The sequence below is a fragment of the Aythya ferina genome (genome assembly GCF_964211825.1).
Source record: "Aythya ferina genome assembly, chromosome: Z".
Lineage (NCBI taxonomy): Eukaryota > Metazoa > Chordata > Aves > Anseriformes > Anatidae > Aythya > Aythya ferina.
Genome location: NC_140299.1, coordinates 53235223 through 53466121, shown reverse-complemented (window position 1 = coordinate 53466121; position 230899 = coordinate 53235223). Strand labels below are relative to the sequence as shown.

The following is a 230899-nucleotide window of genomic DNA, read 5'->3' as shown; positions in this document are numbered from 1 at the left end:
ATGCCTGCCCTGTTGTTTTATTCCTGTAGTTTTCCAGCTCGGCGTGTCCATCTGACTTCTGAGAAAGGAGCAGTCGCCCAAAGTTAAGCCTCAAGGCGATCTGCAGGAGTTTGAAGTGGAATTATAAATACCTGTTGTTGCATAGCGCTCTTCTGTGGCGTTTGAAGTGTGGAGGCACAGCAACCCGAATTGCTCGTAGCGCTGAAAATAGTGGCTTGCCTGCTGCAGTGTGAGTCTGAACAGCCTGAGTCCTGCAACTTCGTAGGGAACCTTTCTCTGTATCCAAAATTAATATACGAGAAGAAATTCATCTGCTTGTAACATAAGTCAATCTTCAATGTGCTTTTGTCGTCCTTCTGGATTTTAAGCAGAAAAAGCAATGATTTACTTTTTTGTTGTTGTTGTTTATTCTTGTGCAGCTGTAACTGCTGCTGACCAGCTTTTGTTCCTTCCCTACTTGATTCTCTAACTTTCTGTGTTTAGCAAGGACAGAAAGTGGAATGTGACATCTCTGCGTACGCGCTTGACTTGTACAAAACCACTTCCATTTCCCAAGTAATTTATTTGCTGTTTTACTGTAACTGGGAGAGCGCTGGGAGAATTCCTCGGCTGTTCTGCCCCTCTCTGCTCACTTCCTCTGGTCAGCGTTTTGTGCAGTGACTGCGTGCATTCCAGCACAGGTGGATGGTAACATCTGTCACGGCCCCGCTTTTTAAAACACTTCTCTGCATCAGCAGAAAAAGCCTTGAACAGGAAGGCTTCACTGTGCATAACAGTCCTGCATGTGGCTACTGATCTTTTGAAAGCCATAATTGCTTGCTGTGGTGCTGCATCAGGATTTACTCTACCTGGTTCCATAGGAGAGATGTAAGATTCTGGATTTTGTCAAAGGAACATTTCTTATAAACCTTAAAAAATCTTGCCACGCGTGGCGAAACTGTACTGAGAAGGTGCTGATGAATTAAGTCTGAATTTAGGAAGATTTAGGCCACTATGGTGCGTTATGGTAGACGAGAGGTCTTGTTAGTTCTCAGTTACTCCTGCCCGCTTATTTCCAAGGTCTCTCTTTCCCCGGGCTGCTGATGAAAAGGCTTGCAGCTGTTTATGCGGTGACACCTCTCTCTTCACGGTGCCTGTTAGTAACTCAGAGGTGACTTCTGCATGGAGTGGCCGCGTGTGACAACCTAAATGTGGGCTTCATTAAAATTCGGTGCACTGTGGAGAGCCTGCTGTGGCCTGCATGCTGCTAACGGTATAAAATCCTCTACATCTAAAATTTACAGCGAGGGCATCTTTCCAAGACGCCACCCCGTTGACTGGCAGCGTGCATTGATCCCCACTGCTTGCTCCAGGCTGGCAGCACCGTTCCTCAGCTCTGGCATGCCAGAAGGCTTGCTCTCCTTATCAGTGCCGTTGCAGACTGGATCTGGGATTGGAAGTTCACACAGTCCACTGCATGTGTGGCCATCTTCTGGCTGTTTCCAAATGCAGATTTCTTTTGAGTAGTCTTGTAAAAGTGTGTCACCAATGTGAGAGTGCTGCATGAAAGCGTCTTGTGTCTCCAGTAGATGTGAGATGTGAGCCCTTACGCTGGGGTCCTGCTCTCTGTGGTGTCCTCCCAGCTCCAATAGCAGCACTCATCGTGGTATGCCATGAGGCACCATCATTTTCATTGCAGGGGCCGAGTTCTCCCAGAAGAAAACTAAGTCACAGCAACGCGTGTGATCGCAAGGGGATTTTTTAGATTGCCAGTCAAACTGGAGGGACTGTCAAATCCTGCCATGTTAAATTAATGCCAAAAGATCACCTACTTTTAAAGTCACATTTAGTCGTACTGCGATCTGAAGTGCTGCAGCTCGTGTGTAGTGATTTACTGCAAAGTGAAGGGAAGGTTGCTATACATAATGATTGCAGGGGTTTGGCCCTGAATAATTACCTGCCTGCCGTTTGCTTTTGTGCCTGTCGAAAGGTCTGTGTCTGTGTTGTGGCTAGCTGTACACCGAACTTTTCTGTGGATTCTCTACTGGCAAGAAAGATGGTCCAAAATACTGCCAAGAATCCTATGTGCTGGCTAAGTACCTTTTCTGGGGAAATTATGATTTCTGGAGGAAGGCTTTGGAGTGATGGTGGACTATGGATGTGACCAGTTCTCTGTGCTCCAGTGCGCTGCTAGGTTCTGATATTTCGTGAACTACTGAGAAGACTCAACTTCTACTGCCACTTATTGGTTTAAAAACGAGTTCAGAGTGGAATAGGCTGTGCACTGATCTTTGTAAAAATCATAACTAGGAGCTTGCATGTTGTAGAAGTGTTTGGTAACATTTTTCTGTCCTCTCCAGAAAGCTTCCTGCCACCTCAAGGGGTGCACAGCCCTTCAGCCTGACGCAGGGGGTTGGCTTTTAAGGATGAACAGTCTATTAAAAAAAAACAAAACAAAACAAAAAAAACTTACACAGATAGCCTTGTGGCTCATGCTGAGCCTTTCAAAGGATAGCGTGTTGCGCTTCACAGCCTTTTTCCTCTCCTCTGTTTCATAAACCACCAGGTTTTCTTGCAGTGCTGGACACGAGCAGCATGGTGGCACAGAGTAAAGTTAATGGGCTGCTCAGGAGAGCGTGTTTAGGATATCCTCCCTTTCTTCCCTGGAAACTTGAAATGACACTGATAGAAAACTTGCCTCTCTGAATGAACGGAGTCGACAGCTGAACTCTTGTTCTTTTTCCAGTTTTTACCATTCTGTGTATTAATATCCATCAAAGAAAGGTGCATTGTAGAGAAACGGTGGGAAGACACTGACTTCCAGAGAGTTAAACTCATCGTGTTATATATAGCATGTCACATAGGCCTTAGGGACCTAGGACACCTACTCTACTTACAGTCTGCAAGGTGACACCTTCAGCAGGGCAGGGCTTCCTAGCATGCTGCCCAAGTGTCAGAACGTCACCAGTTCAGACCATTTTGTGCCAGTTACTGACGTGGTATTGTAACTCCCTGTGGTGTTTTAAAGCCCTGCGCACACTGTGGCTGAAATCACAGCGCAGGCTGGTGTATCTGTGGTGTATTTGTGGTGTGCAGTGCGATGTCACGCTCCCAGCAGGCCAATAGTATGTAATACCAAGTACATTTTTTATCCTGTTCCCCATGGTAATAATTAGAGATGTTAGCTGTAGAAAGCAAGGAATCCAGGGAAGGAATAAAAGTTAAGTACGAGAGATTATTTAATGTTGATATTCATTGTATGTTGAAGTGGGGGAGAATTAATATTGCTCTTCAGGATGCTTTTCATCTTGTTTTGTTTTAATATTACTGCTTAAGTGTCTTCTAAACTCGTCTTCTCTGGAAACCGTGCCCCTCCCTGTTTTGCCCAATGAGTGGTAATTTCACACTTACCCTTATTTATTTAAAGCCATGGTAACCACCATACTGAAATGTCATCAAGTAAAGTCCAGGTCTGAATGCTGGCTGATGATGCAAAGGTCTGCTCTCTAATAAAATGAGGCTCACGAAGGACAAGTTCCAAAAGGCAGCTACGCCCTGGCTTCAAGCATTTGCTCTAATTTCAAGGCTTTCCCATGTGGTGTTGCTCAATATGTAGCAAAACAAGTTCTTGCGAGTCCCTTGAGCATTCCTCTCTATGTAACAGATTAGATATTCACGCTTCATTAATTTCTGTCCTCTGTCGTCCCCCCCCCCCCCCAAAAAAAAAAAAAGTAGAACAAAAAAGCCAACACGAGCAAGCCTTAGGGAGTTGTTTTGCTTTGTGACGATGCACAGTTTATTGAGACACCTGGCACAGTGCTGGCACTGTGCTCTCTGTAAACACTGATTTACACGTGCAGTTTTGCTTTGGTTGCAGTAGGGGACAAAGAGAAGGGAATAAGTGTTGCAATGTAAGTGTTGTGCAATTCCTGGCTTTCAAGCTGAAAATGATGAGCAAGCCTGCATAGGCCTCTCGCCCACCGAAATCTGGCTGCTGCTGCTTACCACACCCACTCGTCTTAATTAGGAATGGGTCTACGGGCTTTTTAAGGTCAAAAGGAGTGATGTGTAGAGACATTAAGAGAAGGCAGTATCAGGGCTTTTCTGCTGCGAAAGCAAGGAGCAGGCCTGCTGGTCCTTGAAACAAGCTCATCTGCTAGATTACCTCCAGTTTATGCTGTCTGAAGGTAACCCTTAAGATCCCCGTGCAGGTTCTTACCAGCTGGATCTCTCTTTCTGAACAAGTCTTGCTGGTGGAGTAGCTCTGCAGCTTCCTTGTTTTTCAGTATGGGGACTTGGAGGTCATTCCTTCCAGGGCAGTTTCTCTTTTTTTTTTTTTCTGGAGCCACTTGTCTGAGGCTTGTTTCTTCTTTCTGCAATTTCTGCCTAGGCTGAAAACGTGTTTGAGGTGTTGGAGACCACGAATGTGCCCTTGCAGTTGTGGTGCTCATGGTGGCCCATCCTGTATCACTCCAAACAGATCCCTGTAAGAAAGGAGCAGCTCTGGACAGGTGCAGGCTAGGAAAGCAGAAATACATCCTTCTTTGAGCAATGTGCTTTCAAGACCACTTGGCTTCACCAGTTGTCTAGAGACCTTCCATCAGCTTGGGTGGTGGAACCCAGCTTTGAGAGCTCCCGGTGTTTTCTGACGTCTGGTCCCTGCTGAATGCCTATGGTGTAGAAAATGCTTAATGCTGCACAGTGCCCTGAGCCTTGCAATATTGCCAGCTGGGGTGGCTGCTGGGGTCACTCGTCCCCCGTGGCCATCCCTTGCATGATCAGCAGACCCCGGGGATCTCTTGAAAAGGAGAAGCAGCCCCTCCCTGCCGGTTAGCCACCAGCACCCCCAAGCTCCGTTTCTGTCCGAAAGGAGAAGTGTGAGCAAACTGCCACTTCCTACAGCGCTGAAATCCAAACTGGTTCTTCCGAGGCCCTGGGGCAGGGCACTGCAGCTCCCTCACTTGTCCAGGAGAGCTATTCAAAAACGAAAGGTGGAGACAGAGCAGCTCAGATTTTGCCTCCGCTCTTGCAGCAGCTTACGTGCAGATAGTCGGTGGGTGGCTGCCTGCCCACGTGCTTCGCCAGGTTTTTACGAGTTGGTTTTATGTGCACCTTCGTATTCTGCCTTATTAAATTAACTGGCACAGAGGAACCCTCTGAGGAGCCCTTCCAAAAATCTCTGCTTCAGGAAGAACTTCTGATAGTTAACAGTATTTGAATAGATGAAAAATAAATGCAAAAACCTGCTTTGTATGGATTCAGAAATACTTCTGCTTTTTTCTTTCTTTCTTTTTTTTTTTTTTTTTTTTTTTAACTGATTATTTTGGGGAACTCTTCAAACGGGTGTGCTGGCCAGCATATTGCGTGCAGACTGAGGCAATAGCAGTGAAACAAAATTCAGTAGCTACTGACTGGCTGGATTTGGTCAGGAGAGGTTTATCAAGGACACCTCTGACAGCTTTTTTTCTTGGTGTGGTGATTACTTTTTTTACATAAACGGAAGCTACAGGGCTTAATAATATACTACAACTGAGGATTATGTCCATTGTATTTTTTTACGTTACTTAAACAAACTATGTAGAACTATAGTCAAAATGCTTATTTCTGAGACAAAGTGGACAATATTTGGTTGGCAACTTGCACTTGATTAAATGTAAAACATTTTCTTAATTTAGTGATGTGTTTAGGAGAATACTGTAACTTGCTGAATATACAACGGTGATAACTGTGTTTACAATAACTTTCCAATTCCTACTGTTCCGCAGTGGCCAACTTGTTTAAGAATTAAAAGTTAAGGCGTACTGCAACTGGTAATCTTGGAAAAATTAATGCAATCCTGCTACCACTAAATACTGTGGGGTGGATGCCGTGGATATAAACGGCAGCAGAATTGTATTCCAAGTCTCTGTCTTAAGTGCTTATGACTAAAAGGCGACTTGCCTTGTGCTCATTTGTGTATTCCTGTGTGTAGTACATCAGTTATGAATCTGTTAATGGTTGATTTGTAACACTAGAACCTTTATGGGGATCACAATGGGATTTTTGTTTGTTTGTTTTTGTTTGTTTCTGATCAGAGACTTAGACATTTTGGAATGTATAACATTTATCCTTGTGCTGGAATTGTTTACATGCAAAAAGGTATTTATGATTTTTTGCAAACTGCAATGTGCAATTTTGTACACGTGTTTTAAACTAAAGAGTTTATAAGGAAGATATTGTATGTACAATACTTGGACATGAGTATTATTTCTTTGATATAAATATCTAGAGGAAAATTAAAGTTGCTTTATATTCATATTTTTGGCTGTTTATTTTTTTTTCATTATTTCAGCAGGAACTTTGAAAGCCATCTTAAGGCATAATTCTCGCTTTGATGGAAAATCAAAGAGCTGGTCCATCTAGGCTTTCTCTGCAGTGTCTTTTTATCATGCTTAATGTGCTGCTCCTTTCAACTCTATCAGCGTTTTGAAGTACAAGGAAGGAAGGATTTCTTGTGGTAAAAAAAAAAAAAAATGCTGCTCTTTAGGACAACTTCCCTTTTCAATAGTGCAGACACAGCTCAGAAAGTGAGCTTTTAAAAAGAGAGGCAGAGAAGAGAAAGCCCCACTGCTGTGACGTCAGATCCCAGGCCACTCTCTGGAGAAAAGAGCAGTGTCACAGCAGAATGAGGGGTGGTAGGAGCTTGCTCTGAAACCACATCTGCAACAAATCTGTTGAACAAGGCAGCACTTTTTTTTTTTTTTTTCTTCTTTTTTTTCCTCTCTCGTGACCATTCTCATGCCTGTAACTACATTTCGACATATTCCCACGGGAGGGCTGCTCGGCAAACACTGCTGCATGATAGAAACACCCCAGAGGTTCCGCCTGAGAACTCGGCTGCTCCGGGAGGGCAGCCCTGCCTCCCGGATCTGTCTTCCCAGCTGAGTTACTCGGGGAACCACGCAGTGCCAAGCCTGAGCAGGAATGCTCGGAGGATGCCAAGCTCAAGCAAAAGCTGAGAAGCTCAGCAGTGGCCGTGGAGGTCAGGACACCAGCCCATGATACAGCTGGATCCCGGCTACCTCTGCAGAGGGGCAGGGGACAGAAGCTGGTGTGCAAAAAGTTAGAGGGGGGGGGGGAGGGAAAAGAAAAAAAAAAAAGCTGCAAGCATTGTCATTCAAGCTGTTGTACATAGCCACTTATGTTTTATGGCCACATAATCTGTTTGGTGGGGGATTACTGTGACTTCTAAATGGGAACCATGCCTCCTTCAGCACACCAGGAGTTATTTAATGCGTTTTAATCTTCGTGTTGTGCATGGCTGCAGACTGTATTTCACACGTGCTAGCCAGACCACTCTGTACAGATTTCCACTCCACTTCAATACAGATTTCTTCCTGAGAGAGTCCATAGTACTCTTGCAACATCCTTGATGCTTTCCGAATAAGATACAGAGGGGGAGAGCAACAAGCAGGTGAGAGTCCTGAGTGCTTTGAAAGATGTTTGAGGGTACTGCTTATAATTTTGGATGACAGTTTGAGCTACAGAGCCCACTTACACAGAGGTATGTCTTTAAGTATAGTATAGGAACCAAGCTACTTGTTTGCACTAAGCGCTCAGTTTGGGCCTTGAGTGTCTCACAGAGGTGCCCTCAGAATCAGAAGAGCTCAGCAAGGAAAGAGCTTCATCTGGTTGCACTCTGTTATCTGATGGGCATGGAGTAAAAGCTGGGTGCTTCGCATTACTTGCATGCTAACCTGCAGCATCATGTTAAATTTTATTTTGCCTCTGACGGCCCTTTTCCCTTCACCTTCTGTCACCAGAGACCTTGCAAGACTTCCAAAAGCAGTATCCTATGGTGGTAACTCAACCCACCACTAGACTTAGTGGTGCTGCCTGTGTCCTAGACCAAATTTCTTCCTCAGCCAGAGCAACTCAGGTTGTGATGTACGCCCTTCAGGTGGATCTGGCAATTGCATCAGTTGCCAGAAATCAAACGGCAAATAATAATGAAATAATGAAAAAAAAAGCAGGGGACCTCTTTCAGTGTTCCTGGTGTGGGCTGATTGCTCCCTGCTTCACCTTCAGATGCATGAGACAACCGCCCCTCGGCTGATTTACGATCATTTTCCAAAGTTTCCCCTTCTTTGGTGTGACGTAGCGAAGTGCAAGATATGACACAGAAGTTGCGTTGGGTTTCCCCCCACCAACAGTAAACGAGATCAAGAAGTGCAAATGGCAAACCCTCAGCACATTTGGGCAGATGTCTCACCATCTGAGCCACTCTGACACGTCTGAAATTCCTGCTTCCCTCACTTTTGCTCTCAGATGCCAGCTCGGTGCGGCCCTGGGAGGGTTTTGGCTCAGGGAGGTGGTCAGGGGGTGGCTGCTCCCCCACAGCGACCTGCAAGTCAGGCAGGCATGAGGGCCAGATTCCTGAGGGTACAGGTTACAGGGGCCAGCTGCAGCTCTTGGGGTGCCTCTCGTGTCCTGTGGTTTGGCTGTGGGAGCTAACACACACACACTCTTCCAATGGTTCGGTTTTGGAAGGTATCCAAAACCTGGGGTCAGCTGCCCCCAGAGCTGCGCTGCGGTGCCAAGTGACTCCTCCTCTGCTCCAGCCTGGTGTCTCCTCAGAGAAACCACCACCACTCTCGCTCTGAAGGAGCTGCCCTGCACTGCCTGAGCTATGCCAGCCTGGGAGCAAGCCTCCAGCTTTTGCTTGGCTTATTGGTTGTTCTTTTGTACCAAGCAAGGCATTTCCCTTTGGGGCCCAGCAGAGCAGTCTGTCTGCTAGTAAATTTCCAGTACCCGCAGTAAACACCTGACACAAGTCCACCTGATGCTCTGCAAGCCTTGAGGCTTTACACACAAACAGAAACTCTTCGCCTCCCTCTCCACCCCTTTTCCCACCCTTTCTCCTTGCTGCATCTCCCGTTGAGGCCCTGTGTTTACTAACCCCAGCGCTTTTTCTGCTACCCCTCAGCCCTGCAGCACTCTGAGCCCAGCCGCAGGGATGGGAGCGCTCAGCTCCACGTTTTTCATATAGTCATAGAATGGTTTGTGTTGGAAGGGACCTTAAAGACTATTTAATTCTGCCTCCCTGCCAGGGGCAGAGACACCTCCCATTAGATCAGGTTGCTCAAAACTCCATCCAGCCTGGCCTTGAACACTTCTGACTTTCACCTGTCGATTCGCAACAAAAAGTGGAAATTTTCCATTCAGTGGATTAGCAAAGGGGCTGACAGCCGTGTTTGCAGAGGAGAGACACAGCGCATCATGCCAGCACTGTGAGCATGCAGGGTCAGTGCTTCCTTGCTGCCCCGTGCTGGGTAAAACCTGGGTACAGCCGCAGCAAGAATGTTGCCCTAAAAGCTAGGAGGGCTTTGCAGGTTTGGCTCTCAGCTCCAAGTTGCTCCTAGACAGCACTTCTGGCAAGGTTCATGCTCAGCATGATTCAAAGGGGGAGAAAATAAAGGAAGATCCTGGAGAGAGAATTACACAAAAAAAGAGAGCAATATAAATGCTTAAGCATAAAATAAGTAAATAAATAAATAGCATTAGGAGTCTTGTAACACGAAACTTGTCACTATTCCCCAAAACACACATTAGAAAACTGGCAACCTCCAGACAAATAACAACACATAACAAAGGTGCCAGATTACCTCTACTGCCTTTCCCTGCTCTCCAGAGTTCGCAACTGGGGATTAAACACAAGTTGCTGGAGGGAAGGTCTTCCAGTTTGCCTCCTCACTGAAGGTTTTTGGGGAGAGTCAGGTCTCTCCGTGTGCTGGCCATCAGGGCTGATCTCAGGACATCGAGAGCTCTCCCTCTTCACCTTCACCTTCTCTCTGTCATAGTGCAGGTGTTCATAGTGGTGGGTTGGCAAAATAGTTCCTCACTGACTACTCCAAAATCTGTTTCCAGACAGTCTGATAGCGTGCCCTGTGGGTTAGGTCACTTGAACACCTTTAACCCCAGCATACCCTTAGGATCACCTCATGCTGTCAAATGTCACTGAGGCCCCACTGATCACCCTTTCTGGGGGTGTCAAGGGACACTCACCTGTGGGTCATGGGCTGGGAGCAGCCAGGTGGGCTCCCTGGCACAGGCTCCTGGGGATGACTTGTGGGGAGAACTTCCCCAGCACTTGCCCTTTGCTCCTTTCAGTTTCTTCGGATGAGGCACAGGGTGGGTGTGACTCATTGCTGCTTTCGGGAAGTGGCAGGGGCTCACGGCTGTGCTGCTCGTCATCAGCATCCTCCCCGATAAGGCTGCGCTGGCTGCAAGACTCCAGGTGGGCTTGGCAAGCCGGGCATCTCTGGGCTGTCTCTTCCTCCTTGCCTGCCAGCAAGGCACATGCACGGGAGGGTGGGATGAGGAAGCCTGTGCCCCTGCAATATCATGTATGTTCGAGCACCTCGGTGTATACGGATGGGGAGAGTGCGATGTTGACGGCGCTGAAGTAAGAACCTGGGCAAACAGCAGTGAGGTAGCGTCTGGGACCGCAGAGCAAATATTTGCCTGCAAAGCACTTCGGCAGATAACTGAGAGGCAGCCAGCATGGGGCGGAGGTGTCCGGAGGAGACAAGGCGCTGCTTGTTTGCTCAGCAGTGCAGAGGACGGGAATGCAAAGCCCGGGTGACCCTGGCCTCTCAGGCAGTGGCAGAAGGTGAAAGACAGGAGTTGGGAGGGCACGTGTGCCCAAATGCCCTCCCAGCACTGTTCAGGGATGAGAAGCTACAGCCAGGCAGCAGCAGGAGTCCCCAGGAAGGGCGGCTTCCCCCTGCAGACCTCCACCAGACTGCAAGTGGTGCCTGCTGCCACTGGGACGTGGTGGGCCTGGTCTCCAGCCATAGCCTGCCCTTGGTTGCAGGCCCTGTGTATAAATATCGCTGGCAGACAGCAGCAGTCACGTCAGGAGAGAATGAGGTGGGATAAAAGATCTTCCACTTGCACCCTGCACTGCTCTCAATGACCATTAGGAACTTGTGGAGGGAGAGGTCGCTCTGGGACCTTACCTCCTCGCTCAATATTTCTCACAGAAATGCCACAGATTTTTTTAGAAGCTTTTGGAGACGGAACAAACTCCTGACTTCTTCAAGAAGAAGTTAACCGTGCACCATGCGGAACAGCCTGTCCTTGGGCTGACTTTCAGGCCTATCCTCTGCCAACATCATGAGGTGCCCTCAGGCCTTGTGCTGCGGGGGGCTGGAGAGGTGCTTCCCTGTGCACATCTCCCATTCTAGTCCTGGTTTCACAGAATCACAGAAGCGTTAAGGCTGGAAAGGCCCTCCAAGATCACCTGGTCCAACCATGCCCCTACCACCACTGTCACCCACTAACCCATGTCCCCAAGCACCACGTCCAACCTTTCCTTAAACACCCCCAGGGACGGTGACTCCACCACCTCCCTGGGCAACCCGTCCCAATGCCTGACTAAATGATGATGTTCCTTAGACCTCTGCCATTTCTCCTCTGCTCTGGGTGTTAAGAACCTTACTGTCTTTGCTGTGTCCTCATACGCAGCTGTTGCAGTCATCCTGCTCCTCAGCCTCCTTCCTGGTTCCCTGCAGCCATTTGCAGGTGTGGAGACCAGAGCTACACGGAGGGCTTGTGGTGCAGACACACCAGGGGCTTATGTTAACAGCAATATTTTTGGTTCTTTATTTCATTCCTTGTACTTCTTGACCTTTGATTTCCAGTCCTGACCCCTCCTGAGCACACCAAGCCATTCTTGGCACCTCCTGGGTCTCTGTGAGTGGGATCTGTCATTATGCCACCACAGCAAGGGTTGCTTGAGCCCTATGCACACTGCATGTATGCTGCATTCACCAAAGCTGAGTTTCATCTCCCACTTGATTGCCCAGCTACTTTGACATTGAGGGAGCCTTGTGCTGTCATCAAGTAAAAAGATAGCTTGCTAGGCACCTGGCTGCCAAGTAAACCTTGGAAGTGTAAGTAAGGGAGCAAGGCCTGTGAGTTTTCAGACTCTGAAACAAGTGTGTAAAGGGTATGCCTTATCTCATCCCCAACTTAGCCACCACTGCAACTTGTCAAAAAAGCAGAGAGGAAGGACTGATATGCAGAAATCTACCCTGTCCAATCTTGCCTGAGCTGTTTTCATTTTGAGGCAGCCTTTGGAGCAGGTTATGCCTTCGGAAAGTCAAAGGCTGCTCCAAAGCTTGGCTTGCAGTTCAGCACCCGATGCTGTTTCTGGGGAATGCTGACTTTCCCCATGGCAGATGGAGCACTCATGTGACACTCTGTACACTATGTATCATCTATTTACATCTTTTTTTACATTAGCAACAGATGGCTTGGCATAATTATTTTTTTTTAAATTAAGGGTAAAATACATCTAAAACTTCACACATTTTCTGGAGCCTATGTTTTTTACTTTTACAGCACCGGTGCTAAGGTCTTCATCAAAAGGACGTCCCTTACCCGTCCATTAAATTCCTTGAAGAGGTGTCACACTAAAGATGCAGGGAGAGGGTACAACAGTAAGTAAGCAGAAACTCTCTCCATTGTGCAAGGGAGACAGGAAAAGGCAGCACCAAAGCAAGAAAGACGAAAGTGAGAAGAAACAGACTTAAGGGCAGTAATAAGAGAGCAGGGGAAGAAGAGAAGCAATAGTGCTGACGAACACTATCCTCAAAAGCTGATCTGACTCAGGTCCTTCAAAAGCTTGAGACTACTTTATAAATACAAAACTTACCAAAGCATGAGTTCAACAGTTGGTTTTTGTCTTGTTCCTCTTTTGGTATACAGGGCTGTAGGAACTGGTTCCTTGCTATCAAATTTTCTCTGGAAAAATGAGGTTTGAAGAGGGGGAGGAGGGTTAATGTAAACCAGGACTTCTACATGCTCACATGACTCCCAAAGTTGGGGGTGTAAGTGAGCTGCCAGCTTGGTTTGACCATCAGCAGTGCTGATGCTGTCAGAAGAAAAGAAGAGGAGCTATACATGATAGACCAAGAGCAGCCAAGGTACTGAAATATCTTTATCAGACTACATTTGCCTTGAAAGCAAAAGGGCTTTGAACAATTAGGGAGGAAAAAAATCACCATAGTTGCCATGTGGAAACATGATACTTTTGCACACAGTCCAGCCTTTCACGTGGACAATATGAAAAGCTGCTGCCATCTGTTGGGAGGTGGCTGGGGCATGGTGGGAGAGGGCTGCCAGAGCAGGACCTGAGAATCCAGTTGGGACACAAAGGATTTAACCTCCATCCTCACCGCAAAGGACCATATCCAAGGGAAAGGAGCTCTCCATGGGGTATCATACCTGCTCACAATCTCAGCAGGGCTGTAGTACTATGACTAGGCAAGGTCCTAGCATGCCTTGTGTCGATGGGCTAATAGGAATGAGTACAGAGCAGTTTGGGATGGAAGATCATTTTGATTATATGAAATAAGGGAAGGGCCATGCAGGGAACACCAAGATCTGCAGACAGAGTTCAGGGCAAAGGCTGCAGGACCTCTCGGTGGCCAATAGGCCAATGGTGCACTGCATTTATGAATAGGTCTGTCCCAGCTTGGGCACGTACATCTTTTGGCTGAGATACCACTCTTTTGCTAGATTTTGCTAGATTATTTTGACCCATGGACCTTCAATGCAGAAAATCAGATGATGCGCCTACTGTTTCTTGCTTGATGTTTCTTAGCAAGCAAACATGGTATGGTGGGTGGATGCAAAGCTAGTTTACATTTTTACGCTAGTTTTACTCCTCTGTAAATCCTACTCAGTAATGACTAATCCCCAAGTTGATTCCCCTTTCCCATTCGGATTATTTTATTTTCACTAGATTTTGATACTTAATACAGTTTAACCATTTAGAGTCTACCTGTTACGATTTTTCAAGTGCTATAAGGCTGGCTCTAGGGTAGTACCCTAATATTGCTTACTTGTACTAGTGAATACCAGGATTGTGATAAAACCAAAGGCAATGGAAATAATAAGACACCAACCCTCTAGAAAAAAAAGCAGAAATACTTGAAGGAAAATGCACAGAAAAAGCAGATTGTGAAAGAAAATATGGCAAATGCCTACGAGCATTTGAGCAAGTAACCAAGGACAGAGGAGCCCACCCATTCTGGGTTTATTCATGAATCTTCCCATAACAGCAGGGGCAGCTTGGGCCCTGCAGCCTCTGCTTAACAGCTCTCATTTTTTCCAGGAACAGTGCTACGCAGGACTCATCGTGCTGCACTGAAGCCAGGAGGATGCCAGCAAGGCAAAAAGCTACACTACTTTGTGGAGAGTTGTGCAACTAATTCCTGCTGGGCTTAGGTCAGTCTGCAGAAGCTCAAAAATGGCTGTCAGTCCCCTGGGTACTGTGGGGTACACTCACCAACACTGGGACAAGTTGCCCCGGCTGCATCTGCACCCTGCCTTTGCTTTTGGCTGCCTCACAGTCCTCATGGGATCACCACAGGCCCCTGCTAGGACCTGATCTCACCGCCCTTTGCAAGGAAGCGTGCCTCAGTCAGGGCTGTTCTTTCGGGCATTTTCTGGTGGGTTGGTGCTACCCTGCCTCCCTTTCTCCTCCAAAGGGTAAGGATCTACCCACTTCCTTCTCACTTTCCTTGGCAATGAAGCCCCTGTAGTGCAATCTCCTGGTTTATGGGGAAGTGTTTCAGCTATTCCCTATGTCCTTCTGCCCCCAAATCTACCACGGCATCTGCAATGCCCCCAGCAAGTCAGTGAGGGGCTCAGCAGGGTACAGCAGCCCAAAACAGAGCACGAGGTAGCGCAGATCTACTCTTTGGGGCCCATGTGGCTACTTCTGCTGGTAAGCTAACATCTACGCTTACTGCAATCACCTCATTCTTCTGAGCAAGATGAAATAAATCAATAGCAAAGACCCGAAGCCAAGAAAGGGTTTGCCTAGCAGGACAGAAGGGGAAGTTCATGGGATTTCCAGAGAAACAGCTTCGGTGACACCATGTTGGCAGTCCTTGTGGTTTTAATCATGTGACTTATATGCCAATTATATATATATATATTTTATTTATTCTGGAGCTCTTGTAGTTGTATTACTGAGTTCTCCTTCTTTCCTTTTCTTATACAGAAATTTATTTATTTATTTAGTTAGTTAGTTAGTTGTTGGAGGGAGCTGTGAAAAAAATGATGAGAACAAAAACCCCAGGGGCTCAAACTACCTGTATGCAAATAAAGGGTGACACCACAGAGCTTATTTTCAAAGCAATGCCTTGCTTTTCTTCAATAAAAGAAAGTTGCACCCAACAGCCTCAGTGACAGAGGAAACCAATCTTTCCAGACATGACTGAAACTTTTTGCAATAGCTCCTCGGTGCGTGGGCTCTACTGCAGCCTCCCAGGTGTGAATACAGCCCTGGCTGACAGCAGGTCCACTTCAGTGCCATGCCTCTGTTTTTTTCTTTGGTTTCAGTCATCAAACAAAGGGTATTGCTGAGAAACCTAAACCAAAAGTCTGCTGGGCTGCAGGTCCTTCATCCTTCATGGGGAAAGGCAGGAGATGAAGGGTGCCCAGCCCTGTGAGCAGGGAGGAGACAGAAGAACGGGGCTGCCCGTAGCTGTCTTCTTCCCGTTGCTGCAGCTGACCTTTTAACAAGACACGTTTCTCACCCTCCTTGCTGATGCATGACATGTTGAGGGGTAGGCAGGAAGGTACGTCTGGGGATAAGGCGCTGAGTATTGTGAGATAGGAGCGAGTGATTCATCAAAATTTGCTTTGTGATATTTACTGTGCACCACAGTAAGAAAGTGGGAGGGGAGAGATACAAAAATGTGCAAAAGAAGAGAAAAATGACCCTAAAACAACTTCCGTTTGTTTTGTTGGATTCTGAAGACTCTAGAGAGGATGAAAACATCAGCTTGACTTAAACCAGCTCACTCATGAGGCATAGTTTAATAGCTGGTTGGAGTCAGCTTGCATTAAACAGAATCCCATGAATTACTGTGATGATCCCAGGCACGAAGGCAACAGCAGCAGCAGGTAACAGAGCCCCTGGCACCCAGGGGCTGAGACGGTGGGGAAGGAAAGAAAGATCCGAGTGTGACCTCGTGCTTTAGAGAGCAGCAACACATCCCAGGGGAGGATGGGAAGCGTCTCTCTCACAAAGGTGGTTTACTCATAGGTGCTTGCTCCGCATAAAATGTGTTTTATAAAAGGTTGTTTTCATGTTCTGCTGCCTCCCTGTTTTGATATTAGAAGAAGTAAGTTTCCAAAATGAAGGCAGAAATAAGGGGTACAGGGAAAAATATTCTTGACTGTGAAGCACAACATATGCTAGTGTGAAGCTGAACAGCTTTCCATGTAACATATTCTAGCCAACTCATTCGCAACACCTGATATACCCATGGCTCCTCATTAGTTACCTGCCAACAATGAGCAATTGACTTAATATTATCAATTGTGTTCCTTTCCCCTCTCCTTCCCTCCCACCTATTAAGCATCTGTTAGTCATGAGAACTAATCCTCTTCTTGGAAAATAATGGGACAAACAATGAGTTTTTTGTAATAAAATTGAATATTATTGTAAGTAGTCATTAAGGTGTCCTGAAATAAGGTGGAGCCACACTGTTACCTCAGGGCTTTTAAGCACTGCAGTTTAGCAAAGCTCCTAGGTAAAGGCATGCTGGTCAGGCCTGCTGGCTGTTGTGTACAGATGAGGCTTGTTAGAAACACAAGATAGACTTGGTCAGATCAGGACTTCTCTTGTCCCATGTCTATTAAGGCCCAGAGCCAGCTACCTTGAAAACAAACAAACAAACTTTTTTTATTCATCTACCTCTTCCCAAGGCAGGGCTAGCAGTACAGATGCCAGTCTCAACCAACATGAATCTGAATTTGCCTTTAGAAGCCTCCCAGCAGAGTTCCCACCATTGTCCCAGACAATATCCTCTGCTGGTTCACCTAAGCAAGTTTGTTTTTCTAATCTAAGCCTAATTTGGTACAATTCAAGCTCAATGCCACTTTCTCTAGTCATACCAGATGTATAGAATAGCATTTCTTTTTAACATACTTAAAGACAGTTCTCTTGTCATCCTCAGTCTACTTTATGGACAAAACACCAGTCTCTTCAATCTGTCTTCACTGTTGCGTTTTCTAGACTTTTTGTAATTAATGTGCTTTTTACCTAGTATTACATAATGAAAGAACTACAAGATATCTACTTGTCCTCATAGAGGGCTATAAAGTAAAAATAACAGTAGATCACAAAATTATATTTATTTATTTTTTAGGCCCTTTTCCTCTTCACCCCAACCTTTGTCATCTCGCTGTCCTTTGATTTAGTCCACCCAACAGCGAGGCCCTAACTCTTGTCGTATGAGTTGCAGTGGAAGTTCCCAAGGCAAAATCTGAGATTACCGAGACACGAAGAAAACCGAGCTATGACTGACAGACTCTGTGTGTGATGCTGACGAGACAGACATCCTATGTAGCGCATTAGCTCCCTAGATCTCAAAGGAACAGGGATGGGAGTGTGACTTTGTGCTCTGTCCCCTCAGAGCAAATGCCCATGTGGCTTCTGGGGTTGGTGACTAGCAGGCTGGTGGTTGGTAGCAGAAAACCTGCCTACAACTGCAGCTGAATTACAGCTTCAGCTCTCCTAAAAGAGCCATCTACTGTGACAGCCTTGTCCGGGGAACACTCATCTTCAGCCGAGCCTCCCACAAGCAAATGTAAATGCAACAGACAAAAGGACAAGTGTGTACCATCAAATTTTCAAGTTTATTTAATGGCTTTTTACCAGATACATAATTAAACGTGTTTCCATAAACACCGTGTTTCCACAAACATGAAACCATGTACCAAAACAAGCTAAAAAGTTTATCACAGAGTTTACCTTCGGCAAGTTTGCAGATGACACAAAACCGGGGGCAGTGCCAGATACACCAGGGGGCTGTGCTGCCATCAGGAGGAACCTCGAGGGGCTTCAAAAGTGGGCTGGCAGGAACCTCGTGCAGTTCAGCAAGAAGTGCGAAGTCTTGCCCTTGGGGAGGAACAGCTCCAGGCACCATGTATGAGGTGAGCCGTTCCCTTCTGTGCTACGTGGGTGACTGAGCACTGGCACAGGTTGCCCAGAGAGGTGGTGGAGTTTCCCTCCTTGGAGATGGTTCTGGGTAACCTGCTCTGGGTGTCCCTGCTTGGGCAGGGGGTTGGACCAGATGGCCTCCTGTAGTGGGTTTAGGTGGCAAGGTTTTGGTAGCAGAGGGCTAAAGGGGGTGGTTTCTGTGAAAAGAATCCAGGAGAAAGGAGTGAGGCAGTGTAAGGGAAGCAGCCCTGCAGCCCCCAGGTGAGTGCTGCAGGAGGGCAGGAGGTGCTGCAGGCAGGCAGCAGCAGTTCCCCTGCGGGCTGTGCAGGGAGAGGCCCCTGGTGGAGCAGGCTGTCCCCCTGCAGCCCATGGGTCCCACATGGAGCAGATCTCCACGCTGCAGCCCCCCCATGGGTGGAGGAGCCCCCGGTGGAGCAGGTGGATGTGGCCTGGAGGAGGCTGCGGCCCATGGAGAGCCCCCGCAGGAGCAGGCCCCAGGCCGGAGCTGAAGCCCGTGGAGAGGAGCCCACGTGGAGCAGGGGGTCTGGGGGGAGCTGCTGCCCACCCGTGGGGGACCCGTGCTGGAGCAGTTTGCTCCTGGGGGATGGATGGATGGACCCCGTGGGACGGAGCCGTGTGGGAGCAGTGCTTGAGGAGCTGCTGCCTGGGGGCAGCCACCACAGGCTCAGCTGGGGAAGGATGGCATCCCATGGGAGGGACCCCACGGGGAGCAGGGGCAGAGAGGGACCGGACTGTGAGGGAGCCACAAAGATGAAGCGCCAGGGACTGACCACAGCCACAATTCTCCATTCCCCTGCACTGCTTGGGGGGAGGAGGTGGAAGAAAGATGGGGGAAGGGTGTTTTTGTTTTCTTTCCTTTGTTTCTCACTTCACTAGCTTGTTATTAGTAGGCAATAAATTTTACCATCTCCCTACTCTGTTTTGCCTGTCACAGGAACTGGTGACTTTATCTCAGCCCTTGAGCCCTTTGCATCATGTTTTCTCTGCCTTTCTGTTTGAGGAGCAGGAGTGAGTGGTTGTGGTGGAGCTCAGCTGCCCTCCTGAGTAAAACCACCACACCTCCAGAAGTCCCTTCCGCCCTCAACTGTTCTTTGATTCTGCAAGCCCAGAAGACTTTGGCCCAACTTGACCTTGGGCTTCCCAGCTAAGACTTGCAGGTAAGTTCTTAGCAGAACAATAGCCAGGGGCCATTCATGACATGAATCATGAAAAGCATGGGATTGCAGCACATGCTGTTCACATCCAGTTTTTCTTTGTCCCACAATGGCTGTCATCTTTCCCTTAAACCTACAGAGATCATTTTCTATTTGCTTTGATTTAGCTTACCACCTAGATTCTATCTGCCTGCTTTATGCTTGTGTTTGCCTGGAGCACTGACATACAAATGTGCTAAATAATCGTCTGTACTGGTTTGGCATCCTGAAAGCTCAGTGCCTACGGATCTGAAGGCACTACTTGGACTGTTCCGGGAAAAGATATTTACTGTACCAATATAATTTTGGGACTAAAATCTCAGATTGTAATTCTCATAATGGAAATAATAAAGATGAAAAGCATTGAGTTACTGCCTGTGGACAGGATGCCCAGACGTAAGAATCACTCAAGACTGGAGCAGAACTATTTTAGACTTGTGGAGGGGGAAAAGGAGGAATAAAAAAGTTCCCATCCAGAAAGCCAACAAAGTAAATCACAAGAATCTCTCACTTTAATAGCAATTTATTATCGTTAAAAGTAACAACAAGTAGGTTTAAATCCTTTTGTTTTAAAAATCTAGTGTAACACACAGGTCACTGTTACAGTTCTATGAAATCCATGGCAAAATTGCATCCCCAAATTACACCATTTTGCCTCATCTTCATAGGCGTCCATGGTGTGTGTCACAAACAACATAGAAACAGACTGCTTTGTACAGCGCTTGTGATAAGGATTATCATTAGGCCTCGAGATGCTACAAGTTATTCTGTAAAAACTATAAAGTATAACTTTACTTTTCCTCTTTGTTAATATTGCTGAAACAATCAAATATTTCACAGGTTTTGGTGAAGCCATAAGAATCTAAGAACTGTCTTTCCCCCTCCCCCCCCCCGTATTGCTTCTCTTCTGCTGAAGGCTTCCTCTTCCCCTCCTTTAGCGATATGGCTGCCCCATTCCACGTGGCGAAACTGCAGCAATGTTTGCAGTTGCTCCCCAGACAGCATTTCTTTCACATTCTGAAGCTAGTGCTCAGGTCTAGCACTTACCTTGAACGTTGCTAACAGAATAACTTGGCAGTAGGTAGTTAAGGAATACTAAATGCTCATGTATTTATCTCCAGCTTTGTGGGAGCTCTGCAGCTTCAGATAAGCTCAAGATATTAGCATTACTCAAGACAGCTAACTTAGAGCTAATTCAGATTTGCCTGAAGGAGCAGCAGCCAGACACTGCCAGACAGCTGCACCTGCACATTGCAGCTGCTCAAAAGAAAGCCTGAACAACTCATAATACTGTTCATCAGTGCTTTGAAGGAGCAAAAAGAAACCCAAAAAAGTCTCCACATGCAAGCACACATGGTGGTGAAAAGGCAGGATGGTCTTAATTCTGTCAAGCATTTACTGTGCTGAATTAAAGCTTACAGTCTTACTCAATATTCAAAAGTAAGCTGAGGCCTCCGAGTGAAATCCTGCTGGCTAGCAGAAACGTGGTGAACAGAACACAGGTAAACTTTACGTAGTTACTCACATGTGGCTTGTACATGATTTCAGATACAACAGAAGATCTGTTCTTTGGGAACAGACTCCTTAGAAGGGCTTTTCTGCATTAACTTCTTCACAGTATCATGTGGAATTTGGGAGCTCAATGAAAAATCACTAAGCAGTTTCTACACCAACTCTACATCTAGAGAGTCATGGGGAAAAGTATACCCACAATCACAGGATAAACGCATGTAGGAGGTACTAGATCACCAGATTTTATGAACAGAGTCCAGTTATCCTACAATAGCAGAACACACAGTTCTCTAAGCAGACCCACAAGCTACACTCTAGGCGAAAAAGGAGGTGTTACATTTACTTGATTATAAATACTTTTTTGGAGTTTGCTCTCGGCTGGATCTCTTGGAAAAACAAACAAACAAACCATGCTTAAAGCAAAACTGCAAAATTCTGTTTATTCTAAATCACTACCTTGCTTCATAAATGTCTAACAGCTTATGAATATCCCACACTTACTCAATAATACCTTAAAGACTTAACTGAGGTAGCCACTACACCATCACCATACGTTAACAATACCAAAAAAGAGTTAAGCTCAACTAATGTGCTCAAGAATGGCTGGTTTGCCAGAAACAACAGTATCTGCTAATGAAAACATCGTTTCTGCCCTGCTCTTCTCCCCCTCACCCTTGTTTCACTTCCTTTTTCTCTTCTTGCCCATCTTTAACACACATAGCAACAAGGAAAAATTTAGCCTTCCAGTTCATTTGGAAAACATTGCTGGACTTTCAATAGCAAATTTCCTAATGAGGAATCAGTGGATTTACTTGTAAATGAATGTAATTTCAAACGCAGAGGGACAATCTCCAGCACCAACCATAGAACGACACATCAGGTGCCAGGTACATCATCTTCCTGAACATGCCTAGGTACTAGAAGCTGTGGAAAGATGCCGACATGGGCAAAACACACAAGTGGTGGAAAGGTCCCTTTCATTTTAAGTCTCATCCAATACAATGTAAACATGCAAAGAATGTTTAATTCTTTAATTCTGTCTAATCGATGTCTTTCAAGTACTCAGGAAGTTAAAGTAAAATGGCAATTCCTTTTCCTCAAACTAAAAGTACATAGATATGGAATATTCTTGAGCTTTCTAGTGGCATTCCCTTACATAAGTACTTTCAAATGAATTCTGTAGCTATGATAGTCTATATTGAAATCCAACAGAAAAAGAATCAACTTGTAGGATAATTAATACTCTGGTAGGTTTTAAAACATTTCCAGATGTTAAATTTTTTTTGGTGGTCCCTATTCACAGATCTTTTTCAAGTTAATTCAGAATACCCTCTGCCCACATCCAAGTCAACCAGCCAATTAAACAAGAAATCCTCAAGTGAAAATCAAACACCCCCACATCTAAGTTCTTTAATATTAGTGTTGCAAATATACAATCAGGTAAAGTTCTGTAAACATCCAGTTCTGACTTCTTTTCTTTGATCACTTTCTAAAATTCGAGGGTTCTTTCTATTGGCTAGATTCTTGAATGCAGTTATAGGGATGCAAATGTCCAATACAGATATACTGCATTGACCTGAAGTGGCACAAAAATGTCACTTCCAAGATATGTAACCCACCAAATAAACAAGCTGAAGAGCAAAACCATGCTCCCATTGAAACACAGAGCACTAGCCAGTTTGGTGTGCATAATATTGGTTTCTCCATGTAGATCATCTGGTGTGTGCCTATTACGAAATATAAAAATAAAATTGTACGAATTGCATGCAACCGTACATAGTGCAGCTTAAGCAATACTGAGGTGTTCTCCTTGTTTTTGTGAAGCAAGTGGACAGCAGCAACCTGCAGGTTGATACCTGTAATGCGGTCCTTGGGTTTCTTCTTTCACAGAGATATAACAAGCTACTTTGATTTTAAAAAATTCTAGCCCGCAACGGTGAGACATTAAACAATTTAGTCATGGTAACTGTCCTCTGAAGAATTTCTGGAATTTCTTTATACATGTCTAAAGTACCCAAATGTATTTTTTCTTAGAAGTTCTTTGCCAGAGCTCCCTTTTCACAAATCACACCCCAAAAGAGGTGTTTTCTGCTTTGACTACATACAATTGTTCGTTAGATATAAGCGGATGAAGGTAGTTTATTACATTATAAAACTAACCTCATCATTATGAAGGTTTTGTAATACACAAAGATTCCAGTTAAGCATCACCACATACTAATTGTTCATATTTGTATAAGATGATCAACTAGAAGCCATGACATTGCAGTTACTGAAGCTGTGCACAGGCACCTCACTATTCTGTACTTATAGTCCTCTTTTTAAAACATTCCACAAACACCTGTGCATCTGGGTTTTCATCCATTTCATCTATTCAGCCGCTGTGTTACCACTTCTCGGTACATGATGGAGATGTATATCAGCAGGAGAAAAATGACAAAGAAATCATCCAAGAACCCCAGGATTCCAAAGAGGGCTTCAGGAAGAAAATCCAGAGGTGACGCCAGGTAGAGCAAAGCTCCAAGCAAGCAGAGAAATATTCTGATGCGAAACATCCAGAAGAGGCCCCCAACAGAAAACATCTCCCTGAATGCATGCCGCAGTAAAGTGGGCAGATCCATAATTCTTTCCATAATCTATGAGGAAACAAAACAAAGGTTAATATTTTGCTTTAGCTACAGGTCCATGCTAAATATGTCTTTTTTTCGGTATGAAGTTTCTATTACTACATTACAGCTTTGGTATCTCTTCATTTATAATAATGAAAATAAAATAACAGTAAGATAACACTCTCCGGATTTAATTTTGCTAGGTAAGAAGTTAGTTTTAGAATATATATGTTTTCAGGCAACAGTCAAACTGTATAACTCTATACAGTAAAATGTACACTTGCCTTACCACAAAATACTTTATTATCTATTAAGAAAGGAAAGCAGTGACTATTAGAGGAAAACAAAATATGGAGAAATTATGAAACAGCCAACAGGGTAATTGGAACGATACATTGATCAGAAGGGAAGAGAACTAGGCATTCCTCAAAATAAAAGAAATAATAGCTAAATTAGAATACATAGAATTTATTCAGAAACACATTGTATGCCTTTCCTATGGCATAGGATGTATGCCTCTCCTATGGCATACAACCAGTGATTCTCATACATCACCAAGGACCAAACTTTAGAGTAAAATAAAGAACCTTTAACTGAATCCATCCCTGACTTCTTCATTTTTTTTCTTTTCATTTTTTTGACTATGATTCTGTCATCTTGAGGGACTGATCAGCAGAAAACATTCAAGTGTTCGTTGTGAGGCTTGGGGAGGGATGACCTTTGAATTTTACTTTATATATTTAGGTACTGATTCCATTTCTACTGTACACAGAGCCATGACATTAAAAGGACTTATAATCAAGGCTGAAAAAATCCTCTAGAAAGGAATGCTGTATGTGGTTAAAGCACAACACTGTGTATAAGTCAAAAACAAATTATCTAATTCAGGTTAGGGTTTTAGTGCAGACATCCGGGATGACCCTGGACAGTTACTGAGGAACAGACGCAGAGCCCAGAGAGGTCCACTGGAGCCTAAAATGTAGTTTCAATCTATTCTGGATAAAAAGCATTACTGCTTTGTGCTTTTGAACATTAAAAAAAAAAAAAAAAGTCCCTTCTGGCAATTTTTTTCTTTTTGGATTGTAATTTTTTCTTATTAATGTTTTGCTACTACATACAAATCCAATGAACAGCTGAAAACAAACTGTTTATCAGAGTTACTGGTATTCATGTACATGCATTTCACTTTCCAAATCAGGCTGTGCACACAGAATAAAGGTGTACGAGGTTAATTTTTTAAAGTTCATAGAACTTCAACCATTTTAGCTATTCATCAAAAAAATCCTGTTTTCTTCACTGAGAGGGCAGAATAAAGACTGTAGTATAGTCTAGCAGGAAAAAATTCCAAAACATCATACAGCTTGAAATCTGAAGAAGAAAGGCAGAGTAGAACTTCAGCTTCTTCAAATCAATTTAAAGAAATTAATCAAGTGAGTATTCTTTCCTGCAACTCACTTATTTCATTAAGTATTAAGAAAAGGGAACCCAAGATTATTAGCAGTTCTCACTCACAACAGAAATAGTAGTTTCCATATAGCAATTACAAATATATTTCAAGCTTGTGGGCTTGTATTATCCATAAAAGCACAAGTTTCCTAAAAAAAATCCTGCAGTCCTATACATCGCAAATAAAAAATTCACATTCCATGCAAAAAAGTCACCAAAAATGCTGTTCATCTCCCCTGAAATCACTGACGTCCACCCAAATTTACCCCAAACTTACAGATCTAGGTTGTCCTGAGAATCTCCGATTGTAATCATTAACATCTTGCAATACTTGGGTTGCATCCTGCTGATCTTCACCGAAGAGTGGTAAAAACAATGTTACCTAGGCACAGCAGGGATTTTAGAACATGTGCAATTAAACACAGATATTGTCAATTATAAATGAGTCAACAGTGATGTTCAGTTAACTATATAGAACAAACTTTGTTTTAGTTGAATATCTAGTAGCAAAATAAAATGAAAAATATTAATATTTAATATGTGGATACTGCTTCTAAGTTTCAACAAATGTATTGCTTAAAACTATTTGAAGAATATCAATGCATTTTTTTTTAAGTTTGCAAAAAATGAGCAACAACAAACAACCCACCTTATAAGAGTAGCTTACAGCAAATTTTTCTCAACACCTAAATCTTTTATGTTTTATAAGTGATTTGGAGAATAAAGTTAATTTCACAAATTAATCTAGTTTTGTTTCTTAAACTCAGAATCAAGTAGAGCTTTCTCTGCCAGCTTTAGAAGGATGTTGCATTTCAGCAAACAAACAACAAAATTCATGCTTCTTGTTACGGGCAGTTGTAAGAAGACCAAAGAGAGTAATAGAAGACAGTGGAAAAAGATAATAGCCTTCAGCTCTCTGGTAAGTACTGAGAATTCCCTTATGTTCTTGGGTTAATTATCATGCAAACAGAAACATATGTGAAATCATATTCAAATATATTTTATCTTTCTGCATAGGACTTTCTGGAAACCTAAGTCTTGCATTTGGAAATATGTTTAGTTATAAAATGCATATTATCAGAGCAAGCAGAAAAAAGTCTTTATTTAAATTGTAACTATTTTTGGAAGTTCCTTCTGTACCTGCCCAATAAAGATACATCTTCTAAGCTTCCAAAACCAGTGTATAGCTCCAATGGCTGTTACTTCCTAACCCCATTTTAAATTAAATAGAAAAAAAATAGAAAAATCAACATTCAGAAAGAAGTTCCCCTCCTTTCTCCCAAGCACAAAACCAATACTCTGTAAGTTGTATGTTGAGCAATATTTATTTCTGAGCTAACACTAGATTTAAAATGAAGCATTTATTACATTTCATGTCTAGATGTAGAAGCTTACAAAACAGAGCTTCTTTAGGCTTTCTCATATTAACTTGTCTTTATCTGTGGAATGCTTCAAGAGACTGGACTTTGAAAAGCTTTTCAGAGCATAAGGCAAGGGAGGATCCTGTAGGAGTTTTTACAGCAGTCACACTTGGCAAATAACAGCACAAGCAGATCTATATTCAACTTCTAGCCCTGCCACAAACCTTCTGCGTGACTCATGTCGTTCATGTATATACACTTCCATTCCCTGTTCAAGTGAGACCTCACTTTTCTTACCTCACAGGGGGTGAGAATGAATGCATAATCATGCAAGCAGTTCTACCCAATGTACTTATTACTCAGAGGAAGATAGAAGGCCATCCATCTCCAGAGAAACATTAAAAAGCACTTAAAAACATCTTATTTTCCTTTTTTCCATCTTTCTCACCCTTATTGTCTGCCTCTCTCTCTCCTCACTGGCTGTTGTCTAAACCAATTCATTCTCCTTCTAGCCATACATATTTTTCTTTCCTTCATCTCTCCTATGGTCACTTGACGTGCTGATACACAGAATCAAAACAGGATTATAATGTATGGGCAAGGGGGTGAAGTATGTTAGTAACTTCCAATGAATTATATAACTCTGTAATTTTACTACTGTTAAAACACAGATGTACTTTTGTTAAAACAGACTGTGAGGCTCAGATTGAATGTTAATGAATTGCAAGGACATATTTCAAACTAACAATGTAAGTAAATTGTGTAGGAAGGAAGTAATATGCTTGCTCTATAAAGCTCAAATTAATAAAAACTAAAAATAGGAACAGAATAAGAAATTGACATGGATAGTTTTTGTTTTGGTTTGTTTTTCTGGCAGGGAGAACAGATGTACTTCTTAGAAACCAGTCATATTTTGACTACTGGCAGTCTTCCAGAACAGCCAGGTCTTTCAGATTCAAGTTCTAGTTAAGAAGTTGTATAACATCACAACTAGGAAGCAGGGAAGAACTATAGTTAAGGTCTCATGATTTTCTGTTTTCATATACTCCTTTACAGAAAAACGGCTGAGTTATCAGTGCTGTTCACTTAAATTTGAGTTGCAGGAACAGTCTTTATTTTTTTGATTTATCTGTCAAAGCAAAACATTTAAGAAACAAGGTCCACCATCTACGTCTCACATATCCATATTCTTTCAGCTTCTCAGATTCCCTCTTCTGTCACTCTTACTACCGCAGTTCACACGTAACACTTTTTTGGTAAACTGTACCAGATGGCCAAACCATCGGGTCCACAATTACTTGAGTTATTACCGTTTGTCTGCAGATTGGACAACGGATTGCACCAAGCCACGATCCATACCTCCAGTATGCAATAATGCAGGAACCTGACAAAAATAAGTTACAGATGTTGACACTTCTGATCTGAAACAATTATTGTATGAAACAATAAGCTAAACACCAAGCAAAACAACAAAGATGTGTATTTTTGTATATGGCACTCATCAAAGATACCAAGAACCATATTCAGCATGATTAATGAGAAAAATCCTGAACAGGTTCACATGCATTATTAATTTTAAGAAATTATTTCCTAAAATGACAGAAAACTTCTTAATCATTAACTGAAGAAACAAATAATTACTATTTTTTCCCAATTTAAAATTTGTAAGTGACAAAATATCAAGACATGTAAAATTTATCCTGAAAACCTGGCTTTATCATCAGAGTTTCAGTGTATGAAAATCTCGCTCTCCTTACTGTTTTCCACATTTATAACTTTTGTCTTTTAAATGACCGGGCATGGTAAGCATGATATATTCTGTAACAGTAGACAACTGCAGTGAAAGAATCCTACTGGGAAAGTGAAGGAGGGGAAGCAAAATGATCACAGTGATCATAGAACACTGATAATATATATTTACAAATTTGATCAGCCGGGCCTCAGAGAAAAGTAAATACTTTAATCATTGTAAGCTAGTAGCAACTCTAGGACTTCTAAGAAAAACAAAATACCTCTGTAATAATGAAAACACCAAGCAGATTTTTTTTGTTCTTTCTAAACCAGCTTTTTATATGGTACATTTCCAAGTGTATTTCAGCCTTTTCTGTTTTTCACTAACAGGAAGTAAATGATACTCTCTGTCCATAATATATTTAAATTAAATGCATTTCAAGCCTGATACCACAGAAAAAAATCCAGCATATTCTGAGAGTGACTATTTATTAACATTCATTTTTTCAACAAATTATATAGAAAATTATTTCTAATGAACTTATAGATAAGCAGTTAAAATCTAGCAAAGCTTTGCACTAAGGTAACAGTACTATTGCCAGAAGTTTGTATTTCTGTTCTGGTTTTACCTATGGGGTTTGGGGTTTCTCTTTCTTACCACAGAAAAGATGTCCACAGTTTGTTTCTATAGGAAATGTAGCTTGTTGCAAACAGACTGGACAAGACATATCTGTATAGAAGCGATGTCTATCACCAGCAGAGGCATCCTGCTGGGACAGAAGAGAAATGGAAAACATTAAAGATCCTATTTCTTATGAGAGAAGTCTGCTGAACTTAAGTACATAAATAAATATATATGTTACCAGAAGTCAAATACTCGAATTCAAAACTATGTGAAATAAAACAAATTAAAAAAAAAAAAACTAAATGCAAAAGTTATTTCACCAAGCAACTTTATTTTTATTTTTTTTTTAGTGACAAGCACATTATTTTCCCCTAATCTAAGTATGTGCTTCAATCCAATTAAAGACCACAAAAGAAGAGCCTCCCCAATCCTTCACATTAAGTAGGATCCCTTATATCAGACACACTGAAGCATGAGTAACACCTTAGACCTAGACTTTTACTTTATTATTCTAAATAGCTCTGTCTCAAACCAGGTGCCTGAACTGTATTGCTTACCAACTGCACTATCTAGGGTTCCCAAGGCCAAACAGCTACATCAGTTTGTTTATTTCACTGTGGTGAAATGTGTTTTCCTCCCCATTTCACCACGTTTTTCCTCCACATAAATAAGCATTCTGGTCACAAATCTGTCATTATTTCAAGCACTACTATGATTAAAGACTCTTCTGAACAGTCTCCAAAAAGCATGGGTTCTCTCATTCAAGGGCTGGGACTCAAAAATTATTGCTAACATGGCCTAAACATTAGATTCTCTCCTACATGTCAGAATTGGGTGTAATTCCTGTTGCCCAGCTCCAGCTGTTGTGCCATTGTTCTGCTACACAGTTTATCAGTTTAAACATCTAACCCCTGTCCTGTGGCAGCAAGCTGTTCTCCAGATTCCTTCTCCTTTACCACTAAGTTCCCAGGAACATTGCAGGAAGCACACAACACAATCTAACATACTCCACCTTGTGGCAAAAGCTGGTTTGAAAAAAGAACCAGTCAAATCTTCAATTGTAATGACTTGATTTATCCATTAAAAAACAAAACCCTACATCACTTCATTCTTAGATAAATTTTAAGGATGCCTCTGAACATGAAGTAAGGTCCTGAAACTTTCAACACTAGCTTCTTCCAGACCTTCAGAAGAGAAGTCTACACTACCCCAAACCAGATAGGTGAACGATTTCAACACTTAGCAAAGTACCTGTTCAGTTTGAAGCTGCTGTCGAAGAGCTCTTACTAGCTCTTGATTTTCTGGGTGTATGTTCTGATGTTCGTTTCTGTGAGAGGAAATATAAGCAGTAAGAAAAAACTGAACACTGTGAAGCAACACTGAAAAATAATTGAATGGAAAACAATGAAACTTGAAAAAAGGAGGAAAAAAACACTCTTTCCTGCTATAAAGAATTTTAAAGGAAGTACACAAAAAATTAATGAAACAGTACATTTAGTGTAGATCCTAAAATTACTCTGGCCACTTAAAGCTCCACAGCAACAAAATTTTTCAAATAAAGGCTCCATAAACAATCACTAAACCATATGAGAACTCAATTTTGACATGAAAAAAAAATCAAGCCATTAACCTGCAAAAAAGTCAAGCTGCTTTAAAGATATATTCATCATGTAGAAAAAGTTTTATTTTTTCTCTCCATTCCAGTTTTTATGTTGTCGTTTCACTTACAATTTCTTTTTCCCCACTCACTACATAAGCTATCATCGAGTTGAAAAATCCTTGCAATTTCAGATTTATCTGCTATATGAAAGATTAATCCACAAGATTTACATAAGAAGGGGTAGGCAAACTCTTAGCTTTAGAATGTTGACTTTATGTAACTATCAGCAGCTTGGATATAAAAAGAAATCACTGCAGACTCTACTGGCAAGAAAACTACAGGTTAGAAACACCAAGATAAAAAGGAATCAGAGGGAAGGGACTCACTGAAGAAAGGAGGCTGGATATATTAAGAATTCAAAAACACAATGGGAACAGGATTGGAATTAGAAATTATGCTGACAACATTACGAGATGTTGAATTACAATAAATATGAGTCAACAACATGTTCAGAACTGCAAATTCCTGTGTTTTATTTATTCATATGGATTTAACTGGTGATAAATTCTGCTCAGCACTGTTGAAATCTCAGCTGGATTCTGTCTTCCATTTTGAGCTAAATGCATAAAAACATGTAGAGAAATTGGAGGAATTCAGAAGAGAATTATAAGAACTACTGCCCACATAGTTCAAGCATTAGAAAAAGATTGAAGAACTGGGAGTTTGTATAGAAGACTGCTTATGGAGAGAAGTGAGGACAGGATAAGTCTTTCGATCTATAAATACGAGCAATTATTTTCCACAGTTATCCAAGGTTGGTGAAAAAACATTTCTAACTACTACACGTACAAAGCCAGAAAGCTTTACCTCAGGGTACTGTGACCTATCTTTGACTAAAAGTTAAATTGCAGAACAGGTTACTCTGATTTAGGGATGATCTAGGCAGGCTGAACCTGTGTCAGAATTAAATGGATGAATTTTTAAGACATTTTCTGGCTGCGGATCTATTTATGTAACTTCCTCAGTGGCTCCAGGCACATCTGCAATATTTTCCTTCATTTGATGTGAGCAATCACAATACTGCATGCTGCTGTCTTTAATGTTTTGTCTTCTTCATTCTTTTTTCAAAGAGGAACAGAGAAAACCCATATTTTCATGCTAATAACAACCTGATTATCTGCAAAAAGTATGCTTATTTAGCAGTTAAGTGGCTGACATATGAAACTTATATGATGAGAAGCTTACATTAAAAACTTTATTGTTCTCCCCTGGTTCTCCACAAATCACATCTTGTGGAAGTTGTCTGTGGTGCAAGTTATATGTTTAACAGTATTTTCCTGTTTAGACTCTATAAATTAGCGTGCTTTGCACCTTCACTTTGCCAGAACTTTGATATATATTGAAATTCAATGCAAATCACACACAAGTGGAAGGTGTGAATTATAAGCCAGTTTATCCTGAGTCCTTTATAAACAACTAATTGCAAATTTCTTACCAGATTGTTATCTAAAAAAAGTAGACAAAGTTACCAGGGCAATACTGGCATATCATCCTTATGCAAATATTACACATACGTGACTTTAGTCTGGTACCACACATTATGCTCAACATATGAGAGTGTTTGTAGAGGTACAGTGTCTGCTACCTATGCATAAGATGGTTCAGAAGCAGAATGCTACACAATGTCCAGGAAGAGGCAGGCATAGTTCAAGACCTATCCCATTCACAGCTTCTGTTGTGCAGTTAGTGTGAGTAAGTAAGTTAGAATAAATGAGAAACAGTATAGTGCTTTGTAATTAAAGGCTTTTTTAATATTTTTTTCTGGCCAAACACAAGCCAAGCCAAAAAAAAAAAAGTTTAGTAAGCACTTTTCCTCATTTCTGAGTGTTAGCACTCTGTAACTTGAGGAAAGAAATCCCATGAGGTGGCAAGATTTTACTATGCCTCATAAAGGACCACACCAACCTATCACTACCAGGAGAGGTAATGGTACCTACTCAATCAGTATGTGCTCTCATGTAGGCAAAGTGAAGGCCAGCACCTATGCAGACTGGAGTATCACTGCACAGTGATTGACATTGTTCTTCTTCCAAGGACTAAGATCTGACTTCTGCTGACAATACTTACTTAGTTTTATAAACAAACCTCACGTTGGAACAGGAAAAAATAGACAAAAAAAAATCTAAAACTACAGATTCATAAACATGGGTTTGCTAATTCATGTAGGACATGCAGGGAGTCTCTGATACAAAACATTGGAGGGTCAGACTCTTTTTAACATGTTTCATAAACTAAAGTTTCACAATCTCATTTGTAATGTGGTAATCTACTTATTTTTGAAAGATGATGAAAAAAACTGACTGCATTTTATCAAAATGTACAACCCAGAGATATTAAACAAAATGTCCTAAAGAAATACTGAATTGGTATCTCACTGAACTAAACACCTGCAACTTGATATATATGTTAGTTACCATTAATAGATTTCAACACCAAAAGCTCAGAGACCTTCAGCTCATGCCCTGATGTGATGCCTCACTGCATTTTCCCTGCTACAAAAAAGTAGAGCAACCACATCCCTCAGCAGTTCTTTTCATATTCCATTTTTCTCCCCTCCGTGTTTATCTGCTTTTTCTCCCCTGCCTCTTGTTCAATGCTAAGTAAGTATTACCGTTCTTTTGTACTGTACAGATTTTCCATTGTACTGTACAGATTTTGATGGCAACAATACAAAAGAGGTATGGGGAAAATGCTGCTTAATACAGACAATTTTCAAAGGTTCCAGAAGGCACAGTGGGTATCTAAGAAGATGCTGGTAAGACCTTCAGGAGTCAGTCATACTGTGTGAAAATAAGCTGTTTCTAGACTTCTGAACTATGAAAACTTTGTGTTCAAGTTTGTTTGCCATTCCAGAAAATAAACTGTCAAGGCATGTAACAAGATCCACAGATCTTGTTACAGCTCATTCCACTGCACTGGTAAGATCCAGCTAGCCATTTTCTCCTCCCTCAAGTAACTCTTCATCATCAATGTATCATCTCCCTGAATGCCCGTCCTGAGTAAGCCCCCACCGATCTTGCTCACCGCTGACCCTCCTTGCTCTACTCACTTTTTTTTTTTTAATGTTAACTTACTTGCCATTATGAAGTTCAAAACCAAAATGTTTAGTATTTAACTAAATGCTTCAAATTCAAGTCACATGTGCTATAAAAAGTAAACATAAGGGATAATGACAGCACAAGGGGGCAGAGAAAAGGCAGCTGAGGGAAGAGAGGAGTCCTGAAGTCATCTGAATAACTGAAACAGGCTTGGCAAGAAAAGCACTTTGATCTGCATTCAATCCTCTGAGGTTCCCGTGCTATCTCTTTGGTGGTGAACAGTAGCACTGCCTTGCACTTCAACCAGGCTTTTCCAGTCCCGGTGTCTTTCATGGCCTGCTCTCAAACACACCCTGCCCCACTAATACTTCTTACAAGGACACATTCTCCTCGGTAAGCTTCATAATGCTGATGCATCATTAAAATTTAGTTCTCTCAGATATTAAAACTGTTTCTGTATTCAGAAGTCCACAGAAGTGTTAAAAACAAACAAACAAAGAAACAAAAAAACAACAAACATACAACAAAACAACAAAAAAGCCATGGTGAAGCTCAGATTTATTCTCCCAAAAACACATAGGCTAAAATATTTGTTAGCTTGCAAGAAAAAACATTGGAATTACAAATAAGCTTTTATTAATTGACCTTTAAAATTCTTTAATTTTGAACTTAGCATTTTCCTTTATGGACAGCATATTAAAGTCCATTGTTTTTCAAATATACTCATTTATAAATTTTATAAATAAATCAGTCTGCTCTTTTTTTTTTTTTTTTCTTTGCTTCAACTAGCAAGCACATTGGAGGATTCCATTTAATCTTATTTGTGGAGTCATTATTGATAAATCTTCACTCAGCAACCAAATATGACACAACAGCCATACACACTGTGAATTCAGTCATTTTCAGTCTTTGGAAAGGATGAATGTATGGAAATTTTACTTTACTTTTGAGAAACGCATCACTTAACTCTAACTGTGAATTAAATTATGAACTCAGGCAGTTAGTTAAATAGAGGAAGTGATCAAACAATCATTTCCTTAACATCACAAAACAAGTTTTGTATATGCAACAATCAGTTGAGAAAGTTAGAATTCGACAAACTCAAGTACGTTGATTAATTCCCATCAACATATTCTCACCTTAAAAGCGTATATACCAGAGCAGCAATGAAAGTGAAACTGAGCACAACTGCCACCAGTACCTGGTCACTTATTCCTTCTATGACTGAATCATTATCTAGCTTCAAACTCTGAACTTCTGCCTGGTGACTGGCCATCACAGCTCTAAAATGTAAAAAGAAATATATATGTATACATGTATATAGAGAGACATACACACACATACATTTTAAACAGTTACAAATAATATGTATATGTATCTATTCATATGAACAATAAATTCCTGAAGCAAAAGATTACTCATTGCTGGGAGAAAAATGGTGAAAAAGAGGAAACAGATGCATTTTACCAAACAGCTTGCTGCAGAGGACTACAAAACATTTGTCTTGCACAGTAGCAACGACTGCATTGTGCTACAAGGTTTTCTTTTTTAAAACAACAACAACAACAAATCAGTCAGATCCTTTACCTGAAAATCTTTACCAGATATCTTGCTTAGGGACAGGACACCCTGATGTGTTTGACATATTCTAAGGATAGTCCATTTATAAAAGTATGACTCAACATTATCAAGGTTTTTTGTTATTATGTAACACATCATTGCTGCTAGGCTAAAACAATGTACATTTTAGAAACCTAATTTACTGCCCTTACCTACATGAATAAAGAAACAAGAATATTTGCATCACAGCTTGTTTTAGAGTGTTAAATGGCCATTTGGAAGCACATAAACTATCTGACGTATTTCGTATTTTATCTGCCTCTCCTATGGTTTCAGCTGGAAATATGGGCAAAGCTTGAAAGAAAAATAGTACTTTCAAGCTTCCCTAGTTAGACTTATTTGGTTTATATTCATTTCACATATACAAAACTCAGAATGACTTGCCAACACTAATGTTCATTAACCTACAGCTGAAGACACGGAAAATAAAATAGTCTGCAACATGCTGCTAAATCACTCCTGTTGCAATCAGGAAGTGAAATGAACTACAGCTGTGAATATTATGAAACCAGGGAAGTGAAACTAAGTCTAGGAAAAGGTAAAAAAACAAAAAAGTCATATTAAAGATGTGTCCATACACACTGGAACTATTTTTCATACAGATTTGACATAAAAGTTCAGCAGCATTTTACAAAGTCAGGGAAGACTGGTATCATTTACTTTACTTCCTACTCCAGTGTGGGTGCTTTAAGCTTGCAAACTTTCATCAGTGTCTTTTCCTAGTTCATAGCTTGTATGTGATTTTTGAATTTGAACCCTGCTGTCTAGCAAGCATCACTACAAAAGACATTGTCTGGTCCTGAATTAATTGCAAAAATGAAAGGGAACACAAGTCATGGGGATTTTAGAACCTAACTGTAATGCACTACCCTGGCAAGATTTCAACACACTGGTCTACTGATAACAGAAAAATGTCATCTTTTCCATAAGATGACTACTCTCACTCTCCAGATCTGTTCTTGTAGGAGTTGTAGAGCTTTTTCCAAGCTTTGTTACATTTGTGGCAGCCACCTCTGCAGCAGCAAGGCAAGAGAAGCTAGTATATTCTAACATTACTATAAAAGGGGTAAGTGGGTATAATTAAGTACCATAATAGCAGAGAAACATGGAGCATGAAGGGTAGACTCCTTTCATTGTTCTTATATTTTTGGACTTCCACTGCGAAAAAACAAAATGAAATAATGAAGCATATATGAAGTGGAACATAAACCAAGTTACCTAACCTGCGTCTCAACCTGAACTGAGACTATTATTCCTGTAACTCTAGTCATAATTTTTGCTAATGACAGCTTTTCACCCGCAGCAGTGTCATAATCTAACTACTGAAATGTTGATTAATATTTAGAAAGAGTAAGTTTTCCTAAAGGTAGAACACCTATGACTCATCAAGAGCCATGTTTGAAATAGGTCAATATTGACCCAGATTTCATACATACTAATGAATAAACGGCTGTATCTTTGTAGAAAGGTCTTATGCAGGATCATGACTCCTACACACAAGGAGCTACAGCATTTCTCTGTGTGGCTACTTACACAATTAGATTGCTATAGATAAAGCTGTGAGGCTAACGTGTTGTGAATGTCTTCTGATCGCCCATTCCTTGGTGCTGAGGGTCTGGACTTCTAGGCATACTGTCATGCCTCAGCTCAGCATTCGCAAACTGTACACTTTATTTCTTTTAAATATTCACTCTTGAAGAAGCATCTCTCTCTTACAATACATCATTCTGGGATACCCATTTTCCACAACTGTGTCTCGGGCAGAGTGCTGTTATTTTAATGTTTTCTCTCCTTAAGTACCATCATCACTGCAGTAACCTTCACTGTTACACTGTCATTTCTGGGTTGGCCACTCCATATACTTCCAGACGTAAATGGCAAGGAACTGGTATGCGATAATTTCTCCCTACAAAAGCTCTGTCAGAATAGACCAACACACTAACAACACTTCATTTTGTTAAGCACTACTCATTTTTTCAGAAATACATGCTGTGTTCGAGAGACATACAGATGCTCTGATTGCCCAGCACCTTTGAAAGGTAAGTGTTTCTCTCTCTGACACCTGAAAGGCTTCCTGTATCAGTGCTTGCTTCATGTACTCTGAATCTGACAAATATGAATTGTCAGTATCACACAAAATGAAAGGAATTTTCCTGAACAGCCTCCAAGGCTTCCACTCTAGAGCTCCCTCTCCTTCTCTTCATGCTCCTTGCAACAACATCTTTAATCCTTATCTGTTTATCATCACACTGGCTACATCTTCATTTCTGCTCGTGCACTTTTACTGAAATACCTAACTGTGGTGCCAGGGTTAGCAGGGGGAAATGAATATGGAACAGAGATTCTCACTTTCTCTTCCTGACCACACACAATCCAATTATTATCTACTTCGGATGCTCACTTATCACATATGACTTTCCCAATGACCATTTTAACACCAACTTACTGCCCAACAGGAATTCCTGCACAATTTTGCTTTGCTACATAAAAGGCCGCTCCTCAAAACACATTGTCTTCACTAATGTATCACTACTGTCAAGATATATAGGGGGAAGTGGAACCTCTGCCTCTTAAGTCTCTCCCCCTGCTGCTTCTATTACTAAATTACAGGAGTGCTGCAATGTCTGGCTACAGGCTCTTCAGAAGGGACAGGCAGCACAGAAGGGGTGGTGGTGTGGCTTTCTGTATCAGAGGGAGTTTTGATGTTGTGGAACTTGAGGCTGGGAATGATAGGGTTGAGTCCCTATGGGTTAGGATCAGCAGGAAGGCCAACAAGGGAAGCATCCTGGTGGGGGTCTGTTATAGACTGCCGAACCAGGATGAGGAGACGGATGAGGAGTTCTGCAGGCAGCTGACAGAAGTTGTGAAATCATCAGCGCTTGTCCTTGTCGAGGACTTCAACTTCCCTGACATATCCTGGAAGCACAGCACAGCCCAGAGAAAGCAGTCTAGGAGGTTTCTGGAGAGCGTGGAAGATGCTTCCTGACGCAGCTGGTTAGTGAGCCTACCAGGGGTGGCGCCCCGCTAGACCTTCTCTTCACAAACAGAGAAGGACTGGTGGAGGATGCGATTGTCGGGAGCTGTCTTGGGCAGAGTGACCACGAGATGGTGGAGTTCTCTGTTCTTGGCGAAGTCAGGAGTGGGATCAGTAAAACCACAGTCTCGGACTACAGCAGGGCTGCCTTTGAGCTGCTCAGGACACTGGTTGGCAGAGTCCCTTGGGAGGTGGTTCTGAGGGGCAGAGGGGTCCAGGAAGGCTGGGCGCTCCTCGAGAAGGAAACCTTAATGGCGCAGGAGCGGTCTGTCCCCACGTGCCCAAAGACGAGCCGGCAGGGAAGAAGACCCCTGGCTGAGCAGAGAGTTGTGGCTCGAGCTTAGGAGAACAAAGAGGGCTTGTAATCTTTGGAAAAGAGGGTGGGCCATGCAGGAGGACTATAAGGATGTTGCAAGGCTCTGCAGGGACAAAATTAGAAAGGCCAAAGCTCATCTGGAGCTCAAACTGTCTACTGCCGTTAAAGACAACAAATGTTTTTATGAATACATCAGCACAAAAAGGAGGACTAAGGAGAATCTCCAGCCTTTACTGGATGCAGGGGGAAACTTAGTTACAAGAGATGAGGAAAAGGCTGAGGTGTTTAATGCCTTCACTGCCTCAGTCTTTAGTGGCAACAGCAGTCGTTCTCTGGATACCCAGCACCCTGAGTCGGTGGAATCACAGAATCACAGAATTGTTTAGGTTGGAAGAGACCTCAAGATCATTGAGTCCAACTTTTGACCTAACACTAACCAGTCCTCCACGAAACCATATCACTAAGCTCTACATCTCAACGTCTTTTAAAGACCTCCAGAGATGGTGACTCCACCTGCCTTTCATAAACCCATGCTGACTGGGCCTGATCGCCTGCTTGCCCTGCAAGTGCTGCGTGATGACACTCAGGATAATCTGCTCCATGAGCTTCCCTGGCACTGAGGTCAAACTGACAGGCCTGTAGTTTCCCGGGTCTGCCCTCCGGCCCTTCTTGTAGATGGGCGTCACGTTTGCTAGCCACCAGTCGACTGGGACCTCCCCCGATAGCCAGGACTACTGATAAATGATGGAAAGTGGCTTGGCCAGCTCCTCCGCCTGTTCTCTCAGCACCCTCGGGTGAATCCCATCCGGCCCCATCAACTTGTGTACATCCAAGTGCCGTAGCAGGTGGCCAAACACCTCCTCGTGGATTATGAGGGCCACATCCTGCTCTACATCCCCTTCCTATAGCTCTCTACAGGTACCTTAAAGGAGGCTGTACCAAGGTGGGGGTTGGTCTATTCTCCCTTGTACCTGGCAACAGGACAAGGGGGAACAGGCTAAAGTTGCGCCAGGGGAGTTTTAGGTTGGATGTTAGGAAGAACTTCTTTACCAAAAGGGTTGTTAGGCATTGGAATGGGCTGCCCAGGGAAGTGGTGGAGTCACCATCCCTGCAGGTCTTTAAAAGTCGTTGAGATGTAGAGCTTAGGGATATGGTTTAGTGGAGGACTGTTAGTGTTAGGTCAAAGGTTGGATTGGGTGATCTTGGAGCTCTCTTCCAACCTAGACGATTCTGTGATTCTGTGTGATTCTGTAAATTCTAGAGATGGGCTATTAATGTTTAGGGGTCATGTTCATGTTTTAAGTTACTTTCTGCCTCTGGACAGCAAATGAGTGCTGTGCACATTCCCCTCATTACCTCTAGCACTTGTTCTGAATCAGACCATTGCACAAGAGGGCTGACACAAATCGTGTAGACTAAGAAATATAAAGAGAAGCTTTTCAGTTCAAAAGATCAATACATGCTTTCTCTGATGAGTCATTTAAGCCTCAGTAGACACAGCAACGATCTCCTCCTACTTTATCTCTGTGTGAGCATGTAATAAAACAAACAACAATGACTCCAAGGAGAACACTGCTGAAATACACAATGTGAAAACTGTCTGACTGAAGGAGGAAGGAATTTTCTGATCTCAAGCCTGTTTACAACATTTTCCAACAAAATGCACAGAACTGCAAGCTTGCAGTTCACGTTTCTTCGAGTGCAACCACAACAGCCCATCACTACATCTGTAGTGGTTTGTATGCATGATAGACTAGCCAAGGCCTAATATAGCTGCTACAGAGTCTTGCCTTCCAGAGAGTAGGTCTAGAAGCAGTGGTCTTTCAGTCAGCACAATTAATAAGCAAGCTATAGGAGACTTATTCTGAAACGACATAATGAAGTTATCTTTATCTTTTGTGACAACCAGTGCTGATGAGGACTAGCGACTGAAGTTCACAAGGAAGACTTCTATAAGAAAAAACTCTACCTATCTCTCCCAAAATAATATGCACTAGTAAGTTGATGCCATATAATAGCAACTTGATGTAATTTGCATTTAATTATTTTCTTCAACCTGTTTACTTTGATCCATTACATTTGTCTGGTTGTGCAAAAATAACTGTATTTCCTCAGCCTGTTCAGATCAGTCTTCGAGACCACAGGCTCTTCAGGCATTAAATAAAGTTGTTCATTCTTCTCTATAGATTTCTGCTACTTTTTTTTCCTTTCAATAATTACAAAGGTTTGAAAATTTCCATGCTGTGTCTCTGTTCTTTTATACAATAAGTTAGTTCTTGTCTATTCTAGCTTTCTATGAAAACTGTCACGTTAATAGAATGACTTCAGTTAAAACAGGCAGTAATAAGAAATAAATTCAATTTTAAGAATTGACCTTTGCTTACACGTGGAATTATTTTCCTCTTTTTAACCATTTAGCAGTGAGGTAGCTTTCTTACAAGAGAGCATAACCCCACCTTGTCTTCCAATTAAAGGAAGAAAAACAAATATTAAATTAAACAATTAAAGGAAGAAAAACAAACATCTAACATCTAGTATCATCTAACAATTCTAACAATTCCAATCCCATTAAAATTGGATGGTATATAATCAATTTCAAAATGACAAAAGTACAGGTTGCAAAGTTTAAAAATCCAACAAAAACGCTTGGCCTGGACATCAGGAAGAGGTTCTTCTCTGAGAGGGTGGTCGCACACTGGAACAGGCTCCTCAGTGAAGCAGTCATTGCACCAAGCCTGCCTGAATTTAAGAAGCGATTGGACTGTGCACTTAGTCACATGGTCTAAACTTCTGGGTAGACCTGTGCGGTTCCAGGAGTTGGACTTGATGATCCTTATGGGTCCCTTCCAACTCGGGATATTCTATGATTTTCCTACATTCAATGCTACAACAGTAACAAAACAAACAACAAAAATTTCAGCTCAACTTTAAACTAGTGGCACTTACTTGAAGTAAAATACTGGGACTGCCTAGTAAGGAAAGAAAGATGAGTAGTTATTCCTCTCTTCCACTTGGCTTAGCTAAATTACAGCTGGACTTTGCAGCACAGTGCTTAGATGGGGATCAGATTTATCTGCATCAGGATTCTTTATGGTTACAGGATGTAAACAACCTGAAATAGACTCATCTGGCCACAGAATGCTACAAAGTAGAAAGGAATGAAACTTTGTAAAATCATGCCATTTTGTTTGTAAAAAAACATTTCAGACTACCCACCTGCACATAAAATCACCTTGCTTGTCCTGTGTTTTGATGAGACTGATTACAGACAGAAAGCAATGCTAATTTACAAACATTTCAAATAAGAACCTGCAGGCCTTGAAAGGTACATTTCCTCCCACCTGATGGTTAAGTATGAACAATACATGCAATTTTATGCAAAAGAACCAAAATCATGAAGAACAACATTGCAATTATGGTAACTTTTATTCTTGGAAACACATACAGATAATACTGAAATGTGGGGGCACAAAGACCCATAATAGTGTGGATGTATTACCTCTTTTTTTTTTTTTTTTTTAAAGATTTGAAAAGTATTTTGAAGGCTTTTTTGTACTATATACAGCACAGTTAGAGCAATACCTACACTACGGTTTGCAAACAAATGAGAAACAGTCCTATGTCTGCCACAGTATATTGCATACTTTTTGTGAGCTAACCAAAATCAGAATATCCCCATAGATTTTCTGTAGGAATTGTATTTTCCAAGTTCAACATGGACGTACCTAATATACTCCCCAAAAGACACAGGACCCACTACCAAAGGAATATGCTAACTTAGAGAACCGAGAGGCTCTCTTCATCTCTGAGAAGTAAACAATGAGATAACACACAGGCAATACTGCTGTGAAATACTGATTAGTAACCACGAGCAACGTTGACTTTGAGAGCAGGGTACAATTTGCTCAGCATCTGAAAAATATGTTGGGTAACAACATGCCCCTTCAGGGATGGGCTGGGAGTGAACTGAGTAAGAACAACTGTTCTACTTCATTTCTATTTCTGCTATTTTCTTCTTGTTGCAGTACTGACAACCACCCTTGTCAGTTCATTTATAAAATGAAGACACTGGTAGTGCCCACCACCGTCAGAACCTGCAATATCGACTGGCTGTTTTCTTTTAGTAGTAGAACCATTATTCCCTTTTCCTTGCAAACGCTTCTTGCTTTAGAGAGAATGTGTATTCTGCAGGATATGCTAATTCCTAACTAGTAAAATACTACCATGAAACACAGGCTTATAAAATGGAATTCTTGTAAAGTACAGGTTATTCCTGTGATTCTAATTTCTGTTAAGTCTCCAGAATTTTCCTCCACTGTAAGAGGATCTAAAACCAAATAAATTGACTTCATTTGTATCACCAGATTTCCAATAAGTGACCTGCTTTAATAACAAAATCAATGTTTAATAGTTTAGAAGTAGTAAAATGGAGCATATTTATTCTGAAACCTCCCCCCCATGCATATTAGCTTGTATTGAAATCTTTAAAGCATGACTTTAGCTCTTTTGGTTTCACTGAAGAGAAAAACAGACACAAGGTCCCCAAAATAAAGACAAATTAATAATTGCTAAGTAACAATTGAGAACTTCATGGTAGTAGTAGTTCCTGGACATTGTCTGTAGTCGAGAACAGGACTTTTCTAATGGATTTGATCCACCAAGCTGGATCCTACAGTTATTTTCACTCTCTTTCATGCCGGATCGAAGGGTATGGCTACATTGCATTCAGGAAGTGTAATGACAGCATGTATTACACATGTCCAATGAATGTCAGCGAACATACAAATAGTATTGAAAGTACTTTAAAGTTAGTATACTGAAGCTGGACTTTTTCAAAGTCCAGCAGTGGACATATAAAGTGTTTGAAAACAGAAATTACGTAATGATGGTGGGTGTACTCAGAAAAAGCTGTTTTGATGACACCGGATTTATCACCTTTCCACTTTTGTGAACGCACTCTTATTTGCAAAAAGCAAAGAATAATCTCTAGTACTAAGTATCTCCGTAAGCTTCAAAAATCAGGAGGAGACAAACTGAAAGGCATAAATACTAAGGCAAATAAAAAATAAAAGAAAAGCGACATACAAATTGACAAGATATATTGTGAGAAGGTTAAAACAAACTCAGGAATATTTTAGTAGGACTTCATGCAGCCTGTTAATACTGCATTATTATGGGTTAGCAGCTACTTTGGAGTCATGACTCTGCTTAGCTGGTACAGCAAAATTATAGCCCAACTCAACTGTATTGTGTTTAGTTATGCTTTCATTGTCGACCACCAGTACTTAAAGAACTATGCTGAATACATTTACATGCGTACATAGTCATTGCAAAAGAGAAAGAGAAAACCTAAACTGTCTTGATAAATTTAGTTTAACGCCAAAATAGCAGACAGGGCAATTTCAGGAGGGGAATAACATGCATTTCTTCATTATACATTAAGAATTGCCCAACCAGGGCACTTGCCTGATGAAGCAGGTCTCTGCAAGGCTGGAGGTCAGCAGTGCCTGTGGCACATCTTCCCTAATAAAAAAAAAAAAATATAGGTATTTTGCTTTTCCTGCTGGAAGCCCACCTTGCAAGTTAAAGATGCAAATTCCGTACAGGAATATACTCCCAACAGAGCCTCCAGACATTTTTGTCTGAGCCTGAAACTGTGCAGCACTCCTACTTGGAGTATCTGTCTGGATGACGCACGACCTGTGTCAAACAGTCCCAAACCACGTCTGGAACTTGTGCACCAGGCTAAAACAGACAGAAAGGTATGGAGCTCTGAGAAACACAGGGGGTTCAGTTGGGTTGACGTGCGGATGGGAACTCAAGGAAGAGCCTGTGGGTGCCTTCAGTTGGACAACTAAGTTTCCTGGACGAGAAAGGAAGGAATGGTGCTTAATTATAACATGTTACTGAAATATGGTATTTCAAATAAGGCTGGAATGGGTTTTTTTCTTCTTTTTTTTCTTTTTTCTTTTTTTTTTTTTAAACTTTAAATTGTTTGAAAGTGCCCAGGCATACTTCATGGTGGAAAGCAGTGCTTCCGCAGGCAACCTCACACCCCCAGCAGCACGACAGAAAGCGTCAGCCTGCCCGCTTGCGTCAGCGACACACAAAACCGAAGTCGCATGTCGCGACAGCTGACAAACCGGGGCGGCACATCGTGGGGGAGGGGGGGTCACAGCCGTGCAACACCGCTCGCCCCCACCTCCCAGAGCCCAAACCCCAAGGGGCAGACGCGGAGGATGCCAAAATCCCGTCACGCGGAGCCCGCTGCGGGCCGTGCCGAGCCGCGGGCCCGCCGCCGAGGGCTGGGCCGTGCCCCCCAGCCCGGCCTGCCGCCGCCGAGCCCCTCTCCGCGCTGCTCTGCCCCCCTTTTCTCCCCCCTCAGGGACCGGCACCCTCCGCCCCCACCGCCCCGTCCCGCCCCGTCCCCTCACGGCGCTACCTCAGCTCCCGCCGCTCGCCAACGGCCGCCAACGGCCGCCAACGGCTGCCCCGCCCCGCCCCGCCCCGCCCCCTCGCGGCGCGCCGCGGCCCGGGCCCGTCTGGGCTCGGAGGGGGGGGGGGGGGGTGCGCGGTGCGCATGCGCAGAAGGCGCCTCTCCCTCCCTCCTCCCCCTCCCCTCCCCGTCAGGCGGCTCTGACGTGTCTGCGCCGCGGCGCGGCCCGGCCCGGCCCGGGACAGGAGCGCACAGGGCGGGGCGGGAGGGCTGAAGGAGGGAGGGGGTCGCCGCCGCTGCCGCCGCCGCCGCCGTTGGAACCGACCCCTGCCGCGCCCCGCCATGTTCAACGTGGAGAGCCTGGAGCGGGCGGAGCTGGGCGAGAGCCTCCTCACCTGGGTGAGTGCCCCCGCGGCGCGGCGCCGAGCCCCGGCGGAGCCGCCCGTCCTCTGCTCTGCTCTTCCCCTCGGCTCCCCCCCCACCCCTCCGCCATCTCCTCCGCCCCCGTCCCCAGCCGGGCGCTGCGGGGAACAAAGGGCCCGGCGCGGCCTCCGGGCAGCCCTGCCTCGCCCACACCGCCCCCGGGGCTCGGGGTGCCCGGCGGTGGGGATGGGCGGGGGGGGGGGCGAGCAGGTGGCCCAGGAAGTACGGCAGCAGCATGAATAGGTGTGTATAGGGCGTAAATGTATGTGTGTGTGTATATAAAACAGCATAAAGGTGCATATAAAGCAGCATAAAGGTACATATATACAGCATAAAGGCATATAAAGCAGCATAAAGGCGTATAAAAGAGGATAAAGATACATATATACTGCATAAAGGTGTATAAAAGAGGATAAAGGTACATATATACAGCATAAAGGTGTATAAAAGAGGATAAAGGCACATATATACAGCATAAAGGTGTATAAAAGAGGATAAAGGCACATATATACAGCATAAATATATGTATGTATATATATAAAACAGCATAAAGATATATAAAATAGCATAAATATATATATACACACCTTTATGCTGTATAGATATATATATGGTTTAGTGGAGGGCTTGTTAGTGTTAGGCCAGAGGTTGGACTCGATGATCTTGAGGTCTCTTCCAGCCTAGACAATTCTGTGATTCTGTGATATATACAGCATAAAGACACATAAAACAGCATAAAGGTTTATGTGTTTATATATATATATATATATATATATGTATACATAAAACAGCATAAAGGTATATATATACAGCATAAAGATACATACACACACACAGAGCATAAATATATATATGTATGTATACACACACACACAGAGCCCTGGCCGCGCCGCAGCGTTACGCAGGTCAGAAGGAACAGCTAAACTCCTCTTCTGTTTCCTTCCTTCGCGTCCCTGCCAGCCTTTGTGCTTGCACCGTGGCTGGCCCCTCGTCCTGCTGCAGGCTTCCCGTGCTTCACTCTCGCAGGCGCTGGAGGTGGAAAGACCTGGAAGTGGTGGTCTTTACGGGAGGTAGCTGTGGCTGCGAGTCCCAGCCAGGGAAGGGCTCAGAGCAAGGAGAAGGAGGTTGGCTTGCTGGGGGTGATGGAGGAAGATGCGCCGATGCGTGTTGCTAGTTTATCTGTGTGTTTTGAGCTGTTCTAGATGTGCTCCGCTGGTGCTCCCTGTCAGTAAAGCAGCCATGCTCCTGGGAGAAGCGTAAGCGTAAATGCGTGCCTAGCAAACGGTCACATTCCCAACACCTCCTGAACTCCCCAGGTTCCCGAGTCGCCAGCAAACCAGGTCTTTCCTTTGAGCATGAGGCTGCTGTGCAGAAACACGTGAGCTGCTGCAGAATTTTCAGTCAAAGAGGTTGAATTTTCTCTTGTATGGTATTGGTCTATGGTGATTTGGACTGTTGATCCTACCCCTTATCTAGACAAAATAATTAGACTTCAGAGTGTTTTTGAGGCGTAGCATCTCTAGAAATCTGTGTCAAGTCTGAAAAGACTTTAAAACAAAAAACATTCAAATTTGAAGTTATGTAAATACGCCGTTCAAATTTCATCTTTAGGTGCAATTACTTCTAAAATCTTGTAATGCTAAGCTACTGGCTAGCTAGCAAGGGAAAGCACAAAATGCAGAGAGACAAGGCAGCGGCTTCTTCCCTCCTCCCCAAAAGAATTCTTTGTGCAACCAAATATGGTACCAAGCAGCGGCTCGTGTGTGTTTTGAAAGCTTGTCTTGTCAACTTCTGCACATGTTCAGACCTAGTGGGAGCTGGATTATTTACTTTGGTAGAAAGTAAAGCAAGAGTCACCAGCCCTTGTCTGTGGAGACCAGGAGGACAAGTATATCGATGCAAAGTCTGTGCCACATTAGTAAAAACTAATACTGATTTTTCTTGCGTTATGGTAAAAGCCTGTGAAAACTCCTAGCAATTTCTTTTTCCATGCTACGTTTGATATTGCCACTTAACAAATCAATTGCCTCAATTGCAAAACTTCGTCGTTACCCTTGAAGATAATTTGCACTTCCTTTAAAATCTAAGCCATTGAAAACAAAATTACCTTGGGGCAGAAAACTGCCCTGAAAATGTAGATATTTCTCTCTCTAACCTGTCCGTTTGTATTAGTACAGTGGGGAAAAAAAAGGTCTTGTGGAGTTGACCATCTATAGGGGTTATTACTCAGCCTTATGGCCATATGACGTATTTGCTCAGTAGTTAGCATTTATTGTCTTTGGCCCTGAAATTGCATCTATCCAGTGAAGTCTATGGTAATGGTCCATGCAGATCCCTTTACATTTCCACCCTTTCTGCCCCATTAAATACTGGGATATTCAAGAAACTTAACTGCTGGCTTTTTGGTGAACAGAAACATCAGTAAATACTTCTGAAAAAGCACTGGAATTAGTCAGCACATTTCTTAAAGGAGTGTATGGGGTTGTGGTATTTTTTGGTAATTTCAGTATTTTTGTATGAATGCGATATTTTAATTGGTTCTGTTTTTAAAAAAAAAAAAAAAAAAAAGAAAAAAAAAGAAATAGTTTCACTTTCTTCCAAGACAGGCAAAACTTGCAGAAAGGAAGAAAAAGCGATGAAATGTTTAGCCCTCAGTGAAACTAGCTGTATAAACAAGGACTTTTTTTTTGCCTGGCCTTTCTCTCAAGTCCCACAATGATTCTTGGGAAACCGCTCATTTAGATGGGAAAATAGATCTGTCTTAATTACCATTTACGCGCTGGGTCTTTTCCATTGTGCCAGGGAAGTTGTCTGTTCTTAAGAACTGGTTTAACCTCCCAGATTGCTTGCTTCACATTCACATAGAAGTACTTGAACTGGTTTGTCTATGTTTTAAGTAGAGCAGATAAGGCTTTCCACAGGTCTGAGAACCTGTTCAGCCTAAACTGGATGTTTGCTGGCACGGACACAGGTGAGGTGAAACTGCTCCTCCTGCTGCCAACCTGTGATTTTAAAGATTGGGGATGTCCTTCGCGTCTTTCACCTTGTGTGTCTGAGATTCCTGTTGTGGTTTGTCTAAGCTAGACCAAACTGCTTACCTGTAAATATGTTTAGGTTTATTCTTTAATATTTCACTCCCAACCCCTTTTTGAGTTGCAGCCTAGCTGGGCATGTAATTCTCAGACTTTTAGCTCTTTGAGAGCTTTGCCAGGTGTGTGCATGAATATTTTTGTTCAGAATTTTAAGGCAGGAGAGGTTTTGCTTCCTTCCATTTCAGCAGGTCACCGTGATGATCCTTTGATGCAGCCAGGGCAGTAGCAACTAGGGTGAAGCCGAGCGAAGGACTGGGTCCCAACTGCTGGTATCTCAAAGTTGGTATTTATACTTCAGCAGTTTTTGCAGCCTGCTGTAATTGCAGAACTGTTACCCTACCAAAAATCTCCCAGAAGCCTCTTCTGAGACTATTCTAGGCACTGTGGTGTAGTTATCCAGGCAGTGCTGCAGCCAAAGCAGTCTAGAAAAATGTGGCTGTGAGGTAAAGCTGCAATGATTTTAAAATTGCTTCAGCATATCTAATACAGACTCACACCATCTTTTCTAGTCAAAACTTGTGACAGGTCCTCATGAGAACACCTGGATTGTTTTGCTTTCTGTGTAGTCCTGGGAGTGCTGTTCACTCCGATGCATCACTGAGTCATGTCTTAAAATACAAGGAGCTGTCAAACATGCATGTGGCAGTTGCACTGTAATATGCCTGTAGCTGAGATCAGTGATGGGTACAGGCTTTTTGCTGCAGAATCTGGTAAGTTTTCTTAAACACAGAGCTAAGGTCCGATATTGCAAAGATTGGTTAGCATTGGTACGTAAACAGCACGACTCCCCAAAGAGGTCATTGCTGGGCAGTTACAAGTAGCAGGTTGCTGTAAAAGTATCATGAACTTTCTTTCCTTCAGGATGGTAAGTAACTCTTATTTGGCCATACCCTGCTTCCACCAAGTTGCCAGCTTGCCTGCTTTCCTTCTCTTCTCAAGGCCAAATATATATGCTAGCAAATATATATATGCTATCTATATGCTGGTAGACATGTTAAAACCTTATAATAAGTATGAATTTTGTATATACTGTACAAGGCCACTGTTTTTGTTTCCTATATTTTAAAAACACGTCTGCCCAGTTACGTGGCATCACTTCTTTGACCTTTCTCCTTTTTGGCTGAACAATCCTCTCAGTACAGCGTATCTCTGTCTTCTGCGTGTTGCCTTTTCCCCAGCTGGAAGAGTTTGCCTGTGCTGGTTGGAAATTTAGACACCATGTAAACAAGTGCAGAAACAGATTTTGCTTCTTCAGGAAGGCTGCTGGTAAACGCTGTTGAGGCCTCCTTTTCAGAGAGGATCAAAGCTGCCAGAATTTGCTAGTGAAACTCTGTTTTCCCTTCCTGTTCAATTATCCCCTTTTTTATACTATGCTGTCCTTGATCCTTGTGCATCTATGCTTTTAAGTACTCATCTGATTTCTTATGGATGCAAAGATCGCTGGAAACAAGTTGGGCCTGTTTAAACTCTCTTTCAACCCTTGATGATTGACCACGAAGCTGTAGGGTTTAATTTTCTTCTGATGATATCATCGCATCAGCATCACTTACCTGTTGAAGAAAAACCGTCATAGTACATGAGTGGTTGATTATTCTGGTGGTGACAGCAGATCAGGAAAATAGTGAGGTTTGGAGATGTGACTGTTTGGGCAGAGGATGGAAACACTGCGCTTGCCTGGCCAGCGTTTGTGGAGCACAGGCCGAGGCATCTGGCAGATCACAGCCCCTCTATCTGCTGCAGCAGACCAGTAGGTCGGGCTGCCTTTCTTTCTTCTGATGACCTCTCACGAAGAGTGTGACCTCTCAAAGAGTGTGTTGTTGCACCCTTTTAGGTGTGGTTGTCTGAGAGACTGATGTTCTGAGCGTATGGTTTACAGTGTTTGAAGGCTCTGGGGTATCTGGCACTGCTGCTGGGTGATAGGGATTTCTTGGCCTGTTGTTAAGAGATCAAGGAGGGGCAGAACAACTTCCCATAGAGACTGCTGACAACTGATACACAGCTGATAATGCGTGAATATCATAATTAAAGATGATAAAATACATTTTGCATGTGTTACTTTTTTCCTCTTCGGTCTCAAATGTGTCAACAACAGGAAGACAGGGTAAACACAGAATCTGGTAACTGCAGACATTCTTCATGCATGCATTTTAACCGTGTTAGGTTCTGGTTCTTCATGGCCTTGTCACAAATTCTGCTTTTTTTTCAATTCGTTCCTTTCTGAAGAGCTATTGTATAGTGGTGGCACATTCATAACAATCAGTGGTTCTCTGGAAGGAAAAAAAAACAAACACAAAACACAGCGTTTTGGTGTGATTCAGTATGTGCTCAGTTTCAGTTCTGCCCCCTCACTTTTCCAGGGGGATTGCGAGATGCTGCTAGGAGAAGAAGCAGGTTTTTCTGCAGAGAACCGTGAACCTTAAGCAGTACAAAGGAAACAACTGTTAGCTTGTTAATCTTGAAGTGGGAGGTGGGGAGAGGAGCTAGTTTCCATCTTTTTGAAATAGTTAAACGGTTAATTGGTGAATATTCAAACTGAGAGTTTGGCACAATTGTCATTGTCTTTATTCCGAGACTGTTTTAAGGCTCTTGAACTGGACGATGAATATTCTGAGGCTGTGTTCTTCCTGAACCATCAAAAGTCTTTTCTGTGATGTCTTTGATGTTGGTAGAGCAACTGCAGATAGAAATTGTGGAGCAGGGGAGAGGGAAAAAAGGGGGCCCAAGACTCAAGTGCACTTATTGCTGCCTGTGTTTTTGGGTGAGCTGAGGCACTGTGACAGTTCAGAGAGCCTTAACCAGCTTTGGTTTTCTTCCAACTTCAAAGTTCAGGTTTGCTTAAGCAATTTAATTCGCAAGTCCAGTTCATGAATTAAAAACAGCGAAAAAAGTTTGGCCATACAACAGCTTACACAAGCACAAGGTTAAGGCAAGAATGTGTGGCTGGAAGCATGGGGAAGAGGGTAGCAGTGTCCTTTTTGTGGCTTCTGTTGCCAGCAGCCTGGCGGGTCCTGCCACACAGGGAAGGGGATTAACTCCTTCCACAACCTGCTGGTGATGGCTTTCTGCCATGCAGAGCGTGCACGTGCTGTTCTCTTGGCTGCCTTGCTTTGCCATATGTGACATGCATTCCCGTGAGTTCCCTAGTGCTTCTTGCTCATAACAATGAACACAAGATAACATGGAAAGGAAGAGGAGGGCTTTGATGGAGAGAAAAGCTCTCTAAGGTTGGGGGATCTAGCATTACGCTCCTGCAAGTGGCAGGCAACAGCTTCTGAATGGATACAGAGCTGGAGTTTGAATGAGCTAGCTCAGGCTGTAAAGCAATGGCAGCTCCACAGTGGAGGCGTGCAGGAAATGGTTTTGGGGTGCTGGGTGTAGTGGAGCAGGTATTGCACAAGTGGATGCATTATAAAGCTGATGATAATATGCTTCAGCCCTGAAATTGGTAGGACTTTTTCACATCATTTAGCTGCAAGATTATTTCCAGTGCTTGGTGTCCTCTGTAGAAGTCCAGTTGGCTGTTCAGAGCTACATTTCTCAGGGTGGCTAAGTTTAGGCACCTCAGCTAGATACCAACTGTGCATCCATACCGTGTGTGAGAGGCATTAGAAGATCTGGGAAATTAATTTCATTGATTCCAGAGCTGCGAAGTATTAAATAGGCCTTTCTTCTGTTCTGGGGTTGCATAAGACAATCCTTTGAATCACTTTGTTTGCCATGGTATCAAGGTATCCACAGTTTCATTTCAGGGTAGAAATGAGCACCAATATGTTTATGTTTAGCTGCAACAGATTATGGTTGTTTTATCAATTTTAGTGCCCCTTTGGTGCTCAAAAGAAAATAAACAAGCAACAGGACTTCCACACTGAGAAGTGTTTTAGCTGATTTTATTGTGTGGACAACACTGAAGGATGGCAGCTTGTTCCACAGTGACTGTGGTCTTTCTTGAGGGATCATGGAACTGGCGCAACCTCTGACAATACTTGTTACGCATACCTAAACAATCTCCGTGAAGTCCAGAGGAAAGTTTGCTGAAATAAAGATCCTAAAAATGGAAGAGACTTGAACTGTGAGATATGCCAATTTCAGTGGTGTGCTATACATCTGTGTTAGCAGCTGTAGAATCTGTTAAGTCTGAAATTTTATCGTGATGAAAACTTACAGCAATCTCTTTCTGAATCCCATCTTTTAGGTGCTAAGTCACTCTTGTGATCCTGTGAAGACTGTGTGTTTCCACACTGATCAGAAAGCCTGTGCAGATGATATTTCAGTCCAGCTTGGTACTGTTGAATTCATCCTCTGTGCCTTTGGAGGAGAGCTTTTTATTCCACTTGTCAACAGAGACAGCACTTTTCATTTAAATTATAGCTGCAAGAAGGTGGAGTTGCAGGCTTTAAATAGGTATTCTTCTTTCCTTGTATTTTGCAAAGGGAAAGCTGTCATCTATGTTCATCTATTTTTTTAAATAATACTAGAAATGTGTATAAATCTGGACTCCTAGTATGCTAAGTTCTTTTGTCTACCATTGTCCAGGAAGCTAAAGGACTTTGCCTTGCTGCCTGTGCTTTATCTTAGGGATCAATTCGAGCATTTTTGCCTGGTGCTATTCAGGTCTCTAGTAGTCTATCAGTCTTCATATAAGACAAAAGGAATTTTGTCTTTTGCTCACAGAACATTCTGCTTTTAGAGAACAGTTTCATTTTCCTTCTTTCATTAATCTTAAGATACCACCATTCTATGGCATGCATCATCACACAGGCTTCTTCTATAAGTTAGAGTGCTAAATACAGAAGATATCCTGTGCTTCCTGTGCTTGGTTGTTAATGCTGTATCACTGTTATCAACTCAAGGTAGTACAGATGTGAGCCTTTACCCTGTTTGGCAGAAGAAACTGGTGGCTGGACTCCTATAAGCCTTGCCATTTATATTTTTCCATGAGAAGGTGTTTCTAGTTTTGAGGCACTTTTTTTTTTTTTTTTTTTTTTGAGTTGATAAGGTTCATTGGTGCTCGGTGGAGTGTGAATGTGTGTATCCTATAAATTTGAGTGTGTCATGGTCATGTTCTGGCAGTTCAGCACTTACTAATCTAATAGGTTGTATTTTGTGAAAATAATAAAAAGCATAAATGGTTAAGTACTACTTTACTACTTTTAAGGAAAATATGATTAAGTTGGTGGAAGCTCAGAAAAAATGTTGATTTAGTGTACAATGCTAGACCTTCATGCTAGGTCTTGTATTTTAGTTTTATCATCACAAATGCTCTCTAGTATTCTTTTTTTTTATTATTTTTCATTTTTTTTTATTTTTTTTTTTTATCAGCTAGCATGTTTGGCTTTGAGCTGAGAGCAGGGATATGTTCCTTTTCTCCCTGGGACTGCATAGATCAGTTTTTCTTCTTGTGCTTGTTTCTGAAATGGTTAAACCAAACATCATTCAGACCTGAGTTTCTGTTCATTGTGTCTTAATAATGTGTCAGACTTGAATGTTTGAGTTCACAGTCTTTTAATGTCAGTGGCAATATAGTGCAGTAAGAACTGTTTCTTGATATTATGGCTCACCCATCTCACAGTGCTTTAGTAAGTTAGCTTTAGTCAGGGTATCTCACCTACTTTCTGCACTGTCCCCTTCCCCCCGCCTCCCCCCCCCCAAAAAAAAAAAAATAGTTTCTGTGGAAAATGTAAGCTGCGTAGGGAGCATTTTTGGTGAGTTCTTTCAAAGCTTTGACATCTGACTTGTTCAAGTATTAGACATCCAAAACTGTACATATGAGAAGTGATTTAATAAAAATAATATTCATCTCCCTGGAAGAATCTTAATTCTGGCCAGTGTACGGGGTTTACATGGCAAGGTTTTGCTAGCAGGGGGCTGCTGAGCCCAGCAGCTGCCCCATGTCAGCTACAAAAGGGCCCTGCTGCTGGCCAGAGCTGAGCCAGTAAGTGATGTTGTTTGCGCCTCTGTGAGAGCAGATTTAAGAAAGGGGGGAAAAAAATGCTAGGCAACAGCAGCTGGGAGAGCGAGGAGTGAGAAGTAGCCCTGCAGCCCCCAGGTGAGTGCCGCAGGAGGTGCTGCAGGCAGGCAGCAGCAGTTCCCCTGCGGGCTGTGCAGGGAGAGGCCCCTGGTGGAGCAGGCTGTCCCCCTGCAGCCCATGGGTCCCACATGGAGCAGATCTCCACGCTGCAGCCCCCCCATGGGTGGAGGAGCCCCCGGTGGAGCAGGTGGATGTGGCCTGGAGGAGGCTGCGGCCCATGGAGAGCCCCCGCAGGAGCAGGCCCCGGGCCAGAGCTGCAGCCCGTGGAGAGGAGCCCACGTGGAGCAGGGGCAGAGAGGGACCGAGGAGTGGTGGAGGCGAAGTGTCAGGGGCTGGTTTCAGCCCCCATTCTGAAGGGAGAAAGTAGAGGAGGGTGGATGGAGGGAAGGTGTTTTTTGCTTTTAGTTCTTACTGTTCTAGTCTGCTAGTGATAGGCAATAAATTATATTAACCTCCCCATGCTGAGTCTCATTTTGCTCTGGTAGTGATTGTTGAAGAATCTCCCTGTATTTATCTCAAGCCATGAGCTTTTCATCATGGTTTCTCCCCCTGTTCATCTGAGATGGGGAAGTGGGAGAGCTGTGTGGTGGAGCTTGCCATCAGTGTGAAATTACAACAGCTAGGACTGTTGTAAAAGACCTTGTCATTTCATTGTTTAGCTATTTGAGTGCCTAACGTAAAGTTGGTTTGCAATTAACTCTTTGAGCTTTTAGTAAGTAGAGTTCAACAATGTAATAATGACTAAAAACATACCAAAATCTAAATCTGTGAATAAAACTGCTGCTTGTCTGAGCAGTCTGCATAAAGCAGACAAGGCTCGTCTATCTTGGAAAGCAAGACAAGTTAGTAGTGTATGGCAGAAGATAGCAGTGCTGCCAACTGGCTGGAGAAAAAAGGGTGAATGAAGAAACCTTGCTGAGGTGCTCCTGAAGCACTGTACCAAGTTACAGGATAGGAATCCCGTTCCCCTTCTGACAGGTATGGCTCAGTACAAAAATTTGGAATTTGAGGAACAGCTTCCTGTATCAGGTAATTAGCTTACCGTCCTGAGAAATATTGATGGTCTGTTTTTCTCCAGGCATCGAGGCTGAGTGAAATGTGTTTTAGTGGGGTACTTGCAGATCTCACTGATAGTACTGGGTGAATGTGTGGGGAAAGAAATACGCAGCCCTCCTCCAATTACTTTTGGTACTGGCTTGTGGAGATCTGTATCCCTGCCACTGAGATGGGTTCTTGTCTTCCTCTTGCTCATTTTAGTCACTTTTTCCATCTTAGTTGTGTGCTTTGTTTCATTTGTGGTGATAGAGCACTGATGTAGGCTGTATAGTGCAGCCAGTTGTAATCTTGCATAGGCAGTTCCAAAAACATAGTTGTTAATGGATAAATAATTCTAAAGCAGTATTGGAGGGTACTGTGCTCTGAAAAATAACTATCTGGAAACTGGGGATTACCTTTTGTTGCCTTTATGTGTAAGGTAACCAGTGTTTTTGTGAGCTAAGAACCTCTGATACAGATTTCAGGTATTATTACAGAAGAATACATGACAGATTTATTGTGCAGATGTACCAGCAATAAAAAACAAGCTATGGATAGACTGTGCAAAGAACAGGTCTTTCATTAACTCTAGCCTTGAGAAGTGAAGGGTCCTAGAGAGCTTTTTTTGTCTTTTTGTTTGATTTGGTTTGTTTGTCCTGTGTTCATCTTCTTCCTGCTTCATGAGGTGCTGGATATCCCATCACAAAGTTTATCCTGGTCTTCAGCTAGTGTATTTGAGAATAGAGTGTTTGTTCAGTTCTCTGACCTTCATGTAAGATTATTTTTTCATGAAACACGTTTCTCCCTCCTATCCCTGGTAGCTAACAAATCCTGACTAGCTGTGTGTGTAATGTGGAACTGCAACTCAGATCATACAGTGTCCTGAGTTCCTGCAGCAATTATTTACTCCCCAGTTACAGACCCCTTTGCACTGAAACATTCACCTGCTACTCTTTTTCAGTTTTGTATAAAAATTGACAGCACATGCTCATGGCCTAGTGAATTGGTGCCCTGGTTTAATATTTTTACCAAGGAAATAAAACAACTACCATGTAACAAGAGAAAAGGCTTATGGAAAATGTGAAGGCCTTGCTGGGGCAGCAGCTGTGATACAAGTGGTGTTTTTCTGTTTGGTTGGTTTTGTTCATTTGTATTTATTTTTTTTTGTTTGTTTGTTTGTTTTCCCCCTATCTGTCTTGGCAGTTAGTTCATCTAGTTTGTCAAGGTTCCTTAATAGTGGTACAAGATGTGCGAGGGGAAAAGAAGAAGGATCATAATAGGGAGTGGGAATGAATTTACAGCTTTGGGGAGTAAGAAATGAGGGCAGTATTGCAAACATTCGAGAAGAAGGAACAGTTCCAGCAGGCTGAGAGAGAAGTCTTCCAGGGGAAGCACATTACAATGCACAGGAAGGGCAGTGCGTCAACATCCATTGCTGAATAGCTCTTTAGAGGCACACAAAAAATTACTTGGTTCTCTCTCTCTCTGCAGTTGGACTCCGCTTCAGCATTGCCGCATTCTTGTCATTCTTCTCCCTTCTGGAAAATGGATTCTGCTGCTTCTTAAGAGTGCCTCAGCTTTTTGCAGAACGATCTGAGAAAGGACTAGGAGTTTAAATTTGACACAAGTGTTTAAATTTTGTGTAGTTTTGGAGGGAAGAAAATACGTTCCTTTCATGTATCTGAAGGATATGAAAAAGATATAGGGCTTTTTAGAGCCAAATACAGGCTTTGTAGTATAAATTTGACACCTGAGTGGAAATATTATGCAGTGTATTCCTTTCCTATGCAAGCAAAATACAAAATTAAAATGTATGTGAAGAACTAAGTTTGGAAATTATTTTCAAATTTGCTTTCTCTTCTGTGTCATCTAATAAAAAAGCATTATCGTCCTCAGTTCCAGTCATGCATGTGTGAGCGTGGAATAAAGAGTTCGGACTGGAAATCTGAGCCGTTCTGCTCCTCACTGACAGTTTTGACCTTTTCTTACTTATAAAGTATGATGATAAAATTAGTTACAAAACTGCAGAGATTATGCACCTTGTTGTTCTGTCTCTTAGAAATAGGCTTGGCAACCTCCCTTCTTGGCTCAGTGTGGTACCATCTCTTACCTACACTCCTTATTTAGTCAAGGAGGTATTTCATATGTCAAGATTCAAAATTAATTTCAAGAAACTAAATTCATTTGCAGTACTTGTGAAGACCACCTTAATGTCAGTATTTCTTATTTGAAAATAGTGTTTTACTTTGTCTAGTTTCAAAAAAAAAAAAAAAAAAAAAGCAGTAAACTTCTTAGGTTAATTTTTCATTTGGCAATTGTGCAGCAGACTAAGGATTGAAATTTTGGTAATTTAAAGGAATAGTATAGAAAACTTGGAACAAGTTTACATGTTTATGCTTGAAATTTTTACCTTTATAGCATCTTGAACTTCGTCAAGTATAATCATCCACACAGTCATTACAACCTCCTTCACTGGAGCAAAAGTGTCATTTCCTATTTTAAATTATTTGTGGATTTGGGCACAGAATTGGCTCTGTGTTGCTTTGATAGTGTTGACGTAATTCAGAGACTATAGGTAAGCTGAAGTTTTTGGCAAAATAGCAGTTTGATTTTATATCCTATTGTGTGGTGTTTTTCATGTTGCCTTTTTTTTTTTCCAACCCACCCACCATGATTTTTGCCTTGTGTCTGTACTGGGTCTGGCTGGAATGTTAACTTTCCCGGCAGCAGCCCATACAGTGCCGTACTCCGTACTTGTAGCTGGAACAGCAGTGTTACCACACCAGTGTTGTGTCTACTGCTGAGCAGCAGTGGCACAGCATTGGGCCTTTCTCTAACCCTCCTAGGGGGTGGGCAAAATAGTGAGGAGAGAAACATCACTAGGGCAGCTGACCTAAACCAATCAAAGGGATATTCCATACCATGTGGTGTCACACTCAGCAATAAAAGGTGGAAACAGGAAGAAGAGGGGAGGGGTGGGCTCTCGTTGAGAAGACGTCGGTCCTCCTCTCGAACACCGGCTGCGTGCGTTGAGGCCTTGCTTCAAGGACGTGGTCAATCATCGCTCATTTGTGGGAAGTAGAGAGTAATTTCTTTCCTCTGCACTTCCATATAGCTTTCATTTATTTTGTTTGTTTGTTTTCCTCCCTTTTCCCCTTTCCCTTTTATTTCCCCTTAGTTAAATTGTTTAGTTCATGGTAGTCTTTATTTAGTTATTATAATTATTTCCCTTTAATTAAATTATCCTTATCTCAACCCGTGAGTTGTTCTTTGCTTTACTTCTCCCCCTCCTCATCTAAAGGAGGGGGAGTGAGAGAGCGGTTGTGGGGTTTAGCTGCCCAGCACGGTAAAACCACCACAGTGTCTGGTTCGTCTATTAGGGCTTCTGGATTCTCTGGAGGAGAAGTGACAAAATGTGTACCTCAAACCAAGCTACATAAAAATTGACTTAGTCTGTTTTGGATGCCATACTGTAGATTTTGTTCTTGTCCTTTTGGACCATGTGCATCATTCATGACTTTTCACAGGTAGCTGCTTAGCCTGGTCACTGAACATGTTCCAAAAGTTCACGGGTTTTGGCCCTTGATGGACATGATTGCTGCTTTTTTCCTAATGAAATGTTGGTTTTTTTTTCCTTCCTGAGCAAAGGGAAGAAAGGAACACACACTGAGGGGCTCCTTCTCCAAATTAATTTTAAATGGCAATGTTGCTAAAGTGCTTATTTTATGTTATGAGAATCTGGATATTGTGCTTTTGATTTTTGAGAGCTTTCTCCACAAAAAAAAAAAAGGTCATACATTATTTCTTGTAATGTGAATTGCAGTGTATTGTAAGATATGTATTCAGAGGGCATTTATTGGGAAATGGCTTGTACCAACATTAGCATTTCAAGTACCACTGAAGTGGGAAGGTTGTACAACGTGTTCAGGAAAAAATGGTTGGTATACCTAATGCTTATGTAGCCTGAAGTTGCAAGCTGTCTTGTAGGCTTTCTTATCTCTGACACATGCAAGTAGTGCTTCCTACAAAGAAGCCCAGGCTTCCCTGGAAGGAGAATAAAAGCAGAGCACTAAGCAGATATTCTCGAAATGTCATGTCACCAAACCCATTTCCAGAAAATCCATCTGCATCCCCCAAAATTAACGTTCATGTAAAGTAAATGATCAGGTAACTTAGACCAGTTGAAAAGACTGTGCTGAAGCGATGTCTTTTCCACATCAATGGAGAAAGGGAGAAAAGAGCTTTCCCTGGCATTTTTGTACACTTTTTGCTGCTGTGGTGGGGGGAGGGTTTGCAGATAGCCTGTAGGCTGTATGCATGTAAATGGAGCAGAAGAATAGAAACCATACAGAAATTAAGTGTATCTATGAGTGGGTTTTTTTTGTTAAGAGATTGCTCTTGCTCCTGCATAATTCCTTACTTCTAGAATAATACACAGCATCCTTACAAAATTAGATTTGTCTCAGTAAGTGTGTTCAGTGCACAGTCTGTAGGGGCAATTTGTTATGAACTAGCTCATCTTTAGGCGTAAGTAATTCTGTCATCAAACAGCTCGGTCATAATGGCCTTGCCATTCCCCTTTTATGCTTCTGAATAACAGCACTTCTGTATCATTGCTTCCATCTGAAGATCAGAGGCTTCTCATGATATGGACTATAATGCCTGTCACTGTGTTAATTAAGTGCACTGAAATAATTAGAACGCTAGTACTCTATGGACCTGCCAGGGCTTGGCAGCATTGTGCTTTGCTCCTTTATCTGATATTAGGAGCAGTTAAGTTTGGAGTATGTGTGTCTGTCTGAATTTGGTCTTGTGGTTGTGGAGAACCTGGGAGAATTTCGTGTAATTAGGGTTACTTTTAAAATATGAGATTCTTACGTATGTTCATTGGGAGGAAGTACTTGAATATATGCTCCAGAAGGACTTAAAGGGGGGACAGTCCAAGTAAAATGCTGTGGGAAAAATGCCTTTTGGGGACTGTCCTGTTGTCAAGCAACATTTACAGCATTTGTGCTTACAAAAACAAAGATACTAAGCCATGTCAGTAGTTCATTTCTTTAATTGTGATTAAACCTAAAGTTTCACACTCTTTAATATATACACCAAATGTCTTGAGTTTACTCTGCCTGTTTGCTCTTCGGTAGCTTTTTTTTATTAGTTTTAAAAATTCCTTGACATTGAAGTGAAAGAACATAACTTTTTTTGTTCTCCCTCAGATCCAGACGTTCAATGTCGAGGCACCATGCCAGACTGTGGAAGATTTAACGAATGGGGTTGTGATGGCGCAGGTTCTTCAGAAAATGTAAGAAATAATTTATCTAATTATTTAAATACACACGGTTTTATTTTCTACATAAATTTAACTGGTATGAATGTATTTTAGTTCAAACATGGCTGGTATTTCATAAGGACCTGTCTATTCCTATTTTTAGATAGTAGTTTAACCTGGAACATGTCTAATATGCTTTTTTTGTTAATTTTCAAATAACTATCTTAAGGGCAAAGGAAAATATATTAAGTTTTCTTTGAGGAAGGTATTTATTCAATTCTAATCTTACTGGAAAGTAAATTGGGTTAAAGGTAAGCTTGCAAGTTCAAAACACTTGTTTTTGTAAAAGTTGGAAGCAGTGCAAGGTAATGTATTGACTCTAATCCTTGCTTGAAAAGCAGCGTACTGGTAATGTTAGAGTCAGTGTCAAGCAGTAAAACTTCAGTGATAAACTGAATAAAACTGTCAATTTGGTTGTTTGCAGAGATTCTGTATTCTCAGGAGTAAGTGGAAAAAATAATAGTCGTTGCACTAGATAATGGTTTTGTTTTCTTGAACTGTAAGGTCACAGAGGATAAAACGTGTTAGTTCAGCATCTTGGTGTAATGTAGGATGTGTTGGGGGACTACAGGTAAGAATCTAAAGCGTAGCAATCTATATCCAGATTTACTTATTTTCACAGAAACACAACTTTTTATTGCTGATCAGAAGCTTTAGCAGCACTTACCAAAGACAATAGTCCAAATTGAGTATGTCAGTCCTACAGACTTTTTTTTGTCTTTCAAAAAGATACATTTTATTTCCTTCAAATATTAAGATGCTGTGGTGGTTTCAGTCAAATGGACAACTAAACTCCACCACAACCATTCTCTCACTCCCCCCCCCCTCCTCAAAGAGGGAGGGTAGGAGAAAATATGATGGAGAAAAAAAAGGTTTATGAGTTAAGGATAATTTAATTATGGGGAAAAGAAAAAAAAGCGAAGGCTTTGTCGGAGCAAACAGAGGAAACAATTATTCTCTGCTTCCAATCAGCAAGTGAGGTTTGTCTATGTCTTGGGAAGCAGAGCCTCAATCTGCGTTGTCGTTGTTCAGGAGGACAGATGAGAGCCCCCCTTGGGTTACATCAAAGAGTCTGGAACAGGCAAAGTTGGAAGGCATCTCTGCAGTGCCTGGACCAGCCCTGCTTCTTGAAGTAGCATCTGCCAGAGGAGGCTGCCCAGGACTGTGTCTAGTTAGGGATTTGAGTGTGCTGAAGGATGGAGTCTCCACAGGTTCCCTGTGCAACCTGTGTAAGTGTCCAGTTGTCCTCACAGTGAGAACAGTAACAATAGCAACAAAATAAAAAAAAAAGCTCCTTTTAAATAGGAATTACTGTCTTTCACTGCCTCTTGTCTGTTTGCTGGATGCCACTGAGAAGGTTCAGGTTCCTTCTTTATACCCTCACATCAAGTATTTATATACAGGATTGATGAGATTCCATTGACTGTTCTTTTCTTGAGGCTAAACAGATCCAGCTCACTCAGCTTCACCTCCCATGACGGATGCTTCAGTCCTTTAATCATCTTAATGGCTCTTTGCTGAGCTTTCCTCTGTGTCCCTGTCTCTTACTGGTGAGCCCAGAAACAAGGTTTCGGATGTGGCCTCACACTGTGGTTTAGCCTGGCAGGCAGCTGAACGCCACAGAGCTGTTTGCTCACCCCTCCACCCTCACCCAGTGTGAATAGGGGAGAGGATTGAAACGTGCAAGAACTTGTGGGTTGAGATAAGGACAGTTTATTAAGAAAGAGAACAAAAAAGGAGAGAAGGAAAAGGTGGGAAAGAAAAAAGCAATAACAACAAAGAGAAGAAACAAATGCACAATGCAGTTGCTCACCACTGCTGACCAATGTCATAGCTAGTCACCATGCAAAGGCAGATCATTGGGCTAAATCCCCCCACTCCTTCCAAACACTCCTTCCAGCCTTGTGTTATCTGAAAACTTGCACGCTGTTCCGTCATCTAGGTCCCTATTAAAGATGTTAGACAGGCCTGACCCTTGCGTGTGCTGCTAGTGGAATGGCCTCCAACAGGGATTCATGCTTATAACCATTAAAGGCTGGCTGTTCAGCCACTTTGCAGCCCACCTGACTTGCCACTTACCTATCCCATGCTTTGTTAGCTTGTCTATGATCAAAGTGTCCTGATCAGATGGTCTGTAGCAGGCACGTATAGCAACATCACCTATGGTTGTCTGCCTGGTCATGCTAACCCATAAGCTTTCAGCTGGCTCATCATCCATCCCAAAGCAGAGCACATGCATTCCTGCTGCTCTGTCACATTAAAGGCATCCCCCCCTCCTTGCCTTCCAAACCTGTTCTTCCTAACGAGCCTGTTTCTATCCATGGCAGCAGTCTAGTAGTGTGAGCTACCCTACTGTGTCCCCATGATCCCAATGAGACTGTGGCCTTGTAATTTTCCTGTTTCCTCCTATTTGTTTTCAATGCTGCATGTATTAGGCACTTCACATTGGCAGACAGTCAAGCTGATTCTCAAGAACAAGTTTGAGTGCTTTCACTGTAATTATTCTCTGTAGACACTTTATTATTCGTGTGATTGGAGTGACCTGCATTAGATGACAGGTCAGTCAGGAGGTGGGGAGGGCCTCCATCCATTGCAGCAGGGGGTTGCACCTGCTAATTAGTGCTTATCACATCCCTCTAGTGCTGCTTTGTGGGCAACGTGTACAGGACTAGTTAATGGTCAAAAGACAAATTTACTGCCTAGACTGGAGAGAAAAAATGTCTTAAACTACATTATCCTTATTCCATTGAGAAGAATAAGCTGGTGCTTCTGTGCAGCATGATCCATGAAATTCAGGTGTTTTTCAGCATAGCTGCTCCCCACCTTCCACCACCTTTAGGGTTCTCCAGTAATGTGTACACATAAAGGGGAGAGAATTTTGGCAAGTTTTATAGGAAATGTGCTGATGTATCCAAAAATTAATGTTTGAAAAGTGATTGAAATAGCAGATTAACGCACCCAGTGAGAATTCCTCCCCAAAGTTCTCAGGGAATGAAGATGATGCAGGTGGTGAAGAACACAAACTGAATGAGGCAGAGCATTGACAAAAATTGAGGGATGTTGTTCTTGTCCAGTCCTGTGGTTATATTTCCATAGGAGAGTAAGGATAGCTTTTCTTTTTAAAAAAAAAGTTCTAAAGTTTGAGGGTCTAAACTCACTATTCTTTCTATTTTTCAACCTCTACCTTCATGGGAAGTTTCCATTGGAACTTGTCATGGCAGGCAGTAGTGAAAACATGACAAAATAAAGTCACTAGTTTATGATAAGGAAGAGTTTCAGGGAATAATATTAATAATAATAATAAACTACCCATACCTTGTGTCATTTCTTTAGAAGAAGCCAGCAGTTCCTTCCATTTTGAAGTAAGTTTTTCTTAATATTTTTATGCTGAAAGTGGTGTCCCATGTTTGGAAGTAAGGACCATTGAGCAGAAATGCCAACATACATAGCAGATTTTTTTTTTTTTTGTAATAAAACTGCTGGAAGACGCTGTGAGAAGAAAAGGATACAGAGAGGCAATTACACCTTCAGAAGCTTTTCAGAAATGTAGCGTGTGATAACATATGGCAGAAATTTGAATTATGTGAGAAAGAGCAAGCATTTTACTTACAGATTTGGGTTTTAATAAACAGGTTGTGGTTTAAAAAGCACAACAAAACAGTGAAAGACATAATTCTTTTTATCATAAAGCCTTTATCGTTGAATTTCAGGTTAAAGTGTAATTGAATGGAGTTCTCCAGTGCTAATAACTTTCTTCTAAGAAATACATTCAGCCTATGGTTTAGCCTATATTTATTGTATTATTCCTTAATATTTACTGTTTATTTGAGTTCAGATAGGAAAGTTACTGTTCCCTCTGATTCAAATTGTACAGTAAGATAAGATAAGTAAAGATTAGAAGCAGAAGTGGGTGTTCAAGTTGTCTGAGTAGGCTGTCTGGCTAAAACCATGTTGCTTATGCTGTTCCAAGCAGATAGAAGTGCCATAGCTGGCTTCCAGATTGCATCATCTTTTTTGGGTGGATTTTTGCATTTACCACTAATATTGCTCATCTGTTTCTTACTGTCCACTGGTATCCCCAGAAAAGCAAAAGCATATTTCTCTGTTTTATACTACAGTTTAAAATTTTCCTTTCATTTCTCTCTGGAGACTGTTCAGTACCAGGTGTTCCTCTTCTTTTAGTTCTTTCTTTTTCAGTCATTTGGGCCTTGGTAGATATGGAAGATGGTATTTGTTTTCATTTGCCATCTGAGCATTGTGCCCCCCTTAATGAATTATTCATTTATAATATTATACATTGCAGCATGCTGTGTATGTTTTGACACATGCAGAAAGCAAGAGCCATGCTTTTATGTCTCCCTAGTGGAGAGATCTCTTTGTAAACAGACATCTCCTAAAGCAGCTTACTGTACCACTGTTAAAATGAGTAATAATCATGTGTTATACTACATGTTCAGTGGGTTGGTTTTCTTTTCTTCAGAAGAATATTTCTGTCTCTTGGCATCTATGATTTGGAGAGATGATTGCTTAAATAAAGGAAAATTTGCATACAAAATAAGATGGATGTGGTATAAATGAGAGCTGCTGAAAGCAACATCACATGAAGTGATACACCATTGACAACAGGATAAGTATCTTGTGCTCCGAAGAAAAGTCCCAATTACCTGCAGTGCTATTCAGAGACTAGGCAGCAATCAACTGATACGCAGATGCTTTTATAACCTTGAAAGTTACCAAGTGCAAGAGATTCCCCAACTTTGAATATAGGCTGAGGAACTTCATCACTTCAGAATGCTGAGTTCAAGCAAGTCATCTCAAAGTATTGATTATGCTCCAGTCAGTTTTCTGCTGACCTTGTTTAGTGCAGTACTTCTTCAAAATGAAGTGGAAGGTTTTGTAACCACAGCTGTTCCGCTCTCAACCACACATTTTTCATATTTGCTTGGGTGATGCTTTTTCAAACATTACTCCAAGAGATGACAGCATCTTTCCTAGTGACATGGACAAAGGGAGTTCGAGAGCTCTGAGAATGTGGTTGAGTCATGATTCCCAAAAATGTAGTAGAGGGAAACTTGTCTGCAGCAAGGGCTGTGAATGAACTAGTACAGCTTTTGGAGGAGGGTCTGGAAGCTCTTTTCAAATGCATTTCTAGAAATTCTGGTGGAAAGCTTTTGATTTGAGATGATTCATCCCATTGGCTCAACATGGAGAGAAACCATTACTGTTAATGTAAATTCTGAACCTTAGTAAGGATTTTGAGAACAGAAATTAAATTAACCCAGTGCATTAGGAATGATTCTGAGGTGACTTTTAAATGAGGAAAAGGGTGATCATTCTAGATTTGCTTGGTGTTGATGCCCACCTTGTTGCTTTTCTGCTTATATTGCTGGCAAAATGTTTTTTGCAACATTCTGCTAGTTATTGTGTAAACACACTGAGATGCCCTAAAGAGAGCTGTTGCTACTGTTCTAACCACTGCTGTGTGTTAATGATGTACATGTGGAGTGGCTGGCTTATTGGGTGCTGGACCCTGGATACTTCGGTGATACTTGTATACTTAAAAGAAAAAAAACAGTGAAGTCTGTGGAAATGAGTGCCATACTTAGTTTAGGTTTAATTTTCAGCAATTTTCTTTAAGTTTGTCTGATGATCTGTATAAAGGTGCACGTAGCCCAGGACTTCTATCAAGAAAGTGAGGGGGCGTTTTCTGTTCCATGTGTTACAGTGAATGCAGTAGTACCTGAGAAAAGTTTTTTATGTGCTATCGGAGTACAAGCATCCAGAGTGGAATTACTTGGAGCTAAACCTGAAATCTTCTATTTCTTCCTCAGTTGATGCCCTTATTGTTGAAATGGGATATGCAGCATTAGCCTGCCAGTCGGTCCAGACTTCTGCTTGTGGACAGTTCCTTATGCTTAGTTATTTACAATCAAAATGGTAAATCAAGAGTTGTTACATTGATGACACTGCAGCCTTGAAGTAGCTGAAGATGTTCATGACCAACTGCAATCTTTAAATTAAGATACGGTCCTTAAGAAAGTCCTGATTTTTTTTTTTTTTTTTTTTTTTTTTTTGCTGGGGAGGCACAGATAACTAGTTCTACCTGCTTTCTCACAGAGCTGGGTAAACACTTGGTGAGCAAGTCTGTGAGACACCAGTCTTGGTGACACAAGCCCGTGAGCAAGGCTCACTTGTGTTTGGCAGAGTGCCCCATCCAGAAGATAGATACCAGGCTGCTTTCTCAACTCCAGACTTCAAACAGAAGCAGTTCAAGTGGGTCTCCTTGTTTCCAACTAACAGGTGGGGTTTTTTTCACTGTTCTCCAGATGATTTTGTTCAGATTGGTTGGAAGTTAGGCATACCAAGACCTTCTGCAAGGAGAGACAGTTATTTAATATATCACTGAATGTGAACTTTTCATCTGTAGTTGATCTTGTATGTTCTGGAATCAATTTCTGGCTCAGATTTACCTGCCTCTGAGAGCAGAAGCCATTTGACAGCTATTTAGAAAAAGTCCATTTCAAAACCAGTTAAAACTCTGGATAAGATGTTGCTTTTTCTGTTTCACGCTTCAAGATTTTGTCATCTGTGCTAGAACTGCGCTGTTTTTGAATGGGAGCAATTTGGAGTCATCAGCTTAACTAGTAATTAAAGCTGTTCTTCCAGCTATATGTTTGCGGATGCCATGTCAGAGGAAAAGAAATATGCCATAATCTTCGCCAGTGTCTGTAACAGAATGTGTAAAAATAACAGTTAAAATGTTTCACCAGAGAAATGTTGCTGTTTATGATCTCTCTCCCCTTCTGTGTGTTACCTCATGGGCTGCTTGCAGGCATTGGAACATTGTGGGGAAGATATCGTGGGGGAAATGGAATACAGGAGGGATAATGCATCAGGAAAACATGTGGGTACAAAGAATATGCCCTACTATACCTACTGATACAGTTGCCAGCTTGCAACATATATGACTGCAGAGATACCATGTTAATCTCCAGAAATATTCATGATTTCTTTTAGCTTTTCCCAAAAGATTTCATGCAATCTTGCCTCCTTTTTTTTTCTTTTTTTTTTCTTTTTTTTCCTTTTTTTTCCTTTTTTTTTCTTTTTTTTTCTTTTTTTTTCTTTTTTTTTTTCTTTTTCTTTTTTTTTCCGAAAAGGAAGGGTTCAGTTCACAACTCTACAATCTTCAAATGATACAGCAGTAAATCTAATAGTACATGATAGCAAATGCAGCAGTATACTTCTAGAAATTAGAGTACTTCCTGTGAAACTCTAACGGGGCCTACCACGCTGACTCAAGAGCCTTATGTTTATAAAAAGTTTTTCTTCCCTGACTATATTAACTTTTGTTTCATCTGAAATATGGGCCTTTCCTTATATTGTGTTGTCATTTTCCTTTAAAACTGACTAGTTACAGTGCATTCCCTCTCTATTTCTGAGGATACCATTGAAGTTCTGTATGGTAGAGGAGAGATTTTACTTAAGTATATAGTAGAAAACATTAGCTTTTAGGTGATCAAAGAACTGATGGCAGGAGAGTCTTATGAGTTGTGTTTAACAAACAACCAAAGGAAGGTGCCTGTGAGGAAAAAAAGGAGAGAAGAATTTTAGGGAAATAAAGGCATACTGTACAAAAAGTTGGTGTTTTTATTCTGTCCTTACCTTGATTGCCTTGTCAATAGTGCAGAAGATAGGAAAAAACGTTAAGGAAGGGTGTTCACAAAAAGATGTGTCAAAGATGACTGTGAAAAGAGATTTGCAGAACCTGATAGTGTTATAATATTTAGTTATCACTAACCTGATAGTGTTATAATATTAATTGTGTTCTCAGTAGAAAACACTTAGCTGCACTTAGGCTTTTTGATCGTTCTCATTATATAGAGATAATATATGTTTTTCAGTCTCAAGCTTCCCATTTAGTAGGGGAATATTTGCAATCAGTGTATAGCAGTATGAGTCCACAACATGTGAAAAAGTAATAAGCTTTTGTAACACTTTCAAGTAATGCAAACATACTGCTCCAGCAACAGCTGATAACTTACAAGAATTTATAGAGGAAGGAAAATTGACAAAATACGTTCCAAGTACAGCAGCTTCTTCAAAAGTATTAGCTACTCATGGCACACAAATGAAGCTGTGCTGTGAACAGCGTGCAAGGGCTTAAAGAAGTGGGTAGTAATGGGATTCTGAACTACTGTGTACTGGCCAAATATAGAACAAAGATGTAGTCATTTAAGCAGCCTCAGCTAGAGATAGGGGCTTAATCACACTAACATATCTTAGTTTCTGGAATCAGTTTTTAACGAATGCTCTTTTTTTTTTTTTTCTTTTCTATTTCAGAGATCCAGCTTACTTTGATGAAAACTGGCTAAACAGGATCAAAACAGAAGTGGGAGATAATTGGAGGCTAAAGGTATTGGACTTATTTGCTTCTCTGCAGACCTGTGTTTCTGTTCTTAATACAATGTTGCATTTAAATATTAGCATATTTCTAGATTAAGACCTTGCTTTATAGTGCACTAAGTTGAATTCAAGACAGTTTTTAATTACACTTGCTTGTTTTTTGTTATTATAGTCCTGCATTGTTTAGTGAAGAAAACCCATTTTGAGTTTTAAATGGGTTTCAACAATTTAAAAGAAAAATATTAAAATAAACATCATGCTTAAACTACCATTTGAAAAACAAAGAAATGTGAATAAAACATCTTTTGTTTTTAATGCAAAGTGTGAAATTATGCTTTCATACAGAGAAAAAAAAAACTCCAACAAACAACTGTGTAATAATAGCAGACTAATAGCCAGTTTATTTAAATAAAAATGGTAAAATGTTGTTTCCTTTTACTTTGCCAGCTCTGCACAGCTAGTGAGTTTTAGGAGAGGAAGTGATGTTTTTTCTGTGTTGTTTGTACTCAGCATGTTTTTAACCACAGCCTATTTGCTGGGTCATTTATGTCACTTGGTATTCTGGTACTTTCTCTGCAGATCTTAAAGGCAATAGAATTTATGCTGGTGCAGCCACGGAGCATTTTGGTTTGTAAAACCTGAAGAACACAATTTCATATGCAGATACTAGGGTAGTTTCTGACCAGAGAATGATACATGTACCTTTCTGAATTGCTGTTTCCAGCCTGGTTTCTTTCTGATGATTTTCATTAGATAATATTCCATAAACACATTCTGTTCTGGCTGCCAAAAACTTTTCTAAACATCTGTGGAAGGGCTACAACTATGGAAAAACTCTAGTGTATACCATCGTATCAATGTTGCTGACTGAAGAGGGGGTAGGCACAGTCAAGGGCTACCTGAGGCAAGGACAGAGCGTGTTGATGTTACATATGTTGTCAGCAGATCTGTCAGCACGGTATGTACAAGTCTGAACTGTCTAGAACAGCTTGTCTAATAGTCTTACCAGCAAAATGTGGGAACATTGTTGAGGATATATCAATCGGCTGGTAAAGAAAAGATACGGTTCCTAAAAAATAAAAATAAAAAAAACCTGCTGGTAGTAGAGCAGTTAGTTTTTGTTTTTTTTTTTCAAAGAAGCTTATGAAATTGCAAATGAACAGCCAGATGCAAGGTTTCTTTTTTCCCTAAAATAATATTGTGGCTTTTTTCCTAAGGAATATTGAAGTCTTGGTTGTTAAATTATAAGAACAACAGTCTGACAACTGCTTATTATAAAAGCATTTTAATCAATTAAAAATGGAGCAGCAACTTCTGTAAGTCGTATGGAGCTTGAGGAATATTTTTTTTCCTGTCTCTTCTGCCAGTGTGGCAAATTCTAAGGCTTAACAGGTGTGAATAAAACAGAAAGACTGAGCAATCTAGTAACTTCATTATGTGATTGAAGTCTGGAAAAACATCAACTCAAATTTCAATTTCTCGCTGATGTCATTCCTTTTTATTTTTCACATTTTCATGTAAATAAGAACTAAAGACTGGTGTTTTGTTCTTGTTTAAAAACAAGTGCATATTACAGCTTTTGGTGTATGTTTTTGTATGCCCCTTCCTTTAAAAGTCACAAATGTGGTATTTTTACTCCTATTCTTTAACCATGAAAGTAGCCTTCTACTATGCCAGCTCCAGCTGTTCTTCTTGTGTACATAAACGCCATTAGTAGTTTAGTTGTTCAACTGTTCATCCATCAATCAGTTATTCATAGTCTTGCTCATAGGAGCGTTTTCAATCTGTGCACTTATTTTGGTTTGTCACTGGATTATAAATGTAGGCAACATAGTCATGTGTGTCTCCTTAATATGATTTCCCTTAATATTTTAAGAAGCACCATGAGAAACTATAATTAGGTTAGTTTGGTACCTCACAAGTCATAATAATGAGCTGAAGAAAATTCTTGTTGCTAAACATGGTTGCTCTTTACCTCCAATATCGTGTAGTACAATAGTCACTACTTGTGCAAGCTCTCTGTATTATGAAGCACATAAAGAAACAAGTCTAATAGGGGAAGTAGGTTTAAAACAAAGAAAACGTAATGTGCCTGTAATTCTTTGTGAAGCAGTGGTTCAGAGAGATGTATCAGGCCCTCCTAACCACTATTGAGAGAGTTATTCAGAAAATGATGCACTGCATCATTGGATACTGTCCTCTGTGGTATATAAACAAGAATATATGGCTGAGCTTTCATTAATTTTCTTGTGTAGCAGTTCATGAAACTTAGTTTACTTTTGATACCTGCAGAAATACTATCTTATTAAAAGTATTTTTCCCATTGCTGTACCAGTTTAAAACGAAAGTAAAAATTCACACGGGTGTTGTTATACTCTTGGTTTTGGGGCAGGTTGTCTGACATTAGAGATTGAGCAATGAACAGGATAGAAAAAGGGAAATGTTAGAGCTCTGGGGACTTGCAGAGTAGGAAGTGGTCAGCTAGCATTCTGTTTATTAAAACAGACCAGATCTGTTTGCCTACTGTGTTTAATACAGAAACATTTTGTTACTTACTTGGAGTTAAAATTTCTGGGGCACAGCATATATCAGCATGCTTCACAGTCAGTTTTTTCTGTTGTGCAACAAAACCCACCATTTCTCACTCCTGGCCTAACAGCAATTATATGTTATGGTTTGAGAAAAAATATAAAAGCACAGACATCTATTTCCTGATATAAAAAATGAACACTTAAAAATTGTTGGGGTTTAAACTGTGTACACACTAGTGTTTCATGCTGAAGAAGATGACATTCTGAAGGCAAAAGAGCCTTCACTGAAACTGGAAAATGGTGTGGAAAATAAGATTATTGCCAAAATATTGCAGGAATGAAATTCCCTAATCAAGAAACAAGAATAGTTCCATATTGAGTAGTCCAGGAATATCAGTACCAAAAGCTTAAGCAGTTAATCACTTGCTACACACATCATTTATTTTATCCGTGTGTGTAGCAGCAAGCTGTGTTTGTTCCATTCCTGAATAGCACATTTAAACAGCGTGTGCCACTAGATTTTCTCCAACAAGTACTGTTTGAATGCTTTCTGTTTGATGGAATATTGCAGGGTGGACTAATTAATGAAATTAGAGTACAGACTATTTAGTGTTGTAATCCAAGTGAACAAACGTTCTTCGTGAGGATTAATTTTGACTCTAGCAGTAGTACAGTTATGCTCACACTGATTTATTCCAGTACAGGCTGGGTTGACTTAGGAACCTAGTTTTCTGTGTATGGCATCATCCTTCTGCTACTTTCATATTCTTTGCAGAGAAGGGAACACTTATTCATGAAACGCCTTTTAGAGTTTGAGGGTTGTTTTTTTTTGTTGTTTTTTTTTTTTTTTTTTTTTTTCCTGATAAAGATAGAAGCCTATCTTGTGAATGTTCTTCTACAAGCAAAAAGTGGAGATCAGGCATTTTTATTAGCCAGCATGTATTTCTGTCAAAAAAGATACTTAGCAGCTGATACATTTAATTCTTTTCTTTTGTATATCCTTAGTTCCTAAGTCAGCAATGTCTCTGAATATAAGTTTAATGCGGGAATACTGTTTGTTCAGAGCCACCTTTTAATGATTTTTTTTTTTTTTCCATTTAACTTGAGGATGTGTCTGTATGTGTTCTTCCTGGTATTTCTTTTTGCAGAAGACAGGTTGGAGGGGGATAACTCCAAAGCTTGTAGTACAGCCTCTCTCTAGGCCCCATTTATAATAGTGAAGAGACAGAATGCAGTTCAGAGCAGAAACCTAATGTAATGGGAACTACGCATACACAGTCTTTTTTTTTTTTTTTTTTTAATTTGTGTACTCTTCTTGGCTGCACTTAAATTAGTCATATACCTGAAGCTGAATGAGTAAGAGTTTTCTCATCACTGCAAGCCTGTCCTAGCAACACTTCCAGAGGTTATAAGGTTGTTAATTATAACCTGTAGGAAGGGAAATAGGTCTATGCATAATTACCCAGGAAAGATACTGTAGAATAACATTTCAACACTGGGGTTCCCGTTTAGACAGCTGAGTACCTGAAATGTACAAGGATAAGTTAATTTACACAGGGTATTCAGTACAAGCAGGATTTCAATCATGCATATGATAAAAGGGTAAATGGAAAAATGAGAAGTGTCTGTTTGACAGCCATTTGACTGGCTGTCAAAATGTTAGAGTGAACAAGTGGTTACATAACCCCTGGTCCCTTTTTGTCAGTCACCACAAGCTGAAGAGCATTTCTGCTGTCCATTACATTAAGCTTTCCTTTTGTTGCTCTGGTATATTCATAAAGAGAGCAATCTAGACAAACTATTCTTACAGACCCTCAATATGGAATTGGTGTTTGAGCTGCAATTAAATAAAAATAGAGATTTCATATGACGGGTGAGAAAAAAATTCAGAGCAGCCCCAACCCCCCCCCCCTGCATTAAGGTTTACTGTGCCAGATCATGTGTTGTCTTCAATAACCCAAGCCAAATCATATCTGCTTTCATTCTAGTCCGTTTATCAGGTTAATGCTCTAGAGTAAGGGTCAGTCTAATTACATAGTGTGTGCTAACTATGTAGAATCTTAGAATCAGCATAGAAATATAGAATCATTATATCAATATCGAAAAGACCTTTAATAATATCATTACAGACAAGACCTTTAATATCATCTAGACAAACATTTAACCTTGTACTGCCAAGTCCACTACTAAACCATGCTACTAAGATCTACATCTACATGTTTCCTGAAGACCTCCAGGGATGCTGCCTCAACCACCTCCCTGGGCAGCCTATCCCAATGCCACACAGCCCTTTCAGTAAAGAAATTTCTTTCAGTGAAGAAATTTCTCCTAATATCCAACCTAAACCTCCTCTGGTGCAATTTGAGGCCATTTACCCTTGTCACTTGGTGCTTGGGAGAAGAGCCACATCCCAATGTTGATACAACATCCTTTAAGGTAATTGTAGAGAGCAATAAGGTCTCCCCTGAGCCTTTTCTCCACATGAAACACCCCCAGCTCCCTCAGCCGCTCCTCGTAGGACTTGTTCTCCAGGCCCCTCACCAGCTTCGTCGTCCTTCTCTGCACCCGCTCAAGCACCTCGATGTCCCTCCTGTAGCGAGGGGCCCAAAACTGAACACAGTACTCGAGGTGCGGCCTCACCAGAGCTGAGTACAGGGGGACGATCACCTCCCTAGCCCTGCTGGTCACGCTGTTCGTGATACAAGCCAGGATGCCATTGGCCTTCTTGGCCACCTGAGCACACTGCTGGCTCATATTCAGCCGACTATCCACCATCACTCCCAGGTCCTTCTCTGCCTGGCAGCTCTCCAACCATTCCTCTCCCAGCCTGTAGCTCTGCTTGGGGTTATTGCGCCCCAGGTGCAGGACCCGGCACTTGGCCTTGTTGAACTTCATGCAGTTGACCTCAGCCCATCGGTGCAGCCTATCCAGATCCTCCTGCAGAGCCTTCCTGCCCTCGAGCAGATCAAAACTCATGTCTAACTTGGTGCAAACTTACTGAGGGTGCACTTGATCCCCTCATCCACATCATTGATAAAGATATTGAAAAGAAATGACCCCAGTACCGAGCCCTGGGGGATGCCACTAGTGACTGGTCTCCAACTGGATTTAACTCTGTTCACCACAACTCTGAAGAAGGGGAATGATGGATGGAAAAGATACTGAAAATGAATTGAGATGATGTTGAAAATGAATAGAGATTCATCTAGAAAAAATCAATTGTGAGTTGTAAGTGCTTTAGCAGTGTAATAAAGTGTAGATGTTACTATTTTTTTAGTAGGTTTCATGTCTTTTCCAAGTGGTTATGGATGTGCAGAAAGGATTATGAAAGGGGTTGGGAGGGTAGTATATGTGCTATGTATAGAAAAGGAAGAGGTCAGGTTGCTGGTACAACCAAATAGGGATCCCATGTGCTCATGGGCTTATCTCCAAAGGATTATAGAGCACTTTCTAGTCATGATCCACATTGGAAATTGTATCTGTTGTGTTCTGCCATTGCATGACTTAATGGTCTTTGTTAACTGGTTGTAGTGTTGTTTTTTTTTTCCATGTGCTTAAGAAAAAGACAAAAACATCTGATTAACCATCACCTGCTGTGGTTTAGAATTCTATATGTAATCAGTTGTCTTTAACAATTTCCTGTGCTTTTCTCTGTTACATCTGTTGTTCATTTTCATTCATCTCTATTTGAAGTCTTCCTTGTAAGAGTTTATGCTATGACCTGGAAAATGGTAATTGGTCCTCTGAGCTGAATCTCAAAACAGACAACATTTGTGGTAATTTCCCATGATGATTCTCTGCCACTGGCAGTAGAACCATCTAAGTGTATTCACTGCACACTAGTGAAAGAGAACTCCCCTAGTAATAGTGAAGGTCGTTGTTAAGTTTAAGGCAGTCTATAAATATGCTGCTTTAGCTTTATAATTGTCTGATTGTGCTCTGAATACAAAGATGGTGCAGTTAACTCCTGAAGGCAAGTTATCCCAGTACTGCTGATTGACAATGTTTGATAAAAAAAAAAAAAAAAGTAGGACCTCAAAGACAAGATTATTTCAGTTTATTTGCTGTTTTCTTTTTCTGAAGATGCTGTCCTATATGGTATTTTTCTTGACAGATTTTGATCAATACTGATTTTGTTCCAGCATCTCAGCTCTAAGTTCTATGAAAGTTACGTGGAGGAAGATAACTCTTTGTTTTTAAGGGATTTTAATTCAAACAATGCTCACAAGGAAAGGGGAAAAAACAGGTATTTTCTAGGCTAGTACATTCTATTTTGTTTCTCATTTCTGGGATTATGTTCAAGTTCAAGGTTCCTCACAATGTTCTCATCGGTAAACTGGACTTAAATTCTACAGCATGGCCCTTGGGTTTCTGCAGCAGATGCAGGTAAATTACAAGCTGGAAGATTTTAATGAATCAATTATGAAAATTACATTCCAATCAGTGCAGTATTTGTTATGGTGATTTGATATAAAAATCAAATGATTTATATTCCTTTAAAATCTTAAATCTGTTGCAGACTTCGGTTATGATCATTCATAGCCCTTGAAAGATGGTGGTGATTGCTTTTGGGCGGACAGCTAGGATGTTATTGTAGATTTTAGAGATGCATTAAGTGTTAACATCTGTAGCCTGTTCCTTTGTTGAGTTTCCTCCAGAAAAAGAACTGCATTTTTCTTTCATCACTTCATTTTGTCTGCTGACTGTTGGAGTGTTGAGTCTGTCATTGGGCTTCAATCATGCCTCCAAACTGCTTTCTGCAATGTTTTCTTAGGCCTTTTGGAAGGTAGGTAGATTCTGTCCACTGCCAGAAGTTCCTTATTGGATATTTTCAGAATAATAAAAAATACATGTACATACGTAACTGGCAGTTTTAAGGTGGCTGGGATTTGAGAGTTTTGTTTTGATTTTTTTTTTCCCCTCCCTCCATTATAGTGTCATGATTTGCCACTTTGGCTACTATTGTCAGCAACATCAGTTTACAAATCCTAGTTTGAATCCTAATTCTTACCCTACTTGTGTCTAAGATAAGACGAATAGAACTGGGAAGTGATTACTCAGTTCTCTAACCATCCTCTCATTTCTGCTTAGTCTTTATAGAACCCGTTTATGGACTTCCTGTCATAGGAGACAAACGCACTGCTTCTGTTATCTAAATTTCTTGCTTATGTAGATTGTTGGGATTCTATATCAGTTGGTGGGAATCCGTCACAGTTATTTTCAAAAAAGATGTCTTTTCTAAGCGTCACCTATGAGATCCATTGGCCATTTTATTTATTTTTTGCACAGTTTCTATCTTAGAGACTTGTTCTAAGTTGTGGGTAGTATGGTTTGTGTTTTTTGTTGTTGTTTTGTTTTGCCAGAAAGGGAGCTGAAGAGCTGTGGTACAGATCCTGTACAGCAGGAGACGCGTAGCTGATGTCATTGATTATAAAAGTGGAACAAAAACTATCTTTGTTTGGCACGGAAGGCATTGCTAAGAAATGCAAATTTTGCCTTGACACTGTAAGACAGACATTTGATTGTGAAGAACTGGGTTAGGGGGGATCAAACAAAAATGGAAAAACAGGAGGATTAATTAGTGAGAATGCTAATAAGTTAGCCTTAAATAGGTTTGGTATAAAGGATGATATCAAGCAGTAGCTGGTTTTGGTTTGGAAGAAAAGGTTTACTTCTACAAACTGTAAATCACTAGCATACTTTATGACAAGAAGGAAGAAAAAGAATGTTTCGACTTACAGGTAAAAACACACATATATACATACATATAATATATATACACTAAAATTCCTAAATATATATATATATATATATAATGTATATATACACACACACTAAGATAAACTTGATGCTTTAGAGTCTGATCTAGAGGCCATCTGAGAACATGTGCTGATCTTCATAAACTTAAATGGGTTATGTGAATTCGTAAAGACATGAGATCAGGTCTAGCAGTCTGATCACAAGGGACTGTTGTATACTTTCCATAATTCTAATTTAAACTATTTAAACAGAAATTCTCATCATGCAAATTGATGCAACTGTATGATTCTTTAATGTGATTCTTCTGTGATTGCCTGCTTTATGATCATGTTTTTGAAATTTATTCTTTGCATTTATTGTATTTCCTTCCTCTTCTTGTCAAATAGGTAAGCAACCTGAAGAAAATCTTAAAAGGGATACTGGATTACAACCATGAGGTATGAATATTTTAAAGTAATCTACATTTATGTTCTTTTTGTAAATATCTTAGTTAACCTATTTAATGGAAGTTATATTCTACTGATTCATTGACTTCTGAATTTTCTTCAAAAATGTTTGACTCAGGGTGTTTCATGACCTGTTTTCTGGTGTTAGCCTGCTCTAAAACTTCTTACCTGCATTATCAAACACTCTAAGAGCTTTTAGAGGAATATGACATGCAAATCCTGTCATACAAGCAGATGTCTTTGCTGACTATGTTCTGATGATGGCCTTAAACAGTACCTCTGTTCAGCATTTCTCTTCTGTTCCAACTAAAAACTGCATCTTTTTTTTTCCCCCCTTTTCTTTGAAGAGAGTAAGGAAAGAGAATTTCTATCATCTCCTTACATTACATGTTTTTAATCAATCACTTTAATCCTGGGATGCTAGTCTGCACATGGTGTTCTCTGTTATGAAACTTAGAAAGTAACCACTCTGGAGAAGAAACAAAATAGTATTTTTCAGTGGTGAATTTTCTGTTGAAATTTGCTTTTAGCTTCAGTGATGTTTTGAAGCAAATTGACTAGTACAGACTGCAGCACAAAATCCATAACTTGTACGTTCTGGACATTGCTTGTCCCTCAAAAAACAAACGAAGTATTAGCTTCTTGGAAATACTTCTTTGAGAAAGGTATTTGTTAATAAATGTAAGTTTTTTAAAAAGAAACATTTTCTGAATAAAAATGTTATGCTCAGAAGTTCAGATTCAGTAAGTGGCCAGATGTCCAAGCTGAAATTAATTTTGAAAATTGATGGTGACCTTGGTTGGCCATCAGGCTGCTCGCTCACTCTTTCTCTTCAGCAGGACGGCAGAGAAAATACAATGAAAAAATATAGATTGAGATAAGGAGAGATCATTCACCAATTATAATCACAATCAAAACAGGCTCTATTTAGCTAAAATTAATCTAATTTATTACCAGTAATAACAGAGCAGAGCAGTGAGAATTAAAAAGAAACTAAAACCAACTTCCTTACACCCTCCTGTCTTCCTGGGCTCAACTTCAGATTCGGCTTGTCTGTCATCTTCCCCAAGTGGCACAGGGGCACAGGGAGGGGATGGAGGTTGTGGTCAGTGCATGAGGATTTGTTTCTGCTACTCCTTCCTCCTCCTTCCTCCTTCCTCTGCATCATCTTGGGTCTGGCATGCACAGTCTCACAAACTGCTCCAGCACATGCTTCCCATGAGCTGCAATTCTTCAAGAAGTGCTACAGCACAGGTCCATACAGTCCTTCAGAAAGAAAGCTGGTTCATATCAGACCATTTTTGGAAATAAATAAATATGTTACAGAAAATTAATATCACTATGACAAAAGCAATGCCAGCTTCTTTTTGGATAGTTGGAATTTATGATGATTAAGTTTCTAGTGTGAAAACTTTACTGCTTTGATAAGCCTGCAGGTTTTGACCTGATTAAGTACGCAAATTTATACGTTTAACTTTATTTGGTTTGGTTTCTTTTCTTTTTCTGCTGATGCGATGCTTGTAATGATATTGGGGATTATCTGGATTCTACTATGAATCCTGGTTATGTTTCTCTTGAGCCTGATTTCCCCCTCCTAGCAGTCGTCTTCTATATTCACATCTATATTGCAAAGAATTTTACCGAATTAGCATAATGATACTTCAAAGATTTTCAGCTAATTTTTCTGATTTTTAAAAAATTAAATATTCATACCATATCCAGTAGGACAGTCTTTCAATAGCTATCATAAATTGCTGTCTTTGTCAGTTATAGAAAGGAAGAACAAGAAGTTAAAAGTACTTATTTATAGCTTGCATGCTTTCTGATGCCCCAGTAATTTTGCTGCAGAACTCTGCTGCTCTAGAATTTAAGCTTCTATTCCTTTTGTAAAACAATTTTTTACAGTATTTTTACAGTATTTTTATATTTATTTGGGAAAAAAAAAGGAAAAATGCCCATTTTCATCTCATGATATTTATTCCAGAATTCATTTTTATGTTTATTTCATTGTTTTTCTTATTGCATTATAATTGTATCTCATGTTTATTGCAGAATTCTCTATTTTCATCTTTACTTGCTTGGTTCCTTTATAATGTCTGCTGATACACCTCTTCAGCTTTTTCTCAACAGAAAGTATACTGTCCTTAAGTATAAAGGAGATATACACTTATTAATATTAATCTGGCACTGAATTTGAAAGAAATTGCAGAAATACAGGCCAATATGTAAACACATTATCAGACTTATATCATTCAAAGAATATTGTGTTTTACTGTGTTATCACAGTCCATATACAATGGTAATATTTTCTGTTGTGCTTAATGCATTCATAGAATTGTTTTCTCACCAGAAGGACCTAAAGGAAGTCTCTTCATACAAGATTATATCAGAGTTCTTTACAGTATACAAAGATTTCAGTTGCATTGGTTCTCACTCTTTGAGGAGGTTGTTAATAATAATAAAACAACCACACACACAAAGAAACCCAGAAAAAAAGGACCCCCAAAAATACAAAATAAGAACAAACCCAACCACAACTCCCTAGCCCTGGGAAACTTTTTAATGGCTTGATTTCTGTGTGGTCTTCATATATATCTGTTGCATGTTTTTTGTAAATACCTTTACTTGCTTTTCTGTTTTTCTCAGGTATTAAATCAAAAGGAGCATTCGGCAAACAAATGACTGATCCCCTTGGTAGTCATTGTTTCTTTATTGCACTCTGCTTAAGAGATGACAGTTTCTTTTTATCTGCAATTAACGTGTCAGAGATGTGTTTAATTCCACATTTCATATTCATATTTTCAACCCCCTGAAAGTTCTTGGAGAACAATCTAAGAGAATTGTTTAATTTCTTCTACTGACAATCATTAATGTAAATCCTTCTTAATTATAAATCAGATTACATTAATTATAAGTCACATGTTTTCTTTTTTCTGTTTTTCAGTATTTTTTTTATTTCTGTGTGTGGGCTGCTTAATTATATATTGTACTACTACCTTAAATTCTTTTCCATTAAACTATTTTTTTTTTAGCTCTGGGAATTGCTAAATATGCTTGAATTTTCTGGAAGTGTGAGGTCAAGTGATCAAGTGTTTTACAGTCTTACATTTGTCATCCATCAGTGCTAGACACATGTTTTGTAAAAGTGAAATATCTTAATTTCTGCCTTTCCAGTGGTATGAAATACAAGACCTGTACATAATATTTTATGCTAGCTAAAATGTTTTTAGGTGTTAGACTTTTTTAATGGAAAGCTTTGTTGAAAAAAAGTTACCTGCATGCTGTTGATCATGTTTGAGCCTGCCTTTGTTACCTTTCTTATCTGGAAAAAAATCTTACTAAACTAAGTTTGAAATGACTAGCTTCTTACTTATTGGGACGGGTTTGTGTTTCACCAAATACTAGTTGTACCAAAGAATATGGATGACTTACCTCTTGGAGGTCTGTATATAAAATGGTGTTAGACATTTTTGTTTGCTTTAAAGTTGGATTGAAAACCGTACTAAAGTGAAAAGTGAGCACTTGTTGACTTCAGATCATGTTTGTCTGTCGAAATTTGTGGACCTGTGTATGCGTAGTGATACAGGCATGTATGTACTGGGTCTTTATGCAGATTCTGGGACAACAGATTAATGACTTCACGCTTCCTGATGTTAACCTGATTGGAGAGCACGCTGATGCTGCAGAACTTGGAAGAATGCTTCAGCTTATTTTGGGATGCGCTGTGAATTGTGAACAGAAGCAAGGTATTTCATTTTGAAAGCATGTATGCTTCAAGACAGTGAATGAAAATCCAGCTTACTGTGTAATCACTTAGGGGAAAATGATATTTCTCAGGTTGCCATTAGAGACAAGTAAGTATCGTTTTTTTAAGTGATAACATTATTTTGTCCTACAGATAAGAACTACTGTTTCCCTAGTTTTGCACTCTTGAATTGTGGAACTGGTTTTGCTATCAACATACGTAGTTTCAATTTTTGTTTGCTGAGCTAAAAGGGAATTCCAAAAAGGAAAATTCTGGGGCCCATGCTTTCACCATTTATGAGGTAGCTCTGGGTAGTTAGGGATCAAAAAATACGAATGGTTTTAGGAATGCATTCCGGTCACCTTCTTATTGCATGACAGAGAGCAATCACTATGACTGGAAGCTGTTTTGAGTTATGTTTCATGTGATCTGGGATGCTGTAGTTTCTAAGAGTTTTTGATGAGATTGGCAAATAGGAGTAATGACTGCTGGTGACCATGGCCTTCTCAGCAGGTGCTGAAGACTAAGCATCAAGGACATCCAAAATGGCACTTAGGGCCCTCGTTAGGCAATCGAATCCCATATCAGCAGTCACTGAAAGACAATTCTGATTCTCTTGACTCCTGTGGTATCAACTGTCTATCTGACATGCACAGTTAAAATAGGGACCCTTTCATTTTTCCTGCAGATGCTGCAGAGGATGTAGTGGACAGTGGAGACACTAGTTAGTGTCCCAGATCTCTTGCTCTAAACCACCCATATCCTTGGGTGTTGCTGTGTGTCTTATTGTTAGCCAATTACCTTAAATTACACTTATTTCAAGCCATGTTATGATAACAAAGCAACCACAATTTATTCTTAATACATAAAGCAGGGAACATAGAAACATAGTTAATAAATACACAGGTGGATAAATAAAATGATGTTTGTTTATTTACGTTGAAGTTGCATTGAAGATCTGTCTCTTTGTGATCTCACTTGTTGCAGTTTCCTTTCTGGCAAAATGGCAGCTAATCTTTCAGACCTTTTGTCTTCCTCTTGCGTATTGCATCTTAGCTTTTTAAACTAATTGACCTGTTCTAGTTTTCTCAGGTGTCTAAATTACTTTTATCTCTTACTATGAAATTGCTTTTATACTTTCCTTGATCAGGAGACAGTCTGGCTAACCTATTAATTAAAGTAGAGGTGATTTTCTTCCACAAGTGCATAAATAACTCCTTTATTAGACCGTCTGTCTTTTCTGTCTTATGTAAGATTCTTTCTTCCTTTTGGTGATAATTTGGCATCTTCAAGTGAGAAGTATATCTTATTCCAGTATTTCTTTTAATGTTCAGACTGATAGAGTAAGAGCATAAATAATCAAAATATCTGAGCAGTCTAGTTATGTGTTTTGAATGAAAATTGGCATTACACGATTAATCAGTTTGAGGTGACTGATCCCCAACATCTTCCTCTTTGGCAAAGGATGTAGGTGGCATGTAAAGGTGATCATCTCTGACTGGACACCATACGATACTGGGCAAATTACAAATCCCTCACTTTGTCTAAACATCAGAGTTTGTCATTCTAACCATTGTCTCTTTTTGCAAAAATACTTACAGAGTAGCTCACGTGGAGGTACAGGTGAGCGAGGGTAAAGTGGAGGGAATTTAGTTGTGATATAGCGTAAAAATTAAAACGGAAACTAAGAACAGGTATGGAAATGACTTGAAATGAGGATGTTGTAGAAAGTACATGAATCTTAAATTCACAGAAAAGAAGAGTCTCTCCTTGGACTGTGTACTTGTGTAGCCTGAATAGTTCGGTAACAAAGTTTAAAAAAAAAAAAAAAAAAAAGAGTATAGGTAGAATTTATACGTAAATTTCAGAATTTACATCTTTAAAGAGTTGCAAGAAGGAAAAAAAAAAATGATAATCATTTACTTTTTTTCAGTGTTGCAGTGTTCCAGTGCACCTGGATTTACATCTGATCAGATTTTGTGATAAAGTCTTGTGTATTTTTTTGAGGTGGGACTTAATTGGCAGTTATGCATTTCTATGTCATCTGTGATACCTAGTCAGTTTGTGGGAAGGATACAGCTTCTGACCTTATGTTTTGTGTGTAACATTCCAGAATGCTCTTTTTTTTTTTTTCCAGAGTACATTCAGACCATAATGATGATGGAAGAGTCGGTTCAACATGTTGTCATGACAGCTATTCAGGAGGTATGCTGGAGTACCCACAGTGTGCAGAAGTTCAGCTTTTCACTGAATATGTTTTCACAAACATATTCAAAGTTGGAAAAATCAGTTAAAAGTAAATAAAATAAGGGTAGAATAGGTTTTGCCATTTTGCACTGAAAAATATCATCTAATTTTTCCTCAGAGACACAAAGCAGTGAAGTTTGCTTTATGTCATGGAACTCCACTTGAATGTCCCACTTTTCTTTAAATCTAGAAGATTGAAACTTCTAGATGTTTTTGATACTGGGTTCCCTTTCCTATACCTTTCCTACCCTGTGTGTCCTGAAGTACACTAGACTGCTTCTGTATGGGTTACAAATATGATAGAATTTCATCAAAATTTGTACCTTGTAATCATAGAACTGCATGAACTAAAGGAGTTAATGTTTTTTACTGGACAAGAAAGAGAAATTTATAGCAGAGTATTCTTTTGTCAGTTGTAGTGTTATGAATAAGGTAGTGAAGGTATTTGTGATAAATACTTTTTTACGTGTTGGCAAGTATACCACTGTGTATTTTGTAAAAGTGCTGTTCAGTAGTAGGAAACTTGATTTGCTTCTGAGACTGCAGTGGTTATGGTGGTTAGCCTGAAGAGTTTCTTTATGTAGTGAAGGATGTCATGGTCATCTATCAGTGCTGAATTGCATCAAAAATACAGATAGGCACATCAGAGAAGTGAAGTAAACCGGTGTGTTGATTACTACTGCTAAGATGCTGCTCAATGACTTCTAATGTGGCCAAAGTGCCCAGAAGAGATGTGCCGATTAGTCTTTACAGATGCAGTCTTTACTGCCTGGAAGGCAAGTAAGGAAAGCAGGAAATCATTGGTAATAACCTTTCATCTGAGCCTTAATGAGAGAAACTACATTCCACGTTGAAAACTAGGGTAATTTCACTTTAATGCCTAAATACACTAAGAGCTATCATTGAGCTTATCGGAACTCCAACCTCAGTTGTTACTTTGACTGATGCTGCATCCATGCAATTCTAGATCTTGCTGGCTCTGTATGGACTCATACATGTAATTTTGCAGACAGAGTGTTTGAAATGGGTGTTAAAAGAATCCTTATGCTAAATCGTCTTTCAGTCACTGCTGCCAAGAGCAGGCAAGAACCAATTTGACTGAAATTTGAGATATTTTACTTTAACTTTTTTTTTTTTAAGCTATGAGATAACGTTTTGGTGGATTTTCTTACCTCATTAAACTTAGCTTTTAGCATCACTTTATCCCTTAGTGTCTTTAGAAAAGCCTCTCTTTAGAAAAGCCTGCTGTTAAAAATCTCCTGGATGTTAATTTGATAAAATAGCTGGATCTGAAATAGCCTATAAGTCTTGGCATTTGATGAGTAGGCATTGAACTTGTTTGGTGTTTGTGCCCTGTCTCAGAGAATAAGAGTAGAACTGGGTTAAAATGAGTATCTGTTCTGGAACACATTTTGAAACTCAGTGAATCAGAAGGCTTACTATTCATGGACTGGTGCAATTCTGAATGATTTTAATGCTGCCTTCCAAACTGTGACTAAAAATGTAAGATATTTGGACCCAAATGAGGAGAACCTGAGGTGCTTAAACCAAGAGGAAAGAAAGTATCCTCAAAAACAAGATTAGGTTTGAGGAGACCTTTCAGAGCTGCACCTGCAGTCTTTGACTTCGGAGGGGTGAAACGTCATTGTATTTAAGGATTTTCCCTATTTCTTGGACTTGGAGCAGGTCTCAGAATCCAAGTGACTTGGACTAAGCAGTGTGTAGGAGATACCAAAATAAAGTGCTTAGGAAAGTAGCTATATATGCATATTTGAAAAGTTGATATGTCACCTAATCCAAACATTTCAAAGCACTTGACACGCAGTTACACTTTCTGCAAAATTAGGTATTTAAAAAAAACTCTCTAGGCTTTACTGATGTATTATATAATTCATTTTTTTTGTTTTAGCAAAGCACATATAAGTGTCTTGATACTTTATGGGTTTTCGTAGATCATCTTAGTCATGAAAATAGTTTTGAAAAGAAGCATCTGCCTTTTTTCTCTTTTTTTTTTTTTCCATGAAAAGCTGTTTTTAGATGGAAAAATGGGCATTTTGTTTTAAATTTTATTTGGTAAATTTATTTCAATTTTTAATGCTAGTGATTTTTCAGCACTTTGCTTTCTTATGTTTAAAATAAAAACATTTATAATAAAACATGGCTAGCACCTTATAAAGGTTTTATGAATTTAAGAATGCTTTGCTGGCACTTCTATCAGTGAGGTCAAATTGATTTGGTTTATTACCACCACCTAGTTTCTTAGATTCCAATCTGCAGATGTGCATTTCTAAATGCAGGCAGTGTACAAGGTAGAGGAAGAGCAAGAATTATATACCTATCAAAAATATTGGCAAAAAAGTATTATGTATGATTATTTATTATGTGCTATGTGTTATGCAACGTATTCACTATATTCCATTTGTAGTGTATTTTAATTTATTGTTACTTGCAATTAGTATGTTATATTGTATATAATATGAAATGCATTTTTAATTTCATAATTGGCAGATTTTTTCTGAAGGCAAAGAATCTTTCCATACAGAAATTATTTCAGCTATTCTGTATTTTACTTTTCTTCACATCCTTGCAGAAAATAACAGGAGAATTTCCAAAGCCTTCTCTTTGGACTAGAGCAAGTCTGTTTTCCCTTTTTTGTGCAGGTCAAGTTGAAAGTCAGAGTAGGCTCTTTACAGCAATGTACTAGAGATAGTCAAAAACTTGTATGGGTGCATAGCAAAAAGCCCTGCCTATCTGGATTAATAATGACTGTGTTGCTTCCAAAAAACCAGAAACTTTTGTCCTTTAAATGTGCAAAGGTAACAGGGGATTTTGAATAGATAGAAAAATGTTATTGGGTCTGTCAGCAGGAAGGGGAAAGTCATGCTCCATTAAAGAATACACACTATATCTTTATAGTATTATTATCTTTAAAAAGTAAATAAACAGGACAAGGAAACAATCTCCTGAATATAGAAGCTGGAATATGACATTGTTTCATGGGCTTTTGACTGAGTTAGTACAATATTAGCAATTGCAGAAGAAGCTTTACAGATAAGGCAAGTATTTTCAACTTCTAATATTATCAACTAAGTGGTATAGCTGCACTTGCTGCACAGTCATGTAAATTGGGTGTTGGGGAAAAAAAGCATTCATAATTCAAGTTATTCATGCCTGTGGATTTTGTGATAGTTAAACTCTAATTTTCCCTAATATTTGTGTGTCTATGACAGCATGAATTGTGCAGATTTCACGAGCAATGAACTCTCAGTTCTACAAGTATTTTTTAAGACATTTAGTCAAAGCTATGAGCTTGGAATTGTATAGATACAAAGGATTAACATGAACAGAATAGGAAATAACGATTGCTTCTCATAAAAAACAGACTAAGAGTTGTAAAAATTGTCACAGTGCCCAGGTTAGTGTGCCGTATAAAATCCAGAATTACCTCTTTACCACAGAATAAGCTCTTCTGAATCTAAGTAAGATTTTGATTGTTTGAGCTTATGCTACTTTGTCTTTATTCTAACATGTAAAAATAAACCAGAAAAAAAAGCAGGGAAATAAATGTTTGATGCTTGCTTTTTTACCGTGCACAGTGCATAAGAAGACTGTTCTTTTACTGTAGAGGCCTAATGCTTATTGCAGGATTTTGCAGGCACTTCTTTCATTTGCCCTTTTATAACCTTTAAAATCTCTGCATATCATTGTTTAGTAAAGGTAAATATTAAAACAGATGAAAATAGTGTATTTAAGCTAAATTATGAGGTGAGAGCTGAAAGCCAGTTCTGGAGCTGCAAAATTGACCTTTGTTCCTACCTGTAGTTTGCTTGTCAAGAAAACAAGGCTTGCAGCCGTGGAGGGAGTATGAGAAGGCCACTTTCCACTGCATTTTGTTCTCTTGGGTCAGCCAGTTCAAATACTTGAAACAAATAAAATATTAATGGTTTCCACACTAAACTCAAAGTATTGGCACTGACGCATACGTAATAAGACTGTGTGTTCTGATACCACACTTGAGGCTGGATGTGAAGCTGTAAAACAGCAACAGTATTTCAGGAGTTAGCCTGAATGTGAGGATGAAAGTAAAGGAGATACAGCAGAACACAGTAAGGATGTTTGCTTTTAAAATTAGAACAGTGTATTAGTAATAAAGAATCCAGAAATGGTTAATATGCCATCAAGCAGTTAACTGTTAAAATGAGTGTTTAGGAGCACTAACCTTCTGTACCATCAGAGATTGGTGATTGGCTAGAAATAATGTGGATAACAGGGAAAATTATCTTTTATTTCTTTAGATGGACAAAGTGTAATATGTATTCTGAGTTGACATACGTGTATGCAACTGCATGAAGTTATAAAAATACAGCATTCAATAAAACACATCTTGAATTTTTCAAGAAATCTTGTAGAAGTTAGTATTGGTAGTTAGAATGGTGCTGTACAAGATGTGCTGCTTATAGTAAGATGTTTGCTTTTAAGAGGGGAGAAAATAGGAAGAGGCAGTCCAGAAGTAGAACATAGCCAGGACATCTGCTTATATATACTGTTGTCCTCTCCTATGTGTGGGAAAATGTGTTGGGAAAAGGTAGAAAAGCTCCTTCCTCATCCCTGTTTACTTTCCCTTTTCATTCTACATTTCCACCCACTTCTTAATATGAGTGTATTGTTAACTAACGATGAGAAGTCAGATTTGTATATTATTTGTGAGTAATCTGTTGGTCTCATTCCCATTCCTTGTCTGGACACAATCCAGCCGCATAATTCCTTAGATTTCATCTCTAGAATACCCACCATGTAATATTGTAAGAATGCTTCCTGTCTTTCTGTTGTTGTGTTTGCTTAGTCTCCTGTTGTGTTTGCATGTCTCCTATGGCTCTTGACTTCGGGGCCTCATGTGCACTTCCCATGACATTTTTGTGCCCCAGACTCCTGATGCACTCCATGGAGGAATTCACTTCACAAATTTAGTTTAACATTCATGCTGCGCCCATACCGTGTATCTCCAGTACCTAATTCTTCTCTAATCTGTCAGCTAATGTAGTTAGTGTCATCCCTAATTCTCCCTAATTTTCCCCCTGATTCTCCCTCCCTGGAAAGACATCTGGATGTGGCTGTGAGCAGCCTGCTTGAGCAGAGGGTTTGGACCAGATGACCTCCAGAGGTCCCTCCCAACCTCAGCCATTCTTTGATTCTGTCCTTTTTTTCTTCTGGATGTTTATGCAAGGGCTTCTCAAGTATAGGAAGTTCTTGGAGAAGTGGCAAAACATGCTGAAGAATTAAGGCATTATATTTATTGGCCTCAGCTTGTTTCCTTTACAGTAATCTACAGAAGGGAGCAACATCACAGAGGCCACTGGTAGGTTGTACAGCCTCTGGTATTGCTCCCGCATAACTCTGGAGCAGGGCTGGGTTTCTGAAGTGGTAGTTGTATTGTGTCCAGAAGGGGTATGTTGAATGTCATGGGTATGTTACTGTCCCTTACAGGCTGCGTGCAGCCTGGGACTTGCCAGCTGGAAAGTACTAAAAAGGCTTAAAGGGTAGTACTGACACAGTGTCTGGAGCACGGAGGGAGCGTGGTTGTGAGCTGTGTTGTTGGGTATGGAGCAGGGTGAATAGTTCAGCACATGGTTAGCCTTCACATCCCTATTAGTCATCTGGAAAAGCATTTAAACAACAGATAGTGAAATGGACCAATTAAAACAGGCATAACAACACTAAGAAGAGAGGGATTGGAAATTCTTGTTTTGGATGGCAAAACAGCTTCAAAAATGTGGCCTCGAATTCAACACAAATTTGTAAAGCCACTATATATGGTAATGAAAAAGGCATGTGATTTCATTTTTCAGGGCAGCTCTGAGGCCAGAGACTTTCTAATTACTATTGCAGGGAATGTGGGCTTCATGGAAAGCTTCATTTCAGGGTAGTTTGTCACCGTAAAGATACGGATAAAATGGAAAGAATTCAGCAGTTAACAACAAACATGGTCAAGGTCTGAGGAGGACTTCTGATGACAGATAGATGAGTTTAAATGTATAGTATACAGCTAGATCCCAACTAAGGAGATGGGGAAAGGGAGAGAAATGTAAGTGTATAAATATTTGAGTAGTGTAAATGTCAAACAGAGATTTGCTCTCGTGTATGGTGGTATAAACAGAAAGGATGTGGAGGAAACGCAAGCCCTATGCTATACACCGGAAGAACTTTGCCAGTGGAACCAGTTCCAAAGGCACTGGGTTCTGTAATGAATAAAGGAAGCCCTCTCTCTGGCAAAAGCAGCCATGCTGGACAGGAGGCCTTGAGAAAATGGGGGGAAGGGAGGGGATGAAGGGGATGGGGGAGAACGAAGAAATCTTGTGATTTTGGTTAGGTTCAGCTCCTTTTGTTTGTAACTTCTGTGAGTTGTGCCATAGGAGAAACGATAAAAACATTTCATGTTTGGGTAGAATCACAGAAATGGCAGTTATGTTTCTGTAATGCCTCCTTTTGAGTTAGCTATGTAGTATTTCTTATTTTTTTTAACCTTATTTCTTATGTTACAGCTAAAAACAATGTTTTCCAGACTAAAATTGCTATCAACCATTGATCACTCAGTATACCAAGAATTTTATTATTTATTCTTAAGAATAACATTTGTAGATTTATTTACTTATTTATTTTGCAAATTGCATGTGACTCCAGAAAATGAAGCTTTATTGTTTTGCACAATTAACTGAAATAGGTATATCCCCAACTTTTGTCAAATAAATAAATAAATTGGTACGAACTTCCAAATGATCAGAAAATGAAAACTATTGGCAGAAAACAATTTATGGCGAGTCTTTCAAATGCTGATAGCTTCCATCACTCAATGCCATTTTGGTAAAATGTTCTGCACAATATACTGCAGGTTTCATTGTAGATAAGGATGTGCTTTTGCAGAAGAAAATGAGATGATGTAAGATTTCATTTATATTGCTTTAAATGTAATAAATTTTGAAGGTTACTTTCAGTAATTTTTTTCTGAATGTCATATTAAAATGAAGTGGAAAGCTTCATTGTTGTCAGAATGAAGCTTGCAGAAGTTCAGATCAATTTGGTATTTCATTGAAGCTTAGGTTTTAATATAAAAGTAAATCTTTGCTTTTTCTAATCCACTGTAATCTAATTGCAGTTGATGAGTAAAGAGTCTCCCGTCTCTGTTGGAAATGATGCTTACATTGACCTTGATCGGCAGGTATCTAAGACTAGATGTTTCTCTTCCTTCAATTATAGTATATCAGTGCCCAATCATTTTGCTTTATTAAGAAGCCTGTCTTTTTGTAGAGTCATGAAAGGATTTTGTGGGAAATTCACATAAGGAACAGAAAAATAAATTTCAGTATTTTAAGTCATTTTGCTTTATAAGTTGAGTTTCCCATTTTGGGTATTTAACAGAAAAAAAAGTCATTTTGGAAAAAAAATAGCTATGTGACATAGTATAGCAAAACTGCAGACTGGTGTAAATTTCTGGGTAATGAGAAAGAAGAATAAGAATGTTTGTAATATTTATCAAAACTTTTTTTTTTTTTGCCATCTCCCACTTCTAAAATTGGCTAAAACAATGTATAGATTTGGTTCAAAATTCTTAAAACAGTCCTGAGTGCTATTACAACTTGTAAGAGAGTTAACTTTACAGCATTCATATAAAAATGCGGAAGGTATACATTTTTGAACATAAAACCCTTTATGGGGATTACCTGAATATTTCCCACTACTTAAAAGATTCAATGTCTTTTTTTTCCAGAAGGGGGTAGGGCTCTCCATCACCATGTTAATTGTAATCCTGTCATGCAGTTTCAAGTGACTAGAGAGATTTTACCCTAATTGTCCATTCCCTGTATTCCACCTTCCAATCCTTTGTGTATTTAAAAAGTAGATTGAAAACCGAAATTACCCACTCTTCGCATCCGTAAAGAAAAGTGGTATTGACAATTTTTTCCAGTGTGTGCAGAATTGACAAGGTCTTCAGACCCAAGTTCTTCAGGATTTTTAAAGTCTGTTCATAGAATAAATGTGGTAATTCTAATGCTTTTTTGTAAGACCAAATACTCTTAAATATGTTTACTTCTGTCACACAAATTAAACACTGCTCATATCTGCTTCTTTATTTCTTTTTAAGAGCAGAATTGCCTCACTTTCAAAAAAAATTTAGTATATATCCTAAATGTAGTAATAATTGTGCAGTCATGTAGTTCAGAATTTTTCTACCTGCTTTACAGAGAGTGATTAAACTAAAAATATTTGTTGTTTATGGTAGCTGAAGAAAACTACGGAAGAATTAAACGAAGCACTGGCAACAAAAGAAGAAATTGCCCAAAGATGTCACGAGTTAGATATGCAGGTAGGTTTTCTATATTGTATCTGTTAGTAATTACTGAGGAAGAGACTTAGGAATTTTTAGGTAGCTGAAGACAAGATATATAGTATGGAAATCTAATTTGTACATTGGAGAAGAAAATTGCACAGTAATTCTTTTGCTTTACTTGCGCTGGCAGAGTGAAGTTTGTTCTGTCATTTTGATGCAATGTTACCGTTACTAAGATGATTCATTCTAACAAAACTTTTATTCAGATAGGAAGGAACTGAACTGTGTGGCTCAATGCTTGAGTTAGAGAACTCCTAGGAGTAGTGCAGCTGTAACAATTAGTTTCAACCCAGTCAGAAGCTACTTTTGTCTACCAGCTCTTTATGGGTTTAAACTGAGCCTTACTGTAAAATTGATCATGTGTGATCTGGAAGACGCGAAGAGGGTAATGAGGGAGCCTAAGAAGGCATTGTCAGTGAAAATTCTTGGTGCTATAATTCAGCTTTTTGCCAAGCTGTTCACTAACTGTTAGAATTAATGAAGTTGTTTGCCTTGATTTGTGTTTCATGGTGGATTTTATTTGATAATACAAGCTCTTAATGAAGCATTTCCTTCTGTTGAGATCTTCATATTTCTTCTCTTGCTCTCCTCCTCCTCCTGCATATTTAATAATAGCTCCTATGCAGCTTACTAATATATGAACTCACGCTTCAGCTGCTGTTTGCAGCACTTCTGGTTCTCTCTGCACCAGTGCTTGTTTTCACAAAACTGTTGGAAACTGAGCCATCTTGGGATTTTGTTCCTGTTTCAGATCTGCTTACAGTTGGCTTCTGGATGAAAAAAAAAATAAAATCAGAAGGGCACAGCCATCGCTTGGATATCCAGACTTGGATATTCTATGGAAATGATAGGCATTGTTTCATTTGGAAGTCAATTTTAAAAGCTTTAATATGAAGTGCTAATTTTACTTGTTTGGAAAGTATGCAGACATCAATATACTGAACTCATTTTCTGTGATAGCTAAGATTTTTTGCCTAGATGCTTCTGAGAAGTACAGTTAAAATTACATTTTATGAGTGGTAAATTCTACCCCTAATGTTGCCATATGTTGTTACATCACATAGCAATTGAATACGTATTAAAGTTACAGTTTGTCCTTTGTGAAATGGGATTATTGAAAACTGTGCATTTGCATTTATGAGTTGTTTCTACTGTATTATGCACACAAGAAAATTGCTGTATAGAGCTGGATAGCTCTGTTATTCTAGTTCCTGTATTTCTTAAAACAGGTTGCAGCCCTTCAGGAGGAGAAGAGCAGCTTGCTTGCTGAGAACCAGATTTTGATGGAACGTTTGAATCAATCTGATTCTATCGAAGATCCCAACAGCCCTGCAGGTCGTAGGCACTTGCAGCTGCAGACACAGCTAGAACAACTCCAGGAAGAAACATTCAGGTAGAAGAGTTGCATGTGGGTAGATGGTTTTTTTGTAGCTGGTAGCAGACATGACTATGTGTTTGCTAGTTGAATTCCAGGTAACTAAATGAATGACTTGGTAACTAAATGAATGTGCTGGACAGGCTTTAAAGATAAATAAATAAAAAACACCTCATTGAGAGCTCCACAACGTTTCATCTGATAATCAGGTTAATATTATTGAATGTAAACAGCTGAAAAAAATCCTAGGATAAAGACATCATGTTCAGACTCCGTACTCCCTGAAAAAAAGAAAAAGGTGGAAATTTCTGCATGAACATTGACTTTTTTGGATTATTATAACAGAAGAGAGTTAGGTTATCTTTCCATTAAAACATCACAACACTGGGACGTTCCATGTAGAAACACTGACATCAAATAGGCATCAAAAAACTTGATCTCCTTCTATATTTTTCAATAATCAAAGCATTTGGGAGTGTCTGCAGTGTTGCACACTGGGATGCCGTTTTCCTTTCTTGCATAAGAAGTCTGTTTCTAGCATTCTTAGAGAGGATGATGGTGAAGAAAGGTAACTGTTGCTCAAGCTGAGAAATCTTCTGTTTCATTTCTACAGATTAGAAGCTGCCAAAGATGACTACAGAATACGCTGTGAAGAACTAGAAAAGGAGATTGCTGAATTGAGACAACAGACAGAAGAGCTTACTACATTAGCAGAAGAGGCTCAGTCTCTGAAGGATGAGATAGATGTACTCAGGTACACACCGCAAAATTCTGCTTAAATAAATTAATTACTTATTATATGTCTAATCAGTAAATATTAGCAAATTTATACCATCTTATGGCCATAACAAGTTATGTACTGGTCTCTGAGTGTAGACTATTCTATGCTCTTCATCACCTTCATGATGTGAGTGTCCATTCCTGTTGGGAAACCAGACCTTTTCCTTTCATGGGATTGTTTAGACTTGTGCTTTGGTTCATCGTATAATATGGACAACATCTGTTACAGCTGTCTTTGCCACTGAATTTTTAGCACCCATAGTTGTAATGACTGACAATGGTAGGGGTTTGTAAGGTGGGACAGCCTCTTTTACAACAACAACAACATAATCCTTCAATGGTGGTATCTTGCTGCCATGAATTATTCAGAACTGTTTATCTGCCACTCAGCTGTATCTTTTTTTCTACCAATTCTAACATGACTTCCTTTAATACTGACTTTTCTAATTCACTAGCTTTCTACTAAAGACATTCATCTTTACCTTCTCTGTCATTAATGTAAGGAATGAACCCAACATACTGTCCAATTCTGTAAATGATCTGTGTGGGAAGTTTGGGTTCGAAGAGTAATTCCTTGCATCAGAGAGAGTCTCTGTGCATTGCTGGAGGTTATGGAGATTTAGGTTGCCCCAGGATCTCGTAAACTGACCACCAGCAGGGGTTTTTCCAGATTTCATAGGAAATTGAGTATGTAAATGAGTTCCAAAATGAAGCTGAGGAAACTGTTATAGTTGGGAATAGGGAGGAGAGAGGGCAGGGACAGTGCCATCCAGACAGTGTTCCAGGTTGTTCATTATGGGTGCTACTGTGTGAACTTTGTCATTCTTTGAATCAGAGGGGTTTGTTGTATGGTGTTCATTTGATAAGGGTTCAGGACTCTGGATCGTGCCATGTATCTCTGTCCCCATCATCGTCATACATAGCAGTCATAACTTTGGGTCTGCTCTGTCAATTTGTAGCAGTTGTTGCCATTGCTGCTAAGCTTCAGTGGTGAATTGGGGTTGTACTTTATTTTGTAGGTATTTACTCTGTGCTTACTGTTTTTTGTTGCTGGCCTTGTGTCATACTGCTTTTGGAAAGATTTTATTTCTCAGCTTCTAACAAATAAATTTTAGCTTGTTTGTCTCTTACCATGTCTACCATAGCCATCAAGCAAATTCAAAGGAACCGTCATAATCCTGACTTGCTCTTTCCTTTATATGACTTTTATTTTTCTTTCTCTCAAACCCTGATCAAATTGCCATATGTTCAGTACAGTTTTTCCCTCACCTGTTGAGTAATTCAATACAGGTTATTATATCCTAATTTCATAAGCTTTTGCCTTCCATCTTTCTATCCAGCACATACTCCTGATTTAAACCCCATGTTAGTGGTCCCAGTAGTACTGGTCTTACGGCTCCCCAGTGTTACTCTAGTGTGACTCACAAGGTGAAGTAACACTAAGCACTTTTTTTTTTTTTTTTTTTTTGCTGATGTTGGTCTGCCAGAAGGAGCATATTGTGAATGCCACTTCAATGTCACAGTCCTTTTCAGATCCTCCAAATGAGTGCACAGACCACTACTCAATTCTGCTTAAGTAAATTAGTTACTAATTACATGCCTAACATTTACTGATTAGATAGCTTAGCAGTATTATGCTATCTGATGACTGTAATAAATCACTCAGTGGTATCTTGAGTACTTTCCACTCACCTGTGCCACAACATGAGTGTCTATAATCATCAGGGAGTTTGTATACTTGTAGTCTGGTTACACGTAATACAGATTCTCCAAATGCCTACTAGTGGCTTTGTTTATATTTTCTAGTTAAGTGAGGGTGGCTTGGACCATAAACTTCTCAGATCCCTTGCTGTTCACGTGAACAGTATGCAGTATGTGCAATGCTATGCTTCAGCTGGTATCCTGGAGTGTCCGTCCTCTGTGTTCTGGAACACCAGGATTTCTGTATTTATCTGTACCAGATAGTGGAGGGACTGAGACTCCATTATTTCTACTAATCACAGAATCATAGAATGGTTTGGGTTGGAAGGGACCTTAAAGGTCATATAATTCCACCTCCCACACCATGGGCAGGGCCACCTCCCCCCAGACCAGGCTGCCCAAAGCCCCATCCAGCCTGGCCTTGAGCACCTCCAGGGATGTGGCATCCACAGCTTCTCTGGGCAGCCTGTGCCAGGGCCTCACCTCTCTCACAGTAAAGAATTTCCTGCTTATCAGTGTAGAATCATTACTCCTTGTCATGTCACTACATGCCCTTGTAATAAGGCCATGGAGCAAATATTGCAGTAAATACAGAGGGAACAAAAAGTGGAATATGAAAAGGACTTCTGAGGGATACGGTTGCTGTACTTTTTTATAGCTGGGAGAATGCAATGAGGCATCACATCAGGGCATGAGCTGAAGGTCTCTGAGCTTTTGTTGATGAAACTTAATAACGATAACTAACATATATACCAAGTTGCAGGAGTTTAGTTCAGTGAGATACCAGTTCTACATTTCTTTAAGATACTTTTGTTTAATGTCTCTGAGTTGCACATTTTGATAAAAATGCAAGTCAGATTTATTTCATCATCTTTAAAAAATAAGTAGATTACCACATTGAAATTAAAATTTAAACTTTAGTTTATGAAACATGTTAGAGAGTCTGACCCTCCAGTATTTTGTATCAAAGACACTCCGCATGTCCTACAGGAATTAGCAAATCCATGTTTATGAGTCTGTAGTTCTTGATTTTTTTTCTTTTTTTTTTTTTTTCTATTCTGACTTAAGGTTTGTTTGTAAGACTAAGTCAGTATTGTCAGCAGAAGTCAGATCTTGAATCCAGCAATTGGTATAGTTTGCACGTTTGACCTTGATGGGGAAGAGTTGACCACACTGAACAAATGTGAAGTGGGTACTGTGGCCTTCAAAATAATACAGACCTGTGTTCAAACAGTACTCTTTAAAGGTGCTTCAACAGCTTTTTGAGGTAACAAATGGTGGAAGGGAAGCAGACAACTTAGAAGTGAAAACATCTCGTAATGTAAGAATATGGTCACTTTCTCATGTTCCTCATGATGTCTCATAATGTGTTCTGCATGAATTCAAACTACAGAGGAAGCTTCAGGACATACAATTTTGTTAGCTTTCAGAATATAAACCTGATACAAATCTGTCCCTCCAGGCATTCTTCTGATAAAGTAGCCAAGTTAGAAAGCCAAGTTGAGTCGTACAAAAAGAAATTAGAAGACTTGGGTGATTTGCGGCGGCAAGTGAAACTCTTAGAAGAGAAGAATACGATGTACATGCAAAATACTGTGAGCCTGGAAGAAGAACTAAGGAAGGCCAATGCAGCACGCAGTCAGCTAGAGACGTACAAGAGACAGGTGAGAAAAAACATCGTCAGTGCAGCAGTTCTCTGCATTGTTTAACAGTTCCTTGTCATCACACAGCTAATACCTCAAAGTAAAAAAGAAAAGATGAACAGACAGCTCCATGTGTTTAGGAGAGTTGCTTGTTTTGTGGGCGCTGCCTTTTTCTTCTTTTCTGCAAGTCTTATCATTGTTTGAATTTTACCTTTGTTTGCTAGTATACAGTATTTTTCTCTTTTCAAAAAATCCACAAATGTTAAATTTTTTTTCTCAAACTATTCCTAAATCATACTCAGTATTGAGGTTTGAGTTACAGCCTCTTCTTTAAGAAAAAGTATCCACTTTTCACTTAGAAATTTCCAGCAGTAAGGAGCATAACATAGATCAGGTAAGTTATTCCATCGATTCATCAACCTTTTTATTTGAGGTTCTAGTTGTGCGTAGTTGTAAAGAGAAAAGGATGTATACCACCCTTCTTGTTTATATGCACTCAACAGAGTACAAAATTAATCACCGCCACTCTCTCTGAAGTGAAAGGCATTTATCTTGCTTAACAAGGCACTATGTGATCATATTTCTGTAATGGTGGAAGATGTGCTCAGTCTTCTCTCTGCTTCTGTGCTACGCTGATATGACATCATACTTGGATTCTTGTTACAGATCAGACAGAGCCGCGTTTGTTAAAGCAGTAGTGCCCACTCAGTATTCCTATCTGATTGTGAACTCCAAGTGGTAGTCATGGTACAAAGGTCTCTATACATCAGCTTACAGCAGAGTAAGAATACAAAAGCCGCCACCAACTACAGTGCATGCCCTCATGCCAAGTGTGGCCTGAGAGTTGAGAACTTTTTTTTGTGTGTATGGCTGTCTTGGTTATTAGGACAGTGAGCTTCAGCCTTTATGGGCTAATCGTAAATACAGTCCAAGTGATTCCACTAGAAAAAAACTTGGGCAAGAAAAACACTGAAATAACAGACAATCAAAGGGAAAAGTAAAACCAATGGCCTTTCATACACAAGCAGTATTATGTTAACTAGCAAGAAATATTCCTTGCCTGTGAACAGTTCAGTATGTGATATAATTACGTAACTTTGGCAATCTGCATTGATTGTTCTCATTTGACCAATGATAAGGATTTTAGAAGTCCTGTCCTGATTTTAGACAGTCCTGTCATTTGTTCTGCAAGAAGTACTCCTTTTTGCTATCATTCCCCATGCTTTATAGCAGGGATTTCACATCTAAGGAGCTGTTGATTTGTACAAAAGTGGTCTGCTTTGTGAGACTGAAATAAGCCTCAAGTTTCTCATGTGACAGGTGTGCGTTCCTTTCACCTAACCACAGTGCCTCAGAATGAACACAGTATATGTACCTTAAGTGTCTGTTTGTTTGGGCTCCTTTTGGGGTCTGCCTCTGAGTCATGAACTGTCATTAAATTAATTCCTATGCATCCCAAGTTCTGCTATAAAAATTAAGCCAGATATAAAAATTCAGATGTTATACCCTTGTTGAGCAGTCAGTAGCATGCCACTGTAGTGCCATATGTCTGGTCTGGTGTGTGAAGGGATCCAATCGGATTTAAAAGGATGTAATCAGAAGAGTTACTTTGATTTAGAAGTTCTGTGCTGTGCAGGTGTTGTGCAGAAATACAGTGGTGTATAGCAATCTCAAGGAAATTCCATCTTCATCTTACCTACTGGTTTCTGTGAGATGACGTTGGTGATGGTATATTGTGCTGGGAGATGCAATAGCATTTACTTAGGAATTTATCTTCACTTTTCTGATAGTAAGCCTTTTATTGCAGCATGAAGAATTAAAATGTGCAGATTCCAGGATTGCTTTCTGTAATTTTAATTCAGTCCCTTTGTGCATGTGCATTCTGATATATTTTTAACAGTATGTCCTTCTTTTCTTTGCTGCAAGATGCCTGCTTTACTCATTCCATGTGTCAAATAATGCTCAGTAAATGTGATGGCAGTTTTTTTTATTTTATTTTAGTTTTCTGCATTACCATGTAGCTGTGTATCTGTCTATACAATCCCAAAATCCGATTCAAAATAATTTATTTCCTGCTGTAATTTTCTACATAATTATGGCACGAGTGATTACAGACATTAATGCATTTATTCCATGTGAGGTGGGAATATACCTTCTTTACAAGAGGGGACAATCACAGGTGAAGGCCTTCATTTTTTAATATCCGGAGTGATGGAAGTCAAATCTGAGAAATTCAGTATTTTCAACTCTAGCATTTTGATTTATTTTTCTGATAATCTCAGAAATAGCAGGCCTGTGTTTTTTTCCCAGCCTTTATTTTAAGAACAACAGCAACAATGTCCTTCATTCTGAAATTTAAGCCTATGCAGCTTTTCTGGCCCAGTAGTTATTTTGTTATAGCTATACACATTGAAAATAAAAGGCAATTGGAACCACTGGATAGTCTTATGTAGGTATGGCTGCTGTTTTGCTTCAACAATTCGTTAGTCACTCTCCCTGTAATCTGAAAGTCATGAAAAAGCCTTCTTATGAGTTGCTTCAGAAGAAGCTGTATGTCTTTAGCTGAGTAATCATTCAGCTTACGTATTTTCAGGTCAGTCTTTTTTTTACCATCTTAAATCTTTTTGTATTAGTTGCTTCCTTGCTTTCTGCATTAGGAGTGTTATTAATGTCTGGGGATGAGGTTTTGCTAGTAAAGGCTGAGACCTTTGGAATGGCAGAACTTCACTGATTTGCCTTCTGCTCACTGATTGTTTCTGCTCAGCTTTCAGATTTCTACTCATTTCATTAATTCCTTAGTAATTTGTAATTGAAAGTATATATGTGACACTTAGCAATGTATTTCCTTCTGAAGTAAAGAAAACTACTTATGAGCCTATGGGTGAATCTTTTTATTAGTGTATTTTAAAAAAAGATGAGGAAAATCTCAGGTCAAGAGACATTGCCTGACTACATAAACTGGTGGTTGAGTTCTGAGCAAGACTTGTGAAACAGAGTTAACGAAAGGTTGAAGTTAAAGTGGATTTCTTCAGAGATTTTTTTTTTCTTACACTTCTGAGATAGCAGGAGGATTTTTCTACTTTTCCTAAGCTCCTTGATCCATAGAAATATATAGCTTTTTAAAATAAATAAATAAATAAATAATTCCCTGTAAATCATGCTTGGACATAAATTCCTGTTTTTAAATATACAGAACATACTTTACAATTTTTTGCTCCTTTTGTTTATGGTGAAACCTAATATTTGAATGCTTTTAGTTTTTGCTGAAGCTCAGAACAACTGATGAAATAAGGTTTTAGTATGTCCTATAGGTAAATATTTCATTTGTTTTACAAAATGACTTGTGGTGCATGGTAATTGGCTACTTTGTCTTGTGTATTTTGTTTTAATATTAATATTTGCGGACAAATTATTAATTCTTGTTCTCACAGGCAGTTGAACTACAAAACAGGTTATCTGAAGAATCCAAGAAAGCTGATAAATTAGATTATGAATGCAAACGGCTGAAAGAAAAAGTAGACAGCCTCCAAAAAGAAAAAGATGTAAGTGCCAAGGTGTTACTTTTTTGGTAGTAGTAAAAACAACTTTGTGACTTTTATAACACAGGCATATGATAATGAAAACTAGATGTTTACAGCAAGCTTTTTAAATTAGGAACTCTTTTTTCATATAACATTTCCTCATGTGTGTTTACAATATTCTTTTTAAATCTTAGAACTGTACAGCATAGAATAAAGTGACTGTACAAAAACATCATCAACACATTTCTAAGAGGAAGAACCTTCACAGTTGTGTTCTGAAGTTGTTTCTTGCCCATTCACCATGGGAAGGTTAATAAACGCCCAAAGTAATTGTCATGTTTTCTGAATAACTATTTAAAATAGGAATTTTTGCAGTATTTTATCCTAGTACTGAATTCCTGTTACTTTTTTTTCAAGAGCTTTCTTTGAGGTACTGTCTGCATGCTTCTCTTTGTGCAGTCACAAGCACTGCAGCAAGTCTTTTAGGAATCTTACAAGACCTGTCCTTTTTCTTGCAGTCGTACCTTTTACAACAGTTCCTCATTGATCTGTCTTGTAGTGTCAACATGAGGTACAGAGGATGGATACCAGGCTATTCTGTTCCTCTCAGTCATTTGCTACTAGTGATTCTGAGATCAGTTGCTCTGCCTTCTTTTTACTAAGACCGATCCTTCAGATTTTTCTTTCTCTTACACACCCTTGTTTATCAGCAGTTTGTTTCTTAGGAATTCATTTGCAGGTGCTTCAAAGTACCTGAAAGCATGGCTGGCGCTTTTGAGTTACAGATTTCTCAGGCTTCTTCAACGTATAAATCCACCTGTCCATCAGCCAGAATCTTTGTAGGCATTTCCTTCAATCTGTCATATTTCCTATTAAATCCTGTCCAAATTTTCCAGCCCCTCCACTTGAATAGCACTTGAACTGAAAAATCTCAATTATTTTCTGTTCACAGATCCTTTTTTTTCTCCATATTTTGTTAAATTCTCTAACTACTGTGAACATTTGACCTTGATATCACTTCCGTGTGCTCTTCAGCTGAGATTGGAATGCTCATAGTAATCATTTTCATATTGTGCTTTGGCTTTCATCCCTGCTCCTTATTTAAAATTTGCTTTTCTAGTTTTGTTATGTTTTACAATGGTAAGATTGTGTTTGTGGCTTACCTGTTGCTTGATGGACCATTTTTTCTTGCACAAAGGATCTGAATTGCAGGTCATTGTCATATGGTTTTCTGTTTTACTGCCTGGCAAATAGCTTATTTTTTGGTGGATGTTGGTTTCCAGGACATTCTTCTGAATTAACATACACCTGTGAGAACTAGTTTACAGTTGAAGAAGATTCTCAATGTTTGGATTAGTGATTTGCTGCCTGTGTTATGTATTCTTTCTTTTCCTTGTTGTTGCATACATTATCACTAGCATTGCCCATCACAGGTTACAAGCAAAGTAATCAATGGTATTTTGTCAGTAATATTTTGGAGGTAGCTATAGAAATCAGTTTTGTCCTTGTCTTTATGTTCTGGCAAAGTGTGGTAGTACATTTGGTATCTTCTGTAGCTTTGAATTTCACTTCTGTGGTCTGTTTCATAAGTGCTAATACAATTTGTTGAGTTGGCTTTGTCTTCAGTGTACAAATGCAGACCCAGAGCTTCTTCTATTCATTAAAATATTCTGGCATTTAATTAATCAACTTGATGTTTTCTGACTGACAGTAACAGACTGCTGAATCCTTGCTTTCAGCATCGTGAGTTTGAGCACTCCTCTGTATGGCTATTTTTCTGTGGCATTTTTAGTAAAAACGGTTTATAGCCTGTGGGGTTTGTGAAATGGCTTTCTGTGCTAATAGAAATATTACCCAAATTGTAATAGTTGCACCAGAGTTCACCATGCAGGATTCAGAAATACAGCAGAAGCCTCTGTCACACCTCAACAAAATGTTCTTTGTCAAAGCTATTCCAAGTTATGAATCTATTTAGGCTGAAATATAAGATACATTTGAATCAAACTGTAAATGGAATCAAATTCAAGGACCTTGATAGCTGATGCCAATACGACTGTACCTAGCTGAGGTCTGTCTCAGACCTTTTAGTGACACTGGACATTTCTAATATTGGAGCAATTTACAATTTGGATCTTTACATAATTGCTGTTCTCTACTTTCATATTTGACTCTTGGGAACCTTCTGGACTAAGACTTGATGTTACCTGTAGATTCCTGTTTTTTGCCAAAAGGAGATTTGTGCAAAATGGGAGAGTATTTACCTCATGGTACTGAGGAGCCCATCTGTATAGATCCCCCGGGATGGGCCTGTCCTGTTCTTCAGTTCTCTTTGGACTAAGCCTCAAGCAACTAGTTTTCTTAAATATCTGAGATGCTGGTGACTGGCAGGGCCGGTTAACACATGTCAGGAAGAGGTGGTAGAACTGCTGCTCACCCTTGCACTGTTGAAAGAGAAACAAAACTAAGTTAATGCAGTTTGTCTGTTGTGTTTACTGTGTATCAACATGCCTTTTATTTCACTCTTGGCTAAATTTCTGAGAGAAACATCTGCACTCTCATCTCACTTCACTTGCCCTTGGAACCAACCCATGGTGAGGGGGGAAGGAGGATGACTTAGTGGTCCCAGTACATGCAGTTTACTACCTCATACCAGAATTTTATTGATAGTATTGTTGACACAAAATTGACTGTGTAAGTTTATACCCTGGTATTTTTGTCTCTGTAAGTATATTAACAGAGCAGCAACCATTCATAAAAATAACACTGTTGGTGTGGGATACTTGAAAATTATTCTATTATAAAATAGACTGAAGATGCCTTAATTTGAAAAATAATAAAGTAGTGCCAAGATTCATATTTATTCTCTTTCCAATTATTCAGAGATTAAGAACAGAAAGAGATTCTTTGAAAGAAACTATTGAAGAGCTCAGGTGTGTACAAGCACAGGAGGGCCAACTCACCACTACAGGTAAAGGACAAATGAGGAGATTAAATGCATCTTTTCTAAAGTTTACAGGACTTCTCTGAAGAGTGCTGAATATGCTTTTGTGTAGCAGGGAATAAATTTAAGCTCCTCTGAGAATAGCAATGAAAAGCTGCTTCTGCTACTCATAACTTTGCAAGTATTCAAGAACTTTAAACATGGTTTCAGTCGATCAGAAATTTTAGTCTCCTCCCCTGTGTGTTAGTTTTTCTGTAATTCTGTATGTCTATCTGTATGTATTTCTGATTTCTATGTAGTTGATCTCTGAAGAAAAATATGTAAGTTTTCTCACATATATTCATATTTCATGTGTTGCAATTTATTTTTGTTGCATTGCACAGCTTTTCAGATAAGCTAATGAGTAGAAAATACATCATAAAATCACTTCCACCAGAAAGAAGACAGAAATAACGATTATTAACCAAATGAAACTGCTGTTGCCTGTCTTGCTGTAGTCTGACTTTGTCTAATTTTCCATTTACTAGCATTACTCTAAAATTACAAGCTTGTAGAACAAAGTTTGTGTCTGATCTTTTAAAAGAAAGTAACTGGTCTGCTTCTTAATTTTTTTATTTTTTCTGACCCAGGATTGATGCCCCTAGGAACAGAAGAACCTTCAGACAGTTTAGCAGCAGAAATTGTTACTCCTGAAATAAAGTAAGTTAATGTGTGCCTTTTTTACTAATCCTTACAGTGTACCCTTAAATAATCACTTCATTTCTTAATCAGTGCTATAAAGTTTCAACAATCTTATATATATATATATATGTATATATATGTGTGTGTGTATATATATATATATGTGTGTGTGTGTGTGTATGTATATATATATATATATATATATATATATATTCTCTTGTTTTGGATTTCTGCACAGCAGGAGCTTAGAACAAAATTCACTTGACCTCTTGAGTTTTTGTACTGTACTCCAGGAGAGTGATAACAAACTCTTTTCCTGCACAGAGTTCATGTAACTGCGGTTTATATGAGAATTAACAGACAAAATGCTAGTGGAACTTGCAGTTGTACAAGGAGGAAATGAATAAAATTGTTATAGAAACAGTTGATTTTATAATCTACTCTGTATCATTGCAAATGATTACAGTCTATGAAAGGACAGAACAGCCACCACAGAACTGAAAATCATAGTTTAAAAGGTTGCAGATGGTGCTTATCCTTGCCTGTGTGCTCATTATCACTGCAACCTGAAAGTTAAGTTACTTAAAGACAGTCACATCTCAGAAATCTATTGACCCTTTAGGAATTTTATTCTTTCATTTCTACAAAAACTGACATTTTAACAATTGGAAAGATAGTTTTGGGGTCAAAACATAATTTGAGTGGAGAAAGCTAACAGTAGAAAAGAATTCTTCCAGCTCTGTTGCTGCGCCTTACTCCAAGAGCAATTCTTCTAGATTTGTTCAGGAACAACAAAAGAATGCTTTGATGCAGTATTAGTGAATTATGGAGTTATTACATAAACCTTTCTCATGACTGCATGAGAGAGGACAGGAAGCATAAATTCTGTAGATACTCAAGGTTAGACATGTGGTTTCATTATCTCTTCATCTTCAGCTCTTGAAGATGAAATCTGGATTTTATGCAAGCATGCATCTATGCAGTCTGTTTGCTAAATTTGGCCTTCTTGCCTGCCTCGGAGAGGGACTGTAGCAGTGGCTGCTGTAGGAGTACAGCTGCTTCCCCTGATGACAGGGGAAGACTGTAAGAGGCAGCTTACCCGCTGGAGTAGCTGCTGCTGCTCTCTTGTTCCCTGTGAGGTGACAGAACATGGATCTGTACTCGAGCACCATTCTCCAGCTCATGGATGTGACTAGATGGGGGATTTTCAGCAGGCAGGTCTGGTCTGCGACCTGTCATTTGCACCTGAGTAAATCAACAAGTTAAGTGACATGAGGGAAAACAGACCAACAGAGTAGAAGTGACTTCCCTAGGTTCATACAGGAATTCAATGACAGCTGAGACTACAGCCTCCCTTGACACTTGTCACCAAGCTTTGTGTTCTCCACATTCGACCTATAAACCTGTCCTTCTGTACTCTGAGATCTAGTAGGGGCATTCAGGCATTTTTTTCCTGTTGTGCTTTCTACAATTACAGTTCCTTTAATTGGGTTTGAATTTGCGGGTTTGAAGACTTAGTTGTTTCATCTGGCTCTCTTAAATAGGTAAAGATGATCTTAATGTTATCTTTACACCTTCTGTTGTAAACTGTTTTCTTCTTTAAAGAGATTAGTATACTATTTTCTATAAAACTGTATTTCCTGTGTTTAGGGAGAAACTCATTCGCCTTCAGCATGAGAACAAGATTTTAAAGTTGAACCAAGAAGGTTCTGACAATGAAAAGATTGCCTTGTTGCAGAGCCTTCTGGATGATGCAAACTTACGGAAGAATGAATTGGAGACAGAGAACAGGTAAGAAGTCTTGTCTTTTGACTTCTCTGTCCTCTGCTTCATTGACTTTTCTGACAATTTCTGACACTTTTGACAGTACTGTGCCAATATCAGGTTCCCTGGCACAAAACAGGCATAGACTTAACTATAGTGAGCTGAGTGAAGGGCCACAAGGATGTGATTACAGAACAACAGCATCTTTCAGAGATTCTATGTAGGCAGGAAAAGAGGAGACTTAGGGGGGATGCTATTAATGTTTGTAAACATCTGATGGGAGTATCTAAGGGAGATGGACTCTTCTCAGTGGTGACAGGGGAAAAGGCAACAGGCACAAACTGAAGTACGTGAAATTCCATCTAAATGCACAAGAAAATACTGTGAGGGTTTCTAAACACTGTAATAGGTTGCCCAGAGAGGTTGTGTCCATCCTTGGAGATACTCAAAACCCAACAGCACATGTTCCTGAATGTAGACATTCATGGCACCAGACAAGGATGCATCTGAGGGTGCTAAGGTAGTTGGCTGATACTGCTGTGTGGCTGCTTTCTATCTGAATCTTTGACAGCTGATGTTGATTGGCGAAGGTTTCTGAAGCCTGGGAAAATGTAAATGCCACAGTCACTTCAAAAAGGGCAAGAAAGAGGATCCAGGCCTCTACGGATTGGTCAGCCACAGCTCATTTCCTAGGAAGCTCATGAAGGAAATCCATCTGGAATGAATATCCAGTTGCAAGAGGGACAAGAAAGTAGTTGAGAAAGGCTGATATTAATTTTTTCGGAGCAAAGCGTGCCTGACTAAACTGATTGTCTTCAATGAGATGGCTGCCTATGTGGAGGAGGGTGAAATACTTTAGATTACCTCAGATTTGGCAAAGCCTTTGGCACAGTCTCCTGTGATATCCTTATGTTCAGAATGGCTACCTACAGGCAGAATAAGTGGACAATAAAGTGGACAATAAATTGCAGTCACAGTGAATAGTAATGCTGTCAACAGTGTAGAGAAATGAGCTGATGGGGGCCTGTCCATGTCTGGGAGGAGACTGGCAATGCAGGCTGGTGTTGGTAGACCAGGGAGCAGCTCTGATGCAAAAGCACTGGGTATCCTGGTAGGCAGTAAAGAGAGTGTTTCAGCTGGGAACCATGCAGCCCAGGAGGCTGACTGTGACCTGGGCTGTCCTCATGAGGCTGTGAAGCAGCTATTTGAGGAATCCCATAATACCACATCTGGATGTAGCATTCAGTTTTGGACTCCTCAGTACAGGGAAGACATGGACATACAGGAGAGCTGAGATGAGCGACAGTGGAGCACATGGTATGTGGGGTAATACTGAGGACTGGGTTTGCTCAGCATGCAGAAAAGATGTCATATGGGAGATGGTTCTGTGTCTACATCTGCATAACAGGAATCTGTCAAGACAGAGCTGGACTCTTCTCAGAGATTGACAGTAGAAGGAAAAGAAGCAGTGGAAACTGTTTGGAGTATGGGAGATTCTGATTCAATACAAAATAAATAAATAAATAAAAAATCTAAGAAATTTTCAACCTCCAGAAGAGAGGCTCAGAAAAATTGTCAGACTTCGTCCTTGGGGGTATCCAAACCTCAACTGAACATGGTTCTGTGTTACACAACTGCTCTAAGTGGATCTGCTTCATGGGTCTGCTTCACGAAGGAAGTTGGATTTAGATGATCTCTGAAGATCCCTTCCAACCCGTGGATTTTTAGGGTTCTGTGACTGTGTAAAGACAGTAAGCTAGTAGCTGTCTCACAGTGAGTCAGAACAAGTTAGAAACTCTTGTTGCATGTATATGGAAATAGTTCCTTGTGACTTGCATCTATGCTGTATCAGACTGTTCTGGGAGACTACAGACTTTGATTTCTGGAACTGTTGTTCCCTCTCAGTTCTGTTGTAAATTTTTAGTGAATAAAATACGGCATTGCATCTCTTGTGTAGATGATCTGAAAATACTAGACACTTAAAAGTCTCAGGCATTGTCTTGCAGTTTTTTGCTGTTTTCTGAAAAACAAAATATCTATTTCCTAGATTGGTAAATCAAAGACTCCTAGTAGTGCAATCCCAGGTTGAAGAACTACAAAAATCTTTGCAGGATCAAGGTTCAAAAGCTGAAGATGTAAGTAGAAATGTGTATTAAGTTTACATTCAAGTAGTTATATTTCTTGGACTGTCCATTTTTGATAAACGTTTCTGCTTGTTATGTAGTGAAGTAATATGCAAATGAAGATTTCTGGTTGTTTTGCATATTCACTGTTATGCTCTAAATACTAAGTTGTGCTTCTCTTAATAGAGTAAAAGACATAAGACATTTGTGTAGAAAAATACAAAAATACTATGCAGAGAAAGTGTCAAATTTTGCTTAATTAAATGTATCAATTCTAATAGTAAAGTCAGCATTGTTTAAAGTTATTTAATTAGAATAGAGACTTCTGAAAGGCATTAAGGACATGTTAATTCTCCACATCTTAGTAAAATATCTGAAGTTATTTTTGTTTTGCTTAGTGGAAAGTAAACCCTTTCCTGACAGTGGAAACCCTGTAATTGCTAGAGTAAGTGTATCTTGTAATACCAGGCAGGCCAAAACTAAAAAAGGCAAATGATTAGTTGATTAACATTTGCAGCAGTTTCTGTTTCCATTCAAAGAGTTAGCTTTATTTTTAATAGGAGAACACCCATCATGGCAGTTAGTGTGGAGAACAACTTTCAGTCTTCCACTCAAAAAATTACTTTGCCATCTCTTGTGTTTGAGACAAGAAGATCTATAACTTTATTGAAAGCAGTGATTTGCAGGAGGGTACGTGCACAGTGTACACTCACAATACCAGTGTATTTCCCTGCTAACTGGCAACAAGTTGCAATGTGTTGCTTTCTATTTTTGTGTTTTTGTTTTAACTAATTCATATAAAAATGAAAATTATTACTAGCTGCTTGTTTTCATTTAAAAGTGTATTTAATTTAGCTTGTCCACTTAATTTCCAGAATAAGCTGTATGAACCTAAAACAACATAGTTGCGTTCAGTTAAGGTTATTTTTCTAAGTAACATAGAATGTGTTTTAGAATGCATTGTAAAATCATTTCATACTATTATGTGATTCTGAGGTGTTTCTTGGTTATTGACCAAAATCAGATCTTCAAGGTGAACAAGAATATGAAAAAATATATATCCTCAGGCATTAAGTATTGTAAATGGTCCCTATCTAACTGCATTCAGGTTTATTCACTGAAATTGTAATTCTGTCCCTTTTTATGGCTCTGGCTTGGACTGTAATCTAGGATATGCCTGTAGCTCACTTACAGGAGTAGTTGCAGCCTGTGTAGGCATCCTCTGAGGTGATTCTGCTAACAGCAAAATACCACCATCAGAACACCATGGTATAGCCTTGTGTGTACCAGGCAGGCATTGTCAAGCAGAGCTGAAATTCGTGATGAAGTAGCTGCTTTCTGGGCTTCTGTGTAAGTCTGACACTGCCAGCAGTGATTTATATGCACAAACCCCATGACCTATTTTGCTGAGCTTAGAGTGTAGGCCTTGACTTGCTTAATTAAGAGAGTAAGTTGAGTGTAGAATCAGAGATTAATTGAGGTTTGAAGAACCTCTGAATGGATGGGACACCTCATCCAAAATCTCACACAAAGCAGAGCAAAACTCAAACCCAGCTTCAGAGGTAGATCAAGTTGTGCAGGCACATCCTGAAGTTATCTCTGATCTATCCTTAAAAAGGGTGATTCGTCAGAGGCACGAGAGAAAGGATAAGGAGGCACTTGCCATACAGTTCATTGTTTCATCATTTTGACTATTTTTTTCCACTACTTTTCTGTAACAATGCACTTTCTTTTTCATATTTGCAATGTCAAAGTGAACTAGTCTGAAAACTGAAAGTCCAAATTAGGAATGGATCTGTTTCATTTTGCACTGAAGTTGCAGTGGAAGGAGGATGTTAGGAAGATGTCAGTGCTATTAGGCCTGTAACAGGCACTGACACATCATGTTGGGATGCGTGATTGATTAGTCAGTCCATCTACGTGTTGCGTTGCTGGACAGGGAATGGCCTCCCACCCTTATCTTCCAGACTACAGTATCAGGTCAGATGTGAATGGTGTGGTCAGAATAGCAGGTTTGATTTGTTGTCCTTCAGAACGTGTTCATGTGTAGGGCTGCTCAACAGGTACCCCAAACAGCTGTGATTCTTTTGCATGCCTTATTATCACTTCCTTTATTCATGCTTGTTCTCCTTTTCTCTGCCCTACTGTACATATATTCCTAAATAAAAAACCTGCCTTTGGTTACTTCTGCCCCACTGGACATAGTCCTGATAAATCTGTAGAAAATCTGGAGTTTCTCCTAACGTTACATAGGCCATCTTGGCCTTATATGCTATTCTTGGTACAGCTAGTATGTCCTCCTGACTTGGCATCTCCCTAAAAGTCCCCAGAACTCTTACCTGTTCTGTTTCTTGTGAAGTTCAGCTGCTTTGCTCATTACTCTTAACATGTCTGTGAAATCTGGCCATCTCTCATTGTCATCTGGCCATCTCTCAAAAGTTTATAACTTTTGTCAGGTTCTCACATCAAGAAATTTTCTCAAGACACGTGCTTAGTTGCCCTCATCCTGTTAAATTAGCTTAACCTCAAGCCAAAGTATAGCCATCTGCCTGGAGCTTTAACATGTAGAACAAAACCAAGCTTTGATCCACAAAGGGGGAAAAAAATATTCCTTTTATCTCCTTTAAGTATATGAGTAATTTTCAATAAAAAGACTATTTTTGTAAGTTTTTTTTTTTTTTTTTGATGCAAAGGAAAAATAGCAAATACTGAAAAGGATTTCTGTTTTCTAAAGCCACCTTATTATAGGAAATACTTGTCTATTATGAACACATGAAAGATTTGAATGAATCTCAGTGTGAAGCTATCTCAAAATTAGATAAAGCTTCATTTTTTCCTGAGATTTTTTTTAAGGTCCTATCCTTCCTATCTGAGAACAACAATTTTATTAATTACTTGTTAGGAGCATAGGATGTGGGATGTGAATACATGACTTTGAAGCTGACTTAAACTTAATTAAAAAAAAAAAAAAAAGTAACATCTACCCATTTTTAGAATAATTTATTTGAATTTTTTATTCATCTTGCTTTGAGTATATACAACATCTTTGGGTTGGCAAAATCATGTGTTTTACATTTTATCCTTTTTCCTAATCATGTGTCTTGGGTAAATTACTCTGTCTGGGTAGACTCAGTCCAGCTTCTCTTAATGGTGGTGTTGTGAATCATTGTTAGCTTCTTGCTTCTGAGAACTTATGTTCTATCTAGATGGGAGGGAGATTACTGCCACAACAATGCTAGTACTGTGCGAGTAACATAAGCGAACATATACCAGTTGAATCCCCATTGACAAGTGGTCATTGGTGTCTTTACCAGTCTACACCCAAGTGTAATGCAAGCATTCCAAAAGGAAAGCTGAGTTCAGTTTTAATTTTCTTAAAAGCCTTCGAAAACAAATAGTCACTGTTGCCAGCTTTTCCATTTCTAATCTAAATCAATCAGTAGTCACTCAGACCGATGTAAGCAACCTTGCCAAATTTAAATACTTTGTTACTTTGTGACCAAGAAAGATGAGTGCAAACATTTATTATTACAGAAGAGTTGGTGAAGCAGCAGGTTTTTTTTGTTTTTGTTTTTTGTTTTTTAGGGGATTGGGAACAGAAAAATACAAATGGTCAAAACCCACAGCTCTAAGTTTAGCTGCTCTAAATTTCTGACTTTGAAATCAGTGGAGTCATGTTGGATTATTTTACATACTTCCCCCATTTATTCTACTGCAATAAGGAAATCCAATTTTGAAGTTGGTTTTCAGTCTTGAATTTGGAAATCAAAAATGTGACCCAGGAATGTGGTTGAAGACAATATCTTGAAGTCTTTACACTATGACAAAGCTGAAAAAAAATAAATTTGGGGTGCACAGTGAAATTGTCCCTATTGGCTAGGTGTCTAAACCTGTGTTGAAAGACCACAGGATGAAAGGCAACGAAGTAATTTTGTTACTGATACTGTCTTATACTTTGATGGTGTTCTGGAACATTAGTCACATGCTAGAGCTCCACCGTGATTTATATTGGATAAATACAAAACAAAAAGGCAGGTTCTGTTCTAAGTACTTTACATTTGTCGTGCATTTGATCTATGTGAAAATAACACAATTCAGAATCACTCCACAAAAACACATGCATCTCTTTGTTATGGTTGTAGCCCAATAGACTGCACACTTTCTCCTGTTTGTTACTTGTATCATTTTTGTCTTAAATGGCTTTCCAAAACAGCAGTTGTTCTCCTTTGAAATTCTGGTTTAGATATGATGACTTACAAATGTGCTTCTTCACCATTTATGTATTTTTTTAGTGATATGTTTTAGAAAATGCTACAGGATGAAACTGCTGATGAGAACAGAGGAGAAAAATACGCATGTCTGAAAATACTCATAGCTTTAACTTTGTTTGTGACTTTCTAAATAGTTTATTCTGTTGGCTGCTGTTTTGCTTTATACTAATGTCATCTCTGTTTCTTGGCATGGGCTTCTGCTCAAGGCTATTGTGAGTATGGCTTTCTATTTACCTAACACTACTTTCAGTTTAAAGACATTTATTGGTTTTGGTTTTTGAAAGATACTCACTGTGTATAAAGTGAGTTTAAGATTAAAATAAAATTTACTTTGAAGCTTTTATTTAAAGAGCTTATCTAAATGTGATTTAACCAGAAAGTGGAACACTGTAAGTTGTATATTTTTTACATGTCTGTAGTCAGTAAAGAACAGAAACAGAAAAGTGTTAAATGTTCTGCTATACTCCAGTCTAAAACACTCTATTCCCTCCAGTTTCTATGGGGACAGGAATTTGCTTCAGCTAATTTATTACACATCTTGATACAAATCGCTTTGCAATATTGGTAAGACAGCTCTTTTAGCAAATTTTGCTGCACTTTCTAATTTCATATTAATTTTTTAAGACTAATTACAAAAGTACTGAATCATGAAGAAATTAAAACTACCATAGAGCACTATCATTTATGGATCTTGCCTATATTGGTCCAGTTCCTGGGGAAGTATTTGTGAAGTTACAAAGCATTCTAATTTCAGGATAGTCACATGGCTATGAAGGAAAGGATTGCTGCCACAGAGGATGGATTTATAATCTAAAACTGAGTGAAGTAAAAACGTGGATTTGGGTTTAAATGTCAAAATTGTCTTAAAAATAATTTTGAAATTACATTAAAGCACCCCCATATATTAAAATAACACATTTAACTTTTTGTTTTAGTCAATTCTTCTGAAAAAGAAACTTGAAGAACATCTGTAAGTATTTTTTCCTGTATTGCTTGCAGTTTGAAATTATATGTTTTCCATACTATAGGGAAGGCAGACGCTCATTAATAATGTATCTAGATGATATACTTCTAAGAGAAATGATTTAGCACAGAAATGTTAGGGAGTCTGCTATTTGGATATTATCATTTCATAGAAAAACTTTGCCAAGTAATAAGAGCTGTGAATAAACCATAATTTTGTGTTAGTTAGAATACCTTGCCTAGCGTTGTATAAGTTGTTTGTCAAGAGGAGTAAGTCATTTTGTTCTGGGGAAAACACTTGAATTTAAATAAAAATAATCGGTTTACTTTTTAGTATACCTTAGGGCATAATACATAACATTTTAGAACAAAATGGTAACACTTCATATTATTCCCTTCTACTTCCTAAAATGCAAAAGACTTCACTTTTCAACTCTCTTACAATAAGTGTAGTTTTTGTTGCTTGTGGTTTTAGCCGTTCTTGAATAATGTAATCTCAGTTAAAAGTATTCATTTTAGGCATGCATTGTGTAATTTACTGTAAGTTCTAAAGCAAATTTGTCATTTTGGACTGAGAATGAGTCTGTTTGCTGTTACAGTTCTCCATATACTGTAATTCTTTGCTGTCATGTGTTACAAATATTTCCACAGTGACATTAATAACACCTGTCTTTTGTCCTCATCCCACATAGGAAAAATCAGTAATGCTATTAGAAATATATTGCTGTTTGAGGTTTTTTTTTGTTTTTTTTTTTAAATATTGGTTAATGTTCATTCAAACTCGGTAAGAATATTTGGAAAACAATATGTGCCTTTATGATTTGCAACAGTGAGAAACTCCATGAAGCTAATAACGAGTTACAGAAGAAACGAGCTATTATTGAGGATTTGGAACCAAGATGCAATAACAGTTGTGAGTTTACTGATGTGCACTCCATTTCTTTTCTTTGTAAAGTATTTCATGTGTGAGGTCTTTAATTATAATAGCTATAGAAGGTGCAAGATAAACAAAATGCACATTTTAAATGTCAGTGATAGGTGTTAATTTTTCTGAAACTATGGTGACCAAAAAGATTATTGTAATGCTTGAAAAGCAGGAGATTGCGTTTTAGAGACCACCATAGTAAGAAATGACACTGCCTATAGGAATACCTAGTCATTATCATACCTATCATTGAACCTCAACTTTTCAGAACCGTCATGTCTCCTACCACCTTAGTTTAGAAGATCCTTGCTGCCATCACCAGCTCATCTTTTACTAACAATATATATTCCTTTGGTATGTTTTCAGGTAACAGAGTAGAACTGTGTTGTAATTTGCGAATATTTTTGGGCTGTGGTCAACACAAATGTAGGAATTATGTTGTATAGCTATAGGCCAGATGGTTTCTAGAGACCAGAATCTAGCTGTTAATGTTTGCTTTTTAGCATGGTAATACTATTTATTTTGTGAGAAGTACCACAGAAGCCTGATTGTTGGTTTTGAAGCTTACTCATAATAGAACAAGGCAAAAGCTTGCAACCAATGTCAGCTTCTCTGGTTTGTGCCAGAACAATTTCAACCATAAGAGATCCAGGAAGACTGAAATGTAGTTTTACTGTTCATTATGTAAATTCTGTATCCAAAAGGGATTTTTAGTTAAGTTGAGCTAAAACTGCAGAGTATGCAATAAAATTATATGTTTTAGCAAATGTTAGTACACTTGGAAATGAAGGTTAGGGACTTCAGAAGCAGCTAATAAACACATGATCCAGACATTTTTATAAGCCTCAGTGTGAGTGTAAGAACGTTTTTCTGGCTCTCAGACTTAGTAAAATAAATAGATAAATAGTAATGTTAAAGCTTCTGTAGTTGTTTTACTGAAATTACAACTTGCTTCTTAAAAGTCTAGGTCTGAGTTTTGTCTTGATAAAATAAAAATGCTTGTACTTCTTTTATTCTCACAGTCAGCATAAAAGGTGTGCAAATTATTTCTTCAGATTCTTTTAGCTGTCCTGAGAATGGCCAAAAGGATTTTGTATTTTGCAAGAATCAGAGAACATTCTGAAAAAATGATTCTTACATTCTTAGAGACGAGCTGCTATTGATTCCCTCACTGATCAGTGAAGACTTTTGGCAGGACTTTGTTGCATTGAGCAATGATCAAGATGACTTGATCCTGTTTACTTAGTGTTTTTGAAGAGCTTAGAGAGAAAAGTGTAGGATAAACATGAAAGAACATTTTAAAACGAAGTTGCAAAATAAATGGACTGTGGGTTGCCAACTATACAACCTTGTGTGAGAACTAAACACCACTGTTCTGTGTTTTTATCCAGAATGATGGAATTGAACTTCTTTGAAGATGTATAGTTTGTGCTTTAAGTGATAGTGGTTCAGCATGTTTTTGTATTGACACGGGAAAAGCCTGTGTGAAACTGTCCTGCTGATGGGCATTGCTGCTTGAGAAAATGTGGAAAAAAATGAAATTGACTATATTCAAGTTACAATTCTGATAAATTATGTTCAGTGTTAAAAATTGAGCAGGTCTAAGTAAGAATCATATACCTCTTATGAATCATTCCTCTAACACAGAATAAGTAAATTCATTTTTATCTGAGTTGCAATTTGAATGTAATTTGAAATTTGTGATTAAGAATTTATTTAATAATTAATTAGTTTTCTGAGTCTGTTCCATAACGGCAATGATTTATGATTCCTTTTTTCTTTATTTTTTCATAATTTTAAAAACAAAATTTGTGCATGAAAGACAATCTCTTGATATCATGAGTACATTTTTTATGTTTCGGAGCTCTTGAGTAATTAAAACTATGGTATCTGCTGTATCACATTCCTTATGTGATAAGAAGTGCAGTATGTTCTACCTGTGCCTTAAGTGTCTGTTTAAACACACAAAAATAAACATAATTGTTATTTCCCAATGTGTGCACCTCCTGACATAAAGCACTCAAAATTGAAGAGTTACAAGAAGCCTTACGGAAAAAAGAGGAGGAAATGAAGCAAATGGAAGAGCGTTACAAAAAGTATTTGGAAAAGGCCAAAAGCGTAAGTATGTGTGTTCCATGTTAATTATCACAGAATCAACGAATGGTTTGAGTTGGAAGAGACCATAAAGATCACCTTGTTCCAACCCTCCTGCAGGGACACCTCCCACCAGACCAGGTTGCTCAAAGCCCCATCCAGCCTGGCCTTGATCACCTCCAGGGATGGGGCATCCACAGCTTCTCTGGGCAACCTGTGCCAATGCCTCACCACCCTCTGAGGGAAGAATTTCTTCTTAACATTTAATCCAAATCTTCCATTTTTTTGTTTAAAGCCATTTCCCCTTGTCCTACTACTACACCCCCTGACAAAGAGTCCCTCCCCAGCTTTCCTGTAGGCCCCCTTTAGGCACAGGAAGGCTGCTGTGAGGTCTGCCTGGAGCCTTCTCTTCTCCAGGCTGAACAACCCCAGCTCCCTCAGCCTGACTTCATAGGAGAGGTGCTCCAGCCCTCTGATCATCCATACTAGGATTGGTAATGGAGAAATTACCGGAACATCTGTGCTGTGCAGTTTCAGAATCAGAGAACCACTTATGTAAAACAATTCAAGGGAGGGAAGCTCGATACGCAGAAGTACTCCTTAATTGGCATTTGTGCTGGGGCTTCTGGGGACTTCCAGCACATCTTTCCTCTTTGTACACGCAAATGTGGCTTAGTCCCACCAAGTACAGGCACAATTGGACCAACAAACTCTGCTTTTATCAGCTTTTCTTCTTTTGGTTGAAGAATAAGAGGCAGAGAGGGGAGAGGAAGTTTGGGGTTCTCTGCTTCTCAGGTGGCTGAATCTATTTGTGTGTGCTTCCAGATGGTGTAGGCTTCTCACAGTGCTCAGTCAGTAATGTCTCCCTTACCTGGAGCAGATAATTTTGATGCACCTTTTTGTCAATACAGCTTTTAGCTGCTTCAGATTTCACTGAATTCTTATTGCTCACATAAATTGGTCTTTTTTTTTTTTTTTTTTTTTTTTAATGGAGCTTCTGACAAGTTCACTCAGTCGTAGTCTTTAGAGTTTACAGTCAGAGGTAATTACACATGTGGCAGAGTCATTCGCACCAATTTAAATTGTATTTTGCTTTCTTTGTTCATCTTTTGCCCTGGTTTATTTTTGTTCATGTCTTGGTTTAGCCAGCTGGTTTAGAAACCATTTTAATGTGAACTCTTTTTACAGATGCTTTTTCTACATAAAGTAATATGAACTACTTACACAAGCTGTTAGATTCTCCTATTGACGTTTAGTATGGCTTTTTACCTTTACTATTGAATGTATGCTTTGGGCTAGAAGGTGGCTAATATTTAAATATGGTAATGAGGATGTGGATATACTACCAGCTTTAAAATGGCAACATTGTGGTCTCAACCACGGACCCATGTCTTCTATACTTTCTATATTTTGAGTTTCTTGAAAGTATACTAGTGTTTTCATTCATCTGTTTCATCTATTCATGGTAACATCAAGATCTTTTTGCTATGTCTGGATTGAGTTAAATGGAAATCTGTAATAGGGTTCCTAATCTGTCAGAACGCTAGGCTTCCTTCCTTTATTTCTATGTAGTTTTCTCAGTGACTACTTCTAAGATGTTTCAAAGGCCTTCTGTAAAACTAAATGAATCTTTTTTTCTTTTTTTCTGTTTTCTCTTTTACATCTTATATTCTTAGAGTATCCTGGTGAAAGACAGAATCCTGATTTCCCCCTTCAATAAGATTTGTTTCTATGATCTGTGTTACTTTATAGGGTGCTTTGTATAACAGTAGCATTAATTATTTTTCTTAGGTTAGCTTTTTGTGATCTCATCAACTTTGACTTCTTTTTGGTGAAGACGCTTACAATCATTATAGCCCTCCACTATAGAAATTATGTTTAAGTCTAGTGTATGTTTTATTAGAAACTTAATATACTTTTGAGTCTTCTTCCATGAATACAATACTATTCTGTAAAAATGACTTAGTAACATTTAAAGCATTTATATATCATTCTGAAGTGGTTAGGAAGACAAATCAGAGGTCTCTTCCTATATATCCCCAGCATGTTAAAAACTTGTCTGCCCTTTTCTATTATGGAGAGCTTAGGTATCTAAGCATTTTGCTGGATTTGTTCTTAGTTGAGCTCTGTGGTTAATAGCACTCAAATGCTGCCTGTGGTGGATGCCACACATGAACACAACTCGGTGTCTGTTCATCGTATTAGTAACATAGTGATCGTGCATGTGCCACAGGATGCTTTTTCGCATAAGTTTTCTAGAAATAGCAGCACCTGATACCTCAATGGTACCCCATGGCACCAGGTGTAATCTTTCCAAATTGAAGGGGAGGAAGTAACAGGGAATATGTAAGTAAACCTGAGCTTTTTGAGTCTTGTAAAAAGTCTTTGAGAAAATGTTTCCACCACTGTGGCCCCAAGGTAGTGTAACCAGAGGAAGGACCTGCATATGTGAGTCTGGTGTAGTGAATTTCTTCAGTTCTGCTTTTCAAAACTACTATTAGTAGTATTAGTAGTATTATTAGAAGTATTATTTTTCATGGTCACATGGAAGAGAACCCTGTTCAGATTCTCCAACATACCGTGACTGATGTTCAGAGGCAGAGCCTCTGTCATGCTGTTTAGCAAGATTGTGTCACGGGAGTCAGCCTCTTAAGACTGCACATCCCTCTGCTGCACATCTTGGAATGTCTTTTCTTACCATTGATATGTTTTAAGTCACTATTTTGTTTTTGTAATCAGTCTTGCATGGTTATAATTCTTTGATTATTTTTTTTCACTTAAATTGTTTTTGCAGTGTTTAATTTAAAACAATCTGTTTTTCTCTTACAGGTCATCCGCACCTTAGATCCTAAGCAAAACCAGGGTGCAGCTCCTGAGATTCAGGCTCTGAAAAATCAGTTGCAGGAACGGGATAGAATGTTTCATTCATTGGAGGTAGTAATCTTCACGTTTCCTGGTAGATGTGTATTATTCTTGTGTTTTTTTTAGGTGTAGACTAATACTTACTGTACTTTGTTTTTAAATGTATGCTTTTTTTTTTTTTATAGAAAGAATATGAAAAAACAAAAAGTCAAAGAGAAATGGAGGAGAAATTTATTGTTAGTGCCTGGTATAATATGGTAAGAAAATCCCAAACTTTCAAACAAACAAACAAACAAACAAAAAAAAAAAAAACCAAAACAAAGAAGGGATTAATATTAGTTATTTCTGGGTTGTTCATGGAATTTTTCATTTATTTACATTATTTTTTTTGTTTGAAAATCATTTTCCAACACATAAGACACAGAAACAAATGCTTTTTAATCATTTTAAGTTATCGTTATATAAGACTATATTCCTCTGTTAACCTTGGGGTAAGTGAGAACACTTCTGTTATTTTTCAAATTTTAAGACCGGAATTGGCATTTTATAGAGGGAAGGAAACTTCAGATTGCTGTCTTGAAATCTTCCTTAATTGAAATATCTTCAATTAAGCTGACTTACAGTGCTCAGATGTACTTTCTTTGATTCTGCAGCCTTCTCATTGTTTCAAACGAAGGGGCTTAAAGAAAGCTTACTGCTGCAGTAAGCACTCTGAGAAGCAACCTCTTTAACCTAGGTACAGGTTTAGCCCCAAGTGAAGGGTGAACACAGGAGTGTGACCCTCCCATAAAATATTCAGAGTATAAAAAAGCAGCCACACAGCTTTTGCTGGGCATGTGTGCAAGGAGATTTTTCACCTTCAGCAAATATGTTCAAGACTTCTCTTTGGTAGAGTGTGGCTGCATTGAATCTGCTGTCCTGACAGAAGGAATCCATGACCCATGTAACATTCATGGTTCATTCTCCTTCACCATTGAGTTCAAATTCCTCCTCACTGTCTTTTCTGGGCAGAGTTTTCTTCCTGATGTTCTGTGTTCTTGTTATGTCCATGAATATTAAGGCAAAAATAGTACTTGGAGAGTGTTTGAATCCTTTAAATACTGAAAACATTTTCAAGTGACTCGTGCCCTTGAACAATTCTGTTGCATTAGTACCACTTATGAACAGAAGACAGGGCTGAACCAAGAGCTATGGTTCAATAGCTCATCATGAAATAAATCTTGATAGCTTTCTGTATGTCTTTCTGTAATTAGCCTCTGCTTTTGTACACAACTATACAACCCATCACAGCTTTTTTTTTTTATTTCTTCAAACTTTCATTTCCTCCTTGCATTCATTCCTGCTGAAAACATATTTCCTCTCAAGGTGTGATCCTGCCATATGAGCTAGAGCAGAGATGGAAAGAATTTGTGTTCAGAAGAGAAGTACTCTTCTGGCTCAGCATGCTAAAGGGGTCTGGGGTGACAAGGGGAGGAGGCAATTTTGAAAAGGTTTGTCCAGTCACTGTGTTTATGTGGAGAAGCATTTTGTCAGATGTGGGAAACTGGGGGACATGCTGCTCAACAATGTATTCCAAACTGGACAGTGACTGGGGAGGGTGGGGGGTGGAAGAGAACATGGTAAAAGATCTGGAAGGATGTCTGCCTTAGCCTTGAAAAGGTGATGCTTTGTGTTTGAAATTCAAAACAACCTAGTAAGTGTGGGTGAAGAAGAGGAAATAAAATGTAAATGAATGAAGTTGTTGAATGCTACATGTTCTATTTTTTTTCTAAGAAGTTTCTCTTTGTCCATAGGGAATGACTCTGCATAAAAAAGCAGCAGAAGACAGACTAGCTAGCACAGGCTCAGGACAGTCCTTCCTGGCTAGACAAAGGCAAGCCACGAGCACAAGGAGATCTTACCCTGGTCATGTCCAGCCAGCAACTGCAAGGTAGAGAAGCCTTGCTCTTAGAAAGAAAATTGCCCTATGATCAAGGCCACTTCTGTTGCAAGTGACAGCGTTCAACAAAAAGCAACCAGCATCCTTTCTCTTTCTCCCTTGTTACCATCATTATTTTACAGTTCAGGAAAGGGTTTTATTATGGTTTCCTTGTTGTTTTGTAATGTCCTTTGTTTATGGTTTTTGAAGCCCATCTGTCCCTTTTTCTCTCTCTTCCTTTTTCTGAATGTGCCAAAGTTTTGAAAACATCTAGAGGAGTGTTGTACAATAATGGAATCTTTTAAACTCGTATGAAGCCTGGTCCCTTACAAAAAGCCTCATATGGGCTGTGTAACAACGTGAATCTCCTGTCACAGTTGATACATTTGTGCCTATAAGGGTTGTGATGCTTTACAAGACTGCATTTGTTAAAAGGAATTAGGCTTTTTATTTTTGTGCTATCCAGTTGCTTCAAAAAAAAGCTGAAAACTCATCACAAAAATTCAAAATTAATATATGTTATTGTAAATTATATTTGCAGCTAAAACACTTATCAGTAACAAGAAATAACAAAAAAAAATCTCCTTTGTATAAAGTTTGCTCTTACTCTTGGCATTTAGTAGGGAAGCAGGATGATTTTTAAGGCTTTTGTTGGTCTGCTGGTTTTACGTGTTGCTGACAGAACGGAATATTTTTAAATGATTTGTCCCACTCTTCTAGATCAAGTGTGTGGTTAACATATAGTATAAAAAGATTGAGGAATATTTGAAATGCTTTAATACGCTACTGCATCGTCCATTTAAAAAAAAAAAAAAAAAGCATTTGTATTAATTTTTTTATAATTATGGACTAACAAGTAGATAATGGATCAAGGCCTAAATTACTGTTGATGTTAATATGCTTCAGTTGTCATCCCCTACTAAGCAACTTGCTTTTAATATATTGATTCAGGGTATATTTGTATCAGTTGCCTTACTAATGGTACCAGTGCCTTCAGGTGAGCATGTTGCTGACTTTGTTGAAAACTGGCTGTAATTTGTTGTACTACCTTCCTAGCATGTATCTAGTTGATCATATGTCACTCTCTATAGCGCCTTCATGTTGATCAGTGGGGTGGCAGATGTTCCCTAGTATTAATTTAGGCCCTGGTCCTACAAAATTCTGCTTTTCCCCTGAGCGATTCTATGTTCTGGCTATCATTTTCATCAAAGAATTGATGGACACAGAGGACCTGAGTATAGCTTGAAGGCTTCAATCTATTTTGTGGTGATTCTGTTTTAAACATTTTTCATTTTGAAACTGTTTGGCCCCCTAAATGCATGTTCAGTCTGGTTCCTACATTTATTCTTTTACCTTATTTTGATGCCCTTCCCAGTGAAGATGTTTCTTCATAAATACCTTCATAGAAAAGGCCTATTAGCATTTAATAAGCATCTGAAGACCTATATTAATTCACAACTTCAGTGGATTGAACAAAGGATAGTTAAAATGAGTACACCTAGATTAAAGGGTAAGGAATAGGTGGATGGCGCTCGTAGGTATTCCTTTATCCTCAAATACATCATCTGTTTTAATCTAGGCTAAGAATACTTTCAATATGTGTCTGAAAAATGTAGTGTTTTTTTTTTCCAGTAATACAAAAACATATGAAGTTCATTAACTTCAAGTTAACTTCAGAATTTCATAAGTTTGTCTTTTATTTGGAAGAAAAATGATTTTTCTAAAAATTCTTCTCGTTAATTCATGATGTGAGAAGTCTGGGCTATACTTGCAAGATAAAATTGAGACAGCAGAAGTATCTCTTTGTGTGGAGGAAAGTTAACAATGGCAGTTAGGCAACAAAGACAGTTTAGGACAATTTCTGTAGTTCAGCCAGCTGATCCTCGTTTTGCTGTCTCTTACTGAGATACCAAATGCTAACAGATCAAAGAAGTCATATATTAGGTAGCAAGATGACCACAGTTTCTGTGAGAAATCTTTTACTGACCTTTTTGTGCAATCCATTCTAGTCCTTTGAAGAACTCTTTACTGCATGTCGTGTGTGAACAGGAGCAAATAAGCGAATTTGATGTTCTTGCTCGAGAGTAGAATGTTTTGTGTCACCCAGAGAAAGAATGTAAGAACACTGAAAGCTCCATTTTTTATTCTAATCACACTGCCTTTGTCTGTTATCAAACTGCCAAAGCCTACTTGTGAAAGAAAGGAACACCAGGACCTTAAAGGGGGAGGGGGGTGTCTCTCGTAAATTTATTTAATAATTTAATTTACTGTTGCTATTAGTTGCATATCTAAAATCACTTGAATATAATCTGCACACTAGAATAAAACTACTTGCTTTAATTATTGTAACATTTATTTTACTATTTTATTTCCAAAGTTCTGATGACAGACAAATGCCCCTGATGGTTGGGAGATGTGCAAACGCTGATTAGAAGCTTTGTCTTTAGGTTTTCTCTCATGGCTTCTCTTCCCTCCCCTCTTTCTGGTTGTTGATTTTTGTTTTCTGTTCTGTAGGTTCTCTTCTTTCTGTTTGGACTTTCCGTTTTCCCATAAGATAAGACATTGAGGCATGTATTCAACAGAAGCTCAGAGCTTGTGTTGAAGACAAAAATCTAAAAATGTATTGCAGTCTTATACCTATGCATCTAAAGAGCATCTCCCTCTATCCAGTTCCAATAAGTCTTTTTTTGACTTCTAATGGTAGTCAACGAAATTTAATTCTGCGTTTTTTAGCATTTTCCTTTGATTATCTGTTGCATACAGCAATTATTAATTGTGTAGCGTGGATGGCTCTGAAGAAATCCTTGTTTTGTAGTTTTGGAAGCAGCGTGCTATTAAAAAACAAGGACTGAGAGTGTGACATGAGGTAATAAGCACCTGTGCGGAGCTAGCCAGCTGTGAATGCTGTCTATTCTTTGTATCTCAGTAAAAGAATATAGCAAAAAAGCCCCGTAAAACAGAATTCTCTTAGTACAATACGTACTTCAAAGAAACTTCTAGGAAGACTTTTTTGGAGGCAACAAAGACTATTGACATCAAAACTGTAGTGACAATGTTAAATTATAGGCTGTCTCGATACACTACAGAAAAAAAAAAGCCTGCAGACTGGTCTTAAAGGAAAAAAAAAAAAAAAAGCTCTTCAGGGCAGTGATAAACAACTAAAAAGTTCATGAGATTGCATTCCTAAGTGCTGTGCTGAGGATATTCCCAGAACAGTCCTTCTGGGAGATGTAAATTAAATGCCAACAACACGCAGCAGTTAAATGCACACACATGTTCGTTGTTTAGAGCTGAAGCCTAGTTTCTGGTCTTACAGAATGTGTGTGCAGTCCAGTTTAAGTATTTCTATGTTAAGTTGTTAGCATGTGTGATCAGATGTTGCAGAAAAGAGTATTCGTGTTCCCCAATTTCCTTAAAGCAACACTTAACCATTTGGATCCTAACATCCATTTTCCAAGTGTTCTGATCTAATTTAAGGGCTGTGTGTCCCATCCACAGTGCAGAGGAAAACAAACTGTAGCACACAGCTGTATATATTGTAAAATGAAGCACATACACATTGTCTACGAGGTGTTTTTCATCATCTCTTTGGAAATGACCAAATGGTAATCCTGTGCTGTTCTGATGATGTCCCTTGAGGTGGCAGCATTAACTCTGCAAGTTCTTTGTGGCCTTCTGTTCACGTAGACAGCACTGTCGGTTTTATATTCAATGTGTATGAAAGAATTAATATTGACAAATCCTATTGCTGCTTTATGATCATCTTGATAGTAAGTGGTATGTGCAAGCTGTCAAGAAAATTTAAGGGGATTTGTAGATTTTAAAGCCCTTGGTATTTTGACTTATGCACATAGCTTTTGCTTTTTCAGTTCTCTAGTGCGTGAGGCTGTCCACGGCTTCCTGGATGAGCTGTAGTGGGTTTGATTATCTTGATATGTTGACATTTTCTGTAGATATGATAATTGGAAAATATTTTAACTTCAGAGCTTGTTTTTCCTCTAGTTAGCAATTGCAGGAAGACCATCTTGAATGTGGCTAGTTTTTCTTTCTCTTACAAAACAAAACAGTTCCTGAATTTTATTCATTTTATAGATTTCCCTCCCCCCCCGGACGGTTTGACATTTTGCAAGGATTGATGAGGGAGCTATTTTTGCACTCAAAGTCAGAGATGTAATACTGACTTCTTGTGTTTTTTGCACGTGTTTTAGGTAAAATGTGGACTCTTTTTTTTTTTTTTTGCAGTAATACTATGTTGATAAGCTTTGACATCTCCAAACCAAGTTTAGCAAATTTTGGAGGCGTTTTCTCACCAGTATTGTGCAAATAAATAGCTAGAAGAGGTTTCCTTGACAAGAAATACTTTCCAGTGATGTTTTTTCCACTTGAAAAAAAGTAGTTGTGCTTCAGGTGTCACCTGCAGAATAGTTTGAAAGCTGGATTATGACTGAAATGTGATCTCAGGAGGTGATATGCTTAGAAGGAAACCTCATCAGAAGCCCTTCCTTAGAACAGCTGTGTTAGCTGACGCTGGCAGTGTGATACATGTAGTGTTCTGTTAAAATGAGAAGGTAAATCATAAACGTAAGAGATTAAACGTAAAAATTGGGTGAGCATGGAATCTGATGAATGAGCTCTTGAGCCACACACGCTGCACACAGCCCAGGCAGTCCAGCTCTATTCTGCACTGGCAAGGCTTCCCTGCTTTGTGCCTTTCATTAGGAGAAAGAAGTGGAGTCGTACATTATTGGATATGCTGGTACAGGAGCCAGGAGTGGCAAGGAGTGAGTCTCACTTGTGCTCAGAGCATCTTCACGAACCAGATACTGTTTCTGGGGTCAGGCAAAGGCAGATGTCAAATTGTTTGTCGAATCCTAGCCACATCTCAAGTTAGTCACTTCCAAGGAATCCAGAAAACTTCCTGGCATCACTGCTTTGCTCCTGTGATGTTCCTTCCCTCTGGAAGAGCAGAAAAGGACCAGAAGCCTGTCAGTACTTCTGCAGAATATAATAAAAAATAAGGTTTGATTTCTTCAGTTCGAAGGTGGAGGAGACAGATAAATTCAACCATTAAGTACAAAAATCTGAAGAGCAGTGTGTCTTTCACAGTTCTGCCTTTTGGTGGTAGTTTAAAAGCAGTGAAATGAAATCTGAGCCTTTGGAGATCTTTGTTTTTCTAATTAATTTTGAATTGCAGTTGATGAAGCTTTGGAGACTTTTCCAATGTCAGTAAAACAGAAACTGTCACTATCAGCATCCTCAGACTTCTTTAATCTTCTATAGCAAATCCCTGGAGATTTTGTCTCTGCTGACAATCTCACTGCAGTATTTGGAGATGCTGAGGATTTCTCTAGTCCTGGTCTCCGTTTTTGCATTTTATTTTATTTTAGTGGATTCACTGAAATACTGGGATACAAAGGTCATTTTTTAAGTACATCATCAGCTTATTTTATTGATACATAGACCAGCTAATGAATGTAGATCAAAAATGAATGAATGTAGATAGAGAAGTCCTAGAAAACTTGACAAATCATACAGTCCCACAGGACATTGTACCAACACTTGGCACTGTTGCCAAGGCGGCTTCCTAAACAAATCATTCTGGTATCATAAAATACTTGTAATATTGTAAGACAGTTGCAATAAAACCATTAGGTTATTTTTCTATTATCATTATTTGAATAAAACATTCCTTATGCAGTACAGATTTTATAAAGTAGAGACTTTTAGTTCTCAGCCACCGAAAGTTGGTAACCAGGAGAATAAACCTGTTTCTTGGGGGTGTCAGTGGTTTTGAGGGGTTTTTAAGTTCATATTTAGCAATATCAGTAAATCTTAAAACAGTAATAAAGGGGACATTCTAAGGCCACAATTCTTAGAATTTATAATCCACTTTGTATTCGGTGATTGTAAGAACTACAAAAACTTGAAGTGGTGTTAACACAGTTCTGAAAAGATGGGTTAATGGGTTCTTTGAGGCCTAAAATCTAAAGGAAATGCTATGGGAAAAAAAAGAATAGATGCAGGAAAGAAAAACTTTAGCAGTAGAAGCCATTAAGTGATTTTAGAAATATTTGGGAAGAGTGTAGTGTTAGACTTGAAAGTAAGGACAGTACTAAGTAAGTACTGCCCATGCTTTCAGGTAAGTGCTGTCCTTAATTGCAAGTAAAGATGCATTGCCCTGATGACTTCGGTGATTCTGTTACAAAATACTAGACAGCAGATAGCTACAGAAAGCCTCCTCTCTCTTAGGACTGAACATACACTGAATACAAAAGTAGTTCCTTAGTAAGAACAAGGGGTTGGGTTGGGTTGTTTGGCTGTTTTTGTTTTTTGTTTTTTTGTTTGTTTGTTTGTTTGCATCAGGTTTGGCTTGTGTGAGCACTGTTCTGAAGTCAGTGTGTTGGTAGGTGGCTCCAGAGCAGGCCAGGTGAGTGAGAAGGAGAGGTTCCCATCCCTCTTGAGGCTGTGATGTGCAGGAGTTGTCTGTCATGTCTGCGTGTGGAAAAAACACAGGATGACAGAGAGAGGTTAAGGAGGTTTTAAGTCACTAATTAACCACTTACAATGAAGTGGAGCTAATGAGATCTGGTGCTGAATATTGAAGGGAAATGTCTCACCAATAAATAATCCCCCAGGCTAACAGCAAGCCATCAGTTACATATAGCTGAAGTATTTTGTACTGGTAAGACAAGGGAAAGTCACTCCTCTATAGGCAAGTCCTATGCTGAATAAACTGTCCCATTCCGAAGGTGTCACAGGAATAGTGACAGGTCACGCTGAGTGAATTTACGCTCACGTTTCTGTCATCTTCCGGAGTGCTGCTGCAACAGGTAGCTTCTGAAAGTATTGATTCATTTTGAGAAGTTCCTCAAGAGAAAGAAATTAACAGACAGTTATTCTAGAGCAAGGTAAGAATTTCAGGTTTGAAGAGGGCACTCTCAGATGAACCGAGCTATCTGTACATCCTCAAAAGAGAAGAGAATACGCTGTCCAGAATTTACAGGTCCTCTTTAAAAGTACTAATGTCCCAGGGAGAAACCTGCAATGTCATTTCTGTTTATGTGCATCAGGTCACTTGGAGCATTACAAAACAGTAAGTCTGAACTGTGTAATAGCCAGGTGAGATTAAAGGAGTAGCCTGTATTCATTTATGCATAATAGAATAGATAAATCCTTATATAGCTTGAACTTTTATTTTTTGACTAACTGCAGTAATCTTCATATAATTAATCCTGAGCTCTGTAACTTTCTGCATCCAGGCAGTGCAAAGCAAGTGTAACAGCGCATCTCAGACAGACAGTAGTTACTCCACATACACTCCCAAGGTCTGCTTTGAATGTGTTCTTTTTAAGCATTTTCTGGGTTTATTCCATTTGATTTATGTGTGTATCTTCCTCTTTTTCAACTGTTAGCTGATCAGCATTATGAGCAGGAAAAAAGAGGGACATACAAGCTGCAGGACTTGCAGCAGAAAGACCTTTTATCACTCTAAGACCTTGAGTTTAGTTATGAATATTTTTCCTTCTGTATGTAACCTGGGTTTTTCCTGTCACAGGAACTGTCCTTAGAACTGTGCTTGACTAGTGCAATATTAGGGAGTCAGAAATGGGGAGAGAAACGGTTTGCACAGTGTGATTTCAGCGGGGTGAAGCTAGTGAGGGACAAGTGAAAGTGAGAATGAGCAGTTAGCGCTCTGCCGTGCTGTGCCAAGGGTGTTTGTGCTGCTTGGGGAACCTGAAAGCACTGTAGCTGTGTTAGTAAAGCATTCCATCTGTCAGTCCACTGGCCACAAGGGAGAGTGTATCAGCCTATACAGCTGTCCTCCAGACTTAGGTTCACTTCTGCAGTGTTGTGGTGTGGTCTTAGGGCTCCTATTTGGTGTGTTTTAACAAGAATACGTGTAATTTCCTTGTGACTAAAACCTTCATGCAATGAATGAGTAGTGCTTCCCAGCGTAATACAGCAGTGATGTCGTTTTGGTGTCCCGCACAGAATGATCTTTGATGAAATATAAATGCTTGAAGTTTATTTGCGGTGCTCAGAGCTTGAAGTCCCAGGCAGAGTCATTTTGACCCTGATGATTGTCTTCTAGTTTATAACCATGCACAGTATTGGACAGGCACCTTTCACTTTGTATTGAGCTTGATTTTTATTTTTTTTTCCACTAGTCGTACTCACAGACAGCAGGAATGCCAGAGATTTTCATAGCTGTGTAAACTTAGTTTCCATAGCTATGTTAGCAGAGAATGGTGCCCTGCAGAACGTCACTCAGAAGTGTTTAAATTTGTCTGAACTGTGTCTAAATTTTGATATTTGTTCGAGGCTGTTTTGTTGCTGTTCCCAATTCTTGGCCTATAATCCTCCTGTTAATTCGAAGCGCTGCTCTGGCAAAGATGTTTTCCCCGTGAATTTGCACAATTCGAAGTAGAGTCGGCCTTACTGAACTGCTTTGAAAATACTTGTTCTGTTCTCTGTTTTTTAAATGGTGATGTGATCTGCTTTTTAACTTTCTCTTTATTCTTTTATTTGCAGTGATGTGGTTGCATGACCTGCAGCATTGTTATAACAGGGACTGTTCAGTGCATGACTTGCTTTTCTGTCCAGACTGCATAACCAAAACTTAACCAGTTCTACACTTAAGACTCATGGGCATCTGATTTCAAAGGGAGATCTACTTGCAGAGAAGCCTATCATCTTGGGAACTGGCTTTCCCATTTCCCGCTTCCATTTACTATTTATCTTCACAAAAAGTCTCCTATGAGGCTAAAAGAGAGGAAATCCAGTATTCAGAGCTCTACAGGAGGCGTTCTGCAAACTGACAGAGCACTGTCAGCTCTCCATTTTACTTCTGTCTGTCCACTCCATTTAATTCTGATTAACAGCATTAACACACAGACCTCCTGCAACATTTTCATATACTGAACTATAAAAACCTAGTCTTAATGAGTTCCTAAAAATGCCTTTTGGTTACTGTTAAAATTTTAAAGCACCTGCACCCTTAAAGGATATACTTTGAATTTTAAATAATTAAAAGTAAAGCCAAGGAGGTGTTTTACCAGGAGAAATGACTAATGAATTGCTGCTTGGCCAGCCCATCTTCCTTAGAAAACCAGGCAAGGTTCGTCAGATAATCTCCGAGACAGGCAAACTACTGTGCAGTCCTTTGCTCGCAGACACTGCCTGCTTCCTTACTATGTATATATGCAGTAGTTTGTGGCTGTTGTATTTTTCTCTCTACGTTTTAGCTGTGTTGTCTGTTTCTTTCAGAAACGTTTTTTTTTTCCAATCTGTGTACAATTGTTAAACAATCTGAGGGAAGAACGTGAATGGAGATAAGTATGAAAGCTGTCGACACTTCCAGTATTATGCAGATTGTCCTTGCCAGTTTATAATTTGGGTTGTTTATATTTTACCTGTACTGTTTCTTTTCTCATTATTGCAGTCTTAGCTATTTCATTTCCAATTGCACTAGCTTGGCTGTTTCTTTGTATTATGAAGTTTAGCTATGAAATTTGCAATATTTAGACAGTATAACTCGAAATGCTTTTGCCTATATTAATTTAAAGAGCTGCTTATTTAATATTCTTAAAAAAAAAAATCTGCACATTTGTACTACTGTATCTTTGTTTTGTATTGGACATCCAGTACTGGCAAGATCCAGAAGGCAAGGGGGTACTGTAGTGGTCTAAGTGAAGACGTTTGTACGGGGGCTGGCAGGGGAGAGGTGGGGAGGAGGCTGCCCAGCCACAGGCCGTGCCGCAGAAACCCAACAGGGCCTGGAAGCAGAGCACACCCCAAGCCCTGCGGTTTAAGCCCAGTTCTAGGGAAAACCCTGCTCTCGCTCGCCTGGATCCTAACCCCTCGGGGTGCACGGTGCCCTCGGTGCCCCTGCCCCAGTGCCTGGTGCCAAACCGAGTTGCTTGGAGAAAGGCAGAGCGAGGCCCACCGCTGCCTGCAGCGGGCGGGTGTCCCCGCACAGGGGAGGCAGGATCCCGGGGCTGGGCTGCCCGTGCTGGTGGTGCTGCTCTGCCTGACAGTGCCTGGAGGGTGAGGACTTCTCCTCCCGGCCCGGCAGCGCCTGTGGCAGCGCAGCCCAGGCTGGGCTGCAGGAGGCTCCGTGCTGCTGCCAGGCCCAGTCCAGCATCGCCGAGAGGTCTGCGTCTTCCCAGGTGCCAGCCATCGATCCCTTTGTTCTGTGTCAGGGCAAGCTTTATTAGACAAACCCCTTCCTTTGCGTTGTGTGTCCCAGGCATAGTTCGTCTCCCATTTGCTAGTGCCGCTTCTGCCGGGAGCGCGCCCTTCTCCAGGCCACGCTGGGAGCGGGACCGCCCAGCCCAGGGCCGCGGTTCCGCGCGGGGTGTGAGGGGATAGCTGCTTTTGTCACACCTGCCTGCAAGGGTGCCCCGAGCCGAAGCTTCGCTGTACCTCATTTATCCCAGTGGTCTGTGCAGTTTAGGAAACTATGTATCGGTTGTTCTTGAGCCTAAGACATTTATATGTAACTGTGTTTAGCTTGACGAAACTTGAGTTCACTAATGCAACAGAGAACCTGCAGGTAGCTTCCAGCAAACGGGCTGGCTACTTCGACTCGGTAGCGTAGCGCCTCTGCCAAGAGGTGACGGCGGGCTGCCGATGCAGAGGTGATCTCCAGCATGTCTCTGATATACTAACTTCATTTATGCTGCATAGAAAACTCTCTTACTTTCTTAATAGCAGCTTGTTTGACAGTCCAAAATTAAGTGTTGACCAATTATCAAAGTAACTGTTTGTGAAGTTGACAGTGATATATTTTCTGTAAGAGAATGAGTTCCTAGAGTGTCAAAACATTAATTTCCCATTTCGGTTCATCTATGAAATGTGTAACTACCAGATTGTCATGGTAGCAGTATTAATATACATATCTGTATATAGACAAAAAATACCCGGTGATGACCATTAGAATCAAAAGGTTTAATATTTTTTCCCAGTCAAATACACTAATGCTTCCAAGGTTACAGAAGAGTGTACAGTTGTTAAACAAGTTGTAAATAAAGGCTTATATAAAACGCAAATGCTTGCTTTGCCTTTCTTTGGTGCTTGGTTTTAAACTGAAGCCAATGAAGCCAAGGCACAGTTGGCATTGCAGCTTCTGGGCTGTGTACATGTGAACACGTTTGGTGTCAGCTGGTCTGCCCCATGCTCAGACACACCACAGGCATCGCGCCTCATTTCCCAAGGGCTTTGTGCAGTAGAACGAAGGGAAGGGGGGCAGCACCAGCAATTCAGCGGAAAATGTGAACCTCTTGAATTGTCTTGGAAGGCATCCACTGCAGCTGGCCAGCCCATCACTGCAAGAATTACCTCCCTGCTGTGCCTCCGGAAAGACCAAGGCTGCTGAAGTAACACGACTTGGTCTCACTGGTGGAAGTGTAGCTGTAGAGGTAGCTGTATGGGTATGGAGAGGAACGAACCAGCCCTTCTGCAGTGCTGAACAGCATTGCTGTTTGGGGTGGGGAGGCAGAGGGAAGGAGCAGACAGGCACAGTTAGCATGGGTAAATTTTGTTGGTTGTGAAAGAGCAGGCGGCAACCAGCGAGAGGTACTGAGCCTGCAAGTATTGAATGTGATGCTGGGGGAAAGGGGATGTGCAAAGGTCCTGCAGCAGCCTTTCAGGGCTGCTTTGTACAAAGAGTTTTGTACAAGGAGGGAGTGCAGTAAGAAGAGGGCAGCATCCCTTGTCTGCATCCTCTGAGGTGCAGCCCCCCTGGGGTGGTAATGAGTTGTCCTTGCACTGCAGGCACTGAGAAAACACCCCTGGACAAGGGGAGGGGGCACAGATGGGAAGGGGACGAAAGGAGCAGAAGAAACCAGGTGAGTATTCAGGGATCACCTCCTCCAGGAGCACTGCATCGCACACAGTGAATAGGAAGTCGGGCAAAAATGCCAGGCCTGCAGGGTTGCCCAAAGGGAGGGAAGTGGGGCCTGTCCCACGGGAGGAGCATCTATAAAGCCAAGACCAGCCTGATGGATGAGGGAGGAGTAATGGATGTTGTCTTCCTGGGCTTGTGTAAGGCTTTTGACATTGCTCCCCTTGTGAGCTCCTCAAAGACAAGCTGAAGCATGGGCTGGATGAGCACTGGAGTGGATTGAAAACTGCCTGAATGACTGGAGCCAGAGAGGGGACCATCCCCAGGCACCAGGACACACTGGGGCTGCCCAGCTGGGAAGCAGCTCTGTGGAAAGGCCCTGGGGGTCCCAGTGGAAACCGAGTTGAAGAGGAGCCAGCAACGTGTCCTAGCTGCAGAGATTGCTAATGGTGTCTTGGGCTGCATTAGGCCAAGTATTGCCTGCAGGTGGGAGGTGATCCTGCCTTCCTCCTCAGCACACCTGGAGTGCGGTGTCCAGCTGTGGGCTCCCCCATACAGGAGGGGCATGGACATAACAGAGAAAAAGCGCCCATTGCTCTCAGTCCCACCCCAGTCCCTCCCATTCCCCCCAGTTCCTACTACCACCTCTCCTGCCTCTGGCTGTTGTGCTCCCTGATATCCCCTTGTTTCCCCTGTTGCCCACCTTTCCCCCCCACCCCCCGCCCTGTGACCCACCCTTCTCCCCACCTTCCCCCTTCCTTCACTGCCTCTGCAACGTTGATTCCCTGGGACCCTGCCTGGCCTGCGGCACCCCCAGGAGGGCACTGGTCCTGTTCTCCCGCCCCGGACACATCCTTAGAGACCAAGAGCCTGAATTGACCTCAGAACAGCAGCGTGTCCCATTGAGCTGGCCAGCAGGGCACATCAAGATGTTAAACTCAAGGGTGCCAAGGTAAAGGAGAGGAAGAGCAAGTGATGGATCTGGAGGAGGCACCCATGGATCCACTGCTTCCAGTTCAGATCTTCTGAGGGCCAGGAGGCAGCAGAGCATTTCTGCCTGCCACAATTTCTGGGTGGTGGCAGGGAATTACCTTATGTTCTTCCCAAACAGGCAAACAACTCAAACCCGTACACACAAACATCTGAACGCCCAGTTTCTGGACCACACGAGTGCCCACAAGTTACCTGAGCCCACACCTCCATGCCTACCATAAAGGCCTTACAAACCACACCTGTGGTAAAGGAGGGTGGAAGAAAAACAAAATGAACCTCCCACCCCCAAAACAGCAGCCCACACAAACACCCCCACACCCCAAACATCCCAGACCACCAGTAAACAATGACAAGAGGTGGATGGAAGCTAAAATGCACTTTCGTTCTGTTTGCCACATTGAACTCACAGTATTTTGTGAGCACAGAGCACTCAGGCTCACTTTTATGAAATGGTAGATCCCCCCACTTCTACTCCCCTGGGGGAAAAAAAATATCCAATGCTTCTGGGAAGTTTCTGAATACTCTTTTCACTGTAGCATGCATTTTCAGGATTTTTTGGAAAAGTGTTTACGAAACACCCAAGAATACAATTCTGTGAAAGCCCCCTCAAAGGAAAAATGCTGCCCTGCAAATACAAATTGGTAGACTACTAGAATAAACACTTACCTAGTAGTCATTTTATATTATTTCTAAAACAAAAACAAAAACAAAAAAAAACAACAACAACAAAAAAACACCCCTAAGAGGCCTGACTGGTACATGCAAGTCAGCACATACTCAAGTCTAAACGCAGATAGCATCGGTTTACATCCTTCTCCCAGTAAGCAGAGTGTGGGAATGATGTGATGCAAATGTCCTCGAGCCCAGCCACAGACCCCAAGTCGCGACATGCACAGAGAAGAGCCAGTTCACCTACCTGCAAAGAGGCTTGGATTCCTTACTTCAGCCCCTGCCAGTGCGCACAAGTCATCAAACACATTTACATCACTCACCCAGGATTTTCACATGAACTGACTTTCTATACAGCTGGAATTAAGGACAGCTACAGAAAGCTCTGGAACAAAACTGTCTGTGTAAATACATCAACAACAAAGAAAATCAACTGAACAACAGTCTTGAAAATGCTTTATTGAACCGTGTGTCTTATTGTAATGTGCAGAAGATGTGTTTGAAAAGACTACAACTTGAAAAACTTTTGAAAATCCTCAACAATCAATAAAATAAAAAAAAGTCCCTACTCGGGGTAACTCTAAGGATAACCAGAGGCCTCATGTAAATTTTCCCTTAGAACATTTTCTGTTGCAGAGACTGAAAGAAAACAAAGCTAGTACTGCTCTATGTGGAAACAATCAGGATTTGAGGATTTTATTATTATATATATAAAAAAAAAGGATGGAACTTTAAACCTCAGTCTATAGGGTTGCTTCTTTTGCTGCTGTTATTTTGGATTAGCATACACGTCACAGTTCTGCTGAGAACACCACCTGGTGTTCAAGTCTGTAAATTTACTCTACAATGCTAGCAATGCTGCAGAGATGGAAGGATACAGAGAAAGAGAGAGGGGGTGAGGTGAGAAAGATCTGGAAAGACACCATTATGTTATAAGCCTAGTTTAATTATTATTATTATTATTATTTTTAAATCAGAAGCTGTGTGCACTTTTGTTTTTATAATCTAACTTTACATTCAAAAAAAAAAAACAAAACAAAACAAAACAAAAAAAAAAAAAACAAAAAAAAACAACCACAGAACAAAAAAGGAAAGAAAGCCAAAACCAAACACACCTCTTCTGTCCTTGTCCTTGGGCTATTATGAACACATATGCACAAGAACAGTGCACTTTTTTTTTTTTTTTTTTTACACCACTAGGGCTAGCAATATAGGCATGTAGGTGTCACGATTCAACTAAAAGACTTTTAGAACTTTTTTTATACCAGCAAAAATAACCAAAAAAGAACAATAAATAGAAGGTGCTAAAGTTAGCATTAAGAATTCAGTTGTAATATAATGACAATCTGGGGATCCAAATCCTCAAGCTCTCCTGATACTAACATGTCTCTGCAAACTATTAAGCAAATACATAAATAACTCAAAATATGATTGAGGCTGTGAAAGGCTTTTTAAACTAAGACAACATGATCCAGGTTAACTTTTTTTTTTTTAAACACAGCAAATATATGAATCATCTACACCTGAATAAAACATGTTTAACAATTAAAAAAAAAATTAACAACCACAAAAAAGAAAAACTTTAAACAAAAGTGAACATCATTTGATTTCAGGGCACACAAAAGCCCCTTGCAGTAGCTTCCAGCAGTGGTCTTATTGTTGTGTCTCCTACAGATGCATAAAATGAAGTTCAACTCCACATTGACGTGATGAATAACAGGGCAACATAATGATCACATATAGCAAAATGCCACACCCCGGTCACGACAATATAAACCCACTGCAGTTTCCATCGTGTGCAGGAACAGCACATACAGGTGTCATTCTGTCACATATTATTCAAAAGCTACTTTGTGGCCACAAACTGCACTAACCTTTTCGTTATGTAACCTTTGAATAATGGGAAAGCTTTGGGTTTTATAGTTCTGCTCCTTGTATTTAAAATTTTAAATGACAAGGTCACTAAAACTCATGCACGCTGCAAAAAACATCATGCAGTAGTTAAGGTAAACCATCCAAGCAGTTTTTATTCATTAATATTCATAAATACACACAGCAGCTTCATTAGAGATTTTTCTTTTTTTTTTTTTTTCTCTTCAGTTTGAATGTGGAGTATTAGGAGAGCCTTTTGCATGTCAAGGTACAGGGCACAGAGCTTTTTGCTCTGCACTGCAACCTACATTTACCTGCTAGAAGTAAAAATTAGTTAAGTGGAAATGATTATCATATATATCTTTTCTCTCTTTCTTTTGAATGTACACAATGTAACAAGAGTGACAGACCTGAAATTACAATCACCAAAACAAACCCAAGATAGTTGTTGTCCACTTTCATTGGCAAATACAGCACAGAGGACATTGTCTGCAAAGTGGGATGTCATCAAAGAGGAGGTGGAGGAGGCTCGTTTCCTTTATTACTCTCTTTTAAATTTAGGTTTTCTAAAGCAACATCTAGAGGCATAATATCTACACAGCCCATAGCACCAAAATCGGCAATTTCCCCCCGCTCATCCTCGTCTGAGGAGGAACTTTCTTCCTGCATCAAAGTGGACAGTAGAAGCTCTTGAACAAACAGGCTGCAGTCTGCCCGTTCTCTTTCCATTGACTGACGCTCTGCTTCTGACATCTTCGGATCGTTCAACCTGTACAGCAGCAGGGAAACAGAAGGGACAGGCAGTCGGTGAAAGCGCATTTCGCTGGTGACACTTCTGGCGCACGCTGGAAGGCACACAAAGACCCCTGCCTCGGGACACTCCTGCCTGCTTTTACTGCACACATAATGCCTACAAATCACCAAGGCACGATAAAGCATTTTCTACCACTTCTCTTAGTTGACAGCACATGCCCTGGTAGAAAAGGGAACTGCTCACTCGCACTCTGGAAATAACTCGGGGACATTTGCATGTACTTTGATTAAGTTTCTCAAATAATAATGAGCTGCTGATTGAAAGACATCACACAGTATTATTTTGAACTTCGATAAAAATCAGCAAGGCATGACAACTGAAATCCAGGTTTCTTTGCACAGGAAATGCAAAGAAATATTAATATTAATCATCTTTTAATACCGATTAATTTCCTGTTAAACAATACTATCTTCTGACTTCCTCTCTCTCTCCCTCTCTCCCCATTATGGCTTTACTCTACATGCTTGAATCACTGGAAATGCTCCTTTCACTGGACGTAGTCAGAAAAACAATCACGATCTAGTTATGTAATGCTTTTGTTCCTCCTGAAGTTGAGATGCAGCAATTAATGTTTACCCATTGCTCAGGACAGAAGGTTTGAAAAGATGCTACCAAGTACAAACAAAAGCACGGTATGTTAACTACAGACTCAGTGAGGGATCTGGCAGAAGTCTCTTGCCTGGAGTCACAAGTAGCTCATAAAGCCAAAACTCAAAAGTATTTTCCTTTTGAGATTTGCAGAAAGCCATCTTCAAGCCTAATCCTTTAAGACATTTGTAGTTGGGGGGAAAAAAAAACAACACCTCAGTGCACTTGTGAGATTGTCTCTCTGTTTTGCAAGCACTAGACCACCACAGAATACTTCCAAAAGCAGAGTAAGTCCCTACAGGCCACCTATGAACTTCTACTCTTGGATATTATATTTCTGTTAAAAATGTGGTCAAGCAAGTAAGTTTTTGATGAACATTTTATACCTTTAAATACAAACACCTAATTGTAGATAAAAACAAATGGAAATGGAAAATTCATAAGCACCATATTTCTTGTGATTGCAATATACAAAGAGATGTGACATTTAATGCTCCTCTGGTATTTTGAGTATTTGTGGTAGTCTACAACCACACTTTTAAGTACATTTGACAAAGCAGATGATTCAGTGGACAAAAATCTTTCTTTCAAGGGTGGCACATGAATTCAGAGAGGGAAGCAGTCTCCTTTCAGGGTTCAGTTCATTGCGACCACTGTTGAGATCTAATCGTGCAGGATACGTTGATGATAATTCTGCTAATTCTGGGATAAATTTGATGACACTTAAAGACTCTGCTTTACTAGGGCATGCGTCTAATTCCAAACACATAACAGTTTAATTGAACTTTGTCTCTGGAAGGACCAAGGAAAACTGAAGTGGTAAGAGGTAAGTATTGTAGAAAACACACAGAACAAGTTACCTTGTAAGAAGAAACTGGGAATTCTGGATAGTCTGCTGACTGTTTTCTGTGTTAGATGTGTTGGTGGTTGTTGTAGGTTGTGTAATAGTGGTGTTGACATTGATCGTGTTGGTACGCCTAGTTGCATTGCGTGCAGTCTCCAGTTGTTGTCTCGCTGCCTGTGCATGTTGTCGTTCCAACTGCAGTTGCATCTGCAGCTGCTGTAACTGAGAAGCGGAAGGGCCAGAGGAATTGAGCTGTCCTCCTGCAGAACGCCTCACGCCTGACAACTGAGATAAAAGCTCTGCCAGAGAAGAGAAAGATAATTACGATGAAATACGTTACGTGACTACGACACAATAGAAGGAATACACCCTGAATTCCAGTGCATCCATTATTTTTTTTTCAATCAACAAAAATACAATATAAATAATGTTGGAGAGCCCATTAAATTTTTTTTCAAAAAATTCCCAACACTCAGTATCTCAAAGAGTAAGGAAGATCAAGATATGCAGATTTATTTCTAATAAAAAAGTCAAAAGTTTAAAGCCTGCTAAATAACAAAAGAGCCCATCTATAGAGAACACCCAGTGAAGGACAGTATCCTCTGGAGCAGTTCTCTGAAACTTCAAGACAAAATACCGAATGATTAGGAAAATACTTCATTTTGGCTTTGGTTAGTGATTTTATTTTTGTCTCAACAAACATGCCCCCAAAACACAGGTTTCGCCATCCTAGTATCATAGAAAGAAGCTGTATTGTGTAAGAGAGAAATATGTGCTGTCATTTCAAACATTTAATAACATGAATTCAGCTATAAAAACTTGTTCAAGAATTGCCTCACAAAAACGTTGACAAGCACGTTTGCTGTTGAAGTTTTTACTTCTGCAATCTTCTAGAAATTAAGAAGTCCATCCTTAAGTCCTCCCTTCTGAACGATGCAACGCTTATAGCAAATTTTGTCTGAAGATTATTTTTTGAATCAAATACTAGCAGTAAATTACTGTTTGATGCATTACTGCAGAATCTCTTGTACACCCCGAAGTTGTGTACTCCTTAGCTGTAGTTAGTGCAAGGGCAGAGGAAGTAGGGTGTGATACCCTGGCATGGAGAAGAGGGCAAAGTTATCATAGGTCAGGATAATTTTCCTTCCATCGCACTAATAAAATACAACCCTTTTAAATAAGTCTAATAAAGCAAAATGAAATTCTTTTCTGTGTCAGGAATTCAGAATGGTCAAGTGTTTTTTTTTTTTTGGTTTGTTTTACCAGCACTGATAATCCCAACACTAACTTCTAATTCCATTTTAATTACTAGAAAAGGCCAGAAAGAAAAATATAGGAATGTAACAGATACTACAAACTCCATCATTCTTAAAACAGAAAACTTTGAGACATCTTTCCTATTCATTGTTTTACTAAAAGGGAAGAAAAATCAAACTGTCAGACAAGATTTGGATTCATTTATCCTCACTGTAAATTAAGCCTAAGTTAAGGCTTATTGAATAGCTGAACAGTACTTTGAAGCAGATGTGAGCTTGAGATAGAGGCTTGATATGAGGAGGAGACCCAGGCAAACAGCACTGAACTGTAAGTGCCTTTGCAAAAATGGCTTACATAAAAAAAAACACAAAACAAAACAAAAAAATGAAGTTGCGAAGAGTGCTGTTTTATCCAGTATTTAACTCCCATAAGAGGGAAGGCCTTCTGAGGCTGAAAAAAAGCCTCAACAGCTTGAAAACCTCCAGTGCTGGGGGATTCCACCATGTACTTGGGAATGTTTTTCCAGGGATTGACTGTTCTCACTATAACAGATTTCTTTCCTGTATCAGGACAGGACCTCTCCTGCTGCAGCCTGTTCCCGTTGCCCCTTGCTCTTTCCATGTGACTCCTTGTGAAGAGAGAGCCTTCACCCCCTCTGAAGCCACCCTTTAAGTACTGGAACACTGTGATGATGTCTGCGCTTAGCCTCCACTTCTCCAGGGAGAAAAAAAAACAAACTTCTGCAGTCTGGGAGCCCCTGCTTGGGACAGGACATGGCCTAAGGAAAAACCATTGATCACCACCCTTTGAGTGACCTCATTTAAGCTATCTTCTTCTTTTACTGGGTTACGCTAAATCAGATGGGGAAAAAGTGTTAAAGCAGGGCACAGAGGGTCAGCAGAGCACCAGAGCCAGCAGAAGGAAGGAAAGGGGACTCATTTAAGGAAGGCAGCTTCCCTTTCAAGGGCAATGGTTAATTAAGCTGGCTGGCTACCTCTGTGGAATTAATAACCTAGAAGAAGGAAGTTCCAGTTTAAGCATTTATGCCTACTCAGCATCTGAAACAAAGGTGGATTACGGCAGGAAGTTCTCATGTTTCCCTAACACACTGGCATGGTCAAAAAACACTGCATAAAAACGTATTTCTGACCAGGAAAAAGTTACATTTTAGAATTGTCTTCATTCCTTCTCTTCTTCCTTGTAAAGACGTTATTTTCAAATCAAAGCTAACCATACACTAAACAAATTGTTCTGGAAATCCTAGAAACATCTTCACATTTTTCTCGTGTTAAAAATGAGACAACCTTCCTTCATTCACAGGTTTTCTAAACTTGACCAAAATATGCTACAAATGCTTGCGTGCACCAGCACATTTATGTAAGAACTTACAAGTACACCTAAAAAAAACCCTCCAATATTAGCAAGTCTGCCATTCACACAGCCCGAACACAAGCTGAACGTATTTTCAATGTCTGTTAATAACACTCATGTTAATCTCATTTCATTGTCATCAGCTCTGGAGTGTACGGTTTGTGCTAAATCAAACTGAGATGCTAAGTCTCCCCCATAAATACTCATAACAAATTAAAACGAGAGGTACTGAAGTAGGCGATGAAAGCAGGACGCAATGGCTCGTAAAAATAAGCAGCACCTGTGAATAACAGGCTTTGGGAACCAGCCTTGCACTCTCTGGGATGAAAGGCACAGGCTACAGGGGCAGTGGTTTCAGCTTCAGGAGACCCAGGCACAGGCCCTGGGATAACCCAGCGCAGCGCAGCTTTCATCAACAAGCAGCCACCAGTCAAAAGCAGTGCAGCCACGGTCACCTTGAACTTTTCTCCGTCTCTGTAAGGAGGACACGGGGGTGAAATCAGTGGTTACAGCTCTTACCAGCTATAGGATCCATGGCTTCTCTATTGCTTGGAGAATATGAACTCTGAGAAGATGAAAGCCCACCAGTGGAACTGCTAGTAAAGTGCATGTTTGATCTACGCGCACGGGGTCCTCCCAAACCCCGGCCTGGGTGAAACATTCGACGTACATGCCGAACACCACTGGATTCATCGTAAGAAGCGAGTTAAGGAAACAGAGCTGTTTTGTATCGACTACTAAACAACAAGAACATTTGCTGGGTGAAGCACCCAGGTACACACATGCCTAAAATAATCACACAGCTTCTAAAGCAAAGCTGAGGTGCAGTGTAGCTGTGGTGCAAGTCAGACATACAGATCTGAACCTCAGACTCTGTACACCAGACTCCTCGTATTTCTTTAGCTTTTTACTGTGTCTTAGAAATACCAAGATGGATTTTTTTCCTAAGATCAAAGACTTCTGCTAAGTAATCTCAACTGACATCACATGTTCAACACAAGTTATCAGAGACATGGACTTATTCCCCCTCCCCAATTCCTACATTAAATACTGAAAATAAAAAGCTTATTGCCTAATAAAAGTACACAGCAATTACTGTATTCCTTTTGACTTTTGTACTTCGTGCCAGAAACTTCATCCAAGAAATTTCAATACTTCAGTCCCTAAAACTTTGCATGAATTTAGCACCTTCACCACACTCCTTTGTTTTACCTTCCCCTTTTTAACCAAACAAATACCACGAATTTCAATTATGAGAATGATTTCTTTCATTTTCCTTATTTCCCTTCACTTCCCATCTGATGCTTAAATTTCAACTCATGTATTTTTACAAGCTCTCAAATTAAGACACCACTTGTACATTATCTACTACAGTGTGGTATTAGTGTCCAATGTACTTTTTACAAAACATACAGGTACAGTGCAGAACCTCAGGACACTGCAGAGGTCAATAACTTAAGATTGAAAAAAAAGGCCAGACTTCTTATGGTAAGAAAGAACAAATGATTATTAAAAGAAAGTTTACAGAACACTTGCCTTTCAAACCTGTTCTGCTACAGAGTTAAAATACAACATCTAGGGTGCAGGTGGAAAATCTTCCTCGGACCAGAATACAGTTTGCCCAGCACACAGAGTGCCTTCCACCTCTAAGTGTGCTAACACTGGGTGCTTCTGGATGCATTTCCCTAGCTTTCTCCATAACCAGACCTGACAGAAAAGACCAGTTTCCGTAGATTTTTCAAGATACTGTGGGGTAGGTTTGCTAACTGCAGCTTTTAAAGTGCTTTAAGATCAAAAGTGAAGTCTCCGCAACTATGCTAGGGTAAGAAAAACCTTTGTAAACCCTAACTTGTGACAAACAGATAAGCTGAACAGCCATGCAAGAGCTACATGGATTACTAAGGCTGAGAAGATATATTTAATAAATTTTCAAACATCTTCCTGCTGAAGTAAGAATCTATTTGTCCAAGAAAGATCCCTTCTGGAATGAGTGACATTGAAGCATTACCCTGTACATGAAAATACTAGTTTTTATGTTTTTTGTTTTTTTTTTTTTTAATCTATATAGCTAGCAATAAACAAACACTCAAACTGTACATTATCTGGCAGCCATCACCGATATGGAAGGGGGGGACAAAAGGTGAAGAAACATGAATACCAGTCAAACACCTCATCATGCATGTCTGCACGAAATTGTTTTCACTGCATAACTAGTAAAGTTTAGGTTTCCTGGCCTACAGTACCACTACATTAATGTTGGAGGCCCATAATTTAACCTTTGGTATATCGCTATGCAGTTGTTAGGGATGTACGTTTTGTTAGATAAAGCACAATTGGGCAGGTGTTACATAAAACACAAAATTGACAGAAACCACAGAACTAACCTGGTGTGAGAATATGTGCTCAATGACTCATTACACCAGTCAACAAGGCCAGGAAAGACCCAATGGTCTGGAAGTTGGAGCGTATGTATGTACATATATATTTATATGTATATATATTATATTACATATATGTATTATATTACATATTACATATATGTAATATATGTAATATATATATATATTATTATTATATATATTATATATATTATTATATTACATATAATTACATATATATTACATATATGTAATATATTATATTACATATATATATGTATATATATGTGTGTGTGTGTATATATATATATATATATATATATATATATATATATTTAAATATCCAAGAAATACCCATTTTGTGAAGACTGACATTGAAGCCTTACTCTGCATTTGAAAAGGATGATTGACAATACCTTCCTCATCAGTCTCATCCCACCTCTACCCAAAAGGGAGGATGGCACAACTGCCTTAGAAGACCCCAGGCTGGGACCTCCAGGGACAGCAGGGACCAAGCTCACATTCCCAGAGCCACCACACTCAGCACCAGCTCCTCCCTAATGCTTAAGGGTCCTGCTTCTGCTTCCACCCACAAGGAAAGGGGAAGCAGGGATGACTGCTTTCCTGTAAATTTGTAGTGATCTTTGCATTACACATTACTCCTTCACAGAGGCCATGAACACCCAAATTCCTTTACACTGATCCAATTAATGTGTAGTAATTAACGTGTGTGTTTAGTCTGTCCTGACCCTTAAACTATGGTAAACACTAACAAGCTTAAGTGCAAACACAATCACAACTGAAATGAAGACATCTCCTTAAGCGATGTCTTCCTTCTGTTAGCATAATGAACTTCAGTTGCAAAGTGTTTTTTTTCCTTTCTAAATCTTTGAACAAAAAAAGGTATTACCAAAGTAGTAATGTAGTCTTTTTGTCTATTTGTTTATATGAGATGCACAAAGAAATAATTCAGACTACTTACTTTAAGTACTCTACATAACTTGCAGGTACGCTATATAACCTCATCTAATAATAAAAAATTTAAAGCATCAATTAACCCTAACAATTCTTTCAGCTTTCCAGCCATCAAATGTACTTAAATATGCATAATTTGCTGCTAAGGTAACTGAAAGACAGCCACTTGTTTTCCAGGAATTCTGGGAAATTCATACTACAAAAATATCAGTAGTTAACACTAGGAAACTACCTTGTTAAAGAATGGTCATAGAACATTTGTCAAAACCAGCTAAGCTCGAATCATCCTCAGATCACTGTCTTCACATCACAAATAGTTAAAACCCACTGTTGATCCTGGATACATAAAATCAAGACTAATGACCAGGCAGGATAAACCACAATGTAAGTAGGATTTTTTTTTTAAATCAAAACACAGTGTGAAACATACCTATAGGCTATTCACCGTCTAATATTTATGGTTTTGTTTTGTTTTTACTAGAAAGGAAGTTTTGACATACAAATCTCCAGCAACTTTTAAGTTCCAGGAAAACCAGAGGTATAACCCCTTGATTAAAAAAGAAAAAAAAACAGTATCAATACAAGTAGTCATGTCTACTAGATGAAAAAGACTTCAACTTCTTCTGTCTGTCATCTTAGGAAAGGATATTAAATCTCTAGGAGCTCTGTGTTCCAGTGTAAGATGAGCTGCAAAGTCATCTGTGACATGATTGGGATCCCCTCCAGGTAATGCTGCACAGATTGGACAAATCTGAAATGACAAAGAAAAAAAACAAATTTGTAAGTTTACACAAAGTAGAACTCCTATCACTTAGTCAGTCACTAGACAGGGCTCATTGAGAGGGCTTTAAACTAGCTAAAAAGGGAGACAGGGCTGAAATAAGGCTTGTGTTGGAGGTGTGCCAGGGGAATAATGGCTAAGCCAGAGGAGAAGGCAATGGCCCAGCTGAAGCGCATCTACACCAATGCATGCAGCATGGGTAAGAAACAGGAGGAGCTGGAAGCGATCATGTGGCAGGCAGGCTACGACTTGGTTGCCATCACGGAAATGTGGTGGGACCAGTCTCATGACTGGAGTGCTGCAATGCCTGGCTATAGGCTCTTCAGAAGGGACAGGCAGCATGAAGGGGTGGTGGTGTGGCTCTCTATATCAGAGAGAGTTTTGATGTTGCGGAACTTGAGGCTGGGAATGATAGGGTTGAGTCCCTATGGGTTAGGATCAGCGGGAAGGCCAACAAGGGAAGCATCCAGGTGGGGGTCTGTTATAGACCGCCGAACCAGGATGAGGAGACGGATGAGGAGTTCTGCAGGCAGCTGGCAGAAGTTGCGAAATCATCGGTGCTTGTTCTCATGGGGGACTTCAACTTCCCTGACATATCCTGGAAGCACAACACAGCCCTGAGAAAGCAGTCTAGGAGGTTTCTGGAGAGCGTGGAAGATGCTTCCTGACGCAGCTGGTTAGTGAGCCTACCAGGGGTGACGCCCCGCTAGACCTTCTCTTCACAAACAGAGAAGGACGGGTGGGAGATGTGGTGGTCAGGACCTGTCTTGGGCAGAGTGACCACGAGATGGTGGAGTTCTCTGTTCTTGGCGAAGTCAGGAGGGGGATCAGTAAAACCACAATCTTGGACTACAGCAGGGCTGCCTTTGAGCTGCTGAGGACACTGGTTGGCAGAGTCCCTTGGGAGGCGGTTCTGAGGGGCAGAGGGGTCCAGGAAGGCTGGGCGCTCCTCGAGAAGGAAATCTTAATGGCTCAGGAGCGGTCTGTCCCCACGTGCCCAAAGACGAGCTGGCAGGGAAGAAGACCCCTGGCTGAGCAGAGTTGTGGCTCGAGCTTAGGAGAACAAAGAGGGTTTGTAATCTTTGGAAAAGAGGACGGGCCACCCAGGAGGACTATAAGGATGTAGCGAGGCTGTGCAGGGACAAAATTAGAAAGGCCAAAGCTCATCTGGAGCTCAAACTGGCTACTGCTGTTAAAGACAACAAAAAATGTTTTTATAAATACATCAACACAAAAAGGAGGACTAAGGAGAATCTCCAGCCTTTACTGGATGTGGGGGGAAACTTAGTTACAAGAGATGAGGAAAAGGCGGAGGTGCTCAATGCCTTCTTTGCCTCAGTCTTTAGCGGCAATACCGGATGTTCTCTGGATGCCCAGTACCCTGAGCTGGCAGAAGGGGATGGGGAGCAGGATGTGGCCCTCACTATCCAGCAGGAAATGTTTGGCGACCTGTTGCAGCACTTGGATGTGTGCAAGTCGATGGGGCCGGATGGGATTCACCCGAGGGTGCTGAGAGAGCTGGCAGAGGAGCTGGCCAAGCCACTATCCATCATTTATCAGCAGTCCTGGCTATCGGGGGAGGTCCCAGTTGACTGGCGGCTAGCAAAAGTGATGCCCAGCTACAAGGTAGACCCGGGAAACTATGGGCCTGTCAGTTTGACCTCAGTCAGAGAAAGACCTGGGAGTATTGGTGGATAGTCAGCTGAATATGAGCCAGCAGTGTGCTCAGGTGGCCAAGAAGGCCAACAGCATCCTGGCTTGCATAAGAAGCAGTGTGGCTTGCAGGGCTAGGGAGGTGATCGTCCCCCTGTACTCGGCTCTGGTGAGGCCGCTCCTCGAGTGCTGTGTTCAGTTTTGGGCCCCTCGCTACAAGAAGGACATGGAGATGCTTGAGCGGGTGCAGAGAAGGGCGACGAAGCTGGTGAGGGGCCTGGAGAACAAGTCCTATGAGGAGCGGCTGAGGGAGCTGGGCTTGTTCAGCCTGGAGAAGAGGAGGCTCAGGGGCGACCTTATCGCTCTCTACAGGTACCTCAAGGGAGGCTGTAGCGAGGTGGGGGTTGGTCTGTTCTCCCACGTGCCTGGTGACAGGACGAGGGGGAATGGGCTTAAATTGAGCCAGGGGAGTTTTAGGTTAGATGTTAGGAAGAACTTCTTCACTGAAAGGGTTGTGAGGCATCGGAACAGGCTGCCCAGGGGAGTGGTGGAGTCACCATCCCTGGAGGTCTTTAAAGGAGGTTTAGATGTAGAGCTTAGGGATATGGTTTAGTGGAGGATTTGTTAGTGTTAGGTCAGAGGTTGGACTGGGTGATCTTGGAGGTCTCTTCCAGCCTAGACGATTCTGTGATTGTGTGGTTCTTAAACTTTAAAAATCACATTCCAGGCATCCACAAAACAAATAGTCACATATTAAAGAAAAAACACACAAAATAACTTCTCTGCTTTGCTCTCGTGAGACCCCACCTGGAGCACTGCATTCAGCTCTGGGGCTCCCAGCACAAGAAGGACATGGACATGTTAGAATGAGTCCCGAGGAAGGCCCTATTTCCTTCCAGGGCATAAAGCTACACTGATCTTCCAGAAATCCTGTCACTTAATGGAAGAGATAATTTTCTCCATTTTATTCTTGAAGAATACAATCTGAATAGCTCCTGTTTTGTTATTGTGAGAAAGCTCTCATCAGCTTTATCAACAACATGTCAAGCACCCTGACCTTACGGCTCATTCACAATTTATTCTCTTTACATTGTGTAAGCTTACAAACCTTAATCTATCACAAAATTTCCAATCTCTACCATAGATGCCAGTGCAATTTTTTGATTAAAAGTATCCAGCATTAAATTATCTTTTAAGAAAATATTGTCAAACTCTTCCTGTCCACAAGTACCTAATATCGTTACATGTACCAATGCCAAATACACGAGAAAATAAGCAGAAAATCATTTTCTTATCTGTACCACTCTGAATACAAAAGTGGCAAAATTCAGTCTTCACTTGTCAAAATTATTAACAGTAAAATGTTTTATTTTTATTTTGTTACATTTCTTCCCTCTGGTGGGCCAGAATTCTTTGGGCTCATTTATTTGAAAAGATGAGTGGGAAGTAAAGACTGACCATAAACAAAATAAAAGTTGCTCCATCCCTGGAAACTTTCCTAAAGATGTCAGTTAAAAAATAGCTTTTATACTCAGATCTACTATTAGGACTAAAAGGTCACTACCTAAACAAGAATAGTTGCTTGGAAATCCAAGATCACAGAAGTTTAGAACCAACAAGATTTCCTTCTCACTTAGGTGATGGCTTTTCACCATCTGCAGTAAGTCTCCAGTACCCAAGCAGTCTCACCTCTTTTGCACACTAAACATTTATCAGAAAAGCTGGAGTCAATACTTAGCACAAACATATGCAATCATATTCAAGGATTAAAATACTGTCCTTTATCATTATCTGAAACAGAGATGATAATTTTGCAGGCTGACTCCAGAAGAGGAAAGACTAATTTAACACACACAACTCCTTCAGAAACCAGTTGGGTAGCAGGTGTTTACGAACACAAATTTGGGCTTTATATATGGAATTCTAGAAGCTTCAGCCACAAACAAGGACATGCCACATTTATAAACCTAGAATCTTGATATTCTGTGTCACGAACATACCACTGACATCAAGTGGTGCAAATCTGAACTACAACACCAAACCACAAAAGAAAAGTCATCCAAATGTGGAATTTTCAATTAGTGACACTACGTCTGAAAGGTGCAAAGTTAAAGAGAAAAATCAAGGAGATTATAAAGCTTCAGTCTGTCACTAAGATAACTCATGATCCTACAGTGTCACTGCTAAAAGTAAACTGTTTCAGTTCCTTATGTTTTCAGGAAAGATCAGAGCCTCACAACAGTCGACATGTTACCTTCCCCTCAGTATTCCTTAACACATGAATAGGCTTCAGTAGGCTTGAAGAAAACAGGTTTATTTTCTTCCATAGAATTCCTTGAAAGTCAAGCAGACATCTGCTGCTGCTGCACACCCTCCTCTGTCTTAAGAGTTACAACAGACTGGCATAGCTATGGTCTCACAGGACACTGTAAACTCATCTGGCAATTACATACAGGCTGTAAAAAGGGAGACACTGCTATAAAGAATAACCAGGAGAACACTTTAAATATTGTCTTACAGCATAATAAGCCCCCAAGCATTTACATTATGGCAAACAAACAGCTATCATGAAAGAAAAGCAAGCTTATTATCCAAGGATACCCTTAAAACACGGAAGAATTTAGATGTCACTGCCAAACGTAGGTACATCTGAAAAAGCATTTAAATGAATTCATGCTTCAAGAAAGATGTTGTACCAATTTCCCAGAAGATTCTTTTTCATATTTTTCCACCACAATTAAAAACCAATTCTGAAGCTTCTTACCACTTCTGTTGATGTTTCTGCATGCTCAGAAGTAACATGTTCTTGAAGAGATGTTTCCGTATAACCCATTTTTCCGCAATAAGGACAAGTAAATGACTGTGGCTGCTCTACAGAAAAAGCTTCTCCACCATAGTACAAATCTGGAACAAAAATTATTTAAGTAGAAATTATTTCACACAATAGAGTCAATTACCTTTTTCATGTAAACCTCTGTTTATGAATGTACTTGAATGCAATCACTGCCAAATTAATCTGGTATTTAACTAAAATGGCCATTTTAATACTCTATAAAGGCCATATGCTGATAGTCAAAGTGTTCAATTACTGATGACAAAACACAGACAGACTGCATTTCATTTTCATTAGCGAACATAATAATATCTTCTAATATGCAGTAGAAGCAAAGGCTCCTCTGTTGCGGCCAGATCTTCGCTTTTCTATCACCCTTGTTATCCCTAGTACAAGGTGACCTGTGGTATTTTTCAATCATGAGATTAGTTCTCAAAAGCTTAACTCTGAACACTACTCTCTGCAAGTTTAGATTAAAATTTAAAAGTCCTCTGTGACTCCATCCATCAATATTTATGCCATAGCCGAACCACAGTTTAGTAATAAGAACTTTCAGAAATGTCTTAATCAGATTTCTCTTTCTTGTATAACTTTTATTTATGTTACACGCTAGTTTCAAAACTGTGTTGAATTCAAGCACTGTTACACTGCCTATGAAATGCACGCACTTTTGAGCTCAAACTTAACACTTATCCATACTTATCATGAAAATTTAATTAACAATGAAAAAAATGTTTTTGTTTTTGTTTTTTTTTTTTCTCAGTCTTCCTCTGCAGGGGTTACGTATTCTACAAGAAACATGAATAAACTTCAAATTCACATCAATAAAGAAGTAACTTTTGAGGAACTGATTTAAAATCTTTTCACTGATTTTTTTTTCTATGAGTCATTCAAAACTAAAAATTTTCAGAGAATCATGAGTAGTCTGCTGTAAATTAAGAATTGGATTAACCTGAATAGATGCAAGAACTTATGTTCCGCACCCTAAGGCAATATCCATCTAATGTATTAGGAACGTGTACTTCTGCCAGAATAAGTCAGCACTTCCCAAGGTTTCTTGTATCTTCCACTATTGACCCAACTTTCTGACACAGCTAGGAAAAGCATTTTTGTTTCTGTAGCCACAGAAAAGACAATGCTGAAGTTAAAAATGTACATATCCATAGTCTATTATATTAACAGGTCAGTAACTAAGTTTTGATGGCTAACACTGCAAGCCCACTTTTATGGAGAAAATCACTTTTAATAACACACTAATGCACACAGTTAAAGATATGTGCAGCTCTACAAATGGAATATGCTGCAGACCAGAGTTTATGTTCAGTAGATCCCCGTTCCAATATTGGATGACGAGAGAAAGATGCCCCTTTAACACACATGGTATGAAACGCCCAAGTAGACCACAAGTGTTGCCCAAAAAGAAACAGAACCTGACAAGCTGATCATTTAACTGGTTCATCCAATTAATTATCGTGCTCAGCATGAGAACTATCCTGAATCTATGTTCATTTATTTAACGCATACACACGCACTAGAAACTTATGTCCACCAATCCAAGGCAGAAAATCTCCATCTTACAGGATAAATCAAATGAATTTACATGTATTTACATGCATAACTGTCTTTTGGCTTGAATAGGTTCTCTTAAAATCATAGTATACATATTTTCCATGTGGAGACCAGTCTTGTTTTGCTAGTCTTTCATACTCCTCTTAAACATGATATGCAATATAAAGTTATATGACAATCAACCTGTTCCAAGACTGTCTTGAGGCGGTACAAAGGCTGTTTCAGATATAACACACAGATGATGCACATAATTCACAAAACTTCGAGATACTGGAGTTTCCAGACAGTGCCACTTCATTGCACACTCTTCTGAAAGTTTTCTCAAAATTCACATTCAGATTCCTACTCTGATGTTGATAAAAACATGAGTGAGGGTATAAAAATTGCCAATATGCTGCAGCATACCCAAATATGAAGAATCTAAGTATGTCATTGTTTCAAATGAGGAAAGCAGGAACAAGGTTTACACAGGATGAAGTTTTAAGGATTCACTAAAACAGTCTCTGAACGGGTCAATCGTACACAAAGTGGAACAAATACTCTTTCAGAAAAATATTTTGAAAGGCAAAGGTTGAATAAAACAGATAAATGCAAAGTGCTGTAGTGAAGGTTGATGAAAGAATCCTCCTTAGCATTGTATGAAGACGAATTGTTAACAAAAGCTCATTACACAAGTCACTACAGCATGTATCAAAAAGGAGAAGCATGTATATCAAAAGGAGAAACATTTTTTTCCACTGTTTCATTGCACAGAGGAGATGTGAACTTCAGTTCTCATGTTATTTCACGTTCAGAAGATACAAAAACGTTGGGACATATATAAGTATTCTGGGAACAAAATCAGTGAGATGGCCAAGCTTTTGAACTGAATAGTAATAAAGAATTCCAAATTAACTCTATTTAATCTGCCCAAAATAACACAAGTAAACACTATCCTGTTTGGTTAAAGTAATGCACCAAGAACTTCTGCAAAGAAGGCTGCATACCTATAGAAACAACAAAAATGCCAGTCAAACACACAAAACAGAAGCTAGTGATAGCTCGTTTAGTTAATCACCCAATTTCCCTCATGCATTGGTATGATTTTTAGCACGATGATTAAACACCTATTTAATGATTGGAAAAATGGGATTTTCCACTGCTGCAGACATACATGCACTACAGCTTCAAGTCAATTTTTCTCAAGATACTCCTAGCTGAGCAGTCTCATTTTTGTAAATTTTTAAGTTCTGACACCTTATATGCTATTTGGGTGAAACAAGATGATGACACAAAGTGGCAAGCTAACACAAAAAGGGGCAAATCATCTAATTCTTTAGAGGGTTTGCCTATAAAAGTAACATCTACTACCTAAAAAAAAAAAAAAAAAAAAAAAAAAAAAGGCTCTTAAAATTATTAGGTCATCTAAAAGCCTCTACCTATAAACCTCACCATTTCATGAATGGAAGTATTTTGAAGTAAGGGACCAAAGGGCACCGGGCCATTACCAATCTGAAGAGAGTGGTAAATAGGGTAACATGCAGGTAAAAATCTCTCTCCCATGGATATGCTGTTAGCTCAGTCCAGATGTCAACAATTCCAGTAGTACTGTTCTGTCACAGAGGAGAGAGGTTCAACAAGTGCTGTCAAATCCTGTGTTTCTGGTCCTTGCTTTTACAGAACCTGAAACAAGCCATTTATTAATTAAAAAAAAAATCTGAGTTCCTTCCAACCTCTTGATTATGCTCCCACATGTTCTCCCACTTATACTTCCTTTCTCATCTTTCCTGTAACAGCAAACACACATGCATATGGCAACTAAGTATGCCTTCATCTGAAAGAAAAGATATATTTTAAAAAGCACCTTTAAGAAGTGAAATCAGTTACTGGCAAATACTTATAATTTAAGTATTATAATTATAATTATAATTAAGTATCTTTTTCCTTTGGAAGATCATATCTTCCTTCTTTTTCCTCAAATCTCCCTCCACCTCTTACAATCAAGCTTCTGAGCTTTTATAGCCAGAAATGTTTTAATTTAAACAGCCTAAGTTCTAAAAAAAAAAAAAAAAGTTGTTTTTTTAGTTGGTTGGTAATTGTGGTATCATCCATCTTTTTTTCTCTCTGGATTTAGAGTTCAGTTATTGAATAGATATCTCTTTACCTGTTTTGTTTCTAATACATGAACAGTCCTAAAAATTATTACCATAGTCATATTATTGATGACCAAAGGCTCATTTGGTAAGGAAAGCCTTAATGATTGGAAGCAGTGTGGGGAAAATGAAAAGGCCATGGCTCCATGTATTACTGCTCTGATGCAACTGGCTCATGGCTAAAGAATAATCCCTTGTAGCAACAAAGAAATCTTTCAGATAATGAATTTTGATTCTTTCCAAATGCCCTCCTACACAAAATTTTGAGGCCATAACTCTTCAAGCTCCTCTGGACCTCTGCAGCCCTCTTCTCAGAAGAGCTAGGAAGGCAGATAAGGTTGCTCAGTAAAAAGAAAACAACAAAACCACCAGACTAAATTACATTCCTCTAGGAGGAGATTAATTACCTACATGGCTGATCAGTTGCAGGAAGAACACAGCGGAATAGAAGAATCAGAACACTGTCTAAAAAGGAGTCAACAATAGCTTAGGAATTTAGATTTCAAACTGGGTGTTTATAGATTATAGCTATTCTTGAAGGAAATCAATTTAATGTGAAAACTCAAGCAAAAATATGAGCAGTTTTGCTTTATCATCCATCCAGACTACTTGTATTTAACATTTAAATCCTCAGCGAACACATTCTGAAACTTGGCAGAAGGTTAGAAACGAGGCAGAAGTACAGTAAGATTCCTTAGATAAAAATCAGTCTTTGAAAGAGATGATTCAGGACTACATTTTACAACAGCTTGTACTTGTTTGCTGTTTAGACATATTTCTTTTACAAGGGTACATGAAAGTCAGGAATTTTAGGTTTGTTTTTCTTCCATGAGTAATTTAATTTCAATTAGATACTCGCAAATAAAAATGCTGGTGTTAAACAAGTTGTAGTGTAATTATTTGAAATATTTTTTTATCAGTGTTTGAAGAAAACAAATGGTGGCTACACAGCACATCAAAAAAGGGTCTGCCTGGAGCTTTCTGGGGCTGGAGCACTGCTGTAAGGGGAGGCTGCAGGCTGGGGATGGTTCGGCCTGGAGCAGAGGTGGCTTTGGAGCACCCCCATACCTACAAGATGTGAGGAAGGAGACTAAACCGGGCTCTTCACAGTGGTGCATTACGGGGTGTAAGGAAAAATGTTTTCCACCACGTAGATCAGCAGTGGACCAGGATACCCAAAATACAGGATGAACAGATTCAGTTGTCTACCTACCTTCTCCAAAAAAGTTTTTACTCATGTCTAGTTTGAATCTCCCCTGACACAGCTTTAAGCCACCTCCATCCCTGGAGGTTTTCAAGACTGAGCAAAGCCCTGATTAATGCTGGCCCTGCTTAGGGACGGTCCAGAGACCCCCCGGAGGTCCCTTCCAACCAGAACTACCTTACGACTGATCCTATGACATAATGATACACAGCCATACAGCTATGTTAGTCATCTGGACATCAGTGTTCTGCCTATCATAAATACTGCCCTGCTCTACAGACCAGAGGGACATATTCCCAAGTGGCAGGATCTCCTCTCCTCACCTACTTGGAACCCTCTTTTCACCACCAATGCAGTGCGATAGCCATGTTTGCTACAATAAAATGCCAAAGCAGATCTCCCCACACACTCTCTGCCTGCCTGCATCCTATATCTAAGATCTAGCCATCTGGCCATAAACCCTGTTGTAGCTGTGCCCGGCCCTCCTGCTGCCTTAGATGGATTTTCCCCATGAACCCCCGACCTGAAATGTTACACTTCCTTTCTCTGGGACAGTCAGCAGGGCCTGATCCTCTCACCAACCCTGCCCTGCACATCTTGTTTGATTACAGGAGGACTGCTCCCTCCAAGCGAGGAGGCTGACCCCTCTTGTGCTGCGGTCACTCAGCTCTCGGCTTGCTCTTCCCTGTGGAGCAGCCCTGGTTTTGCTGCTTCCCAACAGCAAGCACCACATTCTGAAGCCATGAGCAAGCACTGACACTAAGGAAGGTTAGAGATGATTTGAGGTCCATCTGCCAATACTGAGTAGTGCCAAAAGAGCAGCTGCTGCTTAGAGACAGTATGCTGGGGAGCAGCTCTGCTAACAGCTCTGGAGTGTCTCAGTGGACAGCAAACCAGCTGTTTGCCCCCGCATCGATGTCGGGAAACCATGACCTGGGCTGCATCACTGAAAGAAAATAACAACCAAATCAAGGGTTGTGATTATCCCATGTTACCTAGCACTTGTTAGGCCACAACAGGAATAGAGGCTCCGGTGTTGGCCTCTCCAGTTTAAGACAAACGCACACAAAAATAGAGCAGTTTGGGGCAGGGGGTGGGGAAGACATACACGTGCGGATGTGTCCACCAAGATGGTTAGAGTGTTGGCAAACTTGACATAAGATGACAGGTTGAGGAAACAGCAGCAAATTTTGCCAAAGTGTTAGGCCACAAAAGGTTTCAAGACCTCAAGTCACATAAACGTCAGAGCTGGAAACTAAAGGTACACTTTTACAGTCCCTCTACTAAAGTAATACAACAGGATTCTGGTAGAGAATTCTATTAAAAACTTGCATTACTTTGCCAGTATTACCCTTTGCTACAGTGGAGTTTATGTAGGATCAAAATCATAAAGCATCCTAGTAGTTTAAAATTCTTCTTCAGAAAAAAGAAAACAATGAAAACTGCTCTGAACTTCTACATTGTCCTGACCAGTACCAGCAGACTACCTGGTAAGTATATCCCTTTTTTTGCATAGACCTATTACAGTTCTGCTCTTTGACTCCTCAGAAATAAACCAATTGGTTTTATGCTCTGGAGTCACCTATCTTCACATACCAAACTTCATACTGTATTTTAATCTATGTCACTGTTATGGCAGTCTATCACCCTTTGTGTGTAAAAGCATTTTCTTCCAGTGTGTCTGTGGGGACTAAAGCACAATACCACACCATGGCTGTTTTGAATCCCATCTACTTTCTGAAGTAATACTAGCTCACACAATGACTTCTGAAAGACAGATAAGCCAACGAGATGGTTCAAGACTAAACACTAGTGTCGCAAGTAATCACCGGGGCTTTTCATTCGTATTCAGTGTTCTTATAAGGGCTCCTATACTAGTCCAAGTCTCTGGGAAAAAAGCGGCTTCAAGGCACCTAAGGAGCCCATCTTCTGCCATATGCTTTGCAACCTTATTACTGTGCCTAGGAACCCTAAAAATTATACATAAATAGTATAATAAGTAAATACTAGAATTTTAATGGAAGAAAAGAAATGCTGAAACTATCCCAGATACATGGGATCGGTCCATGTGATTAGCTATCGACAGCAAACCTGAGCTTGGTCACAGCTTTAAGAACATAGTACTGAGGTGAATCCAGCTGCCTGCACACAGACAGTGCTGGTCAGACGGGAACTATGGATACCAGGGTCCTCATCATCACCTGCAGCTGGATCTCCAGCAAGTGACTCACTGATCCCTTTTCTCATTTTTAAAGTCAGCAAAGCAACGCTGACTTCAGCTGAAGTGCTTGTTTCAGTTTTGCAACAGAAGGATCCCCCATGCTGCTTCCTTCTCCTTGGCACAATGCTCATCTTTAACCACCTCTCCTCTCCCCAACCCAACATATCCAACACCTTTAAGATCACTCATAAAAACAGAACAGTTTTCATACCTTTGAGTCAAACCTGATCACAGACAACAGTACTGAAGTTTGTCACTGACCACCTAATCTAGAATTCACGTAGCTACCTACATGTATACTAAGAGACTTTCAGTACATGTTTCTACTGAAGTTTTCCTTTCTCATACATTCCCTACCCATCATACATTAGAAGACACTTTCTTTTCTTTCTTTGAAGTTCAGCCTACCATGTCACCAAGAAGAAACTGAAGAATTGATTACCTCTGTGCTGTTTAGTTTAAGATTTCCAATCTTCTCCAAGAGATTATTTTCTTTTAACCTGTTAATATATTTCCTTTATGATTTTTAAATTCACTGGCATAACTACCCTGGTAACCTTGGGAGAGGCCATTTTAGATTAGCTCTACCATTCATTATAGACTTTTAATTTAAAACTTAGAATTTCTTGGCTCTTCAATTTTTGGATGTTCTTCAGAGTCATATGATCGTGCCTATAGAGGTCTCTTTGAAAAGTTACCACAGTTTCTCTTAATAACTGTAACATACTGTAAAGCCACGCTCCTTTATGACTGACATCCTACAAGGAATTGTAGAATAAGAACGTGTTAAGCAAGATGTTACAGACCTTCCTGAGTCCTAAGAAAATGTTATCTATAAACATTCCCTAGTCCATGCAACAGTGTATGCATTTTTGATAATGAACTAAATGCTTTCCTTCCAAACCCTAGATTCCCAGGGCTTGCATTTTAGAAGTCATGACCAGGCATTCTCAGGGCAAGCACAGGTCTGAGAACTGAGAGGAAGTCAGACACCCAACAGCCATTTTGAAAGAGAAACAGTACTTTTCTATACCCAGCTGTTCTCTGGTGTTTAAATCAATAAGGAAGCAGACTATTTCTGTTTTCATCAAGAACAAAGAAATTATCACCTCTAAAGCACTCAAAATGTGAAGAACAATACAGCTGGAATCGCTAAAAAATATTAAAATGTGAGCCCTGTGGGCTTGGAGCATGTATTTGTTTAATGTCCAGTGACAGCAGCATATTACTGTAGAGGCTTGATGCAGAAGTATTTCCTCAGTTACAACCCCACTGTTACACTGATGCAACAGAAACAGCAAATGGGATAGGAGAAACAAGAACTTATTTTTAAATATTTATGTGGTTTTACAGTAAGAAATAATTTTGAAATTAGTGAAACTTCACAGGAGTCCAAGAAGACTACATGCTAGTCCTTGCCACATTCAGTACAGCCAGCCTATCATTACCCTGCTGTACCAACATTCCCACATAAACCACCAGAGAACAACTCTCCTCCAGAATCTCGTCGTTTTTCTGCTTCTTCACTTTCACTTACAGGTACAACATACTGAAGCTTACCCCATTTTTTGAATCGGAAGTTAGTTAGAATTATAATTGTTATCAAATAAACTTAGTAGTCTGATAACCTGCTGTGCACCAAATTAAGAGATATGTAAGAGTTTTTATGTACCAGAATCAGGAAAACACGCTTTTTTTTTTTTTTTTTTTTTAAGAAGATGGGAATGTGCCCTTATTTTCAGTGTGCTAATGGAAGAAAAAGCGCTTAGTAAGTAGAAACATGAAAAATCCATATTCTGTTTACTAACACAACACAGCACCAAAGGACTAGAGTCTCAAATTACCACTTACCAAAATCTACTCTTGTTAGTATGCACTGCATTGGATGGTCAGTTGTATGCCTTGTTGTTGTTGCACCACTTTCATAACAAGTTGCACACAGATCGTAATCGTAGCAAATTAAACACTTGTATCGTCGACCTCGGAAATTTCCTTTTAAACATGCATCACAGCTGACACCTGTAAACAAACAAAAAAAATGTTTTAAAACAACAATAAAAGCTTTTTTTTTTTTTGATGAAACAGATTTGTTCCTGCTCCCTCTCAACAACCAAAAGAAATCAGCCATCTCTGACACCTACACCTTACATACACGACTCAATTTCTAAAGGCATTTGCGTCTCTAATTAAATACTGTTCTGAAAATCAAGCTCTTGAACTCTAGAAGTAAAGTAAGGGCACACTTGAGCATCTGAAATGATAACAAATTGTTATAGAATACCTTTAGACACACCTTCCTACAGACATCTTTATTTGGTAGTAGCACTACTAGTATTTGACTATTCAGCTAAGAGTTTTGGGTCAAGTACTCTTCACAGCTCAACAGCATACTGGTTGATCAAGGAAGAAAAAAAATGACAACAACCACCACTTACAAACATCTATGAGCTTTTCTGCCTTTACTTTCACGTTTTTCTTAACATCCTAATTTTCAAGAACACCACCACAATCATTCCTGATATTACTATATACTACAAAGTAGGACTTTTTTTCTATTTTAAAGAATGGGGAAAAAGTAAAGCTTTTTTTTTTTTTTTTGGGGGGGGGGGCGGGAGGGAGGGAGAGTTAGGCTGTATCGGTGCTCTCTATTTCTTTCTAGAGCTCAGTATTTGCACTTGCGAGTAGTCGTACTATGTGTGTCAGGAAAAGCCTTAACAGATTCCAGAGACTTTCATTTTTTTGTGTGGTTTCAGATCTCGGTTACTTGGTTAACTGCAGAATTGCAGAAGTATCGCCATTTTGTAATCTGTCACGCCTAACAAACTTCCTTCAATTGCAGTGGTAAATTAAGGGCCTCCAGGAAAGAAACCACCGTATACACTGCAGGCAAAATTTTCATCAACATCCTCTTTCACCATCAGCTAAGGCTTGCTCTTCACAGCTCCCTTCAAGCACAGACTTTAGAGAAACATTACCAGAACAAAATACTGACACCATAACCCATGGCCTATTTACTTTTCTTTTTTTTTTAAGCCTACTTGCCAGAGAGAGGAGGACTGGTGTTAATTACAAAAAAATGCTTGCATTTCTTTTTGTTGTGTTACCCCACTCTGTAGCATCTGAACAGAAGCCTTAACACGGGAATACAGGAATGCAACAATCAGTTATTGCTTTTAAATCTCTGCTACTTGTTCAAACAATTGGATGACTAGTGGACAAAATTTTCTCTTTTTCTTCTAAAAAATAAAAAATAAAAATTTCTCCACCTACAGGACTACCTTAAGGCATTCTCTCATCATTTCTCAGGTCAAAGCACTGTGCACTGGTATGAATACTGAAGCTAATTCTTCAGTTGCCTTGCTCAGTATGTAGCTTGGGTGTAACCGTACATGGAAGTTTATTCAGAAGAAACTGCTTCAAGAATATCCTTGTTTATAGCCTAACAGAACTAAATTTTTAGGACTCCAAACTTTTTAATCTTACCCCCTTAGCATGCTTTTCTCTGATTTTTCGTCTTTTAACTCTGAAGGATCTGGAACGATGTTTGATAATTTGCATACTGTGAGCAACCTGATTTCTGAGGACATCTGCTCATTAAGCGTGTAAAATTTTAATGTTTCAGTCCATTTGTTTGCTGTTTTCATACTGAGATGTACGAAGCTTTATACATGCAGCATCCAAATTTCCCCCAACAATGCATGTTATACAGAAAACACTTATCAGCTATTGGCAGCACTGCAAGCCTTTTTGTTGCCTGCTAAACCTTCCAGAAAGCACTCGATCAGCAAGTTAGGCATCGTACTGAAATAAGCAGACTAGTTTAACACAGAGCCTGTGTCAGACACCAACAACTTTCCAAACCAAGTATTAAGCCATGGTTCCCCAAAAAGTGGGGAAGGTACAGCTTATTTCTTTAAACTCAAAGCAGTTGATTTACTGCAGATGTACGCTTCTTTGCCACTGCCAAACTCCTCCCGTCACATGCTTTCTCAAACATCTACACAGATCCTATTTGAGGAAAGACATGTTTTTAAAGTTTTCCTTTACACATTTTCCTCCTGCCAATGGATTCTGAAGTGCAATGCCCCTCCTCCCATGTATTTTGTGATTATTAATTTTTCTCTGGAAAAATCCAACCATGAACACAAATCACAATATAATGTTTGTGCTTAAAAATACATGCAAGAAGGTTTTCAGACAGCAGATGTATTTTTGCTTCCTACAATCAATTCTCTACTGGAAAGTACACAATCTGAGCTCAACAACAACAGAATTCAGGTTAAAAGAATAATAAAATGATGCTTTCTACATCTCTCATGGTCAGTATTTTGCCATGGCTCCAAACTACCACTTCTTTCCCCTGCAGAAAGGAGCTGACAGCACTGGATGGATGTACCAAGCTACTTTTGTATGGTGGTTTATTTTTTTCCATGTAGCAGAGAAAGAAAGCCCCTAAAGGAAATTGGTTAAAAAAGTAATAATTAAATTAAAGGCCTTAGATTGGGAATTAAACCCATTTTTAAATCTGAAATATCCCACTGAATCCCTTTATTCTCGTCACTTATTCTTAGTCTTCCCTTTGAAAAGCAGTCCCACCAAAACTGAGGTCTGTTGCAGTTTTTCCTGTTCTTCTCCAAGCTGATTACCTGGCTGCCAAAACCTCACCCACCTATCTAAACTGAGATCTGGAAACTGAAATACCCAGCCCAGTAATCTCCTCTGGCCCTACCACTTCTATTATAGTAAACACTCTCACTTCCTTATGAAAGCTTTGGTTTTTGTTTTTCTCTACTTTAATCTTTATGTCAACTGAAATTCCCCACAAAACCCCCAAGCATTCAGCAATAACATATTCCTGTTAGCATGGTATCTTTCACCAGATGCCAATCTTCCAGCATTTCCCTGCATTTACCTTATGTTGCAAATACAGCAGGCGTATTACAGATTCAAGAATGTCAGATTATACTGGATGCATCCATATTAATCACAGGTTTAGAGAAAAAAGCAGGCTCTGGAGGGATTCGTTTTGAAGCGAGGAACAAAAGCAAACAACCAACCAAAAGAAAAGACTGAACAACGTGTGACAAAGATTTAGATAGTCAGCATACAATTCTGACTGGCGCAAAATGCTAATTAATGACTTTTAAGAAAATGCTTGAGTGAAATCCTCTTAGCCCAGAAGGAATTGCTATTCATCGAGAACGTTTGAACACAGAGTAAGAAATAAACATTTTAGTTACAGTTTAGGTTTTCAATTCATTACCATAGATTATCCCATTTCTTCCTCAAATTTTCTTCTACGTTGCTGCTGCTGCGCCAAGTACTCACATACACTGTCTAACATGCTAAGTAAAAATTTCCTGCTCTCTGACAAAGGTTGGGTTTTTTGTTCTGCCTTTTAGATGTAACTCTGTTCCACTAGAGGGTAGCATTGTGCTAACAGCTAAAGGGGTTCGGTTCATCCTACCTTTCACTACCCAACTCCAATTTCTGAAGGCTTCTTCAGCAGCATCCCTTTGCAATGCCCACAGTCACAACTTTGCATTTCGAGTGAAATCAATCAGGAGGTACTTGACAGTCCCATTAATAAACTGTTCTTCTCCTTTCATACAAAATTCTTCCTTGTATATAAAATCATTCCACATCTGCACCTAATCAAGGCCAATGACCTCAGGAAGATATTGTCACACCAGCATTTTATGTAAAGGATATTGAATAGTAATTTGTTTTTAAAAAAACAAAACAAAACAAAACAATCCTCTCCCACCCCCCCAAACACCTTTGTCACTTTGATCCTGACAATCAAAAACCCTTTGCTCTTATGACAAATAAAAAAAAAATTAGTTTTGCTAAGAATTAATTACCATCAAATCAACCTCTACTGGGTTTAACAGAGCGACCAAAGAAAGCATAAAATCTGATTTCGTAACAGGGAAAAAATGCTGGACAGACGTGGTTCAAATGCTAAGTATGTTGGGACTAATTTGTTTTTACAATTGCAAACAAACCTGAGGTGTAAAATCAAGTAAGATGTTCTGCAAGTCAAAAAAAAACAAAAATACTGCCGTGAATAGACACATTTATAACAGAGCAGTGGGGTTATTCCACCACACACGCACACTCTTGGCTGCCCAAAATACTACGGACTTTTAATATTATTCTGATTGCTCAACAATCTGTTCCAGATAAAAATTATCTGAGAAAATGTTTATACAGCACACACAAGACTGTTCAGACCTACCAAGAGACCACAGAAGTAACATTACACAAAAATTACAGCCTAAATGCAACAAAATCTTGAATACGTTTGTAAGACTGACAAATGAAGCAAGACAGGCATTACTTTTTTCAATATTTCACATGGGAAAGCACAGAGGCTGAACCCTACTTACTACAACAACTTACCACAACTTTGACGTTTTTCTCAATGAAAAGCAACAGCATTTGCCAGCAAAATTCAAGAGGTAATTTAAAACCTAGTTTAGATCCTTGAACCTGGAAACATATGATCTGGGAACAAACATAACATGTGTACCTCAGAGAAGCGGTTCCCTTATGACTGGCTTCCTGCTCAGGATGGACAAGATTTTAATGAGGAGAAGGTAATGGTTGTCAAGTGGAGTATAAAAGTCATCCCTTAAAAAAGCAAGCTAAGAGAGTTTCAACAGATATATGTTGCAAAGCAACAGGATGAAGGGCATACCCACACAATGCAACAGATTTCTGAGGTATTAATTCTCCTCAGGAGTGGAAAGCATACGAGCTACGCTGCCAGGTGCAACATGTCACCAGGAATTTGTCTTTGAGAAGGAAAATCTGAAGTCATTTATAAAACTTCTCAGAACCTCAGCAGAGCAAATAGCTACATGCAGTATTAAAAAAGCCCAAAGGAGAACTTGGCAGGGCTTTTTGTTTGTTTTTGCTTATAAAGAACATGTAACCACATGTGTGCCATACAGAGGTACTGGAACATCTTCCTGTCTCAAACAACAAACTTCTAAAGTTTTAGCAATACTCTGGACCTATCACATCATTTAATTTTTAGAAATTCAGGGGACAAAGTTCAAGGCTTCTGCCTTTCACAAGTACCTTTCAGAAATCCCAACTTCAGCACACAAATGAAAAATAAAACATAGTTGAGCCATCTTCTACGGTATAAAAGTCTTCAATCTGTACAGTGCATTTCATTTTTATATTCTGAAGATCATAATTAACGCTCCTTAAAATATGCACCTGCCAATTTTCAATGTAAGAAGTTCTTTCAGTGCGTTTGTTTTTTAATACATTCACTTGACACTAACCATCATCTGTAGTCTACACGTCAACCTCTGACCTTAAAGCAGTAAATTCTGCCCAATTTTTCAGTTCCTTCTGGGACTGAAGCTAGGAAAATATATGCCACTTGATACCATTAAAAGAATATTAAGCCAAACATTTCATACTGTAGTATCCCCACCTCTCAATGAGTCAACAAATTTGGCAACTACTGCCGAATTTGAGGTTAACTTACAGAAACAGCAATTTTTGTTGTTCGCGTGAAAAATTCACCAGAAGTTCAGCAAAGCCAGCAAAGTCTGATTTTAAGCATCTTAAACGTTACCTAAATCAGAATACAAACACAAGCATCACAGAGACAGATGTACTACACTGCGCATACTCCATCATTCCCGCAGCTCCAAGTGCTGAACAGAAAACCCACACGTCGTGTCCTTTAGCTACTCGAGGTAACTAAAAATGCTGTCTCCTCACGCATCCCTTGAGTAACAGGGCTGAACACGCAGCATCTTCCTACAGCAGCGTGGAAGAGGAAGCAGCCAGACTGGCACACCTCCTAAAAGAACGGACAGGGCTGAAGCTGCAGGCAGGGATGATGTAGACTTGCATTTGGGAAGAGATTTGGGAAGAGATGGGGGAGAAAAGGAAGGAGTGGTGGCTGTATCAGTCCAGAAGGGCAGAAAGGTTTTTGATGGCTCCCCACAGCAGCAATCCCCTATCTGCCCCTACCATGAAAGTAACCTTTTGCCCTCTGTAATTTCCTGGTTCTTTGATCATGCCTTTCAACTCCTACACCACAAACCTTAAACAGCTGACTGCCTGCACGCCAGGGAGGACTGTCCCAGACACAAACTTGTACCTGGCCAGGTAATTAATTAAGCAAATTACCTTAAGGCCTGCGTGTAAGGCATGGCATAGTTGTACTACTTGGCTTCATTCTGCTTTTTCTTAACTTGAATTTGCGAATGTTTTAAGTCATTCATTTCTGTTTGATTACACAAATGGTTTTAATCATGCCATACTAAAACCAGCCAACGAACAAAATAACCATAATGCACAATCCCCTTAAACACCACAAAAAATGCACTGAATACCAAAAGAAAGTCACTCAGTGCTTCACTCCCCCAGATCCAACTTTGAGAGGGAGGCCGCAGTATCTAAATGCAACAACCAAGGCTGTTTCTATTCCTCCCAGAAACGCCCTTGAGATATACCCAATTATTTGTACGTCAAGATCTTAATTAAAAAAAAAAAAAAAAAAAAAAAATCAGACGCAGTTTTACTTCAAGGCTCTAGTTCTCTCCCAGGCCAGTTCGAGGCCTCTCTCCTGTACCAATCCTGCTGCCCAGCAGATGGCATCGCATCACAGCAGCGACATTCACGCAGCAGGTCCAAGAACAGTTTTGCCACCATTAAAGCAAAAATAAATGCGAAGTGCAACATTTTTTAAAAAATAGATCCCAGAAACACCAGCGGTTTCACTACTACAGCAGTAGCTGAAACCGACCAAAAGAGGGAAGTTATTTGCTTACAACCCCAGGCAGATGACATAACAGCTATCTCATAAACCCTGACCGTGAAACTTTTTAAATTATCACCTTTTCCAAAAGGAACAGCAGAGAACAGCAAAATCAGAATGAATTTACTGAACACTGTCCAAAAAAAAAAAAAGTGATCAATTACTCAGCTCGTAATGTACATTTGCCCAACTACCAATTCACCAAAAAAGGTGATACGATACAAATACTTCTGTCAGATGAGCTTTGACTATTATTCATTCTGTCTTGGAGCAGACAAAAATAGGTTCTGCACACACACACATAACCTTGACCAGTTCCCGACAACCCCAATCATACATTTTCTCTGCACAACAAGAGCAATTACATCCTTCCTAAACATTTCTCATACAATCCTGATATTTTTCCATCTCTTCAAACACACCTACGAGACATCATGAAAAACATAAAAGAAAAAAACAGGAATTGCTCTAGAAGCTGCTGGAGACATTGGACTTGCAATGTAGACATCATTTTACTGAGAGTCACTGTACAGTCTACACTCCAAAACAACGACTTCCATGGCAAGCAAAGAGGAATACTTTTGCATCCTCCCTAACCAGAGAAGGACAAACTTACCTATATTGTGGAGAAAGCAGACAAAATACCGCATATCCCTGTGCCAAAATGCAGGAAATAAGCTTGGATTAAAAGAGGATTTTAACAGGCTCGTAGGAGTCCTGGGCAGCCCTCCCAGGTAGGAGGAGAACGCAGCTGCAGGAGACCAATTCTAAAATTTATTTATGTATATATTTTTAACTATCCTACCCTGTTTCTGTCTAAGGATTTATTTCTATTCTTTAGCAAAAAACTACCTTGGAATCCACCTTGAAACCTCCTACAATAATATTTCCTATGCCTCCTGTTTTATTACTTTTACAAGTTACTGCAAATACCACAAAACAAAAGGCAAACCATTTCCTCACAGACACATTAGAAAATAAAAACAAAACACCTTAAACAACAACAAGGGTGTATTAAATAGTCACTACCATCCTAAACAGTGAGTTGTGTGCTTCCTACCCTGATCAGGCTCTTCACCAGTTATTCCTTGAAATCATGGAGAAAACTAGGTTATAGCTTTAAGCCCTGGCCTCCTAAAGCACGCAGATGTCGTCACTGAGAGTACCACGGACTTCTGTATTTTTAACAAAAAACGTTAAATGTCTTCTCAGATGGAAATATTACAATTAACATATCCAAATATTTAAAATGCAGCAAAATTCTTAGCATGTCATGAGAACTGATTCACAAAGGCGTGCTAGACATACTTAACAGACCTTTGAAGTAGAACCAAAAACAGCCTACATTGCAATGGCTTATGATTGACCAAATTTGGGTTTCTAATTGAATATTTGATTTTTAAAAATTATAGAAATAATTTGATTTTTGATTTGATAGATTTTTTGGTAACGTTATATACGAATCTTATCCTTCATTAATATAATTTAATTTGACCTTCAAAACCATCACAACGTGAAAGCCTGCTAAAACATCGTAAACACATTAAACAAATTTCAGCACATTTATTAGGGCACAGAAAGTTTGTAATGTGGCAACAAAGGAACTGGCACCAGACACAATCTTATTTAACAACACCGTTAATCTGGAAAATGGCAAACAGCATGTGAATTCTATTAACAGAAAAATACTTAAACTGAGGAAAGCTGTAAACAGTGCCAGGGCTAGAAAATAATAGCAACAGCACTGGGCTGTTACTACTTACCCCGTACCTAGTAAAATCAATAGCAAAGTTTCTTATTTGAGAGACAAAGACAAGTTCCTGAGTTTATTTTAGGCCAAAAAAAACAGAAAAAGGTGAACACCAACTGAAAGGGAATTGGGATGGGAGGAAGAGCATCACACAAGAATGAGTTTTATCAGTGTTAAAAATGTGAATAAACACGGAGCAAGTTCTGAAGAGAAGTTAAACAGAAGAACTGGTACTTCTCTGTTGAGCCCTGCAAGAATTAGAGGCAGTCTTCTCAGAAAACACCCTGCGTATTTTGATTAATGGTGTTATTTAAGAACAACAACAAAAAAAAATACACTACAGGTAGAACAAGACATGTCCAGTCAGGCACTGGAGGGCACCAATTAGTATGGCTCAACTCAACTGAGCAGAAAAGTAGAAATGCTTGACAGCCTCAACTCCTTTTTCTATGAGCCACTGTTATAGGCAGGCAAGAGAAAAACATCAATATTCAGAACACCTGGAAGAGTCAAAATTCATCAGCTTTCCCTGCAAAATTTTGCAAAAGGCTTAGCAGAAATTAAATACTTCATCGAGGTACACCCTGTACGTAGCTGTTGTGTCCAAATGAGATACTCAGCTTGATTTACTTTTGATCTGTCAGACTCACTCCTAACCCTCTTATTCCTAAAACATTTACAAAATAAGAAAAGCGTGGCAACCTTTTCTCCCATCCAGCACAGAGGAGAGGTAAGATTTTGCACAAGCAGGAGTGCAGCAAGCATGCAGCACTGTCTGGGCAACCACAGGGCTAGAAGGACGAGACAGAGGGTTTCAAAACCTCTCCCAGTCAATGCCTTGTGAGAACACGACCCATGATAGCGGAGACTTACAGGACAGATTTGCACAAAGTGGTTTGGAAATACACAGGCTTTTCACGTCAGGAAAACAAAACTGGAAAGCAGCTGGAAGAGGGATGTGGAAAGAAGAGCAAGTGGTTCTCCTCACTGAGGTGTATCAGCAACATCCAATACAAGGCAGGCAGCTGTAGCTGGATTCCTCCCTGTTACCCCACCAGGTTTACAGAGATGCACACAGTAACACTTTCAAACCTACAGCCTACTTTCAACATTTCCATTTTGTACGGTGCCACGGATGGCACAGAATAAATTTATCTTCCTTTAATACCACGAGAGGTCTCAGAGCTTATAAAAATAACCCATTTTTTCCAAACACAAACGAGAATGCTAACATGAACGTACTTTAAAAATGGCAATAGGAGGTTAAAATCCTACAGTGCATTCGTTTCAGTAGTGGCAGTGTTTTATTCTGGGCTCTTTCTCATGCATTTCTCTTACTACGAACATAAACCAACTGCCTTGCCAACCACTTCTACTCCCTGTCACAGGGAACAGCTTCTCAGACAGATAACATGCCCTTAGAAGCTACACGTGTTCGTGATGAAAAAGCTGAAAAGTGCTGTGGGAAATGTAGTCTCCCAAAGCAAAAAAGGTTTCATGCCTACTTCAGTCAAGCTTTGAATTTGTTCCATTACTCTCTCCCCCTCTTTCTGAATTTTCTGCTTCTTTGCTGGTTGTTCATGAATTCCCTGGATTGACAACCCAGACATACCAAGTGCCTACCTTGCTCTTTCTTCCTCTCAGCAGCCAAAGCTCCTTTTGCTTTATTACGTGATTTTTTTTTTCTTCTCCTGTTACATCACATACACCTAAACAACCAAAGGTTATCAGACTACCATCTTCTAAACACTTCCCTTACAGACCCATCCATTTTTTTATACATACAATCAACTTATTTTTCAGAATAATTTACAAACAAACCTAACAGGGTTGTTTCAGAATATGCGGAATCAGACCATTTTCCTAAATAGCTACCGATCACTAAACACTCTAAAAGCCATTACTGATCTACAAATCACAGTCCGTGAATCTTCAGTAATTATTGCTTTTACTGTAATAAGCTCAATTTAAAAATAAAAAATGTGGTTTTTTTCATACTTTCATTCAAACCCATCCTTACATGTGATTCTCAGGAAAAACACCACGCAATTGGATTTTTAATCTAACACACTAAAAAAAAAATAAATCACTTGGTACATATAAAAAAAAATTCCCATGTCTGCCACACCAGATACAAAGGGATCAATTTACTGTGGAAGGTACAAAATAAGCTCATCAACTTCACTATGATTGTGCCATAAAAGTCCCAATCATATGAAGAAATTTAAGGATAGGAAAGGAGAGTTCATTACTACTCCTAGAACAGAAAATAACCACCTACCATTTCAAAGGAAAAAAAAAAAAAAAAACACAATCTGTCTAGAAACTGAAGATACACTTAGATCAGTACTTAAGGAACCTATTTTCAGTTGAGGTAGGAAGGGACAACAGCTGTGAAGGAGGACCCTTGAAACAATTACTGTGGTTTCAATATAGCTGTTCTATTTAGAAATATATGCTATGTATAGAAACACTAAAAGATCCACTAAAATCAAGACAAAAACAAACAAAAACCAAAAAATAAAAAGCCACAAATCTATTGTTCTGTCCAGCCATAACCCAATCTCTCAAATCCTCGTGATAAATTTCAATGAAGAAATTTCCTAAGCTCTCTGTTCGACTTATACCACAAAGACAGGTACCACAGCTTCACCACCTTCCTTCAGGAAAAAAAAAAAGAAAAAAAGAAAAAACCTTTCTGCAGCCTCGTGTCCTTTCTCTGAACAGGAGAGAATCAGTCATTCAGCCTTGCGACAGAACATGGCATTCAGGATTCAACGTCAAAAACATTTGCAAAATTGCATTCCCACAAAGCATCAATAACCAGATGAAAGAAGTCTGAAATTTACAGCTGCAAAGCAATGCTTACTACAGGAACCTAGTGTAATGACTGTACAACAATTATAAAAAACCACCAAACTTATTTCCCACAGAGATCTAAAAATGTGGAAACTATTTTATTTTTTTTAAACAAAAAAGACAATTTTTAAAAATTAGAATAGACAGTAATTTATAGACGTTTCCCTTTACTTGCTGATCTGAATACAAGAATAAAGCACGTACTTAATGATACAGCATTTTATCAAAACAGACAAATATGCTGCTTCCTAATTTGAAGAAAAAAGGAGAGGTAGTATTATAACCAACTACGTGTTACTGCAGGCTCATGTGCCACACTGCAGTTACAAAATGCATAAAATAGTATGTTAATGATTAGGAAAAATCAACTGTACAAACAAGTCTGACAGATCTTCATTGAGAGAGTTTTATAAATGATCTACTATAAAAAACGAATTGAGCACTATAAGATAAATATGGTACTGAAGAAAAACCTGGATATACAGCTGGGGAAGGCAGAGACAAGAGATTTTCACCGTGTTACCTCACTGCTTCTTCTGCACCTCAGGAAGAGATATAGTTCAGTAACAACACACACACAACTTTTTTTTCTTTTTTTTTTCTTTTCTTTTCTTTTTTTTTTTTTTTAAAAACATTTTCTAACTAACTTAAAGTTCTGTTCTCCATTTCCTACCAGACTCTGCTTGACCACTAATCTGCTGAACTATCTTGTTCTCAGATGCTCGTGAGAAAAACACTCACCCTCACATGCACTTCTTAAAAATATTTGTGTTTGAAGACTGCCTCGCTACACAATGTGTTGGATTCTTCAGTCTGGTTTATGAATGAATGTCATAAACATGCAGCTAGTTTTACCATGAAGACAGCACAGCCTCCTCGCCTGCAGACACCAGGACAGAGGTTGGGTGTGAGCTTGAAACTCTATCAGTTTACCTTGGCAGTTCTCAAGGTGGTGTCACAGGGGAGCAAGGATGAAGAGAGACCTTCATTCAGCCCGTCCAGTCACAGCCATCTGTAGTACGGCATGTCCATGCCCCTAGGACAACTTTAAGCCAACTGTTATTTTAACAAGTTTTCTGAGCTTGCTGTAGATGGTTACACCACAGCAACTCCTACAGGAAACAGTAAGCATTAGCTGCTTTCTTTCCAATTTCCAATTTCCAATTTCCTACCTTACTCTTCTGACATAACTCTCAGCTGACCAAGTCAGCACTTTGTACCTTCCTACAGTTTATAACCCTATATGAACTTTGTATGACACTGTCATACATGTTATACGTACATATATTATACATACATACATTTTATGTGGACCTTAATGTCCACATAAAATATATTTTACAGGCAGAAGCTTGAACCCTTTTTGTTTGTTTGCAGGCATCTTTCAGTACCCACATAAATCAGCTTAGAGTCGATGGTCCAGACAACAGAGTCAATCTTCCGTGGGTACAACTGGAAGACACCTTAGGATTGGTACAGGAGGAAAACAAAAGGATTGACAATCCTATTAATGTACATGCACACTGTTTAGCCTTCTTGTGCCCTAAGGTCTGTTCTGTCTCGAATATAGCTTGTTGGATCATTCAAAACACTTCCTCTGTACTTTCTCACAAGACATTCCTCAGGTTCCCAGCAGCTTCTCTAGAGTTCCTGGATCAACAGAAAGAAACTACAGTATGAATCTTCACAACTGCTATATACAACTGCTATATACTGTCAAGACCTCCAAATGCTTAGCAGTATGAAAAAGCATGCAGGCAGCACCTTCCTCCATATGAGTGATGTTTAATGCAATGACATATCCAGTGCCTGCCTCTTCAAAAGTCATGATTTATGATTTGTAGGGGTATTAAAGAGAAGGAAAGATATGTTTTGAAGAAGCTCGACACCAAACAGTGCAAGGACTACAAACAGTATTCATCATCTGCTGACCTGAAATATTAGCGCTGGAACAATAAATACATCACGGCATTCCTCAAAGCCAGAGTCAGGCGTCTTCGACCAACTAACAGCCTGGAGTACTTTATTCTTGACTAGACAACTGCACTCTGGCACGTAATTCTCAACAACACACTTCTTCAGCTCTGTGGTCACTCTCCTTGCATTCCTAATGCTTCCAGGAACAAAATATTAACTGAGCTCCGAGTTACAGTAACTAGCTCCAACACTTTAAAGCTGGATAGTACCAGAATAGACTACAAACTCCACCCCCTCCAAAAAAATATTAAAATCCTCCACTTGTATGTGTATTTTTTTCATGTGACATCATCAGTTAAACCTGAAAATTTGCTTCCTGCAGATCCTCTGCTTCTAAGTAAATGTCAGGCAGCAGTTCGGGATGCAAACCACTCCAAGTTGGGCCAGTAAGCGTCAATTAATCCAAGGACATCCTTCACTTACAAAGCCACTCTTCTACAGCAAAATCTCAGGCTATATTCACAGCCCCTCCCTTACCCCCCAAGAAAATCTTCCAGAATAGGGAAAACTTGCTGTTCTCGCTGGCAATTTGCAGGCCTTATGCCAAAACAACTGGGGAGAAGATCACAGCATCCCTTCTTTCTGCAGCCAAGAGGGGAAATTAACTGCTCACCTTTACATGTAAATCGAAGATAACCAAGGCAGAAAAGTGTTAGAAAATGTATTTGACATACTCGTGTACCAAGACACTCCGCATAGTTTTCACTCCGTCTTCTTACATCTGCAAGGTATCTAATTAATGTAATTAACAAATGCAAGTCTATACAAAACAACAAATAATCCTGGTAGTTGTTTACAGCAGGAGTAACATACTCTTCCATCTGTATAGTCCGAGAACAAACCACACTTGCTGGCATTCTCATCTTATGGGAGACAGGTATGAAATCAATTTCATGTGAGCAGTCTTATGTACATCTAGGTTGGAAAAACAAGCATCTTACGTGCACAACATCAGAAGCTGTGCAATCTCTACAGTTCACTTTTGCAAAGTTCAGTCATCTTTCTCGGAGGGCATCTTGAATGCTCCTTCTCCATCTTAGCTCATTTCCACAGCCAGGTTTAGGGAGAAAGACGACTCTGGACACATGAAAAAATAATACTAAAAACAATTCAGGTGCTAATGGACTCACATTTAGTCTTGGAATGTAGGGTGATAAAGTCCAAAGGAACTCTGCAGATCGCAGTGGTAAAGCCATGCTTGTGTAGTCATGACCTACGCTCCACCACCATTACTCCCGGCGAAGCTGCTCTTGTTGACCCAATTTCACCAGTGAACTACAAGCTGCCTCTCACTATGTTCATTTTGCACTTGCAGTGACAATCCACAACTCCGCTTGCAATTTTGCATACACGTAATAAAGCACACTTAACACCATTTGTGTTAAGCACATCTCCTCATTACCACCTATTTTAAAAGCACATGCAAATAGCTGGAATAACGCTTTGTTTAAGTGAAAGTGACAAGACCCTAAACACAAACAAGCCCTTGTGTCTAAAACACAGATTTCTTCAGAGCTAATTTCATTCTAACTATCATAAAAGAAAGTCCAACCAAGAAACAGTTATTTAGTCAGACTCCAGCAATTTAAAATTCATTAAGGTGAACATGAATTTCTGAGCATGCTGCTGATACACAAAAAACCCTGTTAAGTTATGCAAAAAATACACTGCCATAGATTTGAACACTATCCCTTGTCAGAATTACTTGTCTGGAAGCAAAGACAAGCTGACAATCACAGAAGTCATTATATGTTTATAACCTAGTACATTCCTGACCTTGAAAATTTGCTGCTGGGGCAAGGACACTTGAGGTAGGTATCCAGAGAATATCACAGCTTCAAGAGCTCACAGCACTGCTATCCAAACAGCCACATGCAGGATGCCTCCAAATAATCCTACCGCTGTTCCAGGCATGTACCTAGGTATGTGCTTCCAAGAGCTGACGTTGGGTTCCTGCTATATTATTAAGCACCTGAAGAACAACTCATCTGGTATATGGAGGTGCAGAACTTTAGAAATTGGTTTAAAATCACAATTCTGATATGTATATTGATATTCTCAAAGAACTGATCAAGAGAGCTGGCCAACAGCAACACCCCTCAGACAAGAACGCTGGCTGCTTTAGTATCAGTAAGTTCACTCAAGTGAGTCCATACATACCACCCACACTTGCAATCCTCTGTTACTGAAAAGTAGAAGTAAATCCTTTACAAATACTGTAAGAATGGTTTGGCATTACCTGACAAGGAATTTTTTTTTTTTTTTTTTTTTTTTTTTTTTACTCCTGAAGCTGCCTGGTCTCCTCTGAAAACAACTAAACACGTTCATATCTACAACAGCCAGAGAACCCACTGCCTAGAAACATTTTCGAAATAGTTATTTTCTTAAATAGACCAGGGTTATTTGTGTTACCAAGAAATATTAGAGCTCTGTTTTTCAAAGAAGCTCACAGAGGCAGGCATTAAACTTCTGTTGCATTCACCTCTGACACGGGCCTACAGCATCCACAGATCTTTGTGAAAATCGCCCTCACTAGGAACAAAAGTAGGAGAGAGACAGCACAGCAAAGGGAAAAAAGAACAATGACTAAGAAAAAAGGTGACAGATAAAAGTTCAAAGCCAAAAGGAAGGAAAACAAAGAAGAGAATTCATCCTACCAGAGACAGCACCTCTTGTCAGTCAAGACAAGAAACATTGCCTCCCAAAAAGAATCTGGCACCAGGACATGGCAGAAGTGATGGGGGAAGACCAAATCTGACCTGAGGTAAGAAAAAAAATGGAGTTATGATCCAGATTTATATATTTTTTTTAAACTTCAGCTGTTACTTCATCCATATCTTGCAGGATGTTTTAAAAAAATCTACGCTTTTTTTTTTTCCTAACTGATGTCTTTCATCAGCTGCATTTTGTCAGTGATTACACTGGGATGCCTCAAATCAAATCTGGAGCAATACTTTGATAAAAATGTGCGATTCTACATGAATACTGAAATTAAAAACAAATCAGAGGGAAACTGTAGGAAGTAATAGCTGGAAACAGTGTAAATGTATGCCACTTAAATGTTCCAGTGAGCCGAGAGCTCTTAAGAATGGATTTGGACCAATAAATCTCACTGAAGTGGAGTACAGAACCACTAATCCTCATTTTAGTAGGACTTCCTTGGTGCCTTCAGGAAAGTCAAACTCTCTAACTTATAATGCATGTGCAAACAGAAGAAAACATCAATCTTTCCTGTGTTCAGGTTTCCTTTTTAATCATAATAAAGATTAAGAAGATTTACCCAGGTCTCCAGCTGCAAATGGGAGCAACTTTAAAAGCAAGTCTCCTAGAAGCTCCAAATGAAGCAATCAGGATGAAAAGAGTTAATACATTCAGGAAACTCATTGCAGGGTTGACAAACAGGTGGTAAAAATGAGAATTCTGGTACTTAGCCAGATCATATATCAAGACTAAAAAAATATTTAAATGTTTTAAAATTAAAAAAATAATAAAATTTTATGAAACAAATCCAACCTCCCCCTAACACCCAAACTACACTCTAAGAACATGTAACGTGTGTTTTTCTCCAAATACTTCGGAGGCTCCAGTACGAGTAAAGTATGAGCCCATACTTTAAAATGAATTCCAAATGAGAACGCATGACTTCCAGTGATAGAAACCAAGTGATCACCTGGACGCAACTTTGAAATGTTATTCAGAGACATACGGATTAAGAGGAATCACGAGTGATCAGAAAATTGTACTAAAGCTGAAGACATTTATATGATAATTCCCCACAACTTTAACTTGGGACAGACCTCATTCCTCAACTTAGTAAATGTCAGTAACCTAAGACAAATAAAACTTTTTAAACAACTCTAACCTGAAGCCTTGATTTACGCACTATCAGCCAGTAAAGCTACCGAGCTTTTCCCTGTGCTCTGCACTGAATTCAAAAAAGATCTACTTCATTGTGTCAAAGTTTATAATAATGTTGTGCAGGGATGAAGACGTGAATAACCATAAAGACCATAAAAACAACGATGATAGGAGTAAGTTCAAACCAGATGCTCAGGTGTTGCTTCAGGGAAAGGTACAGGAACCAAATGGGACATCAGACTTGAGATATTCCACAGCCACATTTAAGTCTGAAATAGTCACAAGGCCTGATGTGTGAAGTTTAAGATAAAAAAACAAGGCTTTAGTTGCATATTCTGGATACTTGTTATCCAGGCTCAAGAACCTTCACTAAAAAAAGTTCCACGATCTCTTTACGTACTATATGAAAAAGCACTTCTATTCAGTTTTCATCACCTTCTGGAACATATTAAATATCTCCTTCTCATGTTAGGAAATAGGGATTACAGGCTCTTACACAGAAAGGAGTCGAGTCATCTGAGGTAAACACCGTTGCAATTTCTCTCCACGCAGTAATTCTTCCTCACCCATGTCCCAAGTTGCTAACATTACTCCGAGTTCTCTGAACTGGGTATACCCAAGCCGTGCAGTGCCTTACAATGCCATTTCTGTACGGGGCACTGACATTTCTGCCTCTAGTTAAGCTTGTAAATCTCTTCTCCATTACAACTTCACTTTCAGAACGCAGCACTACCAAATCTGCCCATCTAGGCTAAATCTGGCAGAGGCAAGAGCGCATCCTGCGTGGAGGATTTAGCCCACTAAGTGATTCCAAGAACAAAAAACATGGAAACCCAAGCCCTTGCTGGTATTAAAATATCGGCATCTTAGTATCAATCTGTGATCCAAACCCACAGGAAATGCAGTCTTACACAATTACACATGTTCCAAGAAAAACAGCACCTTGCTCAGTGCACCAGGGCCCTTGGTGTTCAGCGAACGACCAGATACCCATTTTATCATCACTGGTCAGTCTGAGCCTTCACTGACACTTTTAACAATTTGGATTTTCTGATACAGAAGTGCTCACAGGGAAAAGGCAGCAAGATTTCCATGCAGCATAAATATCAGCGGATTTAGTTTCACAGCACTTCTAAGCCACTTTTTCTCCTCATCTTGGAACTGATGGAAAACAAGACACAGATTAAAACCACAAACCTACCAAATCCACTTGCTGGATCTGAGATGCCAAAGGATCATTTTTCTAGAGCATTTGATTTTCTGAAGTCAGGCACATTTTCAAAGCCGATCACTTAGCTACTACAACCGCAGCTGTAAAAGCTCAGATCCCTTGAAGCCCAAGTCGAGCCTTCCTAAAATAAGGAACAAACATCAAGCAGCCACCTGTGTATTCTCTCTCCAGCGATTTGCCTAGCCCTCCACGTGAGCTCTGCAGCAGAGGAAGGAGGTGGGGTTGATCCAACTTTCCGCAACAAAACTCTGCTGTCACCACCTCGACCACCCTTCCTTTCGGCAACACCCCTACCTGCCTGCTCCCTGTACGGTCCCAAACCCAAATGGGGCTGTGCTCTGACACACGGCAGCCCCCCCGGCACCCCAACAGGGGCTGGGGTAGCACGGAGCAGATTATACACAGCTGTGTAATTGCACAAAGCAGATACTCACAGGAGCCTGAATTAGAGACATCTGCAGCCAAATTCTGACATATCCCAGCTCCTGGGGGGCTCAACGGAGTGCTTCAAAGGTGCTGCTGTGTCCAGCAGCTTCTCAAATGTATTAACACTTTCTGTATTAGTCATTGCGCGTAACAAACATAAAAACAGAGTAACTGAAGTAACAACAACAACAACGACGTATCTGTGAATAGCAACACAAACAACTCTCTAAAATGGTATCAGCAGTGCAAATAGGCAAAATCCCTAAAAAAATATTTAAATAAAATCTTTTCTTTTAAGATGTGTGAATTTCATTTGCCCAGCGCTGCTCACAGCACTTGCGTGTCTCTCTGAGCACTTGCCCGGAGCCCCTGCTAGTCACCATTACCTGCAATGTGCCTTTGTAACCAGGAGTTATTTAAACATTCTCCTCTCCCCACACACACACCCACTGATGTCAGGTGTATCACAGTTCTACACCCATCTTTCTGCTTAAGGTATTGACCATCAACCTTCCAACACCGACCATTTAAATCTTTTTTTTTTTTTTTTTTTTTTTTGCTGTCTCCCAAAGAACGATCCATGACACTACTTCTTGCCACAAGAAGTGATGAAGTGGTCTCTCTCTACAACCATTTTTGGAGGACCTTGTTCACATGCACAGCAGGGATATCATCATGCAGGTCCACATGCAATGTGCTTCATAAACCATCATCCATAAACCTTTTTCCTTCTTAAATGAAAGCGTAGCTTCCTCAAAACCCAAAAGTACTGTGGCTGTTAAATATCACTGATGTACCCAGCTCTTTTTTATTATTATTAAATGATGACTCAGTTTCTTGCTGAAAACAAACAATAGTTCAATAATAAAGCAAATTACCATGATCCAATATTTTGAATCACATTTGCAGCTGTTCAGGTTTAGCATTAACATATTGTGTGTCCTAGGCATACTCTTACTGGATAAATTATCACACCAGTGCACATTCAGGTATTGTACCAGGTTATAACTGGTCTCACAGATACATTTCTTCATTATTAAATGCAACACTCCATCAACGCAGTGCCTAGAGAACTTTATATGAAAATTGTGCAGTTCCATTACCTGGATTAAGAGTTTTGCATGCAAAAGTACATTAATTTTGCATTTGGTGGCAACTGTATAACTGACACTACATGAAATATTAAAAGTTATATATCAGCTGCTACAGGGTATTTTGGCTTGACAGAAATTTGTAGTTTCACTCTACAGCTCGAGTACGATACGCATATTGTATGATTTGGAGGATCAGGCGTTACTCTAGTTTTCAAAACCTTTATATTATGGATAACATTTTACATATGTTTTTTATCCTGACCACACAGAAAATGTCATTGGCCCAGACTCCCAGTCTTTCCGCTAACGCTGTCCTGACATTAACCATTCTCAAATGGTTGGCACACGTAGTTCTGGAGACTTCTAGGATGCATTTATTTACCCTCCCATTACAAATAAAGAATTGACAATTACTTATTACAAATAAAGAACCCATATGCAAGACATTTATGCATACACCAAAAGAAAAAAAAAAAAAAAAAAGGAAAACAAAAAGGAAAAAGAGCAGCACTTGCAACTTCAGCTCCCTTGAGCAAGAGGAGCATGAAGCCAGCAGGAAACATTTTCAGAATTCCACATGGTCCTGAGAGTCACTGCCCTCCCTTCCTACCTTATTACCATCCACTTGTAGCTTTTCTTCACTTGGAACTGAGATTACTTGCCTTGCAAAGCTCCACTGATTCATAAGAAATGCTGACAAATGGGCACCAGGAAGAAAAAAAAAACAAAAAAACACACACAAAAAAAAACACACCACAAGCCATTTGTACTGCTCCTAGCTTTTTGAAGCTTAAAGAATACATCCCTAAACGCAAATAGGAAACAAACTATGGAAGATGTCAGGGAGGAGGGGTACAGAGCGTGCAGGAGGGAGGATCAAGTGTTGCCTGGAGCCCTCTGGAACATGAAAACAGAATCCAGCCCCTTGTACGACCAGGAACGCTGCGGCATCCTAGTTTTACAAGATCTGTGCATAGGAGGTCTTCTAATGATATTTATGGAAGTTATAATTCTGTTTTATGCTGTCCTGTGTGTGGTGCACTGTTGTACGAAGAGTCATTACTCAACGCACACCCATCAAAAGAAGATTTACAATATGCAAAATATCTTCTGCTATACCTTCCAGAATATAAAAATTCACCTGTCTGTTCCTTGTAGGCTGCCAAGGATTGCACCACAACTCACTCCTAGACACAGGGACTAACCCAGAGAAACACAGTGGATCACTCCTGTAAAGGGAATGACAAGAAGTCCAAGAGCAGAGGGTGACCTCATGTTGCGTTCAACAAAACCAGGACAGGGAATAACCAGTTGCCTAACACCAAGTCATAGAACAGGGATGGTTTTAAAAAAAAATAGAAATAAGTAGCATTAGCAAAAGGTGGATAAACGCTAACAGCTACTCTTGACAGTATTGCCACAAAGCCTATGGAACACAGAAGGAACGTTTCAAGAAAGAGGAACAATAAATCATGTCATACTTGGGCCTATTTTCCTGAAGTAGGGAGAAACGTGAGCCCAGAGCTCACCTGTGAAAAGCAAACACAGTGGAAAGGGCAGACTGTGGTCTGATTTTTTTTTTCTGAAGGCTAAGAAAATAGTTAATAAAGAAACAACAACAAAAAAAAAATTGTAAGTAAAAGTGCAGTTTTTGTAAAAACTGCATTTTTATAGACGATTACACCAAAGAAGACAGTCGAGAAATCATAACAAAGTGTAAGCTTAAATCTCCATCTGATGTTTTTATGGCCTCTTTAGGATCCCAAGACTTCAGGATATCAACTTCTCTAGCATTTACCCTACCAGAGACATCCCCTCCCATCATACAACTGGTACAGTGCTCCAGATTCTGTCAGGAGCAATCAATAAACCCTGTTTGTAACTTTGAGGGTGGGTCATTTTAAAGGGAACACAGGGAGAAGGTATCACTTATGAAAACTTGCTTTTCTCCCTTGCACCATATTGTTCCAAGACGCGTCCTCCCAACTAAGTCGCACTGGATCAAAATTGTCAGCTACCAATGACACTACATAGACCTGCAGCAAGAAGTACTTTTTTGTGAGTATTTCACTTCTAAGGATTTCTGTATATGTAACAAAATCAAGTTTCTAAGCCTCTTTTCCAGAAAGTTGGACAAGCATGCCTGCTACCTTAAGAGGAATTATTCTAACCCCATAAGTAAAGTTGACTAAAACAAAAGATCTAAAATATGAAGGAAAAGGAGAAGCAGTGAGAAATTACGCTAGATTTTTATAAAAATCTGTCACAAAGATGCAGCAATACATGCCCTTTTCAATTTCATGGTACTCTCCTGGTTTCAGTCATGCACGTGCACACACACGAACACACTCAAAGAGTCTACATCCACAACATGAAATGACCAGAATTCACGCTCGCCAACCACTTCACTTACAAGGAAAGAAAGAAAATTATTTCAGGTTTTCAAAGTAAGCACAGCTAGAGAGGAGACCAAACACTGAAGAATCTGCTTCAGAAAGAAAACACTAAGCTTGGTTTTGTTAAAAAATCACTCCTAAATACCAACAAGCCAATACCCAAGCACAGGGATGTAACTATCACTGCTACAAACAGAAACTGCCGCCCACAAGGGAAATTGATGAGATAGCCTCCATCAGAAAAGTACTTGGAAGGAAACCCCTTACTTTCAGATTTTCCCTGTCTTAACAGTAAGGCTGGTCAGGACTTTCTGACTTTCTAAATTTCTAACTTTTTTTTTTTTCAGGACTTTTTAAAAAAGACACTGAAGTACCACAGCAAATACCACAAGCTTAAAAAAAAAAAAAAAAAAAAAAAAGCAAACAAAAAAACCACAATGTCTATGCACTTATCTCTGAAAAGCATGAGAACAACACACGGTATCACTTCATTAATTTTTACCTGTTCAGTCTAGAAAAGTTTGCATCTTACTACAGTACTTTAGAAAGAGTATCACGGATACGAGCATTACAGACAGACTTACAGAGCTCATCATCACACAAACTCACTAACGAAAACTCTTGAGATCAACCCCTCGTTACAACCACTATTTTTCAGCAACTGCATCTTCAGTCACGCACAAACCCAGCATCTCCATCTCTGCCCCCTTGGGAAAAGAGGTGGCAGGGAGGAGGGTGGGAGGAAAGGGGGCACGAGCTTGGCACCCACACTAAATTTTAACTCCAGCCAACATGAGCGGGCTCGTGGATTCTTCGCAAGGCAAGTGCTGGGTAAACAACCCTGCCTAACTCGTGTGAACAAGGGGCCTGCGAGCCCCGTGCGGGCCCTGCACCCAGAGCCTCCCCCGCGCTGCTGCCCAGCAGCGTGCCTCCAGCTGGAGGCCAGGCCCCGCTGCCCACCGCCACCGCCAGCCTGCCAAAACACATTCCCAGGAGCGGGGAATAAGGATAAGGCCGCCGCAGGAGATAAGAGAGAAAATGGAGACAGGTGCCGGGCTTAAGTTCCTAACATGGCAGAAAGTTGCAGATTTTTTTTTTCTTTAATTATTATTATTTTTTTTTTTTTTTTTGTGTGTGTGTCCAGGTGACCCCGGCTTTCGCGGCGCGCTTCCACGCTACGCCCGTACCTGCTGCGAGAAAGGCTGGGGATAAAAATTAAAAAAAAAAATAAAAATAATAATAATAATGGGGAAATGGGGAGAGGACGGGGGGGTGTTCTCCTGCCACCACACAACTGCCCTCCTTCAGCTCCAGTCCCCCCGATGGCTTTTTCACCCCCCACACACACACCAAAAAAAAACAAATTAATTAATTCCTAAACCAACCCGCGGTGCCCCCCTCTCTCCCCCAGCTCCCCCCCGGGACACGTCGGCACCGCGGGCCGGGGCCGTGCCGGTTCCCCCCCCCCCCCTCCCCTTGCTCCCCGCCGCCCATGACACTGCAGAGCGCGGCCGGGCCGGGCCGGGCCGGGCCGCCGCCCTCCGCCACCGCCACCGCCACCACCGGGGCCGGGGCCGGGGCCGGGGCCGGGGCCGGGGCCTCCCTTCCGCCGCCGAGCTCCGCGGGCCCCCTCGGGGCGGCGGCGGCGCCATGATGGGCGGCCAGGCCGAGCCGAGCCGAGCCGAGCCGAGCCGGGCCGGGCCCCGCCGCCCCCCTCACCTTCATGCCGGGACATCCTAGTCCGGAGGCGGCCAGCCCGGGCCCGTGGCGGGGCTGCTCGGAGCGCCGCTGCGGCCTGGCCACCCCCCGCCGCTGCCGCTGCTCCTGCTGCACGCACAGAGCCCCGGGGCGAGAGGAGAGGGGCCGAAAGGAGGCCAAAATACGAGAGGCGGCGAGCAGCCGGCCCCCTCCTCCCCCTCCTCCTCCTCCTCTTCCTCCTCCTCCTCCTCTTCCTCTCTCCCTCCCTCGCTCGCCCTGCGGGGGGCGGATCCGGCGGCGGCGGCTTCCCGGGCGCCGTGACACGGTGACTCCGGGCCCCGCCGGCCCCTGGCGCCGCCTCCCTCCGTCCCTCCTTCCCTTCCCTTCCTTCCCTTCCTTCCCTTCCTCCCCTTCCCTTTCCCTTCCTTCTCTTTCCCTTCCCTCCCTCTCCGCCCGCTGCCGCAGCAACGGCGGCGGCGGGGCTGAGGGGGCGCCGCCGGCCCCTTCCTCCCCTGCTCCGGGAGGAAGAGGAAATGCAGGGCTCCGGCGGGGCGCTCGGCGCCGCCCAGGCCCTCCCAGGGAAAGAATTTAAAAAAAAAAAAAAAAAAAAAAAGGGGAAAAAAAAACAAAAAAAAAGGGGGTCCTGACGGCACGAGGATGAGGGTGGAAAAAGGCTCCGCGCCCGGCGGTGCGGGGGTGTGGAGGGTGAGGGGCTCGGGGCAGCCCCGGGGGTGAAGCCACCAAACGCGGCCTGGCTCATGGGAAGAGCATCCGTCCGCCGGCTTTTTATGAAAAGAAACATTAAAAAAGGGAGAATTGAGACCGCTGTGCACTTCCCAAGTCGCTTGTTGTTGCTCGTTTTGGACGTTTTGGGGAACGGTTTGTTGTGGACTGCGGGGCAGGCACTGCATCCTTCACTTCCCATTATTATTATCATCATCACCATTATCATTATCATCATTATTATTACCATTATCATTATTATTTCAGCTTCCCCTTTTCCCAGGCCAGCAGACTGTTCCAGTATTCCTGCCAGAAGCGCCCACCTGTCACCCGCTCCAGCCCAGCGAAGGACAGGGAGGCCCCAGGTGCCATCCGAAGGCTGGGTTTCCTCCGCTCAGAGGGAGCTTTCTGTCCTGCCGTCAAAGTGGTCGGTCTTCAGACGAGTAAAAAAACTCGTGACGTGGCTGTGCTCCTTCCTGGTTCAAATGTACATCGGGTATATCAAGTGCCCTGCTGCCATGCTGCCTGGCTCACCAATTTCCTGTTCTTCCCCCAAATTTCTTGCTGAGCAGCACAGTCTCTCCTCAATCCATGCTACTCCCACCTACCTTCGTTTTACTTTGCATTTTCATCTCCTACCCTCCTCCTAACCCTCCCCTGTCTTTTAACTCTGCCACCTCTGTATTTTTCACCATCTTCCTGCCTAGGGCTTCAAGTCCCGCTTCCTCCTTGCTCTCTCCTCCCCAGTCACTGTTCCATGAATAAATTTAAAATCGACTCCCAGTTTCCCAGCAGCACCCCACGTTATGCCACAGCCCCTGTGTGTCTGCCGTGGTCCCACAATCCCTGCACATTCATGGTGGTGAAGTACCTCTGTAGGCTTTTGAAGGCCAGGAGGGCCTACAATCCAGAAAGCCAAGCACCAAGCTGCAAAGAAAGGCTGGAGTGATCAGTAAGTGGTGAAAGGAGAAAATGCTAACCTCACTCCTTGCACTACCCCCATGCCAATTGTGTGATGCTTCCACTTCTTCCTCTGACGTGTTTTGTACACACTTTGCCCCCTGTACTCTGCTTGCCTGCTTCACTTCCATCACTCCCTTACCTGCGTGCAGTTCGATAACCGCAGTGCCTACTGAGCGTGTAACCCAGGTCTGTCCTGCCTGAAAAGATGTGGGCATCTTCATGAGAAGCAAGTAATACCTTTTTATGGAGAAACCGAGCGATACTTTGACACTTTGGGAGACAGCCAATGGCTTCACAGCTTCTGCGAGCAGGGCAAGAGTCAGCGGCCTTGTGAAGTTCACAAGAAACACCACAGATGATACAAAACTGGCAAGAAATTTGCAAAAGTCATTGAACTCACTACAAAGGAGTGAAAGGGACACCTCCAAGGCAGTGCTGGGGTGAAGCCATGCCTATCTGGCCACCTCTTCACAGCAGCAGTGCACAGAGTGGGGCAATGGGTTACATGTGTTCCACTTCTTTATTTTAGCACCAGCATTTTTAAATGCAAGCGGCGATTGTCTCATCACGGTGCAAAATGCAGACCATCAGCTGCTCTTAGCTGATGCTACCCTTCAGTTTCTAGAAGAGCTCTAGAGCAAGCTGTCTTGCAAGCTAGCAATATCTTGACCCAGTGCCCCACCCTGAGCACTATGCTGCTGTTTTGACCCATGTTCAGTTTTAACCTTTTATTGGTAGACTCACCTTCAAGAGGAGGAGCTCCTTTCCACGCATCTGGTAAAACACAAATTGCAGATGAGGCTTTTTGGGGCACCCAGAAGATTCAGACACAGTTCTTGGTCTTGCAAGACCTCGGGCTACTCACCTCATCTCTCCACGCTTCAGTTACAAATTGGCTTAATAGCCCTTCCTGCCCTTGCTAAACATTATTCACAGGAAAGTCCCTTGAATGCACATGTTAGTCCTGCACATGCTGGGGAGATACCCAGCAAAAAACTTATTAAGCAGAATTATTCATTCTATATAACAGTAACTATATACTGCTTTCTTGCCTTAATGCCAGTATCTATATTAAATGAGGCAGGATGGCTAAAAACCTCAATGATCTTGGAATCACATTATAATATGCTAGCAGGTGCAATGGTATGTAAAAAATGTACCTGCTTATATCATTTGGTGGAGATTTTGCTGATTATCTCCCCTGCAAAAGTAGCAAATATGGTAAATGTTAAGGCACCCACACTTCCACAGATGAGCATGTGACAACTCCAGCTGGGTAAGGACAGAGGCGCCTATCAGACAATCTGAAGGTCCTTTACAAGGTCATGGCCACCAGTCAAAAATATTCTTATCACCTCAGCATTAACTTGGATAGTTAATAACCTATACTGCCCTTGTCTTGAACAGCATTTTTCTTCAAATCCGTGTGCTGTTACTCCACAGGTAGAGTAAGAAAGAGAGATTTAATTGAGGTTTACAAAGTTCTTATGGAGATGGATCCCTCTGTCCCTGAGGGAAGAGCATGCCATAATCAGGTTTCTCATTCTTTCTCTCCCATGTGGCAGAATAATCTATAGGTGAGGCTCAGTGTACGGCCGCAAGGAAAAAAATGTCGACATGAGCGTTTTCCTTGTGGGTAAACGCAAGCTGAGAAATGAAAATTTACTTACCCAAGGTCACTCAAGGTCAGAGGCAGGCAAGGGATTAGAGACCCAGATCTCATAACTAATTAGGCCACTGTATAAGCCACAGTGAGAACAAGGAAGAAAAAACATGAATTTTCCCAACATGTGTGGTGGTTTTACTCGAGTGGGCTGCCGAGCTCCACCACAACCGCTCTCTCACTCCCCCTCTCCTCAAAGAGGAAGGAGCAGAAAATACAACACAGAGAGGTCGAGGTTTGAGATGAGAATAGTTTAATTAAAGCTGCCCTGGCGATGTCCCCTCCCCATCACTCGCCCACCCCCAGCCTGCTGGCTCTGGGGGGCTTGGAAGGAGTCCTGATGCTGTGCCAGCACTGTGCAGCAATAGACACAACACTGGAGTGATATCAGTGCTGTTCCAGCTATGAGTGCAGAGCACAGCACTGTGTGGGCTGCTGCAGGGAAAGCATCCCATGCCAGACAGACCCAACACAACCTCCACCCCTTATTCCATAACATTTGTGTCAGACTCAGGTCCCACACAGTTTAGTATATAGGTATTCTAATCACCATTGTTCTCTGTCCATTGAAGTATTTATATGTCTGTACTTCTTTTCATTCCATAGGTCTTTTCCCAAAATGTTCATAAAAACTGTTGATGGTTTCACCTTCATCTGTCAAAGTGGTCACTCAGGGCAGGTGAAGTTGGTTTTCTTGACACCAGCACCAGCTTAGCTCACATCACTGTTGCACTTGCTCGGTTCCTTGCGAAGTTGACCTGTCATTGGTTCTGCAGTGTCCTCCTACAACACATAACTTGGATTACAGATTAATTTTCTCTCAGTGTTAAATCTCCTTGAGGCACACACCTGATATCCCCATCTTTCTGCATGACCCACCAGCTATATACCCTGGTCGTTGGGTGAAGACAATCCCACGAGTGGGTTTGCCATTTCCCATGGCAGGAGCAACCCACACCGCCTTCCCCATCCACTTTCCCACATGCACTACAGGGACTTTAGCTTCTCCCACAGTGTTTAGGGGTTTTGTTTCAGCAGGACCAGCATGGCTGTCAGACCCCCTGTTGTTAACTAGCCAAGTGGCCTCTGGTAGATTTATATCCCAGTGTTTCCACGTCCCAGCACCCAGTGCTTGTAGCATAGTTTTTAACAGTCCATTGTACCTCTCAGCCTTCCCAGAGGCTTGTGGGTGATAAGGGACGTGATACACTCACTCAATGTCATGTCTCTTGGCCCGGGAGGTGACCAAATTGCTTCAGAAGTGACTCCCATTGTCGGACTCAATTCTCTCTGGTGTACCATGTCACCACAGCACTTGTCTTTCCAGGACCAAGATAGTATTTCAGGCCATGGCATGGTCTACAAGGTATGTTTCCAGCCACCCAGTAGTTTCTTCTACCATGGTGAGTATGCACTGTTTGACTTGGCAGGTTTGTGGGAGTGGTCCAATGTAGTCAATCTGCCAGGCCTCACCATATCGAAATCCAAGCCATCTCCCCCTATTCCAGGGAGACTTTACCCTCATGGCTCATTTGATTGCAGCACAGGTCTCACACTGATGGGTAACCTGGGTGATGGCCTCAATGGTCAGGTCCACCCCTCGATCACGAGCCCATCTGTATGTGGCATCCCTCCCCATAATCTCTTCCAGGATTCCCGGGTGGTTAGGTTTCCCCATTCGAGCCCGCTGTGTAATTAACGCTACCCATTTACTCCATGTAGCGTCTGTTGCATAATGTGTAGTGGGGATTTTCCCTTTGAACATCCACTGTAACACAGGTAGTTGTGGGGCCAAGATGAGTTGTGCTTCCATACCAACAACTTCTGAAGTGACTTGAATCCCCTCATATGCTGTTAATATTTCCTTTTCAGTTGGGGTGTAATTGGCTTCTGATCCGTGATAGCCCTGGCTCCAGAACCCCAGAGGTCAACCTCAAGTTTCTCCTGGGGTCTTCTGCCAGAGGCTCCAGGTGAGCCCATGGTCCCCAGCTGCAGTGTGAAGTATGTTCTGCACAGCTGGTCCAGTACGGACAGGCCCAAGGGCTACTGCACGAGCTATTTCTTGTTTGAGTTGTTCAAAGACCTGTTGTTGCTCGGGGCCCCACTCGAAAGAGTTCCTCTCATTCAATATAGAGGACTCACAAGCTGACTATAGCCTGGCATGTGCATTCTCCAAAATCCCACAAGGCCTAGGAAAGCTTGTGTTTCTTTTTTAGCTAGTTGGTGGAGACATAACTGTTATTTTGTTGATCACATCCGTCGAAATGTGGCGACGTCCATCCTGCCATTTCACCCGCAAGAACTGGATTTCCTGTGTGGGTCCTTTGACCGTATTTTGTTTAATAGCAAAGCCAGCTTTCAGGAGAATTTGAATTATTTTCTTCCCTTTCTCAAAAACTTCTTCTGCTCTATTACCCCATACGATGATATCATCGATGTACTGCAGGTGGTCAGAAGCGTTCCCCTGTTCCAGTGTCATCTGGATCAGTCCATGGCAGATGGTAGGGCTGTGTTTCCACCCCTGGGGCAGCCGATTCCAAGTATACTGAATGCCCCTCCAGGTGAAAGCAAACTGTGGTCTGCATGCTGATGCCAGAGGGATGGAGAAAAATGCATTAGCGACATCGATTGTAGCATACCACTTGGCTGCCTTTGACTCTAGTTCATACTGAAGTTCCAGCATGTCCAGCACTGCAGCACTCAATGGTGGCATGACTTCATTCAGGCCCCGATAGTCCACCGTTAACCTCTATTCGCCATTGGACTTTCACACTGGCCATATGGGACTATTAAGAGGTGAATGAGTCTTGCTGATCACTCCTTGGCTCTCCAGATGGTGAACTAACTCATGGATAGGGATCAGGGAGTCTCAGTTGGTGCAATGTTGCTGCTGGTGCAGAGTTGTAGTCGCAATTGACACTTGCTGTTCTTCAGTCCTCAGTAATCCTACAGCAGAAGGGTCCTCTGAGAGAACAGGCAGGGTAGACAGCTGCTTAATCTTTGCTGTGCTCAAGGCAGCTATGCCAAAAGCGCACCAGTACCCTTTTGGATCCTTGAAGTACATGTACCCTCTCTTGAGGTAGTCTATGCCAAGGATGCATGGAGCCTCTGGGGCAGTCATGATGCGGTGCTTTTGCCACTCATTCCCAGTTAGACTCACTTCAGCTTCCAATATGGTGTCGTGGTTTAACCCGGCCAGCAGCTAAACACCACGCAGCCGTTTGCTCACCCTCCCCCCTCCCTCTCTGCGACGGGGGAGAGAAATGGAAAGTGAAGCCCGTGAGTTGAGATAAAGACAGTTTAATAAGACAGGAAAATAATAATAACAAAAATAATAATAACAATAATAACAATAATAATAATAATAATAATAATAATACAATGGTGATAATAGGAAAGTAATAATAATATGTACAACCAAGTGATGCACAATGCAGTTGCTGACCGATGCCCAGCCTAACCCCGAGCAGTCCGGCCCCCTCCCCCCGGCTAGCCACCCCTATATATTGCTCAGCATGACCCCATACGGTATGGAATACCCCTTTGGCTAGTTTGGGTCACCTGTCCTGGGTCTGTCCCCTCCCAGCTCTTGCTGCACCCCCAGCCTGCCCGTTGGCAGGACAGAGCAAGAAGCTGAGATGTCCTTGGCTTGGTGGAAGCACTGCTCTGCAACAATTAAAACATCGGGGTGTTATCAGCACTCTTCTCATCCTAAGCCAAAACACAGCATTCCACCAGCTACTAGGAAGAAAATTAATTCTGTTCTAACTGAAACCAGGACATATGGCTCTTGGGATCCCCCCGTCACTCCAGAGATAGAGATGGGTTCTGCCCCTTGGTGGCCTGACGGCATTAGGGTACACTGTGCGCCTGTGTCCACTAAAGCTTTATATTTCTGTGTTTCTGGTGTGCCAGGCCATCGAATCCGCACAGTCCAGTAAATCCGGTTGTCCCTCTCCTCTACCTGGCCAGAGGCAGGGCCCCACTAGTCCTGGCTGGAGCATCTATCAATTAATTCTTCCAAATGTGAAGCAGAGGTCTCTTCATCAGGGTCAGGAGTAATACTAGCCCTTCTACTGCCTCTGGGGGACTGCCCAACAGAAACTGGGGCAGCAATCCTCCTAGGAGCACCTTTTCTTGCTTCTGTATCTTTCCGCAGCTCATGTACCTGAGCGGGTAGGGCCGAGGTTGGTTCACCATCCCACTTCCTCATATCTTCCCCATGGTCACATAAATAAAACCACAAGGTACCCCATGGTGTGCGTCCTGGATTCTCCCTTGCTTGAGCCGGAGAATGCTGGCACTTGATGGCTGAAAGATTCTTCCATCTAGGTGAGGAGGAAGCTATGTGTTCATCTAACTGTTGGGACAGTCCCTCCATGGCTGAAATGCAGGCCCATACTGGGGCAGAGTGATTTTCTTCATATTTATGAAGCTAGTTGGACACATTATCCACAGTTGGCCCCATCCCCTCCTCCCAATCCATTGTGGCCAGTGTGCTGGCAAGTGATGAGGGTGCAGCCCGTACAAACTTCTGCCACATGGATGCTGTGCACTGGACTTCATCAGGGTCTTTACGTGTCTGGGCATTGTTCAAATCACTATAAAGCATCTCCAGCACAGCTAATTCCCACAGGTGCTGGAGACCTTTATCCATAGTGGTCCACTTGCCTAGTTGATATACAATATCTTCCTTGTGGGGATGCCTCTCTTTCACAGCTGCTAGGAGTCGCCTCCAGAGGCTGAGAACTTGTGCCTCTCTCCCAATTACTCTATCAATGAGCCTTTCTCTACAGAGGGATCCCAGCTGCTTGGCTTGATTGCGTTCTAGCTGTTGGCTATTGGCCCCAGTGTCCCAGCATTGAAGCAGCCAGATGAGGATGTGCTTTGCACTTGTTCAGGGGTGAAGTTAAGAACCATTGGAGGAGAAAACTGTGACAGGTACCTGCCCATATCCCCCCCCACACCTTGCCAACCACAACTACTTTGTCTCGGGACAGGTCCTTGGACAATATTCTTAATAAATCATTTGACCTTAGATAGGAAGACAAACACTAGAACTAGTAATAGGAGGATAACATCTGACCAGGGGTATCCAAAATACTCAGAGGCTGCTGCAATTAGCCCACAGGGAGAGAAGAAGAAGGCACCATCCCCGATATTATTCACAGATTGACTGCTAGGGAAGAAAAAGAAGGCATTGTAATTCTTAATATTTCCAAAAAGATAATCTCCAGGAGACCAGAATGATAACAATGCAGGGCCTGAGTACCAGAAGAAACTGAAGGCCGGCATGTTACAGCACAGCATGATAAAGAAACCAAACGCAGATTACAACACATTCTCTGATCAGATGTAGAGGAAAAAAGAGAACAGTGAATGGACTACATACAACATAGTCACACAGAAAAATATTAACATAAAACTGAACATTGTGACTAGCAGTATGTTAGTTGTAAATACTTTAATCAATTTCACTGTTATCTCAATCCTCGAGCCCCACGTTGGGTGCCAAAAAGGACTGTGGTGGTTTTACTCGGGTGGGCTGCCAAGCTCCACCACAACTGCTCTCTCACTCCCCCTTTCCTCAAAGAGGAAGGAGCAGAAAATACAACACAGAGAGGTCGAGGTTTGAGATGAGAATAGTTTAATTAAAGCTGCCCTGGCGATGTCCCCTCCCCATCACTTGCCCATCCCCAGCCTGTTGGCTCTGGGGGGCTTAGAAGGAGTCCTGATGCTGTGCCAGCACTGTGCAGCAATAGACACAACACTGGCGTGATATCAGTGCTGTTCCAGCTACGAGTGCAGAGCACAGCACTGTATGTGAAAGGTGACTCCATCCCAGACAGAACCAACACAACATGATACCTTAATATGACAAAATTTGTACCTGAAAGCGGCAGAATCCTGTGAAATTGGGAGGAGCTGCTTATATAGCTTTGTGTGTTTCCCCTCCCCGCCACTGCAGGAGAGCTCAGTACCTGGAGAGGAGCAGGACGAGCGCAGATAATGAACTAAATTTGATCATCCTAGAGGTGACATAAGTTATAAAATTGTTAGGTTAGGAGCCACTTGGTCCTTTAATCTACGTGAAATCTTTCACCCCTTTGCAGGCTACTTGAGGCGATGGTTTTGCTCGTGTCAGTGCTATTCCCACCAGACTACAGTCATTTGAATAAGTGTTCTCAACACTTTGCTTGCGCTTGTTAGCGAGGCTGGGCATCCTACTGCACAAAACACTAAATCCTCGTTGTCTTCATTAATCTGCTTATTATTCTGCTTCACATTCACGTCTGGAGGTAAGATAGGCTGTCATCAGAGCAGTGTATAACTTACATAAATCTGTTGCTTGGATCAGTCCAGCCATTGTAAAACAGATTGGGCACTGTGACTGCTCACACATTCAAATGAACCTTATACACGGGTGCACGTCAGGGTCTCCCGCTACACTTTCCCTTCTAACTGCTGCTCTTCTGCCTCCTCGTGCTCAGTCATTGCTCGATGTGACGTAGAGCTGCTTACTGGCTGTGTTCAGCAAGCTCTGTAAGGAAAGCTTTTAAACTGAAACAGAGGAAAGCAGCCTTGCTATTTTCTGATTTATAAGGAAAAACTTGAAAGAAGTTTGCATACTGACCTTACTCTGTTTTGTTTTGGGTCCTGTGCCAAGGACAGCTGTTCTGCCATGATAACGGACCAGAAGACACACCGAATCTGGGATGGATGCTAGACAGGAAACGGTATTTCCACATAAATACTGCTTGTAAACGTAATCCTCTTTCCTTCCAAATACCCAGGCCTACTGATGGTGTCATGCAGTCTAGCCTGAAGCACCCAAAGCACCGAGGATCAGCACAAACAAACTCAGAGTCACCAGGAAAATCAGGTGGCTTTGCTTGTTGGTGTCCTTTGGAGTACAAGCATCCTGCTAAAAGAGATATCCCACTGGGCTTGATGTTTCACCAGGGACATCCCTCCTCCGGGGAGTTTTTTGGGTGTTGGAGCTAAACTGAACTGAGCACAACTACATGATGCTCATCACCAGTTCAAGCTTTTATTAAAAATCCTCTTTTTTGAATGTTGTACACTGCTGGGATGAGCAGTGTCAGCTGCTGGCACCCCTGTATTCGTGTACATGTACCCTGAAATCACTGCCTTCTCCCCACGCCTTCTGTAACAGATGTTGCATGCTCCCAAAACCTCTTTGGAAGCCAGACAGATGTCGTGGGGAATTTAAGCTGATCAGCACTTGCACACAGCCAGGCATAAGCAAGCAGGCATTGCACAGAGTGCTAGAACTGTGTTGCTCTTTTCCTTACACCAGTAAATGTACCCAGGTTTCAGAGAAAAAAAAAAAAAAAAGAAAAAAGAAAAAAAAAAAAAAAAAAGGAACTCTTTTGCTGTTCTCCTCACTGTTCCAGAACGTTCTGCTTTGGAGTCACCTTTCAAAGGTTATCCCAGATCTGTTCTTTACTACCGAGGGCTTTCTTCCTTCTTGCCAGTCAGTTTCTGGTGCTGGTTAAGACACCAGGTGTCCATACAAAGGTTACAGTGCCCCTGCTGCCTATTTTTCACCTGCTTTTCTGGCCAAGGCTTCATGAAGAGCTTGAGCCAAAGCAAACACTGAAAATTCATCAAGTCATTCTGTCCTCTTACAGAAATATTTCTCACTGATTGCATACCAGCACCAATGCCTTGCCATGGCATGGTGCCAGCAGGCATACTGTTCTTACAGGACCTGAAGTCGTGCTCTGTGAAGAAATAGAAACAGCTCTTAAAAATTCTCCGAATTCCAGCTCTGCTCCCCGTCCGAAGAGGACAAAGAAAAAAATAATTTATCATTTATCAGAGTTACTGTGACCGTTCTTTTGCAGGTTACCATTGAACCGACCAGTATTCATCTACTTGATAACCAGATATGTTGCTGTTTTGACTCCATTCCATTGGAATGAATCAGAAGTGGAGAATCTCAAGCGCTGTTCCAGCGAGGAGGAGATACCCGGGTGTATCCTGTTTACTTACAAAGCCCTATTTCAATGAGCAGGAGGAAGCAAATAAAACAATATCTGCTCATCATTACAAACAGTTCTTCCTCTCATTCTCAGCTATATTGTATGCACATGTTTCCCAGGGCCTTGCTACAACACTGCTGCTGGCTGTGAGCTCGGCTTTTGTGGCTCTCTGATCTTCTTCTCACCGTTTCTTTCCTGCCGTCCCTCACCTCTTTCAAAATGACATCCACTCTTGGGCGGGTTCCCTGGGAGTTCAAAGCACCGAGTGGCCCTGTCTGGCCTTTTTGAGTCACGCTCTGTGCCTGTTCTTGTGGTTGGATGCCGTTTGATACCAGAGACAAGCTGCTCCCTGCAAAGAACAGCAGTTAATCTCAGATCTATGTTTCTTTTCAGTAAAATTTAAGCCCGCTGCTACCTTATGCAGTGCACTGCGTTTGCTGGGGCAGGGGGTGCCTCTGAGTACACCAGGGGGTCTCAAACATGGAAAAACATGTTCCTGCTGGAAAGAGCCCATACTATAAGGCAATATCAAAAAGCTGGCAGCATGGGGTATAAAATGCAGGGTAAGAGGGTCATGTCCTGGTCATGGATATGGTATAGCAATCCTGCAACACAAGGGCTATATCCCATCTTTCCCTTCCTCATCTCTCCCTGTAAATTTTAGCCTGAATACCTCAGTCATGTGCAGGGCCATCAATGTATTAGCAATTAGAAAAAGAAATGAGAAAGTCGATACAGCCTAACCTGGAGGGAAAGCACTGCTCTTACTGCAAATGCACAGAACTGCTGGGTGTGCTGGGCAGCTTTGTCTGGCTCTGCAGCAGACGCCTTTGCTGAAACCATGTGCTGTAGTATTTTTAGCCATTATTAGTGATGCATGAGTAGTAATTTCAGATTGCCCCAGACCCAATCATCCCTCTTCTTCTTCCTTCTACAAGGATGCCAGAGAAAATTTCAGCAGAGGGACTTAGGAGACCTGTGCCTGAAAGACCACTAAAGACAATTAGAACTCACACACTTTGGGGGGTTTTGTCCAGACATCTCCTTCTAATAAAAATTGAGGTCTTACCTAAAACAGATCTCTCTCATTCATTTGCACTCAATATCAGAAGTCAATCAGTTTTCTGTTCTAAATTTACAAGTTTTTTTGTTTTTCAGTTAAAGAATGATCAACATTACATTTGAAAATGTGCTTTCAAAAATGCATGTTTTGGGTTCTTCTTTGCCCATTTAAAATACTGAACACTCGATTTATTGAAACTTTCAGCAGAGCTCAGCCTTTGTGGCCCAGACCTCTAAAAAGACTGAGCAAGGTGGTTGGCACTGCCTCTATCAGGCAGCAGAGGGCTGGCAAGGTGCTGCAAAGGGTTACTGTGACTGAGAGCCCTTCGCACCTGCTGTGCGCAGGGACTGCAGGTTGGTGCCCAAAAGTGGTAATTTTGGCTCAATTTGCAGTAGAGAAACTGTCAATGCAAGAGGCAGTTAGCAGAGCCAGTGAACACCTCACACGATGATGTACAGAGACAGTGTATTTTCCTTATCCTTTAGTAAGGCCATGAGCAAACTCACATTCAAGGTGTAGCTGTAAGCTGGAGCAGGGACAGATGTATGTAATCTTGAATCTGATAAGAGAAGAAGGTTATCTATCTGCCATTTTCTTGTTCTGTGATGGGCTTTGCCAGAAGGGATAGGAAAGGGCTTGTGCATCAACAGTATGAATACAGCCCACTTTTCCTTTTCCACTCCTAAAGCTTCTTGGTAGCATCCCAAGTATTTTTTAGAGCTTTTTTTTTTTTTTTTGAGTCTGCTGGAGAGATGACTTACACAACACACAGGACAGATTAGGAAAACAATAAAGTACTTGGAAAAAAAAAAAAAAAAAAGAGAGAATTCAAGAAGTCCAGACACTGCAAGACCTCTTCTCTAACAGCAAGATCCCTGCTCACAAGCAGTACAGATGTGGCAGCATTTCACTGGCAGAAGCACCAGAGCCAGCTTTACAGGTGGTGGCAGCTCACAAGACTGAGTTTTGACAAACATATGGGCCAGGAAGAGGGGTGTATCTTTGCTCTCCTTCACTGAGGTCCTTGGTCATGCTTCCTGACAAGCAGTGAAAACACTTTGGGACCTGCAATAGCACCCTCTGTTTCTTCAGGAGCCCCAAAATGTCCCTTGACTTGCAAGAAGCAGAGGCAAATCCTCTGCCTTCAACCACTATTGACTAAAACAGCTGGCAATGCCCATCCCTCTGTCGCAGAGAGACTAAGGAAACTTGCCACATTAAGGCTGTTTTTAGTGAGACAAAACCTCCCAGCTTTTGAAGGTGCTTGAAGATGTGACTCGGACTGGAGGCATGTCTACAGAAGTTGCCAGCTGACCACAAAACCCACCCTCCGAGCAGAGGGGCTTAGTCACCCGGTTATTTTGGAACACCAGGAGTCAACAGAGTCCAAATCCGGCATCAGCTGTCCGCGGTCAGGGGCAGCAAGGAAATCCTCTGCATCACTTCGGTTAATTAAAAAGTGGTCTCCAATTAACACCGCTGGTTTTTGCTGAAGATGACCACAGGGCCTTTGCCGGAATACTTGTGGTGCCTGAGCCCTCTGCGGTGCTGTGTATTCGCTTACCGAGCAGCTGGTCTCCCGTGCTTAACTAGCAGGTGTGAAATTAATTGCTTTGCACGGAGAAAAAAAAGGGGGGTCCCTGTTACACCTCCTCCTGCCTGCACACAGCCGGAGACCGTAAACCCAGGGGGAATTTCACACTGCCACCTAGCGACTAACGCCGGCTTTCCCCGCTGCACACCAGAGGAAAAGGAAAAGGCAAGGATTTTGATTTCCCAAAGCTAAAATCTTACAAGCACACACATCCCATGGCTTCCTGAGGAACAGTGATGGGTGACCTGTGGTGAAGCACAAAGCGTCTCAGCTGAATGGATTCCTCTCCTCTCCTCTCCTCTCCTCTCCTCTCCTCTCCTCTCCTCTCCTCTCCTCTCCTCTCCTCTCCTCTCCTCTCCTCTCCTCTCCTCTCCTCTCCTCTCCTCTCCTCTCCTCTCCTCTCCTCTCCTCTCCTCTCCTCTCCTCTCCTCTCCTCTCCTCTCCTCTCCTCTCCTCTCCTCCAGTCTCCTCTCCTCTCCCTTCCTTTTCCTCCTTTCGTTCTTTCATTCTTTATTCTTTTTTTTTTTTTTTTTTTTTTTTCTTCTCAAAAGCAGGCACAAGGAGGCACAGAATCTGTAGAACTGATCCTCTCCCAGCAGCGTCAACAGCATCATTTCTTGTCCAGAAATAGGCTCCTGATTTTCAAAGCGTCTTGTGTCTGAAGGACGTTATGTTGTTAAGCCAACTGATGCACTGAAAAGAAAAGATACCAAGAGCAGAGAAGAAATGAATGGAGAATATGACCGTGTCACTTTTGCAGTGTGACTTCTGCTAGGTACAGACCATCCTTACTTGAACATTTCAGCATTAGATAACCTATTGTGGAAACAAACAGCTGGTTGTCTACAGATTTCCATTCTCTACTTCAGAGATTTCATCCGCTGTTTGTTTGCCTTGAATAGACACCTATACAGACTGTACTTATCTAAACACACACAGAGTCCTTTAAACTAGCTTTTAAACTTTAAATTCATGACCTGAATCACACAGACCAGTACAAACTGCCCAGGATTCTGGGAAAGACCAGTTATAGAACAGAAGTGATACAGATATTACGTTCGAATGCAATTTTGTACCCTTTGCTGTTGGAATGTGTTGTACCCAAAGCCTGCCAGTACAGCCTTGCAGGGAGATGAAGTATTTTCAAGTTGAGGTACTTAATAGATATGGTCATTTGCAAGAAAAACTAACCCCTGCAGGATATTTATTATGTCTGGAATGAAAGTAAAAAGCTGTACTGCCACATTTGCAGGATTGCTAAAACTCAGCCAAACATGGGCTTGCCCAGGTTTTCCAAAACAACTTGTGCTAAGCAGAAGATATACGAGGAAAACCTGCTGCCACCCAAGCAGACGCAGGGGAATCCACCAACAAAACCGGAGACTTAAACGGAAACTTCAAAGCCTTGTCCCAGAATGCCAACAATTGCACAAGACACAGATGTTCAGGAGAGGACGAGGGCTCAGCTGAGGAACATTTTTCATCGAATTGCACCCACTAGGCTGTATCTGTGACAACATCTGCGACATGTGGCTCAAGGCGTTAATAAAGACATTCTCTCTTCATTCACATGCACGAGGCAGAAAAACTGCAGCTGCAGTGTCTCCACTGCCTATTTGAATCTGCACATAGCCAAGTCGCACCAGCATTTGCAAAGCCTTTGTGTGATCCCACACCATCACATCACATTGTTTCTTTACCCCTTTGTTCTAAAAGCCGCAGCAGCTTTAAACCTCTCTGCGCTCTTGTAGGGGCACAGCTCTCCACAAGCCCATTGTCACCACTGCACTCTATGAATTGCCTGATAGTGCTTGGGAAGTGTTTTGCATGGCCGGAGTGATTAGAAACCTTAATGCTTCCCTGCTGGAGAAGAATATTGCTCCTACTGAAGATCCAGCAGAACAGCGTGCTCCTAATCTGTCTCAGCACAGCTAGACAGCAACTGATAAAGCGTGTTGTGCTAGTTGAGGTGGTTTTGTGCTGAATAGATTAGGAAGGAATTGCACAGTTTTGTCAGCCAAATTGCGCAGACAATAAGATGCAAGTCTGTGAGGGCTTAGACAGATAGACACAGCTAGACCAAGGCAATAATAACATCAGACTCTGACGAAAGTAGGCATAGGAAATTATTTCACGTGCTTTAATAGTTCTCTGTATTTCACTTGAGGTTCCAGTAACACAGATTTACAAGGGACAGTTGTACCAATCACTTTTTCCATTGACACAGCTCTTCAGGAGTAAAATTCAGTACACTACATACAATCAGTTACAACAGTACGTTTTTTTGTACAGACAAACATCTACGATAAAGCAGTTTTGTTTTCCCTGATCACAGCAGTCAGTAGCAATGCTGATCGGTTAGTCCTCTAACACTTCCTACTGTAAGATCCTGCTCTCTATAGCTTATATGTTTCGTCAAGCTCTCGCTTCTATGAGAAAGATTCTGCCTCAGACATTTTTAAAATCGAAGTCTTGGTAGCTGCAGTTGCTAGCTGGCTGGGGAGCCTGTCATTTTCACAGTTTTGACAGCTCAGTATTTCTGGGTGTGGTTGGCTACAACAGAACCAAGGTGTCTTTTGAAAAGAATTTTAGAGCTGACACAGAATGGGAATAAACACAACCGTTAGAAAGAAAACAAAAACCAAAACAAACAAACAAACAAACAACAACAACAAAACACTAACCATTTCTGGCACATGTATTGCCTTGTTATTTTTATTTATATATATATATATTTTTTTTAACTGGACTCTAGCCTGGTCTCTTAGCACTTGCATGATTTGTTTGATCATGTGCTTTTTACTTGAGCCAAGATTTTTTTTTCCTGTTACAGTACATTTTTTGAGTGTATTATTCCTATTTTGGTAAAATTAGCTATTGGAGAAAAGGATACTTGCTTGTATAACTAGTATAAAACCCTGTTAATGTTGTCACCAGATAATGACAGCTCACTGATTACTTCTAGAAATCATTTCCATAAAATAGAAGGCCAGAAGTTGACCACACCATAAGATAACAATCTGTGAGACCTGCCAGAGCACCCCACTGACAGAGAAGCACAATAATGGCCGTATCTAAGCTATTTTGTCAGACACAAGAGGTCACATGTGGAAATACTGTCCCAGCAGACACAGTTCATCATCTTACATTAGATTAATAATTTTGTCTGAAACTCATGCTGGTGTCTAGAAAGAATCCTCTGCCTTACTCATTATCAAACTGCGTTTATAAGAACTGTGGGAACTTAGTAACATCATATGGAGAGACAAAACCACTTCTCTGTTCCCTCTTGATTTATGATGTTTACTTTAATAGTTGCATTTGTGTTGCACCTCTGTGAGCTTTCTTGACTGTCAATGGCAAATACATTACTTTGCCCTAAAGTCCTTGAACATACTTCTGTCTGTGTAGAATTACAAACTTAGTGTCGTTTCTGTTAGGAACAATTTATCTGAGTAGAAACATACATTTTTTGTTTTATGCTGGAACTTCAACTGTCATAAAAAAATACATATACAGCAGATAAATCTCCAGAAGTCCGAAGCTCATGTTCACTTTTAACATTCATGTGTCATGACAAAAATGCTTTTTCTACTTCTGGAAAAGTGGCAAGACATTAAAGGTAGTACATGGATTGTATGTACTAACTCAATTCCCCATGAGTAGTTTTAAATCTGAAGAATACACAGAATCAACATATTTCAAGCTCCTGAAATAATCTCCACTATTGTTTAATTATGGCAGCAGCTTTTAACAGTATCAGAAAGACTGTTCATATTTTGAAATAAATACTATTACTTGTTCCTTGCATGATAATTTGCAAGAAAATACTGCTTATCAGACAAGCACACTATGCTAAGAACAAAGTTTACAACAGTCATTTACTGAAAACAAGCTTCTGTACAGGTATGCACCACCTTTGCAGTTCTGTATTTCAGCTATCTTGCATCTTTCACAACTGCAAGGAAAAATATTTTTTTGGCTGAATATTTCCATGGAAAAAACATGAAAAGCCTACAGAAACAAGGTTGAGGCATTTAATGCAGAGGTCTGCAGTAAGTGTTCCCTCCTTTCCAGCCAAGTAAAGATACATAGCATAACCAGTTAGCTACAACCACTTCTGATGCATGACTTTAGACTTCTCTGATTACAAAGGATGAAGACAAAAACTACCCACCATAAACACACACACACACACACACACAAAAATGAAAGACAAAAAAAAAAGAACCCACCCACAACCAACCAAAAAAAAAAAAAACCAACAAAATTTCAGATTTTCACTTGTCCGAACAGAATTTAAAGAAAAAACTAAGCAAATCTTTGGGTCCCCAAACCATTCTTTGTGACTGTGCAGACAAGAATATTTAGAAGTACTGTGATAAGAATACACCAGTGCAAAAGACACATCGATGCAATAGAGTCCAGTGCACCTAAAGGGGATATTCTGCTTTTATCTCTGCTAGCACCTGAGAAGAACAATGCACATCCAAATATGAAAAAAAAAAATCACAAAAAATTTCAGACGAACACTTTAAGTTATCCGTTTTTATTCAAAATGACAGTCGGTGTTAGTTGCGTGCAATAGCACATGCTGCTAATGCTGCACAGCTGCGCCCACGACAGGCAACTAGAGCACCTACTTGCACTAATCTGAAGCAGGTTACTTTATACCATCCATGCCTAGTGTTACTTGCAGTCATTACTGCAGCACCTGATATGGCTGTTAGGAACAGCAAGTGGATAAGCCTACATGTAAGAAACTGGTTTAGTGCTTTATAAATAGCACATACAGCTTTATATATTTCCTATGATGAAGCACACAGATAGCTTTATGTATTTCCTATGATGAAATAGCACATACAGCTTTATATATGTCCTATGATGAAATAAATCCTGTATTTGGTACATTTAAATAATTAAGCCTTAATTACATTTCTCTGCAGCACCAGAGCTATCTATCACCAGTAGCAGCGGTGACCCAAGAGACTGTACTGTGCTCTGCACTTCTTCTTCGCAGCAAAACCTCTTTGGCCAGGGGAATACTACACTGGCTTTTACACTAGTTGATGTCCTCTACTTAGTACTCTTTTACAACAGGTCGAGAGCTTAACACAGCTTCTTCCACGTTCAGTTACTGCTGCTTGTCTGTCAGTGTGCTCTATTCAGCGTCGGCGCTGTGCTTGTTCTTAAGGGACCTTCCAATGTATCTCCAGTACTCCTTTCGGATGGTGTCTTTTTCTTTAGCCAGAATTTCACAGAGCTAAGAAAGAAAATTGAGAGATTGCAGTGTTATACCAGAAGTTTAATTATCTTTACAAAATACAGTCAAAGGATGGGTCAGCTATTCTTATAGATACTTTTTAGCAATACAGTTTTATTCACAAGTGTTGATTTTTTTTTCCAGATGTACAAGGACTTCAAATCGATGCCAGCTCCAAATAGCAGTTAATCAGCCTGACAGTGCACAAAAATCTCCAGTCCTATTTCAGTTGCTGCTGCTTCCTCTGCCTATGGTTTGCATCTACCCCAGACTGTTCAGCCTATAGTATAATACAGCGTCCCTTGACAAAACAATAGGTTATAAACCACTCGGTTTAAAAAAGCGGAGGAACAAAAGTGAATCCACTTTTGATTCTCCAGTACTCCAGATGAACTGACAGGTGATATTTTGTTGTTTTTGCTCTCAGCAGACTGTCCTGAAAGGGTTCTCAATGCAAGGCAGTGATCCCCTCCCACAACTTAGAGCTGGTGCTCAATACAGGTACATGTCCTGACTTTTGTTTTATTCTCAGCTGAGTGAACAGCTGGGTGTAATTCAACCCTACTCGCAGGACATGATGTATAAAACATATATGGTGTGCACACTACCCACAAACATTCTGGTCAATTCCGTTACTGTGCAGATGACATTGCCTTTCTTAGTGAACCAAAGTGCAGAAATAGCAGCTTCAATGCCTGAATATACGAAGAAACCAAACTCAGTGAAATAGTATTAAGGGACGGAGGTACAGCTATGTATATTTAGACTCTGGTCTTGGAATACAACAATGGAAAATTGTTGAGAGAGAACGATGTTGGAACACAGAGACTCCAGGCAAGAACTGCAGCTCTAATCACACTGAGTTCCAATCTGTCCCAAAGAAAGTGAAAAAAGTGTTCTTATAAAAACTACACTGCAAGACACTGGATTTCCCAAATATGAAGCAAGGGAGATAAACAATACTGCTAGAAGTCATTTATTCTCTGTGAGGAATGGTGCCCAACACTCCCTACTGACATTCCTAGCATATGCTGTTTTAAGCCAATTCCATCATTTGTCTTAGAAATAACGAAGAAGTGCAAAGGGAGCTTGAGCATCCAATCAAATACAGACAGGATGAGGACAAAACTCCCTAACCTACAGACTAAAAAGAAAGAGTTTATACTACAAAACTACCGCTGGAAACTTCTCTTATTCAAACATTTATCTTCTTCAGCAGGTGATATTAGAAACCTTCCTTTACTACCTGGTGAAGAAAAATTACAGTGACTTAGTAACTGGCGAGTTACTATTTACGGATAAATAAACAAGACTCTTGTGTCCAACTCTTCATAGTGCTGCTGTGATTAACAAGTGACCCGTTCTATTTACAAAAACGAATCCATTTTGACTGAATATAAAATGAGAGCAATAGACAGCATCCCTGAAAGCAAACCCAAGCTCTCCAAATGTACCTCTAATGCCTTGTTTAGTGTTTCTTCCTTGTTATCACACTGGTTTTCAAGCATATCTTCATAGATGTCCACAAGAAAGGCAATCAGATAGGGCGAACTGTGGCTGGGCTGTAAACTCAACAGTTGATCGAGCAGATACGGATATTTAGAAAGACCATGATCCTGTAGAATCCTGGAACAGAGGCCAAAAGACTTCAAACATAATGCTAGGATATCTGCTGTGAAGAATTACGGTTTAGTTATGACTCCTTTATTTGGAGATCAGTTTTGAAATAAAGGAACAAATACGAGCAAGACAGTAAGTAGGCAGTGTAATTATAATGCAGCAATAATATAGCTTAATGCTGTAGCAAGCTAGCAGAGTTAGGCCCAACTCAACAGAAAGTATACTGAAAGTATGTTTGTTACTTTCTACTCTATGCTCTGGAGCCAATAAAATTACAGGTCTACTCTCCAGAAGTCCTTGCAATCCTCCTGCGTGAACTAAAGGGCCAGAAACTTAGCAGAAAGTTACGGAGAAATTATGTACCGTACCATTGTGAAGGTTTTGCCTGTCAGTTTAAGCACACAACCCTGAATGAATAGCAACAAGCTTTTTCCAGTGAAAAGCTAGGCACAAGGCATGAGGAGTCATATAGTTTAAGGCACCTTCCTTTCATAGAAACTCTCTTTTCACTACAAAGGATGCTCACCCTTTTAAATAGTTCCAAGCACTCTCATTATGTGGCACTGCTGTGATCATCTCAAGAGTGTATCTGTGAGAAAAAGAAAACAGTTCATGAATGCAGACACTAACAATTCTGTTAGAAATTGCCTGAATGTGCTCAGATACTCCCAGTCATATCCCTCCAGTCTGTATTTCGGAATCTTTTCACAGATCACCTCAGCTAGTTTACAGATCAAAAACGTCTTGCAATATCATTACCACAGGCCTCAAAGAGGCAGATATTACTGTAATTGTTTTAAATTCTTAAGTATTTCTGTTAGTTGTAGTTTATACATTAACAAAATAGCTCTCAAAACGATGAGTGTTAATGCTAAGAAACAACATCATATACTCCCCTGGTATGCTAAATGACTAACTTGTGTCTCTATGTTCATGAAGTCTGAATTCAAATGACAAGGGGCTGAAAAGAGCTAGGGTCACAGAAGCCCACTGTGAACTATTTTGATATCACTAGATATAGTATGGTTCTGTACCTATTTGCACAACTTCCTTTAAGAGGCTACCCCTGAGCAAGCCCCATAGAAAGGGGCAGCCTGAGCTCTCAGATCAGAGCCTTCTGGTGCAGGTTCTGTTAGAACAGCAGTTCGGTAACTCCACTAAGAACAAAGCAAGAATAGGCACTGGCCATACAGGTACAAAGCCACGTTTCGTCTTCACAAAACAGCCTCTACCTACTGCCTTTTCCACAGCACTGCCAGGTGTTCAGCTGACTTTTAGAGACAGCAGATACTGAAAAACAGTTCTATAAGCACTACTGAAAAAAAAAAACAAACAAACAACATATATTTTGTATATATATATATATATATATATATATTTATCTATATATACATTTTTTTTACACATCTGCAATCACTACCACAAGGACTGAGTTTATCAAGCAACAAGCAGCCCAGCTACTGTTCTATAATGACACTTGGGAAGTCTTAATCTTAGGTAGTCTGATTCTTAAGATGGTATCCAAGTAAGAGTATCTTGGTCATAGCATCACATCGTTATACCATCATGTTATGTATCTGCTTATACACAGATCAAGGGAAGAGGGCAGTTTTACCCTTCACAGAAGAAAGGTTAGGTCTGGAAACATCCAAACCTAAGTTATGGAAAGGGACTCATTCATTTGCAAGAATGTTATAAACTGGAAAATAAGTAAAACTTACATTGGTTTTCTAAGACAACCATGAAAGGTGGTAGAAGGTGGGACCCTCTACCAATATCAATTGACCTATTCAAAGCTTCAGTGCTTCTTCTAAAGAATAACTCAAATAAAAATTGAGTACTTGTTCTCATTGCCGCCTCACTTTAGACAAGCATCTCATAACTACCAACCCTGATCAGCAGCCTGAGATGTGCAAAGCGCACAAGAAGGCTTCCCTTATCATCTGTAATAACACAAATGGCTAGAAGCTTGGTTTGTTTTCAGTCACAAACACACCACTTTGGAAGAGTTTCCAAAGCTTGTTTCCTTAAAATTGGCCAGCTCATACAAGTGAACACATAACCCTGAAAGCTCCTTTCTGTTTCTAGCTGCATCAAAATCTTCATAAGCGTGATCTCTCTTCCTAGAGTCCATGTCCAGTTATCTTTAAATCACTGTGGCTGCCATACTACTGGAACAGCAGTTTAGTACAACGCTGAGTGTCTTTCCTTCCAAGCTTCCTAGCTGTGTTCTGGGTAGGATGTAAGATACAATGGACAACACAACTTAAGTGCTGCCAGTGACACAGGTTTTCTGCAGCTTGATCTCCTGTAAGTAGTTCACTATAAAAAGCCAAAAGTTTTATGTTCACAGTGAAAAGCAGGGTAGAAAGACAGGTTCATGAGAATAGAACCACAGAATATCCCGAGTTGGAAGGGACCCATAAGGATCAAGTCCAACTCCTGGCACTGCACAGGTCTGCCCAAAAGTTCACACCACGTGACTAAGTGCACAGTCCAATCGCTTCTTAAATTCAGACAGGCTTGGTGCAGTGACCACTTCCCTGGGGAGCCTGCTCCAGTGTGTGACCACCCTCTGGGTGCAGAACCTCTTCCTGATGTCCAGCCTAAACTTCCCCTGCCTCAGCTTAACACCATTCCCGTGGGTCCCATCACTGGTGTTTACAGAGAATAGGTCACCTGCCTCTCCACTCCCCCTCGTGAGGAAGTTGTAGACAGCGATGAGGTCCCCCCTCAGCCTCCTCTTCTCCAGGCTGAACCCTCAGCCGCTCCTCATACGTCTTCCCCTCTAGGCCCTTCACCATCTTCATCGCCCTCCTCTGGACACTCTCCAATAGTTTCACATCCTTTTTGTTCGGTGGTGCCCAGAACTGCACAGTACTCGAGGTGAGGCCGCACCAGCACAGAGCAGAGCGGGACAATCACCTCCCTTGACCTACTAGCGATGCCGTGCTTGATGCACCCCAGGATACGATTGGCCCTCCTGGCTGCCAGGGCACACTGCTGGCTCATATTCAGCCTGCTGTCAGCCACAACCCCCAGACCCTCTCTGCAGGGCTGCTCTCCAGCCTCTCGTCGCCCAGTTTGTACCTAAAGCCAGGGTAGCTTGTCAAGGTTAAGGACAGCCAGCCAGCTGACAAGTCAGTGGCACTGAACACGTCTATATGTGCACTAACACTTGATCTACCATCTATCAGAGGGAGCCCAAATACTACTTTAAAACGAAAAAAAAAACCCAAGCCCACAACTGCCGAGGCCTGTAGAGGTGTTCATTTGCTTGCATATAATGGAGAACGCTTAATGTGGGAATGAACAGTATTACTAACTGGACTTCTCTGTCTAGGATTGGTGGATCATCATAGCCAGTGGTGTTGAAAATTACAAAGTATCTTTGGTTCCAAACAGAGTTGTTTCTGACATCCTCCCTCAGAAGCTGGTCTACATATTCCAGTTCATTTTCCCATAACTTGAACTCCTACAAAAAGGGAAGGAAGAGAGAAAACCACAATGAAAAGGTTTTATTTTAAAAAACACATTCTACTTCATACTAAGCTCTCTGAATGTTAGATACAAGGACTTTTCAAAAGAAATCAACACAAAATTCAAAGAAAAGTAAGGAAGGGTGTACAAAGAACTTGCTATGTTATTCAGTTACACACAATGGTATTAGCTCATCATTGAATTCACACAAGTAAAAGGAAGCAGCTGGTAGCAGATATTTTTGAGCTTGCTTGCTAAAAGGTGGTTGATATCTGAACTCTGCCACCCACTAAAATGCAATTGTTTTTTCCTTCAGCTTTAAGGAACAAAGTGCGGAATGCAATTCAGGGTGCATTTAAGATGTGAAACTGCACAAGGTGAGCAGGTTATTTAGAGAATAAGCGGTTCAATGCATACAATACCTGAATAACCCATTGTCTGTGTTGCCAAGCATGGTAATTTTTGGCATCCTGGTTAAGAATGTCAGCTATGAACTCAAGCTCTTGGGATGGATCCTGCAGCCACTCTACCAGCACTCGTCTGTGATGCCTGATGATAAGAATAGGAAACTATTTTTAGGATAGTCAAGAATTTGTGTGAATGTGTGGTCTACATTAAAGCAGGATTTAACACCTGTACTAAATACATCAAGAAGTGCTAGGTAAAAGAAATACACCAAAACATTCCACTTGTCTCTGAGAAATATACAATGCAAACTTATGCTGTCACAAAGTCTAAACAATTAATACTATAGCTACACAAACACATTGGCCAATCGCCTCCTTTTAGATAAGTTGTGATTACCTGAAGTAGCACGTTCACACGTTAACATTCATGGTCAGTATCTTCAGTAAAATTATTTTTTCTCATACTACTTATTTTTTCTAGTAATAGCAACACGATGAGATGGCTCCCACAACTAAGTGTTGAAATGGAAGGAAACTAGGAGGGGATGTCACTCTCTATGTCAACAATCAGTGGGAGTGCATGGAGTTCTTTTTGGGGACAGAAGAGTAACCAACAGAGTATATGGGTTAGGATTAAGGGGAGGACAGGGCTAGGTGATGTCGAGGTCTGCTACAACCCACCTGGCCAGAAAGAGCAAGAGGATGAGGCCCTCTACAGAGGGATAGGTGCAGCCTTATGTTCACAAGCCCTGGTTCTCACTGGGGCACTTTGACCAACCCAGTAGCTGTTGGAAGGACACCACAGCAGGACATAAACAGTTGAGGAGGTTCCTGGAATGCTTTGATGATAATTTCCACCTCTAAGTGGTAGAGGAGCCTATGAGAAGAGGTGCTGTGATGGACTTCTTTCTCATCAACAAGGAAGGGCTTGTTTGGAATGCAAAGGTCAAAGGCAGCCTTGGCTGCAGTGAGCAGGAAACAGTGGAATTCAAGATCCCGAGGGCAGCAAGGAGAATGCGCAGCAAGATTGCGAACATGGACCTCAGGAGAGCAGACTTTGGCCTCTTCACGAATCTACTTAGCAGAGTGCCAAGGGACAAGGCCCTGGAGGGAAGAGGGGCACAAGAAACCTGGTGAGTATTCAAGGATCACCTCCTCCAACCTCAGGAATGATGCATCCCAACAAAGGAGAAGTAGGGCAAAAACGCCAGGAGGCCTGCATGGACAAATAAGCAAGGAACTCCTGACCAACCTCAAACACACAAACAAAGCCTACAGAGGACAGAGGTACCATCCTGCTTGTAAGATTGTCAAAGACAAGCTGCTGAAGTATGGACTGGATGAGCAAACAGTGGGGTGGACTGAAAACTGCCTGAATGACTGGAGCCAGAGGGTGGTGAGCAGTGGTACAAGGTTGAAGGCCAGTGATGAGTGGAGAACCTCAGGGGGTCACTGCTGGATCCAGCCCTGTTTAACATCTCCAGAAATGATCTGGATGATGGAAGTGTACCCACAGCAAGGCTGCAGATGACGCAGAACAAGGGCAGTGGCTGACTCACCAGAGGGCTTTGCAGCCCTCCAGACCTTGATGGGCTGGAGAGGTGGGATGCCAGAAACCCCATGAAATTCAGCAAGGGCAAGTGAAAAGTCCTGTACTTGTGGGGGAACACCCCCAGGCTCCAGGACACACTGGGGCTGCACAGCTGGGAAGCAGCTCTGTGGAAAGGCCCTGGGGGTCCCAGTGGAAACCGAGTTAAAGAGGAGCCAGCAATGTGTCCTAGCTGCAGAGATTGCTAATGGTGTCTTGGGCTGCATTAGACCAAGTATTGCCTGCAGGTGGTGGGAGGTGATCCTGCCTTCCTCCTCAGCACTGGTGAGGCCACACCTGGAGCGTGGTGTCCAGCTGTGGGCTCCCCCGTACAAGAGGGACACGGACTTAACAGAGAGAGGCCGGTGGAGGCCCACCAGGATGATCAAGGCACTGTAGCACCTCTCCTCTCCTATGAGGAAAGAATGAGAGAGATGGGGCTCTTCAGTCTAAAGAAGCAGCAGCTCAGGGGGTGTACTGCCAACACCTGAAGGGAGGGCAGAAAGAGGACGGAGCCAGTCTGCTTTCAGTGGTGCCCAGCGCCAGGACGAGGCAATGGGCACAAACTGGAGCACAAGAGGTTCCATCCAAAAAGCAGGAAGCACTTCTGTGCTGTGCGGGTGACTGACGCAGGCTGCCCAGGAAGGTTGTGAAGTCTCCCTCTTTGGACGTGGCCCTAAGCAATGTGCTGGAGGTTTGGACCAGATGACCCCCAGAGGACCCTTCCAACCTTAACCATTCTGTGCTCCTGTAACACTGCTGCTTTCTTTATTTCCCCTCACTTGAAAAAACCCTATGATAGCTAAGTGAACTCCAGGAGCCACTAAAAAAAAAAAAAAAAAAAACCAAACTCAATTGTATTTATCTTTTCTTTTTTCCTTTTCACCAGTCGCTATTTTTCTGTCACTTATTTTGTCAGCTTAAAATTTTAAGTTAAAAGAAAACAAGACATTTTTATCATATCACAATTGAGTTTAGAACAAAGTGCTAAAGAGGACTTTGGCTGTGACATTGATGCAACTCCATCTTACTCCTCTGATACTGGCACTGTATTACACGCAGGAAACAACTTACGAACCTTTAGTATCAATTAGCACAACTTATTCTACAGAATTAAAACAAACAAACAAAAAAGATCTGTAGAAACTTTAAGAACTGAAAAGAAACTATGGTTTTACCAGACTTGATAGTTCTTTGGTTGGTCTTCAATAATAGCTGTAATGTACTTAAGTTCCTCATAAAGATCCTTTCCTAAGGACTGCAGGAGGACCCTCCGGAAGTGCCTGTACAAAAATCAAGCATTCAGACACTTGAGCAGACTATCCCAGAATTCCTAGAATTCGTAACAGAGCCTTTCTTTGCAGTTCTTCAGATAGATATTGAGTCTAAAAGAAGTGCAAAGAGCTAAGCCACATATACAGTCCTATTAAAAGTCATTTAATTACTGAAAAGCTGGACAGCTTGATTATGACTGGTTATAACAATGTTATCTAAAATCACAGAAATCCTAGGTTTTACGTCAACCTCTGTCTACCCACACTAATTCCATCATCGCAGAATCCATGGCTTTGTGCTTGAAATAATGTAAGCTTTCTGATTCTACGCAAGATAGTGGGCGTAACAGGGGTATTTGCTGACATTTGTGAGTTAAAGAGCCCTGCTCTGAGTATTAGAAATTCACTGCTTATTAATCATATATGTATTAACCAGAGAGATTTTTTAAAATGCACTATTTAGTATTATACAGCTATCTAGGACTGAAGCAGTAACTACCATACTTTTATGCCTCTTCTTGAAGTTACCCGAAAGAATCTTCACCCTTTTGCCAAGGTTACATTGTTGTTTAAAATTAAATAATTTACCTGCTGAAATTCTTGTTATAGCTAATCCTGACTTTGCTTGATAACATCCTCAAAACACAATGAATGAAAAGCAGTGAATCAAAACTAGACATGGAAAATAGTGAACATGGGCTTTCTTTAGAAGCTCAATGGGAGTCTACAGTATTCCCCCGCATAAACTCAGCTAGCTGTGCCCCAGTTATACCAACGAAATTGTCAGAGATGTAAGAGGTTGACAATCAACTGACAACAAAAATAATTCTGGGTAATAATCTTAGCGATCACTTACCACACTGTGTAGTTTGCAGCATTTAACTCAATGGCATCTGCTGTTAGCTTGAAAGCTCTTTCACTTCTCTCATCCCGCTGCAGAACGGCCCGGAAGTAATCATAGACATCTCGAACTAGACAGAGAACAGCAACTTACCCAGCGCTGTGAGAAAAAAGCCTGACCAAGGGGTAACGTTAGCGACCCCCATGAAGTATGTGAAGTAGGAAGTAACTTTAAGTACAACTCCTGAAAATGATAGCTACATACTGATACGATATGCCTGTTAATTGAAGCCTCTAATGGCACTGGTGTACTCAAAACACACTATCTGAAAAATATCCCAAACAATCTGCTTTATGCTGCTTAGTCACGCTATCCCCCCAGATGCAGTAATTTCATACAGGTCTCTTCCACATGTGGGCTAGCAATGCCTTACCGGGTGAACTGTACTGCCTGCTACAGTCCTTGGGCCGCATGATTTTAAAGTAAAACCTTGCCTATCAGCACTTGACGTAAATACTCAGCTTCGGAGATGCCTGGTGCAAAGACCACGTGCAGCTGCCGTAAGACACGAGATACAAATCACTTTCTTTTGACTAGGACAGGCGCTCTGGCAAATGTGTCACCCAAAACACGGAAATGTAACGTGTTATCCGGCGCTAGCGTTGCTTTAGCAGTGGTTAAGGACAGACAAAAACTGAATCGCGCTGTATTTTCCCCGGATACACGCGTATAGATTTGCAACTCACACTTCTCGCTGTAGATGATCTGAACCACGGGGTTCGGCCCGTCGTCCTGAGGGACCGGCTCGATGTCCGCCCACTCCTTCCTGTCCCTGGAAACGCACGTCGAGGAGGGGCTCGGCTTAGCGCAGGGCTCTCAGCGTTACCTCAGGGGCTGGGCTGGGCGCCCCTGGGGGTCTGCGCTTAATTCACTTTCCCGGGGGGCTGTGAGAATTCGGGCCGGCAGCACCCACCTCCCTCCGGGCCTCGCCTTCCTCCCCCCTCTCCTCCTCATCCTCCTCATCCCCCCACAGGTGAGGCGCCCGTCACGGGGCGGAGAGGGGCACCTCACCTCACCCCATCCCGTCCTGTCCCATCCTATCCCGCCCCATCCCGTCCCTACCGCACCTGTAGAGCACGTAGCCGCTGTCCTCGCCCTCCTCGTCCTCCAGCAGCTGCCCGAAGCCGCCGAAGCCCTCAGCGCCGGGCTCCCCCTCGGCCTGCAGCGCGGCCGCCGCCGTCCCCTCGGCCGCCATGGCGCCGCCAACGGCAGCGGGGCGGCGGCACAGCGCCTCCTGGCGCCGCGGGGGGAGGGCGCGCATGCGCTGTGTGGTGGTGGTGGTGGTGGTGGTGGTGGTGGTGGTGGTGGTGGTGGTGGTGGTGGTGGTGGTGGTGGTGGGCGGGGGGGTGGAATGGCGCCGCGCCGACCCGCGCATCGCGTCAGGGGCATGGCGGGGGGTGGTCGTCAGGGAGCGGCTGTCCTGTTAGCTGCTGTGCTGCTCAGCGTGCGGTGTTTTGGCTGGTATAAATAAAGATGTGAAAAACAAGAAGTGAAGGAAAAGGAGGCACGTCGCATGCCAGCAGTGGTTCTTGTTCTTATGGGGTCCTGCCCTCACACCACTATGAGTAGTGATAGGACCGGAGGGAATGGCCTCACGTTGTGCCAGGGGAGGTTCAGGTTGGCAGTGAGGAGCCATTTCTGCTCAGAAAGAGCAGTCAGGCACTGGGACGGGTTGCCCAGGGAGGTGGTGGAGTCACCGTCCCTGGGGGTGCTCGAGGAGAGGCTGGACGTGGTGCTTGGGGACAGGGTTCAGTGGGTGACATGGGTGGTAGGGGGATGGTTGTGCCAGGTGATCTTGGGGGTCTCTTCCAACCCTAACGATTCTGTGATTCTGCGATTTTATGATTGGGGTTTGCAGGTACAAGGCGTGAGACCAACTTGTCCAGAATAACCCCACAGGAGCACACGGGAAAACTGCCACAGGGGCTCTGGAAAACACAGCTACAGCAGCTGGTGTGAAAAGTTACAGAGCTGCAGGTAGCAGGTCCCTAGTTGACTTGCAGAAAACAGACTCCACAATCAGTAAGATTGTACAGTGGGTGTGTTTATTCCGTGCTTGGCGGCACAGGGAGGTAATCCCACCAAAGTTGTGCACACCTGACGTGTCAACTTGTTATATGCAGTAAAGAGTTACATATGCATGAAGTTTCACAATATACCTATACATGTTCATAACCTGTCCCTGCTTTGTATTAAAATTAGTTCCAAGGAGTCATCTCCATAAACTCCTCCCATCTGCGCTTGCACAGTGTATTCTGGGGGTGGTCGTCGGGGGTCATGGGAATGCAGATTGATGACTCCTCCTTGTCACCACTAGTTGACATCTTGTCTGTGTGCAGACTCAGTTGCTCCTTGGCTCTTGTCCATCCGCAGGACCAGTTTCTACCAGTTTCATAAGACAGACCCACACTCTTATTAGGAGACTGACCTTGGTAAGGGGCCCAAGGCTTTTTGCTTTAGTTACTTTGCATAATGCACCGTAGTTAGCAAAGACACTAAGTAGGATCCTAGTTTAATGCCGTCAGCACTCTATCTCTACTTGATAAGATTCTCCTAACACCCTCTCTCATAGCATCGCTGATGCTAAGGCATTTAGATGCACCTCTAGCAGCAATGCTCGCCCCACTGTGGAAACTCACAAAAGGGAATCATTTTTGAGTTGGCCTTGTGACAGTTCAAGGTTGAGAAATCTGGTCTGTGTAAAAGGTGGTGTTGGAAGGAGGCCTTGAAACAGCCAGTCATAACCAGTGAGTGAAAATACGGAAGTCAGGAGATCCTCTGAAGTGAAGTTGGTCAGTGGGACAAAGCAGCTGGGGGGAGATAGTCCTTAGGAAAAGCAGCAGACCCAGTATTACAGGTTTACAATCCGTGCCATGCTCAGATGCTTCAAAGAGGGGAGGGTTAAAAACCAGCTGAGCACAACTGTAGCAAGGGCTGTGCATATCTGCACCTCAGCAGTGCTAACAGGATGGTAGGAAATGATTATGGTAGGAAATGAAAGGGTTATAGTCTCCAAGTCTGAGGTGCCCAAGTTAAAAAGAGCTGTAGGTGTGTCCATTCTTTTACAAAAATTTTACAGAAAGAATAATGGTGTCAGAGCAACAAGAAAGGAATATAAAGACAGAGCTGAAAAACAAAACACAGCATCCAGGACAATGAAGGATTGGGCCCTCAGGTTCTTTTTGTGGCGCTGAGCAGCTTTGTCTCTTTTAGGAAGTCACTTGACCTCTTTGCTTTGCTTTCCTTTCCTCTCTGCCTTTTTCCTGCCTTATCTATTTTAATGATACATGAAGGGGGACATGATCTGTTTCTGCTGGTCTGTTAATTCAGTGACTGGAGTGCAGACTTTGTTTGTTGCATCTGAGTACTACAGTAACGTAGAATGCAATAATAACACAGTGGAGGGAAAAAATAAAAACAAAACAAAACAAAACAAAACACAGCAATCTATTGAAAGGTTGCTTCAGATTACAGAGATATGAATCAAACAGAACAGGAATGGAGAAAGACATACACAGAAACAGAGAAGATATTCAGCAGTACCTAGGTGAAAGAAAAGAAGCTATACAATGCAGAACATTATTATTAAAAAAAAAAAAAAAAAAAAAAAAAAAGAGCCAAGACTACTTTTTCTAAAAAGAAATAAGGAATACTGAAAATATAAACAAATCAGAGAAAATGCTACAAGAGTGATCACACTGCAGCAAAGTTGCTGGGTGACCTATTGCATGGTGGAAGATCACAAGATGATAAAAATGGTTGAAATGAAGAAAATCCCAGATTGCCAGTATAAACAAAGGGCAGAAAAACTACAAAGCAGTATGCCTGTTACGTAACCAGACTAATTAAAGAGTTATGAGACTTACAGGATAACCAGGCTCTATCATTGCTAGTCTTTTTTAAAAGACAGCCTTAGGCAAAAAGGTTTTATTTGCTTACTGAGGAGAGCAGGAACTCATTAATCATATTACTGTTTTTTTTTTTACATGGTACTGTAAGTAAATTGCCCTTTTCCCACGTTTGCTAAAGTTTTAAATATTGAAGTGCAGCATTCAGCCTAAACGTTGCATTGAAAACTGCTGCTACGAATGAGAATTGGAGATTTGTTAGTCTTTGTGGTCTAATAAGACCATTCAGCTTGACCTATGTTTCTCCTCTAAAAACTTGCGAATATAGATCTGAATGAAAGAGAGAAACATCAAAGGCAGCAGATTTCCTTGTTAGCGTGCTGAAGGGAAAGACATGCTGACCTGTGGAGGGACAGGCTGCCTTGTGATTTCATCAGAGAGCAGTGACTCTCCATGGGCAGAAAACACTCAAGATACAGATCTTTAGGAAGTCTGGTTTATTAGCTCTGCTTGTTGGAGCAACAATTTGTTTTTTTTTTTGTCGTGCTTCCTCCACGATGACCTGCCCCAACACCCATGCCTTCGCTTGTGCTGGCCCAGCTCGTTAATGTCGGTAACAGGCCAGATCCTGCAATAGACGCTTCTTTCCTCAGAGTGGCATATCAGGACAAGAAACGAAATTGGATTTTTCTGATACCAGCCGCTGGATGGAGCTGGTCCAAGAATATCTTGCTGATAGCATGGGATCGACAGTGTCTGACAGCCATCCCACTGCCCTCAGGACTAGCTTCTCTATTTTCAGTTTGAATCTGTGAATTGTTGGGGTCTATGGACAGTGTCTGAGGACTGGATGGGTGGTAACTGGGAAAAGCAAGCCTGTTGCCAGGAGGCTAAAATGCATTACAAAGAAATTTTGCCCTCGTAAGAGCAATTTAGGAGTCTGCAGACTGGGGGAGCTTGAAAGCCTTGAGTATAACTAAATTTTAAAACGAGGGACAAAACCAAAACCTAATGGGATCAAAGCAAATCCTTCCATTAAGTGTAACAGGCTTCTGATCTATCTCCGTCTGCTCAGTTTGATTTATGGGCTGCTTGTGGCATGCTAGCTTCAGTACTGTCTGCCTCATGGCACCCTGCAACCATTCGTCAGGCCTCCAAAAGCAAGAGTCTGCCTTAGCATGGATCCGCTTTACAAAATAATAGTTGGAGTTTCTTGCTACATGCCTCCCGGCCCAGATCAGTGGAGCAGATCTGTGCTGCAGTTCTAATATCTGTAGCCATGCTTTGCAAGGCATATTTAAGCCCCACCTGAAGCTTCTACTTACAAATGTTACCCCAGCAGCTAGGATTTTGGGGAAGAAACAAAAGAGGTGTGATGAAACTCTGAATGAGGAGCGAGGGATAAATGAATCTGTCATGTCCTAGCACCACAGTACACTTTTTTTTTTTACTTTTTTTTTTTTTTTTCCTTAAGAGGAGCCTAGTAGCTCAGGGGGATCAGAGCTTTGTGGAGCAGTAAGAGCAGCAAGAGGTGGGCCCTGCTGCAGCAGGCTGCAGTCAGCCACAGCTATAGGGAAAGGGTGGGAGAGGAAAGGGGGCAAAGACAGCATGGCAAAGATCACTTGCACTGTTGTTTGGGTTGCGGGTTTTCTGCTGGGTGCTCTGTGAGCCTTTCAGGAAGTCTACAGGCCTGACTCACAGTGGAATAAGGAGATGAGCTGTGATCTTGACATTTGGATAACCTATGTCACTCAGACATGTCAGCAGAGGTACATCAGGCTTTCCCTCTGCCACCTCTGGGATGCTTCCACCCTCTGCTCCCCTGGTGCTCCTCCTGCACCTCTGCTGCCCTTCACACCCAGGCTGTGCCCCTCTCCTCAGCCCCTGTTCCTGGGCTGGGCACTTTTACTCTTGTGGGAGAGGAGATGGAGGAAGAGTTGTTTTGCATTTGTTTTCCCTTAATGTTTGAAGCATCAAATAATGGTGTTTTGGCCTGTTTGTGTATGAGTAGTGTGTAAGTAGAATGGTTTGGGTTGGAAGTGTCCTTAAAGATCCATCTTGTTCACAAATACTTATGAACAAATACGTGCAGGTATCAGACACCTTGGTATTAAAACAAATGTGTTACCGTGTAGATCCATGTTATAAATATGGACATGTATGGTTATGTGTACCTATCAAACGGATAAACGTCATCTCTGCCCTGAGCCAGCACAACCAACATTTTAAGGGAAATATCTTTTCCTACAAACAGCAAATGCCAGAAAATGCACAAAGAGGGCCTCAACTTCTGGAAACCCCGAGCTGATCTGGATCACTACTCGCTCCTGGCAGGAATGCCCTGCAAGGCTGGCAGCACGTCGCAGCCGTAGCCCTTCTTGTGCTCGGGGTGCCTGCCTCAGCTCTGAGCCTGAGGGACGAGGGATATGTTCCCTCTCTGTGAGACAGGGCCGGCCAGCAGGCACTTGAGTGCTTCCCAACTTCCATGACGCATTTTTTTTTTTTTTTTTTTTTCTGACAACCCTCTGGCTTGGCGCAGTGGAGCTAAGCCCTCTCGAAGAGAGCACCGGATAAAATAATGGCACTGTTGTAAAGACGAAACAAAACAGAACAAGCAGAAAAAAAAAAAAAAAAAAAAAAACAGCAAGAAGCACAGCTAGGCTAACAGTTAGAGAAATCAGTGTCGGGAATAGACTTTTTAATTATTTTTTATCATTTTATTTTATTTTTATTTCGGCGGGAGGAGCAGCCGGGAGCGGCAGCGCGCCCGGTGCCATCGGCCCGCCGCGTTTCCTCTGCAGAGCCCTCGGGACCCCGGGGGGAGCCGATCCCCCCAGGCCCTCCCCGAGCCCCCCGGGTGGCCGCAGGGAGCTGGGGGAGCTTTGGAGGAGGAGGAGGAAGGAAGGAGGAAGGGGGAAGGCGCGGATCCGCGCCGCCCCTCCGCGGGGCCCCGCGCAGCGCCCGCCTCCCGCTCCCCTCCCCAAGTGGATGCTCGAACTGAAAGTGAAAAATAGCAAAACAAACAAACAAACAAACAAAAAAACCCAAACACACACAAAATAATCATCAAACAACAACAACAAAACAGACCCAAGAGCACGGGGCCGGTGGCACATCGGGCGGGATGGATTTTTGCGGGTAAGTAGGGAAGCAGCCCGCCGGGCCGGAGGATGCTGGAGCCCGAGGGAGCTGGGGGGGAAGACACGGGGCTGCAGCCCCCCGGGAGGGGTACAGGACGGGCTGAGAGCCGGGCAGGGAAAGCGGGGTGCACAGGGAAAGCGGCTGGGTGCGGGGGGAAGGCAGCGAGGCAGGGCTGGGAGCAGAGGTGGCGGGGGCACCCGGTGGGAAGTTTGGGAGGGTGTGCGGGGGGCTGCTCCGCTGCACGGCACACCAGGATGTGGTGAGCTGTCCTGCTCTCTCCCCAGGTCCTTACTTATGCCCCTCTGCTCGGCAGGAGCGAGGTGGGAAGGCTCTGCGAGGTCTGCTCTGCTGGCCAGGCTGGGGCAGGACAGAGCCTAGCGTGGGCCACCACCAGCCCCCCGCTGGGTGTGAGCACCGGGTTTGGGCACTGCAGGTGAAAGAGAGAAGCTGTGACCCCCCTGCCTGACCCTGGGCACACCCGTGCTGTGCAGTTCCCCCTCTGGAAGAATACCGAAACCCAGGAGGATTGCTGCATTTTTACCCAGGCAGGGAGTGAGGGGGGCATTCAGTGTGCTATCAGAGCCTTCCTTTTCCATGCATAGGGTAAGATGTATGCTGTTAAATACACTGTTCTGCCCCCCCGAGTGGCTGAGTACACTTTCAATAATACGCTTGCAATCAGAGTTCAGCCCCTTCCACTCCTGATGCCCTACTTTGGCTGTAATGCAGGAAGGTACAGTGGATAGAAGACTTTGAAACTTGGTTTCAAAGGCACTGAGCTGTCAGCATCAGGCTGTAGTACCCAGACAAAGCCTTCAGAAGCAGCTGTCCCACGCAGAGCAGAACTCAGCAGTGCTGTTTCATGTGAGGCTTTGGTGAAGAGGCTCCTCAGGTGGTTGATGCAAAGGGATTTACTCATGTTGCAGTGGAAGCAGGACCAGCCTTTGGACTCTATCTGCTACCTCCACAGAGGGAGGGGGCAGGCAGTAACTGTGGGACCCATCCCTCTGAAAGATTTTTGGAGCTCCATGACTGGGATGCGGGAGGTAGCTGATAGGAACACACACATGGAGGGAAAGCAATCACGTATGCCTTTTTGTAGAAAACTAGACTAAAGTTCTGGTTTTCTCTCATCTTAATTATCTTATTTTTCCTCTTTTTTTTTTTTTTTTTTTTTTTTTTTTTGAATCGGAAGCTGGAATTTGTGCCTATTCTGGTTGTCAGGTGCTGGGATTTTCACTCAGTAACATCCATCATGCAGCAAAATGGTCTGGGAGAAATAAAAAAAAGTGTGTCAGGGAAGGGGAAGAGTCATTCGAGGTTGTTTGAGAGGCAGACCAGCATGGATATAGATTGCCAGAGAAGGGGAATTTGTTAAACCTAAACTGTTCTAGCCCTGGAGAGAGATATGTGGAGAGTTGATGTGTGGCCCTGCTTTGAAAGGAGCCCAAGTCCAGGCTGGGCAGTGTGTGCGTGAGTGCTATTTTGTGCAGACCGCTTTCTGGTCTAGCTAAGGGTTAGCCTGTCTCAAAACATTGTTCTGGCACCTGCAGAAAGCTACAGGTAGACATCAAGTTAATCACCAAGGTCAAGGAGCGCTCTTTGTTGATGTTTTACCCTTTTTTTTTGGCAGCAGTCACCATGAAGAGGAGTAAGGATGGAGTGGGACAGCACTGTGGCAAGGGCTGAAGACTTTCAACAAGCTGGCCTGCCTGATGCCTAGCTCTATCTGTCCGTGGGTGCCCCACGGGCCTAACAGTGCAGCATGATCAGGACGAGGAGGAAGAAACTGTGGGCATCTTGTTTCTGCTTTGCAGCTGCCTTTTTCCTCGTGGTGACATTCCAGGTACTGGGGAAAAAGGGCAGGGGATATGCGTGTTGTTGTACTCAGCATGTGACACAAAATTTGGCAAATTGAGAGAGAGATCATAAAAGGCAAAAGATGTGTTTGGTACAAGATTGCTGTGAGAGGAATATTTGAAGAAAGTCTGTCAACTCTGTTAGGGTAGTGGTAGCAGCTCCGTAAGTGACATTACACAGAGGATGGCTTTCGTGCACAGCTCCTCAGCTGCTGGAGGAGCTCCTCACAGGTCATGTACCAGACCACCCCATGTTGCATTGCCTCTATCCTGTGCTGGTTTCCCAGTCCCCTCAAGGCCATGAGTTTGACCTGATGAGGCTGGGAGGCAAGGCTGGACCCATTCCAGGCAAATGTGGCAGTCTTACCTGGAAAACCTGAGCAGTCCTGACTCAAAGGCTGTGCTTAGCATTAGGAAGTCCAGTAGCTGGTCAATAATAAAAAAAAAAAGGAATGATAGGAAAATCAGCATGGAGGCCTATTAATTTACAGTAGGTGCAGTCCAGCCTAGCTTTTCATCAGAAGAAAACAACTTTTACATAGATTGAATCAGCTGTGGCTGGCAGCTGTGGGACTTACAGAAACTTCAGACATGAGAAGTGCATGATCTGCCCCAGGGATGTCTCCATACCAGTTGTGCTCTGAACTGAGGCTCTTGTTCAGACTGGTACCTCAGGTAACAGCCAGTGGATCCAGCATATGGATTTCTGAAGCTCTCCCAGGCCAGCTGCTTGCTCTGAATGGGAATGACTTTGTGGGGGCAGGTGTTGTCACTTTTGGTTCTGTGCCCCTAAGCTGGGCATCCAAAGTTTGATATGGCTGCCCTAGTGTGGGAGCAATGCTAGCAAATCTTTAGGAGCTTTACTGGCAGGTTTTGTGACTGCACTGCACCTCCACAGCTAAGCAGGTTCAGATTTGGGATTTTCATCTGACAAGTTCACTGCACAGTGACACTCGGTGCCCGGCTGCTGGGACTGCTGCAGCATGGGAGCTGTGGGTATAGATGGGATGTATCAATTCCCAGGAGTTCAGAGAAAGCTGCTAGAAATTCTGAACAAGTACACAGATTCCTTGAATTCTGCTAGGGCCAATTTTGGAAGCAGAAAAAGAGTATGTTCCTGGAGAAACCTGGACATGAAGTAGCTATAGACTTATCAGAGTTATATTGCTGCATTTGCATCTCACCACACTGCTAGACAAATAATCCTTGTCCCCAGCTAGTATCTTGTCCACTTGCCAATGTGGGAGTGTTTTCTGTATTTTTCTGTGCAGCTGCACTTTGCACAGCCTCCTGTGTGTGCTGTCCCAGTGTCCTGTGTTGCACAGAGCCTATTTAGTTTACTTACAATCAGTGTATTTTACTAGACAGTAAGAGTGAATGACATAGCAAACAGTGAAATGAATGTGTGTGGTAATGCTATCAGGGAAGATAAATGTTTTCAACCAACTTAATGTAAACAACGCTCTCCTGCTTTCCAATATCCTCCTTCAGAGCCATCCAAAAAGTGGAAATGCTGTGAGCCAAAGCTGTCTGGTGGGTATGAGTTCCCCCATCGCTCTTGCAGCTGTTCTTAGGGTGGCACTAGGCTCTGCCTGTGGAGATGCACACAGAAAAAGCCGTTTGCGTGGCGGCAGGAAGGTCTTCGCCCCACAGAAGCTAAGGGTGGTTTCTGTGTATCCCACAGCACCACCTACCAGCACCATTTCTGTCTCTTCACCAACTCTCCCTCAGCAGACTTCTCTGCCCCAGGACACTTTTATGAAAGGTACAACCTGTAGAAAAGGGTGGTGGTTTCACGGGCACCTGAACTAGTGAAGCCTGACTTTCTGAGGATTTCTGTCTCATGACTGATGGCAGGCCCTGTTAGAGGTTCTCCTATGGTTGGAAATCTTGTAAGGTTCCTCTCAGGGTTTCTGATCTGTACACGATGGTTTGCACAGTCAGGTCTTTTACATCTCTGCATACAGGTGGGATTTTTCTCTTGTGCTTGGCCAACAAGTTGTATTTAGGTTTTCTTTAAGACCTGTCTGACTGATATATCCAGTCATTGGTTTAAAAATCAAGCAGGGTGGGCACAGATGACCACACAGAGACATGAAGACCTTATGGCTTTTTTTTTTTTTTTTTTTTTTTAACAGCACATTTCCAGAATAAACCTTGCTACTGGAGGGCTGTCTTCTGTTTTATGCTTTTTCCAGAGAGAAAGCAGAGTTTGTCATCTTAAATTTTGTCTGACATGGCCATATCTCAGTACAGAAATTTAGTTTTTACCTCCACCTTACCTATTCATATTGAAGTACTCCCTATTCTGACATAAATCACCTGGACAATGGCTGCAATCAGTGAAGTGCATCCACTTCCTTGATTGACAGAAACTTCATGGAGGCTTACATAGTCCTTGATGTCTGAACTCTAAATTACCATGCAAAAGTCCCGGCTAATGGCAGTGATGTTCTGTGATATGTATGCTTTTTCCCCTGAAGGTTGTCACTGAACTGAGCGATTCAGAGAATAAGGCGGCAGTAGTCTCCAGTTTACACAGTGGTCCACTGAAGCCTGAGGAGAGACGTGATCTCCAGTTTAAGAACGAACTTGACAGCAACTTCAGGACAGAGTCTGATGCAAACCATTACCCCATCCTGCTCTGGTGGTCTCCCCTGACTGGAGATACAGGGAGACTGGGTCAATGTGGAGAGGATGTTTGCTTCTTTACTATCAACAAGACCTACCAGCACAATCAGATGACAAGAGCTTTTCTGTTCTATGGTAAGGAGCTGTTTCTTTCTAAAGGAGAAACTTTCCCTCCTGTCCAGCTCTTTTCCTTTAGAGATTAAATATTCTAGGTGGAAATCAGGAGCAGGAAGCTTACACAGCTCACTTTGTTAAACTTTGCCTGATGCTGAATCTATCATCACAGGCCCAGAGACCTCTGCAAAAGGACTCTGAGGAGTGACCATGCACATCTGTGGGATGACTGTTGTCTTGCCTCATGCTGCTTTCCTGTCACATGTGCTCCCTGTTTATGGGAGAAAAAATAATTTCCTGTAGCTGCCAAGTCATGAAAAGACAGTCTGAGATAAGGACATTTTTTTTTTCCCCAGTCTTTTGGCTTATCACCCCCAGCAGAGGTCCTGCAAGGCCTTTGTCACACTTGTGCAAGACTTTTGTCTTAAGATAATGCCCTCACTGGTAACTGTGCAACTGCCCTGCTGCATGTGCCAAGAGATTGCTAGCAGCCTGTAAATGGAAAGCACTGAAAGAAGTGCATTGATTCTGCTCAAGGAACAGCAGCTAGTGCAACATGCTGAGTTGCTCTGGCTCTGCTGCCTAAGAAACTTCTCACTACTTGTGCTGTAAAAACAAAACACAAAAGAGGCATCTTTATTTTGTTAATTTCTTCCCCCCACACCATAGCTTTGAAGATGAAAAGAGAACTTCAGTTGGAAAAATAAAGACAATAAATTTCTGTGATTGGTAGGTTCAGCCCCTTTGTCTGAAAACAAAACAAAACAAAACAGAGTCCTGAATTTTCATTCACTTGTTCAAGACACAGGTGAACTGGAAATAAGGGCTTTTAATGTGGTTGTTAACAGTAAACTAAAAACTTCTCATCAGTAATCTTTTCAGAGTGCCAAGTAGGTCAGCATTGTCTGTTGCTAATATAGTGGTCAAGCATGAAGGCAAAGGAATAACAGTGAGGGAATGAGAACTTGACCTAATTAAACACAAGAAAAGCTAGGTTTGCACCACGTGAAAGTTGTGAAGTCTGGTGCTTTTGGTCTCTGGCAACAATTCTCTTTGCCTGCTTCAGCATTAAAAGAACTACTACTGTTCATTTTTGACAGGTTTGTGGACATGATTACTTATTTTCAAAGGGTTATTTATACTGGGCAAAAGACCTTCCCTGTAGTTTTTCTTTTTCTAGTGATGCTGTCTTTGCACTGCATATAAAGGCAAATGTCAACATATGCAAAAATGTTACTTGTTTTTAAACCATGATAAATGATCTCACAATGCTAAAGTCTGCAGAGACAAAGGACATAGGTAGGGGTTGACATAGGTCATCTCTCCTCTGGAAGTGAGCCATGGCACCCACTTGCTCGATTTTGTCTCTACCTTTGGAGTAGTCTCCAAATTAGTCTCCAAAATCTACCTTTTCAACATCACATACTCCACAGAGTTTTGCTTGTAGCATGAGCTGCTGATGCTGTTGCTTCTGAGGAAAACTGCATCAGCAAGAGCTGGATCTGATGTAGAGGGAGATGCTCTGCTTTTCTGCACCAGAGAGTTGAGTCCTTGGAGTATGAATCCCAAATGAAAGATGTCTCCTAAGATACAGAACTTCTCCCGAGAGCATCTGTCATTTGTTCCTGCACTTTGCCACACATCTGAGATTTTCTAATTAGTAGTTTGCAAGTTGAAATTGCTTGTAATTACAGTCTTGCTGTGCTTTCCTTATCCCTTCATAAGCTCATTAATTTCCTTCAGCTCACAGGGTGGGCAACATGCTGGTGGTATCTTCCCTTCAATGCTCAAAATCTTTTTGTCTACTTTCTGGATGGAGATTGATTAAGTGTTATATTAGAATCAGCCAATTTGGTGTGCTTTTATCTATTGTGCTGTTTTCTTTAATTTTCTCTGTGCCTAATTCTTTCTTTCTTTAATAAGTTTTACACATTATGCTTCAATCCCTCTCTCACCCCTTTTCTTGTGTCATTCTTTTCTGCGTTTACCTTCTCTCTCCCCTGCTGTGCTACCTCTTTGAGGTAACTCTTGCAAGAGGCAAAGCTGAACAGCTATGGTTTCAATCCACAGCCTTTCATTATTGTCTATGTACACTGCAGCTTCTCTTCTGGACATCTCTTAAAACAAGGTGTTTTCAAAACCAGATAGACTGCGTAAGAATTTGATTCATTCTCATTCTTCTTCACCTTATTTCATCGCTACCACACAACAAAAACAAAGAAAGCAAACAGCTTTTGTTTGTTTGTTTGTTTGTTTTCAGTGAGCGGCACAGCACCTCATCCTCTTAGTGTTTGGGACTTGGGACCACACTTCAGAGGAAAACAGAATGTCAAATTCTTAGTGGTCTTAAAAAACTAACAAGCAAACAAACAAACAATACACCTGATGCTCTTTGAAGGATCATTCTTTATAAGAGGTTTTTATACAACTGGCAGATATCATCCATCTTCACTGCTGTAGTGAAATCTTCTATTGGTTTTACAAGGTCACCCTTGGAGTCATCTTGGCAGGCTTATGCAGCTACAGAGATCATTGGGCATTTCTTTTTTTTTTTTTTTTTAATTTTATATATTAGTTTTTAGGTGAAAGCTCTTTGTTACTTTTACTAACTTTCTCTATTCCCCTTCCCCCCTCCCTCCCCTCTGTGGTTTGAGATCAAGGGTAGAACATAGAATGAAAGATCATGAGTAAGGTGGAGATGGTAGAATAAGTTGTTCAAAGAAAAGGGGTTTGTGTTGTTTTCAAAACCAGTTGTTCCTTTTATTTATTTATTTTTGTTTGTTTATGAACCTCACATGCTTGACAGAACAGGTTAAAAGTTTCATATATTCAGTGCTGGTACTCAAGTCAAAACCAAATATAGTTCTAAGAGAATGAAGAGGTGTCTTGGCACAGATTCGTCAGCTTTGCATTTAATCTGAAAAAAGGCTAGACATCTGAGTGTAGTACAGCACTACTGAAGGGGAAAAAAGGTTCTGATTCATGACTTGGTATTTTGAATTCAGGTTTGCACAGACCAGCCTTTGCTAAAAGGTTTCTAGGTTTCTCCATGGTTTTCCTAAATTGCGTGGGGGGCTCACTCTCCTTCCAGAAAAGTGCAAGCAGCTGCAGTGGTCTGCTTTCAGCATTTAGACATAGTTCTTTCTCTACTTTTGCCACTAGATTGAGGAGCCATCTTTTGCCAAAGGCTGTTTCCTTTATGTATCTGGTAGGCAGCTGTGATCTCTAAATTTTCACTTTGATAAACTAAATAGATTGGCTTCCAAAGTTTCTATAATAAAATGTCTTTCCAAGACTTCAAGTCATTCTTACAATTTTTCTCCTTAACTGATCCAATATTTTAGCAGCTTTTTTTGTTGTTTTGGTACTAGAATCAAATTCATCCCTGCAGTGACCATTTCCCTCTCATTATAGACAGAGGAAATGCCATCTGTTCCCTTATTTACATAGCCAGGGGATTATTAAGCATCTTATTAGTCTCCCTTCAGTGCAGTAAAATACAAAATAGGGAGGCTTTGAAATGAGAGGCCTTTAAACTAACATGACCTGAATGTAAAACATTTTTAATGTTAACTACTGATCCCCCGTCTCTAGATTCTTCTGCTGCCAAATTTGCTTCTATCTGTCATCACATTCCTTTGTCTTTGCATGAATTACTCTCTTTGTTGCGCAGCCTTGTAATGTCATAAATGCAGTGCTGGAGGGCTGATATTAAATTAAAATCGAATTTCTGTATATTGCACTTGGGTGACATGACAGGGGAAGGCCAGACTAAACACTATTTGCTTTTGTCTAGGAACTGACTTCAGTATAGACAGCCTACCACTCCCTCGAAAAGACCACCATGACTGGGCCCTTTTCCATGAAGAGTCACCAAAAAACAACTACAAACTCTTCCACGAACCAACTATCACCTTATTCAACCACACCGCGACCTTCAGCCGTCATTCTCACCTACCGCTGACCACTCAGTACCTTGAGGGTGTGGAGGTCCTCAAGTCCTTGAGGCACATGATCCCACTGCAAATGAAGAACAGCCTGAGGAAGCAGCTTGCACCACTCGTGTACGTGCAGTCTGACTGCAACCCTCCTTCTGACCGGGACAGCTACGTGCGTGAGCTGATGTGCCACATCGAAGTCGACTCTTATGGGGAATGTCTGCACAACAGAGACCTTCCCCATCATCTCAGAAATCCAGCTGCCATGGATGACAGGAACTTCTTTAAAATACTGGCACAATACAAGTTCATTCTTGCGTTTGAAAATGCTATCTGTGAAGATTACATCACTGAAAAGCTCTGGCGGCCGCTGAAGCTGGGAGTGGTACCAGTGTACTTTGGGTCTCCCAGCATTGTAGACTGGCTTCCCAGCAACAAGAGCGCAATCTTGGTATCTAGTTTTTCACACCCTAGGGAGCTGGCCCACTATATCAAAACACTAGACAAAAATGATCAAGAATATGAGGCCTTCCTGGAATGGAAACTGAAAGGTGACATTTCCAATCCAAGGCTGCTTACAGCGATGAAGGAGCGCAAATGGGGAGTGCAAGATATCACCCAGGACAATTACATTGACACATTTGAGTGCATGGTGTGTAACAGAGTGTGGGAAAACATCAGGAGGGAAGAAAAGGTACTTGTGACTTTCTGTCTCGTGGGGGCTTTAAAATGGCCATAGGTTCAGATTTGCCAGAGGAATTTTGATTATCAGATTTCTGGCCAGTCTACAATCACTGGTATCACAGTGTAATTGGGTTGTGCAACCTCATGCCAAAAGGTGTTGGCAGAAGGTGTGAGTACATGGCCAGGGCATGTGTTCTTTGTACTGCTACAGTACTGGCACTCATGCACAGTGACTGGTGAGCTGGTGGTCATCTCAACAAAAAGCTTGAATTGTTCAGGGAGGAGGTTTTTATTCGGCTACAGTGAGGAGCCTGACTTCCTGACTTGCTTTAGAAGACCACCCTGAAGGCTACCAAACACTGGAACATATTGCCCAGAGAGGCTGTGGGATCTCTGCCCTTAGAGGCTTTTAAGATTCACTTGATTAGATCTGATCAGACCTGCTTGGAGCAGGGGACTGGACTAGATGATTCCTGAAGGTCCCTCCTGATTTAAATACTCTATGATTTTCTGGGTCTGTGTATATGTGGATGCATGCAAGCCTTTAGCAAAAAAGTGTCATTTTCTTTGGCCATATTTAGTGACTAAACATTGAAATATTGATGTTTAAGACAGGTTGTTCATTAGCGAGAGGAACTGGACCTGTTTCTCCAGGTCTAAATCTGTTGGAAGTTACACTGATAGAGACCAGCTGGAAATGGCTGTGCTATCTGGAAGCCCAGCAATGAGGGCCCACCAGACTTGTAAGGTTGTCAGCTGTGGTACCAGGAGCCCATTTCAGAGCCACCATGATCTGTTCAGTCTCCTGAGGCTGATAGTTGTGGATTGGGCTGGTAGAAACACAGCATTACTTGTAACAGTTGTTACAAAATGAAGTTAGAAACTCACACCACATGCACCTCTGAGTTAGTGAATACTCATTTTAATTACCATATTTCTTTAAGGTTTCTAGGTTTAGGTACCAAGAACCATTTTTTTTTCTCTTCATGGGCTCCATTATCAGCATAGATGGAAAAACAAACAAACAAATGAACAAACAAACAAACAAACAAACAACCTTTTTGTGCCCAGTAATGGAACTGACTAATGGCTATAATACCCTAGAGTTGTCCTATACCTATTAGGCCCTATTTTTACAGGTGACAATATGAGCAGTACATTAAGTAGTCAGCTAGTAGAAAGGATACAAAGAAAGCATTAGAATCTGTTAGGGTGAACTGAAGTGATGGGGAGTGCAAACCATTAGGCATTTATATTACATTTAGCCAAGCTGTCCTAGATGAATCCAGTGCAAATCTAGACAGTCGTCCTCTCCTTAAATTTGGAATAAAACCACGGGAAGGTATAAAAGGGATGAGATACAGAGATTCCTTTCGCATGCTTTTGTGACTCTCCAGTCAAGCAGACTATGAAGACCAGTCTGCTTTCCTTGTCAGATTCATAGCTTGTCTTTTTCTCATTAAAATTATCTCATGAAATGTGTGCATATTTAACATGAATTATATTAACATATAATGATGAAAGTAGAACTTGTTTCCTTAGAATTTCAGATTGGCTTAGCTGATGCTGCCTGTTTGCAGCCAGATCTGATATGAGATTCTGGCTCTTGTCAGCATTATTGCCCTTCCTCCAAGCAACTCATGGAGAGCTTCCCCTCGGACATCCACAGGGACATGGCTAGAGCCTATGGTGGGAGGGCAAATTCACTGACATGCTTTAATAGTTTTTTTTTTTTTTTTTTTTTTTTTTTTTTTTTTATATATCTGCATCAGTCCCTAAATAATCCTTTCCTTCTATTTCTCTCCATCGCCAGGGATGGCTACCTCAGAGGTGGAGTGCTCAGGTTAACCATCTGAGCTGCCCCAAACCCGAGGCTTTCTCATTCTTATCTTCAAACCCTGGCCGGAATTCCCTGCAGGAGATGTGGATAGCAAGTTTTGAGCAATCCAAGAAGGAAGCCTGGGCACTGAGACAGCTGGTGGAAAGGAACAGGAATTTTACATCTCAAGAATTTTGGATGCTTGTATTCAAAGAATAAATACACCAGCCTGTAAAACAAAGTGACCTTCTTAGAGGAATCTACAGAATTTTCTTTTTGCAGGTGGCCTTATTGTATGTAGGATTGTAGACCACAGGAAGTAGACCTATAAGACTGAATTTAGTATGCTTAGTGCACAAGGAGTATAAGGAATGCTAAGAAGAAGAATCACCCTACTGGTTGATAGGAATATGCGTGTGTACGCTAATTGTCATTAATTCATGTGTTTTAGCATTGCAGCACAAGTTTATCAAGGTTCTCCGGGCCCAGCGTCAAGCACAGATCTAGTCATTGTGAGGTGAGTGGATCTCCCTCCATCTTTAGGTATGTGCCTGAGTTCATAGCCTCAGGACCCCTTTCTTCCCCAGTCCAGGATCCTCTTTTGCTGCATTGGTATCCATGAGTTGGAGAGCAGATGATGCCATTACACTGCTACAGCTT

General features: G+C 41.0%; 5 protein-coding genes across 18 annotated transcripts; 2 read left to right on the top strand and 3 right to left on the bottom strand.

Moving 5' to 3' along the window:
• Positions 1 to 19708: 19708 nt before the first annotated feature.
• On the bottom strand, positions 19709 to 44670 carry RNF170 (ring finger protein 170). Of its 9 annotated transcripts, none has more exons than XM_084504338.1 (9): positions 44598 to 44648; positions 43622 to 43678; positions 35894 to 35963; positions 34325 to 34468; positions 29739 to 29814; positions 28521 to 28632; positions 27442 to 27515; positions 25048 to 25152; positions 19709 to 23351 (listed from the first exon to the last, which is right to left on the bottom strand). In XM_084504338.1, the coding sequence occupies exons 4-9, from the start codon at positions 34459 to 34461 to the stop codon at positions 23082 to 23084; spliced, it is 774 nt and encodes a 257-aa protein (XP_084360464.1). In that variant the 5' UTR covers positions 34462 to 34468; positions 35894 to 35963; positions 43622 to 43678; positions 44598 to 44648; the 3' UTR covers positions 19709 to 23081. The 9 variants fall into 9 exon arrangements, with proteins under 9 accessions (XP_084360464.1, XP_084360469.1, XP_084360467.1 ...); XM_084504343.1 differs by having other exon boundaries at positions 34387 to 34468; positions 44598 to 44645; XM_084504341.1 differs by having other exon boundaries at positions 28521 to 28629; positions 34387 to 34468; positions 44598 to 44645.
• A 162-nt stretch (positions 44671 to 44832) lies between these two features.
• HOOK3 (hook microtubule tethering protein 3) lies at positions 44833 to 132626 on the top strand. 4 transcript variants are annotated; one of them, XR_014687239.1, is made up of 23 exons: positions 44833 to 44990; positions 60386 to 60471; positions 68839 to 68911; positions 77579 to 77629; positions 81252 to 81384; positions 83521 to 83588; positions 90781 to 90843; positions 91906 to 91989; positions 93243 to 93406; positions 94002 to 94142; positions 97332 to 97533; positions 100944 to 101054; positions 103914 to 104001; positions 104604 to 104673; positions 106306 to 106446; positions 108467 to 108554; positions 113749 to 113783; positions 114607 to 114689; positions 116719 to 116819; positions 119625 to 119729; positions 119843 to 119914; positions 121451 to 123691; positions 130108 to 132626. XR_014687239.1 is itself a non-coding variant. In XM_084504331.1 (23 exons), the coding sequence occupies exons 1-23, from the start codon at positions 44934 to 44936 to the stop codon at positions 130121 to 130123; spliced, it is 2169 nt and encodes a 722-aa protein (XP_084360457.1). In that variant the 5' UTR covers positions 44833 to 44933; the 3' UTR covers positions 130124 to 132626. The 4 variants fall into 4 exon arrangements, 3 of the variants coding, with proteins under 3 accessions (XP_084360457.1, XP_084360459.1, XP_084360458.1); XM_084504331.1 differs by having other exon boundaries at positions 121451 to 121587; XM_084504333.1 differs by lacking the exon at positions 121451 to 123691.
• A 3574-nt stretch (positions 132627 to 136200) lies between these two features.
• LOC311426983 (E3 ubiquitin-protein ligase KCMF1) lies at positions 136201 to 184021 on the bottom strand. 2 transcript variants are annotated; one of them, XM_084503880.1, is made up of 8 exons: positions 183679 to 184020; positions 175612 to 175713; positions 159426 to 159593; positions 150380 to 150519; positions 145831 to 145932; positions 142348 to 142522; positions 139217 to 139499; positions 136201 to 137723 (listed from the first exon to the last, which is right to left on the bottom strand). In XM_084503880.1, exons 3-8 carry the CDS (start codon positions 159454 to 159456, stop codon positions 137462 to 137464), a joined length of 993 nt encoding a protein of 330 aa, XP_084360006.1. In that variant the 5' UTR covers positions 159457 to 159593; positions 175612 to 175713; positions 183679 to 184020; the 3' UTR covers positions 136201 to 137461. The 2 variants fall into 2 exon arrangements, with proteins under 2 accessions (XP_084360006.1, XP_084360005.1); XM_084503879.1 differs by lacking the exon at positions 175612 to 175713 and having other exon boundaries at positions 183679 to 184021.
• Positions 184022 to 202205: 18184 nt separating this feature from the next.
• On the bottom strand, positions 202206 to 213410 carry FNTA (farnesyltransferase, CAAX box, subunit alpha). The gene is made up of 9 exons (XM_084504947.1): positions 213273 to 213410; positions 212892 to 212977; positions 212161 to 212275; positions 211209 to 211313; positions 208458 to 208584; positions 207882 to 208030; positions 205082 to 205144; positions 204390 to 204561; positions 202206 to 202935 (listed from the first exon to the last, which is right to left on the bottom strand). The coding sequence occupies exons 1-9, from the start codon at positions 213398 to 213400 to the stop codon at positions 202834 to 202836; spliced, it is 1047 nt and encodes a 348-aa protein (XP_084361073.1). The 5' UTR covers positions 213401 to 213410; the 3' UTR covers positions 202206 to 202833.
• A 5567-nt stretch (positions 213411 to 218977) lies between these two features.
• Positions 218978 to 230480, top strand: FUT10 (fucosyltransferase 10). Of its 2 annotated transcripts, none has more exons than XM_084504423.1 (5): positions 218978 to 219191; positions 220831 to 221040; positions 223537 to 223819; positions 227595 to 228430; positions 230234 to 230480. In XM_084504423.1, the coding sequence occupies exons 2-5, from the start codon at positions 220960 to 220962 to the stop codon at positions 230456 to 230458; spliced, it is 1425 nt and encodes a 474-aa protein (XP_084360549.1). In that variant the 5' UTR covers positions 218978 to 219191; positions 220831 to 220959; the 3' UTR covers positions 230459 to 230480. The 2 variants fall into 2 exon arrangements, with proteins under 2 accessions (XP_084360549.1, XP_084360548.1); XM_084504422.1 differs by having other exon boundaries at positions 220828 to 221040.
• The last annotated feature ends 419 nt before the right edge of the window (positions 230481 to 230899 follow it).

What these genes read in the sequence shown, in the direction of transcription:
- RNF170 (XM_084504337.1), bottom strand. Translation starts at nt 43,791, where the DNA reads ATGTCTGGAGGCTCTGTTGGGAGTATATTCCT. An exon ending in GTCCAATCTGCAGACAAACG is followed by an intron (nt 25,153 to 27,441) that starts GTAATAACTCAA and finishes TGCTGTGCCTAG; the next exon opens with GTAACATTGTTTTTACCACT. An exon ending in TCTCAGGACAACCTAGATCT is followed by an intron (nt 23,352 to 25,047) that starts GTAAGTTTGGGG and finishes GTTTCCTCATAG; the next exon opens with ATTATGGAAAGAATTATGGA.
- HOOK3 (XM_084504331.1), top strand. Translation starts at nt 44,934, where the DNA reads ATGTTCAACGTGGAGAGCCTGGAGCGGGCGGAGCTGGGCGAGAGCCTC. An exon ending in ATTGTTACTCCTGAAATAAA is followed by an intron (nt 104,674 to 106,305) that starts GTAAGTTAATGT and finishes TCCTGTGTTTAG; the next exon opens with GGAGAAACTCATTCGCCTTC. An exon ending in AAGAAACTTGAAGAACATCT is followed by an intron (nt 113,784 to 114,606) that starts GTAAGTATTTTT and finishes GATTTGCAACAG; the next exon opens with TGAGAAACTCCATGAAGCTA.
- LOC311426983 (XM_084503879.1), bottom strand. An exon ending in CAGAAACATCAACAGAAGTG is followed by an intron (nt 145,933 to 150,379) that starts GTAAGAAGCTTC and finishes TTGTCATTTCAG; the next exon opens with ATTTGTCCAATCTGTGCAGC. An exon ending in ACAGAGCTCCTAGAGATTTA is followed by an intron (nt 142,523 to 145,830) that starts ATATCCTTTCCT and finishes CTCGCTTCTTAC; the next exon opens with GATGAATCCAGTGGTGTTCG.
- FNTA (XM_084504947.1), bottom strand. Translation starts at nt 213,400, where the DNA reads ATGGCGGCCGAGGGGACGGCGGCGGCCGCGCTGCAGGCCGAGGGGGAG. An exon ending in CCAAAGAACTATCAAGTCTG is followed by an intron (nt 208,585 to 211,208) that starts GTAAAACCATAG and finishes TCTTATCATCAG; the next exon opens with GCATCACAGACGAGTGCTGG. An exon ending in ACAGACAATGGGTTATTCAG is followed by an intron (nt 208,031 to 208,457) that starts GTATTGTATGCA and finishes CCCTTTTTGTAG; the next exon opens with GAGTTCAAGTTATGGGAAAA.
- FUT10 (XM_084504423.1), top strand. Translation starts at nt 220,960, where the DNA reads ATGATCAGGACGAGGAGGAAGAAACTGTGGGCATCTTGTTTCTGCTTT. An exon ending in TCCTCGTGGTGACATTCCAG is followed by an intron (nt 221,041 to 223,536) that starts GTACTGGGGAAA and finishes TTTCCCCTGAAG; the next exon opens with GTTGTCACTGAACTGAGCGA. An exon ending in ACATCAGGAGGGAAGAAAAG is followed by an intron (nt 228,431 to 230,233) that starts GTACTTGTGACT and finishes CTCCATCGCCAG; the next exon opens with GGATGGCTACCTCAGAGGTG.